Source organism: Gopherus flavomarginatus, chromosome 8 (genome assembly GCF_025201925.1).
Source record: "Gopherus flavomarginatus isolate rGopFla2 chromosome 8, rGopFla2.mat.asm, whole genome shotgun sequence".
Lineage (NCBI taxonomy): Eukaryota > Metazoa > Chordata > Testudines > Testudinidae > Gopherus > Gopherus flavomarginatus.
The window spans coordinates 96,668,890-96,953,173 of record NC_066624.1 but is presented as its reverse complement, the minus strand read 5'-3'; the positions used below and the strand labels follow the sequence as shown (position 1 = coordinate 96,953,173).

At 41.6% G+C, this 284,284-nt stretch overlaps 5 protein-coding genes across 7 annotated transcripts; 3 read left to right on the top strand and 2 right to left on the bottom strand.

Moving 5' to 3' along the window:
* Positions 1 to 31,811: 31,811 nt before the first annotated feature.
* LOC127057253 (uncharacterized) lies at positions 31,812 to 45,325 on the bottom strand. The gene is made up of 7 exons (XM_050966152.1): positions 45,262 to 45,325; positions 39,237 to 39,387; positions 37,775 to 37,868; positions 36,828 to 36,946; positions 35,734 to 35,876; positions 34,096 to 34,293; positions 31,812 to 32,090 (listed from the first exon to the last, which is right to left on the bottom strand). Exons 1-7 carry the CDS (start codon positions 45,285 to 45,287, stop codon positions 31,979 to 31,981), a joined length of 843 nt encoding a protein of 280 aa, XP_050822109.1. The 5' UTR covers positions 45,288 to 45,325; the 3' UTR covers positions 31,812 to 31,978.
* Positions 45,326 to 77,852: 32,527 nt separating this feature from the next.
* On the bottom strand, positions 77,853 to 161,442 carry SERPINI1 (serpin family I member 1). 2 transcript variants are annotated; one of them, XM_050966056.1, is made up of 9 exons: positions 161,283 to 161,442; positions 120,112 to 120,379; positions 117,666 to 117,896; positions 114,030 to 114,224; positions 112,198 to 112,402; positions 99,002 to 99,099; positions 82,349 to 82,435; positions 80,852 to 80,941; positions 77,853 to 79,022 (listed from the first exon to the last, which is right to left on the bottom strand). In XM_050966056.1, the coding sequence occupies exons 2-9, from the start codon at positions 120,359 to 120,361 to the stop codon at positions 78,946 to 78,948; spliced, it is 1,233 nt and encodes a 410-aa protein (XP_050822013.1). In that variant the 5' UTR covers positions 120,362 to 120,379; positions 161,283 to 161,442; the 3' UTR covers positions 77,853 to 78,945. The 2 variants fall into 2 exon arrangements, with proteins under 2 accessions (XP_050822013.1, XP_050822012.1); XM_050966055.1 differs by having other exon boundaries at positions 161,297 to 161,442.
* Positions 161,443 to 161,643: 201 nt separating this feature from the next.
* PDCD10 (programmed cell death 10) lies at positions 161,644 to 186,831 on the top strand. 2 transcript variants are annotated; one of them, XM_050966172.1, is made up of 8 exons: positions 161,644 to 161,751; positions 168,693 to 168,906; positions 173,404 to 173,457; positions 180,122 to 180,239; positions 181,057 to 181,183; positions 183,693 to 183,771; positions 184,285 to 184,367; positions 186,346 to 186,831. In XM_050966172.1, the coding sequence occupies exons 2-8, from the start codon at positions 168,811 to 168,813 to the stop codon at positions 186,425 to 186,427; spliced, it is 639 nt and encodes a 212-aa protein (XP_050822129.1). In that variant the 5' UTR covers positions 161,644 to 161,751; positions 168,693 to 168,810; the 3' UTR covers positions 186,428 to 186,831. The 2 variants fall into 2 exon arrangements, with proteins under 2 accessions (XP_050822129.1, XP_050822128.1); XM_050966171.1 differs by lacking the exon at positions 161,644 to 161,751 and adding an exon at positions 162,192 to 162,349.
* A 6,264-nt stretch (positions 186,832 to 193,095) lies between these two features.
* Positions 193,096 to 253,605, top strand: WDR49 (WD repeat domain 49). Its single transcript, XM_050965849.1, is given in 17 exon segments — positions 193,096 to 193,252; positions 193,567 to 193,783; positions 207,233 to 207,673; positions 209,745 to 209,921; positions 211,240 to 211,414; positions 220,592 to 220,759; positions 221,247 to 221,395; positions 224,155 to 224,388; positions 231,953 to 232,117; positions 235,873 to 235,988; positions 241,922 to 242,052; positions 244,043 to 244,141; positions 245,611 to 245,769; positions 246,693 to 246,880; positions 247,297 to 247,494; positions 249,921 to 250,117; positions 253,154 to 253,605. Coding segments are annotated over 16 exon segments (2,883 nt in total). The 5' UTR covers positions 193,096 to 193,252; positions 193,567 to 193,624; the 3' UTR covers positions 253,281 to 253,605.
* Positions 253,606 to 257,637: 4,032 nt separating this feature from the next.
* On the top strand, positions 257,638 to 282,463 carry SERPINI2 (serpin family I member 2). The gene is made up of 10 exons (XM_050966057.1): positions 257,638 to 257,976; positions 258,608 to 262,311; positions 263,881 to 264,182; positions 267,110 to 267,337; positions 268,874 to 269,068; positions 269,173 to 269,365; positions 270,296 to 270,393; positions 271,063 to 271,149; positions 274,233 to 274,322; positions 282,331 to 282,463. Exons 3-10 carry the CDS (start codon positions 263,918 to 263,920, stop codon positions 282,405 to 282,407), a joined length of 1,233 nt encoding a protein of 410 aa, XP_050822014.1. The 5' UTR covers positions 257,638 to 257,976; positions 258,608 to 262,311; positions 263,881 to 263,917; the 3' UTR covers positions 282,408 to 282,463.
* The last annotated feature ends 1,821 nt before the right edge of the window (positions 282,464 to 284,284 follow it).

The window sequence follows — 284,284 nt, the reverse complement described above, 5'->3', positions numbered from 1 at the left end:
GATCAATTATGATAAAAATATACACATCTGGCTACACACATATCCTTACCTACCCATACCCTTCATTAATTGTTCATTATTGACGGGCAGGAGGCCAGGGCTCAGAAAAAAAACGATAATTGCACTTGTAAAATTATTATTTCTATAAGTAAGTCTACTATTAGTCTCCTAAGGCTGCGTCTTGTTGGCCAGCTGCTACTGGTAAAATTCCGACCATGCCTTTATAACTTATTTAAATAAATAGCTAATCTCATTGCCGATAAAATGAGGAAAAATGTAAGGTCGGAGACGGCAGTGTCGTGAAGCAATCCTGCCAAGCTCATACTCATATGGGACTCATCTTGGGAGTGATATGTAAAGCGTCCCCCTTGGTTGCTAATAGCTGGAAGGCCGCCATCTTTTGTTTACAGTCCAGCATGCTCAGTCGTATAGTGCCTTCGCTCCTATTTTTCTTAATTATTAGTGTGTTCTTTCTTCTTTTGATGTGTACATATGTACAATTGTGTATTTTAGTGTGCTCACTGCTTTCTGCTTCATGCACTATCCATGCTTCACATGATTGAGTTTGCAAGTGATCGTTTTATGGGCTTGGGTCGAGTGGATTTTAAGGAGGATACATTTGTGTTGGCTTCCCTCCATCAGTTTCAGGAACCTTCACAGTAAATATCAGAACAGGGGTGGCCAACCTGCGGCTCCAGAGCCACATGTGGCTCTTCAGAAGTTAATATGCAGCTCCTTGTATAGGCACTGACTCCAGGGTTGGAGCTATAGGTGCCAACTTTCCAGAGTGCCGGGTGGTGCTCACTGCTCAGCTCCTGGCTTTGCTACAGGCTCTGCCTCCACTCCACCCCTTCTTACCCCCTCTGCTCAGTCTGCCGTGCCCTTGCTCCTCCCCTCTCCTCTCAGAGCCTCCTGCACGCCACGAAACAGCTGATCGGGAGGTGTGGGGAAGGAGAGGGAGGCGCTGATCAGCAGGGCTGCTGGTGGGTGGGAGGCACTGGGAGCAGGGTGGGGGAGCTGATGCGGGGCTGCTGACATTACTGTGGCTCTTTGGCAACATACATTAGTAAATTCTGGCTCCTTCTCAGGCTCAGATTGGCCACCCAGTATTAGAGAGTGCTGGTGAAAGGCTAACTAGAGGGTTTTGAGAGAAGTGAAGGAAGATATACCTATATATCAAAATTCTGATTACATGGTGAGCAAGTAATTTCAAACAAACAATGTGCATATGTAATTTATAGGCTCTTAAAGCCTATAATATTCATTATATTTGCTTGAATATAGGCACTTTTTTTCCCACTGTCTCAGTGCTTGTTTAGAGATTACCAGCGTTTTTTCTGGTAAATTCTTTCTCTCTCTTTCACACAGAGCTTGTTGTCACTTTGTGTGTCCGAGGTGTTTACTCTAGAGCAGTGTTTCCCAAACTTGGGATGCTGCTTGTGTAGGGAAAGCTCCCAGTGGGCTGGGCTGGGCTGGTGTGTTTAATTGCCACGTGCGCAGGTCTGGCCGATCGTGGCTCCCAGTGGGTGTGGTTTGCTGCTCCAGGTGATTGCAGCTCCCAGTGGGCACGGTTCGCAGCTCCCATTCTCCTGGAGCAGTGAACCGTGCCCACTGGGAGCTGTGATCGGCTGGACCTGCGGATGTGGCAGGTAAACAAACCGACCCGGCCTGCCGGGGGCTTTTCGGTGTCCCAAGTTTGGGAAACACTGCTCTAGAGTAATTAGTGGTGCTGGGGGAGATAGGATAGAGAAGCAAACACGAACAGAGATCCCTGCCTAGAAAATGCTGCAAGAAAAGCTATCTACCCTAAGCATTGTGTGCAGGGCCAGCTCCAGGTTTTCTGCAGCCCCAAGCGGCAAAAAAAAAACAACCCCACCATGCTGCTGCAGTGCGATCGCACCGCTCCACTCTTCAGCGGCAATTCAGCGGCGAGTCCTTCGCTCCAAGAGGGACTGAGGGACCCCTCGCCGAATTGTCGCCAAAGACCCGGACGTGCCACCCCTTGGTATTGGCCGCCCCAAGCACCTGCTTCTTTAGCTGGTGCCTGGAGCCAGCCCCGATTGTGTCCATTGAAAGTGACAAACTCCATAGCTTATCATTTGAGGACATAATCAATAACTTTGCTCTCCAAAATCACAACAGAAAATGTTTTAAATTTCAGTGTTAAACTGAATGTGATGTGCAAACAGACGTGATGGGCAAACAGACATACTGCAGGTTGTACTGCTTCCATTAAGTAGGCTGGTCTGTGTAACTGTAACTGCTTTTGTGTTGCTGTAGACAAAGTTTTCATATCTACTAATTAAGAAATCAGATGAAAATATGTTAATTTCATTCTATTTTTACAACTTTGCCTTTGTATGTATGCAAATATAAAGCTTTCATGTTTATATATTCAATGTCCTTTCCATGAAGATAATAATTTAATTTTTTTTAAATGGTATGGGGGCCTCTTACATTTGCAATAATTTAGGGCCTCAGAATGTCATAATCCAGGCCTGGTAACGGGGGTCTTTAAGCCATATTTGATAGCTATATTGATCACTGAACTGCTCTACACCTTCCCCATCTAACAGAACATATCAAAGAAGAAGAAGTAGTAGTGACAGCAACAGACATTGCTCCCGTAAGTCTTATGATTTGCTCCTACCTCAAGAACCAGTTATCTTCTTCCCTGCCCACCGTATTTACCTAGCTGGAGGCTCTTGGTGTCTCTGGTGGCTGTTCAAACTAGACATTCTTGCTTTTCATGGCAGCAATGCCATTTCCAGTGGGGTGACAACAAGATTGCCAGCCACCATGGGAATGGATTTACACTCATGATAATACTGATTTTTTCAGATCAGTCACCAAACCAAAAATACAAAATTATTTGCTGAACTCTACTTAACTGCTTTGTGGAAATCGAGCCACTGTCACTCCAGCTGTTTTATCATGTATTTAGTACTATTTGCTAAGGATGTCATCATATATTCTCTCTTTATAGTGCAGTAGTGCCCCAAAATACCAGGCTGTGGTTTCGTGGTGATTACTGTGGCTTAGTGGAGCCTAAAGCCAACAGCAGGATTGGGGCCAGTATTGTTTTTTGCTTGAACCAATAATTCTTAATTCGTACAGCCGCCTTCTTTAGAAAGAACAAAATGAGTTAATGCCTAATGAGAACAGATCAAGAAAGTCTTCTGTTTTGCGAAAAACAATGAGTAGATAAATACTGTCCTTCACAAAGGGCTTATTCAGTTCAGAAGAAGGTTACTCAGATTGAAGATCAAGGGCTTTAGTAAGAATTAAATGTCCCTTTACTGACAATAGTATTAAATAACACTATAGATTTTTCACAGGTGCTGCAAGAGAAATGGGGCATGTTTTGGAAAGCTTGGTAAATCTGCATAGATGCTAGTTTCAAGATGGATGAACGGTGTTGAGTTTTCTTTCTGTTTGTAAAATGCCGTGGAGTCTCTCTTGTTTAGAAGCTGACTTTTAACATTCAATGTAGTATTTTTAAAATATAAATGTCTAAGCCAACGGCCATTTTCCAAAGAATTATGAACACTATTTATATTTGTATAATAAGGACACAACTTTTATTTACATTAATGTCCTCATAGGTACTTGTAAAGGAAGTGTGAAGAATGCACTATGCTAAGGATCATATTCTATCACACACATATCGTACGACTCGAACAGTCCAACTGAAATCAATGGCTAGTAGAATCGAGCTTTACTGCATATGACCAGTAAACAAAATCCAGGGACCGCGTGCTGAAGGTTGACAACCCCTGGTCTACACTGATATTTTTAGTCCTGTAGCATAAGCCTTGTGAGCCCAAGTCAGATGTCCTTGGTTCTGAGACTTGCTGCTGCAGGTCTTTTTTTTGTAGTGTAAATGTACCCAGAGAGGCTGACGCGAGCTGGCTGAGAAAGAGGAAAGAAGAGAAAAGCACAGTAGACCTCAAGTGCTAGTCATGTGCTGGATTCTTCGTCTCGCCCTGCACCTTACACCTGCACTATCTGCGGCATGGATGGACTGTGACTCAAGAATTGGACTTTTAGCCACGTATGGTGCTGCAGAACACACAGTAACCGAACTGCTCTGGCTCTTACACCACCCTCTTTCAAGATGGACAGTTGCTATTCATTCAATTTCATCAGTTACAATTCTGCTACTCACCATCCCATAATAATTAAGGTTTAGTACTTCTTTTTTCACTGGAAATTTGTTTTGGGAATAAATAATCTAAGTGCGGGCTTTGGCTTTCTGGAAACGTGTAACTCTTCAAGCCTGATCCAAATTTTACAGATGTCAAGGGAAAGAATTCAATGACCTTAAAGGCTACATGAGATTCTTTCCCTCCCCACACCGGTTCATTTGTTCATGTGTTTGAAAATGGGCTTCTATAGTGGTCATCAGTCTTTCTGAGTAGTGAATGCTTTGATTTTGCCAGTTTTAAACAATGCATTAAATAATTATATACAACGCAAAGCATAGGCAAATCTGTCTGGTTCTGCAGTTACTGACCCTTTATGATTTCCAGGTCTCATTTTAAAAGCAGCTGTTTACAATATTCTATTAGTTTTCGGAATGATGCTCAGCTGTAAGGAGGAATGATTTTCTCACTAGGCAGATACTGCTGTAAAATGAAGATATTGATTTTTCAGTGAGAGTGCAGCAAAACTGTCATAACTCTTATGCATTGCTTCATTCTGTTCCAATCATGAGACTGTAAAATGCTTCTGAAAAATTACCGTAAAAGGAAAGCCTTGCAGTACTGCCAAGCTCAGGTGTTCAAAAACCACGACGCAAAAAATATATGTTCTTGAAAAATGCGACTTTAAGCAAAACGATGTTAAGTGAATCCAATTTCCCCATAAGAATTAATGTAAATCAGGCGGTTAGGTTCCAGGGACATCTTTTTCACCAGGCAAAAGACACACACACAGAGTATAAGTTTTAAACAAACAATTTAATACTGGTACACAGTGATGATGATTGTGAAGCTTGGTTGAGGTGGAGGAGTCAGAGGGTGGGATATTTCCCAGGGAATGCCTTACTGCTAAATGATGGACTAGCAATTGGCTGAGCCCTCAAGAGTTAACTCTCACACTCTACAAGGCAGCAGGAACGGATGGAGGGGAGACAGCACTGAAGACAGAGACACACATCGTGTGTGTGTGTGTGAGAGAGAGAGAGAGAGGTGTGCATTTTCCCTTTAAGAAGTTGACCCTACTCTTAAGTACACGGCCTCGTTAATTAGATCAGCTTGCTGAGACTGCAGCTGCTGCCAGCAAACTCCCTCCATCCTGAGCCCTGCTGTGTGTCCCCCTTGCTCTATGGAAGATGGGGTAAGCAGGGTGCAGGAGCAGGGGGAAGGGGGACACCCTGACAGCCCTCCTCTTACTCTCCTCCCCCTCACACAGCAAGCAGGAGTCTCAGGGAGCAGCTCCAAGGCAGAGGGCAGGAACAGAACATGGCAGCGGAGGGAGGGACAGCTGCAATTGCTAGCCTGCTGGGCAGCTGTTGCACAGGGAACTTAGGGGAGCAGGGAGCTGATGGGGGAGCTGATAGGAGGGCTGCCGATCCACCCTGGTTCCAAGCCCCCACCAGCTAGCTGAAACAGGCCGCTCTTCCTGCAAGCAGTGGACAAAGCAGGCGGCTGCCAAACGATGTTAGAAGGGAGCATTGCACAACTTTAAGCGAGCACGTTCCCTAATTGATCAGCAATGTAACAACGAAACAACGTTAACTGGGATGACTTTAAGTGAGGAGTTACTGTACTGGGTTCTGCGTGCTCAGATACCGTGGTGATGGGGTGGTATAAGCAACTAGATAGATTCTGTTTCTGAATCTGCATTTGACTTGACCTTTGGCAAATCATGCAATCTCTCTGTGCCTCAGCGCTCCATTTGTAAGAGTCCCAATAATGCTTAGCCACCTTCACAAAGCTCTCTCAGAGCTATGCAATTCTTTGTACCCACATTTTTGCAAATGCATATCCTTACAGTCAGGTCTTTTCACATGCAAAAATGCAGAAATAAACAGTATACGTGAAAAACAGTCCTGGAATATTGCATGCACCACTTTAGAAGTCAGGTTGATGCCCTTCCTTGGAAAATTTGTAAATGACAGTTTGTGTTTCTGGCAGCAAAACCTTCCAAATTCTTTGTAAGTGAAACTGCTCTCCACACAGCAATACTCAAGCAAGACCTACCAGCTGTTAAAGAATTACTCAGGGTATGTCTACATCTACAATTTTGCAGCGCTGGTTGTTACAGCTGTATTAGTACAGCTGTATAGGGCCAGCGCTGCAGAGTGGCCACACTTACAGCAACCAGCGCTGCAAGTGGTGTTAGATGTGGCCACACTGCAGCGCTGTTGGGCGGCTTCAAGGGGGGTTCGGGGAACGCAAGAGCAAACCGGGGAAGGAGACCAGCTTCCCCACGGTTTGCTCTTGCGTTCCCTGAACCCCCCTGCAAACCGCAGGGAAGGAGACCTGCTTGCTCGGGGGTTCGGGGAACGCGAGAGCAAACCGCAGGGAAGGAGACCTGCTTGCTCGGGGGTTCGGGGAATGCGAGAGCAAACCGGGGAAGGAGACCAGCTTCGCCGCGGTTTGCTATCGCGTTCCCCGAACCCCCCTGCAAACCGCAGGGAAGGAGACCAGCTTGCACAGGGGTTCGGGGAACGCGAGAGCAAACCGCAGGGAAGGAGACCTGCTTGCTCGAGGGTTCGGGGAATGCGAGAGCAAACCGGGGAAGGAGACCAGCTTCCCCGCGGTTTGCTCTCGCATTCCCCGGACCCCCCTGCAAACCGCAGGGAAAGAGACCTGCTTGAAGGAGAGGCTTCCTCAGGTATGCTGGGATACCTGCTTATTCCACGGAGGTCAAGAAAAGCGCTGGTAAGTGTCTACACTTGATTACCAGTGCTGGATCACCAGCGCTGGATCCTCTACACCCGAGACAAAACGGGAGTACGGCCAGCACTGCAAACAGGGAGTTGCAGCGCTGGTGATGCCCTGCAGATGTGTACACCTCCTAAGTTGCAGCGCTGTAACCCCCTCACCAGCGCTGCAACTTTGTGATGTAGACAAGCCCTAACAGACATGGCCAAGGCAAGGACCTCTGGCACTTGTTTTGTACCTGGAGAACAGTGCCAGTGTTACTTCCGTCAGAGCTTTAACTCGTTCCTTAACTAGTGGAGTAATTCAATAAGAAGTTGCTATTTTGCAACTGAATACCCCTCATCTTGTAGAGACTCTCCTTTAAAAGTGTCTTCAGCGTCCTACAATATTTGTTATTCAGATGACTGCTCATAATGTTATCTATGATTGTGCTTAGTTCATCAGTTTGTTATTTCACCCAGGGGAGCTTCCACTGTCTTTTGCAGCATGTGTTGCAAATTAAGCAACACAATAAACTAACTGCTTACTGAATACAGTGCACCTTTGGAAGCATATGACTCCTTAGCAGGGCTGTCTCTAGCTATTCTGGGGCACTACGCAGCGCCCCCGTGGGGGTGGGGGGGGGCAGGTCTCTGCGGAGGGGTGAGGAGGGCTGGCTTGGAGGGCAGGAGGGAAACATCCTCCAGCACTCACCAGTGGCGCGGCTGGGGTCAGGTCCCTGCACTTCCCACCACCAGTGATTGCAGGCCCAGCCCTGCAGCAGTCCTCAGCGGTGGGAAGGGGCAGGGCTGGGGCGGAGCAGGGGCTGGAAGAGGTGGGGCAGGGGCAGAGGCTGGAGCAGTACGCAGCTGCTCCAGGCACCAAATTTCCTGGTGCTCTATGCAGCTGCATACTTTGCATATGGGTAAGGACGGCCCTATTCTTAAGTACTGCACCGAATATCACCTGATTTCACATTCGTTCTCCCCTCTCCCCCACTACTGTGAAATGAGTTCTTTGATTAAGAGACTGTTGTAATTAAATGGCGACTATCAAGACAGATAGACCTACACTTTTTTTTACTAGACAGACCTGTTCAGTTGTTAATTGTTACAGTGCTTTCTAATGGAAGATATAAGGTAATTTTTTTGGAAGTTCAAGTGGTTTAGGACCCTATGTGTCTAAGGCCTAGTCAACAGTACAGAGTTAGGTTGATGCAAGGCAGTTTACCTTGACCTAACTATGGAAGTGTCTACTCTAAAATTTCATTCCTGCCAATGTAACCGCTCCACTATGCTGACTTAATCACTTCACCTCCTCAAGAGCCGTAGAGTCAATGTTGATGTAGTTAGGTCAATGCAGTGTCACTGTAGACACAAGTTGCTTATGTCACCTGTTCCTGGCTTTCAGAAGCTGTCCCACAATGCACTACGCAGACAGTAAAATCAGTACAAGCACTCTTAGCCCTCGTCCAGACTAACCCGCGGCATCGGCGGGTTAAAATCGATTGCTCGGGGATCGATATATCGCGTCTAGTCTGGACGCGGTGTATCGATCCCCAAGCGCGCTTACATCGATTCCGGAACTCCATCAACCCGAACGGAGTTCCGGAATCGACGCGGAGAGCCGCGGACATCGATGCCGCGCCGTCCAGACTGGTGAGTACCTCGATTTTAGAAATTCGACTTCAGCTACGTTATTCTCGTAGCTGAAGTTGCGTATCTAAAATCGATTTTAATTCCTAGTCTGGACGTGGCCTTAGGGTATGTCTACACTACGGGATTCTTCCGATTTTACATAAACCGGTTTTGTAAAACAGATTGTATAAAGTCGAGTGCACGCGGCCACACTAAGCATATTAATTCGGCGGTGTGCGTCCATGTACCGAGGCTATGGTCGATTTTTCGGAGCCTTGCACTGTGGGTAGCTATCCCATAGCTATCCCATAGTTCCCGCAGTCTCCCCTGCCCATTGGAATTCTGGGTTGAGATCCCAATGCAAAAACAGTGTCGCGGGTGATTCTGGGTAAATGTTGTCACTCAATCCTTCCTCTGTGAAAGCACCGGCAGACAATCATTTCGCGCCCTTTTTCCCTGGATTGCCCTGGCAGACACATAGCATGGCAACCATGGAGCCCATTTTGCCTTTTGTCACTGTCACTGTATGTGTACTGGATGCTGCTGACAGAGGCGGTACTGCAGTGCTACACAGCAGCATTTGTTTGCCTTTGCAAGGTAGCAGAGACAGTTACCATCCCTATTGCACCATCTGCCATTGTAAATTGGTGATGAGATGACGGTTATCTGTCGTTTTGTACCATCTACAGCTGTCCTGGGTGCTCCTGGCTGGCTTCGCTGAGGTTGGCCGGGGGCGCATGGACAAAAATGGGAATGACTCCCTATGTCATTCCCTTCTTTATGTTTTGTCTAAAAATACAGTCAGTCCTGCCTAGAATATGGGGCAAGTGTACCAGAGAGCCAGGGCAGGCGCTTCCATTTAGGCAACCTAGGCGGTCGCCTAGGGCACCAGGATTTGGGAGGGTGGCATTTTGCGGCTCTCGGCGGCAATGGGTCCTTCCGCGCTCTGGGTCTTCGTCGGCAATTCTGCGGTGGGTCCTTCACTCGCTCCAGGACCCGCCACTGAAGTGCCCCGAAGACTGGGAGCATGGAAGGACCGCCCCCACTGCAGAATTGCCGCCACCAACCAGGAGTGCAGAAGGACCCCTGCCTAGGGCGCCAAAAACCCTGGCGCCACTCCTGCAGAGAGCACAGCCGCTCCATGTCAGAGCCCCAGAGATCCTGCAGAAATGATGAGCTGCATGCCATTCAAGGGGGTGCCCCTGCAACAACCCCACCCATTGCTTCCCTCCTCCCCCAAGCCTCCTGGGCTACCGTGGCAGTGTCCCTCCATTTGTGTGATGAAGTAATAAAGAATGCAGGAACAAGAAACACTGACTTTTTAGTGAGATAAAATGAGGGGGAGGAAGCCTCCATCTGCTATGATAGTCCAGGCAGGACATTAAAGGGTGCAGGGGAGAGGAGCACAGCCTCCTGCTGCTGTGATAGTCCAGGCAGTACAGAATCTTTTCTTTAGACATGAAAGCAGGGGGCTGATAGAGCTCAGCCTCTGGTTGCTATGATGAAGACAGTTACCAGCCGATCTGTACCATCTGCCGGGAATGACCGGGAGTCATTCCCATTTTTACCCAGGCGCCCCCGGCTGACCTCACCAAGGCCAGCCAGGAGCACTCACGGGCTGATGATGATGATGGACAGCAGTCATATTGTAGCGTCTGCCATCTGGAAGGGGATGCTAGTGTTCAGCGCTGCAGCACCCCATCTACCAGCAGCATGCAGTAGACATAGGGTGACATTGAAAAAAGGCGAGAAATGTTTTTTTCCCAATTTCTTTCATAAATTGACGACATGAACCCTGAAACACCCTGGAAAATGTTTTTGACCCTTCAGGCATTGGGAGCTCAGCCAAGAATACAAATGCTTTTCGGAGACTGCGGGGACTGTGGGATAGCTGGAGTTCTCCTTACCCCCTCCCTCCCTCCATGAGCGTCCATTTGATTCTTTGGCTTTCCATTACGCTTGTCACACAGCACTGTGCTGTGGATTCTGTATCATAGCCTGGAGATTTTTTTCAAATGCTTTGGCATTTCATCTTCTGTAACGGAGCTCTGATAGAACAGATTTGTCTCCCCATACAGCGATCAGATCTAGTATCTCCCGTACGGTCCATGCTGGAGCTCTTTTTGGATTTGGGACTGCATCGCCATTCGTGCTGATCAGAGCTCCACGAAATTAAATTCAAAAGTTCGCGGGGCTTTTCCTGTCTACCTGGCCAGTGCATCCGAGTTCAGATTGCTTTCCAGAGTGGTCACAATGGTGCACTGTGGGATACCGCCTGGAGGCCAATACCCTCGATTTGCAGCCACACTAACCCTAATCTGACATGGCAATATTGCTTTCAGAGCTACTCCCCTCGTCGGGGAGGAGTACAGAAATCAGTTTAAAGAGCCCTTTATATCAATATAAAGGGCTTCGTTGTGTGGACGGGTTCAGGGTTAAATTGGTTTAATGCTGCTAAATTCGATTTAAATGCGTACTGTAGATCAGGCCTTAGTGAGGACACGCACGGCTGACACAAGGAGCAAAGTGTAGAATTGCACAAGCGATGTAATTATCGTGGCAGCTGTATGCCAATGCAAGTTAAGTTGACTTAATTTTGTAGTGTAGACATGCCTTAAGTCACTTTTGAAATTAAGACGCAGGAGCCTAATTCGCTTGGACACTTTTGAAAATTTTCCCCATAAACCCTAACACACTGACAAAGTATTAGAGATTTTTCTTTGCCCTACATGCCTACTGCACATTCACCTTTAGATCAAAGAGTCCTGGCTTTTTAGAGAAGGATCCGGGTTCTAATTCCCATGCCACATGGGTGTGGGTAAGCTTATGACCATATACAGTGGTACTGTATGTACATAGCTGAAGATTTGTGTTGCAACTCGGTTATATTTAAACAGGAGCAAAAAACCCCGACATCCCTCACTCTATCCTGTTCCTTTCCAGTGAGATGGGCTGTGCAGGTCATTTGGCAGCCCAGAACCAGTATAGTGTTGGTACAGCACTTCAGGAGTACAGGATGCAGCCTCCAGTGTTTGGGCCTCAGTACAGCTTTAAGCTTCATAAACTTGTAGTTCCCTTTTGTCACACAAAAAATAACCTTAGCAAAATTTATTCACAAAGGGCCAAATCTGCCATCCTTACTCATGCGGAGTAATACCTTACTCCGTAACTAGCCACATTGATTTTGATACTACACTACTCAGGAACTCATCTACTTGAGTAACAGTAACAGAATCAGGCCACATTTTTTTAAAATGCTATTTATTTGCATAATTGGAATGATTTTTTCCCCTTTGCTGTTGTTTCCTGGGGCACTTTTGGATGAAAGCCAAAATAGTGGCCAGTTCTAATTTCCATAAGATTCTGTAGAGCATTCTACAGGTCTTGATAGTGAAGGCAGGGAGCTGGACTTGATGACCTTTTGGGGTCCCTCCCAGTTCTATGAGATAGGTATATCTCCATATATTATTATTATTATTATTATTATTCCCTGTGTGTCTCTGTTTACAGATCATTCAGCCACCAATTAACACTTCATCTGTGCTGCCATACCCTTGAGCATTGCCATTGCAAGCCTGACAGGAAAAGCAGAATTTATAACATGACAGAGTTCAGCCCTGCCAAGCATCTTAGAATCATAGAACATCAGGGTAGGAAGGGATCTCAGGAGGTCATCTAGTCCAACCCCCTGCTCAGCCTGACCTTAAAAACCTCTAAAGAAGGAGATTCCACCACCTCCCTAGGTAACCCATTCCAGTGCTTCACCACTCTCTGAGTGAAAAAGTTTTTCTTAATATCCAACCTAAACCTCCCGCACTGCAACTTGAGACCATTACTCCTTGTTCTGTCATCAGGTACCACTGAGAACAGTCTAGATCCATCCTCTTTGGAACCCCCTTTCAGGTAGTTGAAAGCAGCTATCAAATCCCCTCTCATTCTTCTCTTCTGCAGACTAAACAATCCCAGTTCCCTCAGCCTCTCCTCAAAAGGCATGTGCTCCAGCCTCCTAATTATTTTTGTTGCCCTCTGCTGGACTCATTCCAATTTTTCCACCTCCTTCTTGTAGTGTGGGGCCCAAAACTGGACACAGTACTCCAGAAGAGGCCTCACCAATGTCAAATACAGGGGAATGATCACATCCCTCGATCTGCTGGCAATGCCCCTACTTATACAGCCCAAAATGCCATTAGCCTTTTTGGCATCAAGGGCACATTGTTGACTCATATCCAATTTTTCATCCACTGTAACCCCTAGGTCCTTTTCTGCAGAACTGCTTCCTAGCCATTTGGTCCCTAGTCTGTAACAGTGAATGGGATTCTTCCGTCCTAAGTGCAGGACCTTACTTATAAAAAACTCATCCACCATATCTCAGTGCATGCATACCATGAAGACACTGAGAAACAAAGGGCCCAATCCTTTGTGGTGCTGCTCAGAGACTCTTGCAAGACTTGGCTCCCTTAATTCCTACTGATTTCACTCAGAGCTGAGGACATCCACTATCTTGTAGCATTTGGCTCAACATGTCTGCTTGCATATCCTATAACCCATTCATTCTAGAGTAGAATTGCTAAGTACGTTAATGTTCTGCAATACAACATATGGATGGAATTCTGAGAGGCTGACTTCTGTAAATTGCAGGTGTTCAGTCCCTTACAGGATTTGGTCCTACCTTTTGTATGATTTATTCACATTAGCATCAGTCTATTGTCCCTTTCAATGCAGACCACTGTACAATGTTCCCCAGATATGACAGCTGTATTCATTTCAGTAACTGGTTTTACCAACAGGTTACAAACATGTTACCTGTCAAAACAGTGAAAACAAAAAGTAACCCAATACCTAACAAAAGGATTAAGTAGAAAAGGAGTTCTATGGCAGGGTTTTAATATTGTATTGGGAATAGCTGATTGTCTTGCAGGTCCTTTCTTACTCCCTCCCAAGACAATGTCCCCGGAAGTAAATGAATCAAAGCCCTGGTCTACACTGGGCGGGGGTGAGGGGAATCGATCAAAGTTACATAACCAGCTACATGAATAACGTAGCTGAAGTCGACATACTTAGATTGACTTATCGTGGTGTCTTCACTGCGGTGAGTCAATTGTGGCCACTCCCCATCGACTCTGCCTGCACCTCTCATGGTGCTGGAGTACAGGAGTCGACGGGAGAGCACTCGGGGGTTGATTTATCGCATCTCGACTAGATGCGATAAATTGATCCTTGCTGGATCGATTGCTGCCCACTGATCCGGCAGGTACTGAAGACATACCCTTGGTGACATCTGGTATAAACCAATACATCTGCTTTGTTTGGGGGGAGTTTGTGAACCCGAAATGTTTCTACATGCTCATGTAGTCTTACTAGCAACATACCTTCATTAATTAGCCACTAGTTTTATAGCTATTCAGATCCTAGAATGTGATTTAGCTCCCTTATCATTTATTAAAAAAATAGTACATCAAGAGACAAAGGAAATAGTTTTAAGTTTTAGCAAAAAAACCAGCCAGCCAGTAATGCCCATATTAAAATATAAATAATAAAAAATACAGCTCCATTACAGTCATCAGTAACTGGGGCCTGATCCAAAGTCCACTGACATTAATGGAAAGAGTCCCTTAGGAGAGGAAGGATGATTCAGTCATTAGCAGATTAACGTAGGGCTACCTGGGTTCCAGTCCCTGCTGTGACACAGACTTCCTGTGAGACCTTTAGCAAGTCACTTCTCTGTCTCTCTGGGCCTTAGGTCCTTGTCTGTAAACAGGCGTAACAGCACTTCCCTACCTCACCGGGGTATTGTGAAGATAAATACATTAAAGACTGCGAGGGTCTCCAATGCTATGGTGATGGAGGCTATATAAATAGCTTAGATAGACTGACCTCAATGGGATTTGGATTAGGCCCATAGACACTACCACTGTGTTAGGTGGATTAGAAACATCCAAGATAGGTAGGGCTGAATTCTGCCATGAAACTCTCTGCAATTCCACTAAAGTCAGCGAGCTTACAAGGATGTAAATCAGGGTGGAACGTGACCATCAGAGAGAGGCTTTCTTTCCTGGCTACACAAACTAAAGTTTATCTCTGATCCCCTGTAAGAGTCTTGACAGTTCACATCTGGGATTAACCGGCTTCTCAATTCTTATCACTTAGTCTCCATAAAATCCTCCTATTGCTTTACAAAAGGGGGTACACAGCTAGACACTGTGCTGTCAGGCAGCATGGAGCAAACATCTTTTAACATTGGAGCATGTGCACATTAGACTAGTGTGTCATATAATCAAAGTGAGAGAGCTTGAAGCAGCCAGACATCACACTGGTAATGCAGGTGTCAGCAGTCGCCTATACTGATATCCCTCCAAAGACTGCATTTTTGCACAGCACTGCTATGTATTTATTTGCTGTCTTAAAGGTCAAAATTTGCAGACTGTGGTAGGCTACAGACAGTTTCAAAGCACTATTCCATTGCACGGGGTTCTGAGCCAAGGCTTGACTCCCTCTTCCTTCCGCAGAGCAGTGTTTTAGGTGGCTCTCTCCTTAACACTGTGAAGGGAATTTGGGAGCAGGTCAGAGTGGGTAAAGGCAGAAGCAGGGACACAGCCAATGTATTTGTGACTGCAGGGATCTGCTGACCTAGCCAGGAGAAAGGACTCTAGATATTATTGCAGCCCACGCACTAGTTGCTATGGAATGGCTCTACTGGTTCTGTGACCTTGCTTGGGATATTTTAATGTCATAGTGGTTAAGGGCAGAAGACTCCACCAGGTCATCCAGTTGGATCTCCTGTATATCACGCACACTAAACACCACCCAGCACCCACACCAAGCCCAACAGTGAGAATTAGACCAAAGGTTTACAGCCCTGAGGTGACTAACCTATTGTGTGCCACAGGCAGAGAATGGACAGGACCAAGGGGCACCAACACCCCAGGCCCTTACCAGGGCCGGCTTTCGGAAGTGCGGGGCCTGAATAGAATAGTTTCGACAGGGCCCCAGCAGGGATTACTCACCCGACTGCGCTCCAGGTCTTCGCTCTGGGTCTTCCATGGCACTGAAGGATCTGCCGCCGAAGACCCGGAGCAAATGAAGGACCCGCTGCCAAAGTGCCGCTGAGGACCTGGAGCGCCGCCAGGTGAGTAAAAATTAAAAAGGCGCCTAAGTTAGGCGCTCTTCTTAAGGGCATAGAGCCCTCTTAGGCATGGGTGCGGGGCCCTCTTAGGTGCGGGGCCTGATTAGGGGGAATTGGGGGAATCAGCCTACAGTCAGCCCTCGCCCCTGCAATGACAGGGATTTAAGTGAGATATGCCCAGACGATCTTAGCAAACAACCGGAAGAGCAGCAAGTCCATTTGCCTACCATTCATAAAAAAACCCTAGCATCAAGATTTGACCCTTAGTCTATTCATTTGACTTTATAATTCATTTGCATTATAATATTTTAAATCTATTTGTTAACATTATGTTGTTCCTATTCAGAGGAGATTATCTAGGGGCTATTACCATAACAGTGTACTGTTTAGAAAGTGTACCTTGTACTATTTATAAACATAAATCCTATTTCTCAGGCCAGGAAAAAATAAATAACTGAAGATTTTTCACTCATAAGGTTGATATAGTGCAAACCTCACTGACACTTATGGTTTACATATTCAATATTTTTCCTTGGGGTTGCTGGTAGAATTGCAAGAAACTTCTGCTTGCCTCCTCCTACATTTTTCCTCATCATCCCAAATGCTGCTGTCTCTTATGGGCATGCAACAACTCTGGTTTTCAGTGCTTTCAGTATTACAGAAGTGGCCAACCTGAGACTGAGAAGAGGCCAGAATTTACCAATTTACATTGCCAAAGAGCCACAGTAATATGTCAGCAGCCCCCACCCCCTATCAGGTCCTGCTCCCAGTGCCTCCCACCCACCAGCAGCCCCACCAATCAATGGCTCCCCCTCCCTACCCGCACCTCCCAATCAGCTGTTTTGTGGCATGCAGGAGGCTCAAGGGGAGGAGGGCACAGAGCGAGAGCACTGCAGGCTCAGGGGAGGGGGCAGGAAGGGGTGGACTGGGGGTAGGGCCCAGGGCCACCCAGAGAGGGGGGCAAGTGGGGCAATTTGCCACAGGTCCCAGGCCCTGCAGGAGCCCCCCACAAGAGTTTTTTGAGGGCCCTGGAGCGGGGTCCTTCACTCACTCCGGGGGCCCGGAAAACTGTCGCGGGGCCTGGGCCCCTGGAGTTTCTTCCGCTCCGGCTCTTTGGCGGCAATTCAGCGGCGGGGGGTCCTTCTGTCCTGGGACTCACAGCCAAAGTGCCGGGTCTTTGGCGGCAATTTGGCGGTGAGGGCCTGCCGCCGAAGACCCCAGGCTCCCTGAATCCTCTGGGCGGCCCTGGTAGGGCCTGTGGCAGAGCCAGGGGATTGAGCAGTGGGCACTCCTCAGCACACTGGAAAGTTGGCACCTTTAGCTCCAGCCCCGGAGTCGGTGCCTGTACAAGGAGCCGCATATTAACTTCTGAAGAGCCACATGTGGCTCCAGAGCCACAGGCTGGCCACCCGTGAGGTATTACATCCCTATTGAGAGGTTTTGGTCCTCTCTTGTTACAGTTACATGCTATTAGAATTGTAATTCTTTCCAGCGTGTTATTCTCTATACATTTTGATAGCTCTCTCCACTTCACTAGCTCCTCCTAAGTGCAAACAGACTACTTCTTCATAGGAAACACAATGCTCCATATCCTGGTGTTTCAGACAGATAAAGAGCTTGCTTGTTGCACATATGACTTGAGCACAATTCTCAAAAATGTTGCCAGATGGTGGAATGTCTCTCAAATAATGAAAGACTGACCCCGCTCAAGGTTGAGGAGGGGGAAACATGAGTGAGTGTGACATCATCCAGTCATTTGTGTTTGTTATTCTCTACACTGTGCTTATTAAAGTTATGCTTTATGCTATTTTCTGAACATGGATAACTGGATCTCTCTTTCTTCTTTAGGGGATTGTTATTTATATCTTGTATTGACACAGCCACTAAGATCAGGGCCCCATTGTGCCAGGTGCAGTACACTCATACAGTATAAGACCTTCCATGTTCTAAGGAGCTTACAGTCTAAACCGACAAGACAGGCAACGGAAGTGTTATCATATCTACTTTACTGTTGAGGAACTGAGGCAGAAAGAGATAAAGTTGCTTGCCCAAGGTCAAATAGAAAATCTCTGGCAGAGCTGGGAACTGAAATGAGATCTCGTGTCCCCCCCCACCTTCCACCCCAGTCCAGTGTCTTAACAACCATACTGGAAAAATATAACATTATCTAGCTGTTTTGGTGTTGCAGTTTTTAACTGTTAACATGGCAGCCAGCAATGACACTGGTAGCTGCTGCATTTGCACAATACACTGTAGGCGAAAAAAATGTGTATTTTAGAGCAGTGGTTCTCAAAGCCGGTCCGCTGCTTGTTCAGGGTAAGACCCTGGCGGTCCGGGCTGGTTTGTTTACCTGCCGTGTCCACAGGTTTGACTGATCGCAGCTCCCACTGGCCACGGTTTGCCACTCCAGGCCACTGGGGCTGGGGGAAGGGCGGCCAGCATATCCCTCAGTCTGAGCCGCTTCCTGGAGCCCCCATTGGCCTGGAGCAGCGAACCACGGCCAGTGGGAGCTGCGATCGGCCGAACCTGCAGACGCGGCAGGTAAACAAACCGGCCCAGCCCGGCAGGGGCTTTCCCTGCCCAAGCAGCGGCCTGACTTTGAGAAGCACTGAGGGTTTAGCTTTCGTGTCTATGCTACACCTCTTTGAGTGGTCATATGGCAGAGTTTGAGGGGAAGCATATATACAAGATCTGCTGTAAACAGTTTGCTGCACCCTTAACTTGTTGGCAGAACATGTTCATTCAGTTGGAGGCCAGAAATCTGCTTCCATAAATGATTTCTCTTTAGATTACAAATACTTTGTTTTGCTGTGCTGTTTATTCAAGACCTTTAGTACCATCCTCCAGATTTATCAGTAGTATAACCCATGAGGGGACTCTAGAGAAATTAACAATTTACATTGTCTGCCCCTAAAGATAAAAGCTAGGCAGGCTATAAATGAAAATAATAATAATAAAAAAATCACACAAATCCTGTTAAGAATGAAAAAAATAGGCCCCAATTTAAGAACTGTCATCTCCCCACAGCATGAAGCAAGCAAAACAGGCCTTGCAGGCAGGCAAAATAATCAATGCTTTCCACTACCTGACTCAAAGCCTGCCCTATGCTGAGAAAAGCTCAAAGCAGGTAACAGCAAGCTTTCCTTCCAACTGAGTTCTTAACCTCAGCTCCTTAACTCTCCTTCAACCCCTGTCCAGGCTCCTCCCTGCAGCTGTCAAATTCCTCCCAGCACCCATGTTCCAGACAGTTCAATTCACTCCTGTCAAACCCTTCAACAGTCTTCCTGCTCGCACAACTGCCCTGCCTCAACACTGTTTCCTTGTTACCCTCCAAAATAGAAGTGGGCAAACTTTTTGGCCTGAGGGCCGCATCTGGGTATAGAAATTGTATGGCGGGCCATGAATGCTCACGAAATTGGGGTTGGGGTGCGGGAGGGGGTGAGGGCTCTGGCTGGGGGTGCGGGATCCAGGGTGGGGCCAGAAATGAGGGGTTCAGGGTGAGGGAGGGCCTCTGGGCTGGGGCAGGAGGATGTGTGTCGGGGGGCGAGGGCTCCAGCTGGGGGTGCGGCTATGGGGTGGGGCTGGGGATGAGGGGTTTAGGGTGCAAGAGGGTGCTCCGGGCTAGGACCGAGGAGTTTAGAGGGTGATCAGGGCTGTGATAGGGGGTTGGGGATGGGGGAGGGGGAAGGGCTTTGGGGTGCAGACTCCTGGCAGCACTTACCTCAAGCAGTTCCCGGAAGCAGCAGCATGTCCCCACCCTGGCTCCTACGTGCAGGCACAGCTAGGCGGCTCTGCTGCGTGCTGCCTTGTCTGCAGACGTTGCCCCTGCAGCTCCCATTGGCCACGGTTCCTGGCCAATGGGAGCTGCGGGGGCAGCACTTGCAGTGAGGGCAGCATGCAGAGCCCCCTGGCTGCCCCTACGCATAGGTGCTGGTGGGGGACATGACACTGCTTCCGAGAGCCTCACAGAGCATGTAACACAGTCTAAGGGCTTCACAGACTTGTTCTTTCAAGAGGTAAATTGCTTTACTGGATTTTACTTTTTGGGGCACTACAAGTTTACCCTTTCACTAGGTTTAGTTCCTTATTATGTACACTGGTCTGTCTTCGGCATCCACCCAAGGGACCAACAACAGTCAGTTGCTTAGTACGGATGCCAGTCAAGGGACCAATAACAGTCATTTGCTTAGTATAGATGACTGAACTAAAGGTCAAACAAAAGAGCACCAGAAAACATGAGACTACTGTAAATTGGTTGTTTAAGACTGGGTTTACCTGCTGGAGTTGCTCTTTAGTGCAGGCTTCACTGCCCTTGAAATGTCTTTGCAGGATTTCTGTACGTAATTTGATTTGTTACAAGAGGTGAATTTGTGTGTGTGTGTGTGTTTTTTTCCTAAGTGAGCTTCCTGGTATCTCATTATTGAACAGGATTATTTGCTTTACTGTGGAAGACCTAAGAAACAATGAATGCTGAAATACTTAACATTAAGGAAACCTCATATCTCTGTTTATATTACAGATATTTAACTACTACAGTCGAAAGCAAAAGAACGTATACTGCAAACTGTGGGGAGCTTTTCTTACTGTATACATGACCTGAACCATATTGACAGTTGGGCAGATGAAAAAAATCTATACTAGACATTATCACTTCCATTAAAAAAACTTCAAGTAAATATTTTCAGGTGTAAAGTTTCTTTACAGCTTCCCAAAGGATTCCTAAGCAAAATACGATGTGCAAGGAATTTGCCATTTCTTGGACATTATTGCTTGCATTTTGATTTCTAACTGTGGCTTAATAGTTACTGCACTCTGTACAGTTTACCTTCCCAGAGATTTATTAATACCAAGACTATAAGAATCTTAACCGAGGTTCCAACTGTTGAATGCTTACCGGGTTCGGGTTCGAAAACTTGTCGATGCCACACAAGCGAGGGAATTGTTGGATGAGAAATGGAAAGAGATCTTTTGGGCACAGCATTTCCTGATCTGGATGTTCAGCTACATCCTCTACCCTGCAATATTTACTGTGAGTTGACAGCACTGACCATTAAAATTAATTCTATCAAGAGATTCAGACATTACCCTCAGGAGGCAAAAATCCCTGAAGGTAGATATTTGAAACTGGCTAGATATGCAGATAAAGGGGACTTCTCTGATCACCTATGAGAGTTAGACACAAATATCCAAGGAAGAAATGGGATGCAATCACTGAGGTCAGCCACTAATGAAAGTTGCACAGACAGCAGCTCTCCCCAAGGACTCCATCCACCTGCCTCTTGGCAAAGGAACTGTCTTTCATGCAACAGTCCCAAGGGCTTTAAGTAGGGAGACATAGATTTGCTGGAATCTTGTGAGAGCTCTCCACAAAGATAAATCCAGTACTAGAGGTTAGCATAGATAGTGTTTCATGCTAAGTATAGGCTTTAATCCCCATGGAAAATTGATATGCGGACCAGGACTCAGTCTGAAGGAACCCACACACACACACAAAGTAGGGAGTGAATACACAGAAAGTGGACAGTCCACTCTCTATGACTTTATCTAAGCTGGCAAGGGTGCCGGAAAGCTGAAAGTCAAGAATTGTAAGGAAAGGCTGGTGAAACAAATGCAATAGAATAGACTAAATGCCTGATTTCCAGTGGCCCTGAGTATCCGCAGCCACCATTGACTTTACTGGAATTTTTTAGATCCTACGAAGAGTTGAGCACCCTCAATTTCCACCAATTTCAGTGAGAGCAGCAGCCGGATTTGGTCAGCAAGTCCTAGGAAAAAAAGCTTTACAGTTAAAAAAGTTAAGATAATTTTGAAAACCTGCACTAATGTGGTGATTTTATTTTTTAAGGAATCATATGCTGTAAAGGAGGATTTCTTATGACTTGCAGGAGAGTTAGTTACAAATCTCAGAGCCACCATAATACTTTTCAGTGAGGTACCCTTTGTGCAATGGAAAAAAATCACTGTAAAGAAGAGAAAGATCTCCTTAAACCAGTTGACAGTTACCAAATGTTCTAGGTAGAACTCTGAGGCATGCTCCATGCTGCAGATTACAGCAGATATGGACTGAATTTCCACACATTTCACTGCAAAAATCAATAGAATGCAGAGGCACAGTAAGTGGAGTAGAGGGGCATTAGCCAAGGGACTAATGAGTGGTTGTCATTTAATGTTTCATTTATATTCTAGATTTCTTTTCTCACAAAAATAGGACCAAAACGCAACACTGGAAATGCATCTATGGGAGGATTTTCCTCTTTACTAACATGCAGGATGCTGGAACAATTTTTGTAGTGGGGATGCTGATGATGGAAACCAAGTATTTGGTGCTTGTTATTACTACTCCAAGCCGGGATGTGTGGCAGCATCTCCAACACCTCTAGGTCCAGCAACACTGCTAACGTGAGTTCTTTCCAGTAGTAATTATGTATGATCTACGGAGAGATAGCAGGTCCTAATGGACCAAACACAAAACTAGGAACACCTGAGTTCTAGTTTTTGTCTGCCTGGATAAGTCATTTGGGCTAAAATGTTCAAAAGTCACTTATCTGCTTTTAAAAGTTTGGCCTTGATCTCTTTGTAAAAAAGAGGAATTTAGTTAATATTTGTAGTGTCCATTTGTGCTTAAAAACAAATTAAAAGCATAACTGTTTAAAAGATTAAAATATAGAACAGGCTGGTCAAGTCAGAAGACAATTGAGTGGAGAATTTTCCTGCTTTGACCTCCTGGGGAAGAACTAGATGGTACAGAAGTGACTAAATGCTATTCTTTGGCATCTCTAATATCTGTATTTTTTTGAGAAAGGCATTTCTACAGCTAACATAATCAGGCAAATTCATTCCTGGCGAAACTGGATGCAATGAAAGGAAGCTAACAGAGGTGAATGTAGCCAATTAAGCCCCCAACAAGTGCTTCTGAAAAGTTTCCAAATGACTGTGGCTTTTATTATGAGATGACATTTTAAAAAGTTAAACAATAAAAAGCCAGATAAGGCCAATATTTTCAAGATAAGAGATTTGTACGGTCTTGGCATTTGAAATAAAGGCATTTATGTTATGGGAAAAAACCCTTCAAGTAAGTAAAAGCCAGCAACAGGAACAGTCAAAGGTAAAACAAAAAAAAGTTGCGGATCACAGCCAGGGTTTTTTTTATGTAGTTTAGTTCAGTGTTTTTCTGTGAAGTCTGTATTATTATTGCCAAGCTCCAGGTCCATGGCATTCAATAGTATATTTATTTTTCTAGGATGATCTATTTCATTTTAATTTTTGTGGCAGTTATACTGCAGATCATTGGCCATGATTTGGAAGCTGGTCCTCTCTCTGATTATTGGAGGGTGCAATTCAATCTATTTTGCCAGAGGACTTAAAATGCTGTGGCAGCTTTCAGTTATGATACAAAAGGTAAAGATCATACACTGGACATGCCATTAACATTGTCTGAAAGGGATGTTCTTATTAATAGCCTTTAATCCTTCTGTTATAGACACTGAAAAACAACAAGATATTCTGCAATGATTGTAGCTAGCATAAAAAAATTAAAGGATTTATTAGTACTCATACTTCAGGAATAAATTGTATACAAGCTGGGGGATCAGCTAGACTTTCCTTTCCCCTGCCCTAAGGGTAGAGCATTGCACTGGCACTGCACATGTGAATTATGGATTTTAGTATTCTTTTTCAAAAGAAGGTCTAGTTCTGCTGTAAAGGATATGATACTGGGCTAGGTGGATGTTGTGTTTGAAGTTAAAATATTTGTCACAAGGTAAATGAGAAAAAACTTTCTTTCAGCATTAGATTAATTTATAACATTTAAAACTGCACGAGCGAGTTAGACAAAGAAGAACTAGTTTAGACCAGTTAGAACTTCATTCCCACCAGAGCTTTGAAGCAGTACATCTGTCTACATCATCCAACCAAATACTCATTGGCTGGGCATTCCCAGAAGACATTGGGAACAGCTGGCTCTAGAAATTAACCTCTTAATGGCTACCACATGTTGTAGTTCCAAAACACAAAGAGCAACCATGTAATTTCAGTGCACAATGACTTGTTTTTTAGATTAAGGAAAACAGGAACAACACACACAGAACCACTAGAAGTAAAGGCTGCATGAGAGAGCACAGGGTGTATACATTTCTACAGACTGCAGCAACTCTGAGATTACAGTGGCTGCTTCCTTCTGTAAAGGGCAGAATCCTTAGAGATTTAAAAGGTACAATATGCAGAAAACAAAAAACATATTAGTTACATAGTTGAAAATGCACCCCAATGGCCAAATGATGTGTTCCAGCATGGCAATCTATATTCCTAAGTATTTCAGCTGACCAGTATTTTAGGTACTACAAGCAGGCAAAGGTTATGAAATATTTTTACCAAAAGCCCATTTAAAGTGATATTTCATTTAACTTTACTATTTTGCTAATTACTAATAAACAGTTTCCTCTGTATTTAAGAAAAAGGTCCTATTTTTCTGTGAGTTTTCTTCAGGAAAGTCATTTACTCCACAAATTCAGTAACAGATTAAACAGTTTGTAGTAGCGGTGATTTACCTTGTCTGGCATCTGGTCATCTGTGCATTAATTTCCCCTTGCAGGTCACCGGTCTCCCTCTGACTTGTAGGGTGAGTTGAAGCTTCAACTATTGTGATTTACCACTCCAGGCTAACAATAAGCCTTTGTCTTCAGGGTAATCAAAGGAGTCCAAACCCAAATTTGGTCCTCCCCAGTTTCAATAGTCCTTGAATCCACTATCTCCACAGACACAATATTCCTTTCTACTTAGTGTAGGGTTTTTACACCACCTCTCTAAGTAGTGTCATAGGAGGCCAGGCCCACCCCATTCGTACATGTGTCTCGGGAGGTGTAGTTAGTAGTGGTCAGCTCTCAGCAAACACTTGGTTCATTCTTTCCCATGGCCAGTTCCCCTACTACCTGTTGCTGGTCAGGCCTGACTTTTTTCTCTTTTCTGACTTCATCCATAGTCCTTCCTAGGCTCCGTGGTCAACCCCCTCTCATAAGGGAGCCACTACTAATCCTCCCATTGATCCCAGTTCTTAGAATGTCTGCTAGCAGCTCTTCCTACAATGGATAGACTGCCTCATATTTCCCAGCAGGCCTAGTTCTAATTCACCTCTCATGAAATACCGGGGGAAGGAAAAGCCAAACCTAAATCAAAACTGGAAACTAAGCCCCTTAAAAACCCACCTCACCCAATGACAGACAGGGGTATTAGCACAAATATGGAAACATGCTATTCCAAAAGAACCAGGCACAAGGGAAAGATGTCATCATAAAGACTCATAAACTCCTGTTTACACAGTAATATGCTGGTAATTAGATGTAACAGATTTTTATGGTCAACTTTTTTATAATTTTGATTGCAGGTGCTTTAACAAAAAATAACCATCTTTCTTAGTGCATGGCTATCTGTACATTTACTAGTTACTTTATTAAAAATTAAAGCTATTTGATGTGTTTTTCCATTGTTTTTCTTTATTAGTTGCCCTAAGTTTTGTGTTTGTAGAAATTGCACCAAAAATTAGAACATTATGGTTTTTGTGCTACATATTACACTTTTTTGAAAATATAGGTAATTTTTTGAGATCTTGTGCAGTAGTACTTTTTACTGTTCATCTGCATCATTGGCTTTACCTCTGGCAAATGCAATGGAGAAATACCTTTTATATAGTATTTACAATCTGAATCTTCAACATCACTAGCCCTTTTTTCCATCTCCACACGCTCAGACTGAATATAACAATATGTGAGTGGATTTTTTGTTTAAAATAGCCATTGATTTTGAATGCTCAAGTTGAGACACCTTTCCCTGCCTTCCTCCAGCATTCCTCCTCCAACCGCCTGCCAGGCACCATCTCTCACCTCTCAAGGACTCATTGCTAATCTCGTCCAGGCACTGGTCCCTTGAAACCCCCCACCAGCAAGCTGCCAATACCACAACTTCCAGGGCTTCCTCTGCAGACCGTCCCGTCCCGTCCCATCCCCACTCCACTCCACTCCACATCCTACCCCCCTCATTGGCCTGTTCCCTATTAACAGGAAGTTTGCTTCTTTATAGTCCTGCTCCCTTGTCCCAGCAGTCCCTGCTCACTTTCTGCAGTCACATGACATCTCTGAGGACTACAACTCCCAGAATGCCTGGTTTTCAAGCTGCTGAGACACCATAACAGGGATGCAGGGTTGGGCTGAGCCTTTAAAAGGCAAGTAAAGTCTGTTATGATAGATTTAAGGTGGACTTAATTGTGGCCTTTTTAATGGGTGATAGACCATATTCATTTGTGCTGTAATTTCACTAGAATCAATAGAGTTACACCAGGCAATCAGTTTGACCCAGTGACTTGCTAAACACTTCTAGGTTGACAAATCATAGCTTGAGTGCATCACTGGCATAGCAAAAGACTTAGAGAACTTTTCTCTGCTGCTCAGTGACCTAGGAGCCAGTCTCCTGTATGACTTACAATCACTGCTGGAGAGATGATTCTTAGGTAGCATCTGTTATAACATCTGAAGGAAGATCGTAAAGACAACAAGACAAAAAGCAGAAAGAAAAGAGCACTAATAATTTTGGTGAGAACTATAGGCAAAATCTAAACTGTGGAAACAACTGCATTAACACACCCAGCTGGTTCCCAGTCCTTTGGCTTGAAGGCTCCTTATTCTTTGTCTTTTATTCAGTATATTTTAAATATCCACCAATTTGGAAGAATACACTTTTTTTTTTCATTTCTGGATAGCATTTTATATACTGTTTCAGATACTAGACCTGACAAAGTACTTGCCTTTTAAAGGCTAAATGTACACCGTAGTGGAATTCATGATAGGTTTGATTGCTTTACATATACCTGCAAACTCATCTGCTCCACCAATGATTTATGTTGTCTACATGATATTCAGTGTTGAACATGCTGATTGCTTAAGAAAAAAGCTTTATGCATACATGCTGTCCCTAAATACCTGTGCTACCCACAGCTCATCTGTTTCTTCTGCTACTCCAGTATGTATCATCCATCACTGCAATATAGGTGCATATGTTTGGACTATCCAAACATTAAAAGGAATGGACCCTATCTCTATGGCCCCTAGCTCCTTAAATGGGAAAAAGCCACACAGGCGGTTCCTACTTGTAAAGATTCCTAGTAATAATTTGGGGGACAGGGGAGGACTCTCTGAGAGAAGTTTTGAGTTCAGTTCCCAGAATCTGTGGATCGCTCTTAGATCCCAGGGGAGCCACAGAAAGCAAGTGCTGTTGACCCAGATGCTCCTTGCCTCTGCTGTCTGCCTAGCCCAATTAATTTCCACTGGCTCCCATGATTCACTGGGCCTGCAAAAACATGACCACAATGTTCCCTAAACCTCTACTAAAAGCGTGTGTGCTGTGGGGGAGGGAAGGGAAGAGTTCTGCGCCACAGTAGGATAAGTAGTGCATATTAATACAGCTTGAGATTGTAATAGCATGCATTGACTACCCCTGGGGGTTGGTAGAATTTTAGAGGAGCCCAGATGGTTCCTTTATCCCATTCCCTAACTATACACTTTTCCCTGGCCACACCCCAAGGAACCCTGTAGGAGTCATTCTGCTAATTCTGCAGGAGAAATGCTTAAGGGGGTAGTTCTATCAGGAGTCAATATATCTCAGGCTAAGTAACTTGCCCAAGGTCACACAGGAAGTCTTTGGTGGAACTGCAACTTCAACCCTGGCTTGCCAAGTTTTAGGTTATTGCCCTAACCATGGGACCAACCTTCCTCTTATTAGGACAGTTTGTGTTAGTGGAGCAGCACACAGAAGTTGTGCTGGGGCCAAATATTTGGCCTTATATGTACATCATATGGCAATTATTTCTGCATACAAGTTCTGTTATTTTCCCCAAAATGTGACATAAAATTGTAATCCACCATGTGAAAAACAGTGCAAAACTCACTTCTCCACAAGCCTAACATAGAAAATCTGTGGAACATGCTATATTTAAAATAATGAATGGGAAATATTTTATTACATAATATAAACACCATAGGCTGTGTGGAATTAAAAACATCCCTTTTGTTCCACTCCCTTGGACTGATGGCATCCTTCCTGTGGTGTGACTATTCATGAACTGTATGGTCATTGCTAATTTATCACTGTCCCAACCTGCAGCATTCTCGCTACAGTAATTACATTTATTTATATAGCTCGTTTGATCCCAAGCATCTGTTGTCTATGGCCTCTGTTCCTTATCTTCACTGCTTTCAATTATGTAACGTAGCAAAGGGCACCACTTCAAAAACAAATATACCCCGGATGATAAATCGCAAATGAAAAATGCTTGCTCTGAAACAACTTAATAGCTTATTTCCACCTATGCTGACTGCAACTGTGCCTCTGTGTTCTTTATACATATATCCAAACAGATCCAAACATCAATCAATATATGTCCTAAATTCATTTTTTCTTTAGTGCTGATAGCACGGAAATCACCACAAATGTGGCAGGTGCTTTATTTTGTTGACTGGCACATCTAAATGGCAGAGTGCCGGAAAGCTGCATTATATGGAATAAAAGGGATTTGATTTCATTCAGCTGAAAAGGACATGGCAAAACAAGTAGCTATACCCTGCGTTCCAGGACTATGGATGGGGTAGAATGTTTGGATTTTAAAGGGTTAACCGTGCTATTAATACCGTCTTGTAACCTGATCCCTGGCTTAAATTTAGGCTGCCTCTCTACCACAACTAGGCTGTGATTGCAGCATTGAAGCCACTGGGTGTTTGGCTACTGACTTCAGTATTGCCAACGTCAAGAGATCAAAAATCATGAGTCGGACCCCAAATCAGGAGATTTTTAAAAAAGCTTTTTTTTTTTAGGTCAGTCTCCTGATTTCTGAACTCCCCCTGCCCATCCCCAGGGTGTGTGTATGTGACAATTAGTGTTGCCCACTCTCTCACATGTACTGGATACCGTGGTTTTGGCCCCTGCGGCTAGAGCTTCCCCCACTAGGGGCACCGGAACAGGGAGGGCCAGGGGCCATGGCTCCATCACTTTTAAAGCCCTCCCCCATTTTACTGTCCACAAAGGGAGTGACAGGGGTGGAGAAGGCAGAGAGGAGTGAGCAGGTGGTGGACTCTTGTGGGGAAGAGGCAGTGTGGGGGTGGGGCTTCAGGGAAAGGGGTGGTGCAAGGAGGAGGTTTGGGGAGAAGGGGCAACGTGAGGGTAGAGTCTCAGGAGGGAGAATGGGTGGCATGAGAGTGGGGGCATCGGGGAAAAGGGGCAGTGCAGGGGCAGGGTCTTGGGGGGAAAGAGGCAGTGTGGGGGTGGGGCCATGTTTCAGGCACCGGTGCCCCCCCCACTTTTAGAGAGCTTCTGCCACTCCTGTTCCCCCCCACACATCTGCCCATCCTCTGCCCATCACTTAATCCTGTCTTCCAATCTCCCCTCAATTCTGGCCCCACCCAACCCCCCTCAGTTCAGCTCCCCCTCAGTTCAGGCTTCCAGGTCTATCACCACCACTGCATCAGTTCAGCCCTCCCACCCCATCGACCCCCACTGGTGTCAGTTCACCCTGCCAGCACTCACCCCGACTCGTGATCTAGGCCTGGGCTTGAACTCTCAAATGTCAGGATAAACTGCAGCTGAAAAAAAAAAATCCTGACCTTTGAGAGTCCTATCGCAAGATCATGAGTCAGGATTAATTTTACTTAGAAATCATATCTCTTGCGATTAATTCATGAGAGTTTGACTTTAACATGAGCAGGATCAGGGTACTAGCCTGGATTATGAGAGTAGATGCTGATAGCAAGTATTTTTGTATGTCTTTGTTCAGCCAGTCCTACGAATGAACTATGAACACTACCAATGGGGGACAGAGAGAAAGACTGAGCCCTCTGCTTAGCTATAGGGGTATGTGTGCAGGAACCAGAGAACACAAGCCAGATTCTTTCTCCCCACAAGAGCTAGATCTAGCTCGTGAGGCCAGCAACCAGCTGGAATATTCCTCCAGTTGATGTCAGGGAGCAGGCAGATTCTCCCACCCAATCCCAGCGCAGAATGGGCAGCAGCAAACACCAAGGTGTAGCTATTCAACCAGAGCCCTGCACTCAGTATACCCAAAGTGAAACAGGGGAAGGGCCGCCAGGAGCCCCCAGAGTTAGCTGGTACCAGACCAGGGAGATGTCAGAGCCAAGCAGAACCAGAGCACTTTTGTAGCCCCTAAACTTATTCCATGATCCAGCCTTGTCAGGCTGAAATTCTAATAATCTGAATATTTGTTGTATGCAGTATTGTTGTCATTGAAGTATGCGATTAAATGTATTCATACAATATGCAAATTGGGGTGTTGAGTCACCAATCTCCAGATTTCTGCACCTTCCTCCTTAAGCGATATGCCTTGCTCATGGCTGTAGCAGCCTCCCTCAATCTTGGGAAGCCCAAAGCCATGGACTTTGGGTAGAAGGTTTTCACAAAGTCAGGCTGTAGAGTTGCTGCTTCTTCCCACTTCTGCCCACTTCCAGTGGCTTCAGCTGACATTACTGGAGAGGAGCATCAGGCCCAAAGTCATTTGTTCCTGAAACCTTTAAGTAGATTTGACTGTTATGAACACAATACTATGCTTAATGCTCTGCAATCTGATGCACACAGAGAATATGAGCACAGAGCTGTCATTGCAATGTTCATTAGCCTCTGAAATTTCTGTGTGGTATCATTGCTTTAGGTTACTTACACAATTCTTTTGCTGAAGTGCCAAGCTCCCAGATGCTTTAAAACTTGCTCTGGAGTTCCTGGAAGCTCCCTGCGGTTGGATCATGGCAAGAAAAATAAAAGTCCTACTTCTCTTTTCCTCTTCACAACCTCTCTTTAATTTTATGTTGTTAGATTCATAAATGTGCCGTACTAATGGTTATAGAACTTTTATCTGGATTTTCAGCCTGTTTATTATAGGAAGATTGAAGCCCCATTGGGCTAGGTGCTGTACAGACATGTTGTAAGTGAGAGCCACTGCCCTAAAGACTTTACCATCTAAGTACACAAGTCAGACAAAGGTGGAAGAGATGAGAATATTTCCTCTTGTAGATGGGAAAATGACAGTTGAGAGAGACGTGAGTGACTTGCCTGCCCATGGAAGTCACACATAGCTGGCTGTTGAACCCAGATCTCAGCCCTACGCCAGCGCCTTTATCACAAGGAGCTTTCTATTCTTCTCAGCTTTCTAAGCCAGTAAATGTGTGACACACATAGGGTCCCCCTTATAGGTGTTTGTTGTGGCATTTTCTGATATTTACAAAAATTCTATCCCAAGTCATGTTTCTATAATATGTATGTGGTCAGTGATGGATGGTGTTTACTACAGCCATTCTTCCATTTTAATGTGTCTCCCTTCCTGTTTCTATATTATCTAACTGCTAGAAACATAAACATAGAGCAGATCTGAGCTTCTAAATGTAATGTAGTCCTCTTAGCTGAGGACACCCCTTCTTAGCATACAAATGGGCCACATATCCCACTTTAACATAAAAAAAATTGTTGTGAGGAAAATTACCCCCTAATTTATCAAACAAGGCAACATAATATGCAACTTCACAAACCTATATATATATATATATATATATATATATATATATGTATATATATGTATATATATATATATGTATATACTGCCATAAATATGCCCCTATGTCAGATTGGAGCAGAGCTTTATATTAGAGACAGCAGATCCCCCTCCCTATGTATTTTTAACAGAATTCCTGAAAAGTCTCACTGACCATAAGGAACTTTAAGTTAGTATGAGGAGTCTATATTATATCTGATTTTGACCCATCTGTTCCATCTAGTCTGGCAACTATCAGTGCATTCAAAAGTGCTGAGTTCCCAGCAGCTCCCAAATAAGAATTTAGGAGCCTAACTTTTAAGCTCCTATTTTTTAAAATCTTGGCCCAGGACTCAGCTGAAGTCAATGGAGTTATGCTGGTGTCAGTAAGAAGAGAAGACAAGGCTCAATAAACCCAATTTATTCTAATTTAATAATAATTTCTAATTTAAATGTAAATCACTGAAATTAGAACTAGGAACGTGATATATTTCTAGCATTCAGGACCAGATTTTCAAACTTTGAAGTTTACAATAGCATACATACATTTGCATGCACTAGCTTAATTATGTGTACACAGGTGTGTGCATACTTATGTGTGCCTAACTTTTAAAATCCATCCCTCAGTTTTATCTCTCTTGCACATTCAACTGGATTACATTTTCAAGAAGGACTCTACAGCTGTTTGATCAGAAAAAAAAGTGTATGTACTGGATTTATTAGTTCTGTTAAGTATGGCAATTCCATTAGCTCCATTATGATACAAAATACAGCGCTACAGTATGGCGCATATTTTTGAAAGAAAACTGTTTTCTGGAGGTGGACAATCCTCTAGCAGCTTTGGGACTCCATCCAGCATTCTCAAGTTTGGCAAATTGGAGAACACTCTACAGGAGAAATCAGAGAAAAAATAGTATTTTGAGGCATTTACTTGGATAATTTTTAAGATCAAAAGTAGAGATGGGCCAGAAGCAAACATTGTATCTGAACATACTAGAAATCTGAATTCAGATCCCAAACTGGGTTTGCCACTTGAGACCAGCTCTGACAAAGGATCTGAATTTTACTGTGTTATACTGGTTTTAAGCCATCGAAGTCAGTGGAGTTATACAAGCGCAAAACACCTGTAGCAGAATAGAGAATCAGGCCCATTGTACAACATATCACAAAGGGAAGGGCTTTGTAGCTTAGTCTAAGCATTAGGTTTGAAATTCCCAGGCACCTAGAAACTAAGAGTTCAAACTGCAAAGTGTTTGACTCAACTTTCATCCTGCTGTGATAAAATCAGTTTTATGCATTTTATGCTTGTGAGCTTCTTTCATTATAAGGCAGTAAACACTTGTGTCCTGTCTGCTCTATGGACTTGATCTCAAACCTTCTGATATCAATGCATCAGGCTGTCTGTGGACATTAAAGCTCCTGCTATACTATTTCATACAAATGGTGTTTCTTCCTAGTACCTTTAATTTCTGCCATTGATGTCTACTGCCCTCTGTGCCAGAAGTGACTGTATTCCAGTGGGAGGAGAAGCAATCCTGGCATGTATCTATTTTGGAATGTGCTTTTAAACCCCTTGGCATGAGATACTCTAGTCTATATCAATGTAGTAAGGCAGCATTGTTAATTAAAGTTAAGTATTGACTTTTCCTCTCTTTTGGTCCTTTTGGATAAAAAATTCATCCAGGTTCATATCAAGGAGTCTCCTTTCCTTTCTCCCCTCGAGGGAGAGGGATTTTTGTACTCATGCTGGAGGGATTGGATGCAGGCGGACAGGAAACCTCATGGGGGCTTCGGTTCCAGAAAGCAAGATAATAGATCCTGTGTCTGTAATGGGGACAACTAGGGTGACCATATAGCAAGTGTGAAAAATCAGGACAGAGGGTGGGGGTAATAGGATCCTATATAAGAAAGAGACCCAAAAATGGGACTGTCTCTATAAAATTGAGATATCTGGTCACCCCAGGGACAACTGTCCCGCATTAGTTGTTCCCTAGGAACCTCCTGGCAGCACAGGTCTTAGCTCAGTAAGGAGCATATTGCACAGACTGGCTCAAAAACCCCCTCCCAACCCACCTGCCATTTATTCCTGTGGAAGGGCTATCAGAGTCCTTGGGGAGTGGGGAGAATGGATCACAGAGATGTATCTCCTGGGAGTGTAACTTACACCTTCTTCTAACTCTCCCCATCAGCATTTTACAATAAACTCAGACTCCCCCAGATTTACTCCTTTAGACTCTCCCCCACTTTCTACCATGTAACTTTAATCACCTGCTGAATTTGGCCCAGTGAGTGTAAGGGAGCCTAAGTCAGTGTAACTCACACAGTGTGGGATGCAGGAGACAGGAGAGCATCAAGAAAAGCCACTAACAGGGAGGTGCAAGAACTTGTGCCACCTTTCAATTTAGCTTCCATCTTCCAACATCTTCATCCAGCTTCTTGCCATGTAATTCAATTTAGACTTCTAGGATAGTGAGAATTGGCTAACCAGCTTGAGTGAAAGGGAGTCTACCTTACACCTACAGATTGCCCCTGAACTTGGCCCATAGACTTCATTTTAGCTCATGAGCTAGCATTCAAAAATTCATTCTCACTTAGCTGCTGGATTACAGTGTTGTCCAAGCACTTTCTGAAAATTCCACATAGAGTGCAAATCCATAGGAAACTATTCCTCAGGTGGACAATAGTGACACATGTCATCTTGCCAACTGGCTCAAGTTTGCAAAACTTGTTGAACTATCCTGTGATGACAGGAGAATTCAGCAAGAACAAAGCCAGTTTCCTTTACAATCCGTGAAAGCTATCGTGTGTCAACAGTGTATTACATTTATGCTTTCGTAGGAACAGATATTTTCTCACTGTACATGTTTTTACTGACAATAATATAGGACTTACAGTTGCCTGTAGTTTTCTTTAAACTCACAGGGGTTCCTCTTGAGTATAAGGGATTCTAGTGGAGTAGATCTCAAGTCTAATATCCCACTTAGTGTCTCAATGTTGTTATCAGCCAGTGACAAGTGACGAATCTGAGGTATCTTTGGCAGCTGTTTGAAGGATGTAAAATGATTTTTACTGACATTTAATTCTTTGCATCTGTAAAGTACAAAAATGTATGCCATCATTTATCACAGATACAGAAGAATATACATTCTTAATTATTGTGAAAACATATACAGTGCACACACATAAGGCCAGATCCTCAGCTGGTGTAAATCAGCCTAGCTTTATCGATTTAAAGAGAAATAGGCCATTTAACACTGGCTGAAGATCTAGTACATTCTTGTTAACTCAATGTAATTAATTTTAGGAGGATCTGAACAGATTGTAGCAGGGTTGTGATAATGCCCCTTTCAATGTTAACCGTTTAAATCCAGTCTAGGTCAGCGACCAAAAGGTATTACCATCCGATGGAGGGTCAGTGGCCAACATGAACTCACTTTGGAAACCTCAAATCAGTTTCCAGAGGACAGCTGTTCACGTTATAAAAACTACAGGAGCTACAGCTGGCACTTGCTGGGTCATATTCAGTAGAGATGTGTAAGGGGGTGTGATCTGGACCTCAGTATGCTAATTTAGACTCCCTTACAGTCAGAAAGGAAAAGCAGAATGTGGGCTTCTTTAATATAGACCTTTTGATACCTTCTTCTGACAATTCAGTGTGTAAATCACACCAACTTAGACAACCTTACAAGTAGGGACAGTGGTTGTAAGTAGGACTAACTAAGGGAATATGACAGAGTTAGCATAAGGTCTAATTTACACCATTGTACACATCCTCTCTGAATGCAACCTCAGCTCCTACTTTGTTAGTAAAGAGATAGATATGCAGACCGAGCTAACTTCTCACCCTTTGACCTTGCCATTCTCTGTTAGGGCTGAGGAACATCAAACAACATGTGGGAAAGTTTACAGCCTCTGCTTTTACCTGTTCTGTGGATAAAGGAATTCATCTTTCAGAGGCCTGATTCTGATCTCACGCAATTTTACACTGATATAACTCTATGGGGCAATGCTATTTTTTACCTCAACAAAGGTTGAAATTGGGGCTGAAAATTTAGCTTTACAGCTTTCTTTTACATTTTAGGATGGCAGGACCATTATTTCCCACTCCAACTATTAACACAACCTCAGCTTTCCCTATATCTATAAATTTCTACATTAGGAAATAACTGCAATGGAAACTCCTGGCTTCTCTCCTTGAGTCAGGTACCATCATCTCTATGTACATTTCCTCCTACTGACCTGATACAACTTTTCCTCCTAGCAGAAGATATCATTGACTTTGATGAAACTTCTCATGGAGCTATGGTCTTCTCAGTATGAACAAGGTGGGAGAATCTGACCCAGAATAGCTTTCAATTTTCTTGGATATCATGAACTTAGATTAACTGGATTTTTCAATAGAATTACATGCACATATTATGCTCTGTTAATCACTAAAGGCCTGATTCTGCTCCCATTGAAGTCACTGGCAAAACTCCCTTTGACTTCTATGATACTGGATAGGATCTGGCAACAGGATTTTTCATCTACCTTGGCAACCTTATGGCACTTAGGTCCGTCAAAGAATTATCCACCAGCCAAAGCCTTTCCACTCGAATTAATCTCCGGAGAATCCTGTTAAAGTTTTCTAGCTGGTAAAGGTCTCCCAAGTCCTGAAATGAAAGGTTCAAATTCTGGGGATGGGAAAAAATGCAAAGAAAATTCTTTAGCTTATTTTTTTCTTTTTAAGTTTAGTAAATAAAAAGAGTTATACCTAATTTAAAACAAACTATGATGCCAAATTTGGCCTAGAACAATAGAAATATGTTGCTAAATGTGTTCGCTCCACCTACCATGCACTGATGTTTTGTTATATGAATAACAAATTACTGGAGGGTAGCTGTAGCCAGAAATGTTACTCTGCATACATCTGTACCCTCATCCTCTATGACAACTCCCTCCTTTCCCTATGCTCTCCACTAAAGAGTTTCTCCTGAGTCCTTTTGTTCTCTTTCACCTACTTTCACATTTGTATCTACTGCCTCACTCCCTGGTATGCCTGAAACAATCTCCCAATTATTATATGTAAAGCTCCCTCCCAAAATCCATCTATTCTCTGGACTTTCCGTTTATAAAGGCCTCTCTTTAGGCAGGGAGAGGTGTGTAAGCTGTAACACCGCAAAAACAGCCCTATGAGGCACTGTGACACAGTGTCACAATTTCTGCTCTGCTACCTCATCGTTATTAGAGAGGTCACAATTGATTGTTGATCCAGACTAGCAGTAAATTAGTACCCTGAGCCCCATATCTGTGCCGGCTCAACTATTCTGCCCAGCATGCATGGAGGGGTGTGTGGGAATCTGGATCCACTTTTCACCCATCTGTTCCAAAAGTGACTGAGCAGGCAAGAAGCGACAAAGAGTCCTGTGGCACCTTATAGACTAACAGATGTATTGGAGCATGAGCTTTCGTGGGTGAATACCCACTTCGTCAGGACTCTTTGTCGCTTTTTACATATAATATAATGCACTATACTGTCCCAGTCAGAGCCCTTAAATTGTTGGCCCAGTTATTTGTTTGGCTCATTGATTATACAGTGCAACACAGAGTTACATCAATAACAATAATTAATAGTAAGATCTTACTGCACAGTTTTCCCAGTTTTCTTGCAGCCTCTGTTGCCATTCCTCTTTTTCTGTTACTTGTTTTCTTGCTTGCAAGGCATCTTCTTCTCCTCTGAAAAACAGCTCTTCTGCTGAAGGCCCTGTTCAGAAAAACATATATTTTCAATAGCTGATGTGATACGGTGTCTGCAGTTAGTTACTTTTTAAGAGAATATATGTAGATGGGAAGATATTTGAGTTGCAATAATATACACGGTATTATACCAAAGTAGGTTCCCAGACTCCTGAGCAGTAAATTAGTTTGGAGATTTTCATATATTGTGAGTGCTAATTCAACTCTTTACATTCAATTTACAGTCACTGTGAGTTGGTGGCTTATTATTAAATGAGATTTCCTGTTCCTCTCAATGGTGAATAAAAGCTTTTCTTTAGATGCCTCACTTTAGATCCCCCTAGATTTGAAAATGCTAGCATATGTGTGTGTGTGTATATATATTCATATAATATAAATATAAGTAAGATAATGTACTACTGAATTGTTTCTTCATTTAGGTCCCAATCCCATAAATACTTACGTAATTTTAAACAAATGCCTAATTTCATACTCTGGAGTAATTCCATTTATTTCAGCAAGGTCACTCGTGCTTAAAATTAAGCATGTGTGTTACCATTCTCAGGACTGGGGTTTTACTCTGTCATCTGTTATCTCCAAACATTAATTTAAAAATATAGAAACTACAGTTTTGACATTTGTTCCTGTTTTTTAACTCTAAATTTTACACAGCTAATGTCTGAATTATTAAAAAAAAATGAAACTTCTGTAATGTAGAGGTGAAGTCAATGGCAAAATTCCCATTAACTTCAGAATGGCCAGGATTTCATCCTGGTATTTAATTCTGTACAGGATAAAATACTTAGGATTTAAAATGAATGTCTTTTTTTTCAAAGGAATAAATTTTCATCTTTACCTTCTCTCACCCGGGGGCAACGAATCTCATTTCCGCGAACATCATGTTCTTTTAACTCATGCCAAGTGAGATACTTGAAGGAGTCTGAGGGAAGCTTAATGGAAGGATGTAAAATAAAAGAAACAAAGAATTAATTAATGGTCTTAAACACTGGACAATATCTTCAAATTTATACAAAAACCTGTGGCATTATTCCAGGAGAAAAAATATACACACAATCTTATGTAAGAACAACCATTCTGGGTCAGACCAATGGTTCATCTAGCCCAGTAATCTGTCTTCTGACAGTGGCCACCACCAGAGGTTTCAGAGTGAATGAACAGAACAGGACACTTTCTAGTGATCTATCCTTTGTTGTCCAGTCCCAGCTCCTGGCACTTGGAGGTTTAGGGACACCTGGAGCCTGAGGTTGCATCTCTGACTGTCTTGGCTAACAGTCATTGATGGATCTATTCTCGATGGACTTATCTAATTATCTTTTTATAGATTTGGCCTTCACAACATCCCATGGTAATGAGTTCCACAGGTTGACTGTGCACGGTGTGAAAATGTATGTCCTTTTGTTTGTTTTAAACCTGCTGCCTATTAATTTCTTCAGGGGGCCTCTAGTTCTTGTGTTATTTGAAAGGGAGGGTAAATAACACTTCCTTATTCATGTTCTGCATACCATTCACGATTTTATAGACCTCTATCATACCCCTCCTTAGTTGTCTCTTTTCTAAACTGAACAGTCCCAGTCTTTTTAATATCTCCTCCATACCCATAATCATTTTGGTTGCCCTCTATGTACTTTTTGCAGTTCTAATATATCTTTCTAATATATTCTAGGTGAATGTTTACAGGTGAGTTGTGTTACCTTAGCAATGACTTGTTAAATGCTTCATAAAAGTCAGGTATGAAATAGCACATGAATGAGAAAAGAGTATATATATAAAACAAAATCCAGTATAGGACACTAGATGGAAGCACAGAAAACCTGCAGCCAGAGTCAGAAATGGAGTCTGGAGCAGAAGCTGTCTGACACATTTTGTCTTCCCACCAAAAACAGTTCTGTGGGCACTCCCGACCAGCAGTCGCAGAGAGGAATTTCAGGGCAAGCCTCAGAGTCAAAATCTGGTCTTCATAGCTATGCCAGTCCATTCCTGGCCCAGCAATTGCACCTATGCACAGCCCCACACATGGATGATGCCTGTGTGCTGGCTAGACAGAACTACCTGTAATAAAATCTTTTGTAGCATATGGAGTATGCTTTTTTAGCGTGTATGTATACCCATTTGCAGGTTGCTCATAGTACTTTCCCTAGATTAGCCAAAATTTGGCCCATCAAATCCTATCTGGAGGCTCAATGTGGGCAGAACACATCCATTAGCATGTTGTAGAAAGAGAGTTCATCCATAAAGTTACTTACCATCTGTGTTTTTTTCTATAAACTCATAACCAGACTGATAAACAGAACACTTACTGGTGAAGATATCCCTAAGTCAGTGCTCTGCTGGAGTATTCCTCTGTGTCTTGATAAAACTGGCAAAGTAGTATCTGTATCACTTAGAGCAGAACAGTGAGAGGAATAGGATTTACAGAATCTATGGCTGCTTGTATTCAGACCTGAGGAGCTAAAGAGATAATACTTTAAAACATTAATATGCTCCTGATTTGGTGAATGTGATGCAGGCTGTTTCATGGACAAGGAAAACAAAGCAGCAAGGTTCCTCTTTAATGCATGTTAACTAAGTCACAAAATGTAAATAAAACCTCATATGTGACAACATTGTGCCAACATTATCCTTTTGGATATGCAGGGTGTGACTTCAATCGGACAGCTTACCTGAACGCAGTTACTCATGCATAGATGTTTGCAGGATGAGGCCCTAACATTGTAAGGACAGGCCTTGTCGTATCAGCACTTTGAAAGCCAAACTCACAATTGAAATCAATGGGACTTCATCTTGTGCCTGTTAATCAAGGCATGATATGGCCTGCAAAGATTAGCTGTATCTGGGGATACACTATACAGTTTGTATGGAACACACCCTACTGTTGTGTTCTGAATCTTCTCCTTTTTTCTCCTTGCAGTAATTTTTAACAATGCCTTAAGGTTCCAGGGAAGAATTTAACTTTGTGTGCAACTTCAAGCACACATATAGTCCAAATGAATTCCCATACTTATGTGCTTTGCTAGACCAGGGCCCAAGAGAATTTTGAAAGGTACATTTTATTTAACAAAAGTGACATAATTACTCCAATTGTGCTTCAAAGAAAGTGAACATCTCTCAAGCCCGGGGCTGCAATTTAGAAATCTACCATGGAACTGTAGAAAAATCACTACTGTAGAAAAATCACTTTAACTTAGTAACTGTGTGGATACAGCATAATAATTTGCTTGTTACTCTACAAGCTCTTTGAACGGTCAAGAAATATCATTAAAACGATTACACAAGGGATCAGAAGTGGAAAATAAAAAGCAGCTTTAAAAGACTCTAGTGGGGATGGTAATGAAAGTTTCATGGTGAGCAAGAGTGTAAAAGACAAATTAAGTAAAACATGGAATAAAAGCAAGATTACATACCTATTTGAAAATAATCATGAATAGATTTACTACTTCCTTAACTAAGATTCTGTTTTGTATTTTTCAAGTATCATCAAAAACACCCACAACATCTTGTCTGATTTTTATCTGGAAGCTCAAAGTGTTAACTCGTAAACGACAAAGTAGAAATATCATTTGTAACTGCTCCTTTTATCTTTTTTGTTTTGTCTTATTTTTGGGATTGAAAAAAGAACAATAAAAAATATCCAGTCGTGGGTGACTTGATTGGGAGCTGTGTGGTGTGTTGCATTTCTGAAAAAAGCCTATTTTTTTTTAGATCCTTTAATACGCTTTCTGTCTTTAGGCAAGCAGATATGAAAATATTAGCCTATTTTTATACAGGCATAGTGTTAAAAATCAGTAGATGAACCATGGAGTAGCCCCATGAAGAAAAGATGGAGTGATTATTTACATTTGGACAACATGTGTGGCTAGACCGTCTGAAATGGTGTTTACATTGCTGCTGCATAGAGGTCTGAGGCCCTCTTGATTCATTTCAGATTAAATAAAGTGGTATTAGTAGGTGAGATATATAGAAATGGTTTCATAGTTATGGATAGCATCTTCTCCATACTTCTGTGAAAATGTGATTTTGTCGTAAATGTTAAGGCTAAACTTCTACATAATGTAAACGATTATATTTTTCTGTTTATATATGTGCTCAGACACAAAATGTGACTTGAAATAAATTTTTGCTCTTATGTTTTTATTTTGGTTTTGTTTTTTACATAAATTTAGTGCTTGTGAAAGGTGCTGTAGTAAATGTAATGCCTCCCCAAACAGCCAGGTGTGGCCCCGCCCATGGTCCGCCCCCAGACTCCCTCCTGCCAGTTCCCTGGTCCCTGTGCTGTGACCACACTCTGCAGCTGGGGCTGTGCCACTGGCACTCTGGGTCTAGGGGCACTAGCCTGGGGTGGGGGCTGGTGGCTGCGGTGAGGTGGAGTGGGAGGGAGGCTCTGGGCTCCAGTGGGGGTGACGTGGAAGTGGCAGGGCCTTGGGCAGAAGGGGTGGGGCTGGGGGCTAGGCTCCCCCAGCCTGCGGTTCACGCATTGCCCATGCTGATGATCCACCTCTAACTTTGGACTTTCTGCAGTCAGCATGATTGCTGCAGCAGAATCCTCTCCAATTTACTATGAAAGTCTTTGCCTACTGCATAAATGGGTATTGAATTAGCACTCAGAATTCTAGAAATGATAGCTGAAAGGACCAGTTCAGAATGTCGGGTGGGCTGCCACAGACAGAGGATAGAGCTTTGGACTCTGCACTGTTTGATTTCAGTATGTTTCAGCTAGACATCTAGCATTATTGTAACAGATTTTGCTCAGAAAATAGAATTATAGGATTAGAAGGGACCACCAGGGTCATCTAGTCTAAACCCTGCCAAGATGCAGGATGTGTTGTGTCTAAACCATCCAAGACAGGTGGCTGTTCAGCCTGCTTTTGAAAACCTCCAGTGAAGGAACTTCCACAACCTCCCTAGGCGTCTGTTCCATTGTCTGCCTGTTCTTATAGTTAGGAAGTTTTTTTCCAGAGATTTAATCTAAATCTGCTGTGCTGTAGTTTGAACCCATTGCCTCTTGTCATGCCCAGTGTTCTCTCTCTCTCGTTTTCAGCTACTGCCTTTTAAAGTTGATCTAAAGGAAATTACGACTGAGGAAGGATGCAATTCAAAACAATTACCGCTTACAATGTCTGAAACTACCAAAATTCTCTGCCTTGATTGCGAGGCCTTTTGGCTGGATATGAATCTCCAGTGACACCTTTGGGAGCAGCACTCTAGATTATGTTAACTATTCAGTGAAAAAATGAGATTTATGCTGTCTGTCCAGGCTGAGTCATTTCCCCTCACTTTGCCAGCAGTGAAAAACTGGTTATCATAAATCATAGATCTAAATCCTTATGAGAGAGGAATTAATTTCACTAATGCTCTAATGGAAACCCACTGTGGCTATAACCCCACTGCATTCTCTCTCTTCTCAGTGATGATCTATAATGTCTTTAAAGCAAGCAGCGTTGCCTGTATTTTAGAAATTGTATGAAAGGAGGTTGAGGGAGAAACTCAGAATTGTCAAGTGAAAAACATACATTGCACATATCTTTTGCACGTGTAGGCTCCGATTCTTTTAGCTGGCATCAACTGAGTCTCTAATAGCATGAGTGTAGTTGTGCACCTGATATTAAATCCATGAACACAATTTCAGAATCTGACCCAATAAGCAAAAAAAGTGGCTTAGATGTTGATTTTAAAGGGTTAAATATGGTTTGAATCAGTTAGAGCTTTGGTGCTGTGGGTGGTTTCCCTATGTTTTATTTTTCTTATGCTATACATATAAAATAGCTGCTTAATTTAAATAAAAAACATGCTGACAAATCCTGCTCTTTGTTACACCATTGTAAATCCAGAGTGACTTCATGGTTTGACTGGTGTTATCTACCCTGATATAAGTGAGAGCAGAATGATCCTAAGATTTAGCTTGTGTAGCCTTGATTGAAGAATTGTGGATTTTACTTTTTAGTGGTGGTAGTAGGGAATAAAACTGAAATATATGACATTGCAAACGGGAAGCTGTGTACATACCACAGCCACTTGCACTTTTCATAGTATTTTACCTATGCTCCAAACAATGGGTACGATTTAATGAAGTACTGAGTCATGCCGGTGAACAGATGATGTAGTCCCATGGACTTCACTGATAGAACCACACAGAATCAGAACCTGGCCCAATGTCAATGGCATATCAGTGAAATGGATCTGCTCCCATTGAAATCAATGGCAAAATTTCCACAGGCAATGGGAACAGAATGGGGTACGTTTTCCAAGTGCAGTGCAGGGCTTTATATGTCTGACTCCAACTGACTTTAAAGATAGAAAACATTAAAACCTAATGCAATGCTTTGAAAAGCTGTCCCTGTGTTATCTCTGAAGATGGCAGTGAAGATGTTTGGGATGGAAACTTTTCCTATGCGGTATTTGCAATGTTTGACAATGTCAAAAGCAATGTTTCAAAACACTTCCTCTAACACTGCTGCAAATCTAATGAAAATGGAAACGTTCCAGGATTTGCACTGGATTCTGTGTTCTGCTTCATGAGAGACACAGCACAGAACACGCATCACAAAAGGAGTGGGAGCAAAGGTGCCTTTATGCCATTCCTTGCCTTGCCTTGATCCTGGGCTGCTTTGGGGGCTGGAATCTGACTTATAGTCTCTGACTATAAGTTACAGTAGCTGTGGGGTCTGGTCTAATTTATATCAGCCTTACTCCAACTACCTGTGGACTGCTCTGCAGATCAGAATAGTCATAGTGCTTTAAACTAGTTATTCCCCTCGGCACTCCAAAATGCTCCCTCATGCCCCAAGTCCTGTCTCCAGTACACCCTTACACTGGGGAGTGGGAAGCAAGGGTGGTGGGTGAACCAAGGGCTCAGGGAGGCTAGCCTCTGGCCCGGCCCACTCCTTCTGCCTGGGGCCCATCCAGCACTGGGCCATCCCAGCCACCCTAGCCCCAGTAGGCTTCCCGGAAGAGGAGCAGCCTGCCTGGGCTGGGGCCAACTAGCAGCAGGAGGGTGCCTAGGGGTGAAGCATGGGCAGGGCCATGTGGGGCTGTTCTGGAGGGCACAACCTTCCCCAGCTGCCCATGGTGGGAAGGGGGTGTTTATATTGCCCCAGTGCAACTCCTATATTAAGAGCATTTCCCTGGGGCCACTGGGGCCACTTTACAACCCCTGCATGCTGCTAGAACAGCATTAAGGAGCACCAAGAGCCCTCCACATTTCCATCCTACTCCTGTTGGCTTCACTGGGAACATGATCCAGCCCACAGTCAACATCTCAGTGCTCCAGAATTATTGTAATGGTGATACAAGGCCACTCCGAAAATACTGATGAATTGAAATACTCATTTTAATTGAGATTTTAGCATCATACACTAAGAGAAAAATAAACAAAATATGGATGTTAAACCCAAAAAGAAAAACAGCATAGGTCAAAATTTTAGCCAGTTTCTAGTTGCCATTTTTTGCAAGTGAATATCAGATATCTGGTCATTTCCCTCTCCAAACTGCTACCACAAATAGCAGTTTGTATACACAAAAAGGGGACCCAGTCACTTTGCTGGATCAGTCAGTTGCACATGCCAAAGCAGATATGCAAAAATGAACGAAAAGTGAACTTACAAATCTAACTTAAACATGTCGTGTAAAAGCCAAGAAATTCAGAATTGAGACTAACCCTCCTTCCTCAGTTCACTGCACTGTGCCTAGGTATTGCAACAGGTGAATGCAATGCAGGTAAGATCAAGCATTATTCTGAGAGCTGTCTAAACCCTAGGTACAGTGGGTGACTGACTGATACTTCCTGTTTATTTTCTTGAATGGGTTTCAGGAGACCCTCAGCAATATTTTGATGTAATGCTTTTGAAAATAATTTGGTAACATACACACCTGTACTTTATTGTTACAATGCATCTCTATCCTTAACTGTAACATAAATTATCTTGCTTTCTGTAAAATAAAATTACCCTGCAAAAGAAATTTAATTAACACAATTAGCCATAACAGACATAATGAGCCATTACTGGTATATTCATTACTCAAATTCCATGCAGCTTTCCATGAACTTAACTGCAAACTTAGCATCTTTATCAATGTGACTTCTGTACTTATCATAAATAATCTATTTATATTGCAACACTGTGTGTCTTGCAGTAATTAAATAACAACAAGAAAGAGACATATTTCTTGATTGCTTCTATTGCATAACAGACACCGTCAGCAATTCAGGCACAGTAACTGTATGTTTTAAAAAGATATTCAATCTTGTAACACTATCTTGTTTATTCAAAGTGTGTCAAGCCAACAGTACAAAGACTAAAGTTACTTTTCCTCTTTCATTCCTCCTACCTTTTGGACATGTCTTGCTGTTGCATAAACTTCTCACAACTTGCATAAAGCTATTTGTCTACAGTAAAATATTTTCTTCCCATCTTCCCCACAGTGGGTCTGTATTCTGCATCCTTTGAAAAGTTGTAGCCCTGATCAGAGTCTTGGATGGAACTGCATAATCACCGTTGCCAAGGAAACAAGCTGTCACCTCGCAACGCACAGTCATGTCAGGAGCTATTGTTACCAATCTCTTATGTGCATCAATCTAATTCCTGTGTTGCTCTAGCAGTAGCAATTAGCACTTTTTCCAAGAGTTGTCTGGAGAGTGAGCTGACTGAAGATAGATTGGTGATACACATATCAAGATATGTGATCATCCTGATGGATCTCTGAAGTGCTCACTTGTTTTCACTTCTAAATTTTCTTAAATTGCATTCATATTTTGCCAATTTGAATTTTCCTTTGGCCTTGCTTAGTGTGTCACCTATACCAAAATTCATTGTGTGTGGTGTCCAGTTATTGAAAAACTCTAACTATAATAATTAAAAATAATACTTTGAATGGAAAGTTATGTTGCTGTTCAAAGAATTTTTATTTTGTTTGGTGTAGGCACCTTTCTTCAATGCTATTTATCATCCTAGCATCACATAAAACTGTCAACCATCATATATTCAAATCTTCCAGGCCCCTCTTGTTTATGAGTATGAATGCAAATGCACATTCTTTGATGGAAAATGATAGCAGCTAGTGTTGTATCTGTTTATGTATGGTATTTCCCTTATAGAAAATTCAACAGCTAGTCCAATAAACCCATCCCTCTACAGATCCAAAGAAGCACTTAAATTGATGGGATTGTAATGAGCCATCAAGGGCCATGTCCTATGGACTTGATCCAATGTCCATTGAAGTCAGTGGAGGATTTTCCATTGATGACAGTTGGTGTGGGATCAGGCCCTGTCTCTAAATGGAGTGTTTGATTAAACAGATGATGAAAGCTGTCACAGAGTGGCTGTCCCCCTGTGGTTGAAATCGGTTCGGCTCCCCTGTGCCAGAGAAAATGCTCCCAGTTGAGCCAGTTAAGGGGGCAGGATTGCACCTGAGTCAGAGGAGTTCAGGGAGGACAGAGCTAGAAGGGGAACTGGAGAGTGAAACTGCAGAGAGAGAGGGGCTCCTGCAGTGGTCCCTGTAAAAGGGAGTTGGGGTTGGAAAAGAATACCGAGCTGAAAGTTTTATTGTCCATTGGGAGAAGGCAAAGAAGGCAGGCCAGGCCTTGCACCTTCTCTAGCTGCCCAGACAGCAGGAAGGGACGGTACCTCAGGGAGGAGGAGTTGTGCCCAGTTTAAGGCTGGGTGGAAGACTTTGTTGCTGTTGTTGGTTACTTTTGGGGATTTTGTGTTGGTAAAGAAACCAGACCCCAAGCCCTGAAGAAGGGGAAAAGAGGGGCAGGGCACTGCAGAGGCATCCCTGACTATAAGGGGGCACAATGGCATTATAGTAACACATGGGCAGATCATGCCCTTTTGATCTATGTGTGGATTGCCTCCTCTGACACATGGAAAGGAGACATCAGTCACCTCTGCAGCAGCAGCATCCCTCTTCCCTTGGACTCTCCATGGGTCCTGGGATTCATGCTGAGGAGAAAGAAATGGGAGGCGTGGGGGAAACACATTTATAATCCTCTGTATCCAGGGGAAAATCCACTGGAAATGCGATACAGCCACTGACTACTACATTTCAGGCTTCTCATGCTGCCTTCCTCCAAAGGAGAATCCTTCCCTTGCACTTTGGATCCTCTCTTTCCCTACTCATCCTAGTCATTCTAAAGACCTTGGGACCCGGGTGGTATGCTTCACAGTATCTGACAAGAAGATAGTTTTTCCATCCATAGATTTCTGCATCTGTGCAGAGACCCATTGAACTCCTGATAAGTGCTGGGGTCTGCATCGGTGCAGGATCGGAGCCTAAAGCCAGCCTTAAAATTTCAGCAGCTATGTATGAATTTACAAATATTCATAAATTCTTCACTCAGTTCTAAAAGCTGAATGGGAAATAATAATCATTATCAATTCTCTTTTTTTTAGAATCTTGTGCAATTAATCGCATATGTGAATTCATGAATATGTGATAAGTTCTACTAATGAGCACTCGGGTCAGAAGAAAACTGAGTTTGCTGCAGGGCAGACAGTGCAGGGGTTATTATAGCTGCTGTAGTATACAGAATTTTTCTATACCTTGATCACACCCTAGGAAGTGACCTTTGCTATACCTGCCCCCCCCAAAAAACCCCCAAAATGTGTTTCTAAATGAAAGAAGTCAATAAGTGATTGCTTTTTCTTTTTATGTTTTTCCTCCAAACAAAATGAAAGGCATTAGTCTACATCATGGGCTAATGGACTGCAGACATTTATGGAAAAAGTATTTCTCACAAAGGATATGAAAAATTATCTAAGTGCCATTTCAATACAATGACATATCTCAGGTGGTGGTAGCATTTCCATTATGAACACTAAATATTCAGAGGCTTATAACCTGGCCATAAAAATTTGTTCCGGCTTGAAGTTCAGCAACGTACAACATGTCTGCCAGGTAGAAAGAGCTTCTGTCATTTTGTTAACTATTGAACACTACTTTTATTTCTGAGATATACAAGTGAAGCAAATATAAGAAATGTACCCTTCTCAGGTGCTTCTTAGATGTGCATTTGACTTATCATGTTACTTGGCATGTAATGCCAACTCAGCTGGTGCACCACTGAACATGCCTGAATTGTACAGAAAACCTCTGATTAGGGATGGAAAAACTTCAAATTTCTGTTATTAGCATCATTACAGTAGTATGAGAGTCTGCAATCGAGATCAGGCCCTATTATGCTAGGCACTGGACAAACAGTCCCTGCCCTGAAGAACCTACAGTCTAAATATTCAAGACAGACAAAGGATGGAAGGAAGGAAATATTACTCAAATGTTACAAGTGAATAACATCCATTGACTTTAATAGGGCCAGGATTTCATGCAGAGAGTTTAAGTGACTTTCCCGAGGTCAGATCAGATGAACATTCTAGGTTTAAAATCTATGAATTTACACCAAACTGCTGAGCTTTTCTGATATTTATATGATTGGTTAAGAATGTTCACCAAAAACTTAAATGACACCACTTAGCACTTCTCTACTGAAGCAAAATAAACATCAACAAGTTTTCGGTTAATATTCTGATGTTAGCACAACACAGAAGCTAGTGAAAAACCACATAAAAGTGTGAGCTTGCTGCCACTAGCTCACACTTTTATGTGACTTTCCTCGTGGAAAGCCATAAGATGGATATCAACAGTAAAAGTCAGCTCTGAGCACTTACTGGCTATGAAGAACAAAGTCCATTCCTGGGGAGTGATGGTGAGATTACCTGGTTTGAGTGCATTCTGGAACACACGACAATCTCTGATGCTGGCACCACAAATTACACAGTTAGAGAGATTTTCTGTGAATTCAAATTTGGGTAATTTGCATAGATGCTGGCAGCTTGCAGGAAAGCACTTGGAAAAGGAACACGTTACTGCCTTTCTCTCCCTCACTCACACTCATGCACTTTCTCACACACACATGCAAAATGAAGAGGATACACTTTGAGCCCAGGCAGTGAATTGTTTTCTTCAGCACATTTAGGAATTTATTACACGATTCAAATCCCAATGGCAGAGCTTTGAGAACATCTGCAGTGAACGGCCAAATAGAGGATAATAAAAATGCAGGGTTAAGTGCATTTCATAATGATTAAGAAAAGTTAAGCAGTCACCAATCACATCAATAATTAACCTGAAAATTATTTACAGCCTAATGTGCAAAGATCCTGAGCAAAACACCCAAGCATGTGCTTGGTGTTATATGCATGCTGCACCACTAAAGAATAGGGCCTTAGTAATTTTGCTGGAAAAACACTTTGCCTGCTTCTTGTAATGCCAAGATCTACTATAGGGACTGGATCCAAAGCCTATTGAAGTCAGTCTTTCCATTGACTTTAATGAGCTTTGGATTAGGTCCTGAAGAGGGATGTTTGTGCTTGTGGAAAGATGAATGGCATCTTCATAGCATTCAGAAGAGGTTTAGTTCACTGTCAGATTTAACTACGCTAATAAAATTTGTGTCAGCGCTTAGTGGGTGAAACAGACATTTGCTGACACTGAAGAGAGACTATGTGCAAATGCTGATTAGGGAATTGTTCTAGGAGGTTTTTCTGTTTGATTAACATTGTGTATTTGCTGAAAGAAAGTGTAATGTATGTAAAGTGCCAGAAGATTAGTTTGACTGTCTGCGTGTGTATGAAAAATAGAATGTGAAATCCTGTTCCCGCTGAATCAATGGCAAAACTCCCACTGACTTCAGTGGAGTCAGGACTACACCCAGAGTACTTCTTATTGATGTGAGTGAAAGGAAGACATTTGGTATTTAAAGTTCAACACATTTTTTTGTCTTTGATCAAAAATATTGGGCAGTATGGGCCTGATCCAGCAAAACACTTAAGCTTATATGTAACTTTAAGCATATAGGAGCAGTGCCATTGACTTAATAGGAGTAAGCTCAAACCCTACATGTGTACACTTAAAAACAAAAGACAGTTGGATTCTATTAGGGTTTTCTAGATTTTCACATCAGAGTGAACCAAATACACTTATGTGTAGGGCCTGATCTAAAGTCCATTGCAATTAATGGAGAGGCTTCCATTAACACCTCAGCTAAGCATTTATACATGTGCAGAGTAATGGAAAATTCTGACCGGGTAACATTTCCACTAGTATCAGAGGGGCAGCCGTGTTAGTCTGGATCTGTAAAAGCAGCAAAGAATCATGTGGCACCTTATAGACTAACAGACTTTTTGGAGCATGAGCTTTCGTGAGTGAATACTCACTTCGCCGTGGGTGAATACCCGACGAAGTGGGTATTCACCCACGAAAGCTCATGCTCCAAAACATCTGTTAGTCTATAAGGTGCCACAGGATTCTTTGCTGCATTTCCACAGATGTAAATAGCCATGTGAGGGACAAGGCAGTGGAGAATCAGGCCCACAGACGCGCTCCTGATTTGCACCTGTATAAAAGAGAGGTTTGTGCAGTGCATCTTTCCCCTGCCCTAGCCCGACTCTGCCTGCAGGCTGATAGTTTTGGTAGGCTAGATAATATCCTACTGTTATTCATTTGAATCCTAACCTTACCCAGAAGACCTCTCCTGTTAGTCCCAGAGCATATGTTCATAATCACAGATGAGGTGATTGCACCAGCAGCATACACTGTTATTTTAGGCCAGCTGATTCAACTTGAATAGGGTCCAATATAGGCCTGAATTGCAATAATTTTAATTCAGCATTTATCATGACTTTGGCTGCTTTCATCCAAACTCCTCTTCATAGTAAATCTGTTCTCCGACTAGAGCTTAACTTCCTTCTCATTGCATTCAACTGTAATAAAACTGAGGCAATAAAAAAGGTTTTATGAAAGTGTTTCAAGAACAGGAAAGTGAATTAGAGCCACGCTCTTAGCATTCAGACCCAGATCCTGGGCTGCATCTGAGCTGGCCTCAGTTCAGCCCTAAAGCAGCAGGTAAGATAAGAAGAGAAGACGCCCATAAGCCACTTTTTATATCAACACAGTTCCCAGTCATGGAGCCACTTATCCACTGAGGTGGTCTCAAACATAAATTAGAGCCACCTTACATTGCTCTACTTGGCACTGACTGCCAACATCTTCTAAGGGGTATTCCTGCAGCCAGGAATTGCCAAGACACAGAGATGTCCTGGCCATACTTCCTCTTTTCCATGATCTCCATGGGGACCAACCATGTTGGTTTTATTAGGAAATATTTCCTCCCGCATACTGAGGCTGCATCCCAACAAAACAACGAACCGCTTAGAAGGAGATAGTTAGTGTAAGTCCATCGAATTGCACTTGTTTTGCTTCTGAGCTGATGCTTACACCTCTCTGACCTATTAGTTTTGCAGTGGAATTGTCAAAAACTAGAAGATAAGCTAAAGTAATGTTTCCTCTTCATTTTACATGCTGCCTCTACTGTTTTGTACAGCTACAGAAAATGAAATGAAGCAGATACTGTGAGTTTGCTGTGCAGCTAGTTTGAATCACGAGGTACCTCTTTCTACAGTTGGAGAACACATTTAGAATATTCATAACTATATTATCTTGCAGAAAGTCAGCCAAAATAGTTCATGTTGTTGTTTGATATTGCATGATTAATGCTCCAGGCAAAAGATAAGTATTCAAAACATGAACTATTTCCTAAATAGACAAAGATAAACTTATGTCTGATGTAAATGTCACTTGACTCTTTGTGAGACCTCAGCTACTGCTTCCGAATGCTGCATAATATTTATCAACTTGTTCTTAAACGTTTTGATTGTTCGCAGGAAGCTCACATAACATCATTTTTTGCCCACCTTTTGCTCCCCAAAAGGTTCAGTGGTTAGGGCCCTAGTCTGGGACTCAGTAGCCATTTGCTCAGTCTCTGCTCTGCCACATGCTTCCTGTGTGAGCTTAGTCTCTGTGCCTCATTTTCCTATCTGTGAAATGGGGATAATACAACTTCCCTACCTCACAGGGCTGTTGTAAGTGTAAATACACTAAAGTTTGTGAGGGGCAAGACAGACTGGGTGGATACATTTACTTTATACTCTTCTGCTGACAGGATTAGAGAGAAATTAAACCTGAATCAGGCTTGGTGGAAGTGGATGGAGGTAGGGTGGATTACCTTCTATCAGGGTGCTAGTCTCTCATTTTTGGCTGGTCCAGGCTTTGGCCTGTAGTTTGTAATGTGATTTCAGATTGTTCTACAGGAAAGGTGATACTATAGAAGTGTAAATTGGTGTCATTAAAGAAAAACAAAGTTTTATGGGATGACACCCAAAATCATGGCACTGTCAGAGACAGAATGGAAATTAGGACATTCTAGCTTCCACAAACTGGTGCTACACATCCCATAAAACCAATGGTCTGTAAAGTTTATGAATTCATAATTTCCGTTATTCCAAAAGAGAAAGTTCCCTTTCTGGAAAATCTCAAGAATAAGCAGGGCTTCGCCCCATTGAAAATAGCTAGCTGCACATGAAGGAGACAAAGATAAAACATATTTCTGTGAGTTTTCCCATTTGACTTCCTGTTCTTGTGATACAGACTTTTATTTACAATCATCAGGATATATTTTCAGTTGAAACAATGAAGAAATTGATTTGTCTTTTACTTGACTATTTTTCAGGCTCTTAAGCTTACAGAGAAGATGGATGGACTACCATATGGCTAATGCCCCCCACTCCCATTTTTCTGAAAAATATCTCTGTTATTTTTGTGAGTGGATCTGCTGGCGACTGCTTGTCCTGGCACTTTCATAATCTAGGCCTGTAGCAGAGCAAGACTCCCCACCACAGTGCCTCCTGCTGGCCATTCTGGAATTAGCTCAAGTCTTTCCAGCAGGTGTCTCACTCATCATTACTCTTGTTTTGCTCTCTCTACCACTTTGCTCCCTGGACCACAGTGTCCTCTTCTGAATACAGCCTTCTGGCTGTGCCCTGTTCTGCTGTCTCCCCCTTCAGGTGAACCAGCAGTCTATAGTGCAGCCACTCGCCTCAAGGGCCTGCTGCAGTCCCCAGTCTAGTCCCTTGCTCCAGGGCAAACTGCAGTTTGTGTTGGTCACTTCCCTCAGGGCAACTGGGGGCAGCCCTACCACCTTATCTGCCCTTCCTTCAAGACCTCAGTCTGGCAGCAATCAGAAGCTCCTTCTGGTCTACTACCCTGACCAGCACTGCTTTAGCCATGGTACTCCTAGGCAGCAGCTCCTCCCTAGCAAGTCAGGGAAAGACTCCCCTGCTTCGTTGAGCAGCCCTTTATACATGGCCAGTCCTGGCTCCTGATTGGCTCGCTTAGTGAGCCCTTTTCTAATTGGAGGGTTCTGCACAGGCTCCCTCTGGCCTGCTTTAACCTTTCCTCTTCCTGGTGTGGAGTGACAGCCCCGCTACAAGGCCATATACCCACATAATTCAGGTAAGTGATCATATTTTTAAACATGCATCATAAGGCTGAGAGACCCCCCAAATATCTCACTCTAATGTTATTTTTCTGTGTTCCAGATGCATCTACTAACAAGTTGCAAGATAAGGTGTTTTAGAAAATGCATTTTGTGTAACTCATGGTAACATATATAGAGATATACCTATGTCATAGAACTGGAAGGGACTATGAGAAGTCATTGAGTCCAGCCCCCTGCCTTCACTAGCAGGACCAAGTCCTGATTTTTGCCCCAGATCCCTAAGTGGCCCCCCTCAAGGATTGAACTCACAACACTGGATTTAGTAGGCTAATGCTCAAACTACTGAGCTATTCCTCTCCCCTAACATGCTAACATTATCTAACATACTAGATGATGAGTTCTACCAGCAACCCTAAACAACATTAGTGACTCCAATCTAGGCACTCCAACTTGACAAAAATTAGGCCACTAGTTCGCTCTGACCACTGTCTATCATGTTGACCATCACTGTCTTGCTGCTTCCTTGTTCTCCCCATCTCTCTAGCTGTACCAGTTGTCTCTTGTCTTTTTTTACTTTGATTGTAAGCTGTTTGAGGCAGGGATTTTCTTTTTGTTCTGTGTTTGTACAGCACCTTGCACCATTGGGTCCTGATCCATGCCTGGGACTCCCAAGCACCATCAATAAAAAATGATAATCAGAGTAATAACTTCACTGATAACCAGCCCCAGCTGCTGAGATAGGGCAGATGTGTTGCATGGTTTCATCTCTCCTGATGCTCAGGGACCGATCAAAGCAAAATCCTTGGGATTTGTGACCCAGAGTGAGAGGAGACTTAATCCACCCCTGTTCTTCCCACAAGGAGGTAGGGGACTCATGTCTATATGTAAGATTAATTAAAATTAGGATAAAAAATCCACTCCTAAGATCTAGAATTCTGCCTGGATTCTGATTTTTCTGGGTTTTTGTGACTTTTTGTGGCCCCTATGCACAACAATTTCTTGATCTGCAGTAAACAGAGACTGTTCCATTGGGAATCCTGGAGAACACAAAATTAGGAACTTAGATTTACTCATTACAGATGTTTAAGTACTTACTGGAGAAAAATAAATGAGTTCACTGGGCACTTAAACCTGTGACATCCACCTTATCTGAGCTAATAGGTGTCGACACCTGAGATGATAAACAATCTATTTTAGATGTCCTATGCACCCGCAGGAATAAAGCAGTGAGTAATTTCTATGGTGTATTTTATGACTGACTGTGTAACACTGGTGAGCTTGTTGAGTTGCTAACAATAAATTTTTCGATGACAGGACCATTTATAACTGAAATCCTAATACTGGTGCTCCTTGAACAGCAGTATCACAAAGGCAAAGCAGCCTCGCATTAACAATAGTGAAAACATGTCCTCTGAAATAAGGATTAACTGCTTCATAAACAAAAAAGCAGAACTAAATTCTGCCACAACTGCAGTACTGTCCGATGAATTAGACAAGGGTCTGCTCCTGAGATTCATCCTCACAAGCAGGTTAGCAAACATATGTGGCTGCAAGCAAAGATTGTGGGCTAAATCCAGTGCCCAATTTATGCCACATTTGCCCTCCCCTGATCTTGTGGCTGACTGAGCACTGGGCTGTTTTCCAGAGTAATAAAGAGCAGCTTCAGACCTATCTTAAATTGTGTCAATTACCAACATCCCCAATGGGCTGTTCTGGCAGCTAGGGATCACCAGAACATCCCAGTCAAACCTACTTTTCATTGGTCACACTCCCTTGCTGGCCACAGTGTAGGAGCATGTAATATAGGGGCTATTATAGCAGCTCTTTGCCACTCAAGCTTGCTCCATGTTGAGCTTGCTTTAGTGCAGCTTTTCACAGGCAAGGTGATACAAAGCTGCACAAATGCAGAAGAGAACCTAGCCTGCTGCCTTACAACAGAAATGGAATTACTTGTGATTTATACCAGCATAAGTGAGCACAGAATCAGACTTGTATTCTGCCTGCTGCAGCCACCAGAGACACCTATACAACCCTTTAAGAAGGTTGGCATAATTACAAGACAATGGTGTTGCACAGAGATAGCTGAAAGCAGAACTTAACTTGCTGAATCTTTATTACTTGTAATTATATATAGTCGGAAAAGAACCCAGCTTGATTCTCAGATCCCAGGGGAAGTTTGTAGGACTCACATGGAATCCCAGCATGCCATTTTTAAAGCCATTATTCATCCTTAAATCCTGTTTTAAGAATGATTCTCTAGGAACAAAGGGTGGCAATTTAAACATGTAATTTTATTTTGGAAATATTAATGCGTTTAACAAAAAGTAGCTTCACCATTTATGTCTTCTCTATTGTTGAAGATGTGAGAACTTTTGGAATTGTTGCCACTGGAGGAACAGTTGTGTTACAAGTGAGCAATGTTTGGTTCCAAATACTTTCTCTTCTGGACAGTGCCTAACTATCATGATGACAAAAATACTGAGTATAAGACATTTTGATTTCTATTGTTTTTGAAGTGCAGGAATGTTTGAAATAATGTTGACATTAATTCTCTTGTCTAAATATTAAGAGTTCAAACGAATCCATTATCAGTGAGGATGTTTGTTGGGATTGCATAGCAGACCACACCAAAACTGACTGATACAGGACCATCCGTGCTTTGGTTCTAGGCCAGAGAAAGGGCTTCTCACTAGCAAGGTCATGCTCTGTCTGACTAGGAGAATTAGGCCTGTAGGCTCTAAACAAAACAGTTTGCCTTGGGAGGAGGAGGAGGCCAACCTCAAGATAAACCCTAAGAGAGCAGCTGCAGCTCACCTAGAGAAAGAGAGGATAGGGCAGAGAGTAACAAGTTTGGAGTGTGTGGGGGAACGGAAGAGGGACAGAAATTGAAAGAAAAAAGAGGAAGGGCAGAAAAAAAATCAAGCCTTGGGAATTTAGACACATCTTATGGAAGATGTGTATGTAAATCCCTTAGACTTCTTTCAAGATCTCAGCCTAAATTAGGAAAGCTTTAGTTAGAAAGAAAGAATAGATCCTAGCTTTCCTTCCTTGCTTTCTTTCCATAAAGGTTATACCTTATATATAATTCATATCACAGTGATAAATTGTGCACAGTAACGAACATGCTGATATCAGGGGAATTTTCCTGATATTTAGGAACCATATTTGACCCCTGAAGACCTGGTGAGAGTGGCTGGTGAAATAACACCACTTCTGGGAGCAGCCTTTCTCCATTTTATGGAGGTGAGGGTTCAGTTGTGTTTGAGATTTATACATTTTTTTACTTTATGGAAGATGAATTTCTTTTAAAAAGACTGTTTAATAATGCCAGAAGCTATGTTTCTAAATGGTATAATGTACTAAAAGCTTTTCCATCTCTCACTATCTTGGCTCATGGTTTCATGCTAGCATGGGACTTTCAGGCTTTGCTCTCTTATTAATACATATTAACAATAATAATGGCAACAACAGTATTGGACAGCAACTCTACATTTAGTAATATATATGTGCCTTTTTTATTTCACTTTTTTTTCCCTAGATTCCACACCTCGGCTCATACACGTAGGGTCTAAAAAGTTCTTTGGAAACACTGTACCTGGAGATCCATTTTATATTAGCAGGTAAGTGACTTGTTTGAAGCGAATTTTATACTAACTGAATGAAAGGAAAGATCTCATTAATAAACTGAAATTATAGCTATGACATCCGCTTGGTTTCCATCCTCATTTTTATAGCTTTCATGCTTCAAGGCACAAGCCAAGCTCTACCTGATGCGGGCTAGAAAGAAATTTCCATATAGGTTATACCATAATTTCTCACTCTGCCATTTCTTGTACTCTGTCCAAACCATGTGGTGCTGACCACTCTCAGAAACAGCATACTGAACTAGATAGCCTAGTGGTCCAAGCTAGTATGGCATTTCCTATGATCCTATGTGATGGCAGTAGCCAGGATGTACAATCACACAGCTGTTCATAGTCATAGAGAACTTGGAACTTTTGGAGGTATTTCAAATATTGTTAATCTAGAAGCTGGATAACACAGTCTCTTTTTAAAAATATACACATAAATTTGGGCAAAAAAAGACGGTTACTCACCTTTGTAACTGTTGTTCTTCAAGATGTGTTGCTCATATCCATTCCAGTTAGGTGTATGCGCTGCGCGTGCACATTCGTCGGAAAACTTTTACCCTAGCAACTCAGTGGGCTGGCAGGTCGCCCCTAGAGTGTCGCCGTCATGGTGCTCGATATATACCCCTGCCGGCCCACCCGCTCCTCAGTTCCTTCTTGCCGGCTACTCTGACAGTGGGGAAGGAGGGCGGGTGTGGAATGGATATGAGCAACACATCTCGAAGAACAACAGTTACAAAGGTGAGTAACCGTCTTTTCTTCTTCGAGTGATTGCTCATATCCATTCCAGTTAGGTGAATCCCAAGCCTTACGTAGGCGGTGGGGTCGGAGTGAAATGTGGCAGAATGAAAACTGCTGAGCCAGAGGCTACAGCATCTCTTGACTGTTGAACCAGGGCATACTGCGAAGCAAAGGTATGGACCAAGGACCAATGGAGCTGCACGACAGATCTTGTGGGTAGGAACACGAGCCAGCAAGGCGGCAGATAAAGCCTGAGCCCTGGTAGAATGCACGGTGATGTGGCTTGGGGAAATATGAGCCAAATCATAACAAGTGCGGATGTACGCCATCACCCAAGATGAGATCCTCTGAGAGGAAAACAAGCAAGCCCTCCCTTTGGTCTGCTACCGTGACAGAGCTGGGGCACCTTACGAAATGGTTCTGTCAGCGCAATATAAATACGAGCACTCCACAGATGTCCAGGGAGTGCAATGGTTGCGCCCATTGCGTTGAGCTGTGGGTAACATGAAAGGCCGAAACCACCTTAGGGAGGAAAGCCGGGTGCGGTCATAACTGCACCTTGTCTTCGTGAAACCTAGTGTACGGCGGAACCACCGTAAGAGGTCTGAGCTCGGAGACCCGACTGGCTGATGTAACAGCTACGAGGAAAGTTGTCGTCCAAGACAGGTATAGAAGAGGGCCGGTCGCGAACGGCTCGAATGGGGGAGACATAAGTCTAGTTAAAACTAGGTTGAGGTCCCAGGTTGGGGCTGGGCGGCACACCCGAGGGTGCAAGCGCTCCAAGCCCTTGAGGGACCTCGAACCCATAGAGTGTGAGAACACGGAACGTCCACCTTAGTCTGGCTGGAAGGTAGAGATGGCTGCCGAGTGTACCCTCAGCGATGATACCGCCAGGTCCTGCCGCTGAAGGTCAGAGGCAGGCCAAATAGAGGGAATCGAGACCTCAGTAGGAGCAAGATCGAGCGTATTGCAGCTGTAGAAGAAACGTTTCCACTCGGCCCGGTACGTTGACCAGGTGGAAGGCTTCCTGTCACCCCGGCTCAGTTACACAGCGGCCACACCGTGAGGCGAAGAGGCTGCAGGTCCGGGTGACGAAGCTTGTCGTTGCCCTGAGTGATGAGGTCTGGGTGGGGTGGCAGGGTAATTGGGTTGGTTATTGACAGGCCGAGCAACGTGGTATATCAGTGCTGCCTGGACCACTCTGGAGTGATCATGATGATGCGCGCTCTGCCCCTGCGGAGTTTGAGCAGGACCTAATGAACAAGTGGGAACAGTGGGAAGGCATAAAGGAGTTGGCCTTTCCACGGCATCAGGAATGCGTCCAAGACCGATCCCGAGGAGAGACCTTGGACGGAGCAGAACATCTGGCATTTTCTGCTCTCGCGGTGAGCGAACAGGTCTATGTGAGGAAACATCTCCACTTCTGGAAAGCAGAACGCCTCACATGGGGCAGAGTGATCACTCGTAAGACAGGAAAGACCTGCTGAGTCAAAGCGCCAAGACGTTCCGAACGCCTGGGAGAAAGGACGTCACCAGCTCCATCGAGTGGGCCATGCAAAAGTCCCGGAAATGGATGGCCTCCTGACAAAAGGGGGGAGGACCATGTCCCTCCCTGGTTATTTATGAAGCACATGGCCGTTGTGTTGGCTGTAAACACCGAGATACCACGGCCTCGCAGCTGCCGCTGGAACCCCTGGCACGCCAGGCGGACTACTCTCATTTTTGGGGCATTGATGCGGAATGCCAGCTCCCGAGAAGACCAAAGGCCTTAAGCTCGGAGGTGACCATGAGCACTCGAGCAGAGAGATGATGCGTCCGTCGTCAGGGGCAGTGAGGGCTGGGGCGGATGGAACCGCATCCCTGCCCACACCAGGGAGGGAGTTAGCCACCACTCTAGGGAGCCTAAGGTGCTCGAGGGAACGGTGACTACCATGACCATTGGCTCCCTGTCCGGGTGGTACGCCGAGGTGAGCCGGACTTGGAGAGGACAGAGGCGGAGCTTGGCGTGTTTGGTTACAAACTTGTGGGCAGCCATGGACCCAGGAGACTGAGACAAGTACGAGCCGAGGTCGTTGGGAAAGCCTGCAGACCTCGGATGATTGTTGCCATCGCCTAAAACCGCAGTTGTGATAAGCAGGCTCCGGCTAGGTAGGAGACCAGGATAGCCCCTAGGAAGTCCAACCTCTGCGTGGGAACCAGAGTGGATTGCTCTATAGTAATCATCAGGCCTAGACCTGTGAATAAGACCGTGACGATGCCCACGTGCTGAGTTTGTGTCTCGGAGTCTCCTCGGATAAGTGAATCGTCCAGATACGGAAAAACTCATATCTGACATCAGCGAAGGTAGGCAGCGACTATGGCCGTAAGCCAGAAGTACTGACGGTTGGCTAGAAAGCGGAGGTATCTCCTGTGCGGAGGGAAGATGGCGTTGCGAAAGTACGCGTCCTTCATATCAAGGGCGGCATAGTAGCCCCCAGGAGGCAAGGATGGAATAATGGTTCCCAGGGATACCATGCGGAACTTCAACCTTATCCTAAACTGGTTGAGTCCGTGCAGAACTAGGAAGGTCTGAGACCTCCGTTCGAGTGGGGGACTAGGGCATAACGGGAGTAAACCCCCTTGCCCCTTTCGTCAGTCGGCGTCTGCACCTCTTGTACGAGGAATTGCTTGTGAGAGGGGTCCCTGAAGGGGGACAGGGCTGGAACAAATTAGAGGTGGTACCTATGCTCCACCGTGCGCAGGACCCAGCGATCTGAAATTAACTGGGGCCACGCCAGGAGAAAGCGGGATTGGGATCCCGGCCTGTGACTGGTACACCACCCTCAGGCGCACCTTGGAAGGTTCGTCTTTGGTCCCAGTGGTAATTGTGAGGGACCTTGACCTTGGCTCTTTAGGGGTCCTGACGTTCGTCTGCGACCACCTTGGCCTCGCCGTTTGCCAAAGTCCTGTCTCTGGCTAGGCACAGAGTATGGCGGCTGGGGACAGAAAGGCCTGCGTTTGGTCGCTGGCATATGCATGCTGAGAAAGCGCGTTAGGACCCTATTGTCCATCAGGCTTCGCAGCCTGGGGCTGTCTTTGCCGCGAAGAGGCCTCTACCAACAAAGGGTAAATCCTGAATGGCATACTGCAGCTTCGGCTGGAGGTTTGAAACCTGAAGCCATGAGATGCACCTCATGGCGACACCAAAGGCCAGAGTCCTGGCTGCTGAGTCTGCTGCGTCCAACGAGGCCTGGAGGGACGCTCTGGGTACCTTTTTCCCCCGTCCTCCAAGACGGCAGCGAACTCTTGGCGGGAGTTTTGAGGGAGAAACTCCATAAACTAAACTACCTTCACCCAGGTGCTATAATTATAGCAGCCAAGCAAAGCTTGTTGCTTTGCTACCCAGAGCTGCAGGGCCTCTGCAGAGTACACCTGGCGGCCCAGCAGGTTCATTCGCCAAGCCTCCTTCGGTTTCAGGGCTGGCACCCACTGGCCATGCCAATACCTCTCCTTAAAAGACTGAAAGACAAGTGAGCAGAGAGGAGAGCGGACAGACGAGTAGTCGTACCCCTTAGAGGGCCCCATACCGGGTCCTCTACCTCTGGGACCTCCTCCACCTCAGGTTGACCTTGCCCAACTCGGCACCGGGGACCGGCACCGGGAGGCGTACCGGTACCTGGAACGAGATCCAGACCTGCAACCAGAACGGTGCCAGGAGGTCGACCGAGATCTCGAGGCTCGGGGAGAGGCTACAGGAGTCAAGGTACCTGTCGCGGTGCCGGGAGTCGGAACGGTGCCGATAGCGGGTTGGCGAATGGGATACCGACCGGTGCGGCGAGTGCGACCAGTACCGATGAGGAAAACGGCACCAGGACTGCAAGTGGTGTCGGGTGTGCCGACGGGACCTGGAGTGTCTGCGGGACCGTGATCATGAACGGTGCTGCTCTGCTGTGCTGACAGAGGACGGTCATATGAAAAGACTGTATTACCCGCACCGGCGGTGCCGGGGTCAGGCAGCATCGACTCTGTCATGGCAATGAGATCCCTCGCCGTTGGTAATGTCTCCGGCATGGAGGAAACAGCAGGCTCAACCACAGTGCATACTGGGGAGCTGTCAGGCACCGGGTTCGACGGCCCTTGTGGGACCGGGATCGACGGTACCGAGGTCGTCAGAGCTTCGGTAGGTGTCGGTGCTAGGCGATCCGACTTAGACGAGCTCTCTGGCTGCGGTGCCGTCGGCATGGAAGCAGCAGGAGCAATAAGCTCAACCACGGCGCGTGCTGGGGAGCCGACAGGCACCGGATTCGACGGCCCTTGTGGGACTGGAATCGACGGTGCCGACGTTGTCGGTGCCTCAGAGGTGTTGGTGCCGGGCTATCCGACTTAGACGAGCTCTCTGGCTGCGGTGCAGTTGGCACGGAAGCAGCAGGAGCAGTAAGCTCAACCATGGTGCGCGCCGGGGAGCCGTCAGGCACCGGATTCTACGGCCCTTGTGGGACCGGGATCGAGGGTGCCGACGTCGTCGGTGCCTCAGCAGGTGTCGGTGCCGGGCGATCCGACTTAGACGAGCTCTCTGGCTGCGGTGCAGTTGGCACAGAAGCAGCGGGAGCAGTAAGCTCTACCACGGCGCGTGCCGGGGAGCTGTCAGGCACTGGATTCAATGGCCCTGGGGGACTGGAATCGACGGTGCCGATGTCATCGGTGCCTCTGCAGGTGTCGGTGCCGGGCAATCCGCCTCAGACGAGCTCTCTGGCTGCGATGCAGGTGACACGGAAGCAGCAGGAGCAGGGGGCTCAACCACGGCGCGTGCCTGGGAGCCGTCCGGCACCAGCAGGAATCGTAGGCTCTCTCGACCTCGGAGGAAGGGAGCGGTGCAGAATCGACTTCGGTGCCGGCGACGGCCGGTGCCGAAAGGCCTTGGTGGTACCGGCGGGGTCCGGTGCCGAGGAGGTGCTTCTGCCAGCCACTTGATCATCGCTCGGCGCCAAAGGTAGAGGGGTAAGTGAAAGTCCCGCTCCTTTTTGTTCTCGGCTTAAAAGCCTTGCAAATGGGGCACTTAGCTGTCAAGTGTGATTCCCTGAGGCACTTCAAACAGGAGTCGTGTGGCTCTTCGGCATCGGCTTCTGGCAGACCGAGCCCATTTTAAAACCCGGTGAGCCGTGCATGGGCTCCGGTGCCGGGTTCATGGAAGGGGCTACTTCCTGAACCCCGCTAACTATTACTAAACTAACTATGTTAGCAAAGAAAAAACGTATAACTATACAAATATATATAAAAAAGGATTATAACTGCATAACTATATACGAGAACTACGAGTAGCTAGGGAAGTGGAGGTCAGCTAAGCCACGCTCCACTGTTCCAACGACCGACACGGGCGGTAAGAAGGAACTGAGGAGCGGGTGGGCCGGCAGGGGTATATATCGAGCACCATGACGGCGCCACTCTAGGGGGCGACCTGCCGGCCCACTGAGTTGCTAGAGTAAAAGTTTTCCGACGAATGTGCACGCGCAGCGCACACACCTAACTGGAATGGATATGAGCAATCACTCGAAGAAGAATTTTAATTGGGCCTGAACCTTGCCTCTACATTTGTGCATGGAGTTTTGCGTGGACAACTATTTGCATGCAAATGAGGTTGTTACACATTGTGGCTATAAAGACATCACACACACTATTCCTTTTGCCCACTTGAGCTAGTAATAATGCATGATTATTTTTGATACTTGACCAAATTTCAACTAATGGAATTTGAGGGGTGTGTTTGTGTGTCTTGAGTTATGGGGTGGGAAATCCCAAAGGTGGGGTGTGTGTGTGTGTGTGTGTGTGTGTGTATTTCTATTTGATCTGTTTAATAGTGCTGCACTCACTATGGGTGAGATTCTCACCTGTCTAGAAGACCAAAACAGGTCCTATGTACCACTTCAGTCCCACATTATCCCCTCTGCACATGGACTAATTTCACCCAGTCAGAATCTGCTAACCGAATTCTTTCTCTAGTGGTATCATATGCAAAGGTAATGCATTGTTCCAGGATATAGCATTTCTTTTAGAAAGAAAGGCAGAGCAGTAAGGGCTTCCAACACTTATTGAAGTCTATGGGAATGATTGCATTGACTCCAATGAGCTTTGGTCCAAGCCCTAAATGAAAAAAAATCAGGCTGAACAGTGACATTGTTATTGTAATATTTATTTTTATTTGTATGTTGTGTGATCATTTGCTTAATCTAAACATTTAATATTTGGAAGGAGACATTCCTAAATTGTGTCCATCTGTAATTGCACTTTCTCCCTTAGGATGATTTATGCCTGCCTTCTTGTACTCATCACGGTACTGAGATTTCTAGCCAGTGAAGGAGGAGCAATGGTTATGTTCTTGGCTCTTGTAAGTGCTTGGTGAATTGTAATCTATTTTGCTCATAGATTCAAGCCTCTGAGTCCTTTTTGTCTCATGACTACAAAGGTCAGTAATCAATAGATCATTTCCTCAGTAGATAAATATACATTAGAATTGGAGGAGAACTGGAAAATAAATGGCTAGAAAGGAGATTCAAGATTAGGCAGTCCCATTCCCACCCTATTAAATAGTGACTACATGACTAATGTTGATATGCTGTAGATACTTGCGAAGGCTTTCTTTAAAAATTATCTGAAACGATTAAGATGTACAATATCACACTGCCCCTGATTCTCTTCTCCTTTAGATGGCTAATTGAGAGTAATGCTATTAGTCAGTGGAAGTACATTGCTGTAAAACTGGTCTAGCTTGAATTTGAATTGGATGCAGTGGCCCATTTGCGGGCTCCATTGAGGACCTTTAATTGCTGTTCAAAGATGGCTTAACTGAATCCCAGAAGATTCCCCTGGGAGACTGGATTCCCTTAGTGGTACAGGGTGGGTGGGATGATGAGCCTGGACGGCTGTGCTATTGGAGAGGGAGGCAGAATGGCCCAAAGCAAGCTGTGGATAGAACATGAGTTAATGAATTTTAGGATCAAATTCTTATTCCAGACTGGTGTAAACCTGGAGTAACTCCATCAGATTTACACCAGAGCAAAGGCAGAATTATTGAAACTAAAATGTAAGTTATTATTTGAAAGATAACACTTCCACTGGGTGCACAACAATGGAAAATGCATCAAGTAAATAGACTTTTCTTTCTACAGACAATCCTTATTGACCTGATATTTTTGCACTATCTTGATCATTTTCCTAATAGGATCTGGGGAAGGTAAGCTTTTCTGATCACTTGTGTTTATTGGCATGTTTGACAGATGTTTAGTTGTATAGACAAGCCATCAGATCCTACACTGAAGTACTGTACACTTATCGATCTTTGTATTCATTATATCACTGAGTATTTTGATTATAAAACATGTATCTTGAAGAGTGTTATATATAAAATTGGAACAGAATGCAATATTCAGATCTGAGTTGGATCTGAATTTCCCCTAAGTTTTGGATTAAGATCCTCTCTAAGAAGTACGTAGCATTACATCCAGTCTCAAATATGTAGGATTTATTAAAAAAAACAAAACAATGAACTTTGGGTGGGGAGTATAGCAAGCTTTATCCTTGGCCAGTTTGTATAATCAGAACCTACTATTCCCTTGCAGGCATCATTAGAAAATGTGGTTTAGAAACAATTCTGTTACAGTCTATCACATTTTTTTTGCATATCTTCCCCCCCTTTTTTTAATTAAAAAAAGATATCTGCATGGACATAGGACTGTTGGTCTTTAAGAGCTTTTCACCTACAATCTGTCTGATTGTACAGGAGACATCTTTCCCCTAGGCAAAAGCAGATGTCTGTTTATCCTTGGAGTTAGGAGATGGAAGACTTGTCACTTGAGAGCACGGGATATGTCTGAATTTGCTATTTGCTTTATGACTGCACCTGGCAGTAAATGATGAAACTGTGGATAACTTTGAGAAGGGAAGGTGTAGCTTTAGCTCTTGGGCTAAATCCCCCCGAGTTTCATGTAGGAATGAATTCAATCCCTTGTTTTTAAAATGGCTACTATTAGAGAACCTGGCATTTTAATACCACTGTTGGTGGTTTGATTTTCATAAGGGAGTGGAGCTTATTTTGATTCAGACAGTTTCAGGTTGAGATCATGAGTAAAAATGTCATTACAATAATATTGGATTAAAAATTCAGCTCACCTCATTTTAAGTCAGACTATCCGGAAGAAACTTTTACAGAGTATGCTTTTGCAGATTGCTAACAATATTTTGAGCTGAGCTACCTATTATCAAGCCTGGGCTCCTGCTGACTTGAGCATGACTATTTCACATCTTTTGCATTCTTAGTGTAGCCTTGAACAGATTTTGAGGACTTGATTTGTATGTTATTTTGAAAAAAATCTCAACGGTTCTAAGATTGCATCTGAGGGCTGAGATTCATCTGTTATTGAGAGATGTATTTATCCACTCATAAAATAAGGGTATCTACCTTCACTACTATCGCCCATTTGTCTAGTGTGCTCTCTAGGACGGCTCATGGATGGCCCTCAAATAACATATTAGTCCTAAGGTCTGGACAATACCATTACCTTTGGAGAGAACATCTCCATCCAGTGGATAATGGATATTGTTACACTGTCATCTACAACTACACTTTGACTTCATGATGAGGTTATGATTTTTGTTCTACAGTTGTACAGTGTCTAGCACAATCTGGTTTACAATTGGGGCTCCATGGCACTAGCGCAATATAAATAATAATGTTACTAGGGATGTTGTTACAGGAGCATGCCTGTAAAAAAGGTTGGTAAATAGTTGATATGCCAGTAGATGGTGCTCAAGAATACGTAGCATTGATCCTGCAAAACCTAGGATCAATAACACTTTTTGTAGTAGTGAACCACAAATGGATTCTTGGGTGTAGTTCTTTACTTTGCAGCTCTTAACAGAAGCTAACTGGTGGCCAGAAACTAGAGAACAGTGAACCAATTAGCAGAGCTCCTCAGGTACTGGTTAGATGCTCTTTATTTGTGTCCTGGCCGTTATTGCTGCTGCAGGTTGAACAGGGATGCTTACAGACAGCACACAACAGTTTTACAAAGCAAATTACACAGCAGCCTGCTCTTGGCTGAGCCTAGCTGATTATCAGTTACTGAGTTGCATTTTTGTTCTGTGTATGGCTTTATGATGGTAGACTGCCCGTTGCCTTGCTCTGGCTAGGATATGCTGTGTTCTTTGGGAAAGTGGCACTGAGCACAACTTCATTCACTCTTCAGTTCTGGATGTGTGTTTTTTCCCCATCCCTCACTCTCTTGCCATGTTAAGAGAAGAGACAAAGAAGCCTTTTCAAACCAGGCGGAAAATGCAGATCCATAACACGCTAGGAAGGACTGCTTTGGGAATATTGTTGACTCTCCTGCATTGCATATCATTAAGGGACAAAATTCTGTTTTCCTCTCCAGGAACAGAGGGCACTACACTGTCTCCATAGAGGAGTATGACTCCCTCACATGAGGAAAACAACGGGCTGCAACCCCCCTCATGCAGGGATACTGCAAGCATGGATGTTGGTGGAGGAGGGGGAAGAAAGAGGTGGTATGACCAGATGGGTCAATGACCTCATTCACCATGGATTCACCAGCCATTTCTCCCCTGTAACTAAGAGAGAGCATACATGTCCTGTACAGGCTACTGCCACCCTGGGCTCCAGCACCAGTTTAGTCACAGAACAGCTCTGTTTTGAGAAGAAAATTCCTTTCACCCCACCCCACCAAGCACATAACCTGGTTACTCAGGCTGTGATTGAAGAAAAGAAGTCCCCTATTACCACAGTAGCCATGATAAGCTTAGCATGGCACTTTGCGGTTAGGAATCAAAGGAAGAGGGTCTATACCACACAGCAGCACTAATAAAGTGAGCTAGCCCAAAAGCTAATTTTAAAAACATGAGCCCAGTTAGGCTCTCTACTACACCTCAGCAACTCCCACTGGGAGCTGTACGTACTTATTTGAGCCAGAAATCCACCTCTGGTAATCAATTATCTGCATACACCTTAGACTTATTGCCCATAAGACAGTGACCTTTCTCAGCTTCTTAGGATAGAGTGACATCTTGTGGTGTAGTCCTCTCTCTTTCAAAAGGTATAAATTAGTTACAAGCTTTGTCTAACACTTCTGTTTTCAACACCTAATCTGATTTTAAGACCTCTGAAGGTTGGTTTTAATGCCATAAGGTTGATTCATCCCTACACTGTTCCAGTTTTACACCCCTGTATCTTCTGTAAAACTGGAGTAAATCCAGCAGTGAATAAGGTCCAAGAAGCTGATAGGATTAAAATTCAAAATGATCTGGACAAACTGGAGAAATGGTCTGGTCTGAAGTAAATAGGATGAAATTCAATAAGGACAAATGCAAAATACTCCACTTAGGAAGGAACAATCAGTTGTACACATACAAAATAGGAAATGACTGCCTAGGCAGAGTACTGGTGAAAGGGAGCTGGAGGTCATAGTGGACCGCAAGCTAAATATGAGTCAGTGTAACGCTGTTGCAGAAAAAGCAAACATCATTCTGAGCTGTATTAGCAAGAGTGTTGTAAGCAAGACACGAGAAATAATTCTTCCATTCTACTCTACGCTGATAAGGCCTCAACTGGAATATTGTGTGTCTTGTTTCGGGTGCCACGTGACAGGAAAGATGTGGACAAATTGGAGAAAGCCCAGAGCAGAGTAACAAAAATGATTAAAGGTCTAGAAACCATGACCGATGAGGGAAGATTGAAAAAAAATGGATTTGTTCAGTCGGGAGATGAGAAGGCTGAGAGGGGACATAATTTTCAAGTACATAAAAGATTGTTACAAGGAGGAGGAGTGAGAAAAATTGTTCTCCTTAACCTCCGAGGATAGGACAAGAAGCAATGGGCTTCAATTGCAGCAAAGATGGTTTAAGTTGGACATGAGAAAAAAACCTTCCCACCTGTCAGGGTAGTTAAGCACTGGAATAAATTTCCTAGGGAGATTGTGGAATCTCCATTACTGGCTATTGTGAAGAGCAGGTTAGATATACCTATGAGGGATGATCTAGATAATACTTAGTCCTGCCATGAGTGCAGGAGACTGGACTAGATGACCTCTCAAGCTCCCTTCCCGTCCTATGATTGTAGTCCTGTTTGGCCTACTGTCAGTGCATAAATTTAAGCACCAACATAAGACTGTACAGGATTGGTGCCTCCATATCAACATCAATTTAAAGGTGCTTTATGACCAATAGAAACATTGGGTCAGTTTTTAAAATGGTAGCCAGGTGCCTCAGGATGCAGATAGGCACCTAGTGGGATTTTCAAAAACACCTAGGGGCCTAATTTACATTGATTTCAATGCAAGTTAAGAGAGACTGGTTTCAGTGGGAGCTAGGCACCTAAATATATTGGAGGATCTGCCCCCTAGGCACTTTTGAAAATCCTACTAGGTGCGTATCTCCATCTTTCAATGATTACATTTCTTTTAAAAACTGGCCCTTTAATAACAAAATGAAATATTTGAACAGGACACGCTGTCTTCTTAAAGAAATACACATGTAGTTGTCCTTAACACTACAGTTTGTTAATATCACTAACGTTTTAGAATAAGTGGCGTTTGCTAGAATAAAACTTCTCTTCTACTGCTAGTGTAGTTTAAGGGTAGGATTTTCAAACGCATTCAGTGTTAGCCCATTCCCACTGAAGTCATAGGGAAAAACTAATGGCTTTTAAACAGCCCGTATTTTTAATTTCCACATTTGCTTCTTAAATATTAATCAGGCATTTTTCTAATTCAGTCCTTCTGTAGGAGGAGATTAACATTTAATTAGTGCCCAGAATTTCAACAGCCTGTTGTGTATGACATTACAGCTCATTGATTTGATACAAATGTGAAAAATACGTTTAGTTGTTGTTGGCTGTTATAGCTTATACAGTCCTGGGATCAGAGTAAAATAGGGAGCAGTTTATTTCATTTTGTAGTCTATCTTCCTGCAGATGCAGAATGTAAACTATAGCCTTCTACCAGAGGAAATCTATTGGCAGCAGTTTGATTTACCGCAGCTCTTCTATGACTCAATAAGCCTGTCTTGAAAAATATTTTCTGGAAAAAAAGATCTGATAAAACTGTAGCAAAAAAGTCTATGAACTAGATTTTCTCTAATTAATTTTGAATACTGTCACCTTCTGTAAGCATTAGTCTTACCAGCATAAACAAAAGCCATACTCAGATTTACCAATATATTTCTGTTGCCTTTTGCAGTTTTTCCATGTTCATTTTCAAGCCAGGGCTACAGAAAATATTTCCTGGTTCAGAGGTTTTTCCAGTGACCATGCTGGGCCTCTCAGATCTCCCAGGACATCACTATGCCATCCACGATCATTGTCCTTTACATAGTTTTCAGCAGTAAAGAGAAGACAAAAAACATGTACTTTCTGCTTGCTCTGATGGGAGACAGTTATTGAATGCCCCATGAGTGCCACACCTTATGGAGAGCACAGGTCACAACGTTACATACCATAGTAGTTGTAAAACTACTCCAGTTGATTTTAACGGCTTCCGTACAGCAAAACCAGAATGTCACTACACCAAGTGGAAATATTGGGATAGATCTTACTCCATTAAAATCATTGGCAGAGTTCCCATTGGCTGCCATAAGACTGGGATTTGGTCCATTGTAAGTAATTCATTAGGTGAGATCCTGACTCCATTGAAGCCAACAGGAGTTTTGCGTGTTGACTTCAGAGGAATCAGGATTTCACCCTTTCTATTGGGCTTTTATTATAACTCACAGAACTTCTTCAATACAAATACATCTTCATTTAGGTGTTTCACAGAAATCTCAGACTCATTAAAGCAAATTAAATATACTATACTGGAGTAAAATCAAAAGAGACAGAGGATCCATTTCCTAGTGTTGGAAGTTAATGGTACCTAGAACTTACATAGCATTTTTATCTTCAACTTACATTTCAGTGAGTATTATCATCACCATTTTACATATAGGGTGACAAAATCCGCTCTCTTAAGCATGATTTCAGTATCAAAGCCAGGATTAGGATTCAGATGTTAAAGGCTCCCCAGTGCTCTGCTCTGATTATGCCTCTCTCTACAATTCATACAGAAAAATGGAATAAATGTGCTACCTCTAATCCTTCTATATACTTTCTGTATATTGGTGCATCTTTACTCTGAATCAGTGTTACTTTGTTCACTCAAGGGGGAGACTTTTCCTGAATGAAGTAATAGGCTGTTACTTTTCTATTATAGTTGATTACAGCCTGCTGAAAGATGCTAAAGGAGCTATAAACCTTTGAGAGAGATGAAAACAGAAAAAAGAAAAAAGTCAACTAAATGTCCAGCCTAGAAAACTGAAGCAAAGAGATACATCTCTTGTTAAATTCCACGTCTTCCAGTAATTCTTCCTTCTCCTCACCAATAGTGCACACACTGTTCCTTTCCTCCATCACTGTCACCTAGGCTACGTCTTCACTACCCGCCGTATCGGCGGGTAGCAATCGATTACTCGGGGATCAATATATCGCGTCTCATCTAGACACGATATATCGATCCCTGAACGCGCTTATATCGATTCCGGAACTCCACCAACCCCAACGGAGTTGCGGAGTCAACGGACATCGATTCCGCGCTGTGAGGACGGCGAGTAATTCGATCTTAGATACTTCAACTTCAGCTACGTTATTAACGTAGCTGAAGTTGCATATCTGAGAATGATTTCCCCCCGTAGTGTAGACCAGCCCCTAGTGTTGAGTTTGATTGCTCTGTCATAGGTGCTGATCCTGTGATGTTATTCTGCACAGACACACCCTGGCCTCCCCTTGGAATTGACCATAGGACTGAGGTATTAGACTGCAAACTTTCTGGTGCAGAGAATACATGTTACTCTGTGGCCCAGATGTAATTCTGTTACACCAGTATAAATCCAGAGTAACTCCACCAAGCTTGTTAGAGCTGTTCTTCATTTACACGGCTGTAAATAAAGAGAGCAATAAAATGTTGCCCTCTTTTTATAAAATGATTAGCACATTTAAGTGATTGAAATAAGTGGAAATGGCTGTCTGCCATAATGCAAAATGGCTTAGCATTCAGGTTGAGTGGCTATTTTGGGTTTCTGATGCAAATATTAACAACCACCATCACTTCTAAGATTGCTGTAACAACTTTACTGTTGGAAAGGAACATTCATAGGTGGTTCGAGCCAAGGACTGGAATCCCAGGGGGAATTCTTGGCCTTGCTGAGGACAAGTGGTTCTTCTGTTAATGCAGTACCATTCTAAAAATTCATAGTCTGCTACATTTTGAAGACCACAGATTTGACTGAATGGGGGCGGAGGGTTAGCTTAAAGTTTACTCTCTTTGAAATTGGTTATTCCCATTTTAATTTAAAAAAATGCTGGAGTCCTCTAAAACTTGCCAGCATTTTTTGCCCCCAGAGGATGTTTTCACACACAATAGGTGCTTTCACGCACTGTGAGCTCTGGGAATGCGTAAATGAGCTGATCACCCAAAGAGTGAATGTAGTCAAGCAGAACCTGCCCATTGGTTTTTTGAGTCATTATTGTATAGGCTACTTTCCTTAGTCACTAGGGTGAAAGTTATGAAATAAATGCTACAGCCATATTTGGAAGGTGGGGCGGGGGAGAAGGCCTGGGAAACTGAAGCCTCATCCTGAAGCTGCAGCAGCTTCATGTGCTTAACACATTGTAAGGTACAACAGCAGTTGTGGCTATGGGCTATTGTGTCCCCACATATGCATGCATGAGGGCCAGCGAGTCTCCCCCACGTGAGTCTCACTGCAGATGCCATCCATTTGTTAGCATGCCCCCACAGCAGAATCATAATAACTACACTACACCATATAATGGCCCAGTACTGTCCCCAACGCATCAGCATAAACTAGAAAGTGTACTTCCACAGGATGATACATCAACTATATTCACAGGCAATATTCAATCCCCGAGTTACTAGCTATTTCCTCAACTCCCTGGGGTTGAAGAAAAATGATACTTTCTCGAAAGGAATGAGAAGAAAATGCTGAAAGGTGCCAAAAGCAGATAGCATTGGATTCAGTCATATATCTTGACAATGACACCCAGCATGTTTTCACTATCTAAAAAAAACACGTTATCCAAGAGATGCTCTTGCTGAGCTATAGCTTGTGTTCTATAGCCTAACACTTGTGGATAACAACTTTATTAATTTGGTTTTCAGCAACACAACTAGGAATAAACTCTTGTATTTTCAAGAAACATGGAACAACTGTTTAATTTCTGCCAAAGCAGCCTGTGTCCCAAAGCACTCACCTCCTATTCTTGCTGTCCATAAGCCTCTGACTGTCAGAAGTTGAGACTGGACAACAGGGGATCAATCACTCGATAATTTCCGTTGTGGCCATTCCCTCTGAAGCATCTGGCACTAGCCACTGTCAGAAGATGGGATACTGGGCTAGATGGACCATTGGTCTGACGCAGTATAGCCATTCTTATGAATAGGATGTTTGCTCTAATTTACTGTGTACTGCTGTTCATATCAGGAATAAGCTTCCACATTCTGCTATTCAAGCTATTCTCATATAATGGCTAGGAAAGTTAATTTCTCCCTCATTCTCTCACTAGGGGCAAGAATCAAGTCCCTCAAACCTGCAGATAACGTAAGGTTGACCTATATTTCAGAGTTTTACTGTAAGCACAAGACACCTTGAGTGCTGTAGCCAGCAGCCTTGTCTTCATGTTGTGATAAAAGGCTACTTCTGGTGCCCTTCCCTTATGGCAGTGATTCATATTACAGAGGAGGACCCTACGCAAGTTAAGGCTGAAACAGTTGTCATTAACATGCACTGGCTTGTTTCCCAAAATGAAGTCGGAATAATATCATGGAGAGCAGGCATTCTCCCAGCCCTCCTCCTTGCTGCACCTTTTAGATCTGGAACCTAAGTCCTGGAAAGCAGCTTTGGTGGGGCTTTTGCTATGACATTTGGTCCATTATTAACACTGTAACAACATAAGTAGCACATTCACATAATGCAAACAAGTTCAGAATATTATGCTCTCATCAATATCCCTGAACCAGGCTGCAGCATTTATGGTGATGTCAACAAGATTGACTACAACATACAGAAACAGTGTGCAAAAGCCAGCAATATTACAATCTAAAAGCAATATTACTAAGACTATCTAATAAATTATTAGTATTTGTAAAGTGCTTTGAGAATGTAAAATGCTAAGGTTTTTTTTTCTTATTAGCTCATAATCCAAACATTTAGATTGATATCTGATTATTAGTTTTTCCTAGATCTTTGCACTGGATGTATGTACTGAAAAATAATAAAAAAAAGTATTTCAGACTTTTTGATAGCATGTTTGGCACTTGAAGATATTTTTAACCGCAGCCTTTGATATATAAACTATTAGCCATTTTCTGGTTTCCCACAGGTTTAATGACAAAAAGATCATAATTACTTAGCACATCTGTAGCATGTTTAAACATGCATTACTATAATTTTAAAAACAATGAAAAGTACTTTCCTGCAAATGGTAGAGGCTGTACATCTCCGGGAAAACTCAGACATTGGCCAACTCCACTGATGTCACTGGAATTGCTTCTACTTACACCAGAGCTGGATTTGGCCACTAACCTGAAAAGTTTTGTTTTTAAAGAAGTCTCCTCTTATTCACCAACAAAAGTACAATTATCTTATTTTTTGATACATGAAAAAAGCATAACAAGCATAAAATGAAGGAAATTATCTCAAATGCTTATGAATCAATGTCCTAACAGACAAAGCACAAGATGGGATATTAGCGGATGTTGCTACAGACCACCAAATCACACTAGGGAAAAAGGAGGATTGGCTCCTTATGCACTTATCTATAATGTGTAGGAGAAAAAGCTGCATGATCATGGGGGACTTCAATTTGAGTGACACATCTTGGAGGTCTCATGGAGCCAGTACTAAAATATCATTGGAACTTCTAAATATTATAGATGAAGAATTCCTAACTCAAAAAAAGTGTTGCATCCAACATGAGGAAATTCTACACTGGAACTCATCTTGACAGATAAAGAGGAACTGATCACAGAACTAAAAATTAATGGCAACTTAGGTACAAGTGACTTGATCACATTTATAATGTGCAAACAGAATGAAGTCCAGACCAATAATATATATACACACTTGCTTTTTTTTTTTTAAAAGGGCCAATTTCACAAAGCTGAAAACAATTATGAGCCAAATTATCTGGAAGGAAGAAATTAATCAGAAAAATGTGAATGATTGTAAGCCGTATAATACCACTTTATTAGATAGTGAAAAAGCCACAATAGCACAGCTCATGGAAGAAAGCCACATTGGTTAAAAAACAACCTGGTTAAAAAGGAAAATGAAGGCAGTGAAAGCAATAATATATAACAAATGGAAGAAACAGAACCTGATAGTAATTATTATATATCAGAAGCTATGAATTGTAGAAAATTGATAAGGGACGCAAAGGAATAGGAGAAGAAATCTATGACCAGCAGAATGAAGGACAAGAAGGACAATTTTAACTATATTAGAAGCAGAAAGAATCTTAGTAATGGTATTGGTCTAGTACAGTGGTTCTCAAACTTTTGTACTGGTGACTCCTTTCACACAGCAGGCCTCAGAGTGTGCCCCCCCTCTTATAAATTAACACTTTTAAATACATTTATAAATGCTGGAGGCAAAGCGGAGTTTGGGGATGGAAGCTGACAGCTTGTGACCCCCAAGTAATAACCTAGCGACCCCCTGAAGGGTCCCAACCTGCAGTTTGAACACTTGGTCTAGTACTAGATGGAAATGGTAGAATTATCAATAGTAAGAAAATATTTCTGTTATGGGAAAAATGATGATGTCATGTTATATGAGCATACATTCCATTTCACTAGCATGTCAGGAGGCTGCTAATCGTAGCTAGTAAATTTAAACATTTTAAAATCAGCAGGTCCAGATAACTTGCATGGAGGGTAATATAATCAGAGCTCATCAACATAGGCTCATGGAAAATAGATCCTGCCAAAACTAACGACATCTTTTTTTGATGCGATTACAAGTTTGGTTGATAAAGGTAACAGTGCTGATGTAATATATCTGGACTTTTGTAAAGCATTTGACTTGGTACCATATGCTATTTTGATTACAAAACTAGAATGATATAAAGTTAACAGGGTGCACATTAAATGAATTAAAAAGCTCACTAAACTGATAGGTCTCAAAATATAACTGTAAATGAGGAATCATGATCAAGCAGGTATGTTTCCAGTGGGTTTCTGCAGGGACCAGTTCTAGGATCCGTCTTATTTATCATTTTTATCAATGACCTGGAAGAAAACAAAATCACTGATAAAGTTTGCCAATGACAAGAATTGGAGGATTGGTAAATAATAGGGAGGACAGGTCTCGGATACAAAGAGTTCTGGATCATTTGTTACGATAAGTGCAAACAATATACAGTTTAGTATGGCTAAATTTAAATGTATACAGTTAGGAACAAAGAATGTAGGCCATACTTACAGGATAGGGGACTCTATCCTGGGAAGCAGTTACTCTGAAAAGGATTTGAGGGTTATGGTGGATCATCAGCTGAACATAAGTTTCCAGTGCAATGCTGTGGCCAAAAAGGCTAATGCAATCCTTGGATGCATAAATGGGAATATTGAGTAGGTGGTCATTTTCACCTCTGTATTTGACACTGATATGATCACTGCTGGAACAATGTGTCCAGTTCTGTTGTCCCCAATTCAAGAAGGATGTTGATAAATTTGAGAGTTCAGAGAACAGGCACAAGAATGATTACAAGATTAGAAAAGCATGCCTTATAGTGATTGAGCTCCTTGAGTATCTATTTAGCTTAACAAAGAGAAGTTTAAGGGGTGACTTCAGCACAGTTTACCAGTACCTACACAGGGAAACATATATATGACAGTGGGCTCATCAATCTAGGGAAGAAAGATTTAATACAACACAATGGCTGGAAGTCAGGTTGGAAACAAGGCACACATTTTTAACAGTGAGGGTAATTAACCATTTGAACAATTTACCAATGGTCAGGATGGATTCTCCATCACTTGCAATTTTAAAATCAAGCTTTGATGTTTTTCCAAAGGGAAAATTCTAAGAATCATTTTGAGAAGTTCTATGGCCTGTGTTATCATAGACTCACAGAAATATAAGGTGGCGGGGACCATGAGAAGTCAACAAGTCCAGCCCCTGTGCTAAGGCGGGACCAAGTAAAGTATACAAGAAGTCAGACTCAGTGATCACCATGGTCTCTTTTGGCTTTGGAATCTATGAAAATATAAATTCCAAGTTCTGAATTAATTTGGGGGCTCATTAGGAAATAGGATTCTCTGTGGAGGTGATATTTTGATTGTAAATTCTTACTAAGGGTACAGAACACAAAACAATGAAATGTTGTAAGGTCAATTTGTTGCAGTACTGGGGTAGTTCCACTGCAGAAAGTGCTGCTAGATTGTTGCTCAAATGGCTCAGCCAGCCTGAGGTGGGGAGCGTATCAGCCACTCCATGGATCCTCCTGCCCAGTTTCCATGAGGCATTTGTAACTAGCCTCCATGGAGGGCATCATTCTGCAGTCTGGCGTGGGAGGCGCATGCTCAGTTAAGTTTTCTTTCATTGCTCTCAACACTTCTTCCCAGCACTCAGCAAGCTCTTTGGCCTGAGCACTAGACTCAAGCTTTGAGCCTGGGAGCATACAAGAGTCCCACGAACAACAGTGTCAAGTTTTGGACGTTCTGTCCCTTGTATAGCATGTAAGCAGTGCCTGCGAGGGACTGGTTTAAACTGAAAACATACCAGGAAATCTTATAAATGATTCTACCCAAAGATCAGCCAATAACTTTTCCAGAAATTAGGCCTGATCTTGCTCCCACTGAATTCAAAGGCAAAATTCCTATTGACTGGAAGAAGGAACCATATCGCCTCTTATCCACAGACTGTTTTTTCTTGCCATAGATTGGATTCTGGCCCTACCTTCTTTCCTTTTCCCTTTCACCTTTGGTAGTAATTACAGTTCATTTTATATTTTACACAAAGTGGGAAGTGATAATTATATGTCAGTGTCTGGCACTGGCGGGTACTTTCTCTTCCTTCCTGTGAGTGGGGGGGTGGCATTTATTATCCCACCTAATATTTAGATTGTTACATGTATCATTCTGTTCCATCTGGCACTTCGTTCTCAATAAGAAATTTAGGAAGAAAGAGGATTAGATTTCATTAGACATTTATTTCACAAACTGAACATCATTTTCACACATTTTAGGATTATCTGAAAAAGCCTTTTTTGTATAAATGCTCTCGTTGCTCACTACTAAGAGAGAGCTGCGGAGATAGAATTATTTAGTAGAGCCAGGCAAACAGTGCGGTGGGGGAGGAGCGAGGTGGAAAAATATCCACAAATATTTATGCGCCTATGTAAGTGATTTCAGTTCAGTCATGCTCACATCTGTTCTGTGCTCACTATTCACAAACATTCATGCGATTGAGTTTTACTGGCATCAGCATTCACGGAAAGTCAATTTCAAAGTCACATGCAGGAGTATTCACAAAAACAGCATTTTAGATTCACATGTGGGAGTCTTCATAGAAGAAGGGCTACTACAGTTATCCAACAGATTAAACGTCACCATGCATGAACTCCTGGCCCCATTGAAGTCAGTGAGTGTCTTACACGGACATCAAGGAGGTCAGGATTTCACGCCACAAGTCTTAACTGAACAATCACAATGAACCAGCACAGTGAATACCAAATACATACTTTCAGAACAGTTCATAATCAATCCAGAGAGTTAAAAAGATTTGCATAAGAGCATTCAAATAATGAATGAATTACAAGATATTACAATCTGCTTACAAATATTTCGAGAGAGACTACATTTTTCAAATAATTAATAGAACTGGGTGAATAATTTGTCAAGTTTTACCACTGGTACTATTTAAAACTGTAGACATTCTAGCGCGATCTTACTGATCATGTTAGCTTTGAGATGTAACAAATACAGTACTTACGAATTAACAAACTTTTGCATTACAATTCACTAAAATAAGAAACACAGCTGTTGACATGTATACAATTTTATTTTAAGGACTGACACAGCAATCACAATGACAGCAACAGAACCATTATTTTAATACTGAAAGCTTTCCTCCATAAGCTTGGCTTGTAACTTAAACCGTGTTAAATATGGAAGTATTTAAACAGTGTCTTAAGGTACATTGTAAAACACGGCAAACCTTAAATATATCAGTTATAAACTCAGTGTGCTTATTTCTTTCCTTTTTAGTGTGTGGTGTTATCAGTTAAAGTTCTTCAAAGTCATGGCCACTTGCATTCATTGCTTCTGGGTGCATGACTCTTCCCATGAACAAGATAGTACCTGAACCAAATGAGAGAACACACAAATCAGAACCACACAGAAGGACACACTTCTAAACCACTCTCTGTTGTTTGAAGTTATTGGTGATTTATTCATCATCTGATAAAGATACAGATTTTATAGGGCATAATGTTTATAAATTTTGTGTACGCGTACGTACATATATATATATATATGCATCTGAATTTAGTATCCATGAGAGGTGATGGATTGATAGACTTGGAGAATGAGTTCCTCTGTTTGTACTCAGAACAAGCACAGCACAGACAGAAGTAATGAAAACTTCTCCACTGCTCTGACAATGCACCTCAACACACTCCAGAGGCTTGCTCCAAAGCCCCTGAAATCAATAGAAAGATGCATATGGACTTCATTGGGCTTTAGAGGGACCATCACTGATGTCAATGGATAGTTCAGTCTCCACATCCTTTCAGTCCTTGGCTTCTAGACGGAGGATCTCAAGAAGGCTTCCAGCTAGTATCAACTGAAATGTGGACATCTGCCCACAGGCAACTTGCATGATAATTTCATGTTCCTGCTACTATTGAAATCACTGGCAAGGCTCCCAATGACTCCAAAAAGAATGAAAATTTGGTCTTTTACTGGACTTGTTCCTCATTTGAATGGATACCAAGAGGCAAAAAGTTCTATATACCAGCACTACTGTTCTCAGCCATTCAGTTCCCATACATAGCAGATCTTCAATGTATAAATTGCTCACTAGACACTATCAGATTTAGGGTTTTGTAGTCTTCTGACACACCCATCAGATTCCCCTTCCTCATCTCTCTGGAAGGGTCCCTAAGGGGACACTCAGTAAATGGACATAAATTATCGTGTATTAAGCCCTGTGTGGATGCCCTCATTCAGAAGTAATAAGAGTCTAGATCACTGTAGCTTAATCTTCTTGGACAGTACATTGGTAGGGTGTCTCTGATGCACCTAGCTCACCAGGTGCAAGGTTTGAGACAAAGGCTGTTAATGTTTGTACAGCATCTAGCACAATAGGGCCCCAAATGCAATATGAATGTTTAATAATAAGAGAGCATATCTTGCACATGCTGGGCCAGACTGATCTCAGACACACTTAAACCCTTGTGAACTGAAGCTACTGAATTTTGCTCCAGACTAGGTGAGATGTCATAACAGACAGCTCCAGCTCCTGTGTGGCCACATAGTAACATGCTATTTGTTATCCAGTCACCTCCACAATATTACCAAGAAAAAATTACAAAAACCAAACCAATACATTGCTTCATCAGAGGCTATATTGCCAGTAAATACTGTTCTCATCCTTGCCTGCCACAGAATATATACCAATGGAACCACAGAATTATTCGTAACTGCAATATCTGTCCTTTCTGGAAATCACTTGGTATTGGGGCAAATTCTGCTGGACTTTCTAAAGCAAAGCTCTTACAGAAGTCAGAGGGTGTGTTCCAGGAATGCTGACTGCATAAGGGGAGTCACGACTGCATCCCCTGATGAAGTCAAATGTAGAGCTATGGTTTAAGATTACAATGACAATTTTGCCTCAACCCTCAGGAAGTTCATTGGTGATTTTTTCCTACAATCACTTATCAAAAAGAGAGCAATAATATTTTCCAGGCTATTCCTGTGTGAGGTTGGGGTTGGGAGGAGTGTTAAAGGAATGTGCATTATGAGAGATTAGTTAAAATCCCTCAACACAAAGCACTGCAGAGCAGAAAGTAGAGAAAAAATTACACTCTGAGACCAGTTTATTGATCCAAAACAGCCTCTGTTGCATGGGTCTGATGGAGATTCACTGTAAACAATGAGAAAGCAGCTTGGAAGCCGCATACACTTACCTGTTCTCCTGTTCCTGACCAGAAAGAAAAATGGATGATCAACTATAACCTGGGGGTATAGCACAGCCATTCTACTAATGGCTATCATTCCTAAAGGGGAGAAAACACACACAAGCAGCATGTCAGGTATTACTTTATCTTCCCAATACTCTCCCTAGATACAGCATATTAACTTCTTCACACGTGATACTTGTAAAGCCCATGAATGGGAATTAAAGCCTACATGATTGCACTGTCACCAACAAATAGCATGAACCATCTAATCTAAAAGGAAGCAGACTTCCAAAGTAATTACATGTCTATGTATGCACCGAGAATGATTAACAATGGGCAATGGCACAATTTATTTTCAGTGATGATGGAACAGCTTATAAAACTTACAAAAAGGCAGAACCTCTGGGTAATGAAGGCCATTCCCTTTCAAAGGAAAATGTATTATAGTAGACAGTATCACTAACCACTCTTACTGTGCTCCACAGATCTCTAAGCCTGACCCTGGTACTCACATTAACTCCTTATTAGATAGAAGAAGAGTTAAGGGTGTGGGCTGACCTTGAAATTTTTAATTTAGCTCTTCGTTGTTTACTGTATATTAACGAATAAAGTCACAAGCAAAATATATGAGGAGACAGGTAGATTTTGGCCCTTTGGTATTTTCTTATATTTGGAAATCTTCTAAGGTTTTCACTAGGGCTTTATTATTTACAAGAGTTTATTAACTTTTTCATTTTGACTGTATTGACAATAAAAAACCCATGCATGCCAATAATCCCTGCCCACATGACTGTTAAATGCCAAGCTCAAAAGAATCACCGGGATTGACTACAAAGGGTGCTGCTTTTCTCTTGCTCGAAGAATAGTACAAGTGCTTATGGAGAAAAATCACATAGTAATGCAAGCAAGTTGGCAAATGAAGTAACTCATTTGGAAGATGGAGAGTCAAGATTTGCCTGTGACAACCAAGCATTTTCACAATCTGGCCCCTGAAACATCACTGCTGGCAAGCTAGCTTTTTCCAGTTATTGCATTCCTGCTCACATCCCTGTTTAAATGCTTATTAAAACACAACAATCTCTCTGAGGTACTTCTAACCGTTTTGGAGAAAACACACAGACCGTCTCAATTAGCAAATCACACATGATGGGGAAAAATAAAACTACCACAACCATTCCAAATTGCCAAGATTCAAGTTCCAGAAAGAAAATCTATCTTCAAAAATGCAGCATGTAGCCTCCCACCTCTCATTAGAAAGGAAATGGGAGAAAGAAGCAATATTTTCCACTGAGCACTTGAGACACTTTATGACACACTCATATTAAGAAAATGTTGGCATTTTCAATTTCCAGCATCCTCTCTGGGAAGGAGGGACACTTGCCAAACTGTCTTCATGCTGTATTGTGCTCAGCTTTTCGGCTCCGTGCCAAGGCATTTTTAAAATACGAATTAATACAGGGCAGCCAGACCTATAATTTAGTTCAGGTTTTCAGAGTCTGATACCTGAGGCAGCAGCAGCTTCCGCACCTTCCTCATTAACTTCTAGGAATGACTTGTGAATTGCTTTAGCAAGGTAAAGCTCTTCGTTATCTGGAGGGGGAGGAGAAAGAAAAAGAGACATTTTAAAGTGGGTTAGTAAAAAGTGAAGCTTTTAAAAGGCAGATTCAACTGCGAAGGCTTCCTCCCCCATCTTGGTTTTAAACAGCCTTTTCCTTGTTTATATTTTTATTTAACTATTATTTGTGTCACAGAAGCACCTAGAAAAACCAACTGAGACAGAGTCCTCATTGCTAGGTGCCATATAAGCACAGAATAAAAGACAGTCCATGCCCTGAAGAGCTTAAACTCTAAACAGACAAGGCAGACCAAGAGCTGGAGAGAAAAGGATGTAACATTACAAGCAGAGAGTAGTTATTTGTTTCTCCATTTGGGACCAGTGCTGAAAGATGCTATATAAACTTCTGGGAGGAGCTTGCACAATCAGGCCCAAATTTTTCATGCATATTTTCTTCCCATCCTGACTTTATAAATTAAACGTCAGATGGTATTGCAATAGAATCACCACCAGTGATCACCAAGGATTCACCTTCATACCTAGTGAGGCCAATGGAAATTTTGTCGTCATTGACTCTGAGTTCACTGGGAGAGGAACTGAGCTTTTGCTTTCTCTGTCGTGTGCTCTCTCTCCCATCCCAGCAAGTCACTATGGATCCAATTCTGTTCCTACTGAAGTCATTGGGAGGTTTGCTATCGACTTCAATGGCAGTAGGATCAGGCCATATCAGGTCCTGGGAATAGGCCCTTACACTCCTAGTTAGTACTATTATTAACAAATTTCCACCCTACCCCAGCAACACAATATATTATAGAAGTAGTAGATACACAGTGGATTAGATCTATGCTGTACATATACCCACACAAGTGCATGCACTATGAAATAGCTCATATTCACATAGACGAGAGAGAATAAAATTGAGAGCTAGGAAAGAAATAAGAGTGTTCATAACAGGGAAATAAATCAACATGCAAAATCTAAACCAAGAAGCAAATCAATAACCTTCTCTATTTCTGAAGCCTTCCATGATATAACCCTTAGTACACAATACCTGCTATCAAATCATTAACTGAACACACTGAATCATCACCATAAGAAAAGCCTGTGGGAATATTCTTGTAGTTGATCTACATTTATGTCAGCTCTCTTTCATAACAAAAGATAATGGTTCCAGTGCTAATGTAAACAACTGAGAAAAAAGACAGCCCTGCCTATCACATGACTCCAGTAGGTCTCATTAACTCAAGATAAGCTATGTTGGCTCTGAAATGAACTAGCTCTCACAGTTCAGCTGCTCAGCATCTCTTCAACAAAAGCCCCAACTGATTTCCTATGGGACCATATGTGGTAAAACATACAGGAGACTACTAAGTACTGTACAAGATTTAGGCTTCAGTTCTAAGCTTTCAGAAATGCTGCTATTGTCTTGAAAGCAGGGAGAAAGAGCCTCCACTCTATTATTTTTAGCACATCTGTCACAAAGCATCTGTTTACAGACTAAGCACAAATCTCACTCATTTAGGTATTAACATAACAGCTATTAATAGAAAGATCTCAAATATAATATGTGAAGTGTTCACATGTGATCATTACTTTTTGCACTTTACTGTTTGTCTAAAGGGTTTATTTGCACCGCTAATCCAGAGGCCAAGGGGTTAAATCTGGTCTTCCTGTAAAGCTACCCACTCATAGGAAAGTATTCAGACTTAAATAAAATGAACTTTCTCAAGAATGAACTGCAGCATTTTGGCACATCATAGGGTGTGCTCCCTCACTCCGAATTTCTCTTCGTAAGCAGTCTTCACACACGCTTAAACTTTATTTACAATATCTCAGCAGCTTCATGTCCTATCACCATATGGCTTTTCCAAAACTTCAGCATAGCCCTTAAATGGGGAGTGAGGGAGTAGGGTGAGAAAAGTAAAGAATCTCAAAGAGATGAGACAAGACTTTTCCATCCAGCTCTTTCCCCCTCCTACTTCCCTGTTGCCCATTTAATGGTCCATAGCAGACTAACTGAATCACCTTATTGACTAGTTAATCACCCAGAACTAATCAATTGTCTCCCTATTCATCAGATGTGGAGACCTATAGGAAGTTCAGAGTTCTGAGCCAGCTCTAAGCTACACCCACTCTGTCACATGGCACAAGTAAGTTCTCAGCCGTAAGTGCTATATGCAAAAACAGTCAATTTATAATGGAAATATTCTGATGAACACTTCTAATTACACTGCTCTACAGCCAAAATGCTTCTGAAATAAATGTAGTCCAACTTTACTAATTCTGGGTCACTGAGAACGAAAATGATGCTTAAAATTATTGATTGGCTCTAGTTTTCAAGATATGCTATTGGGTCAGTATATATGACCCTTGACTTGGGAATGGCGGAGGATAAGTGAGTTATAAAGGGAAGGGATCTCAATTTAAACCAGAAATGACTAAAATACATCTTTGACTGGATCTATGAATAAATCTATGACTGGGTTTGGACATACTTGCTTTTTAGGCAAAACAATGAATGATGAAATCTGAAGCTGGTATTGCATCATACATGATAGGAATTGCATCATGTTATTCCTAAAAGTCATGGATGATGCAATCATAACAAAGCTTACATCACTCTGCTGAACAAATTGCCCTGTATCAGCTCTAGAAATCATACAGTGTCGTGCTCTCTTGTCAGTGTTTGATTTTGCAAAGGGACACATTTCTGTTTAGCCAAAGTGAGCAGAGATGCCTCGTACTTGTGTGAACAGTGCAGATAACTTCTGCTATGTTTGTGGTGAAGTGACTTTTGCATCACAAAAGCCCAGTCTAACCATTATGGTTAAGAAAGCCTATCACCTTTATTTTGGCTGCAAAATTGGAGATCAGGACAAGAGGTGGGCCCCACACATAAGCTGCAACACTTGTGCAACAAATCTTCGCCAGCGGTTGAACAGGAAAAGGAAATCTATGTCTTTTGCAGTGCCAATGATTTGGAGAGAGCCAACAGATCATACCAGCAATTGTTACTTCTGCATGGTGCCTCCAGTTGGGAAAGGTGTGTCAAAGAAGAAAAAGTGGACTGTGTATTATCCAAACATTCCATCAGCTATACGCCCAGTACCCCACGGAGAAGGACTGCCGGTTCCTGAAGCACCAGAATTCCTCGTCTGACTCAAGTGAGAGTGAGAGGAAGAGGATGAAACTTCTGGTCCTGAACCATCAATGTCACAGGACCCACATTTTCTCCCATCGTCCTCCTCTGAACCACACCTCATAACACAAGGTGAACTGAATGACCTTGTCAGGGATTTGGAACTACTCAAGAGTAACGCAGAGCTGTTGGGCTCCAGACTACAGCAGTGGAATCTCCTGGCAGGCTATCAGGGCAAATGGAGCCCATCAATGCTTGCAGACTATTGCTGGACAGTGACAAGAGATGCTCCATTTAATGAATACAAGAGACAAGCCAAGAAGCGCCAAGTAGACACTGAATAGGACTAAACTATCTACATAATAGTTTTTTGCCTTTTGTTTCACAATAAATTTTAGTTATATAACCCTTTTGCTGATTTTTAAAGTGTTACATAAACAGGACAGGTGAAATATTATCATGTAAAGCAAGCATAAACATATGAAAAGACCTAGGTTTACAATTTATGATTAAAACTCTACTATCTACACAATATACATAGACATAAAATGTAAAAACTTAAATATCTTAGAAACAGTAGCCAATCAGTTGTTTTAATTGTCATATTTGAATTCAGCACACCAAAATACATAATAAATATCACATTTTATCTCTGAAGCAGACGACTTCTCAAAAATTGTAGACCAGTGTTATCGACATAACTAGAAGTCTCTCTTTTACATCTCACTCCTATAATAGTCCCCCTTCTAGCCAATTTGATTAAATATTTGAGCTGACCAATGTATTTATCAAGAGGAAACCCTTTGGAGTAAGAAAAATGCCAACTATAAGCACACAGTAGTCTTAAACCCTAAGGAATGCTTATGCTTGATGGCTGTATGTAGTGTTGTTGTAGCAATGTTGGTCCCAGGATATTACAGAGACCAGGTGAGTGAGATACTACCTTTTATTTGAGCAACTTCTGTTGGTGAGAGAGACAAGCTTCTGAGTTTACAGAAAGCTCTCAAAAGTTTGTCTCTCTCACCAACAGAAGTTGGTCCAATAAAAGGTAGTACCTCACTCACCCTGTCATTCTTAATGGCTGACAAAACGCTCAATCTTAAGGAAGACACTGATTGAAGTATCAGATGTTTGAACCTTCTCCATTGAAACCCAGTGGCAAAACTCTTGATTGTGCCTGGTTCTGAGCACCTTTAGTTTCCAATGAAGTGTGTGGCTACTGAGTGTGCTCAGCACCTGGCAGGACTGGGCCCTATCACTGTTATCCTTAATGAATGTTGTGCAGGTAGGGCCTGATCTTGCAACACTTAATAATAATAATAACACTTATTCAAGGTGTAGTCCTATAATAATGTGCTTGGCTGCAAATGATGGCAGGATCTGGACCTTAAAAGCGCTGCACAGTGAACAGAGGACTATAAGGCACAGGAACTCACACATCTAGTCCATGCTGCTTCTAACATAGCCAGGATTGGTTCAGATGCTTCAGAGGAAGGTGCACGAAATCTCATAGCTATTGCCTAACTTGCTCACAGGAGAAGTTTGTCAGTTAGCGCCAGGTTTATGCCTATCTAGTATAACTGTGGATACTTTTCATTGTCCACATAAACACATAAATCTGTTTTTGAATCCTAGGCTCTTGACCTCAATGATATCCAGTGGCAACGAGCACTGGGGGTGAATTTTACATTAAAAGAAAAGTATTCTTTTTATCAGTTTTAAATTGATTGCCTTTCAGCTCCACTGGCTGTCCCTTTGTTCTTATACTGAGAGAAGAGTAATACCTCATTCCAGTTTTCCATCCCTATACAATTTATTATTTTATATGCCTCTATCACATCCTGTCCTATTCATCCCCTCTCTAAATAAAACAATCCCAGTCTCTTCAGTCTCTCTCCATATCGAAGCATAATCATTTTTGTCACTCTGTTTCTGGACCTGTTCTCTTTCTGCTATAGCTCCGAGATAGCGAGAATTGACCACAGTATTAAAGCTTAAGATGCATAAATTTGTATAATGGCATTAATATCTCATCAGTATTTTCTCTCCCCTTTATACTCTACTTGATGTTTTTTTTTTTTTTAAACCTCTGCATAATGAATGGGGTTTTTAATTGAACTGTCCACTAAAATGCTCTGGCCATTTTCCACAGCCACTACTGTTAATTCAGGTTGGGATTTTCAAAAGGAGCCTGAGGTGGTTAGAAGCCCAAATCCCACAGAAACTCAGTAGAATTTGGGTATCTAGCTCAATAGGCTCCTTTGAAAATCCCAGCCTAGGAGCCTAGGAATGTTTAAGAGCTATTCAAATTACTCCTTCTAGCAAGCATGACCTTGTTAGCAAATTTAATCTGCCTTTGCACTTCACATCCTTGTGAACACAGTGGTATTCAGTCAAGCCATTCTGAAGTGCCTCAAAATCTCCTCAGGTTTTCAGTAACCAGAAAAGTGTGTAGTAGGGACTTCCCTGGCCTATTCTCTTCCAGAGAAAGGATAGCTACCCCAACCACAATGCCTCCAGGAACCCCTACTGGGGTGATGTACCTCCACCCACTCCCTCCTGTAAGATTTTGCCTTAAAATCACTTCACTCCTCATTGAAATGCAGGTCCCTTCTGGGGATAAAGGCAGCTACCATTTTAGCAGTACACACAAAGCACTATATATCACCTCAGGACAGAATGCGAGAATTACCATATTCAGCTGAAAATACAGGGAGCATTCTAGTGAGGCAGAATTTAGCTGCTCCAAGACAGTTCTTAAACCATACTGAATAGTTCAGACCTCAAATTTAGGGTCTGTGTAAATAAAATATTATATTATATATATAAAACCCAATATCAACAGAAGCAGTTTCATGTTTTTTTTCCATTTCATGGCAAATACAGAATGTTCAGTCTTGGGCACCTGTGGAGTTCCTCAGTTATATGCACATTACTCCTGCCAGGAAGTTCAGAGAACTTGTTTTCCCCTTTTGCACAGAGGGGATCCAAAGAGCAGAGTATGTGAATTAGACCAGCAGCAGATAATGACATGTCCTTAGTTTCCCACGTCAGCTTTAGAGGGTGCCAAAGAGCTTTTGTCCCCACAAGAATGCTACCTCTAGGGCTAACATTCAGATTCAAATATTCCCCTTTACTGTTCGTGATCCAGACATCGCAGTAAAGCTGACTAGTCTGTTTCCATTTTCTGAGATGAATGAGGTACAAAAGTGAACACCCTTCCTTTGGGGCAGGAAATGTCTCATAGACTCATAGACTCATAGGTCAGAAGGGACCAATCTGATCATCTAGTCTGACCTCCTGCACAAGGCAGGCCACAGAACCCCACCCATCCAATTTTATACAACTCCTATCCCAGGACCGAGTTATTGAAATCCTCAAAAATGGTTTGAAGACCTCAAGCTGCAGAGACACCACCAGCAAGCGACCCGTGCCCCACGCTGCAGGGGAAGGCGAAAAACCTCCAGGGCACCTGCCAATCCGCCCTGGAGGAAAATTCCTTCCCGACCCCAAATACGGCGATCAGCTAAACCCTGAGCATGTGGGCAAGAGTCACCAGCCAGCACCCAAGAAGGAGTTCTCCGCAGCAACTCAGTACCCATCGCATGCAACATCTCCCCGCAGACCACTGAGCAGACCTGTCTGGTGGTAATTCGAGATCAATTGCCCAAATTAACGATCCTATCATAACATCCCCTCCATATACTTATCAAGCTTTGTCTTAAAGCCAGGAAAGTCTTTTGCCCCTACTACTTCCCTCGGAAGGCTATTCCAGAACTTCACTCCCCTAATGGTCAGAAACCTTCGTCTAATTTCAAGTCTAAACTTCCTAATATCCAGTTTATACCCATTCGTCCTCGTGGCTACATTAGTACTAAGCTTAAATAATTCCTCTCCCTCCCTAACGTTAACCCCCTTGATATATTTATATAGTGCGAGCATATCCCCCCTCAGCCTTCTTTTGGCCAGGCTAAACAAGCCAAGCTCTTTGAGTCTCCTTTCATAAGGCAGTTTTTCCATTCCTCGGATCATCCTCGTAGCCCGTCTCTGAACCTGTTCCAGTTTGAATTCATCCTTCTTGAACATGGGACACCAGAACTGCACACAGTATTCCAGATGGGGTCTCACCAACGCCGTATACAACGGTACTAACACCTCCTTATCCTTGCAGGAAATACCCCGCCTGATGCATCCCAAAATCGCATTTGCTTTTTTAACAGCCGTATCACATTGGCGACTCATAGTCATCCTGCTATCAACCAGTACCCCAAGGTCCTTCTCTTCCTCCGTCGCTTCCAACTGATGCGCCCCCAACGTATATCCAAAATTCTTATTATTAATTCCTAAATGCATGACCTTGCACTTTTCACTGTTGTATTTCATCCTATTCCTATTACTCCAGTTTACAAGGTGGTTCAGATCTTCTTGAATAGTATCCCTGTCCTTCTCTGTGTTAGCAATACCCCCCAGCTTCGTGTCATCCGCGAACTTTATTAGCACATTCCCGCTCTTTGTGCCAAGGTCAGTAATAAAAAGGTTAAATAAGATCGGTCCCAAAACCGATCCTTGAGGGACTCCACTGGTGACCTCCTTCCAGTCCGACAGTTCACCTTTCAATACGACCCTCTGGAGTCTCCCCTTTAACCAGTTCCTTATCCACCTTACAACTTTCATATTCACTCCCAGCTTTTCCAATTTAACTAACAGCTCCCCGTGCGGAACCGTGTCGAACGCCTTACTGAAATCTAGGTAAATTATATCTACCGCATTTCCTTTATCTAAGTAATCCGTCACCTTCTCAAAGAAGGAGATCAGATTGGTTTGGCACGATCTACCTTTAGTAAATCCGTGTTGCAATTCGTCCCAATTACCATTGACCTCTATGTCCTTAACTACTTTCTCCCTTAAAATTTTTTCCAAGACCTTACATACTACAGACGTCAAGCTAACAGGCCTATAATTACCCGGATCACTCTTTTTCCCTTTCTTAAAAATAGGAACTACATTAGCAATCCTCCAGTCATACGGCACAACACCCGAGATTATCGATCGCTTAAAAATTCTCGCTAACGGGCTCGCAATTTCACGCGCCAGTTCCTTTAATATCCTCGGGTGGAGATTATCCGGGCCCTCCGACTTCGACCCATCGAGCTGTTCAAGTACGGCCTCTACCTCAGTTGCAGTAATATCCACTTCCATATCCACATTCCCGTTTATCATCCCTCCATCATCGCAAGGTTCCTCACTAGTCTTATTAAAAACCGAGGCAAAGTACTTGTTTAGATGTTGGGCCATGCCTAGATTATCCTTAACCTCCATTCCATCCTCAGTGTATAGCGGCCCCACTTCTTCTTTCGTTGTTTTCTTCTTATTTATGTGGCTGTAGAACCTTTTACTATTGGTTTTGATTCCCTTTGCAAGTTCCAGTTCAATGCGGCTTTTAGCCTTCCTCACTTTATCCCTACATGTTCTGACCTCAGCAAGGTAGCTTTCTTTACTGATCCTGCCTTCCTTCCACTCCCTGTAAGCTTTCTGCTTTTGTCTAATCCCCTCTCTGAGTTGCTTGGTCATCCAGTTTGGCCTGCAACTCCTGCCCATGGTTCTTTTCCCCTTTCTCGGGATGCAGGCTTCCGACAGTCTCCGCAGCTGTGACTTAAAGTAATTCCAGGCCTCCTCCACATTTAAATCCACTAATTCCTCCGTCCAATCCACTTCCCTAACTAATTTCCTTAACTCTTTAAAATTAGCCCTCGAGAAGTCAAAAACCCTAATCGCAGATCTACATTTGTTTATCCTTCCATCTAGTTTGAACTGAATCAGCTCATGATCACTCGAACCAAGGTTGTCCCCTACCACCATTTCTTCTACGAGGTCCTCACTGCTCACCAACACCAAGTCTAAAATGGCATCCCCTCTCGTAGGTGCTTCAACTACTTGATGAAGAAATCCATCCGCTATCACATCCAGAAAAATCTGACCCCTATTATTCGTGCAAGTACTCGTCCTCCAGTCTATATCCGGGAAGTTGAAGTCCCCCATAATCACACAGTTCCCCTTTGTGTTTACTTCATTAAAGACATTAAAGAGGTCTCTATCCATATCCCAATCCGATCCCGGCGGTCTGTAGCACACCCCAAGCACTATCTCAGGGGAAGCTCTAGTTGCTTTTTTACCCAGCGTGATTTTTGCCTAGACGGACTCCGTCTTATCCATTCCATCACATCTTATTTCGCTACATTTAATTTCATCATTGATGTACAAGGCTACTCCCCCACCTTTGCCTTTCTTCCTGTCTTTTCTGAACAGCACATAGCCTTCAATACCCGTGCTCCAGTCATGAGTACTATTCCACCAGGTTTCGGTAATCCCTATAATATCCGGCTTCACTTCCTGCACGAGTAACTCCAGTTCCTCCATCTTGTTACCTAGGCTCCTGGCATTAGTGTACAGACCTTTTAATTTTCGGCGTTTGGCGTCAGTGACATTCTTTCCCCCGTCGTGCACAAACTGTCTGCCACCAGCATCACCCGTTACTCTGGTTTCTACTCCACTATTCCTCCTTGGATCAAATCTTGGGGCCGTAAGGGTATCCCCGCTCACTTTGTTTACTTCCCTCTCCAGGTTATGTTCCGGCGTGGAGATCTCCCGAACATTTCCCAACCATCTCCCCCAACTTTCTAGTTTAAAGCCCTCTTGATGAGGTCGGCGAGCCTCCATCCTAGAATCCTATTTCCCGCCTTGCTGAGATGAAGTCCATCCTGAGCAAACAGTTGTCTATCCGTAAATGCGTCCCAGTGACCGTACATCCCAAAGCCCTCCTTGTAACACCACTCCCTGAGCCATCTGTTGATCGCCATAATCTTGTCCCTCCTTCGTCGTCCCGCTCTAGGAACCGGCAGAATCCCACTGAAGATCACCTGAGCCTCGATGTCTTTAAGCCTCTTCCCCAGTCTGAAATAGTCCTCCTTGATACAGTCCAGTGAGTAACTAGCTGTATCGTTCGTTCCCACATGAAGGATAATCAACGGATTTTTTCCCGCTCCCGCTAAGATCGTATTCAGGCTCAAGTCCACATCCTGTATCTTAGCCCCCGGCAGACAGCACACTCTTCTGTTCTCCCGATCCGGTCTAGTTACAGGCCTGTCTACTCTTCTCAGTAGACAGGCCTGTAACTTTTGTCTTTTGTTCTGGATTTGTACAGCACCTGCTCCAGAAATGGAGCTCTGAGGTGTTACTGCAATACAAATAAGAATAGTGAAAATTAAGGTTGTGATCCTGAGCTTCCAGCATCCCTGCTACAGAAACCTAGGAAGTCTGGCTCAAACAGGGGCTCTCAGGGTACGTCAACACTACAATATAAGCCCAGGGATTGAACTCATTATGTAAACCCTTCTGTATACACAAAATTGCACTAACCCAGGGCCTGGACCCTGGGTCTCAGGCAGTGATGCTGCCACATCACTTAGCTTGAAGTAGTATTAACAAACACCAAATACATGGTTTCCATCATCAGCACCCCCAGTATAAAAAATGTTCCAGCACCTCTGGTCCCAGGATCTCACAGGAATGGAAGTTCCAAGCCTAAATCAAACCAGGGGCCAGACTTCAAGCTCTACTGCTCTGCAGTTTATGTGCAGCCCCACAGAACTCATGCTCTAGGAGTCCATCAAAAGTATCCCACAATCCTACAGGCCAACTTTCTTCATCCTCCGGACAGTCAAGTTTGGTGGACAGTCAAGTTTTCCTATGTTGCACCATGAACAAAGGACTAGGCCCCTCCAGAAGGAGCCCCAGGCAGACCTTAAGAGTCAACTGGTGGCTCTATATTTTTTGAGAGTTTAGATTATTCTGAAAACTTTTTTCAGAATTTCCTTTCTGCAAGAGATTTTAAAGTTTCTAGTTTGTGTTCATATTTGGAATGAAAACTTTTTTCAAATTTCAGAAAATTTCCAAGAAATTGAAATCCTGAAGTTTCAATCAGATCTCCTTGGGCCTTAGAAATTCAAGAGGCTTTACATGGCAATAATTCAAAAGGCAGCAGCAGAAAAAAGTGATTAAAAGAAGTGCCAGTGTTCATTTAAAGCCTTTCTGTATTTTCTTTTATTTAATCTACCTACATTTTAACAACATCTAAAATAGGTGTACTTCACTGAATTAAAAAAGCTTCAAATTGTTTGTATTTAACTTTCATTAAGTGCTACATTTTCCAAAATATGTATGCATGGATCTATGAGAGAATTTTTGGATATCAAACCACTGTTAACCAGGCATGTTGTAGATCAATTTAAAATGCAAGCTTTTAAATTTTTTTCCCAGAAGTTCTTTTCCTTGTCTGACATTGGAGTAAACAAAAAAAGAGAACAAACACAACCAAAAAAGAAACCTTTTGTAAGAAAGAAAAGTAACCACAGCACTGGTGTTAACTTTGTCAAGACAAAGTTCCAAGTAATTTAAAAATATTACTTTATTAAATTAAGAAATAGGCAAACTATGAAGGTCCTTAGACATTGCCTCAGACATTCAGTGGGAAAAATTAGAGTGCAGCAACATTAATCATCGCTGTACTTAATGCTTTACATTACACTATAAAGAACTTAATCTTTAAATAGATGAGGTGGATGAGGTAATAGTTTTTATTGGACAAACTTCTGTAATGAAAGAGACAAGGCTATGTCTACACTTAAAATGCTACACTGGCAGAGTTGCATCACTGCAACTTAGCTGCTGTAGCTCTTCAGTGTAGACACCAAGTATGCTTACAGGAGAGTTTCTCCTATCAGCATAGGTGATCTAGCTCTATGAAAGGGAATAGCCAGGCCACTTGAAGTATTCTTGTGTCAATCAAGTGCTGTCTACATTGGTGGTTAGGTCGGCTTAGTTACATCTCAAAAGGTGCTGATTTTTTTTACACCCCAAAAGACGTAGTTATAAGTTCCCAGTGCAGACCAACCCTGACTTTCGAGCTACACAGAGCTCTTAAGGTCTGGGAAAGATTCTCACACCTGGTCAACACTAGAAAATAGGTTGTTTTAACTACGTTGGCGAGGGTTGTGAAAAATCCCACTATGAGCAGCATAGTTAAGCCAACCAGTTCTAAGAACATAAGAATGACCATCCAGGGTCAGGCCAATGGTCCATCTAGCCCAGTATCCTGTCTTCCAACAGTGGCCAATGCCAGGTTCTTCAGAGGGAATGAACAGATCAGGCAATCAAATGAGTCATCCATTCCCAGCTTCTGGCAAACAGTGGCTAAGGACCCTCAGAAGATGGTGTTGCATCCCTGACCATCCTGGCTAATAGCCAATAGCTAATAGCCATTGATGGTGCTAGGTGGATGGAAGAATTCTTCTGTCAACCTACCTATTGCCTCTCTGGGAGGTGGATTATCTAGCCATTGGGAGAACCCCTCCCATTGGTGTAGCTAGTGTCTAAGCCATAGCACTGTAAGCATGGGCAAGCCCTCAGAGCCGCAGAACTAAATACAAGGTGGAACAGATTGTTTATCATAAGCAGTTAACACATATGCTAAGAGACCAGTTAAGGTGAAGTTGCCCATTAACACTTCTCTAGTCACAGGATACAAAAGGGGGGTTATTGTTGGTTACAGATTGTTGTAATTAGCCATAAATCCAGTGCCTCTAAAAGCAAAGTTAAATTGTCCAAGCAAGATATATATGTGGTCTTAAACTCTCTTTTGCAAGACATAATTGTACAAAATATACAATCTTTGAACAAATCATTAATCTTATGGATTAAAAACACTAAAATTCAATCCATCTGTTGCACTCCTGTGCACAAGGCTGCTCACTGATGTTTATGCCTCTCTTTGGGTTGTATATGGAGTGAAATAAAGGGACATACTCCATTGCCCTATTGGATACTACATCAAAGAGAGATTGGGAGGGAGAGATGGTCCCACCACTACCAAACTTCCAAAATTATCTTCAGTACATTCATTTTAAGATTTTTCTTGGGTTAGAGCTACAGATTACTGTGGGATCAGCATTTCCACTACTGGTCGTCAAAACAACGGAAGACATTCTTCATGAAAAATGTGGAAAAATCATTCCACAGGTTTTAAAAGGGCACAATTTTTTGTATATTATTTTTTTTTCATTTTTATTTGTCCTGCCCTCTCCCTTTTCCATTTTATGTAAAGGAAAAAGGAAAATAAAAAAGAGACAGAGATGGGGTGGGTTTATGGGGATGGGGGAGAAAGAACAGTAGTGAAGGAGAAAGGAAACATTTGGAAAACAAAGCCTTAACATTTCTGATGAAAGTTTCAGATTAAAAAAACTTTTTGCTGTTTGAAAACCTTCACTCGGCTCTGATTTTCTGTAGAAGGTGATAGAGAAAGGAGACTTCTCATGACTCAGGTATCCATCTAGGTGATTAAGCAGCAACTCAAAAGGGCTGCAGAAGTGATAATCAAACTTTTGAATTGGTGACCCCCTTTCACACAGCAAACCTGAGTGCGACCCCCCCTTATAAATTATTATGTTTTTTTAAAAATATTTAACACCATTATAAATGCTGGAGGCGAAGTGGGGTTTGGGGGGTAGAGGCTGACAGCTCATAACCCCCACGTAATAACCTTGCGACCCCCAGTTTGACATCCCCTAGGTCAAACTGGGGGTGGACAGCTTCCTGGGTGGAAGGACAGTGGCTACAATGTAGGACCTTGAGAATGAAAAAAAGACTGTAGGATCCCCTGAGGACAAACAAGGTATAAAAAAAAAAAATCCCACAACTGCAGAGCTAATGCAGAATAAGTATTGCAAGCAGAAGGCCACAGCATGAATAACTCAACCAGTATTTCTGCGGGCACTGGGTTACTCCGGAGTTTGGGTGCTGGATATGGCTTAACAGCTCAAATCCAGCCCAGCATGGCAGTGACTAAGTAATTATGGCTGTTTTCTTCCCACAGTCCAACTTCTAATGTCCACACCACACTGAAGTTTGATATAGATTGTGTATCAGTTTGTTAAGACTAGCGAAGTGTTCTGGGACAAGTGAGACAGAGCTATATAAATGTAAATTACAACAAGCAGCTCACTGGATCATTAATGTTGATTTTCAATAAGACTGGGAGCACTGGGGAAGTTCAAAAAAACTGGAAGAAAGCTAATGTTGTGGCAATTTTTTAAAAAAGGGTAAATGAGATGACGTGGGTAATTATAGGCCTGTCAGCCTGACATCGATCCTGGGGAAAATAATGGAGCAGCTGCTATAGGACTTAACGAATAAAGAACAAAAGGAAGGTGATGTAATTACAAATGAACATGGATTTCTGGAAAACAGATTCTGTCAAACTAACTTGATATCTTTTTCTGATGAGATTACAAGTTTGGTTGATAAAGATAATACTGTCAAGTATCAGAGGGGTAGCCATCTTAGTCTGGATCTGTAAAAAGCGACAGTGTCCTGTGGCATCTTATAGACTAACAGAAGTATTGGAGCATAAGCTTTTGTGGGTGAATACCCACTTTGTCAGACATCACCAGCCGAGCCCCACTGCTGCAGATCCGGGGTAGCGGTGGCAGGGCTCCAGAGGTGATTTAAAGGGCCTTGGGCTCCCCGCAGCAGCTGGAGCCTCGTACCCTTTAAAGTGCCGCCAGAGCCCTGCTGCTACCATGCTATATGCGAACCAGTGTTATATCGGGTCGCGTAATAGCAGGGTAGAGGTATAATATGCATTTTAATAAGACTAAACAAACATATACACATCTAGGAACAAAGAGAGTACACCCTGAGTGTCTCACTATAAGGAAACTTTTCTAATCCTTTGTTCATTCTTGGGACCTTTCTTGAATTGCAGGCACCAGAACTGGACACAGTGTTACAGCAGCAGTGCTAAATATGGAGGTAAAATAACCTCTGTACTCCTACTCGTGGAGCCCCTGATTATGCATCCAAGGATTGCATTAGCCCTTTTGGCCACAGCATCATACTAGGAGCTCATGTTTAGCAGATTATCCACTGTGATCCCCAATCCTTTTTCAGAGTCACTAGTTCCCAGGATATAGCCCCCCACATCCTGCAGCTATGGGCTCAATTAAGCTTAACAAAGAGAAGAGGTGACTTGATTAGTCTTTAAATACCTATATGGAACAAAAATTTAATAATGAGTGTTCCAATCTAGCAGAGAATATGTCATGAACGAGTGGCTGAAGCTGAAGCTAGACAAATTTAGACTGAAAAGGCAGCATACATTTTTAATGGTGAGAGTAACTGGTAAATTGTTCCAACGGTTTCTCCATCAATGCAATTTTAAAATCAATATTGGACATTGTGCCAAGAAATCTGCTCTAGAAGTTATTTTGGGGAAAGTTCTATGGCCTGTTCTATACAGGAGGTCAGACTAGATGATCATAATGGTCCCTTCTGGCCTTAGAATCTATTAAACTATCATAGTGAGCTAATTGGCAATAGAACCATAGAATATCAGGGCCCTCAGGAGATCATCTAGTCCACCCCCCTGCTCAAAGCAGGACCAATCCCCAAACAGATTTTGACCCCGCTTCCCTAAAGGGCCCCCTCAAGGGTTGAACTCACAACCCTGGGCTTAGCAGGCCAATGCTCAAACCACAATAGCTGGCAGCTAGAAAGTAAGGACCAAATGAGCCTGGAGACTGAACCAGCTTCTCATCCTTCAGGTCAGGCCTGAGTACGGGGGAGCTTGTGCTACAAAAGTGCCTGCTGTTATTGCGGATAAGGGAGTAATTTCCTCAGAGAAGGATGGCACTCTCTCACTTCCTGTGACTGTCTGCTCAACACCTTTCCTGGACTTAACATTCATTAAGCTCTTTTTGCTGATTCTATTTTAAATGAATTTTTAAACATAAAGGATTTTGGTAGGTATGAAAGTGAAATGCTGACAACTAGCTTGAACAGACATGCAGCAGATGTAGTTATTTGTGCTCATGTGCCTTAATCTTAAAAACTTTTCCTTTCCAGCGCTGCTTCTACACAGAAGATGATTAACCACACGATAGCTTAATGCTGTGGACAAATGGCCCCTCGGGTAAGAGATGACAAGTCACTTGCTGTTTGAATTCAGGCTACGAGATAAAAAAACAAATCCGTCGAACCACTGAGGCCATGAGTATTGTTTTATAAGAGGCTTCAATATTGTTCATCATGACAGAGGGATCCACCTTTTGCATAATGTTCCTTTTTCTCTTTACTCATGCAACAGAAGCATTGCTAGTTATAAAACACTAAGAGTAGGGTGTTCTTAAGCGAAGGTAAAACCCACACAGATTGGTAAAGCCTATAAAATAATCTCTCTTAAAACTGTTCTTGGAAAGTTCACAATCCTGTGATAAATGCATGTTGTCGGATATTGCAAGAATTCTGCAGGGTCACAAAAACCTACTGTATTATTATTGGCAAAAACAAATTTTGCAGTCCTTTTCGGTTCTCTCTCAATGTTGAAAGCCTGGAAACAAGAGCCTCTTACCCGACATTGCGGTGAGATCAGCATTTCTGCTGAATACTTCTGTGATTCCAAGACCCTTCAAAACATCTTTCAGATCAACTTCCTGTTCTGCTGTGAACCTGGGGGGGGGCATAACAGAGAATTGCAAAATCCAAGGATGTATTAGTAGTATTTATTTTTATTAGCATGTTTGTAAAAATTGTAGTTAATGGAGGTTGAAACACCAAGTTAAATTTAAAAAGTAGCAAAATTTAGTACTCAGTATAGTTTGGTGATCCATGCTATAGAAATGCCAATAAATACATTATAAATACATATATTTATTGATATAGAATATTCTAGCCACAAATGTCCATTAACTACTATTTGTATTGCAGTAGCTCCCCAAATATGCTAACAATATTACATACAAGAGGTATACACAAAATCCCTGCCTGTAAAAACTTAGCAATGTAGTTAGATTAAACAGATAGGAGAAAAAAAGCTAGCAAATATCAAACTGAATCTAATTGAGTTTAATCTAGATAACAGGAACAATGAGTGATGCAAAAGAGTGCAGAAAGTTTACAGACAGCTGTTGGCGCAGAGAAAGATTAGGAAAATAAAGATGCTCAGCTTTTATTTAAAAAAAAAAAAAATAAAAATCACAGAATACCAAGAAGGCTATAGCAATTCATTCTGGTCCCTCTTCCAATGAAGTCAGTGGCCAAAGTCTCATTGGTTTCAATGGTGCAGCATTGGGTCCTAGACTAGGAAGTCCTGTAGTGAAGGAGTTTATCAAAGTAATAACGAGAAAGGGCTACCCTTAGCTAGATTAGAAATGTCACAGAGGTCTATTGATAGATGAGAAAGCATAATAGGAAATATTCATGTAATAAAGGCTCTCTGTAAAATGACCAGAAAAATTAATTAAAGAATTTCAATTATGCGGCCAACAACTGTAGGGTCACAAAGAGAAAGCACAGAGTACAGATGGGTTTCATTACACAATTTCTTCAGCAAACCATATGGCTAGAGACTATGATGCATTCACAGGGCCGGATTAACATTTTGTGGGTCCAGCGCCAAATATATTTGTGGCTCCCACGGGGGAATGATTGTAAAAGGGGCCGGGGGCAAAAGCACAGTGAGGCAGGAGCTAGGGTTGTTCCCTGGAGCAAGGGAGGGGCCAGGGGTAAACTGCAAGCTCGGCAGGGCTGGGGTACCTACCTGGTTCTAGCCCAGGGGCAGGCAAACCTTTTGGCCTGAGGGCCACATCGGGTTTCGTAAATTGTAAGGAGGGCTGGTTAGGGAAGGGGGTGGTGGGCCAGCCCCCCTCTTATCTGGCCCTCCCCTCCCCGAGACTCCTGCCCCATCCAACCCCCCCCGCCCCCTTGTCCCATCCACACACCCCTGCTCTCTGTCCCCTGACCACCCCTAGAGCCCTGTCACCCCATCCGACTCCTCCTCTCATTCCTGACACGACCCCCCCCCCGGACCCTTGCCCCATCCAACCGCCCCCTTCACTCTGTCCCCAACTTCCCCCTGCCACTCCATCCAACTCCCACTCCTTCCTGCCTACCCCCTGTCCCCATTCAACCCCGTCCCTGCACCGACCACCAACCCTAACTCCCCTGCCCTCTATCCAACCCCTCCGCTCCATGCCCCCTTACTGCGCTGCCTGGAGCACCGGTGGCTGGTGGTGCTACAGCCACGCTGCCTGGCTGGAGCCAGGCCACGCCACTGCCGCCACCGCACAGCACAGAGCACCGGGTCAGGTCAGGCTCTGCAGCTGCACTGCCCCAGGAGCTCACAGCCCCGCCACCCAGAGCATTGTGTCGGCAGCTGAGCAAGCTGAGGCTGCGGGGTAGGGGAGACAGCAGGGGAGGGGTTGGGGTGAGCCTCCCAGGCCAGGAGCATGGAGGCCAGGCAGGAGGGTCCCACAGGCTGGATGTGGCCCATGGGCCATAGTTTGCTCACCACTGTTCTAGCCCATTCTCTTTGTCTCTCTCTGCACTGAGCTGCCCCTCCTCCTGCAGCAGCAGGACAGGTTCTCTTCCAGGCCTCTGGGGTCGGTGTTGGGAGGCTAATGTGGTTACTCCTATAACTGGACTTTTAGTTTCCAGTCAGCACTGCTAACCGGACAGTCTGGGTTGGGGTTGGGGGGGGAAGAGAAGGGAGTGGAGAGAGCTAGTGGACAGGGTCATGTCTGCTGTACTGCCCAGGTAGGTTGGAGACTGGGGATCAGTCAATACAGTATCCCCAGCCTATGTGACATGACAGCCAGTGGTGGATTTAGAGTTAGTGGGGCCCCCTGGCCCCATTTTTGGGGCTCCTCCCTGGGACCCAGCCAAGAAAAAGAACATTCTCTCTTATCTCCCCCCGACCCTGTTTTATTTTCATTCTTTTTTTCTTCATCTTCCTTCTGTAAGTAATAGCAAGTAAATGAAAATGAAGTGAGGTATCTTGATTGTTCTTGAGTCTAACCTACTTTTCCACAGACCACTTAAATTGGAGAAGGTCTTGACAGACCACTGAATGATCTTTCCAAATATTGTTTGTACCATTAGCTAACTATTGTAAAGCACTTTTGATAAGAGGGTTTTATTAAAAAAAATGTTGGAGTGCAGGGTCTGGCCAGGAGCTAGGGTGAGGAAGTGGGCTCAGGCTTGGGGTGTGGAGCGCTTACCTGGTTGGTGAGAGGCATGCAGGTGGGGATGTGTGTGGGAGTGCAGGGGTCAGGACAGGGGGCTGTGTGTGTGGGGGAGGGCTGTAGGAGCAGTCAGGGCAGGGGGCTGGAGAGGTGTGAGGGGGTGAAGGAGGATGAGGGTGTGGGCTGGGGTCGTGGGGGTGCTCATGGCAGGGGGCTGGAGGGGGTATGCCCTGATTCCAGCCCCTTCCCTAAGGCCTGCCCTTGCCTCTTCTCCTCCTCCTCCCTGGAGCGGTGAGTGTACTGAGGTTCTGCTCTCTTGCCCCTCCCTCCTGCCGGCAAACAGCTGATCAGCGACAGGGAGAGTAGGAGGGGAGGGAACGTAGCACCCTCCGGGGAAGAGGCAGGGGAGGAGCTTGGCTGCCGGCAGAGCATGCCCTGCTGCAGCAGGAGCTTGCAGCATCAAGCTTCTGTCTCCACAGGAGAGAGCGGGGGCGAGGGAGGGGAGAGGAGAAGAGCGGGCCAGGGCCCCTTTGGACTGTGGGCCCAGTGCCATGTTGCCAGTGGCACTATGCTAAATCCAGTACTGTGCATTCAGACTGCAGTTCTTATTAAAATCTCTCTCATATACTCTTGACCCAGTGGAAAAAACTATTGTGCCAGTGTGTCATTTCTTGTAACAAAAATAACTAACAGTCAGTCTTATTTCATATTAACAAACCATGTATAATACAACATGTGTCAATCATCCAGCAGCATTGTGAGAAATGAGAGGGGCTGCACAGAATCCTGACCCAGCATAAAGCAATTGATGAAGTGAGGAGATGATCTCATGGAATGTCAGGGCATATGCAAAAACTGGAAGCTGAACAAAAAATAAAATAAATAAAAAAAAATCTAGAGATAATGAAGAATGAAATGAAAAAGGTCAGCTGGATTTTCCCATTGTCAAAAAAATCTAAGAAGAAAACAGAAAGCATGACTCATTCATGCAACAAAAATGCAGGCAGTAAAAAGTGACAACATAAGCCAAAGAGAATCAACAAAACTTCAGCTAAACAGACATTAATGTTCTTTACTAAGGCAGACTTAGTCTAAATGAAAAGATGATTTATGGGGGAAAGTACAGAAGCAGCTACAGCTTATTGGTGACAGCAAAAGAATTAAAGCACCGTGCCCAAAGAGGTTCATGGTGCTTGGGAGGAAAAGAGGAGACGCATTCCCCCTTAAGAGTTCATTGCTTTGGCAGGATACCAGAAGACCAGCAAGTGACTAATACAGTGTCGTTAGTTGGGAAAGTCCCCTCTAGTGCTCCAGAAAATTTCACTGCAGTCAGCTTGACATCTTTTGTTAGAACACTGCACACTCTTAATGAATAAAATATAGAGGCATAGTGTACAGATGAACCAAAGGCAGCCAACATGACTCCAGGAAGGGGAAAGTGTCCTTAACTAGTTTTGTTCTTTGAAAGGCTGCAGCACCCACTTTGCCCACGACAATGAACCCCATGCGGTCAGACAATGCAAGGCCCTTCGAACAACTTTAGCTCTACGCTATGGGCCAAATCCTCAAGTCTTTATTCATTCAAAGCCCTCACTGACTTCAAGGCTCTGAAATAGTGGGCCAGATTCTGCTCTCAGTTATGCCAGTGTCAATCTAGAGTTACTCCACTGACTTCAATGCAAACTTTTCGAAAGAACTGAATAGTGCTTGGCCCTCGATGCAGGGATTAACTGGGGTTTAAGTGGAGCAGATGGACTTGCATGGGCACCTTATATAAAGGTGAACGTGCTGAGGAATATTTATTGCCACGATACAATTCAGATAAATTGTAAAATTTAGAGCCCAAGCATGCCCCCTAATCTACATGCACAGGGGATGACATTATTTGGTATTCGATTAGTTGGTTATATATGCATTATATAAACAATTTGCAATTTAAAAAAAAATGAGTAAGCATTACAATAAAGGTGCCTACTATTATCTCATACTGCCAGTGTCAAATCAGCTAGATGGTTCCCACCAGCAACAGGCTCTGATAGAGAATAAACATAACTATACACATCTGATGAACCTCAATACTGTTGGTTAAACATTAAGTGAGGAGGTAAAATGGTAGTGAGGATAATGGGTTTGAAAAACAACCTAGAGGTTGCAAACAAAAAACAACACCCCCCCCGCCCAACAACTGCAAAGGGAAACTTTCAACTGTAGAGAGATTACTAGGAGATATAAATGGGATTTAAGTGGATTTAAGTCTCTGGACTACTAGACCGCAAATAACATGCTTAGCAGATAAATGACAAATAATAAACTAGAAAAAAATAGAGAATGCAAACAGATACATGAAAAAAAATACTGTTGCATACTAAGCTTGGAAGAGATTTAGGAGTTATTTTTGAAAAATCCCTAAACCCCAAAACTGAATATGCTGCAGAAGCAGGGGTTGGGAGGATGGGAAGGAGGGAGGAAAAAAAGCAAAGTTTATCTGTGATATTACTAAAGAACTATATAAAATATTATATTGACAGTATATATGACACAGGCTGTATTCTCATTCAGACCTCAGACAGGCCAAATGTTGGGTGGGTGAAGTTCACCAGAAGGCCTGCAAGAGGGATCTCATCAGATGATCAGATTTGATCATCAGAAAAATGTACACTCCTATATATGGACTGAGAAACATTACAAGTATTTCTTGAACTTCTGAAAACTAAGCTGGCCCATTAAGAAAAGTTTCAGAGTAGCAGCCGTGTCAGTCCGTATCCGCAAAAAGAACAGGAGTACTTGTGGCATCTTAGAGACTAACAAACTTATTTCAGCATGAGCTTTCGTGAGCTACAGCTCACTTCTTCTCATGCTGAAATAAATTTGTTACTCTCTAAGGTGCCACAAGTATTCCTGTTCCTTTAAGAAAAGTGACACCAATCTCATCCCGTTCAACTTTGCCATGTGTTGTTGAAAACTTATTCAGAATCAGCTGACTCAATTTAGATTCTGTAGATCTTTCTAATATGATACCCTCTTTCCTTTTTTACATGCTTTGTTAAGCGGTGAATTTACAATAAAAATATCACAATTGGCATCTGAATGAGCTCCCCTTGAAAGTAATGGGTCTGTTCACACCTCAGCGTCTTGGCAAACTCAGGGAGACATCATAGTATCAGTTACACTCAGGTCACATTTTCAAGGATTTCTTTGCAGCTGTAACAGCTAGATATTTAAATCAATTCTGACAACGATGATGACTGTATTATTAATTATTATTATTATAACTAAAGTTGAGAGTCTAGAGAACAACTGAGCAGTCTGTTCAGCCCCATCCCCCAGGTTAGTCCTTTGGGGCACCCCACACTTTGGGAATGCTGCATTACATGATATTCAACCATAAAGAAGTAATTTCCTCCATAATGTGCAGGCAGAATGTGGGCGCATCATGCAGAGCAGAAGAACTGCATATTTCCAGGAGATCTAAAAGTATCTATCTTCCAGTCTTATACTGGCAACTGGACAAAAGGAGATGTACTTTGGAGCTTCAAATGCTATAAACAGGGCAAATCAAATTTCATACCCATCAGACAGAAGTCATAGTCACTGAAGAAATGCAGTTATTTGACAGCACTTGAAACTTAAGTGGAATCTGACAAAAAGAAAACCTACATGTTAAACCCAAATCTATTCTATCAACATCCTGAGACACCATAGGGAGAGTAATGCAAACAGCAAGTGAAAAACTGGACTCTTCTGCAATGACCAAAAACAAACCCAAATACAACCCCCCCAAAAAAACCAGACAAGAGATAGAAGAGAGACAAATATCTGAGCTTGAATAAAAGCTTGTTTGTATATAATACATTGGAAAAACTGTTACATGACCTCATGCTTCCATGAGGATGAAAAATGTCAATGATCTATTCCCTGAGAAAGCATTAACTTGTAAACCTGATCCACTTTCAAAGAACCCAATAATGTTTGTTGCCATAACACCATAGGTTAAGAGGCGAGACGACTGGTCTGACTGTATAGTACATTCATCCAAAGGGGAACATCTACATCTGCTACACGCTGGGGATTATTTCCTCTATTACAGTAGCTTTGATATATATGTTAATATCTCTTTGGAAACTTTTATAAAGAGAGCAGATGTTGGCAAGAGGCAAAGAAGCAGCACAACAAGGCTGAGGAGATAGCCAAGTATGAGAAAGAGTCGGGGTGAGCATTAGGGCATGACTACTCTTGCAGATGTAGGGCGCTGAGAGTTAAACCCACCTTCGTAGAGTGCTGTAGGGAAAGCGCGGCAGTCTGTCCACACTCACAGCTTCAAGCGCATTGGTGTGGCCACATTTGTGGCACTTGCAGCGGCATTGGGAGTGGTGCATTATGGGCAGCTATCCCGCATGCAAGTGACTGCAACGTGCTTTTCAAATGAGGGGGTGGGGTTGTGACAGGGAGTGTGTGTGCATGTGGGGGGAGAGAGAAAGAGAGGGGGTTAGCATGCTGTCTTGTAAATTCAGACCCTCCTCTCTCTCTCTCTCTCTCTCTCTCTCTCTCTCTCTCTCTCTCTCTCTCTCTCAAAGCAAACAGTAAATATTTGCTTTTCTCTGAGCTGATAAGCAGCCGGCTTCTCCGAAACCGAAAGGAGAAAGGGCATTTCCGCATTCGTGCGGCCAATTTCACAAAGACAAGAGTGGCCACTTGACTTAAAGGGATTACGGGACGATTCTGGAGGCTGATCACAGTGCAGTAACATAACACTTCGTTCACACTGGCGCCGCGGCGCTCCAGCCGGATGCAGCAAATGTTATTCCGCTGGCCAAGGTGGAGTACCAGCAATGCTGTAGCTGCGGAGTCAGAGCACTCTACATACCTTGCCAGTGTGGATGGGGAGTGAGCCAGGGCGCCTGGGGTTGCTTTATTGAATTGTAACTCACAAGTGTAGCCAAGGCCTTAGTGCGGCAGTCATATTTTTACTAGGTTCACCTGGTCTGTCTCTTCACTTCCTACCTAGAACTGTGGGCCTGATCCAGAGATCACTAAAGTAGATGACCATGTTTCTCTTTAGAGCAGGTACCATATCATCTAGCAATAGCAAAACACAATATCTAAACTTCTCTGATATGATCCAGCTTTCCAATAAATGTCAGTTTTCAATGAGTTATGGAAGATGAGCCCTGCGTCAAGGATTAAAGTTATACAACAGTGAGATTTAGAGGAGGCATTTATGTCCTTGTTAGAACAGAGTCCTTAGTTTAGAATTTATGTAGCGAATTAATTAATACGATTCATCCAAAACCTTCTATGGTTCAGAAAGGACAGAAGAGAAAGGAGAGAGGGTCCAGTCCCACAAGATGCTGAGTGTCTCCTGTGAGCTGCTGAATTCCCACTGAACCAAATGGGAGCTGAGAGTACTTAGAATCAAACAGGACTTGGTCTACTTTTTGCTCATACGGCAAAAGGAATTGGAGCAAAAATTTAATTCAGCCAGAGGTTACCATTTCAAAGTTACTTAGTTTGTGAGAGGAAGTTGAAAATCTAGGTTCTCAAACTGGTCCACAGCACATTGATTTTTGCTCTGCATAAAAGTAAAGCAAATGCAAAAAAAGAGGAACAAGTGCATTAGTTCAGATCACAGGTAAAATTCACACCTGCCTAGATGGCCAATATAAGCCCTCAGCATCTGAAGCAGTGTTTTAGTCTCCTAGGGAGCCTAGGCTTCTATATGCTCAGTTAATACAGCTTCAGACATATTAGCCTGCATCTTAACAGGGCTTTTCAACGGTGCCAAAGCTAACTCATCTGAGCAAACATGACTGAAACAGTCTCCTTCCTCCCCATCTTTGTCCATCAGGACCAGGCCATAAGCATACTCTTGTCATAGTATCTTTCCCCAAGCTGAACCTTAGAGTCCAAAAGTTGGGGTACTAGCATGAATTCCTCTAAGCTTAATTACCTGCTTAGATCTGATAAGCTGCCACCGATCAGGAATTCCAGTGCCTGATACACTCTGGTCCCCCCAAAACCTTCCCTGGGGACCCCAAGACCCAAATTACTTGAGTCTTACCACACAGGGAAATAAACCCATTTCCCTCCACTTCTCCTCCCCTCCAGGTGTTCCGTCCCTGGGCTCCTGGAGAGATATACAGATTCAAGCTCCGAGAATCTAAAACAAAGGGATTCCACCCTTCTCCCTCCCTGTTAAGTACAGACTCAATTCCCTTGGGCCTCAACAAGGGGAAAAAAAAATCAGACAGGTCTTAAAAGCAAAACTTTTAATAAAAAAAAAGAATAAAAAAAATTACTGTAAATTCAAAATGAAATATTACAGGGTCTGTCAGCTTCTAGAAACTGAAAAAAAAAAGCCTCCTCCAGCAAAAATACAATTTAAAATACTTCCAGCCAAATACACATTAAACCTCTACCAGCCAGATACACATTTGCAAATAAAGAAAACCAATTAAAAAAACTAAACCGCCTTTCTACTTGCACTTACTACTTGAATAAAAAATTAGAGCCTGTAGTACGTCCAGTCACTCTCAGATCCCAGAAAGAACAAAGCCAAATCCAAAAAACACAAACAAAGGCTTCCGTCCACCAAAATTTAAAAGTATGTTGTCTCCTGATTAGTCCCCTGGTCAGGTGTTTGGTTCCCTGTTTGTTGACCTTTTACCGGTAAAAGAAACATTAACTCTTAACTATCTGTTTATGACAACTCTACCACAGCCCTCATTCACAGTGGTAAGAGCTGCTCTACCCTGAGTTCTGTACATCTCTATGATCATGTCACAAGAAGAACCAGAGCTGACAAATGCCAGAAATAGCAGAAGGGCCAAGGAAAGAATGAGCAGGTAGGAAAAGCTCTCCCCCACCCCCCACTCCCGTTTTTAAGGCATACCAACTGTGGCATGTGAAACTCTTTGACCCGTTTGAGACATATTTTAAAAAGGATGGCAAGTAAATAAAAATAAATGAAAGACAGTAATTTTAAAGACCGGGCATAGTTAGACATTCCATAAGAAGAGCTGCTCAGACTACACTCTTGTTATTAGCCAGTAGTTCTCTCTTTGGTTCTCTTCAAATAAATTATGTTTGGGAGACATTTTTGTAAATTAGTTTCATGGTCTGTCATTTTTGTAAATTAGTTTCATGGTCTGTTTCACTTCCAAGCAAAAGTGGATTAAAATGTTGATCACTTTAGCCCTGGTTAAGCTAGAAACAATGATTTGAACATGAAAAATTAGAAAGTATAATTTAACAATCCTGTATAATTTTCCCCTTTGCTATTAAGAGAAGTAATACAGAGTTTCATTTGCACACAGATAGCACAGACAGAAATGGGAAAAGTTGTGATTAACTCTGCTGTGCCTAGTCATTCAGGCCCGATTACAAATGTATAAGTTTAAAAAATGTTCATTTTATAATTGGACACCATCTTTCGGGGGCATGAAAATTTAATTTTATTTCACTGCTGCTTTCGATTTCTCAGTGGACAGAGTCTGCAGGCCACATTTCATAACGTGCCTTTTCAGTTAGAGGATAAAATATTTATGAAGTGTTTATTTAGTGCACTGATAAAATCCTGCAGATCACCTCTGAATCCTAATAGAAATCTAGCATGCTGGGAGTGCACAGTTAATCTCTGCAATTTAATAAGGGAATTACTGTATCTCTATGTTGAATTTCAAGGCCACATTAGTTGTTTTAATAATCTGAAAAATACAGAAGGAGATTAATGGCACCCAATTTTATCCAGTTTGATTATCGTTAATTCATTAACATGTACAAAATGCTTTAAGGTGCTGGATGGAAGGTGCAAACTGAGGTTACGTTGGGAGTAAAAGATCTGTATTTCCCAGTTGGTTGTGACAGGCTCCTCCATATCAAGGAGCATGAAGACTAGCAGAAGAGGAGCTGTTGGTTAGAGGAGGAGGAACAATAGGAGTGGGGAAATGCACATAACCCAGCAGGACTGGATTAAAGTCTACGCACTATAGGCGCATGCCTAGGATCCTGACTCCTGGAATCATGTGACATTATAGAGTCATGTGTTCCCTGTAAGCTGCACACTTGAGCGGCCGTGGCAGAGAGGTTTAAGTGCTGCGGACAGCCAGCAGCCATATGTTCAGGTGCCCTTCCTCCCTCCAACATTGCGCCGTCCTGCAGCTGCCCCTGGGACCCTCCTGCTGGCTGTGCCGGACTTTCTTAAAGAGACAGTGCATTATTTCTGAGATTGCCCCGTCAGACTCTCTCTTACACACACACACACACACACACTCTTTCTCCCCCTGCCCATGCACCCCATCTCTGCAGAGCAGGGGAGGGGAGACAACAGGGCTCAGATCAGAGCAGGAGAGCTTTCAGTGAGTGCCTTAAAGAGAGAGCACAGGGTTTCTCTCAGAAACTTCCCCAGCGACCAGCACGCGCACACACAGACATACACGGTCTCTGTGTCACACTCACCTCCCAACACATACTTGTATTATTGTTGTTGTTACTTCTTGGTACTTCCTGCAATGCACACATATATTCTCTCTAATTTTATTCTTTCAACATGTGTTATATTAGTGTTTTGACTGATCTATGCATTTCATAATTTTTATTTCTCTTACACTTAAAACGTAATTCTTTGAGTAGTGAGTTCTAAAATGCCTAACCTGTCCTGGCTGGAGTAATTATCCTTATTTAACTTTTTAAAAATATATAATTATATCTAATTTTTTTGTGTCTACTGGTGGCGCACATGCCTCAGTGCACATAACAAAATTTATTCCACACATTGATAAAAAAAATTAGAGGAATATTGATAGTCTATGCGTTTTTTTTTTGTTTTTTTGTTTTTTTTTAAAAGTTTCTAGCACTTATGGTTGCAAAGAAAAAGCTTGAAAAAAATGTGATAGAACTGTAACAGATGTAATGACACCTGCCTGAGGCTGCAGACAGCATGGAACAGTAATTCTGAGAGGGATGAACTGCCCCATGCATCTCAATGGGGGCATTGCTCTGGAGGGCCCTGCCAACACCACCCCAACAGAAGAACAGTGTAATGGGCCCAGCCCAAGTAGATACACCCTGGCTGCTGTGCAAGCCCCCTCCCGTCCCTTCCCCCCTCCCCTCCCCGTGCCTCTTCAGAGTGCAAGGGACGAGGGTGGTGGTGTAAGAAGTGGTTATCTGTGCTGCTCTCGGGGTGGAGGGAGAAGTTACCCTCCTGTCCGGGGGAGATGGAGACCCCAAGATAATGCTCTTGCCTTTCTGGGAGGGATTTCCCAGCCTCTGCCACTCCAAGTGGTGGTGGGATGGGGCATGGCTTGAGACATGGGGTGGTGTGATGTGCCCAGGGCCCTGGCTTGCCTTCATCTAGCCCTGTAACTCTGGATTTGCTCCACAATCCATAGCATACTCCCATGGCTGCAGGTATCTTCTTGAAAAGGACCTTCACACTGGTAACAAGGGTTTGGTTAAGAAAGTTTTATTTGTTTAAAATAAAACTATTATAAATTATCCCTTCTCAGCACACAAAGTGGCCCTCAGGTCATATGTACACCATTTCAATTAAATGTTACTGAAATAAAGAGCAGTAACTACCATTTTCTGTCTTTGTTCAGCAACAACAGAATGGTGGCAAAGATAACAGTTCCTTAAAACCACTGGACCATAATGCACTTCAGATGTCCTCTGCCACCATCTGTTTCCTGTTTTCAAACTATTCCTTTGCCACTTTTTTTTTCTCCAGTTCAGTTTGCAGAGTGGCTTACAGAAGCCTTACATAAAACAATAAATGAGAAGCACAATGATATTCTTAGATATATAGATATAATGAAAATTCAGCTAGTCTAAATTGAGAAATTAAGATGATTAAAGAGCATCTTTTCAAAAACTGCACACATCACTGAGGGAAGTTCTTGCTACACACTGAAAAACTATCAATGTCACCTAAGGATAACAGATGCAATAGCTTGATATAAAGTCCTCTGAAGTCCGTAGAAGTCTTGCCATTGTCATCAGTGGACTTTGCATCAGGCCCAAAGGGAAAACAAATATGGAGGGATTCCTGTACGTTCCTGTGCTTATTACAGGATAACCTTGCATACTACAAACACTAAGGTTATGTAACTGCAAATACTTCCTTATCCAAAAGGTAACTGGCAAGGGTCACCACTGCAACAGAAAAGCCTGACAAGAGGTTTGTATCTGATGGAACGGATCTATCATTGCTCCAAGTAACCAGTGTAAAATCAATCCTTAAACTCTAAAATCAGTGCTGACAGTAAGAAAGTTTTCAATTTGGATCAACTTACATCAAAATAAAAGGGCCTCTTGGAGATAATTTTAATGGGAAATCTCCAAGAATTCTCACCCTGTTCTCTCACTGCCTAGAAATTTCACATCTGTGTTCTAAAACCCACCCCCCTGCAAAGCACATGACAAATCTCAAGCCATCTTGAAAACAGAAAACACTGTTGTAATGATTATCAGCATTTGCTGATGCGCCTATCCTTCTCTACTACCCTGTACAGTCATATAATGACACAGCAGGCAAAGCACATACAAATGCACCCTCGTTTAAAATGTGTACTTGGAAATATATCCTCACCTTGGTAGATACACCTCCACTTTTTGTTTTTTCACAGAGTTAGCCCATTCCTCAATCAACTGGGCTTTGACCAATGGCTCCAGTGTGACTAGTGGAACTTCCTGTCTGGAAAGAACTATCATCATACTTATCTCATCGCCTTCGTATGGTATTTCCAGAACTTGATAGATACCTCCTGCTTCATTGGAGCCATCGCTGAACTCCCCTACAAAAGAGGAATATAATTCCATAATAAGCGTTTCCTTTAAACTTTGTCTTTACTAAAGGAAGTGGGGAAAAATGCACGCTATGCAACACTAGTAATCTATCAGATGTAAATTAAACATAAACATGTACGCTGTATTCAGAAGAAGGCAAAACAACAAACTTTAAATTACTAACCTCATCTTAAGCTTGGGTAAAAATTTCCAAAGAGCCTAAGTAAACTGGCTCACTGACTCTCAATGAAACTTAGGCTCCCAAATGTCTAAATTATATTTTAAAATGAGGCTTAAGCCAGGCCTACACTACAGATTTGTGCTGGCATAGTTATCTGGGTCAGGGCATGAAGTGGTGGGATCCCTAACATAATTATACTGGCAGACATCTGTAGTGCAGATGTAACAAAGGCACTTTTGAAAATTTTAATCTTTGTCTCAATTACTAAGTCTTTCTTAATACTTGATTCCTTGTGATGGTCAATTAAAGTTTGTAAAGTGTTTCTAAGATAATATATAGTATTTAAAAAAGTAGATCCCTCAAGTATCTTAGAATATGATTCAGAAAAAAAACACGCCAGTTAGACTGAACGTGTATCTCAACTTTTGATACTACTTATCACTTAACCAATCCTCCTCTATTACCTTAGTGTCATCATCAAAACAATTCAACTATACACTGCTTACATTTACTTGTCTAGCATTTTCTCTCTCCAGGTGTAGTTACATCCTCATGTGGAGAAAAAAAGATTTACTTAACTTGCTCCATGCTTGGTCTGCCAGAACCCAGATTTGTTACCCTTCTGGGCACCCCTTTTCTCTCACAGTCTGAGGTAGATATGTTTATAAGCAATCCTTTACTCATTATAATTTATGAAATAGGTATACAGAGCACAAGACAGGCTCTTAGTTATATTTTAGAAATCTAAAGCAATAAATAAGTAGGCCAAAAAATTCAGTTTCCCTAAAGCCTAGTAACTTTCAAAGCTGCTTCTGAATAAGATAAGAGATGACACCTTAAACATCAGAACATGATGAAATCAAACTTCAAAATTAAATATTTCATAATTTGATTTAAGGATCTTTACTTTGTATATTTGACACGTGACGTTGACAATTTGTGTTTTAACCATTATAAAGCTTAAACTTATTGATGCTCAATGTCTACTGTCATTAATTATTTACCCCATCATAATTTCCTGCAACTGAAAATTTAAATTGATAAAAAAAGAAAAAAATGCTTAAAAATAAGCTTCAGTATTACCTGTTGAAATTATAAAACAAAATAAAAGATGAATTCTGTCAAGGCAACATTTAACTGACCATGTATGTGTGTGAAGAAATACACAACAAGGGAATGCCAATCAGGTAAAAGCAGCAGAGTCCTGTGGCACCTTATAGACTAACAGACGTATTGGAGCATGAGCTTTCGTGGGTGAATACCCTCTTCATTGGATGCATGTAGGGGAAATTTCCAGGGGCAGGTGTATATGCAAGTAGGTAACTGCATATAGTTTGGCAACCATATACAAACGTGCAGAATTGTGCATGGCTGAATAAGTAGGGCCATATTATTGCTACAATGAGTTAGAGTTATCTGCACTAATTAAGTCAGCTGTCCAGGTCCCAGCTTACCATAATAAAATTCTCCCTGTTGGTACATCATAGGAATCTGTACTTCACTTTCATCATCTTTAGTGAAAGAGAAAGTCCTTGTATTTTCAGGTCTGAATTGCGACTTCCAGTTTCCCTTGAAGTAGACTGCATTGACGAGGGCCAAATGAGTTAGAGCACTGAAATCCCTTGATGAGGTAAAATCTTTGATCATGTCTGTCAGACAGAAAGAAAAAGGAGTGCTTCAAACCGCACGTAAAATTGAATATTCAATCAAAACTCATCCAGCTCGTGAAAGGCAAGAAAATAAAAAATAGCACTAACATAAAATTTCCATTTCAGATTTCCTCAGTAAATTCCAAATTAAATTTCCAGCATTTTCAAAACCTAAATAAATCACAGTGTCGGTATGTAAATCCTTCCTTCAAGTGGCTATCAGTCACTTGTTTCTAAGCATCACATTTAAAATATAGCCCACACTGAAATCTTGAGGAAATGTGAGTCAAATAAAGAAAGTTTCTCCTGGTGCTACGGTACAGTTCACTATTTCCTTCCCAGGGGATCAACTTTTATGGACTTGGGCGGTAATCTAAAGAGACACCTGAAGATGTGCTTAACTTTAAGAACATAAAGAGTCCCATTGAGTGGGGCCTTTAATAGCAATGACATCAAGAGCGGGCAGCACCGTCACTAGGTATTTTAGTGTCTGGAGTGAGCAAGCATATTTGCACACCCTACTGATTCTTTCACTCTCATGCAGGGGTGAAAGTGAGCCGATACGGGCTGGTACTGCATAGGTAGGGTCTGTGCCGGCAGGGCCACTGACAGGAGGCAAAAGGGGCAGGGATGTTGAAGTGCTGCTGCAGCAGTGCTTTAACACTGCTGCCCACCCCGCCCCCCCTTGGTAGCCCTACCAGCAGGGCCACTGACTGGGTGGGGAGAGGGGGAGGCAGCAATGTTAAAGTGCTGCCATGGCAAAGGACCCTGCAGCGCTTTAACATCCCTGCCTCTTTTGACCTCCCCTCAGCTGCCAATGGGCAGGAAGGGGGCAAAGGGAGCAGCTGCCCTGGGGCTGGCCTTTTAAATCACCACTGGAGCCGCAGGCAGCACAGGGCAGGCAGCATGGAAGGGCTAGCTGGGGGATGCTGACCCCCCAGCCCTGCCCCTTCCGCCTGAGGCTCCACCCTTCTGGGAGCCAGCCCCAGCCCCAGAACGGTAAGTGTCTGTAGTTACTTTCACCCCTGCCCCCATCACTTTGCGTCCTGGGCAGTTGCCCAGCCTTGCTTACAGCCCTGAGAGTGGGTCAGGTACTTGGTTTTCACACAGGCAAAGTCCCACATCTTACATCTACTGTAGTCATGAGAGGCTTGTTAGCTGAGCATAGCAGCTGCTATGCTTACACTCCTAAATAAATTATTCCAATCAGAGTGCATTGTCTGTTACCTGATATAGCTGATTGGATACAACTTGTTTCAGTAAAATAATTTTGAGTTTATAACTCTGTAAGAACAGTGACAAAGCTAGTCACTGGATTTAATAATTCATCCCTGATGGATTCCTTACTCCCGTTTATGACCAACATGCTATATAATCGGTTAAAATAAAAAAAAGGCACTCTATCTGGTTATTACTTCTCAATTCATGATTTGTTCATGAGTGTGTTTAGAGTCAAATTCTGCCTCTAGATGCATTTGCAGAAATCCACAGAGCAGCCAATTGGTATCACATTTGTGCATCTGAGGGCAGAATCTGGTTCGTGCTGTCCTGGGAGTAACTGTTTTTGTTTATACTTCAGTTTATTCAGAGCAATGTCCCTTGAGGCAGAAAGATTACCACAGTCAAGAGAACACACACACACGCACGCACGCACATACTCCGTTCCAACATAAAAGCTTGTTTGAATGGGGGGGTGGGGGGGAAGAGAGAAAGACAAAATCTGAAGTCTTTACTTTCCTTGTTGGAAATTTCATTTTCAGTGACATTTTCTAAACAGTTCTTGGTAACACACATTACTGTATATTAGGTTTCTATATAGTGTGGAATATTTTCTTAAGACAGGTATGTCTCATTTATTTTGAACCTTGTTGAGCACATATTACTCAAAGCTTTGAGAGGAGTGTGTTTAACAAGCCATGGATGAAATCCCGACTACCCCCCTGCGGCACTGTTGTGAGGGAGAGGGTCTGCTCTTCCCTCGATAGCAACCAGGCAAGAATGAGCTCTGGTGCTACAGGGACATTAAGCTGAGGGATTACGACTGCCTGTCAGTGCATCAAGGCCTCAGTGGACTGTGGACTGCCAGCTTGGTCAGCACAAAGGATGCTTGTGCAGCAGGCATTAGACAGGTGCTTAAAACATGCCTTCTAAAAAACACAAAAGGTGCACCCAACTGTACATTCACCTATGCCAGGATGATGTGACCTATTGCATGGCTAGTGCTACTTTGTCCCCTCCATTTTTGAGTTTCCAAAAAGCAAGGCAGGATTTTACCTCTGAGGTGCAACACATTCCCAGATACTTTGGCAAAACAGGATGCATTCCAACTGGAGCAAGAGCCAGTACTTTTCCCATTTATGCCACAAAATTTACATATTAAGTAACACATTTCTTCCTATAACAGCTCTACAGCTAGATTCTCAAATATCATGGGGATATGTGTGGTAGAAATTCCGAGAAAGATTCTGAACTTACCTTTAGACTTACAGCGTTGCAACTAAGGACAGAATCTGGCCTCTATTGATAATATTTTAACACCACAAACTAATTTAAGAGACGTAGTGGAAAAAGAATTCGAAAAAATTATTTTCTCTGATCCACAAGTTGGAATACGCTCTGCTTTTATTTGCTCTAAAAGTATGTATGGAACCAAGCAATCAATGGGAGCACCACACAGGCAATGATCAGAATTCAACAGCAAATCTGAGCAAATACATTTGCTTTTTTAGTTTTGCATTTACTGTTTTCTCCAACTAGAGATCTCTGTTCACCTTAGCAGTGATAGTCTTATCAATGGTCAAATTCTGTCTTTGGCAACACTGATATGGCTTCCACTGAAGTCAACAGGGGCTGCATGTGTTCAGATTTTGTCAGTGGATCTGTATATGTCTACCAAAACTGACTTTATATTCCTTAATATATTTGGGCCCGATCCTGAGAGGTAATGAGCACCCACAATTCTCAGTTTTAAGTCATTACTAAGCTCAGGCCAGTAACGCCTTTGAACATATTTTATATTTAGTAATCAACAGTTTTAGAAAGAAAGCATGAAAAAAAATAATTTTCATTAATAAAATACATTTACATTAAATAGAAAATAGAGACTCAAATCACAGAGTGACTGCTAGTAAAATGTCATTATTTGCCAGTAGATACTGCAGTTATTTTCTTATATGTAGAAGAGGAAATGAGAGTCTCTCAGATACTATGGTGTGGTTAGTGATGGCAAAAGCTGATTTTTGAAAGGACTATCATAGTACAGGAAAAAATATAATTGTGCTAAGAACCGATGCTAGAATTGTCTCAGAGAGAAGATACCTTAATCTTAAGTGAGAGAGAAGATGACAGACAAGACAAAGGTCAACCAATACTGACCTACTTCAGCACAACATAACCGAACATTTACAGTAAGAGAGAAATAAAAGAACTACAGAGACTTACTATTTGTATGATTCTCAACCCACTTATTGATGTGGTTAGCTACAGCTGCACTTTGACTAAAGTCTATGTTTTCTACTTCAGCTTTAAAGTATTTTTTCACCAATTGCAAAAATTTGTCACTGATGTGAAATCCATTCTGAATATAGAGGGAGTTGGCAATTGTCATCACGTACTGGCTTTCCTCAGTAGTTGCCATATCAGAAAGGTCCTTCAAGAATGAAAATTCTTCACCTGAAAAGAAAATAAAAGAAAAAGAAAAACATTAAAAGTAGTTTGTTTTCCTTAAGGCTCCCCACTACCAATTCATAATGATATTTTAGCCTCAAGTACAGAAAATCCATTAACATTCTAGAGTTGTTTACTTTTTTTTTTAAAGACTCAGATACAGAAAATGTAAACAAATCAGGAGGTCAACAATAAAAATAAAAAAGCACACACAGTGACCAAGGTAATATACTACATTACACTGACTTGAATGTGCACGTTGTAGACTGTTCCATTTCAGACACTGAAGATGTGAATTAATCTGCATGGCAGGCCACTGTGCAATGACTAGTTTGGGTTTCTACTGTCCACAATAAGCAGCATTAGTGAGCCATTCCCTCAACCCCACACACAACCCTGCCAACTGTAGTGCTTTCATTTGTCCCAACATCAAAATGAATCATTCTGACCTATCCTGAGAAAAAAAAAATTCTCGCATGTTTCCTTCCCAAATGCTCAATGGGTCTTGTATTGTGTCCTAAATGTTAACAATTTGGGGCCCTGAAAAAAAACACCACCCCCTCCTCAAAAAAAAAACAACAACAACGAGTTTCAATGCTAAAGCCCTCCACTGAGAACTCTTCATCAGCGGAACTTAGGTCTAGGGACTTTAAAATTACTTCAGTTAATTTCAGTTGTCAGGACACTTCCCAGGGAAGGAGAAAAGCAGTCTCTTACATAACCAGGAACTCTGACAGTAACAGGTTTCACAGATTAAAAATCCCAGCAACCAGAATTGCTCCTGGAGTCAAATCAGAAGCCAATAAAACATATGGAGAACAAGCGTAGTGAGTTTAATGTGTACTGAACAAAGATTGAAGCAACCTGCTGCTTTCTACAATAGCTGAAGCTTCTGGTTGGTCTTTAGAGATAGCTTCATGTAGAGTGCACTGCAACAACTGAAACAGGAGCTGACAGCTGTGTATACAAAGTAGGTGTCTGAGATCCGAGCATGGCCTGGTTTGAATAACTGGAATACGCTTTCAAATATCAGAGTGTAATTGTCTGTTTTTCATCCCTTAGGGTACATCTACACTACCCGCCGTATCGGCAGGTACTGATTGATCTGTCGGGGATCAATTTATCATATCTAGTGTAGACACAATAAAATCGATCCCCGATCGCTCTGCTGTCAACTCCAGAACTCCACCGCAGCGAGGGGCAGAAGCAGAGTCAATGGGGGAGCGGCAGCAGTCAACTCGCCGCTGTCCTCACAGCCAGGCAAATCAAGATACGTCGACTTCAGCTACACTATTTGCGCAGCTGAAGTTGCGTATCTAAGGTCGACCGCCACCCCCAGTGCAGACCTAGCCTTTGAGGCAAAATTGTAGAACTAGGCAGCAAATATAATCTGCAGGCATCATCTGTGTAGACTCTGCAAAAGGCTATTGAGGCTGCCCTCAAAATGCTGCTCCTCAGAGGCCACCAGGTCCAATGGGTTTTAATAAAGGCCAGAAATTTCACTCACGGGTTTCCAAGCAAACACCTATGTACAGTACCTCTCAGAATCATTATGATCCTTTGATGTGGCGGTCTCTAGCTACAGTCACATTATGGGGTAGTTACATTTACTCAGAGACATGCAGTAAAGTGGAAACACCCAGCAGATTCACTACAAACAACCACCACTAATACCTGTGAACAAAATTTGCCCTTAAGTATGTTCACACAATGATATTGAAGGTACGTAGATGTAACTGGGGGTAAAATTTGATCCTATGTTATTAAGAACAGGTATTTACACACAAAATGATAACGTAGAATATAAGAATTTTTTATAGGTTTATATTTTCTTGTCTATATTTCAACTCACAACGAGTTCATACAATAGATATTATCTGCCCATCTGTTACCAATTTTAAACAGGAGTTTATCTAATGATGCTAAATATTTGCCCCAGTACACCAGCTGTTAAGATTTCTTCTATTCTAAATTTGATCACCTAGTACCATCAAGGAATCACAAAATAGTTATACTAAAAATATTTACATTACACAAATCGCATAAAATTACAGTTTCAAGAAATTCTACTAGTTTTCAAGTGCAACAACTAACAGGTGTTCATACTTTTCCCCTTAAGAAATCGATGAACAAAACCTGGACCTTTCCATGGTTGTTCGATAGGCTCCATCTCTTTCTTTACAACAAAAATACAGAGAGAAACACAATTAGAAGACCTTACCATTTTTCAAGATGTCATATCCCAGGGAATGTCGAATTTCTTTTAAAGTGGATCCATGAGCTCCAAGCTCCACCATCCCCAGAGCAATTGCAATGCTCAGAGGAGAAAATAGAATATTTTCATCTTCCTTGGTGGCCCGCAGCTGATTATAAATGTTCACTGAAAACTCTGCAATAGCTTCATTAGGAAAATTTGTGCTGAAGGCCTTACTTTGCAAAACCAGCAAAGACAACAGTCCAAGGAAGTACATGTCTTGCGAGTTTCAGGTCTGCAAGATAAAATTTGAGAGAGGATGAGTAAACTGCATTTAAGAAATAACAGGCTCCATTCAAGAGGTTGGAGGGAGAGAGGGCACACCACACAGTAAAGCTGATTATATTGTTTTGTACCATGGTTGAAAAAAAAAAATTAGAGAATTTTAACATGCAACGTATTTATTGGGAAAGGGGTAAGGCAGTGTGTGTGTGTTCCAAAGAGATTTCTGTAGCAGGTTATTAAGATAAATATTATATCTATCTATTCTATTTTGTGCCCTTTTACTTTCAAAAGTCACCTGCAGTTCAAAAACTATTCTGATTGTCCATCTCTATTCTAAAAAAGGTCTAGCAACAACTTTCCTTACAAATGGGTTTTATCAATAGTATGTGTATTAAAAATGAAGTTACATGCAGGGCTTTGTCTTTGTCCACCTTGTCAAGGTCCCATTTACTTAGCTAAAATTGTGGCACGTCAGGCCGTGGCTGTGGTGTTAATGAGTTTCTGCAGTTCTGCAACAAAGAAACTTGTTCTTTAGTTGGGAGATCAAAAAAGGCAGACCATCCATGCATTGCTGAGCTTTCTCTTTGCCCTCCAGTGACACTGAAATCAATGTCCAAATCAGTGGAAGATATGTCGTCTCCTACTGAAACTGCTTTGAGTGAGCCCACTGATACCCAGACCAATGGAAACATACAAGGGAGGCTGCTTCGTCACAAAGCATGTGCCACCTTCCTAGAGTGAACTTGAAAGGAAAATAATTTAAAAGGAAATCTGAGTGAAACAAGACCCTTGTTGGTAGCAAAGCAAATAAGAAGGGGTTAGTTTTTCCAGCCAGAATAAACATCCAGCTGGGAATCTTTAGGAGTGGGGTCAGTTAATACAGTGTTTGGCTGGAGTATCCTTTGTCGAGAGTGTCACAAAAGGAGGGAAGAAGAACTCAATAGAACAAGTTCTGGTACTCAGCTCTCTCCATCAATGCACTGCAGGCCCAGCTGAAAATGCTTCAGCAAAGAACAGCGCTGCCAGCTTTCACAATTTTATCATGAGTCTCATGTTTTTCTTAAATCCTCAGCTCTTAATCACATAACTCTATGTGAGAATTTATTTTTTAAATAAAAACTGACAAAGTTTAAGTATCTAATCCTCATGATTGCTGAGAAAAGCTTAGAAACATGACTCAAAAAGGCTCCAAAGCCAGAAGGCAAACACACACTTTTTTTTTTTGGTTAAATCTCATGATTCTTGTAGGGCCTGACTCATGATTTCTGAATGCTTGGGGCTGGCAATGCTGATTAGTTGTTTGCTTAACTATTTCAGGACACTAGGGCTCTTGAAGTCAGTGACCTTAACATAATATTACTTAATATTTATATAGTGCATTTTATCTTCAAAGCACTAAACAAGTGTTATCCAATTAAAACTCACAACACCCCAGAGTGGTAAGCAATTAAGCATTACCACCCCCTTTTCACAGATGAGGAAATAAAGAATTAATCAGCATGCACGTGTTTTGGCTACAACTCTGATGTAGCCATTATTAGTGATCTCCCTCACCGTTAGCCACATACATCACAGATAAGATTTTTGCTTTGCTTTTTCAGTCAGAAACCAAAACACTTTAACTTGTTAACTGCTGTGGCATCCACACGACATTCACAAAAATGAGGCCTTACTGATAAACTAAAGGAGCTCATGCATATTAGCCAGGCATTGTTTTATGGATCCATATTCTTTTTTGCTTATAAATTTGTATGGACCTTGTCCCATCCTCTAGCTTTCAATAAAGTCCCCCCAAAATGGAATTTAACTGTATGTCTCTTATTCCTTCTTATCAAGGTATCAAGAAAGCCCGCAGTGGAGATTTTTACTTCATTAGTTTTTGCTTTATGTAAAACAAATCATCTGGGTCTAGAGCCCTGTCAGCTTTGACTGTTGCTAATGGCTTGACTACGTACTTTAGCATAATCATAAGACCCTCTAAGATTTCTTGGTCTCCCTTTGGAAAACGTCTCCCAGTCTTTGAGGCACGACCTTCACTATTTCTTTCAAGAACACTGACGCAATGAATTCATTCTGTTCCAAACTAACAACAACTTTATCCGTCACTAGCTTCCCACTTATCTTCCTTAATAACACTAAAGATTTCTTATCTGCCTGCTGGCTACCCAGCAATTTTAGGAATTTAATCTTTTTCATACTATATAAATCTAATAGGTTGAACATGACTGCCTTTGCTAGTTGGGACATTTAAGGCTTCCTTCTCAACGGACGTGTGTGTAGGCTATTTTATATTATTACAAGAGCACCTAGAAACTCCAAACAGAAGGGCCCCATTTTGCAAGGCATTGTACAAACATTTAGTAAGAGACACTCCTTCACCGTGAAGAATTTATAAGCTAAACAGCCAGGACAGACAAAGAATGGGAGGAAGGCAGCATGATCTTCATTTTACAGCTGGGGAACTGATGCACAAAGAGATTAAGTGACTTGTCCAAAATCACACAGGAAGTCTGCAGAGACAGGAATTTAATCCAGATCTCCTGAATCCCAGTCCAAAGCCTTAAAACAGATGTCCATCACCCTTCTCCAAAGATGGGTCCAAAACAACACCCTGCCTTTCTGAGCTTTCCCCCAGATTTGGGAAAGATCATATAATGATTAAAATAAAAACTTCATATGCTCTGCTGTATGGGGGTGGACTTAAGCACATATTTAAGTGCTTTGCCACATCAAGACTGTAATTTTAACTCATGCCAGCTTGCTCTGAAAACTGAAAGGGGTACTTAGTTTGATGCACATTGCATCATCTTATCCGTCATTTCAAAAAAGCTTTTCAATTACTTCTGGTTGTGAAGATAGCTATTCAACACTCTGATCAACAGCCTGCTATGTGCGCTACAGCCAGATAGGCTATAACAATAGCAGAAAGGGAGATGAACACATCTTATACAGAGAAAACTTCAATGGCTAGTTTGGACCATTTAAATGCTAATATTTTTAATCAGGTTTATGCAATACACACATGCCCAACACCACCTCTTTTCCTTTTACAAAAATCCCACACACCTCAGATCTTAAACTTTTAAAATATATATTAGTTGTTTTGCTAATCAGAGCAAAGTTAAACCTGAAGAAAGATAACAGAGATTGAAAACTGATTCAGGCCTCAATTCAGGTAAGCATCCCTATTCAGTGAAACACTCATGTACATGCTTAACTTTAAGTTTGTGCTTATGGCCCATTGACATCAATGCTTAAAATTAAGCTATGATAATACAGATAACTATAACAACAAAACCCAGACCCCTCCATCAGCAAGGTCAATAGAGCATCAGGCAGGTACAAGGGTCTGAGAGGTTCTCAATACAAGACTGGGCTTTAGTCTCTTTGCAACTTGGCAAATGATTTATAATCAAGTTCTTCCTTCCTTTAATACATTTCTATCCCCAAATATTTGGGGCAATTGTTTTTAATACGATGATTTGCTGGTTATCTATTTGCATCCACTATTTCTTGTTTATAACTCACATTGTATATGCCTAATTCATACAGTACAATTCTCATCTCCCTCCTAAAAATATTTCAGTAATCCACACTGGAGAATAGTGCCTTTACAGAGGAATAATTACGTATGAAATTTTGGGGGCAGCATATATTCTCAAACACCCAGCAGTTACATGACTATGCAAAAAATGAATAGGATCCCATGAACCATGGTGAAACAAACTCGCTCCTTTTAAACATGCGTATATTTGAAAATTGAATTTTTTAAACGTGCTCAACCAGCCCTACTATTTTCTTTGCTTGTCTACATCAGAAAGTTGCAGCGCTGGTGAGGGAGTTACAGCGCTGCAACTTAGGAGGTGTACACATCTGCAGGGCACCACCAGCGCTGCAACTCCCTGTTTGCAGCGCTGGCCGTACTCCCGTTTTGTCTCGGGTGTAGAGGATCCAGCGCTGGTGATCCAGCGCTGGTAATCAAGTATAGTCACTTACCAGCGCTTTTCTTGACCTCCGTGGAATAAGCAGGTATCCCAGCATACCTGAGGAAGCCTCTGGTAATCAAGCTGGTCTCCTTCCCCGGCTTGCTCTCGTGTTCCCCGAACCCCGAGCAAGCAGGTCTCCTTCCCTGAGGTTTGCAGGGGGGTTCCGGGAACGCGAGAGCAAACCGGGAAAGGAGACCAGCTTCGCCGCGGTTTGCTCTCGCGTTCCGCGAACCACCCTGCAAACCGCAGGGAAGGAGACCTGCTTGTTCGGGGAACGCGAGAGCAAACCGCGGCGAAGCTGGTCTCCTTCCCCGGTTTGCTCTCGCGTTCGCCGAACCCCCGAGCAAGCAGGTCTCCTTCCCTGCGGTTTGCAGGGGGGTTCGCGGAACGCGAGAGCAAACCGCGGCGAAGCTGGTCTCCTTCCCCGGTTTGCTCTCGCGTTCGCCGAACCCCCGAGCAAGCAGGTCTCCTTCCCTGCGGTTTGCAGGGGGGTTCGCGGAACGCGAGAGCAAACCGCTACGAAGCTGGTCTCCTTCCCCCGTTTGCTCTCGCCTTCCCCAAAACCCCTTGAAGCCGCCCAACAGCGCTGCAGTGTGGCCACATCTAACACCACTTGCAGCGCTGGTTGCTGTAAGTGTGGCCACTCTGCAGCGCTGGCCCTATACAGCTGTACTAATACAGCTGTAACAACCAGCGCTGCAAAATTTTAGATGTAGACATGGCCTAAGTTTATTAATATAGTCAGTGTTCTAGCCAGGGAAACAGTATCTTGTTCTTTTTCACCCCAAATACACTTTTTTCTTTTAAAAAAGTTCTTCTGCAAAAGACCTATAGTATTTACTAGAAAGTTATTTATTTATTATTTTATTAATTATTTAATAGAAAATTATCACCTTTCTGTAAGTATTTTGGGCAAGCCAATAAAATTTAACAGAGAATTTTATCCCTGCTACAGAATTATATAGAGTGGTTCAAGATTTAGAAAGTGTATCGCTCTAAAAGCCTACTGAATGTAAGAGTAGTTTCTGTAGAACCATAGTGGCCTTCATCACTGTTAAAAAACAATAAGCCTTTCCATCATAATGAATCTGTTATTTGAGACAGCTGTCTTTTCCTTATGAACATTACAGAAAGAGGTGTTTATTTTTTCCCCAAAAAATTATATTTAATCAATTAACACACAAGAATCCAGCATACTCCTTTTATTATTTCAGTTCCAAAGCAGGAGCCATCACCTACTTTTCTAAAGGACTGGAGTTGGAACCTGCCTTCAGTGGAGGAAGCCAGAGAGATTTCTTTAGCAGATGAGCCAGGAAGCACAGAAGGTGGGTAGCTCATGGGGTGGCCTCAGTGTTCCAAGTGATGGGGTCTATGAAGTTTGCAGTGATTTTGTAGTTTTGTTGGGTCCAGGATATGAGACACGCAAAATGGGTAAAGCAATATCTTTCATTGGATCAACTTCTGTTGATGAAGGAGAAACATCTGATCTCCACAGAATTCTTTTTGAGGCTGGAAAGAGGCCTTCAGATTCTGAAATCCTTTTACTTCTAATAATTCAGATGTTGCCAGGTGGAATGGCCACCCTCAGCTTCCTCACAAAACATGTTATGTGAGATCCTGATGATTCAAACTCATGTCTCTTGTTGTACCAGAAATTAAGATACTACACAAGAAAAATCACCACAGCGTGTCACCTAAAAATAAAATGTCTCTTTCTCCTTCATGTTTATTTTTGATAAATGACTTGATTACAGCTTGACATTCACCTAACATTAACAAACAATTACCTGTGGCAACATTCTGCTCTAGTGACATTTTTCTGTTAATTACCATAGGGTAGCTCAACTTTGAGTATTCACAGTGACCAAAAAATGTTAGCACATACTTGGATTAACCAGATTATTATTTGTATTTCATCAGCACCACATTGTGTTAGGCACTGTATTAACGTGGTAAGAGAGTCTTTCCCCCACAGAGCTTATAATCTCAACAGACAAGGATGGGAGTGGAAACAGGTACAGAAAGGTGATGTGAGTTGCCCAAAGTCTCACAACAGATCAGTGGCAGAGCTGGAAATAGACCTCATGTCTCCTGAGTTCCTGTCCAGTGCCCTATCCGCAGGGCTATGCTGCCGCGGGACATGTCAAACACTCAGCCCCTTCTGTAAATTCTTCTTAACCCCATCCATGTGTTTCTTTCCCTCTTTCACCAGGAATTTCCAGTGCTCTACAAAAATTAAATCCTAGCTTTACCACTGTCAAACCACTGTACCAGGTCTATTTGGCAAACCTGATGCCAATTGTCCAAGATGGTCTGGTTTTCATGAATTTCAGTAAAACACATCAGCAGAGAAGTTAGAAGGATCTGAGGCTTGGGAAAAAAGGATTTTAAAAAAGTCTTAAAGAAAAGTTTTTTAAAAAAGTGTGCAAACTTGCAGAAAACTTCTTCAATTAAACATTTTTTGATACCATCTCTTTCAGTTCACGGTTTCATTTAATATTTTTTCCTATTAAGCCATTACAATAACATTTTTGCATCTATATTAGGTGTCTCTAATGTACCCACTTCTGTTCCTGCTAGGCACTGTGGACACCACCTATTGCACAAGATGATTCAATAGATTAGAAGATTCAGTACTAAGAACGAAGCACTTCATCTTTCATCTCTAGGTCTCCACATTCCAAGTCTTCCTCCTCTCTCCTCCAAAACCTGTGAAATGGGAATGAGAAGTATTTATATGCCTCACTAGGAGGTTTTAAGCCATAACTATCACTTAGACTTTGTCTGAAGATGGAAAATGCTATGTAAGTGCAATCCACTGGTGAGTGTGTGTTACAGTACCCCTCTGTGCATAATTTAGAGCAGTGGTTCTCAAACTTTTTTTTTTCCACAGACCACTTGAAAATTGCTTAGGGTCTCGGTGGACTACTTAATGATCTTTCCAAATGCTGTTTGTACCGTTAGCTAACTATTGTAAAGCGCTTTGGATAAAAGTGCTATATAAAAAAAACCCCTTAATAATAACTAACTTTTTTTGTTCTACAAATAAAAGCACACAACTCATATTTTAATTTCAGCAGCCTTACCTTTCTAATGTGATGGATGCGCCCTCTCTCCCCCACCGCAGCAGCCACAGAGCTGAGGCTGGGAAGGAGGGCCATTTCTCCACAACATCCATAGCCCTGGAGCTGGGGAAAGTCGCCTCTTTCTCTGGTCACCACAGCCCTGCACATCCCAAATTCCCCCACCCTTTCTTCTCACCCCACTGCCCCCTCCCACCTACACCGTATTCCCCCCAAGGCCACCACCTCACCTGTGTGGCTCCACTAATTAGGTGGGTGGCCTTTCATTCTTTCATGTGCGACTGCCCAAGGCGCACACCTTAGAGGGAACTATCCACTAACCACCTGAATGGAGCTCACGGACCACTAGTGGTCCATGGACCACAGTTTGAAAACCTCTGATCTAGAAGATATGGGTTTGCAACAGCTCCAGCTAAACAGACTTGGCTCCATAGCTCAAGCTGTAGCGCTCACGCTTTTTAGAGGTCCCAGGTTCAATCCCTAATACACTGAACAGGATAGTGGCTGTCATATAATTTCTATGTAGTATCAAGCCCTTAGTTCCCAAAATACTGGGAAAGATCTGCAGAGTGATAGCAAAGGGGCTTCGCTTAGAGAGAAACATATCCTGTCTGCTCTGTATCCTAGCATAAAATTCTCTCTACACAGACCAGCATATTAAGGTCCCCATCCCTTCCTAAAACACACTAAATCATGGAAGTGTGAGACTGGAAGGGACCTCAGTAGGCCATCTGCATCTTAGCCAATGCAGGACTACGCAATAACTAGACGATCCCTCCCTAGGCAATTTGTTCCAGTGCTTAACCACCCGGACAGGAAGTTTTGCCTAAAGTCCGACTTAAACCTCCCTTGCTGTAACTTAAGCTCATTGCTTCTTGTCCTATCTTTAGAGGCTAATGAGAACAATTTTTCACTCTTCTCCTTGTTACAACCTTTTATGTACTTGAAACTTATTGTATCCCCCCCCCATCTTCTCTTCTCTAGACAAAATCAATTTTTTTTCAATCTTTCCTCATAGGTCATGTTTTCTGAAGTTTAATCATTTTTGTTGCTCTTCTCTGGATTTTCTCCAATTTATCCACATCTTTCCTGAATGTGGTGCCCAGAACTGAACACAATACAAGACCACATCTTTAGTAGAGTTGGCTTGCAACACAAACCGTGAGCCACATAATTTTATTGTATTTTATTCCCAAGGGACCACTCCAGGAGAGATGTTATGGAATCGCTAACTGCGGGTTGTTAAATCAGTCTGGGAATTTGGACTAGTTCACCGTAAAATGAAACCCTGATCTTCCCCCAACGGCATATTATTTTCCCCTCTGAAATTTACTTCCATATATTCTTGTTCATCTAATTTCCTCCAATATGTCGAGTTACTCGAGAAAGCTCATCCCACAGTGGATCATGTCAAAAGAGGATCACGCTGAACTCAACCTTAGTGCAGCCAATGGGAAACTCAGTTTCCCCCAATGTTTCTTCTGGACAATTTTTAGAAAGCTTCTGTGAATAGAAAGATCCTACTGCTTCAAAGTATTCCCTGCAAACCCTCACAGCAGATGAGGGTAGCAGGTATTTAGGAGTGGCTTTCCCTTACCCTGCCCCTTGGCTGGAGCACCTTCAGTTTTGTTCCTGTATGGCAACAGGGTGGGGGGTGTAAAGTCTAGTCTAAATGGTGTAAACAGAGCTGTGACTGGGTCAGGGGATGGGACAGAGGATTGCACTCCCTGAACACAAGGCTGGCACTAGTAACCAGCCAAACAGGGCCTGAGAGGCAGAATCAAAGTGCCCACTCTACACTGTTTGGCTACACTACACAGCCCATTGTACATACCATTAAAGAGACACTCAAGTGACCTAGCACGGCCTGCAAGCCAAGATTTTTCTGAAAGGAATTATGCCTCCTGCAGCTCCCACCAGGGTGGTGAAATATAAATTGCTTTCTGAAGCATCAAGAAAAATCAGATTCCAAAACAAAGGAGGAATGAGCAGAACAAAAGTGTATACAAAGTGTCAAACTCTAATCTTCTGCATGCCCAGACAGGTTTAAAAAATGCAGTCCTTTGTTTGCCTGGTCACACATTCAGTACACTTATTAATTTTATAAACAAATTATCCTTATGACTTTTCAAAGAAAGTAACTTTCCAGAATAAACCCATGATCCTTTCCCTCAATTCCCTGGTACACAGGGATTAGACAAGAATCGTCATTTTATAGATCACACTTAGCTACTTGCAAGCAAAACAACACTCGGGGAGTGGGGAGCAGGAAGCATCAGCAGCTTTTCATTTCTGATCTGCAGAACAGAACTTTAGACAACAGCTAGGGGAAGTATGTGCGTGCAGGAGACAGAACTGACTGTGTTCGCTTGTTCAGAGAGGAATAAATAAGGGATAGACGCACAAGTTTGACAGAATTGCTTTTGTGCTACAAGATGTTCTCAATTAACTTGCTGTCCAAACACAGGGAGACTGACTGACAAAAAGACTGTTAGAGGGGATTCTGGTGGAGCTGCACTTGCGGTGGTGAGGTTTTTTGTTTGCTATGTAGAGCAGTGTCAATCCAGGGTTCCAACTCAGGCTCAAACCTAAATTCTCTTCTTTCGACACACAAATCATGCTAACCCACGGCTCGGATCCAGTGTCCCAAGAACCCCAGAGGGGTGGAGGGTTAAAGCTTGGATCGAGCCAGGATCCAAGATTCACGCCCTCTTGCTTACCAGTGTAGATGCACCCCAATGAGTTTGCCAAAAATATACCACAATCCCACAGGCCAACTTTCTTTGTCCTCTGGACTGTCAAGATTTTCCTATACTTCACCACGAACATACCCTCCCTCCTGCACTGCCCTGTCTGCCCCTAGCCTCCCTTCCTGCAGTGCCCCCTTCCCTTTCTATTGTCTTTTTGTTTAAGTAATCCCCGCTCAACTAAATTCCACATACACACCCAAAAACCCAACCTCCTCCCCTCCTCCTCCCCCCCTCAACAACATATCATGGATTTAACGTTACATTAGCATTATCCCTGGTCGTTTTGTTCACTCTGTGATACTTCTTTCCCCTGCTCTTTGCCAGTCCTGTCTACTCAGATGTAAGATCTTCAGAGTGAGGACTGTCCACGTCTGTGTTTCTACAGCACCTAGAATAGGGCCTTCATTTCAGTTGGTCTATAGGCTTACTGTAATTAATAAATAATCATATACTATGGCAGGGCAAAGCAACCAGGCAAAAAGTGGGGTGGGGGTGGGAAAAGGAGGTAGTGCTAAAGCAAACCTTTAAAAGTAGTGGTTTTCAACCGGGGGGGTATGCATACCCCGGAGACTACGCAGAGGTCTGTCAGGGGTACATCAAATCATCTAGGTATTTGCCTAGTTTACAACAGGCTACCTAAAAAGCAGTAGCGAAGTACAAACTAAAATTTCATACAGACTATGACTTGTTTATACTACTCTATATACTGTGTGTGTGAGAGAGAGAGAGAGAGAGAGAGAGAGACAGATATCTATCTCACACACACACACAGAAATGCAAGTATAATATTTATACACCAATTGAGTTATTTTATAATTATATGGTAAAAATGAGAAAGTAAGCAATTTTTCAGTAATAGTGTGTTATGACACTTTCGTATGTTTATGTCTGATATTGTAAGCAAGTAGATTTTAAATTAGGTGAAACTTGGAGGCACACAAGACAAAGACTCTTGAAAAGGATATAGTAGCCTGGAAAGGTTGAGAGCCACTGCTTTAAAGGCCAGATTTTTAAATAAAAATTAGAAGCATGGGGCATCCAGGAGAACTATGTCTGAGGGGGAGCGACAGTAGCCAGTTGCCAATAAAGTTACCAGATACCCCTATTCTTAACACTGCAAGAGTTGCATTAAGAAGTCTGTAAGATAGCTTGGTTGCTACAAAAGTGATGGATGCTGTGATTCCAATCCCCTCCTGCTCAAAGGTTTCCATAACTTGTGATATTCTTACCATGGCTTTCCCCTAATTTATCATGACAACCCTGCAAAATTGCTCACCCATGTAGCCCCTATTACTGTGTTCCATCAGTAGCATTTTAGTGACCGTTATACTCTGGTTGCACATAGCCAGTGAGTCAGCTGATTCACGATATACACATTTGTTTGACTTGCACATTTGCAAGAACTGACTATTCAGGAGAGTTTAATATAGTTATATAGGCTTATTATCTTGTCACGGAGTTGCTGTGGACAGATGTCAAGCATCAAACTTGTTTGAGTCAGTATGTTTGCCTTACCAATGTGCAATTACATTTATATTTTAATCTCCATGAACATTAATAATAAAGTCATGACATTTTAACACCAGCTGTTGATTCACAGAGTCACTGCCTTCTGAAGCAGGAAACCCTGAGGTCAATTTCATTTTGTCTGCTGTTCTGTACACCTCATAGAAATATTACAAAAGCGACAGCAAAGTTATTTCAAAGACGATGGGACATTAGCTATTAGAGCCAATGCACATGGAACTAAATCAAAAAGAAAAAAAAGTCCTTCTAAAGATAACATTTTAGAGATATCACAAGGTTTGAGATTTTTTTTTTTTTTTTTTTGGTATCAGGCACTCTATTTCAGGATGTGTGATTGCCTCAGCCATAAACCTGCTAGGGATGAATGGAAAGTTCCATTTAAAGAAAAAAATGCAAAAGGTTTTGTTTTTTTTTTTTTAAATCATCTTCCAAAATGGGGCTCAATCCTGCAGGGTAGTTTGCACTTGGTCCCCCAAAAGCAGCTAACCAAATCAGATAGAATTGAGGGAATATGAAGTTCGAATAAGCTAACAATTAATCCAACAATAATACTTCCTCCTCCATAAGAGAGTGTTGTGGTGCTGTGGCCAAAAGACACAAGCCTGGATAGCCTATAGTTACAGTAGACACCTAAATTGATATTCAGGCACTTAGAGAGAAGTGGCCTCATTTTCACAGCTGCCAACTTCCGTGGGTTGTATCAGTTAAGTGAACCTGTTTATATACAGCTTATGAATGCTGTATCTATTTGAAACGACAACCTCCATTTTGCCTCCTGAACACCATTTTGATTATAAGACTGTAGAGATCCTTCACCTGGGCTCTGTACCTTCCATATTGAGCTGAAATGCACAGGAGGCGTCAAGAGAAATTCTTGCACCGAGAAGAGGGCTAACAGTGGAGGCTATTAAACCCTGATGATTGTCCATTAAAACAAAGACGCCCGCTGGATAAAGAGGTGGCTACTGCCCAGTGTGAACCAGTTTTTCAAGTTTAGACTCCAAATCGATGATGCCCAAGTTACAGACCACCTGACAATTGACTTGGATCACCAGATGGGGCTTGAGGCTAATCAGTGCAATCATCTGATGGGTTAGTGGAAGTTTTTCGAAGGTAGGTTCTGTCATTGGCCATTTGTAGAAAAATGACCAGAAAAAGAAGGCAGGTGTATGCAGGAGGAGAAAAGGGACAAAATCCTGAACTCCCTAACATACTCAGCTCCTACCTCCATGGGAAGAAAGACTGATCATTTTAGAAATCCTTCTGCAAAGTCTAGATCTACTTGTTTCGACTATCATTTGTCCCCCAAAGGATAAACTGTAAACCGGAGTAAATACAACTGTAAACCAGAGTAGCCTCCAGAAGGTCCTAAGTTTGCCACTTCTCCAGATTTCCCCAGGATAGTCCCTTCTTTGATGTAGCTGTCCTGGGAAATCTATAAAGGTGCTCAGTACACACTGCCGGCTGTCTAGCTTTATGGCTCAGGATCATCCCAGATATTCTTTTTTGTACCTCAGAGATGGCAGCCCCAGTGAGTCCCCCGAGATACCCACAAACATAACAGATTTTCAAGAGACAACCCCTTGCTTTTTTCTATGGGTAGGTGAGTGCAGTACCCTCCCCACAATGGGCTGATCTGGGGAAGACTCCTCAAAGGAAGCATGAAGATGTGAGGGGTTGAACAACACTGGGTCAAATAATTTTCCATCAGAAGCAGCAATGAGTTCTTAATTTTTATTGTTAAAGAAACTCCACAAGTTAAGAATATCTTCCCCTCTGCTCTCAGACATATCACAGATTCCATCATTTAAACAAGTCACACATTTTGTATTCGACTGTGAAATTTGATAGATCAGAGCGATCCCAGAAGCTAACTCCCAATCGTCATTTAATTAAAAGGGCAGTAGCTAAGTTTCACCATACGCAGTTGCCAGATGGAATCACTGCAGTTTAAGTCTAAAGGCGATGTAATCACATGTACTGAAGCATGCTTTTGTAAGTGATGAAAGCTGTCACTTATGCTACAGAAATTGCTGTAATGCCTTCTGATATTACAGTATCAGCAGAATATAAAAGTATCAAGTAAGACCTGAAAAAGAGCTCTGTGTAAGCTTGAAAGCTTGTCTCTCTCACCAACAGAAGCTGGTCCAATAAAAGATATTACCTCATCCACCTGGTCTCTTATTTTGTGAAGGCATTTACAGCTGATAAACTTTGAAAACAAAGATCAAAGCGCATACACAAACTCAACAACAAGAGACTTAAAACTCCATTTGTACCTATATAGAGTGTCCCAAAGTACTTCACAGTGATGAACTACATGCTAAGAGCATAGTGGGAAATTCCTGGGCACACATCAGCTATTATGTGTTAAACAAGCTGATAGCTGATTTTGAGTATCAAGAATTGGAAGACTAAAGAGTTCAAGTAACTGAAGGCTCGAGAAGACTGGGAATAGAATAGGGATCCCTTCACCTTTAGAAGCAGCAAAGAATCCTGTGGCACCTTATAGACTAACAGACATTTTGGAGCATGAGCTTTCGTGGGTGAATACCCACTTCGTCGGATGCACGTAGTGGAAATATAGTGTGGCAGGTATATATGTATGTAGTGGCAGGTATATATATGCAAGCAAGAAGAAAGCTAGAGATAACAAGGTTAGCTCAATCAGGGACGATGAGGCCCTGTTCTAGAAGTTGAGATGTGAAAACCAAAGGAGGAGAAACTGGTTTTGTAGTTGGCAAGCCATTCACAGTCTTTGTTTAATCCTGAGCTGATGGTGTCAAATTTGCAGATGAACTGAAGCTCAGCAGTTTCTCTTTGAAGTCTGGTCCTGAAGTTTTTTTGCTGCAGTGTGGCCAGGGAGGTTGAAGTGCTCTCCTACAGGTTTTTGTATATTGCCATTCCTAATGTCTGATTTGTGTCCATTTATCCTTTTCCGTAGAGACTGTCCAGTTTGGCCGATGTACATAGCACAGGGGCATTGCTGGCATATGATGGGATATATTGCATTGGTGGACGTGCAGGTGAGTGAACCGGCGATGGTGTGGCTGAAAAGACTTGTGGAAAAGACTTATAGGGTTCTACTGGAATCATTCTAAAACCCTGTATAATACAATGGAGAATGATATCCTTAAACCATGCCAGAGAACAGAGACTTGGATCTGCAATAGATTACTACAAATCCTGCACTTTTCCTCCGTGACTGAATAAGTCCCCCATGGCTGTTGCACAGGTTCTCCACTGTGGGCAAAGGAGCTGCACAGCAGTGGATCATTTCCCTCTTTGCCCATCCCCATTGCACACTGGAATGCAAAGGGGCAGTGTGGTGCACTGTGCAGGGGATATGTGCTGAGCTGGGGGGCCAAAAGGCAGAACAGCACTAGCCCTGCTGCCATGGGAGCCTCTCGGGCCGGGAAGAACTGTTTCTCAGGAGGGATCTGAATGAGGAGAATCCGGTGGCTTGGCAAACAGGGATAGCAAGGGAAATGATGCCTAGAGATGGAAGTAGCAGATGGAAATAAAGAAGCCTGATATTATTGGCAGGGCAGGAAGGATGTGATGCCAAGTCAAGTCTGAGGTGGAGCTGACTTAAAATGAAACCTCTTTGGGGACAAAGGACTCTTCTTCTGTACATGATATTTTCTGATTTCCTGCTGTTTAGTTGCAGCTATGTCAATGTTGAGTAATCAACATCCTCTGCATCAAAAATGGTCCAAATTCTTATTTTTTTTGTCATCTTTGGACTCTTTCACTGAATGAAGTTACAGTATATGACACTTCAGCCTGGCCACATGTTTCACATCAAGTTTGTTGTTCAGCAGTCCTAAGAAGGAATGCTTCATTAACTTATTTTATGTCAAACAGATGTTATAATGGGATATCCCATCGGAGAGAGAGAAATACTTGAGACATGTGATTAATTGCTCATGATAGTTCCTTTATGTCCATACAGTTCAGATCTGTAATGAATATACCTACGTAGACTGAATGACTCTCTCCCTTTTCTGCAATCTCCTTTTAGAAATAAGTATCTATCCAGTTACCTTTTTCCTTCCATTTTTCTGTTAGATGGTTTTTGGAAATGTTTGCACAAGTCCAGTTTTATGGGAAAGCTTGTTTCAAACTTGCAGCCATTGCAGCTCTGCTGGTCAGTTGGTTGGGCTTAGCATCTGTCAAAACAGCTCTTTCAGCAGGCTTTGGTAGCAGTCCTTTATAGCTCTTGGCCATGTTCAGAACCATTGCCAGTACAGCTCTATTAACTGGATGGTGATAGATTCAGCACTCTGCCAGTACAAGTCCCACAGCTATCTGTCTTCACAACATCTGCCAGTAGAGAAACTGCCAGGACTAGCTCGGTCTCTTCGGAAGCTTTGTTGCCCTATTGATGTGCCTTGTAGTCCCATTTTTAAAACACGCCTGTTGGTCGGCTGTCAGCAATGTGGCTATCGTGACTGTTTGTTGATTCATGTAATCACTTCCAAGGATAATTGCAGTCTGTCTAGGAGCTCACCAATGGCTGCAGCTGCTGCAGTCTTTCATCTTGTGTACAGTAATTGCCTATAAAGCTGAAAAATGTTGGAGAAGCAAGGTCTGCTAGTTATTTTATAACAAATACTTTGTAATAATAAATTGGCATTCCTCACACATTGTGTGACAGCTCCTTTTAATGCTAATGCTCTCTTTAATGCCATCCTTAAATATACAGAGTCTACTGATTCCTTATTTTATTTTTGTGGAATTTAAGGTCTGATTCTGGTCTGAGTTACACCAGCATAAACCAAGAGTAACTCTATTGACTTCAGTGGAGTTACATTGGTGTAAATGCAGTCAGAATCTGGCTTTAAGTCTGATTCAAAAACTATTCACGAGAATAGGCAAATTGTTTCAGAGACAGATTTTCATCCAGTACTCAAAGTAATACTTTCTTTCTCGTTGAAGTTTGAAATTTTTCAGTTAATTTTTCCCTCTCGTTTTGCAGTTCCTGGCTGTGGACTTACTCATCTGACCTAGGTCTCCAAACAGCTATGAGGAGCCTGATCCTCTTTCCACTGAAGCCCTTAGGGAGAAAACACTCCATACAATTGAATAATTCTAATCTCATATTATGGGAACAATTCTGTCTTTGTTCTGAAGGGTTTGTTATTCCTGCCTTGGGAGCACTGCTGGGGCAGATTCCTCCCACTTGGCTCCCCAGTGGAGTCAGCAGGCTAGTGCAGAGTCCGGTACCCAAGCTGCGCATTGGGAGGGTGGTCTTGGCTTTGACATACATCTCTATTCAAATCTCCCTGATAAAAAGGTTCAGCACAATTGCTGCTGTTCCAGGAATTCTCTCTATTCTCTAAGTGAAATTTCCCAGCACATTTTGTTTATGTGAGATAACTAGCACAATTCAGACAAAGAAGTCTGTACTGGGTCAGATCTGACAACTTGTAACTGCTAGAATAGTTCTCACAATGAGCCAATTTCCACCCTCACTTATTGCCATGCAATCTCATTTGTGATGGATGGATATAGTTGAGGTCCCAGGTTTGTTGTTTAAACAGACCCTAGTTAAAATGTTTTGTTAGAAAGGGCATCCATGGTTCTTTTAAAATCTGAATGTTACAATAAAATTTATAGCAAATAACCAAATCATCTCATTAAAAAGAGATCCTGTGCACTACATAATTTTTACAATTTTGCCTACAAGCTTTCCTGACAGGCAGAAATTGAACCCAGTTAACATCCATGGAGTTGAGTAATTGTGGCCTTGTTTAAAGAAAATTATTATTACTTACTTCTCAAAAAGGAACTTTTTGGGGGGAGAGAGGTTGTTTGGATGAAAACTTAAGAAAAGAAAAAAGATGTCTTCTAATCAAACCAGGTATTTTTTGGCTTTTTCAGTTCAGTCCTTCAAATGAAATAATTCTATTATTTGCTCAGCCCTACCCTCACAGCCCTTAGCATATAGGGCTCGTTCGGAGAGAGTGTAGCCCGAGTGCAGTGTGCTCCAGCTATTCTGTGCCAGCACAGAGACCCAGAGAGGGGTCATCTTAACCCTTAACCCTTTTCCGTAGGGCTTCTGTAAGTTAAAGGCTGATCTGACTTGCAAGTGTCCAGCCCTGTTTAAGTACACAGTTACATGCCACCAAACATTTGATGTTTCACTTCCATTTTTGTTTAATATGGTACCTAATCAACTAATTTGTTACAAGATCCAAGCCTCAAGTGGGATATATGTTATTGAGGGCTTCCTAGAAAGGAAATATCCATACAGGTAATGAGGATAAAAATGCAGGCACTACTTGATTAATAGCATATGCAGTTGTACTTTGTGAGAGTGACGTAGTTTATTTTACATGGCCCCAGACATGCTTATAGGCGTTAACAAAAACAAATACTACTACTGTTATAGCAACCATTAATATATTTCATTCTTTTGCTAGACTAGGCAAGATTAAATTTATGCTGCAGCAACCTGAGGTGGTCTTTTTCCAATAATCAGCTGAAATTCAGGAATGATTTCTATGTATCAGGAGTGACACTGCAATTAAAAAAACCAACTACAAAAGAGGAATTACTAATACAATGAGGCTTGAAAACTCGCTTTTTATCACAGCTGCAATTACATGCATGAAGGGTCATAGCGGATCTCTAAACTCATATGCTTCTAATATTAAGTATTTCTTTCAATTTTCTTGTGTTAGACAATCTTTATTCTGCACTTATGCAGCAGATGTTTTCCTTGTATCTATTTGAAAAATTAAAAATCTGACCTTTTTCCACAACGAATCAGCTCATGACATTACAAATGCTAGAATGTAACCACACCTTGTGCACCAGGGATTATTTGTCTCTCCCGTACCCACAATGTCCCTCATCATTGCTATTCACTGAACACTACGGGGAGGGGAATTGCAACTTACTTTGCCCATGACTACTTGCTTAAACCATTCGTTCCTCCCTCCCTCTGTTCATCTCTAAACTCAGTTTCCCTCTGGGGTACTCATCAGCAAGTCCCTCCATTTAATATCCCGTATCCAATTGCAGTAGTTTCAAAAAGTAGATTTTATTGGTAAATTATCAAGAGAGAAAAAGTATGACAAAAAATAACAGGAAAGAGAGATTTAGTTAATACAAGATTTCTGCCCCCAAATGATGCCTTTCAGAACACAATACAGGAATATTACCTGTATCAAAGTAGATCTGAAGCCTGGCCACTTTAGCTATCCCTTTTACAGTGACAGTCCATGCCATTGAACAGCACACGAACCCACAGAAACCTTCCCACCAACGCTACAAGAAGGATTCTGCATGGACTCCTTCTGATGGTCGAAACAGACAGGACTTCTACATAGAGTGCTTCCGCCAACGTGCATGGGCTGAAATTGTGGAAAAGCAGCATCACTTGCCCCATAACCTCAGCCGAGCAAAACACAATGCCATCCACAACCTCAGAAACAACTCCGACGTTATAATCAAAAAGGCTGACAAAGGAGATGCTGTAGTCATCATGAATAGGTTGCAGGATGAATGAGAGGCTGCTAGGCAACACTCTGACACCACATTCTACAGGCCTCTGATCCCACTGAGGGGTACGAAAAGAAACTGCACCATCTGCTCAAGAAACTCCCTGAAGAAGCATAGGAACAAATGTACACAGACACACCCCTAGAGCCCCAACCATGGGTATTCTATGTGCTACCCAAGATCCATAAACCTGGGAATCCTGGACGCCCCATCATCTCAGGCATTGGCACCCTGACAGCAGGACTGTCTGGCTATGTGGACTCTCTCCTCAGGCCCTATGCTACCAGCAGTCCCAACTATCTTCAAGAGACCACTGATTTCCTGAGGAAACTACAATCCATTGGTGATCTTCCAGAAAACTCCATTCTAGCCACTATGGATGTAGAAGCTCTCTACATCAACATTCCACACAAAGATGGACAAGAAGTTGTCAGAAACAGTATCCCTGATACTGGTGGCTGAGCTTTGTGACTTTATCCTCAACCACAACTGTTTCAGATTTGGGGACAATTTATACTTTCAAGTCAGCGGCACTGCTATGGGTACCGGCATGGCCCTGCAGTATGCCAACATTTTTATGGCTGACTTAGAACAATGCTTCCTCAGCTCTCATCCCCTAGCACCCCTACTCTACTTGCGCTACACTGATAGCATCTTCATCATCTGGACCCGTGGGAAGGAGGCCCTTGCGGAATTCCACCAGGATTTCAACAATTTCCATCCCACCATCAACCTCAGCCTGGACCAGTCCACACAAAAGATCCACTTCCTGGACACTACAGTGCAAATAAGTGATGGTCACATCACCACCATCCTATACCAGAAATTTACTGCCTGCTATACCTACCTACATGTCTCAAGCTTTCATCAAGACCACATCACACGATCCATTGTCTACAGCAAAACACTAAGATACAACTGCATTTGCTCCAATCCCTCAGACAGAGACAAACACCAACAGAATCTCTATCAACCTACCTGATTGATAGAGCCAGAAGGGTACCCAGAAGTCACCTCTATAGGACAGGCCCAACAAAGAAAGTAACAAAACACCACTAGTCATCACCTACAGCCCCCAACTAAAACTTCTCCAGCACACCTTTAAGGATCTACAACCTATCTTGGAGGACCATTCATCACTCTCACAGACCTTAGGAGATTGTAAGCAAGGACTGACCTGACACCCCACAACCTGAAGCAAATACTTACCAGCAACTAGACAGCACACAATAGAAACAGTACCCCAGGAACCAATCCCTGTAACAAACCCTGTTGCCAACTCTGTCCGCATATTAATTCAAAGGACACCATCATAGGACCTAACCACATCAGCCACAACATCAGAGGATCGTTCGCCTGCACATCTACCAATGTGATATATGCCATCATATGCCAGCAACGCCTCCCTGCAATATACATTGGCCAAACCGGACACAGTCTCTATGCAAAAGAATAAATGGACACAAATCAGACGTCAAGAATTGTAATATTCAAAAACCAGTAGGAGAGCACTTCAATCTCCCTGGACACTCAACAACAGACTTAAAAGTGCCAATTCTTCAACAAAAAAACTTCAAAAACAGACTTCAATGAGAAACTGCAGAACTGGAATTCATTTGCAAACTGGACACCATCAAATTAGGCCTGAATAAAGACTGGGAGTGGCTGGGTCACTACAAAAAGTAATTTTCCCTCTGTTGATACTCTCACCTTCTTGTCAACTGTTGGGAATGGGCCACATCCACCCTGACTGAATTGGCCTCATTAGCACTGACCCCCCACTGGTAAGGCAACTCCCACCTTTTTATGTGCTGTATATTTATAGCTACTTACTGTATCTTTCAAGCCATGCATTTGATGAAGTGGGTTTTAGCCCATGAAAGCTTATGCCCGAATAAATTTGTTAGTCTTTAAGGTGCCACAAGGACTCCTTATCGTAGTTACTATATGGTTATACCTTGCCTAGCATAATGGGGCCTCCCATGCTGGATGCAGCCCCTAGGCAGTAATACAGATAATATAATCCCCCCTTTTCATCGATCTTGTCACTTTTGGAACTGTTCTGGCCAATTCATAAAGTTGTGGCTGATTTGCTCACATGCACTTTTCCTCCCACATGACCCTCTGTCACTCTTCATCGTGCAATAAACCACAGAGGAAATTGGATCCTGAAAGACAAGTCTGTCATATGCCAAAAGCAAGAATATATATAAATAACCAGGGCCCATTTTCCTTTAGTGGTAAATGCTTTTACCGTTTCTTCACCACTGAAGAAACAGGTCAAATATTGATTCACCTTTCTGAAGTCAAACCAGAATGGTAAATCTTGTCTGAATACATTGGCATTTGAACTAGATTATAAACAAAGGCCTCTTTGTGTTCCCATATACATATCAACATTTAGGGCTAGATTACTGAGAGCGCTCAGTACCCAGGATCTTGTGAGAACAACGGGAGCTACAAAGCATTCGAAGAACTAGCTACTTATTTTGGTACTTAAGAGTTGGACACTTCAGAAACGCCTGGCCCTAATTGTAGGAGCTGAGCACATTTGAAAAACTGGCTTTTAAGTAGCATACCTATTTCACAGTCACTACACTGGGCCAGATCTTCAGCTTGTCTACATGGATATAGTACCATTGAATTTCAAGGGAGCTATGCCAATTTACTCGAGATAAAGACATGGCCCATTTTCTTTTGTTCAACATAATCGTTCTATAAACATGACTCCATTCAGTATTCCATGTTGAAGAAAATCTACTGAAAATCAAAAATGTTCCACTGAGATTAATTCAACCTGGAGGGATAATTGGGCAAGCCTACAGGCAATATAGGCGGAACAGTAATAAGTTTTCTTCATATAAAAAGGTATTCAGCATATCCGATCATATAAACTCATGAACATACAATCCATGCATCCAGGTACAACTATCAGTCATATATGGACTGCCTGGGGACTTCTGGTATTTGTAGTGTTAAATTCTGGAATATATTTAGCTAACTGGAAATGTTGAAAGAGCATTTCACCAAATAAGAATTAAGTTTTTAAACATTACATTCTCTCTCATCCACCCCTGAAAAGAGTGAGAGAGAGAGAGAGAGAGAGAGAACAAACATGCTCCTTTTCTTTCCAGTGATGAGGGCACCTTTGGGAAAGGTTCAAGTTTCCTGACTTCTATTAGCCAGAAGCTGATATGCAAATAATTATTGTAAGGAGTCTCTTTCACAGTAGTTTGGGGCAGAAGAGGGATTGCCCTCTCCAATATTGCGAACTTCAAGTATTCCAAATTCAAGTCAGGTGCTCAAAAGTCATGAAATTTGGTTAAAAATAGTTAAGTAATAAATCTGTGCTTCTTTTTATTTGCCTTCTGATTTGTAAGTCTTCAGGGTTTGCATTTTCAAGCTTTTCTTTACAACCATGGGGGCTAGAAACTATTTTCTTTAAAAAAAATAAAAGCTGGGATTCTAATGTAGTCACCTGACTCCAAGAACTGGGGCTTTAAAAAATACAAAATATGACAAGACTTGTGAGGGAGTCCTGAGAATTAGCAACAATGTTTCTGACACAGAGGTTACACCTGAAAAACTAGATCATCTTTCTTTCCTCTTCCTTTGTATCTGTCTGTCTAACAGATGTAGACCTTTAGGTGTCTGGAAGAATTTCCAAGCCTCACGTGAAGGTGTGTGGATGGATATGGGTGTGAGCATAGAGAAAGATTATGGGTAGGATTTTCAACAGTACCTAAGGATAATTGACAGTTAAGGGGACTTGGGCTCCTAAATCACTCAGCTGCTTCTGAAATAAATTTAATTTTTAAAAGGATAAAAGTTAAGGAAACATACTGTATGCAGAAAGGAGACAAAATATAGGGAAGGAGGAAGAGAACACAGTGTAATATTGGTGGGGGAGAGGGGGAGAAATAGGCACCAAAAAGGACTTAAGAGATACAGCATAAGACTATTGTTGGAAAGAGAGGGGAGGCCGGAAGTGAAGAAATGTAAGCCTACAGCAAGTACAGTTGGTCAGTATTTTATTTGATAAGTTTTACAGAGATGTTTCAGATAATTTGACAAATATTATGATGCAAATCACTGGCGGAATAGCCGCTGGGCCAATGGGACCAATGCCCAGGGGCCCTGGCCAATTGGGGGCCCCTGGAAAAAATCAGTGCCCCCACACTCTGACCTGCTCTGCCCAGTGTTCCTGCTGGGGAGCAGGATTGGGGTGCGAGAGCTTGCCCCACTCCGCCCACCCACGCTCCGCTCGGGACATGAGGGCTTGCCCCTGCATCCCAACCCCGCTCCCCAGCAGCAGCGCCGGGGGGCATCACTTGCTGTGGTCCAGGGGCTCCACAAAATCCTAATCCGCCCCTGGATGCAATGATAGACAAGGTCTCTAGCTGGCTGGATGTTAGTTATCATATAGCAGTAAAAAGTTAAAAAAAAAAAAAAAGAAATTTTTTCTGCTATTTGATCACTCTTAATAGTAAATTACTTTCAAAATGAATTAAGTAAAAAGTTGATTGATCTATCATGTTACATTTAAGTTTACTACAAAAAGCTGGTTTTATTGTTTTAGGGCCACGTACCAATAACTTTATTTATAAGAAAGATGTCCCACTTAAATTAATAAGACCATCTACGTATTAAGGCATTCAGTACAAGTAAGTGTACCAGAAACTGATGCACCTGTATGGGGAACCATGCAGAGATTTTCCATCCTGACCCCTAGGCTTAATCTTCACACTAATAGCAGCCAAATTTGCCAAGCCCACATACCTTCTATTAATTATTTATTTGGCAATATGATGGATGAGAAACCTCTCAACAATGTAGATCTTTTCTCTGTCAGTCATTTTAGGAACTCACTGTTTCACACGTTTAATCTGGTTGGGGTAGTTACCACAGTATGGACATTTTACTAAACTCCTGAGCTTCCATCATTCCAAATTTATTCACACATATTAGTATGTAGTGTTGCTTTAAAAACAACAACAAAAACAAGTAATATATCATAAACAAAAAATAAAAAACACCCTGATACACATAACCCTAAAGTCCATACAGATTTATTTTCACCAAACTTTCAGGAGTTCATTATGTTCAGATTTAACTTTTTTGCTTTCAGACACCTGGATACCTATAATTACTTCAAAAGCGCATGTCACTGTATAATTTGGGTGTGGGTTACATTCATGTGTTAACATGAACTCATTTACACAGTCAATTTTTCAGAAATTCAAGTGAAAAGTCAGTCATGGTATCCCAATAAGCCACTTCGCTCCCTTTCCTTCCTTGCCATTCAGCTGATAACTGGTTGCGTTTTTAATGTTTCTCCCTTCTAGGACAGATAACATGGCAGTACCACCTATTCCTGTAGGTCTTCATACCAAGCCCATTAAAGTCAATAGAAAGGCTTCCACTGACTTCAGTTGGCCTTGGAACTGGCTACCCAAGCACACACAAACAGGCATGCAAAAGTGAATGCTAATTTTTGAAGATTTTGCCATATACACACAAGAATTTCTCATGTGCTACTGAAATAAAACTATCTTTGAGAGTGAACTTGGCAGTCATTCTACACCACTACATTACACACATTTTTGGTTGAGGTTTTTTTATGGATAACTTCTCCACTCGAAAATGCAGGGGAAATTTAGATATAGAAGTAAATACTGACAAAGCATAACATCCAAGACATGGGGATTAAAATGACCTCATATCTACTTGAGTACCATGGGGTCTTTAATGATAACAAAGAGGTCCTTGGGTTTACAGTTCAACCCAAATAAAGAACTCTGCCACCACACCACCACAAAAGCAGCACTGTGCCTTTATTCTGGGATATTGATTCAATACCAATTCAGAAGCAAGACTCCCGCCATAATTCCCTGAGGGTTGTTTTGAGAGCTCCCATCCAAATACTAACCCAGCCTTACTTTGCTTATTTTAGGACAGTTGAGGAGGTCACAACCCATGGTGGAATGGCTGCAGATTAAGTAGACCCTAGTAGTTTAAAACCCATTGACAATGGTGAAAATCCTTTACAAAAGAGGCCAATGTTACTGTGTCATTTTTCCACCCAGCTGACTACCATGGAGATTATAACCTGATTTATGAAGCCCTTTCAAATGTTATGTGGTAAACTATACTGCCTCACGGTGTATGCCCTTCAGAAAAATATAACTGTCTGATATGTGAGTTCAGCAGATTCTCAAAAATGTGTAGGCTATATCATTAAGTAATCACATACTATATATTAGAACAAAACATAAAGAAGGCTAAATACCATATCAGTTTAATTTTTACACAGTGAGTATCACTGCTTATTACCATACTATGTTAACGCTATCCGTTTTCCAAATACAATATTTAATATTAATCATATGCAATTTAATCATTGCCTTTTAATAAACTTATTTATGATTACTAATTTTATTTCTAACCAAAGCTAACAAAGTGCACCATCATCCAAAAGAGAAGGAGCTTAAATTAACTTGAAATACACAGTGTCAGAGAATATGTATTTATTCCCTCCAACACCTATTTCTTTTATTCAAAGGAAGAGTCAGGAGAAGTTTAAATAAAATCGCTCCCTTTCAGGTGTTTAACCTCAAGCAAATCTGGTTCACAGGTTACAGCCCAATGCTACCCAATACATAAAGCATTCTAAAATAAATAAATTAATTATAAAATGCACCAGCAACAGAAAATGATTTCCCTGAACATTTTCATAACTTGCAAGAAGACATCAATTACTGTAGCTGGTCTTGCAAGTTAATAATTCACAGTGATGGATTATTCATACATGCCAGCCAGCTGAACTTTATATACTTTGACTCTGGGGGGAAAGTGCAACAGGTCTTAATTATGCTTTGTGCAAGCTCAGAGACAGTCAAACTTCAGGCTGAAACACTTCATTATTGGACAAATTTTAAAAATAGGATTAATAACAATTTAAGAGTAAAAAGTCTTCATTGGTCTCCATAATCCCACATAAGTGAAACATCCTCTTACAACAAGAGCACATTGCCTCAAGTCATCTCCCTAAAACAGTCCTAAGTTGCTATTTTAGAAATATACATTTTGTTGGCAGGTTACAGAGTGGTAGCCGTGTTAGTCTGTATCAGCAAAAACAACAAGGAGTACTTGTGGCACCTTAGAGATTAACAAATTTATTTGGGTACAAGCTTTCGTGGGCTAAAACCCATTTCATCACACCTACTCTACTCAAGCAAGAAAAACTGATTTAAATTTCATGTGAGCATGCCTGTCTTATGTTGTTTCTATAACTTCACAAAAAACGTAAATGATGGAACAATTTCTTGCTTCCAGAGCACATCAAGCTAATTTGCATAGACTTATTTCAATTCCACTCAACACCATGAATTTCTGTATGAGCAAAACAACCAACCAACATTTCAGTATCTTGAGTTTATTTTCTAAATAAAAATAAAAAGAACAGTTTCTTTCCTTCTGGAGTGCTGATGTTCTCCTATAGCATCTCCATTCCCTGTTACATTTACAGGTGTTGTGAAAGATATTTACTTTGTGTATCATTTTGATCAGAATTGTGGCAAGTGTTGTTTGTACTGACACAAATCTAGGCTGTTCAGTAATAACATTGTTGTACCCAAAATGAAGTAGCTAGTTCAAGCCATTACACTCAAAGTTCCTAAAAGTTTTACAAAACTAATTGATTACAGCTTATGAGAGAACCTAATATGAATAGCATTTCTAGTAGACTCCCACTGGGAATCATATTACCCTGGTCCAGAGGAGTGGGAAAAAAAAAAAAAAGTCACCACATTTGATGAGTATTGTGGCCATCTAATAAATTATGATTTAGGAGTTTTATCCTCACAACACTCTTATGAGGTAAGTAAATATTCTCCTCATTTTATAGGTGGGGAAACTCGGGCACAGAGTAGATTACATGACTTTCCCAAGGTCACAAAGAAAGTGTATAGCTAAGCTAGGAACTGAACTCAAGTCTTTCGGGTCCCAGTACAGGGCCCTAGTCTCTGGATTATTCTTCCTTGGGCTCCTAGGCAGGTCCGGCTCCAGCTTGTTTGCCTCCCTAAGCAGCCAAGAAAAAAAAAATCTGCGATGGGCGACACTTCGGTAGCTGCTGTACCGCGCTGCTTCATTTTTCGGTGGCAATTCGGTGGCCAGTGCTTCCCTCCAAGAGGGACCCACTGCCGAATTGCCGTCAAAGACCTGGACGTGCTGCCCTCTTCCATGGGACGCCCCAAGCATCCACTTGCTGTGCTGGTACTGGAGCCGGCCCTGCTCCTAGGATGCAATCCTGGAACCTGAAATGATCCCAGAAACCAAGATGCCTAGTTACTTGCTTGCTTTCCCCCTGCCACACACAAGTACCAAACACTGAAGCCACTCTTTGGGCCCTCACCTCTTTTTGAAGTTATTATATTCATAACTACCCCAAAGTCTCCTGCTGCCTTTGTTTTCTTGAATAAGGTACCAGCTACAATTCAATTTATTTTCTTATTAATTTTCACTAGATGCATCACCATATGTTTCCTAACACTGGAAATCTACGTGCTAGCTTTCTGTAAAGGGCAAGTCTACGCTTGAAATGCTGCAGCAGTGTAGTTAGTCCACCTCCACGAGAGGCGGTGGCTATGTCGACAGGAGAAGCTCTCCCGTTGACACAGCACTGCCTACACCGAGGGTTAGGGTGGCAACCCTAAGCAACACACTTATATAGATGCAAGTTTATAGTGTAGACTTGGCCTAATTTACTGCAGAATAGTTTGCTAGTAGATCTTCCTGTCTCAGGGCCTATCCTCACAGGCTGATCAACAGTGGGTAACATTACAACCAAGATCAAACTATGCTATGAGAAAAGAGTCTGCCATGTAATATGACCCCCCTCACCCTCCATCCCCAACATGTGCAAACAGTCCCTTGGTGTCATCTAGGAGACAAACAACTAAGAGTAGGATTAAATAGTCAATTTTCAACACGGCAGAAGGTAAAAGTGGGGTGCCTCAAAGTTCTGCGGTAGGTCCAGTGTTGTTATACACACAAACATATATATTAATATATTTATTAATTATGGAAAGAGGAGACGTGAGTAGGCAAGTAGCAAAATTAGCAGATGACACAAAGCTATCCAGGTTATTTAGGACCACAAAGGACTCTAAGGAACTTCAGAAAGACCTAAACATGCTAAATGAATGTATAACATGGTGCTCAATGAAGTTCTATGTTGATAAATGCAAAGTTCTGAACACTTGAGAGAAAAATGTAAAACTACTAGTACACTTTACAAGATTCTAAATTAACTGCATCAATTCAGGAAAGAGACAACAGTGCAGATAGCTCAGTGAAAGTCTGTGCTTAGTGTTTAGTTACTGTCGAAAAATATATTAAGTTGCATAAAGAATGGGGTATAGAATATTATAAATGTCCTTCCATAGAATAGGATAGTGCAGCGTCACTGGGAATATTGTGAGCTGTGATGGTTACCTCTTCTTGAAAAGATATTCCAGAACTAAGGGTACTCAGAATGACCAAGGACATGGAAAAACTCATATATGAAGAGTCATTAAAAAAATTGAGATCATTTACCTTAGAAAAGAGATGAACAAGAAGGAATGAGACACAAATTATATAAAATAATCAATAATCTCCCTGCCTTTTAACACTCAAAAAAAGGAGACATTAATTTAAATTGAAAGGTGCCAAATTCAAAACTGATAACATTTTTTCACATAACTTCTAGTCACACTGTGGAACTAACGGCCACAGTAAGTCATTGAGGACAAGAACTTAGATTGACATTACAACCACTCTAGTAGGACAATTCCTATGTTCCTACTTGCAGATTTGGATCTGATGTTGCTCGTTCCTTCTTCCAAATAATTGAAGCTACATTACAGCACTGAGACCTGCTGTGCCTCACTCATTACCTTTCTCTGAGGAGTGCTTCCATGACTTTTGGAGCCTTAAATTCTATATTCAGGTCAGTGACAGAGTTCCAATGACTGGGTGAAATCCTGGCCGCATTGCATGCAATAGATTTTGTGCTACTGAAGTCAATAGCATCAGGATTTTATTGGGCTCTGGGGTGGGGCCAGAAATGAGGGGCTCAGGTGCAGGAGGGGGCTCTGGGCTGGGGTAGGGGGTTGAGGTGCCGGGGGGGGGTGAGGGCATGTGGGAAAGGGTATGGGCTCTGGGAGGGGGCACGGGGCATGGACACCAGGCGGCGCTTACCTCAGGCGGCTCCTGGAAGTGGCTGGCATGTCCCTCTGACTCCTAGGCAGAGGGGCAGCTTGGGGGCTCTGCACGCTGCTCCCATCCACAGGTGCTACCCACTCATCTCCCATTGGCCGCAGTTCCCAGTCAATGGGAGCTGTGGAGTTGGCACTTGGGGTGGCACCTGTGCCACGGACAGGGGCAGTGTGTGGAGCCCTGCTGCCCACCCTTATGCTGAGGAGCTGGAGGGATGTGGTGGCCGCTTCTAGGAGCTGCGCTGACCCAGCCACTCGGGCCAACTGGATTTTTAACGGTTCGGTCAACTATGTTGTGCTGACTGGAGCCATCAGGGTCCATTTGCAACTGTGTGTTCTGGTCAAAAACTGGACGTCTGGCAACCCTACAGTAGCACAGGTTCTAATACCTTCTCTTTGCTAAGGCAGAACTTATATTTATGTGAACTGTACTGTAATGAACAGGAGCTATCTGCACCTGTTCTACATTTAAACCTCAGCCTCCTTCACAGGGGAAAAAAAAAAAAAAAAACCTACATCTGATATGTTTTACAATTCTTTTACCCTAGTCACAACCCCTTTGCCACAGGATTCCATCTCACACACTAGACTTCCACATACCCATCACTGAAGCCAAAGACCGCTCTCATATCCCATCTCACTCCTCCAATCCCCATACCAAAAAGACTCCCCCACCCCATGTCACATTACTGAAAACCTACAGAACTCAGCATTGAGATGAGGCATACGGAATCCCTGCATCTCTTTCCTTTGATCTCACACCTCCATGGAGCGCAAGCCCTCCTTCTCCAAGGACCCTAGACGTGATATCACAATCTCAGCTCTGCCAAGTAGCTCCAACTGATCTCTGCACCATTCAGTACAGATACACCTAACATAGCTGAAGTGCATGAAGATAATTACCATTGGTTATTGCCAGCTCCAGAAGGGTAGAGTTAAGGTTGCATTAGTATGTACTTTGACTCTGAATTTCCTTGTTTTCTGAAGTTTGAGTTTCACTGAACTCACTATCTAGAAGGGCACAAGACACCACCAGGCAACCTTAACTGTGTTAACCAAGTTTTCTGTCAGTGACTATTACACTATTCATGGCTTTGAAAGCCAATATAAGCTAGTTACACAATTAGAGCTGTGTGAACAACTGATTGTTTTTTTGGGCTGGGGGGCAGGGGGTCTTGGGGGCAGGCAGCAAAGGCCAGCAAACAAAAAAAATCACTTTGGGTCAAACAAAAATGTTTCATTCAACCTAAAATGAAATGATTAGTTCTGAGCTTTACTGACCTTTTATTTTTATACATTTATATAAAAAATAAGTAAATTCTGAAACAGACATTTTGAATCACAATAATTAAATGTTTTGTTTTGACATTTGAAACAAACGTTTTGACTTTAAAAAAACGATTTGTGGAGTTCAACATGAATTTGCAAAATATTTCGGTCAACCCAAATCTCCTTTTATTTTGGGCAAAAAGAGAAAGTTGTGTGTATAAAATTTCATCCAGCTCTAGCTACAGTCTGCTTTTAAAAAGGCACATCTCCCTGTAGTTTATTTCCCTTTATTGTATTTCTGTTTATTGTTTTTAAGATCTCCTTAGTTGCCTCTTACTCCCTTTGATTTTTTTCTCCTTGTCCACTTGGCAAACTTTGATGTTTTCCCCCCTCTTATCTTTTGAATGAATCAGAAAGTAAGAAGACAATAAACTGGCATATGTACAGTAAAGTGAACTTGGATTTTTCTATATTATCTATCACAGGACTTGTCAGGCAGACGGCAAAGAATATCTTGGTTTTATATGTAACTGATCATTTTGGTAGACTACTACGAATCTTTCATTTAGAATGGGTGATCTCAAGCTGAAGATTTGCTATTATAGTAAGTTGATCAGCCTGCCTTGGGTTTTGATTGATTAATATTTATAAATAGTAGAGGGAATTGGAGAGGATGCTTTTATCTGGAAGACTGAATATGTCTGAGGAAAAGAAAAAAATATTAACTGCTTCAGTGATCTTAAATTGCTACGTAAAGTACACAACAATTAAAGCTCCAATAACTGCTTTAATGTGGACAGAGGGGGAAAAAGTACTCTAGAAGAACAGATTTATTGAGCTAATTAAAAATATATAAGTTGTAGTTAGATATATAAAAATATGACCAAAGTCCTCACTGGAAAAACTGAGGTAGAAAACATCACCATAAAATCTTCAGACATGGAAACAGATGTTGTTGGAAGATGCACTTTTTGCTGTTGTGTTGAGAAATGAGGCAGATGTGCAGACACCTTTGGTAATTATGAGACAGCAAGCAATTAATACAGGGCATCTTTAGATAAATGCATCTAAATTACCACTAGACTTAAAGGAGATCATGTTCAATGAAGAAATAGTAAACAAAGAACTGGTGCAAAGGCGAAGGGCCAAATTCTGCCTCTCTTACATGGAGTAGTACCTCACTCCTAGCTTCCAGTGGTACTACTATGGAACTGGGTTCTACACCACATGAGTACAAGGGCCAGGATTTGACCGTCATGGGCAAATGTGGGGAGCAAGTTAATTACTGCTACGGCAGCTTAAGTCATCTTGCATTGATGAATACAATACAATAAAGGGAAATAAACTACAGGGAGATACACTCTTTAAAAGCAGATTGTAGCTAGAGCTCAATTTTAATAAATGCAAAGTAATGCACATTGGAAAAAATAATCCCGACTATACATATAAAATGATGGGGTCTAAATTAGCAGTTACCACTCAAGAAAGATCTTGGGAGTCATTGTGGATAGTTCTCTGAAAACATCTACTCAATGTGCAGCAGCAGTCAAAAAAGCGAACAGAACGCTGGGAATCATTAAGAAAGAGATAGATAATAAAATAAAAAAAATCATATTGCCTCTATATAAATCCATGGTATACCCAAATCTTGAATACTGTGTGCAGATGTGGTTGCCCCATCTCAAAAAAGATATATTGGAATTAGAAAAGGTTCGGAAAAGGGTAATAAAAATGATTAGCGGTATGGAACGGCTTCCGTGTGGGGAGAGATTAATAAGACTGGGACTTTTCAGCTTGGAAAAGAGATGACTAAGTGGGGATATGATAGAGGTCTATAAAATCATGCCTGGTGTGAAGAAAGTGAATAAGGCAGTGTTATTTACTCCTTCTCATAATGCAAGAACTAGAGGTCACCAAATAAAAGTTAATAGGCAGCAGGTTTAAAACAAACAAAAGGAAGTATTTCTTCACATAACGCAGAGTCAGTCTGTGGAACTCTTTGCCAGAGGATGTTGTGAAGGCCAAGACTGTAACAGGGTTAAAAAAAGAACTAGATAAATTCATGGAGGAAGGTCCATCAATGGCTACTAGCCAGGATGGGCAGGAATGGCATCCATAGCCTCTGTTGGCCAGAAGTTGGGAATGGGCAACAGGGATGGATCACTTTATTACCTGCTCTGTTCATTCCCTCTGGGGCACCTGGAATTGGCCTGTTGGAAGACAGGATACTGGGCTAGATGGACCTCTGATCTGTCCCAGTATGGCTACTCTTATGTTGTTATGAAGTGCTGGTGCACAAGCCAATGCACCATAATGAAGAATTCAGTCCCCTTTCTCAAGGTTACTGAAGCAAAACAACTCTAAGTCCATTTAATGGCAAGTCAGTGGGAGTTTAAGTTTCCTCCCCCCACCGTCAGATATGGCAACACGAAAGTTGTGTACATAGATTAAATCCATGGAAGGAAAGGGGATAATGTGGAAGGGCTAAGGAAACTAAAGTCTCTCTCAAGAGTTCTTGTCAAGGTTAAACCCAGTAAGGGAGAATTCACACTTTAGATCTAAGGAACCCTACTTCACATATGGGACTGCATTGTAAGAGTATTTGCAGTCCAGTCTGGTTAAGTGCCAAGATCTTCCTGGAAGGAACTGAGTGCCCTTTGCCTTTATCATGTATGAAAGGTTGAGAGATGTCAGCAACTCACAGGGAATTCTTAACACTTTACAGTATTGGGTTCTTGTTCAGTGAATGCCCAGCATAACTATTAAATTAAAATGAACAACTGCACGAGTTAAGTACAGCACCACAACAGATCTGTATTTCTCTCTCCCCCCATGCTAGTTTTAGTTAGCATTTTAGTATTTGCATAAAATTAACTAAAATATGGCTATATTGTTTAACTTTCTTCTAGCAAATTCTAATCAACAACATAGAAGACCATTCCTTTGGAGAGAATGTGTCTTAAAAGTGAAAAATACTTCGTATAAAAAGCTAGCTTTTTAAGATAATGTGCTAGTAGGCCAATAACCTTTTGACAAAAAAAACATTTATTGTATTTAATGCATTAGCTTCCCAAGAGTCATGGATACAAAATAAAATTAACCCCCCCCCCCCTTTGAAAGAGAATCTGTCTGACTGCTTTGCAATCTTGCAACAATTGATACAGATCAAGAGCATCAAAATGGAAATCTTAGATTCAGTTTTCATTATATTAATATAGCTATATTCTGCAGCTATCTTCATTTATTCATATAATTTATGAAATAAAGATCTATGGACACGTGACATGACACTTGAAATTTTAATTACTTCACAAAGGTGGTCATCATACATACTTGCACAAGTCTGACAGTGAAGATATTAAGAATCATTCCAAGAGCATTTTGAAAACAAATATAGAGAATATAGTTATTGTAGAGCCCTGTGATGACAGGAATGGCCACTCTGCCAAGTATCATGACTGGGTACTTTTCAACCACACAATTTCTGGCACAAGTGGCTCTGCTTTGATTTTATCTGGGATGAAATGAGTGACAGGATATGGAGTACAATATAAGTATGTGTGAATGAGTGAGAGAGAGAGAAAGACACAATCAGTCCAATCCACCAAAAGCAGAATCACATTTTTGTTTTTGAAGCACTGCAATGTAGCGTAGATTTATTGATTAAAGCACTGCTGAATAAAGTCATTGGAGTACAAGTTGTATGGGCTGTCTTATTATCTGGATTTATGGCTGATATATCTTCACCCTACCAGGGCCAGCTTTAGGAACTGTGGGGCCCGATTCAAATACCCAGCAGTGATTCGGGTCTCCGGTGGCACTTCCCTCCACCGCCAAAATGCCGCTGAAGACCCGGACCGCTGCCGGGTGAATAAAAAAAGTTAAAAAATTAAATAGGTGCCTAAGGCGCAGGGTCCTCTTCGGTGTGGGGCCCGATTCCAGGGAATCAGGGAAATCGGTCTAAAGCCGGCCCTGCTCCTACCTCCCCCCAAAAAAAACACAATAAAAATGTTATCTGACTCAGGAACCATAACAAATTTCCTACAGGTATTGTAATTCAACCCACTTGCATTGCTGTATATGGTTAATGCTCTTTTTTTGGACACCTCCATTCTAAAACCTACATAACTCTTTTCACACCATAACTGTAATGTGCATGTGTGCGCGCGTGAACACACACACAGTATAGAACGAGCTAAACAAACTCCTTAATGCAACTTGCTGAGTTATTGCTGCCATTTTGTATGTGTCTCATTTCCTTTTCACTAGGCATAGAACTTTGCAGTTTTTACTGCTAGTATTACTATACGAGTCCCAGCAACAACAGCTGAACATAAATTTGTTGTGTTTGTTTTTTTAAATACCTAGGGAGTTACATAAACAAACCAAAAGCTATATTGAAAGAACAATGTGGTAAGGTTGCAAAGTCAAGCACGCAAGAGTTAGGAAGTGCCAAAATTAAGTTCTCCTATGGTACCTTAATTCTGTCCTCTTGGGCACATGCAGTATGATACAATCTTTAATTACATGGTCACATACTACTTTTTCCATAGGACGACTCCTTCATTCAGTTCATAGGAGGCATTGTGCAGTGTTCAAGGAATGAGATGGCTGTTTTGTATTGCTTTCACCATGTAAAGTAATACAAGAATTCTCCAATATAATGTTTCCCTGAAGTTTTTTACATTTACTGTTTTTCATATAAAGAAAAATTAAAAAGTCACCACTGATGATAGTATCATATATATATGCAACTAGATACACAAACAATTATGTTATTTACACATATAAAATATGATAATTCATAGTGAATAAGTTCTGTTGAGCTTATCTGGATATGCAAAGCACCAGATACCAGTACAGGTGTGTGACTATTTAAGGAAAGATTTAAAAAAACAGGTGCTTAATGTTAGGCTCTAAGTCAGGGGTCGGCAACCTTTCAGAAGTGGTGTGTCGAGTGTTCATTTATTCACTCTAATTTAAGGTCTCGCGTCCCAGTAAAACATTTTAATGTTTCTAGAAGGTCTCTTTCTCTAAGTCTATAATATATAACTAAACTATTGTTGTATGTAAAGTAAATAAGGCTTTTAAAATGTTTAAGAAGCTTCATTTAAAATTAAATTAAAATCCAGAGCCCCCCGGACCAATGGCCAGGACCCGGGCAGTATGAGTGCCACTGAAAATCAGCTAGCATGCCGCCTTTGGCACGCGTGCCATAGGTTGCCTACCCCTGCTCTAAGTCCATATTTAGGCATCTGTTTTTGCATGGAGCTCTGCACCTTGAGGAGAAACTGTACAAGGTCACGCACAAAGTGAATTTCACCCCATAAGTGTGCTGTTACAAAGTTAATGGAACAAAGTATATGGCCTATGAAATACATGGATTATCAAATGCTCTTTTCTACAGCAAGTTTTTCAAATATGCCAGAGACATTTCTTTGGAGGTGAGTAATTCCCTAGCAAATTTGAAATTTTGAGATGACACTTTAGTCACGTGTGAACAAAATGTTTGAAAAGCTAAGGGTAACAGTTTCCACATCAGGATCAATCAGAAGTGGCTAAATAGAATATTGGCAAGCTACTTGCAGCCCCCAAAACAAAATTCAGCTTTGGCTAAAAATAAGCACAAGACATTTAGGTAATTTTCAATAAAGCTATTAAAGGCGTGTAAATAAAGGCTTATAATAAGTGCCTTCACAATAACAACATCACTAGCACAATGCTATAATGAGTGGCCATAGGTTTAGTTGTACCTGAGAAATGAAGTAAGAGGGCCCAATCCTGAAGAGCAATGGTCTCCCAGCAGAAAGAGAAGAGGCTCAACACCTCAAAGGAGGTGCTAGACAGCCACTTTCATACAAGAGCTGACATCAGAGTCAGAATTTATGCAGCTAAGAGGTTGCTCTAGGAAAGTAATACTCTCACTATGTAGTATTTTGACTACAGTCAAATATAGCAAATAAGGGACATGGATCTATGGAGAATAAATGGGGCTGGAAGAATATCACTTGTGCATTAGCAGGTATTCCCCATATATGGAAAGTGAATGATTTACTCACATATATTAAAATGGACCACAGGATGAAACAGGCTTAACCTCAAGATATAAGGTGTACATAAAGGATGGATGGCCTACCTCTGCCAGATTTTCTGTGTCACCTTAGACAAGTCACTTACCTGCCTTGTGTAGTACTGTAGATAGTATACACCTACCTACCTGTGTGTAGGAGACACTCAAAAATTGAAAGGACTTTGAAACACACCCCTAGATTAGAATTCAGAACTAGCATAGCATAAGAGTATATAAATGGGAATGCATGAAACAATTAGCCAAAATTTTATGACTAAAACATCCACTCTAAACACTGTTCCCACTGAGGAGGAAAACATTACCTCCTTTACTAGGGCTCAACAATGACACAAAGAAGTCTTTCCGTTACTGATAATACAAGTTAAAAATCTAGATGAAATTATCTGATTTCATCCTTGAGAAGGATTTACATAAACATATTTAAAAAGCCTGGATATCCATCTTTTCTTTAAATTGATAATGCACACTCAAAGATATCCCTTGGATGAACAAAGACTCAGTTTTGAACATCAGGTTAGAATTAAGCTCAAAAGTACAAGGTGGGATATGAAACATACCATAAACTCAATGCCTTATCCATTAAACCATTGTTTATATAAAAAAATTGGGGTTTCCCATCCTTCTCCCACAGTTACATAGAACATTCCAAGACCATGCTCTTGATATACTTAGCTACTTACTAGTGATAAAGTGCAGATCTTAAATAGCCAAACCTTAACTATCTAGATTAACCAGAAAAGATACTGTCAACATTAATAACTCTATTTTCCTCTTGTTTGTCAGTGTACCTCCACTGACTTCCAGGGAAATATTTCTGATTTAATTCAGAGTGATAGGAGAATCAGTTTTTAGATAATCTCCTCATCCCCACCACCCTTATTTTACATGTAGATTTGTGACTTTACCCAAATCTTCATGTATATGTTTTTGGTGAGAGTTTTTTTTAAAAGCAATATTTTTACTGCATCTTGAGATTGTTTTGTAAGCCTGATTTTCTTCATATCATTTTATTTTAACCAATGTCATTAGATTAAAACAGTAAAAAAAATTATTGTTTTAACATTAATGATACTTGCTGAACTCTCACTTGCAGTTTACTGAGCTTTTCATCATAACTAAAATAACCTTCAGAGGTAGCTGGTAGGAATATTTTCTACACTGGCAAGGCGAGGTAAAGACACCATATTTTGTCAGTTCTCACTGTCTCCATATTTCCCTCATGGAGCGAGGTAAATCATATGTAGAACCCTGCGGTGGATACAACATTTGTATCTGTGTCTGCTTTGCAATCAATGGATGTAAAGCTGACTGATATCTGCAGATTTGCAGGGCCTAGATATAAAATTTTGATCTGCATCCATGCACAATCTGCAAAAATGTTCCACAGACATAAAGCAGATATTTGCAGGGCTTTAATTATATGATTGCCACTCACTCACTTGAGGCCAATCTGAATGTAGCTCGTTTAACTATTTATCTATAATTTTACTCCCTCCCCTTATGTTGGAAAGAACATAGTGGAAATAGCTGTGCCTTAAGCAAAACCATTTTGCACTGATACATGTCTGACTATCTATGACCTATACCAGGAGTTCTCAATCATCATTGCACCATGACTTCTTCCCCCTCCCCCTGCCCCAGGAAGGTTGACGGAAGACTGAGCCCACCTGAACCCCACCACCCCAGGTGGGGAGGCTTGCCCCATTGTTCCAGGAGGGGTAGGGGGCTGGGCTGTTAAAGGCGAAGCCCAAGGGTTTCAGCCACAGGCAGGGGGCCTGTAATCTGAGCTCTGCCACCCAGGGCTGAAACTCTTTGGCTTTGGCCCTGGATGGCGGGGCTCAGGCTTTGGCATTGGCCCCAGGCAAGTCTAAACCAGCCCTGGTGACCCAATTAAAACTGTCCTGACCCACAGTTTGAGAACCACTGACCTATATTATAAAAGTGGCCTAAAGATATCATAAGACTTGCTTTATAACAGGGCAATCATCTATAGTTGCTTTTAAAAAGCCCCAAACGCCCCCTCCACAAAACCACAACAAACAACAGTTTTGAAAAACCAGGAAGGGATAAGAGAATGGAAAACGTATTAATCTCTGACTACAGGCTCTTGTCTTGGAAAGTCAAAGCTGTGGTTAAATAATTTGAGGGAAGAGAACCAGATATTTAACAGAATATTCTGTTCTATGAATTTTTAAACAAAAGAGTGTGCATTACTACACAGCTTCATTTAAAAAACATACTTAGTTTAATTTTCTCAGGCGTGCACGTGCACGCAAGAGAGTGTCTGTGTATCTCACAGCCCCACCCATCCCTTGATTTGTTTTATGGACTTTTCAAAGCACAAAAAAACCTTTCCCAACCAGTAGTTTCATTCTCCATAGGATTTACAGAAATAAGTCCTACAATTATTAAAACAGAAGTCTTTGGGATGCCAAACAAAGTTAAAAGCTATTGATGATATTAATATTTTTGTACACTACACATACTCTAGATCTACCCCACCAATAATGAGGGATGTGCATTAGTTGGTATTCGATGGATTGCACAAAAACAGATTAAAAATAATACAAAGCAGGGTAGAATGAGAGGAATATTATGGTTTTTTTAATGGAGCACAATATTCAGATATTATCCTGGGTATTCTGGCTTTCTTTATGCATTAAGCTACCGGAACCTAACAGGTGATGGATGGTTCCATGTTGTGCTGCTGTCCTAAATATTTGTCATCTCTGTTCCCACACTGCAAAGCTAGAAGCCTCAAAGGTATGCAGGGCTTTCCACAGCCAGTCCCTTTTTGTTACCAAAAGTTATAACCAATGATTGATGGGTTTAATCATCATTTATCTATTCATTCAGGTGCTGGCACTCTTCCTACACATCTGTTATGAAGTGTTTACATCTTTATCATGTGATACAGTATTCTTAAAAACTCTCTTTACATGAGCTAACAAATGTAAAAGACCTACATTTTAAAGCCAATTTTTAAAAAACATATTTCTTGATTGTCACATGCTATTTAAAATTCTAAAGCTTTCCTGTAACAGTTGCTCTTAGCAACTAACATGTTACCATTGTTTAAAATGGATGGACTTAAAACAGTGATATAATCATGATCTTTACAGAACTGTTCATTTAAAGATCTCAAAGTGCTTTACATCATTATTATAGTATCTTCATTTTTATTCATAATAAGAGGGGTTAGAAATAAAACTTAGTTTTTGCATCATTTTTTAAACCTTGGGATAATTATTGTATTAGTAGGCTGGTAAGTGTACACTGCGAGAGGCTGCTGTTCATTTTACTGAGCTGTCAAGATACGCATGAGACTTTGAACAAGGGAGATTTCAAATATGGTGTGTTGCATGTTTCAGTGAGCCACACAAGGCAAAAATCTTATGCTGTAAAGAGAATGGCACTTTAAAATATATTCAAATTGAAAAAAAAAGGTTTTTCTCCAAATAGGAGACACTTACGAATACACACAGACACATATATACACATGCAGATACACTTATATACACACATATGCTCTAAAATAGCCACCTGTTTTAAATACACTTCTACACTCATTCTGAAGTGACTTGAAACTGAAACACTTCTAATTACAATGTTTTGAATTATTTTTCAGTTTTAAGAACTCCTTAAATCTTCAGAGAGTGTGTTAGCTTTGCTGTAGAAAATAATATTGAGAACTCTGAATTGCATCAACAAACACCAGATGCTGGTCCCAGTTTACATTGAGTGATTGACAAAGTCAGCAAAGAGTCCTGTGGCACCTGATAGACTAACAGACGTATGGGAGCAAGAGCTTTCGTGGGTGAATACCCACTTCATCGGATGAGCTCATGCTCCAAAGGGTCTGTTAGTCTATCAGGAGCCACAGGACTCTTTGCTGCTTTTACAGATCCAGACTAACACGGCTACCCCCCGATAACTGACAAAGTCGTAAGGCAAGTACAACAAAAGCCAGGACTCAGATTTACAAATCTATAACGGATGTGGAAATAGCCTCTGTCAAAACCACCACTGGGGCATGAAGAGAAACAACATTTTAATAAAACAGAAGATTTTAAAAAACCACACACCATGTAAAGGGGTGGGCTGGGATGGGGACAAACATGCCACTGGACTAGGTTACACCCACACCCAGATTCCGGAATTTATTTCACGGGGCTTGGTCTGCACGTTGTGCGAAACTGAGGGAGGTTTCTAAATAACTGAGAAGTGAGCTGGGTTTAAACGACTCACACACACTGCAGCCTATACATGTTCAGCAATAACCAGAGGGAGACTTTCGAACAGATCCCAAACAAGGAATGCGAAGTCGATTGACATGCAAAGCTCTAACATGCATTAAACGGGGGGGCAGCTACCAAACGATTTCATAGGGCGGGGAGCCCCCCACGCGCACCCGGGCTGCCCGCACAGCGAAGTACCTGACGGCGCCTACCTCCCTCGGCGCGCTCCTGCGGCAGATGCGGACGCCCCCGCCCCGGCTCCGCTAGACTGGGGTGTCTCCCGGTGCCGGAGCAGACGCTCGTACAGGGACCGCCTCAGGAATCGTTTCTGTAGCGCCCGCCGACGCCTGCATACTCACACGCCTGCCCCGCCCCTGTCGGGGCCACGCCCTCTCCCCCCGGACCGGCACTCCGATTGGGCTAGCTTTCCACCTGCTCCTCCTCCAACTCCTCTCTCTCCCCTCAGGCCCCCCCCGCACTTCCTTGTGGGAATTGTAGTTCTTTGGAACTGCACTACAGATCCCAGGGGCCCATGCGGCTGCAGGCTGGTTCCGGACAACGCCTGGTGTGTGGTAACAGCGGCGGACGCTTCCTCCTCGGCAGACACTTCCGGCGCGGCAGCGGAGCCCACTGAAGAGCGTTAAAGTCCCCGAGGGGAGGGGGGGAGGTAAGGTACCGGGCTGTGTATATCTCCTTCTCGGAGGGTGGGTAGGCGGTGCTCGGCTCCCATGGGCCGGGCAGGGTCACTAGTGTGTTCTCCTAGGGCCTGGTGATTCCCTCGCGGCTACGCTGCGTTAGGGGCGTAGGACGCTTTGGAGAATGCGGGCCCCTGCTGAGGGCCTGTGGGTCTCCGGTGGGGCGGGGGCGGTATCTGAGGCCTGGCAGTTCGGGAGCCGCTGTGGGGGAGGGGCTGGTAATGCCCTAGGGTGGGGGAGGGGTCTGGGATCCTAGGAGTAGAGGTGGGCATCTCCCCGCCCCGGCACACAGCAGCGGGCTGAGGGGGTCAGCCAGCGGCTGGCAGGTGTACAGCCAGACCCGGGCCCTGAGAGGCTGCCCGTCGGCCCTATCGCAAGGCTTCACCTCTGCCCCCCCTCTGCCTGCCGGAGGCTAAGGCTTTCCAAAGGGGCTAGTGATTCTGGGTGGCTATTTCCCCTCCCCCCCCCTACACATTTTGAGACCTCCTTAAGGGGGCCCGATTTTCGGATTTAGCAATTTCTGAATGGCAAGTTGGGCACCTTCCCTCACTTGTGAAAATCTTGGCCTAGGTGTGTATCTTGTGTGTCCTTGGCATGTAATATTTTAAAAGGGGGCTTTGGTTTGATTTACAAATGTAGGTTTTATAAAATATTTATTAAATCTAACGATGGGAGTCATTCATAACTTCCCTTTCCTAGTCTTTGTAACTCCAATCTTGCAGTAGTGTGCATGAGAAGGAGAAAGTGAAACTGACCTATTTGTTATCCAAGTTGAATAAAATGCAAGAAGTAAACAGCATAAATGCTGATGTGTTTTTCCAGTTTAATAATTGAAGAGGAACTTAAGGAAAATTTAAAACAAATAGTTTGTAACCTGGCTGTCCCTTTAAACAGCACATCTGACTGTCGAGGTTGGTTGACCTCCTTCCTCCAGCCTAACAGTATCAGGGCCAAGCCTCTGTATTGCTTCCGTATCCCATGAAATAAGCTCACCTGAAGAAGAGCTGTGTGCGGCTTAAAAGCTTGTTTCTCTCACCAGCCAAAGTTGGTCCAATAAAAGATATCAGAGGGGTAGCTGTATTAGTTTGTATCCACAAAAACGAGGAGTCCAGTGGCACCTTGAAGACTTAACACATTTATTTGAGCATAATCATGGTATCTGGAGAAGTGGGTTTTTTACCCACGAAAGCTTATCCCCAAATACATTTGTTAATCTTTAAGGTGCCACTGGACACTTTGTTTCAAAAAAAGGTAACCACCTTGTCTCAGCCTCACAGTATCAATTTACTTGGTGGGTTGTGGTATCATTGAGGTTAGTTTTAATTATGGTCTCTAAAATATATGATGCTTTTTAATTTCTAGAAGCATCTGATTAAATCACAGGGATAGGAAGAATAGCTCTGTGTTCAAATTCCTGAGACTGCATAGGGAGAGAGAACTTGATAAAGAAACTGATGCATACTGTCACCTTCACCACGTTCATTGCTGTAGTTGCATTGCATCCATGCTGATAATTTGTTGCTTGACCAAATTGTTGTGGTGTGATCTCTGCTAATTCTTTTAGGTTTCATAATCATTTTAATTTGGCTAGGTACAAAAATTGGGGCTAGGTACAAATTTAACAGGGCTTTCTTGTGTAAGTGATAGGTAGAGATAAACACATGACCCATTTTTAATATATCTGCCTTTTAACTGTCTAAGGTGCTAATCTCACATTGAAATTCACTATTTCAAAATATGTATGGAGATGGGAGTGAATTGCAAAGCGGATGAGATTCAGAACAGTTTTAATGAAGTTCACTGGTAGACTTTCATGTTTCCTGTAAATTGTTCACACAACTTTTTGAATGGTGGCACTCAGCCACATTCACAACAGTGAAGGGTACCTAATATCCAATATGCAATTGTATTTTTTATCACAAGTAAGCCCAATTATAATTATAATTACTTGTATATATGTTTTCTATATAAATATAATGTTTTGGAGACATGTCGCTATAATAATGTTACAAAATACCCAATATTTTTTGTTGGTTTTGCCATACACATGCTCCTTTTTTGGAATAACTTATTGCCATACAGTTTCTCAAGTATAGCCTCTGCTTAGGTGGCTCTTTATTTTTGGAAAGTTTTGGGGCAAGCAAGTTATTAAACTTTAATGGGGTATTATTTCACTTTCTGATAACATTCTTTTAGTCCCCTGATAAATGAAACTGCTTGGTGTGTGAGGCAAGGAAGGCCAGAATCTATACAAATGATTGCATATTCCTTTTTTATTTAATTTTTGGCCAGTTAGACTGGCAAAGTTACAGTGGTTTAACTTTTATTGATCTCATCATGTTAATAACGTCATTCAGTGGTCATTTGCTCTATGTAAACTAAATTTTCATTCAATAAAAGAAAAGAGCCTTCAAAAGTGAACTGATCATTAGATTTATCACAATTTTTCCTAAAACAAATAAACAAAAATTGTTTAGTATAGTGGTTTATATTTTATTCAGAGCTTGTTAATTATTTAGAAACTTAAATAAAGTTACTGTACTTTACCTGTAAAGTTGGAACATGATTAAAACAAGCCACATTTTACTATTTTTCATCAAATCACCAACATTGCCACCTGTCTTCACTTGGTGACTGAATCAAGCCCCTCATGTTAGGAAATTTCTGATTACTCTGCAGATAAAAATAAGTAAGAGCCAAACTGCCTGACTCCATGAATGCAAGATAGGATCTAGTCAGGACAAATGCTAATTTTTTTTTTCTAGTTGAGTTTTGGCCAGTTACAGTCTGATGTACTAGGGGGTTCGTTGTTCCTCAACCCTGACCTTTTTTGAACCCTTATCTTTTTTCTGTCTAGAGAAAGTGAGAAAGAACTTGCTGCAGATTAGCAGTGCTTCCAATAGTCAGGGTAGGATGGTGGCATCTCTGAGGAAATTGTTATGCAGTGTCTGCTCAAGAAACCAACACTTGACTTTGGGAATCTGCTATATTATTGTCTGATGTCTAATCTTCCATTTTTGGAAAATGTTATAGGGAAGGTTGTGGTGAGACAATTCTAAGTATCTAGATGCCTCAGGTAATCTTGACCTGAGACTTCATTGGTGGTATTGGGAGAACTTCTGCTGGTATTATCTGCATGTTGATTAATATGTGCTGCTTTTTGATATAGTTAATCATGAGGAGTTGATGAGCTATGGCATCATTTTTTCTGAGTTTTTCTAAAAAGTGATGTCAGGCAACTGCTTTTCCATACCCCAGGGTGCTGTCACGTAGAATTCCGCAGAGTTCTAACCTATCTTCCCACTTGGGAAGATTATTGAGGTGGTGTACGGTATGTGGTGTTTTCAGTATGCTGATCACATACAGCTCTAAACCTCCGCTGCTTAGCTTAATGTCTGGAGCATGGATGAAAATAAGCTACTGAAGTTCAATCAGGGTAAGACCAAGGTAATGCTGGTAATTTGAGGGAAGCAGCCAGAAGACAATTCAAAAATTATCATGTCCCTCTTATTGAGGATTGAAATATTCTGTTTGTTAGTAGATCGTGCAAACTGGAGTTGGTGGTAACAATGATTAGGAAGACATTTCTCACCCATCTTTGCTTAGCTATGAGTTGGACCATTTTGTTTGGATATGGCCTTTGCTACTGCAATCCATGCCTTTGTCACTTTAAGGTTACAGTTTTGCTGTACATGGGGTTACCTTTCAAGATGCACTAAACACTGTCAACTGGCAGGATGCTGCAACCTGAGTCTCAAGTGGTATATCTTGTATGGAACACGTAACATCAGTGCTTTGTGATATGCACTGAATTATTCTTGGTTTTCAGGTGAAGTTTAAGGTGTTGGTTTGGTGCTTCTGTTGACACTCCTCTGTATAAAGGAGTGGGAGCTGGGACAGACATTTTTTTGTGAGGAGCTCTCAGTTTTGGAGCACGCCTTTTTTCCCCCTTCCCATTAGCCCTGCAGTCTGAATAACCTGATTTTGTTAATCTTCAAGGTATGCTGTAATGCCTGTCTAGTTATCCAGCATTTTGGGGTGGGAGCAGCATAATAAAGGCAGTTGTTTCCGATGGTATTGTTAGGACTTGATTTTTGCTGTAGTAGGCTATTTTCCTGATTTTGGAGTAAGGATAACCTGCTGATTTTACTTCTGACTTTGTGTGTGTAATTTCTGGCAAATTCACCAGTGGATTAGAATAAGTGTGTTTGTATAGATATAGATGTGTGTGTGCTTATATGTATAATAACACATAGTATGGTCCACTGTGGAGGCAATGTTCTAAGTTTTTTGTAAATTCAAACAAAAAAGAACCTGAAGTCTGTTGGAAATCTAGAATTTCCATGAGCTTCATGGTAGCTGTGCTTGTAACTGAAGTGGGTTCCCAGGATGTGCCAGGGATTTTGCATCTTACCTCATTTCCATTATTATGAGCCGTAGACCACTACTACCACCACATATACTAAATGTGTTGTCCTGTGAATCCTCTACCACAGGGGTTCTCAAACATCATAGCACTGCGACCCCCTTCTGGGGTCATGTAGTAGTTTCTGTTATCAGGAGGGGGGGACCAAAGCCTGAGCCTGTCCAAGCCCCACTGCCCTGCGGGGGGAGGGCTAAAGCCCAAGGGCTTCAGCTGCAGGCATGGGGGCTGTAACCTCAGCCCCACTGCCCAGGGTGGAAGCCCTCAGGCTTCGGCTTTCTCCCTGGGCTCCGGCAAGTCTAAGCCAACCCTGGCAACCCCATTAAAACCCACTTTGGGGTCCTGACCCATAGTTTGAGACCTGCTACTCTACCATAGTGGTTCAGAGATACAGCGCTGAGTCCATACACTTCCTCCTCCATCACCATGTTATGAGCTGGAGATCCAACTTCAGTTAAACTCCTTGGAGCAGAGACAACGTCCTATGTTTTTGCAGTGCCAGGTGTGTGCTTAGCTCTCTAATTATCTTAGCCAGAATAGGAAGTCTGAACATCTCTATCCTAGGTTTTGTACTGGCTCTCATTACCATTCTAAGTAGTTGTCCTTTTAGATGGGCATAGGTAGTGCCTAAGTGACTACTTAGATTCTTTGGCTATTCTTTTTTGGGAATAGGAAGATCTACTTTTAGTTTAGGTAGGCTGGGATTATTGGTTTAAGTGTAATTGTGGAAAAGCTTCTATCAAGAAAGTCTTGTAGCATATCCTGAATATGGTCACTGTCTGGGTCAGTCTAATCCTCTGGAAGTTTGTTCCCCAGCTAAATCCCCTCAACTGGGAGTGCCTTATCTCCAATTCACCTGCTTGATTCTGTGCTGTGTGATTTTCATTGTACCAGAGGAATGCAGCTGTCTTGGTTGCTCCTGAACACAGAGATAGTCTCTACTGTAGCTGACATATGATCCATTAACAACTTTAAAAGTTAGAATCAAGTCTTTGAACTGGCAGTAAAAGCACATTGAGTCAGTAGAGGGACTTGAATACAGGCTTGAATGCACACTGGTTTAATGCTTGGAGGAGGCAGACATCTGGATACTTTATACTGTTCTCACATTCAGCATCTGGAAATTGCACTGTATGTATCCTGTTCATCCTCTACATATGTGTTGAGAGAACCCTTTCTTTAGATATAATTGAGATCCTCCTTTGCCCCATACACTCGATATGCATTGGCTACACAGACTACACTTAAGCCTGAGCATGCATTCTCCCTGCAAAAAAGCCAGTGGTAAGCTGGTTTGAATGCAGACTGCTTGTCAACCTTCCTTGTGTCTCAGGCAGTGTACAGCTGCCAGCTTCTGCTTGCCATTTCCCTGTTAACATGCAGCCCAAATTAACTTTGAAATGGGGTTATCGTGGTTGATAGAAACCGGAATATGAGACAAAGTGACAGATGAGTATGAAAAATGGACTGATTCGTTGACCTGTAATAAGACAATTAAAGAATGAATTCCCTTGCTAAATTCTATATTTAAAAATCCCTTAATATTTGTTACAGATTTGATGTTTGAATAAAACACCCTTTCACTGATAAATCCTAAAGTTGGATAATATGGTACAGGTATTTAGCTCTATCTTGTGGGTTTCTCATGAACCAGATAAAGTAGAGGTATGAGTGTTTTTCCCTTTCAATACAGTGTTCGTGTGCAGATCCCCAAGTTAGATGGGTTGGGTAGAGTGGAGAACTTTTAAGTATTAGATTCAGTTACTGGAACAGCTATTTTCCATTGAGCTAACATAGTTGCTGACACACCCTGAGTAGGAACAAGACAAGATTTCTGTTTATTTAAAGGCAAAATCTGATATCGAGAACTGAGCTAGTCAGAGGCAGCCTGTAATGATGATTGATTGTATCTTTTAATGAGTGATTATTAGGATTCTATTGAAAATGAAACTAGATACATAGGTATCTAGATTAAAATTTGATCGTATGTTTGTATTTCTGTTATTTATAGTAATTGTGCATCTTTAAATATGTATTGCCATTTCAGGGCTATAGTACATATCACTTTAAAAGTATGCATTTTACATATATGAATTATATTATTAGAAATCTTATGTTTCTGCTCACTAGTGGTGGTGAGAGCTTCCAATGTGAATCCTATAAGGGAAGAATCAATTCTTTCTCCTTTTCAGTAGTTTTTTCAAGAAAAGTTGTGTATGAGAACTTGAGATACAGCTGTAACCTTTCCAGTAGTGCCTTGCTTATCAAAACAAATTCTTAGATGGGCTACAGTGACTTAAAATTTTAGAACTTCATTAAGTAGAAATTGCATTCACTGAGGGATTCTTTTCTTGTGAATGTAATGTGTGTTTTCCTCTAATTATCATGCAGTACTAGATCTGCTACTTGGAACCTTTTGTAGTAACTTTTCATCTGAAAATTGTGGCAGTAGTTCAGTGTTTATAATATGTATTTTCCCCTCCCTCCCAGGGCAATTTATTTTTCAAAGACTTTAAATATTCTTGCACAACGAGGAAAAAGAAGAAACCCTTCAGTGAATGAGGAGTCTTTGCTTTTGTAGCATTTTTCTTGAGAAGTGGATCTTTGAATGAGGATGACAATGGAAGAGATGAAGAATGAAGCAGAGACCACTTCTATGGTTTCCATGCCACTCTATGCTGTTATGTATCCTGTTTTTAATGAGGTAAGCTGTGTTCTCCTGTTCATAGTGTAATACTCTATTCTGACATGGAGGTTCCTGAAACCAAAAGGCGAGTGGCACACTAATACATGCTGTTTGCCCTGATATGCAAGGATGTCCTACCAAGCCCTCAAGTCCAACGTCTACCATACGTTCTTTTTTGTATTTCTTCATCCTTCTTATCCTTGAAAGCCATCAGCAACCTTTAACATAATCTTCAACAATTGAATTTTTTTTTCTTTTTTGCCCCGATCTTTTCCTTAACTCTGGTTTTTCGGAGAGAAGCAGGACCTTGAGAGAGAGATCAGGCTGCAAGTATAAAAAATGTAAACTTAAAGTAGCAGTAGATTTTTCCCTTCCCCCTCCAATTTTAGAAGTGAAGAAAGAATAGGATGCAGCCTGTCCCTGTCAAGTAATGCCTATTTTGGAGAATACTGTTCCATTGGGACAGTTATTTCAATGCCTCAGTTTATGACTTGGGAGGTAAAGATGGGGATTTAACAGCAAAATATAATTTTAAATTAAAAGAAAATGATCTTGTGATGCTAGAAATCTGTGTATTTTGTGGTACTCAAAGCAAAGCTGAACACCTAAATTGTTGGTTACTGCTTATAAAGTTAGATTTTTTGCTATGTTTAAGTGATGGGAACCTGAAATAGATAGTGGTAATCAGTGATCAAACTGTAGTGCAGGGGTGGCCAACCTGTGGCTCCGGAGCCACCTGCAGCTCTTCAGAAGTTAATATGTGGCTCCTTGCATAGGCAGTGACTCCGGGGCTGGAACTACAGGTCCCAATTTTCTAATATGCCAGGAGGAGCTCACTGCTCAACCACTGCCTCTCCCACGTGCCCTTCCCCTACTCCACCCTGTCCCTTCCTGCACCCTCCCCCAAGCCTGCCATGGCCTCACTCCTCTCTTTGACCCCCGTGCCCCTTCTTCCCACCCCCCAGCCTCCTACAGGCCATGGGAGACCCAGGAGGGAGGGGAAGTGCTGATCATCAGGGCTGCTGGCAGGCAGGGGGAGCAGATGGGGACTGCTGACATATTACTGTGACTCTTTGACAAAGTACATTGGTAAGTACTGTCTCCTTCTCGGGTGCAGGTTGGCAACCCCTGCTGTAATACATCACTGATCTTTTAATCAGAGTAAAATTTTAAAACTGTGTGTAAAGGGGTGGACGAACAGACACTTTCCTGTAAGATCAGAATAGAAACAGCAGGTAATTCATGGATCACTTCAGTTATTTCATATTCAAGACGTGCCTTAAGATCACTGTATTGACAGCAAAGGTTATCTGCAAATGTTGCATAGGTGGGAAATTTAACTCTGAATACAGGGCTAATCCAGAAATGTGGTAAAATGAGTGCTGAGTTATCAAAGTTAGACATACTTTCTAGTCCATCAGTAACTAGGCAGGGTATTAAACAGTAGCTGTTAATGTTTTTTAACTTTAACTTCTGTAGAATCAGAGAAATTCCATTCAAGAGTATTAAAAAGAATTGGCCAAGGAGCTCTTTGTATCATTCATGTTGATTTTTAATGAATCTTGGATCATTAACTTTATTCCAGTTCTGTAGAACTTCCCTAAAGTCATAATGATATTTTAAAAGATTATATGGTATTCCTGGGTAACTAGGCCAGTTAGGATGACATTGATCCCGGGCAGAATCATAGGCTGATATGGGACAATCAGTAAAGAAATGAAGGGTAGTAGCATAAATAATATCAATCAGCATGGTGTCACGGAGTTTTGGGGGGACAAGGCCCTGCACTACGATTCACCGTGACTCTCAGCCAGCCAGTAAAACAGAAGTTTATTTAGATGACAGGAACACAGTTGGAGACAGGTCTTGCAGTACAGACAACAGGACCCCCTCTTTCAGGTCCATCTTGGGGGGCCAGGGGAGGCCAGGAGGTCTGCCTGGCCTCGTCTCCATTTTCCCAGCCAGCTCCAAATTGAAATTCTCCAGCCTTTCCTCTCCCTTTGATCTCTTTGTTCTCCAACACCTTCAGTTGTCACCTTTGTAGAGGAGGGGCCCAGGCAATTAGTTGCCAGGAGACAGAGTTCTCTGTGCAAACCATATCACAGGCGCCCCCCTGGGCTCTGCAACAATCACACACCCTGATCTCCCCTGATACCTAAGAAATGCATAGGGGAAACTGAGGCACCCACACGGTATTCAGAGAAAACATTAAGAACATTCCCATTTCGTCATACATGGTTTATGGAAAAGAGGTCTTGTTGAATAAACTTAGTATTTATTGATGTGATCACAAATGTGGTTGATAATGTACTTTCCCTTCTTTGACTTAGTTCCATGTGGTATTCTGATTTTTTTTTCTAAAGAAAAAGAAGCACCATTCAAAATTAATAGAGCCCATATTCAACAGATTGTGAAAAGGAACTAAATGGGGAATTGTCATCTCAGGGGTCTGGTGTTTCTAGTGTAGAGTCCTGCGGTGATCTGTTTTGAATCATTGCTAATTAGTATCTTTATTGATCTAGAAGAAAGGATAAAATCATTACTGGTGCAATTTGCAGGTGACACAAAAATTGGAGTGATAAATGATAGAAGCAGATCAGTTATATGAACTGACCTGGATCACTTGGAAAGGTGGGTTCATTTGAACATTTGTTCTGATACAACCCAATGCAAGGTCATACATCTGAGAACATAGGTCTTACAGGATGGGAGACTATCCTGGAATGTAGTTACACTGAAAAAAAGGTAATGGTCATGGTAGATGCCAGTTGAATGAGTTCCCAGTGTGATACTGTAGCTAAGAGGATGAACATGATCCTTGAAGGCTTAAAAAAGGGCATAGCAAGTAGAAATAGGGATGTGATATAACCTCTGTACATGGTATTAGTGAGACTTGCTAGAATACTGTGTCCAGTTGTGGAGTCCACGCTTGAAAAGGAATGTTGAAAAATTGGGAGGGTTCAGAAGAAAGCTACAAGGAAGATTTGAGAGCTCAAAAACATGTCTTATTATGAGGCTTAATAAGTTCAGCCTTTTTAATTTATCCAAGGTTATGAAAAAGTGACATGAACACGATCTATAAATACCTACAGGAGAAGAGGTCCAGTAGTAGGGGAAGCCCTTTAATCTAGCAGAAATAGGAATGATGAGATCCAGTGGTTGGACTCTGAAGTTAGATAAATTCAAACTAAAAATAAGAAGCAAATTTTTAACTTTGAGGCCACTTATTTTTTGTAACAATTTACCTAGGGAATGTGATGGATAGGTATCTTTTTAAGGTATACTGTGGCTCAAACAGAAGATACAAGTGTGATGCAGAAGCTATTGGGTGAAGTTCTTTGGGCCTATCTTATGTGGGAGGTCAGACAAGATTATCATGATGCTCCCTGTTGACCTCAAAATCTGTGAAAGCAGATGTTGTTACAACAATTAAACTGGCTGAAATGTAAAACTGGTGAGTGTATGTATTTGTCCTGTGACCCTCTGGTCTCAATTAATGGTAAGGCTTATCTTGTTGAGGGAATAATGATCCCAGGAGGACGTTAACACTGGTAGACATAAATATAGACAACACACATGCACAAATTGAAACTTAGAAAAAACAAACAACAAACTTGTTACTGCATGAGTAATTTGAGTTTAGTTCTTTTGCTGGTCTTAAAGTTCTAGTTTGAATAAGGTGAAAAGCACTAACGTTTTCCTTGGCATAGTTTACCCTAGAAGATTAAGTATTATGCATATTCCTGCTACTGCATGATACACTTTGTAGTCTTCATGCCTATGCTGAATTTTGTCAATCCTTTGTGATAATTGTTCACAATTCAAAATGATTTTTTACACTCTTCAAGTTCCTAAGACAGCAATATGTGCTAATACTTAATTTTTGTTTTAAATAACAATATGCCACCTGGTTTTACTGATTTGACGTATCCCATTATCTTCCCAGTATGGATCGGATTCAGCTGAGGTGATGTCCTTGAGGTTGGCAGGAAACTTTCTTTATACAAAGTGAATATTTTATTTTTATAAAGGCCCAATTAAAACATTTTGGATCATAATTTTAATCTAAAATATAACTTTCTATATTGTAAGATTAATGCTAGTTCTGAATTGCGATGTCGTTTTCCCAATCTGGGCCATGTCTCTTTTTGCAAATACTGGAAGTAGTTTAGACTTGTTCATGTGACTCTGGGTTTTGGTCAAACTCCTTCTGTCTTTGGTTCAGATTCTCTGACTTCAGGAGCACACAGTGGAGAATCAACACTCCTGCCTTATCCATTAGCATTACAGTTTTTAAAGCTTATTTTGGGACAACTGTGAGCAAAATCTTTCCTTTTTAGTGGTTGGATTTCCAAGCCTCTGTCCCTCAGTTGAGACCACCCACTGAGTGCCTCTTGTTTGTTCTGTCCTTTCCCATTATGGCAGAAAAGGCCAAACAAAAGCTCAGAGGTAACTACTGGCTTTTTTTGTTCTGATGAAATTCATGTTACTAATGATTCTGAACTTTCATTGCAGCTAGAGCGAGTAAATCTATCTGCAGCTCAGACCCTGAGAGCAGCTTTTATTAAGGTGAGAAACTAATAAAGAATGATTTCAAGTTGTGTGTGTCACTCAGAAACACTATAAATAAATGTTTGAAACACAGTTTAAAATAAATGTGTTTTCAGCTTTATTGCTCTGTTTTTCCCTTTGTGCCATCTTGTTTTAGAAGCAATATTTAGTAAGAATTAAGTGGCCTACAAGGAGATTACCCAGTTTCCACTTCTTCAGAAAGACTAATGGATTGGGCTGTCTTAAACTTGTATGATTTTAAAAGTTTGTGTTGTTCTGTACTGGACTCATGAGGGAGATGGAATTATTTTGTGTAATTGCTAAATGTACTGATATTAAGCACTTCTGATACGAAAAACCTTAGTAGAAGATACTTGTAAAAATCATCATTAGTATAGACTTACTATCAACTGCTACTTCACATTAAATGTACAATAGGAGATGGGTGGATTGTAGGTTCTGAACACTCTGCTCATTGCCTAAGACAGACAAACTCTATCTCCAGTAAATCATTTGAGTGGAAATTCTGCAAGGAGCCTCTTGAGTTTTTTCCTTCTTCTATGTATGTGGTTCTCTTCTGCCTCCAGTCCGCCCCACCCCCCTCCCCCCCATGACAGGAGGTAAACTGGCTCTAGGCTAGTTAATTTTACTGTTTTTATAGATTATACAGGTGAAATCTTGCCTGGAATTAAGATGGAAAAACAATGTTGAAACTTAAAACAAATTCCTTGTGCGGTAGGCCTGAGATTCTGTGCTGTTCCTCTAAGGATATGTCTGCACTGCACACTAAGCTTGGGCTCTGACTCAAGCCCCACTTCTGCCCACACCCAAATCAATCTGACTTGAGTCAGCAAGCACTCAGGACTGGAGTCCTAGAAACCTGCTAGGGCAGGGGTAGGCAAACTTTTTGGCCTGAGGGCCACATCTGGGTATGGAAATTGCATCGTGGTCCATGAATGCTCATGAAATTGGGGATGAGGGCTCCGGCTGGGGGTGCGGGCTCTGGGGTGGGGCCAGACATGGGGAGTTCAGGGGGCTGGAGGAAGCTCCAGGCTGGGGCAGAGGGTTAGTGTGCAGGAGGGAGTGAGGGCTCCATCTGGATGTGCAGGTTCTGGGGTGGGGCCAGGGATGAGGGGTGGTTTGAGGTACAGGAGGGGACTGGGGATGGAGCAGAGGGGCTTAGAATATGGGAGGGGGCTATGGGCTGAGGCAGGGATTTGTGGTGTGGGAGGAGGCATGGGTTCCAGGGTGGGGCCAGAAATGCAGGAAGGGGCTCCAGACCTGGACTGAGGGTTGCCATGCAGGGGAGGGGGCTCTGGGCTAAGGGGTTCGGAGTGAGGAAGAGGCTCCGGGCTGGAACAGGGGGTTGAGGTGTGGTGGGAGGGGATGAGGCCTCCTGCTGGGGGTGTGGGCTCTGTGGTGGGGCTGGGGATGAGAGGTTTGGGGTGCAGGAGGGTGCTCTGGGCTGAGAACAAGGGGTTTTGAGACTGGGAGGGGGATTGGAGTGGGGAAGGGGGTTGGGATCCGGGAGGACGTTAGGTGTGCAGGATCTGGGTGGCGCTTACCTGAAGCAGCTCCCAGAAGCAGCGGCATGTCCTCCCTCTGGCTCCTACACAAAGGCACAGCACCAGCCAGGTGGCTCTGCGCACTTCTCCATCCACAGGTGCTGCCCCTGTAGCTCCCATTGGTTCCCGGCCAATGGGAGCTGTAGAGCTGGTGCTTAGGGCGGGGGCAGCATGCGGAGCCCCCTGGCTGCCCCTAGGCTTAGGAGCCGGAGGGAGGGAACATGCTGTTGCCTCCGGGTACTGCACGGAGCCACGGCACATGCGGAGCAGGGCAAGCCCTTGACCCTGCTCCCTGGCGGGAGCGCGAATGCCAAATTAAAAGGTCTGACGGACAAGACGCAGTCCGCGGGCCATAATTTTCCCACCTGCGGAAAAAGGTACGAGCCTTGTAATTTTTACAGTGTGGTTTTAGGTTTCAGATCTGTGTAGTGCAATATGGATGTGTTAGCAAGGCTGAGACATCTGGGTCCAGCAATTGTAAAGCCAGGTTTACAGTGCAGGTGGAGTCTCAAGCATGGTCTTGGAAATACTGAGTCCACAAGCCCGTATCCCACAGATCCAGGTTTAGTGTACATTGTACACATCACTTGAGAGGTTTAGCACAGAACTCTCAGCCCAGGGAATGACTTTCAGGTGGGTACAGAGGTGGCTTAATCTGGACTGTTCTAATGGATGCAGAGAGCTCTGACTGAGTTACAGAAGCCTCCCTAGAGCTTGTGGAGTAAAAATACGCAGCCTCATTTTACTGATTTGAAGTATCCCGTTGTTTTCCTAGTACAGACTGGATTCAGTTGAGGCAATGTCCTTTGGAGGTAATTTTATGGCTCTCTTCTGCTGTTGCTGTGCTGGCATAATCCTCTCCCAGCTGTATATGTGACTTTGAGGGCCTTTTTACACCACTCCAATCCTTTTACATGGCATGCAAGGGTTCGAGCAAGGATGAGATTTTCACTCAGACTCTGTGCTTCTTTACAAATTAAATCTTGAGATGTTCTCTCTATGCTTCTCCCACAAAAATAGAGAATATCCATGCAACTTTGTAATTTTTTCTACCAAAAACTGACTTTTTTAACATTTTAGACTGATACGCAGTGTTCCATGCTGATTGACAAAAGATAATGACAGAACCACAGGAAACTGCGTTTAGGAGAGGAAAGAAGGGGAAAGTAGGGAATAGGATTGTCCTTGATCAGGTAAGAATTATGTATTTAAGAGTAGCTTTGGCCCTTCTACCTTTCCTCAGATACAAAATATAAAAAGTTCTTTAGATTTCTTTTCATTAGCTGCAGAAAATACTAGTAGGAGGCAAAGAAACAACAATCCAAAGATCCACTGAACAGAAATACACAAAGGTCCTTGACTTTTTTCTTTGTGCTTCTGTAATATGAAAACTGGGTGTATTTATAAAAAATCAACTGTAGTGTAAATTTTTATCATAGATTGCAATAAACATTTTAAATTTAACATTTATTGTCATCTCCATAAAAATACAGTTTAATGTAGGAATATGCACTATAATCTACTTCAGCTTCTTAAAGTTCATTACCTTCTTGAAATTCCAACTCTACAGTTGGACTTGGTCTTAAATGCATTAATCAGACTATTAATACATGAGCATAATTTACATTTGATCGAATCAGGGGCACATTTCCTTAGCTAGCTTCTGCAAACTAGGTGTTAGGTCCTTCTGAACATAGATTAAGATTCAGTTTCTGGCATCATCATATCGTATTGAAATAAGAGAGGAACTGTTGGTGAGTCACATCGCTTGCATCTCAAGCACCTGGTAGCTATGTAGATTATAAAGAGTACTTGATTTCTGCTCTAAAACACTGATATCTAGTGGCCTGAAGACCAATTTTCATCAATGAGACAACTTTTATTGCAGTACAGTTTTCTTTGTTGCCTTGGTTTGATTTCATTGAAGTTCAGCTTCTCTCTCACTGGGTCTGTAGATGTATTTTGGAATGACATTCTGGAATTTCCTGATTTAAACAAGTATGTATATGGACCAGGAAAATTGCAGAATAGTGGAGGCATTAAACTACAAACTCTTCTGGGCAGGGCCTTTCTGTCTTTTTTCTGTAAAGAACTGTATATGTTTGCAGTGCTAAATAAAACCATAGCAATAAGCAGTCAAATTGATTTGTGTGCAGACAGAAGAGGGTCTTGAGACACAGCCTGGGCTTAGTGTGCAGTGCAGACATACCCTTAGAGGCACAGCACAATGTTACAATACCATTGCTATTGCTTGTTAGCAGCAAATATATTATGAAAGTATTACCTCAAAAAATATAACAGAATAGTGAGATACTTCACTTGATATAGGGTTTAGAATGTGCTCTGTTGTACAGAATGCTGTTGGCCATCCCTTGTCATTGGTAATCATTTTAAAAAATATACAGTGGAAGTAATAGCATTCAATAAGTTTCTATATATACTGACTATCCTGAGAAATCGAATTCATATTCTCTAAAGAGTCCATTCTGTGCAGGATTTTCACTTCAGAGTCTTGACTCTTTAATGTGATACTAGTAGTTCACTAGCTTTTAAAGTTCTCTGATCCTGTGGGTAGCAGTAACCTGGTAGAGCATGAACTAGGTACTCTGTGGAGTATAAAAGCTGCCCTCCAAATGTTCCAATCAGAGTTTTTTTGTTTTGACCATGGTTGGAGAAGATACTCCGTGCCAGACACTGGCTTTGAGCTGGTCATTTTTCCACCTTTTCATGGGATCCCAACTTATTGGCTGTCCACCTGCAGTAACCCTGACTTTCAGCCAGGTCTGATATGGTGGTTATATTTTTGAAGTCTTTTCATCAGGTGATTTAATTCCTTTTTTTAAAAAAAAAATTGTTGGTGCCGGGAGTAATTGGCATTTTGCGGACATTCTAACATGCATTTTTTTCTTTTGATCAGAGTCTCAGCACTACTTCAGCATTGTTCTGTGTCTACCAGCACTTGAGTCTAGATGCTCTGTTGTCAGATTTGTTAGACATCTCAACACCTTCCATCTGAACGCCTTGTTCTATACCTGTCTCAGCACTTGTTCTATATATGTTGGTTCAGTGCTTTCCTCAGTGCCCTTAAAGGCACAACATACTGGTGCTTCTTTTTTCTTCATTTTAAGTAAGGCCTCTGAGAAAGGAAGATGATCATGAGTTCCAACCTTGTCAGAGCGCTACAGACCAATGTCAAAAAGCTGGTGACCATGTTTGTTTGCTTTGACTTCCTCTAAGTCTGCCCTGATGTACAGAAGGCCCACATATGTCTGTAGACGTCACGTAAAATGCTAAAGAAATGCGGGGAATACCTTCAGGCTTTCTTTGAGGCATTCCCCAGGACGCTATTTGAATCCAGTACTGAGGTTGGTCCAGAATGCTTTGAAGAGTAACATCTTCAAAGCTAAAGCCCATCAGCCAACCCTGTTGAGTACTGAGATTCAGTGCCAGCATTGCCAATGTTGATGCAGGCTTGGTTTCATCTTGTAAACCTATTAGGGTAGCTTTAATACCAAAGGGCTCTGTCTCGTCACCAGCAAACCTGAGCATTACAACTGCACTCAAGGGTCCCAAAAAACCCTTAAGATGTAACAGTGAAAATCTTGCAAGATGATGGATTCAGAGAAACGCCATTACAGCTAAATAAGCTTTTTTTGCCCCCTGTGTTCCAGTCTAAAAGGTTTCCAGTTATTCTTTCTTGAATTCTAATTAAATCCAAGGTGGTATATGGGTACAAAACTATGAACTCTGATACTGGAATGGAGTTTTGGATAAGAAGTTTTCACTTAGTATCAGTGCAATACAGTGCAACATGCTGTTGTGAGACTCAAACATGACATAACTGGAATAAAATCAGACAGTAGAGATATACTATCCATGTAATTAAAAAACTAAGAGGAGGAAGTCATCAATGAAGGTGGATGGAAAAATTGGTAGATGGATGAAAAAATTTAAATCCAAATGTATGGCAGGAAAATATTATGACAGTTAACTTGTATAATAAGAAAATAGTACATGTCTAGGCTGCTGGTGAGAGAACTGAGTTCAAAATAAAACTGATAATTTAACAGTATATAGAGAACTTTTAGTGATTACATGGATAAAAATAGAATTAACATTGTATGCTTACAACAGTTTAGTGTAAAAACATCTCTAATTTTTTGTTTGTTTCATCTTTTTAAGGGGTTCTGCTTTGTGCTTTCTTAGGACTGTGTTCTTGTAAGATGTTTGAATATTATGCAGAAATGATTTTGAAAATGTTGATTTATTTTGGATTTATATTTTTGTTTGACATGTGGGAGGGTGAAATATTGTATTATAGATTCATAGATTCTAGGGTCAGAAGGGACCAATGTGATCATCTATAGATCCAAAGGGTAATAACGTTTGTGTTTAGTGCAACTAAATGAATATTTTCATTTAAGGATTATTGAGTTTAAATAACAAAATCTCTTAATAATGGAATATATTGTAATAGGTGGTAGGGACTAAAGTAAACTTGAGTAGTGGAAAATAATTAAAATACAAAAAGGAGCAATAGCCATGTGTGAAGCCAGTTATTGGATTATGCAGATCTGTTGTAACACCTGCAAAGAGTGTCATCTTTTGTTACTGACACTCCATTAGAAGAAACACTGAAGCATTTGAAAAGCTATGAAAAAGTAATACTAGTGATATGTGAGAGTTATGAGGACAAATTGAAAATCACAATATCTGTGTAATCTGAAAAAAATATGGTTGAGAAGAATTAAATAGAAATATATAAAATGTCTTCTCACCTTCTATGTCAATATAATTTTGATGTTTTCAATTTTTATTCAAAGGGTAAAACCAGGTAAAGGGAGAGCGTGAGATACCCATAAATACTTTTATGGAAATGAGTGAAACGACTTAGTGGGAAAATTGCGGATACAGTAGTTCAAGAAACATTGATGCAATGTTGGAAAAATGCTTTACAAAGTGGTCTGCTGTTATGAGCCTATTCAACTTCTCTAGTCCATAATAATTTGATCTCGTATGTACACTCTGTTGTCCCATTGAAATCTAGCTTTATGCTTTAAAATGTCACTGAAGTCCTAAATATTTATTTCTTAACCAAAATGTTCTTTATAATATAGGCTGAAAAAGAAAATCCAGGTCTCACACAGGACATCATTATGAAAATTCTGGAGAAAAAAAGTGTAGAAGTGAACTTTACAGAGTCTCTTCTGCGTATGGCCGCAGATGATGTAGAAGGTATTTATCTCTGGGAATGGGAGGTGGGAATTGCATTTAAACCCATGTTCTCTGATATTGATGGGTATAAGCCTACCTTTTGATACTGTTTTTCAGAGACAAATGTGACATTAAATCTGAAAATTAGCATAGAAAATCTGTCAGTTTTCTTTTTCGGGACAGGTTTCATCTTAGTGAGCATTTTTTTTACAAATCCTGTTTCAGTATAGTAAAAACCCTATTATAATAGCACTTATGGTGGTATGGGTATTTTACTGAACATAGTAATTTAACTTTCATATTTATTATACTCTGTAATTCTAAACGCATAATTGACCTCTGCAGTGAAAATGATAAATTATTAGAATGTACAGTGCATGTTATTCACTCAGTATAGCACGAAATCTGTCTTTTCTACAAGTTAGGAGGCAAAATGTTCTTTCTAATATGGTGGTGTGTGTTCCTCATAGAACCAGGAATTCACTGTAAGAGGGTTTCACTCCATTTGATAAACTTTTTTCATACTGTATTGGATTAGCACAATGCAGTCATTCCATTCAGTGGATCTTCCCTGGATTATATTTTTTGTAAATTACATTAAAATAGTGAATGCTCTGGATTTTTTGGATTGAGTGGATAAAATCAAGTAAAGGCATTTATAACAAACAGACTGTGCTTCTATCAATATAGAAATCCATTGCACATGCATAATGCAAGTCTGTGAACCTCTTTTAAAATAGAACTTTGAAGTACTGATGGAACTTTGAATAGCAATATTCAGTGTCACTAGAAATATACTTGAGGGTAAGTAATAGTTTCTTGTTTTTTTGCCTATCAGAGTATATGATTGAAAGGCCAGAGCCAGAATTCCAAGACCTAAATGAAAAGGCACGAGCACTTAAACAGATTCTCAGTAAGATTCCCGATGAGATCAATGATAGAGTGCGATTTCTTCAGACAATCAAGTAAGTGCTGCATTCTGTATTTATCTGCAGATCAAGCTGGAAGCCTCGACTTGGATATTAAGATGATATTATATGTGTTTTAGTGGTGTGATATGGTACTTTCAGTGCTCCTGGAGCTTTTGGCAGTACTGTGCTGCTCTAGAGGAATGGACCATCCTGTTCAGAGAGCATGACCAGTGCCTGGCTCTATCTCTTGCCAACTGGAAGCGGGAGTTGGGGAGCTTACATTGCACCTCTGTGTAGCATGTGGAAGAAGTACTGGTGCATTAAGATACTTTGTACTACGTTTGCTTGTGCTGCACTTGTTTTGTGGCTAAATAGGACGTTAGTTTCCATTATCATGAGAAGTCAAACTACAACCAATCTTGTTTATATATTAAATGCTTATATATTAAAAAATAGTGCTGTTGTAATGTGTGTTAAATACCTTTACAATGTTCCTCTTACACATAGAGACTGTGTGTCACAGTAATAAAATATAAATCACAGTACTAATAAATATAGGACAGGATTGATTATGTAGTTACTCAATAATTGCATGAGACTAACAGTGTTACTACCATGACATGGATTTGTTCTGTGGTCTTAGGCAAGTCACTCATCTGTTGTGTGGATAAGTTAGTTAATGTCCATGAAATATTATTATTATTATTATTTTATTATTAGCATTACTATAATAAATAAATAATAATAATAATATGTGTGCTAACAGCTGTTAACTTAGTACAAGATGCAGCTTATTTGAGAATGGTTGAATCTATAGCTACATGGTTGGTATAATAGGATGATATAATGCTATTTAATTTGTGCACTTTTTATATTTCAATTACTTGCTTTTGTCTGGTTTTTTTAATGGGAATTTTGAATGCACAGATGGGGCAATACTGGCTAGTGAAAGATTTTAGAGGGGTTTGTGTATACATAATGTATAAATCTTAGAAGTGAATTTTATTGATTTTTGAGGGTTTCCATACATGTTGTTGTAATATCGTGTATCCAGGTAAATGTATCTAAATGTCAATAGTTTTATCTTCCCTGACACCAACACAACTTACTATAGTATATGTGTATGTAGTGGATACTGATGGATGAAGGGGTAAAATTTTCTTAATGCTGATTGGCTTATACATGCCCATGTTTGTACTGCTATTTTTAAGTCCTGTATTGGCTGAAAACTCCTGGCTTTATAAACAGCATTGGCTCACTAAATTGGTTAACCATTCTCAATTTCTATTTCCATTACATATGTGGGTTTCATTTGTTTTTTCCAAATGCTTGTCTTACAGTGTGGCAGTGTTCACTTTTAGAGCTTGACATTTCAATAAAAGGATTGAGGCTCTGCCTTTGCTTTTTATAACAGGGGATGGGGTGAAGGAAGACATGTTCATGTCCCAGCAATACAGCAAGCTTGAGTTTGCTTGAAATTCACAAGCTAAGGGGAACAGTTATATAACTGAAAACAGCTAATGTTAAACATGAAACAAAAAGGGTCAGACAAAGATGTCATATCTATGCAAAAACTTAATCTTGATTAGTTGGGCTACTTTCAATGAACTCTGCATTCACTGTTCTGGACTGATATAGTGATACCAAGTGTCAGCGATTTCTCAAGCAGGAAATAGCCTGTAGCACTCTGTCAGAAGAGTACCTAGATCTCTGCATTCTGCTCAGTGACTAGGAAATGGGATTATAAACATCCTGAAATGCAATTTCGAATTTTGGTAAGATAGTAGTAATAGAGTATAATTTTTGACATTTTATATAATGGTGTTTATAAAGCTGTGCACATTATTGCAGAGTTTTGATATAAAGAAAATGGTACAACACAGTAACTACTCTCTTCTCACCACCCTTAGTACAATAAGAGAGATGCAGGCTGTTCTTGTTTCAAATTGATTTTAAATCCTGCAAAACTAGATACTGTTGTACACATTAGTCCTGTATGTGGGTTAGTGACATCAAATTGCTTTCAAAGGCACTGGATGTAAACATTTTCTGCTAGGTAATTTAATTTTTTTTTTAGTGTTATTGGGCAAGCTACACGGAATCCCAAACTTTTTTGAGCTCCTTGGTATCCTAAGTATAAAGTACATAATGGATGAGTTTTTTCATATTTGGAACAAGCATTAAGGATTTAATTCTGCTATTAGATCCATGCATGCAACTACCCCTTAAAATGCTAGGAGCTGTGTGTGCCTACTGAAGACACAGTTTAATTCTTACTGTTAAAACAATGAGTATATAGTATTGTTTAACATAGGTTTCCATATTATTGGGCAGATACTGACTTTCAGAGTATAAGGAGCACATTAAACTTAATTTGGATTTAAGTACTATATAATTTGATTAGTTCTTTGCATTTGGTCTTGCTGCTTCATATCTACATTATTTCTATAAAGTACTTTAGAAATAAGTATCAAATATGATTTTTTTTTCCTGGAAGTGATTTAAAATTCAGCATTAACTTAGGCTAACTTAAAATGATATTTTTTTTTTTTAAATCAAATAGGGACATCGCCAGTGCAATAAAGGAACTTCTTGACACAGTAAATAATGTCTTCAAGAAATATCAATACCAGAATCGGAGGGTACGTGAATTAAGATTTGCATGTAGTATTGTATTATTACTGCTAAATATAAATATGAAAGATCTTCCCTTCTTATAGTGTAAGGGTCAGTGGTAGAATTTAGCTAGTCATTTAGCGAGTCAGAAGGAAATGTACATGAAAAGAAAAGATAAAGCAGTGTAACTAATTCAAATCTGTCACTAAGACCATATACTTTTTTCTATTTATTTCTTCCAGTAGGCATGGGTTTTTAATATGTATAGATGTTTCAGTGTTGTATCATTTTAAAAATATTAAAGTATAATGTGTCATTTTCTAGAAATGTCTGACAAGAAACTTAAATTCCATTATCACTTACCTTTTCATTTCAAAATGTTTCGAATTCCTGGATCTGCATATCTTTAATTCACTCTTTTTGTTTTTGCTCCCTAGTCCTTTGTAGCTTGTTACTGATTAATTAGTATAAGTATGTTGTTCTGTAAAGGTATTGAGTGATTTTTTTTTTTATTTAATTGTGGATTTGTATATTTTTAGGCACTTGAGCACCAAAAGAAAGAGTTCGTAAAATACTCCAAAAGTTTCAGTGATACTCTGAAAACCTATTTTAAAGATGGAAAGTAAGTATGCTTTTGAATGCAGCTTCACAACAACAAATGTGTGTGTTCCCTTTTATGTAGCGTTAAATTACTTGGGCTCATATGGCCATGGCATTTGTCTATCTTCATTTCTCCGTGTGTCTGTAAAGGGAGAATAAACCCATGAATACTTAAACATCAAGACAAAGTAATCAGGTGTGTAATTTTGAATATTGTGATTCACTTTACATTTAGAAAATTTCCTTCATACTGCAATATCTCAAAGTACTTTTCAGATAATATAAGCGCCAGTTAGATGTAGTCAGCAGACCAATAGGAGAAGAGGAGAAATTGTGATCAAGGACTTAAAAGCAAATTTCTACAGTTGATTAGATCATATGGAGATATCGAGATGTGTTTTGGTCAATATTTATCTGATAACACACATTCACATGAGTGCATGGAAACTTTAGTATTCATGCAGAGTCCACAATATGTTTTGTGCCAGAGCTGAAAGATAATATCTGTGGTGAACTATTTGGTGTTTCAACTACCTTAGGAGGAAGGGGAGAATCACTCTTGGTATTCCATTGTGGTTGCAGGGAATCTTTGTACACCTCTACCCCAATATAACACGACCTGATATAACACAAATTCAGATATAACGTGGTAAAGCAGCTCTCCAAGGGGGTGGGGCTGTGCACTCTGACGGATCAAAACAAGTTCGATATAACTCGGTTTCACCAATAACGCGGTAAGATTTTTTGGCTCCTGAGGACAGCATTATATAGGGATAAAGGTGTATTTGAACCACATGCTAGGAGTGGTACTGACAGGATTCCCCCAAAATGTCTGTCATCAGCCTGAAGGTGGTGATTGCAGTATAGGGCCTTGAAGTTTGAGGGTTAAAAGTGTAGTTCTGAATAGAATGGTTCTTAAGTCTGTACTAGGAATGTGAAGAACACCCAACAAACTAGATAAATAGCAAGCTTCCTATAATAATCAGACATCAGTCAGGAGTTATAAATAAGATGCAGCAATCTGCTAATGATTGTATTTAGCTTTGAAAAGGTCTTCTAAAATAGGAATACGCCATAATATGAACGGTAAAATACATTTTGAAACTAACAGGTTTACACAAGTGATAGAAGGGCAAAATTAGCATGGGAAACTAAGAACCTGGAATGATGATGGTCAACAAAAGCCATCAGACCAAACACAAATACTCACTAATAATTTACACTCCTGTAATGCCTTTCATCTGATAATCTTAAAGCATGGAAGAGCCAGTGCTAGGATTTGGAGAGTCTGAAAAATACTGCATGAAATCCCATCTGAGACTTGAATTACTGACTATGTTGGGATGCAAGAAGTGATATAACTGCGTAAAACTGGCCATGGCCCAAAGCAAGACTTTTTGAAAGGCATCAGAAAAAGTGCAACAATAAAGCAAACAAAATGACAGCAGTTTAACAAGTATGGATTAGGGAGGTGAAAAATCCCATCTGTGGTGACCTCATTCTTGGTCTTTAAGTTAAAGATAACTGAGCAATGCTGAATCAACACAGTATAGTTCCCCTGTTGTATGAGGATGAGGGAGAAAATGGCAAATTAGTCAACATCCACTCCTGTTAACTTCAGCTGGACTTGTAAATGCTCACCACTTCTGAAAATAAGGCTTGTAATGACCACTGTTCCACTCTTTTCTAGCTAGCTTTGGGTTTTTAAACTAAATTTTCAGGAGGCAATAGTATTGAAGATCCTACCATCAGTTGCTAGTGTTCTTTGCATGGGTAAGGCATGCAAGACTGTGATATCTAGTCACCAACTGTAAATTGAACGGAGGCTTCTATACTGCAAAACATCTGCATGTGCTTCACTGTGATGTTTTGCTGAGCCAAGATGCATGTAGTTATCCAGATTTGGTACTAAAATTTATTGCATAAAGTATTTTAAAGCAGTCCGTATTTGTCTGAAACTGTTCTTGGTGTTGAAATACATTTTTCTTATCTTATAACAGGGCAATAAATGTGTTTGTAAGTGCCAACCGACTGATTCATCAAACCAACTTGATACTCCAAACATTCAAAACTGTGGCCTGAAAACTGTATATGTTGAGAGTTGTACTTTTCAATGGTGGATAGGATACCTTTATATGTAAATTTTAAAGTTTTGACTGTATAAATTATCAGTCCCTCTTGAAGGGACCTAATGCAGGATTTCGAATGGGATTATTGCCATCTTGCACCATATTTTTGTAAAACATTGTAGCTTAATCATAATCTCACGATGAAGATTTTGCATCACTCTTTGCTATTATCATTCTTTTCAGAATTATAAGCCAAAAGAATTTACGCCTTAATGTGTCATTATGTAACATTCCTTATAAGAATTGTAAATATTTGGTGTTCTATTTCTGACATTTTAACTTGAAAGCGAAAAACTGCAAGACTATGTATTTAACAATATTGGTGGCAAATATTCAATAAATAGTTTACATCTGTTAGTTTGTCTGTTTGTATGTGAACAAAAAATGTGTAACCTGTTTCCCTATAATTAAATAATATACACTAAATGTGAGAAGTAAAAGAAAATTATGTGGGTGCTTTAGGTCAACGGCATTTTAAATCACACCATAAAAAAAAAAGGGAGATTTCCTATTTTCCATTTCAATCTGAGAGCAAGCTTTTTTGAAATGTGTGATCAATTGCCAAACTTTGAGTAAGATACTAAGCCACACTTCTATTATTAAGTCACAAAGACAAAACAAAGGACCAAAAGTAGCCGTTTGTTTTTAAAAAATAAAGATCAAAGGCAAGGTGCTCCAGTGGGATTACACTCATGTTGCTGACAAATTACACAGGTAATTTGTCAAATCTAGTTTAAATCTCAATTAAAGCTAAAATATGTGACAGACATCCTAGTGAGCATTTCTTTACGTCCCAACTGTGGCATCTAATTAACATATATTTTTAAATTGCTGAGGCTGTTGAGAAACAGGACTAGGTACACTGCTAATATTGGTTCAGGAAGGAAGCTTGTATAACACCAATCCACAGCATTTCATTTTCTTTATTACTATCTTAAGCATTTAAAGTATGAGCACTGAATTACAATGCTTTATTTTTTATATATATGTGTGTGTGTCGCTATTCACGCACAGCTGACTTTGTTCAGCAAATGACATTCTGAAATGTATATTCATTTTACATGACAATTAGCTTTATTTGTACCCTTTCCCATGAAGAAGAACTGTATTTAAAACTATCCTGTTTTAGGAAAGACAAGAGTTGTTTCTATCTTGCAGGCAGCCAATTTTTCGGTAACTGCAAGTCTATTAATGGTGGTGAGGGACACATCGTAGCTGATCTGCCTAGGGATTCAGGAGCCCTAGAATTGGTGTCCAAATGTTACATCAGTTAGGCTTTGTGGTGAATTTTTCAGATGTTCCAATACACTGGACTGCTTGAGTCCAATGTGGTGATGCTTTAATTCTTTATTGGGATCCAAAATAGTGAAGCTCCCTAATTGCATTGTGAGCTCCCTCTAAGGAACATTGCCTATAGCCAGGAATGATCAGTTCATATTGTCTAACCTGAACAAAACAACTGGTAAAGTCCCCTGAGCCATCAGTTTACCCATAAACAAATCTAGCGTTCTCCTTTGAACCATTGTTCTTTCCCTACAACAACCCCTACCCATGCTCAAGTAAGTGTTCTGATGTCTGGATCCAAAATCTGCATCAGTTCCAGTGAGACTTCATCTTTTGACTGGTCATACTGCGGGCTGTGCCTGACTCTAACACTCCAGACCTTCAGCTACCACCACCACTTGGGACCCCCGAACGATTCAAGCTTCACAAAGTGGTGAGAACCCAGTGTGCGCTCTCTCTCTCGGTATAGCCTTCTGACTCTGACTTATGTGATCAGTTATAGTTTTCTAAACCTGACTTTTATAATCAAATATAAGTTGGATTTAATATAACTGTTTTTTGTTTGGCTCCTCTGTGGTTATTACTCGGCAATAAGCTTCCATGGTTAAGGTGGTTGCTTCTCTCTCTCCCCCCTCACCCCCATGGGTGTTTTTTGGTTTCCTCATTCACTCTGCAGAACCACTCCTCGTATCTAAGCAAAAGATCCCTGCAGCGCCCAAAAATCCCGTGGCATTTGCTCATCAAGTGAGTTAGCACCAGAATAATTGTAACGTAAAAGTGGGGATAGAGACGTGGTGTACCTGGGACATATGAGGGTGGCAGCTTGGAGGTGCTGTTCGACCCAGCCTGCTCAGGCATGCTCTATTCTGGTGTGATGCCCATGGCATATGAGGGGAACAGCTTGGAAATGCTACTTGACCCAGCCTACTGAGTCCAGGGACATATAAGGGGTCAGTTTGGGAGTGGTGATTAACCCAGTCCTCTCAGGCGTGCTCTGTTAATGTGTGTGTCTGATTCTGGGGATGGAAGAACCCAGCCCTGGGGAACCTAGGTCCTGCAGGATAGTTCCATTGGGAGAGAACTTGCAGCAGGGAAAAGTAGAGCTCTGTATGAGAACAGGTGACACAAGCAGTACATCGATAGAATTACAGAACCCTCCTCACCCCAGAGGAGTAACCCTAATAAATGAGCATACCCCAAAGTAACAGGCAAATCTGGTAAGACTTTTCCTACATATCGGGGAAATATTCCTTTTGTATTTAATGATCTGGAAGAAAATGTCTGTTCATTTTACAGGGATGATCGCACATATATGTTCCACATAGAACCACTGTCAAAATAAGGCTTTGATTTATGAGGCCATTGCTTTCCATTTTAGCTTCACGAACCTTTTACTCTTTTTTTAATCAGCTGGACAGAAACAGATCACAAATCTAAGGCTTAGAAAAAGGATATAAATGACCAAATTTTAAAGGGACAAGGTGGGTAGGTAATATTTATTAAACCGCCACCTGTTGGTGAAAGAAACACATTTTCCAGCCATATTGACTTCTTCAGATCTGGGAATCAGCTGAATACAAGGCGGCACAAATTGTTTAGCATAAATAATTAACATGCATTTTAAGGTGAAGTGGCTTGTTAACAACACTGGAGTCATAGGACAAAAAAGGGGAGTTATTGGGGACAGATTATTGTAATAAGCCATAAATCTAGTGTCTTTATAAAGACCATGATTTTTAGTATCTGGCAAAGTAATGAATTTAAGCTCTCGGGCTTGTCTTCTGAAGATGTTTTGTAGGTTTCCTTTGAGAACGAGGATAGAGAAGTCAGCTACAGAGTGATAGTTTTGTGAAAAGTGTTTGCCCATGCATGACATGGTTTTGTGTTTTATCATTTTTCTGTGCGAGTTCATTTGAGAGCATAGTGGTGGTCAGGTTTCACCAACATAGTTGTTATTGGGGCATGTGGTGCACTGGATAAGGTGCAACACTTGTGATAGGCGTGTGTATGATCTTGAAAGGTGTGTTGTGGAGGGTGGAACTGGTCATGTAGCAGTGAAGACATGTCTGCAGGTTTTGCATCTGTTCTGACAGGATCTGGTGCCAGTTTGAGTTTGTGAGTACTGATCAGTGGGGAGGATGTTTCTGATGATGAGGTTGGGTGTCTGGGGCTGGGAGTATTGAAGTCCAGAAGAGGGGTGTTGGGAAAGATTTCTTTCAGAATATATGGTTCCCATCAACTGTTTAATGATATCCCATATGTGTCCCAATGTGTGAGGGTAGGTGACAACTAGGGGTGTTTCGTTGGAGGGAGGTTGTCTCTTTCACCAACAGAAGTTGGTCCAATAAAAGATATTACCTCCCCCACCTTGTGTATCTAATCTCTCTTGGGACCAACATAGGTACTGCAAACAAATTTTAAAGGGGATTTTAAGGGAGGTGGAATTACAGTGTCCATGATAGATTAGGTCTAGATTAATATCTGTGGATGCAAACTGATGATGATTGCTGTGATAACCTTTTCTCCCCAACCCAGCTGTGATGGAGTGGGGGCCAGCCTGACATCATCCTTCCCTAGGTGTTCTGCAGGGTAGGATAGATTTACTTTCTACTTGGATCTTTGTAGGAGCCCTTTCCGGGGAAGTGGCCCAAACTATGCTATCAATGTTTCCCATCAGTCTGGGCCCACCTTCCTGTGGGTAATGATTGTTGGCTCTGGTCTCTCCAGCAGAGGGGGTTACAGGTGATTTTCTCTCTTGACCAGTTTACCCTGTGACGGGATTCCAAACTGGCTTCTGCCAGTGAAACTCAAGGAGTTATCAAGCCCTGCATGTTTGTATCTATAGGTCCTGCCATGCTTTTATTTGGGTATATCGTTTTCCCACTCATTCCCTTTTCCTTAGTAGAAACTGCTTTCAGAATAGGCCATTAGAGGAGGTGTAGGAGGAGCAGACCTCCCTTCCACGTCCAGCCACAGCAGCTGTGTGATGTCTCTGAGCACCTCCCACTGATGGTGAGTTTTCAGAACCCTACTTTTTTAACACCTCACATTTTTACTAGGACAGAGCACAGAGAATATAGTGGAATCCTCTGCCCAAATGTAGGTGCAAAACTGAAAAGGCAAAACAATAGGCGTTGCAAATAAATCCAGCTACATTCTCACAAAATAGAAGAGAAGGTAAGATAAGGTTTACATGATTGCTGGAAGGAAAAGAAAAGTAATAGCTATATTTCCATACACTCAACTAGGGACTTAAAGAAATCCCCCTGCCAGGGAGGTACACTGAGATCAGGCAAAGGTGACTGTAATTTAGCTACCGTGCTCTCTACAGGAAAGAAAGAGAGCACTATGGAGGATTTAAAGGGACACTTCCAGGTTAAATTTGACCCTGAACTTCAGTTAGGTGAGCATAATCTTCTCCAAAACTAATGGGAAGAATTCCATTGTTTTTGTTTAGTTCCAACAAAGACAATTTTTAATAAACCCAAATGCTCCATCACTAGACCAGATTCTCAGGTAGCATAAATCAGCTACATCTAGTTCTGCAGGTTTAGATCAGCTGAATATCTGGCCCATTGTTCTAATGCATGTAAACTTGAGTGGTAGTACAAACTAATGTCATAAAATGAAATGATATTATTAATATTAATATATCCTTATTTTCCATGTGAAAGATAAGAGAAATGTGCAAAACAGTATCTGCAAAGCAAAAGAAACGAGATGTTTAAATTTCTTTCTGTTTTAATTGACTAGTTATGGGATTTAGGACCTAGGAAAGGAAATGTCCTTTTAATTATTCATAATTGGTATTTCAAAAGAATATAGTTCCACTCTTCCAACAACCGTGTTATGGCAGAAACACCCTCCCTGAACTAATCAGTAAGAGCCCTACCACTTTCTCCTTAACATCCCTTCTGAAGATCTGTTTTCTGCCTGCTGCCTGCAAGAAAACACACAATTAGACTAACACCCACTTGACAAAAGTCAGTGTAATTACAAACAAACAAACCTATAGCAAATGTATACACCAGGGGTAGGCAACCTCTGGCACGTGTGCCGAAGGCGGCACGCAAGCTGATTTTCAGTGGCACTCTCACTGCCCAGGTCCTGGCCACCGGTCCGGGGAGATCTGTATTTTAATTTAATTTTAAATGAAGCTTCTTAAACATTTTAAAAACCTTATTTACTTTACATACAACAACAGTTTAGTTATATATTATAGACTTATAGAAAGAGACCTTCTAAAAAGATTAAAATGTATTACTGGACGCAAAACTTAAATTAGAGTGAATAAATGAACACTCGGCACACCACTTCTGAAAGGTTGCCGACCCCTGGTATACACATATATATAAAATGGTGTATATTTGATTTTTCTCCTTCTTCCCAACCCTGCATATGTTGCTTGTCTGCTCCATCACCAATCCTGCAGAACATATGCATGCAAGGAACTTTTCTTACCATTCATGGACAAGTGTTGGCAGGGCTGAGTGCTCATAAAGTAGACCTCCGGCAGGAAGTCTCAGAGCTGAGCTCGAGTGACTCGGGTGTGCAGAGCTCACATGATGGGGCTAAAAATATAAGTGTAAACATTTGGGCTCAGGCTGGAACCTGGGCTCTGAAGCCCAGTCAGACCATAGGCTCCAGCCCAAGCCCAAATATCTACACTGTTATTTTTAGTCCCATAGTGTGAGCCCTGGACGTCAGTTGACCTGGGTTCTGAGATTTGCTGCCTCTCTTTTTTTGGGGGGGGAGAGGGGTCAAAAAGGGGGCGGGCTTGCAGCCTAGACATACCCATGGACTGCACACTCTTTAGGGCAGAAGACCCTGGTCTACCTTTGTGCTTATACAGCACCTTGCACCTGGGGATCCAATCCTGATATGGGTCTCTGAGCACTACCACAATATAATTATGATCTAACCCAAACATAGGATAAAAGGCCAAATCTTGCCCATCCTTTTTGCCAAATTGCATCATTTATTACCTGGTGAAACTTCATTGAAATCAATAAGATTCTGCCTGGCAGTGGGTACAATGAGTACTGGCAAATCAGACTCCAAATTTGCAGTTTACTGTGATGTAAAAGCTGGTTCATTTAAAACAAATCTTATTTTGTAGTATGCAAAAAAGGTCACTCTTACAGGAAGGCTTTGTAGTATATTTGATTAAATGGTGCCATTGCCGTTCCTTTATAGCTATACTGTGCTTCTAGTTATGCTTGCAAATAGCCCTCTTATGCAAACACCTCCATTTTGACCAATAACCAGGGGAGAGAAAGGAGGGAAGCTTAGCCAGCTTTGTATACGTTGCCAGGAAACATTTGTAAGCACCAAGAGTTATCAAGAAAAGCAAAGGACTCTGCACATTCCTTTAGTTTAAACTCTTTATTCGAGAGTAAAAATAGTTGTAGAGCTTACCAAAGTGTTCTGCAAAAATAATGGAGTTATAATCACATACAATCACAAAATTAAATATCACAGTATTAACGACAAGGTAAGTAAAATGGATTTTAAATAGCTGACTTTCTAAGGCATATTTAGATAGCAAATAGAAATGTTTGTACACTTGCTTTCTGTATTAGTTAGTTACAATCAAAGGAAGCCAGGTACACCACACCTTTAATAAACAGAATGTTGGAGAGTATCTCTAATGGTTTGGTATGTTATGAAATAAAATTCAAAGTCAAGAGTTAAAAATGTTTTTATAGTTTTATTTAAATTGATCTTTTCCCGCTTGATATACGTTGTCTCAGAATTTTAACTATTGGATTTCTACAAAAAAAAAATTTTTTTTAATTCTTCTTAAAGGACAAGAACTGAGTCAAATATGACCCTATGTGCCAGAAGATGTTAAAGTGAATCAAGCATGAACTACACACATCTTTCTCTTAATGACTCCCAGCCCAGTGCTGGGTGTCTGACCTCAGACAGAACAGAAGACACTGCAGCAATGAAAAATGTTACGGAACAACTTGAAAACAGACTAAGTATTTATGATTTTATGAAAATGCAGGAGATTTTTATGGTAAGTGAATTTCCTAATTAAAATATTAATTGAAAGGATTTTGAATTGCTTATCAAGGAAATATAGAAAGCATTATCAATTATGCTTATATTGTCATATGGTATCAAGAAAAGTAGGTCTGTGTCTGCATAAGGAAATATAGGATATAGAAACAGACAAAATTCTCTTAGTTGGGTGTGAATCCAAGATTAGGACAAGAAGCGATGTGCTTAGAATGCAGCAAGGGAGGTTTAGGTTGGACATTAGGAGAAGTTTCCTAACTGTCAGGGTAGTTAAACACTGGATAAAATTGCCTAGGGAGGTTGTAGAATCTCATTGGAGATTTTTAAGAGCAGGTTAGATAAACATCTGTCAGGAATGGTCTAGATCAGTAGTTCTCAAACTAGGGCTTCCGCTTGTTCAGGAAAAGCCCCTGGAGGGCTGGGCTGGTTTGTTTACCTGCCACATCCACAGGTTTGGCCAATTGTGGCTCCCACTGACTTGTGGTTCACCACTCCAGACCACTGAGGGCTGCGGGAAGGGCAGCCAACATGTCCCTCAGCCCGTGCTCCTTTCTGCAGCCCCCATTGGCCTGGAGTGGCAAACCATGGCCAGTGGGAGCTGCAATTGGCCGAACCTGCCGATGTGGCGGGTAAACAAACTGGCCCAGCCCGCCAGGGGCTTTCCCTGAACAAGCGGCGGACCAGCTTTGAGAACCACTGGTCTAGATAATACTTAGTCCTGCCACGAGTGCAGGGGACTGGACTAGATGACCTCTTAAGGTCCCTTCCAGTCCTATGATTCTATTATTAGAAATACTAGTCAAATAAAAAACAAACAAAAAAAACTGTAATCAGGAATAATCTCACTGCCTAAAAGTGAGGCAACCAAAGAAAGATTTATCTTTTTTCTTTCCCAGGAGCGGCTTTAAATAAAACTCCCTTACGTATTCAACATGACACAATACAACCCTACCTTTAGGCAAACAAGGAGCCATTGACCTAGCACTGCTTTTCAGGAAGCCATGCTACTTATCTGTGCAGCCATGACTCAGGCAAATACTGACCACAATTAGAGATGAGCCAAAATTGGAAACTTGGATAATTTTGAACCTCTTCCAGTTTCAGGCAGATTCTGTGGTTCAGACTTAAATTCCTGGATTAGAACCCACCCCATCTATTTTGGTGCTGTATAGGATCTAGGGAAGAAAGGGGCCTGTTGTCTGGTTGAGAAGCAGCCAAAATACCATGAGTAAATGGTGGAAATCATATGAAAATACCTGATCTCATGAGATTTCTGCCCATTTGGAGCTGAAATGTCACAAAAACATCTTGTGATTTTGGGAGTCGTTTCATTGGAGTCTTGATTTGCTCCTAAATCTGAGACCTGTAGGCTGGGGGTAAATTCTGATGCCAGTTACACCAGCGTAAAATTGGAGTGTCTCCACTGACTATAGTGGTCTCGGGATTTACAGTTTCTCCAGATTATACCTGTGTAAATTAAATCAGAATCTGACCCACTTCCTTTTCAGTCTATCTCTAATCATGACATCTGTTGTTGGAGTGCAGTGGACAAAACATTTCCATGAAAAATTATGACATTTGCAGTGGCCCAGTTGCCTTGAGACAGCAAGACAGCACTGTTCACTGCTATACAAGTTGCCTGGGCTTGAGGCCCCTGTCCATGTCACACAGCAATAACCCTTTCCCTGAGCTGACTAAGAAGGGGCTCTGATATGCACCTAAGGGTGTCCCAGTCAATGGTCAGATGCAAAATTATGACAAAGACACTGGGATTTAGGAGGTTGAGTGAAGAGGGAACAAAAAGGGACTTTTTTAGGGGGAAAAAATAGAGTTGTTCAGAGTTCCAACTTAGATTCAGTGTTTTTCTGTCCTCAGACAGAATAGCTTTTCTTGATGGTAAGTAGGTTCTCTTGGGTGGGCAGCCCTATTAGCAGTTGCCATCAATAATCTCCACAGGAGCTGCATTCATAAAGCAGAGTCTTAGTGCTTGTCAACGTGGTGCAGGAAAGTGCTCTACAGGGGTGTGATTTGTAGAGCTCTCTAACTGCCTCATGTAGACCCTGCTGGCATGCTCTTTTCAGTACCTTTTAATGTGCACCCAGCAGGGTCTACATGGACTAGTTAGAGCACTCTACAAATCACACTCCTGCAGAGTGCTTCACTGCATCATGTAGACAAGTCCTTACATAAAACATGGGCTACATCCATGAAGCAGTGTAGCAGGGCAGTCACCCTGCTCCATCTCTGAAAGGGTTAAAAGCCAGCCCTGGGAGACAGCTGGGGCTGAGAGTCAATCAGAGAAGGCTGGGAGGCAACCAATCAGGGCTTGCTAAGCCAATATAAAAAAGGGCAGACCAGAAGGGGTAGTCAGTATCTCTCTAGCTTTTGAGAGAGATGGACCTAACTGCCTGAAGGAGCAAAGAGTACTTTGGACAGAGCAGTGCTGGGGACCTCAGGCCTGGTGACCTCCCAGGCTGAGGCCTGACAGAAAGGCCTAAGGAGATACTGAGGTTGAGGGAAAGACAGCAGATCCAAACTCCCTTGTTGATGATGAGTGGCCAATTCAGACTGCAGTTTGTCCCTGAGGGAAGGGGCTAGATAAGGACTAGTAGTGGGTCATGAGGCAGGCAAGGTGGGCTTAGGGGATTGGAGTGCTTGACCAGTTACAAGCAGACACAGAATTAGGAATGGGTGGTCTTGTGCCTTAAAGCACTGGATTGGGATTTGGAAAATCTGGGATTTATTCTTGGTTCTGAGAGACTTAATTATTAAGGTACTCAGATACGATAATTATGGGGAGTGGAGTGAGAGATAAAGTGCTCAGATAGATAAAGGGACAAAGTAGCCCAAAGAAGAGAGCCCTATGACACTGCAAAAGGAAAAATACCCGTTTTTTTGTTTGTTTGGGGAAGGGACGTTGGGTACAGTATAATTCTCCTTTCACTTGCAGTAGTGTATATCTGGAGTAACTCTGGTGAAGTTGTCAGGGATATACCAGTGTGAAACTGGTTTAAATGAGAGGAGATTCAGGCCTGATAGCTCTATAAGAATAGCCAAAATGTTCTATACCAACTTGAATAGGCCTTTGTGAAACCTAAGCGCTGAAGAAGAAAAAATCTGAACTGAGTCTTACTTACAGTTTATATACTGCTGTGAGTAATGGATGTTTTCAGGTAAACTATTCCTGCGCCCAATTCATTTGCACGGAAATGTTTCCTGTCACTCAATATCTAACTAAGAACTCCTGAGGTGATCTGAGTTGACTTTTCAGAGCAGAAATATGGTTTGCCCACTTCATTAGATTGTAGATTTTGGCACAACAGAACTTTATATTATGAAATACAAGCAATAATATCACCTGAAGATGAAACTGAGGATCAACCTGTTGACCCCTCTTCTATGTGGAGGAACTTCTCATAAACATGGAAGCAATACTGCTGTAATTTCCTGCCAAGATATAGTACAATAAATACGGAAGCAGCAGGCATTAGCAGAACAACACCCAGGGAAGGTACAGTTGAGGCAGAGGAAGCTATTGTAATCACGTACTTCATTAGACCCAAATTAAACCACCTGCCTGACACAATGGAATAATTAGATCTCAAAAATTCTATCTAACCAACCATCGTTTATTGAGATTATGGGTGACCTCACACTAGTGCTTTATCTGCAAGGATGTTGAGCCCCGCAGGACATGCTCAGTGATTGCATTAGGTGCTTTACAGGAATTAAGAGAACTTCTCTGCTATTGCTCTTCATTTGTCAATTACCAATATTGACACACATTATAAGATACCTCTTTAAACTGTGCATAGCTACCATTTCTCCCAATGTAGACTATACATTGCATGTACAAAATGCAAGACAGACAGACACAAATCAAGTACAAACATCTTGACAAATCAGAGAGCCTTTATTTAGTGATTGCAACACAAAATCATTGGTTTTAGCTTCACATGATACAAAGTTGCCTCTGAGTGTAGTTTTTTGCTTTTGAGGCAAAAAAGCACTTGTGGCCTTTGGGTCTTAATGTTCAGGGCAGATGGACTAGACTGCATTTGGATCCCCTTCCTGTCTGTAGCCATGCTGTGCTAGGCAATAGCTTTACCTCAGGGGTATAATTTTTAGTGCAGGCTTCATATTTGTTTCCAGTTTCCCTGCTTTTGTGGCCTTGGAGACTGCTTAAAATGGATGGAGTTCATTTTGTGCAACATACACCTGCAAACTACCATTTATTTTCATAGCTGCAGTCACTGGGTTTCCTTTTGTGTGCGTTCAGCCTAAGAACCACAATTTCTATTTCTCTCCAGACTATCAGTCACTGTCCTTTGAGCCTAATTTTGGGAACAAATGGAATGGTTCATCACCTAACATGTTTAAGATACATAGACTTTACTGTGGGTATGGTCCAGCTGCAACCAATCATCGTTTGTTTACCTCCAAGCTATCTGTCACTTCGAATCACATTTCTGGAACACAATTTGTAGAGGGTTGCAATTTGCTGAGTCGCCTTTAGTAAGTCTAATTGTGTAATTTTATATCTATCTAAAAACATGCTTTAGATGAGTCTTTTCTGAGAGTCTTGTGAGTGATATGGAAGCAAATTTCAACCAAATTAAATTTTGTTTGATAAATTATACTCTCAAATGCATTCACTCAATTATTAGTACTTCTGGCCACTCATATTCATCAAAATAACTTGTAGGAAACAATTACATAAAATGAAGATGAACACATTAGCCGTTACATTTATATTCTCCTCTCATCTGAATCCCCCAAAATAGTCTCTTGTTTGACTCTCTAGGTCAGTGGTTCTCAAACTGTGGGGACCCCAAAACGAGTTACAACCCCATTTTAATGGGGTCGCCACAGCCAGCATTAGACTTGCTGGGACGCAGGGCTGAAGCTGAAGCCCAAGCTCCATCCCCACCCAGGGCAGCGGAGCTTGGGCTGCTACCCTCTCTCCCCTGACCTAGGGCATCAGGGGGCACGACGCAATGAAGTTTGAGAACCCCTGCTCTAGGTTATCTACAATCTTGCCTTATTGCCTGTTTCCAGTATTACATAGGTTTGTATTGTACATCAATTAATTTTTATACAAAAAATATAGGATTCAAACCTAGTTTCCACTAAAATCTATTGGAATTTTGGTACTGTGGAAACAGGATGAGACCCCAGGTTTCTAATTCATATTGCAGTATGTGCACAAATAGGTGGTGCTAGTAGATTCACCAATAGTTAAGATTGCAAGACACTTTCCATTATAAGACTCTGTTTTCAGTTGCTTATAACTTTGCCAAACTTTAACTGTTGAAGCTGAAATTTCCCATGTACAGGCAACCTTAACTCTGACTTTTCATAATTTTTGAATGCTTGACTTTGCAACCTTAATAATGTTCTTCTAACTCATTTGTGTGTGTGTATAATACATACATAAATCTAAAAACAGTGGGCTTTGATGGTACTACCTGGAATGTGGATGGGAAGACCTCTACTTGCTAAGTGCCCTTTTGATGGGCTTGGCATTATAGTTTAATGCAGATGGAACTTAAAATGATTTTTGGTATCAATTGTAAAATATTACCACATTGTTGAAGTGACCCCTTTGCCCGCAGCAAAAGTCTGTACAAGTCTCAGAATTTTTCAGCAGAGGAAACCCAACTTCTTTTATTGAATGCAACAGTAATAGTAGCAAAAGGATGATGACTTTGGTTCTATATGTATCTTTGAGCTGTTGGAATGGAGTTTGGAAACCCAGTGCTATTTACATCTGTCGTAGATGACATGCCTAGAAACCTTTCCCTGACTTCCAGTATTCCCATTCAGTTAGGGCTGCCAATTTAAACATATAAGTTAACCCATTTGACGATGTAAAGTAGGACTCTCCTCCCCCCGCCTCACCCAAAACCTTTACATTAATAGACCCAGGAAATGAGAAAGTTGGAACATTGTTTTAAATGCTATAATTAACCAAAATATTTTTAAAAATTACCTTACAAATACTATAAAACTGAGTGTCAGTGCTTTTTCTTACTAAAAGAGCACCCAGTTTGGCTGACCGTGTTAGTTTAAGAACACCGGTTTCCAGACTCAGAGTTCCATACCTGGACCACTTGGGCACATTGTTCTCATGTTCATGTCTTAGAGTAATATATTCTTGCTCACACTGAGTAATACTTCACTCAACTAGTAGAACTGCTAAACTTGCCCTCTCGCCACCCCCATATTTTGGGAAAAAATATTCTAAATTTCAAAGTTGTTTATGCTCAATGACTATGCTGGATCAAACAGGACCCAGATTTTGTTTTTTTCTGGATGTTTTGTGAAACATTTAAATAATTGTTTAATTAAAATCATTATGGAAATTATTAACTAATGGTTTTGATAAAAGAAAATTGTCAACCATTGGAGTAATGGATTTGATAATGTTTTCAATAAAAATGTGCATTAAAAAGGTTGAGCAAAACAAAACATTTTGGATGAATTGACAATTTTTTGCAAACTTTTTCATTTTTGAAAAAAAGAGGTAATTTTGCAAATTCAAAAAAAATGTGGACCAGCTCCATTTTTCCCAGATCCTTTATTACTGAAGTCAATGGGAATTTTGCTGTTGATTTTATTGGAAGTAGAATCAGTCCCTAAATGAATAGTCTCATTGCAGCCAATGAAAATCCCATCCTACATGTGTCAATATGCGATACTCAGATCAAGATGGGCATTGTCGTGGCATTTTTTAATAAATGCCAAACGGCAAATACTTTGATATAAAAACACTAAGATCACCTGCTGAATGCCTAGCACAAGTGGTTCATTCCCCGCCTTCCCTCCTAGTGAGAAAAATTACAGCTCTGTTCTTGACAGTGTCAGCAAATCAGTGTAGCATCACAGGATTTATTTCCTGTTTTAAAGGAGTTCAGTGAAGTCAAATCAGATACTATCATGTGTGAGACAATTGGAAATGACAGTTGTAGATTGCCAAGTATCTTTTTTTTTTTTTTTTGGATGTAGTGGGCTGTTAGAATTGATAACTGATGTTAATATAAAAATGTAATTGCTGGGATGGATACTTAGGAGAGAGCATGCATTTAATAGAGATCTTCAAGAACGCAAGTTATATGCTTTTTTATTAAATATTCATGTATGCTCTGCACTGCCATACTTCTAGGTATGTGTGCCATAAAGTTTGTGCCAATGTTCCCTCCTAGATTTTTTTTTTTTTTAAAAAGACATACCTGTACCAAAGAGTGACTGTCCCCGGCACTTCCTGAGGTTTCCCAGCACATTAGCCACATTCTGAACATTAACATCAATAGATGCTGAAACACTTGCAGAGAGGAAGAATAGACAGGGTTGGCGCTTCCATTTAAGTGACCTAGGCAGTCACCTAGGGCGCTAGGATTTGGGGGGGGGGCATTTTGCCACCCTTGGCAGCAACTCAGCGGTGGGTGGTCCTTCCGTGCTCCTGGTCTTTGGTGGCAATTCTGCGGCAGGTCCTTCACTCGCTCTGGACCCGCTGCCAAAATGCCCCGAAGACCAGGAGCAGTGGAAGGACCCTCCCCCCCCCGCTGCAGAATTGCTGCCAACGACCGGGAGCGCGGAAGGACCCCTGCCTAGGGCGCCAAAAACCCTGGCGCCGCTCCTGAGAATAGATAACCTTGTGGTTAAGGCACTGAACTAGGACTCATAAAATCTGAGTTCTTTGCTATGAAAGTCCTGCATAACCTTGGATAAATAACAATCTCTGTGTGCCTCAGTTCCCCATCCACAAAATAGGAGCTAACAATGCTTCTTTCCTCCCTCTCTTTAGACTGCAAAGTAGTGACTCCCAAGCTTTTTGCTGCCATGACCATATTTTGATGAATTATTTCTTCCTGAGACCCCAGACAGTGTGGAGGATGCCATTTTGCACATGCTCCATAGTGTGACCTCACATGCATCATACATGTGAGGTCATGCTATGAGGCGCAAATGGTGTCCTCCACACACTAGATATTGCCACGACCCCATCTGCTGATGGCATGAACCAGTTTGGGGTTGCGACCCACAGCAGTGGTTCCCAAACTGTAAGTTCTTTTGTGCAAGGGCTACCTCCTATCGTGTATTTTGTACAATGCCCAGCATGACATGACCCTGATGTCAGTCAGGGTTTGTAGGCACTGCTGCTATAAAATATATTAATAAAACTTCCTTTCCCAGGAATGCATATAGGCAAGATTTTATAGGTGCCATAAAGACAAGACTTTGAGGGCCAATGAGCCTGCTACACTTTTAAATAGCTCTGAATAAAAGTCTTTAACAGGATCAATATCATTGGTAACTTACATAAAGGTAAATAATTTACAGCAGGGGAAACATTCAAAAACTATATGGTGTCATCTAACTATACAGCAGTTAGCAATATGACAAAGAATTTTTTTCATCTGGAGAGCTGAAACAGGCTCCTATATGGACTATGCTGCCAGAAGAAGTCAATGAAGCAACTAATGAGAAGAGAATATAGGCCCAAATCTGCAGAAATTTTACATCTGAAGGGTGAGATTCTGTGTTGTCTCTAAGGGGGACAGCACAGAACTGTAGTCCAGGGGAAGGAGGAGGCTAAGGTGGCTTTAAATCTTCCTGATCTGGGTGTGCTCCTTCTGCCCGTGCCGCTTCCCGCAGCTCCCATTGGCCTGGAGTGGCGAACCGCTGTCACTTAGAGCTGTGATCCGCCAAACCTGTGGACACGGCAGGTAAACAAACCGGTCTGACCCACCAGGGGCTTTCCCTGAACAAGTGGAAGCCCTAGTTTGAGAACCACTGCCCTAGAGGACTAAGTGATGGCAGCCTGCTCAGTGGACTGAAAGGCTGCCTGTAATGTCCTCAGTGCTGTGCGCTGCATACCTGGACACAACCGTCCCATCTCCATCCCCACCCCTGGTACGCCTGTTTAACTCTCAGCCTGGTTTCTGAAGGGGTCTTCTAGAGGCAGCCTTATAGCTGGCATTCACAGTGCTTGCACCAGGGGAATCCTCACGCAGCTGGCAGCAGCAAATGTATAGGTCCATGATTTAGCCATGGTGGCCTGAAGAATGGACTTTAATCTCAAACAGTCCCTCTCAAGTCTTCTTCCTTTGGCAAGAGTCAGTATGGGAGAGTGACACAGACTGACACTTTCCTGAAATAGCCTGACTGAACTTTACTGAGTTAAGTTAAACCTTATTGAATTAGTTTTAATACCTTTAGGGTCCACTGTATTAAAAATGCAATTGGGTCACTTTCTGCATTAGTATGTGCTATAAGAAGGCGGTGTCCCACCTCCTGCCATCTTGAAAACCGACTCAATGAGAGCTCAGGCTTCATCAGTGGTGTTTCTGGCCCAGGTCCCTATCCAAAACATCTGCAGAGCAGTGACCTGGTCATAGGTACATACTGTCTCATCCTACTACGCTATTACCCAGCAGGCTGGTGATGATGCTAAGTTTGGCAGAGCAGTGTTTCAATCCACATGGCCAGGAACTCTGAGCCCATCTTCTCGGGTACCTCTTGGGAATCATGGAATAGACATGAGCAAGCATTCAAAGAAAAAATGGTTACTATCTTTTCTGTAACTGTTGTTCTTCGAGATGTGTTGCTCATGTCTATTCCACGACCTACCTTCTACCCCTCTGTCAGAGTTAGCTGGCAAGAAGGAACTGAGAGGGTGCAGGGCTAGCTGGGACCCTTATACTGGTGCATCTGTGCAAAGCACCATGGCACTAGAGCTGCCCTGATGGATACCACTGAGGGAAAAATCTCTGGCCATGGTCCATGCTCACCTAATGTGGAATGGACATGAGAGAGACATCTTGAAGAACAACAGTTATGGAAAAATTAGTAACCATTTTTTCCTCTCTCATCTCTCTTTTTCTAACTGTTCATATTCTTTAAGAATATGATGTGAGTGCTCAATGTTTAAATGAAAAAAAAAATCTGTATCTGTTTCTATGCTCTGTTAATTGTAAAATGCATAGAAAATTATTTTTATATTAAAGTAACACCTAGAGGTCCCAACGAAGATTGTGGTCCCATTATGCTAAGTGGTATGCAAATACAGTGAGACAATCCTTGTTTCAGACAGTTTACAATATAAATAGACAAGATAGATAGAGGGTGGGAGGGGAAAGGGCAAAAGGACTTGTATAAGGACACTGGCAGAGAGGGAAAGAACATTGGATTGAGCCTCAAGAAACCTAGGTTCAATATACTAGACTATGCCACCTCTTACTAGGCCAACCTGCTTCTCTTTAAAAAAAAAAAAAAAATACACCTTTTGATTCCATGAATACTTCAAAGCATGGGCAGTGGGTCGCACAGGCAGGGGGAGGAATTGCCTCCCCAAACAGCCAGGTGTGACCCTGCTCCCTGCTGTGACGCTTCCTGTGTGTGGCTGTGACTCCAGTCCTGCTCCCGGCTCTGAGTCCAGTCTCCCAGTGCGCTGGAGCCACTTTCCTACCTGCGCTCTGGAGCGGGAGAGGCTGGGGCCACGTGCCGCCTGCCTTTCTAGTGCTCCTTTGGGGCTTGCGGGCTAGCTGTGGGAGTGGGCTGGTGGCCACAGTGTGTGTGTGTGTGGGGAGTGGGGGGGGCGGCAGTGGCTCTGGGCTCCGGTGGGGAGGGGCTTGTCTCCAGCGGGACTTTGGGCAGAAGGGCCGGGGCTGGGGGCTAGCCACCCCAGCCGGCGGTTCACGCACTGCCCATGCTTCAAAGCCTGTGTTACTCTAGACTCTTAGGCAGAAAACCATCCAGAAAATGGTATAATTGAAACTTGAATAACTAGTAAAACCACTGATGTGGTTGCTGATGTGGGAAGGAAAAAAACAAACCCCTCCAGCCTTCCACCAACCTGCAGTCTAGTTACATGCTGTCTGCCTCCTTACAATCTTTCATTAGCATACCATGTTCAGTGGATGGTGGAAATAGCGGAGGAGTAAGATAAACTGGTGCATCTGTGCTGGAACAACATATCAATCTACTTGAGAGGCTGTTCACAGTAGCTGGCAGTGATTCTGCTGTACATATTCATTTAAAATATATATTTAGTAATTGAGTCAAATTGACCAGAAAAGCATAGAATCAAAAGATAGAGAAAACAAAAGGAAGGTATAGCCATAGAGAGAGTACAGTAGAATCCTTCTCACTGGGGTACCTCAATAGACAATTTATCCTGATTCTGGAAATACTTAACCTCATGTAACTATTCATGTGCTTAAAATTGAGCTTGTGCCTATGAGTTTGCAGGATCAGGGCCTAAGAGGTGTGCCTGTTAAAAATGAAAATCTTGAAATAAAAGACTTCAGTGAATCTTTTTTTCAAAAAAATCTTTATATTCAATAACTCTTTAAATGAAGTGTGTGTAGCTCTCTCTCTGTACTGCACCTTTAAATTTCCAAGCTATGTGATTCTTTGTGGGGATGGCTGGTATTCTGGGAGTCCCATGCTAAAAAAGGAGCAACTCTTTCTCATGTCACATTTTAACATCTCAGTGAATTGAGACCAAATTGGGTAAATGCAAAACATATCCCTGGAGATGGCTGTCTCATTTACATGGCAATGTCTTGATGCTAAACACATCACAGTGGGAAAATGTTAAATTAGCTCCTGTATTAATATGACATTAAGATGTAAATATATAATGCTGGGAAATGCAAGATTGGGAATGGGTACAGAACTTTTCGTTTCTAAGCTGCTGCGATCAATCCTCCCCAGGCTGAAAGTGTAACCATCTGAGGGATGTTAGGTATCCCAATGAGATTCTCAAGGTGTGTGCGCACATTGGAGGTGGGGGGCGGGCTCAGCCCTGTTTCTGATGCACAACTGTTCACCACATCACCATTGCAAATCTACATCTTAGTGGTCAGTGTTAGCAAAGGCTCTAGCCAAGTAGATGGGTATGGAGACAGACATATTTGCTTATCCTAAGAGCTTGTCCCCGAGGTCAGGTTTCAGGCAAGTTGGCAGGGAATTTGCAGGATAAAGGTTGGTACCTCATTCCCTGTAGCTCACACCTTCTGGGGATACAGGACTGCAGACTCCAACTCTTTCATTTTGCAATTTGGCACTTGGCCCGAGTTTTAGGTGCTGGTCATCCGCAACTCCCACTGACCTCACTGTGGGCACTGTGCAGCACTTTTGAACATCAGTCTACAAAAGAGGAGATCTTTGTACTCCTACACAAAAGTGAAATAAAAGTTCCTGTGTAAATACAAGATAATCTGCCTTCTAGTATAGTGTGTCATTACTGTGAGACATGGAAAAACAAGATAGATAACAAAGAAATGTTAATAGGATGCAAATAGGAGAAATAATTAAACCTGATTTTCCACAAAGTTATCGTGAATTTACTTTTTTTCATTTTTTTACTTACTATAAAAACTGTCATGTCAGCCTCTGCTAGATTTTTCAGTAACTAATTGCAATAGTGAGCTTGCATGAGGCATTGCGTTCATAGCCTTTTTTTAAAAAAAAATGTAAGTACACTTAATTTAATGACATGAGAAAATTAATGGAATCAGAAAAAATATGCAGAGTTGACTGGCTCAGGAGATTAGTAATAAGATGCAGAGTCTTCCAGCCAAGTTCACCAGGTCAAATCCAGCCCAGTGACTAAAAATCACTACCATCTGACAGCTATTCAATAGTCCATATGAGAAGAATGTTTGGTCACAGGTGTCCACAGTTTAAAATGCACCATTGCAACTTTGTTAGCAGTCTCAGCAGCAGGACCGGCTTTAGGAAGTGCGGGGCCCAATTCGAACAGTTTCGACAGGGCCCCGGCAGGGATGACGAAAAAAAAAACGTGGGGCTTGTACTCACCGAGCAGTGCTCCGAATCTTCGGTGGCAGGTCCTTCACTCACTTCAGGTCTTCAGCGGCACTGAAGGACCCGCCGCCGAAGTGCTGCCGAAGACCTGGAGCACCTCTGCGTGAGTAAAAATTAAAAAGGCGCCTCTAGCCAGGGAAAGGATTCTCACTGGGCGCAGGGCCCTCTTAGGCGCGAGGCCCGATTTGAGGGAATTGGAGGAATAGGCCTAAAGCCGGCCCTGCTCAGCAGAATTTTTTTTTAGGGGGGAAGGGCTATGGGTAATATTCACCCCTGTGCAGAGAACCACAAAGGTTAAGTGGTGCATGGGGCCTTGTGTCTGGTCCTCTGCACAAAGGAAAATTTTATCCTGGCTGTCTAGAGAACTTTGACTCCAGGGCTGTCAACCTGGTGTGTTATGCAAATATTTCATTGTTAAAAAATCTACATGGCCCTCTTGTGAAGGGAGAGTCCTTTGATCAGGTTTTGTAAAATAGTTCATTATTACAGACAGAATGTGCCTTTAGACACCACGAATAAGATTACTATTTGCTGTGTGGCAAATCTATGTTTATGTTTACTAGCAGGGGCACACCAGTGCAGCTACTGTTGTCTCACTCTGTCCTTTTTGAAGTCTCCAGGTTTAAACGGAAGAGTGGTCATGACGAGAGAAGAGTTCACAGAGCAGATGTGTGCAGTGATCAGACCAAGTACTAAAGAAGAATTTGGTGAGATGTTTGATAAGATAGATGTGACCCGAGATGGTATCATTGACTGGGACAAAGTGACCTCTTTCATGCTCTTAGACCTTAATGAGAAGGATGAACGAACGAGATCATCAGTTATACCCCAGTGGAAGAATCTCCAACTTCTTTCACCCATTCACAAAGATATTATTCAAAATGTAACTTTTTTGAAAGGCTCCAGCTGTTACCTGACTGTAAGTAGAAATGGATTGCTAGGAGTCTGGGGAGAAAACTTAAAGCTACAGAGAACTCTGCAGATTACTACAGAAGCTGTCAAACTAAAAGATCTGTGGGTGACAACGTTGGTCTCTCTAGGAAATGTAAACAAGGTATAAACCCCCTTTTTTAAAAAGTCTGTTAGAACTTGTAAAATATCAGATTGATAACCACTGAAGTTCTCTGGTTATTCGCCAGGCCAGTGCAGCATGAGGACTGATGATGAGTATTACACTTTTGTCAGATGGTGAATGTCAGCCAAAAGTGCTGGGTTCAAAGTCTGTAGAATGCTTCTTGGCAAATTAGTAAACCTGCTCAAGCCAGCACCCAGAAACCTAGGGAAACTAAATTCACCTCCCTGGGTGCCCTTAACAGGAAGAACTTCCACACACTCAAAACACTTTAGACTGTGCAGAAACAAGGAAATCTTTATTAAGGGAAAGGCAACAGTCATAAGCTTGGGAAAACATAGCAACAAAATAGATGTGTGGATAAGGGTAAAATACCCACCCCTTCCAGTAGCTTTGGCAGTAACTCTGGGTAACTCCCTTGCCACTCAGCTTACACAGTTAAATAAGGAAGTTCCACTCATGTCATTAGGTCCTGGGGTATCTTCTGTGACTTCAGAGAGTCAGACATCCCCTCTTTTAAATCTTATTCCAGTCCCATTCATGCTTATGGCCCATCCCAAAACTGTCATTCTTCAGGTCAAGGAAAGTTTGAAAGAACTCCCTCTATAGCACCTTAGATCAGCCAGAAAGGGGCACTGTTCAAAAACACTAGTATTCTCTCCCCCTGTCTACACTTTGCTGAGAGTTGAATGTGCTTCCTTATTGCTTTCAACCCATGTTATCCCAAAAACTGAGACACCATAACTGAGCCCTGGTCTACACTACAGACTTATGTTGGTGTAACTACGTCGTTCAGGGTTTGGAAAATCCACACTCCTGAGCAGTGACAGTAACTAAACTCCTGGTGTAGACAGAGCTTTGTTGATGGCAGGGCTTCTACCCTCAACACAGCAACTGCCTCTCGGGGAGGTGGAGTACCTATGCTAATGGGAGAAGCTCTCCCGTCGGCATGGATAGCAGCTGGGCTAAGCGCTGTGACGGCGCAGCTGAACTATGTTGCTGCAGCGCTGTAGGTGTAGACAAGCCCTATATCCCATAACACTAACAATGGACTAGCCACATACTCTATATTAAATGAAGCCCAATATGGTTACCTTGTCTCAGAATGATATCCCCTAATAAAGCTAAGCGACATTTATGAAGTCAGGTGTAAAGGGGATAGCAGTTCCAATGCTCAGATACAGGTAGGATCTGTAAAAGTTTGAAAGTCAATCACTGGATTTGCATGCGGTACATTCAGATATGTTTTAACTAGTTACCATATCTTGATTAGGGCTGGATGAATAATTTACACTCTTCAGGGAAATTGTAATCTTTTGTTCAGTGCCTAAATTGTCAGAACACATTGCAACTTTCTCACTTTTAATCTTTAGTCAAAATGGTACATTAGATCATATTTGCAAATAAACCTTGGTTCATAGTTCATTTGCTCAGTTTGTTGCAAGTATTTGATATTAAAAAAAACTGAAAAAAACTGAAGCTGTTTGGGCTGGACACACAGGTCACTGGGTTGGGGCAGATCCCCTGCTCCATTCGGCTCCCAGTGGTACAGCATAATGTGGAACTCCCTCAGGGAACCAGTTATGGCTTCCTGATTCTCTGCCTTGGTCCAAGCACAGGTTAGCGCAGGTATATAGAGCCCTTATGCTGGCTAGGAATAGGCTGAACACACAGTTTTACTGAGAGGAAGTTTCCAGCCTTTTGAAACTTCCCTAGTACGTTTTTGCTGCCTGCTCTGGCTGGATGAGAGTAACTTTTAGCATCAAGTTTGCATAATTTTAATACTTGCAATTTTGAATTTAAAGTTCACTTTTGGAATGAACGTTCCTGCCAGCCAGTTTGATTGCTGGAATACAAAAAGGGAACCTAAAGGAGTTTTAAATGTAGGCTGTGTTATTCCAGAAAATAATTGGAGATTTTTTGTTGCAAATTTGTCTTGCTATAATTTTGGCCAGTTCATTAAAGATTATATATAATCTGTTCTATGTTAAAGGATATTTTAAATGCTTAATCTAGCAATGTGTATTCTCCCCTCCCCATCTCCTTCCTCCAGATAGCTGTTGCTTTTACAAGTAAAGAGATCTGCTTCTATGATCTGAATTCCAAACAAGGGTTGTCTTGTCAGTACAGGCTGCATGGCCTTCAGGGAACAGTGATATGTATGGACTATTGGTATAACCCTCATGATGGAGATGAAGCTATTCTAACATTGGGGGATGTCTGTGGACAGGCAAGTATGGTATAAAGAAGACTAAAAGGTTGGCACAGAGAGTTCCCTATTTCTCAGCAGATAATGTTTATTGGTGGCTGAATCATATAATTGTATCATCATTATACTTTGTCAGATAGTTATGGAATTTTCACCCTGGATTTGTTTGAGTAGTAACAGCAATCTAACAATGTAGCGACTGATAAAGTCAGAAAGCCGGCCCATTCTTGAATAAAACGCTAAAGTGAATGACGATATTAAAAAAAAATCCAAGTAGCACACACTGATACTATGCACAGTATTACATATGAAAGGGCAGAATATAGATTATTGCTATGTTATAAAGTCTTAGTGGTTACAGACAGAAAGGACCTTTCAGAGTATTTAGGCCACCTCCTGCCAGTGTAGAATTATTCCCTACAGTGCATTTTCTACTATTTTGTCCAGCAATGTCATTCCTACCTCCTAGCTTGAAAGATTGAAGTCACAGCATCACTACTAAGGAGCATCTCCTACTATTCAAAATAAATTGTCTCAATTGCATCCCATTACTCAGTCATACACCTTATACTGCACTAAAACTGTCTGTTTTCAGACTATGTGCTTACTCCTGTCAATTGCTTTTAGATTTGTCACCCCCTTATTTGTCATATAGCCAAACTATATACATTTAGCTCTTTTAATCTCTGCTCATAAGCAAATCCCTGAAGCCTCGTTAAAGAAGATAGCCATAGCAATAATACTGGAACTCAAATATCTGCAAGTTATGAATTCGTAATAAGGTAGAGAGTTTGTGCTGTATTCAATTTAGCTACCTTGCTGTCAGCAGTGATGGACACCACCTTGTACAAAACCTCAGTTTGAACAGCCTCAGTCAGTCCGTGACTAAAGTCATCAGTGGCTTAAATCAAATCAACTTGGGGGAAGAAAGGCACAGTCCATAAACATAACATAAACAAGTCAAAAAGCACTTTATCGGTAGGGCTTCTACTTCTATCTTTCTCCCTTGTACTTCCAAAGGTTTTTAAGTCCTTCAGAGGCAGGCTAATACTACTGTTCTGGCAGAAAGTTGTTATCCTGTGAAGTCACAAGTTCATCTACCACCCTCCCTACCCCTCGCCCGGCCTTTATACTTGGGTTTGTCCTTATTAACTACAGCTGTTGAGGGCATGTTTCTCCATAATTGACATTTCTCTCAGATGAACTGGCCTGGGGCAGTATTTGCTGTCTGCAGGCAGAGAATGTTCTTCATCTCTTCCTGCCTGCGTTTGGTATAGGGTGTGTAGGTCACCCCCCGCCTTTTTTTTTTTGTGTTAAATAAAAGTTATTTTTTTCTCAGGTTCAAGCCATTTCCTTTACCACTGCTCTGATCTCTTTGTTTGAACGACCTGCTAGCTCTGCCGAAGGTGAAGAAGCAACAGTGACCATTAGTTGGCAGGAGCTGGTCTCTGGATATCACAAATGCTGTTATACGTTAAAGCACAAACTTCATTATAAAGATTGGGTCAAACAAGGTACTGAATCTGAAAACTTAAAAAAATCCCTTGCTGTATGCTGTAATTATATTCATTACTGAAAGCTGATGGTCCGCTTGAGTTGAGAAGCTATTGCTAATTGCATGTCTAGGGAAACTGGTACTCTATCTATAGTAATGAGTATCACTAATGCTGGGAGAATTATTTTTCCTTTGAAGGCTTTCTGCTGTACACAGTTCATCTTTGCACCTGAACTCTCATGCTGAGCAGAGGGAAGCAGTTGTGGTTGCCAGGATCTGTGTAACTGCAGCCCGGTTCTCTTCATAATAACTATTTTTTTCGTGTCAAGAGGTTTGTGATGGTGTACACAGCCCTTTTGGTGCCCCTTGGAAAGGATCCTGAAGCCCTGCCCCAGTAGTGTCTCTGACCAGACCCTGCAAAACAGTAAACAGCCTCGGGCACTGGGGGTTAATTTCTGGGCAGATTCAGAGACAGCTCAGGGAGGTATTACCAGCTAATTAGGTACAGCTGAGGCCATTTTGGCTAAGCACCTTAAAAGACAGGAGATAATGACATACAGGGGACCAAAAGCCAGGATAGGGAGTTCTGTGGGAAACATAGGAGCTGCCTTGTATGGTTTATGCATTTTGCATATTTTGAGTTTATGTGGAAAACTACCTGTATTGTTTGGTTAAAGACTTTTGTCAACTTGGGGTGCAGTGTGATCCTGGTCCCACTGAAGTCTGTGTTAATGCTCCCATTGACTTTAATGGAGCTAGCATGTTTGTTGTCAGTTGTCAGTTGAGGATAAACTAGAACAGCTCAACTCAGGGAACATGATGTGTGCTCAAACCTGTGAATTTCTTCTTTTAAAATTCTGCCTTAGTCCTATTACAACTTGGTGCTAGGATATTGGACACCTTCTGGACAAGAGAGAGGTATCATCAAATAACTAGTACAATCACAGAAAATAGTGCAACAGCACTAGGAGTTGCTGCTTTAGAGGTTCATCACCCTGCCCCAATGGGTCTTTGGAAGATTACTTGGCCAGTAGAGTCTGTAGGTGACAGTATTGGGCTGAATCGGGATATCCTCTGCGACTCACTGGTACAATTCGGGTCAGACCTGTTTCTCCTGATTCCCTACCGCAGTTGGGAGCCTGAAGGATGGATTGGGCCTCTTAGTAGTTCCAGATCAAGCTTCACCCAGTTGGAGACCTATTGGACTCCACTCCACTGGAACAACAAGATGGACATTCTGACAGTGAATGCGCGAATCTGGGTTCCCTAGCATAACTTTGGTTCTATGGAAGAAGTAACTTGTATAATAGAACACTATGTCCCTGCCAGTTGGCTTAACAGGCCTCTTCTCAGGTTTGACACCAATCCCACAAGAAGAGGCCAAGCACCTGATAATCTGAGGAATCACTGGAGTTGTCAGGGGCATGGACTCCAACGGAGGTCTCCAGTTGGGTGGCTGGAATCTTCACCTAGATACGCCCAAGGAATCGCTGGCTATGGTTTCTCTAGGGGATCAGACCATGGGGTGAAAGGGCATCTGACTCAGTAATTTATGTTTCGTGTGTGGAACCAGGGCAGATTAGCTGGGGTTTCAACTCCTAGAAATAATAAAAATCAAGCCAAAGACCTTGCAAATATACCTGCTCACTTCTCCTTCTCCTTGTGAGATTTTGGTCACAAGGATTCCCTGGCCCTTTCTGTAATTTAAACAGCTGAATGTTTGTTTGTATTCATGCACACCAGGCCTCTGGACACTGGTGTTTATTCCTGAGCAGCTATATGGACCAGACTGTGCAAACCCAGGGAGGTGCATGGGGGCTGCAGCAGTCTGTGTGCCTGTGCAGGAGCTGAAAAGATGGAGGGAGTGGACAGCTCCTTTGCACTTCCCCCCTAAGGACTCTCCTATGGATCAGTCAGAATCTCTCTGTGAGCACAGTTATGGTGTCTGGCTCTGGTACCTACCCTAAGAAAAGCCAGCATTTTCATAACTTCAAATCAGCTCAGTCATTTCATGTTAACATGCAAGCATTTCAAAGTGTGTCTTTAAAAATCTAGTAGCCCAAAACACTGTTTACCCCGATGACACTGTTAAATGCTGGGACTGGTAGGGGCATGCCATGTTCTCTGTGTTTTACTACAGCTCAGTGCTGATAGGAACACATACTCTCTTGTAGAGCTTTCCCTTTGCTTCCATTGAATTCAAGGGTGGGGAACAGTTGCAGTCTCTGCACTGAGCAGGTACACTGCTTACTCCAGGCACCCCAGGGTTGGACATCACTCTAATGGAGCAGGGATCAGGCAGAGCCTATTGCCACACTACTCCTACAACTAGCCATATGGAGTGGGCTGAGGTGGGGGAGAAGCAGGCTTTGCAATGTTCACTCTGCCCCTCTGTAAGGCAGATAGTTAGGAACTGTGCCTCCCCCAGGTGCAATGCCGTCCTGAGCATCCCCTGGGCACGTGTGGCTGTCTCCTGCTTCCTACTCAGGCCTGTGCCTAACTGCCACAATTGGGCCCACAGGGAGAGCGAGTGCTTTTTGTTTTTAACTTCATAAATTCTGAGAGAAATGTGAAATGTTCTTGTACACCTATCTAAATAACTGCAAATCAGGCATTTAGGTCTGCTTTTATTGACATGGGAGGCAGGAAGCATGAAGGATAAATCAGCAGGGTATTATAATGAATACCCATCTAGAGTACTGCACACATTCAGCATTTAGGACAAAGGCTGTAAAGTAATACAACATTCTGATCTAGTTGTAAATGGATCCCATTAAAGTGAGTTTATTGCATTCTGAGCTGTAATATCTCATTTTCTTACACTGAAACAGTAAGCAGTTATGCAGTTTGAGACTCAGGCCTGGTCTACACTACACATTTAAACTGAATTTAGCAGCGTTAAACCGATTTAACCCTGCACCCGTCCACACAACGATATATATATTTATAACGATATAAAGGGCTCTTTAAACTGGTTTCTGTACTCCTCCCCGACGAGAGGAGTAGCGCTGAAATAGGTATTGCCATGTCGGATTAGGGTTAGTGTGGCCGCAATTCGACTGTAATGGCCTCCGGGCGGTATCCCACAGTGCACCATTGTGACCACTCTGGAAAGCAATCTGAACTCGGATGCACTGGCCAGTAGACAGGAATAGCCCCACGAACTTTTGAATTTCATTTCCTGTTTGCCCAGCTTGGAGCTCTGATCAGCACGGGTGGCGATGCAGTCCCAAATCCAAAAAGAGCTCCAGCATGGACCGTACGGGAGATGCTGGATCTGATCTCTGTATGGGGAGATGAATCTGTTCTATCAGAGCTCCGTTACAGAAGATGAAATGACAAAGCATTTGAAAAAATCTCCAGGGTATGATAGAGAGAGGCCACAGCACAGTGCTGTGTGACAAGCATAACGGAAAGCCAAAGAATCAAATGGACGCTCATGGAGGGAGGGAGGGGATATGGAGGACTTCAGCTATCCCACAGTCCCCGCAGTCTCCGAAAAGCTTTTGCATTCTTGGCTGAGCTCCCAATGCCTGTAGGGTCAAACACATTGTCTGGGGTGGTTCAGGGTATATCTCGTCAATTTACGCCCCCCTACCCCATGAAAGAAAAGGGAAAAAAATTGTTTCTTGACTTTTTTCAATGTCACCATATGTCTACTGCATGCTGCTGGTAGACGCGGTGCTGCAGCACTGAACAGCAGCATCCTCTCCCCTCCTCTCCCCTCCCCAGTGGCAGACGGTACAATATGACTGCTATCCATTGTCATCATCAGCCCGTGAGTGCTCCTGGCTGACCTCGATGAGGTCGGCCAGGGGCGCCTGGGTAAAAATAGGAATGACTCCTGGTCATTCCCGGCAGATGGTACAGAACGGCTGGTAACTGTCTTCATCATATCAACTGGGGGCTGAGCTCCATCAGCCCCCCCCACACCTTTTCATGTCTAAAGAAAAGATTCTGTACTGCCTGGACTATCATAGCAGCGGGAGGCTGGGCTCCTCTCCCCGCGCCACCATTTAATGTCCTGCATGGACTATCATAGCAGCTGGAGGCTGCCTTCCTCTCATTTTATCTCACTAAAAAGTCAGTGTTTCTTATTCCTGCATTCTTTATTACTTCATCACACAAATGGGGGGACACTGCAATGGCAGCCCAGGAAGGTTGGGGGAGGAAGGAAGAGATGGGTGGGGTAGTTGCAAGGGCACCCCCTAGAATGGCATGCAGCTCATCATTTCTGCAGGATCTGACATGGAGCGGCTGTGCTCTCTGGTTCTCTGGTACACTGGTTCTCTAGTACACTTGCCCCATATTCTAGGCAGGACTGACTCTATTTTTAGATAAAACATAAAGGAGGGAATGACCCAGGGAGTCATTCCCATTTTTGTCTTTGCGCTCCCGGCCGACCTCAGCGAAGACCAACCAGGAACACCCATGACAGCAGCAGATGGTACAGAATGACTGATAATCATCATTTCATTGCCAATTTACAATGGCATGGCTGACGGTACAATAGGGATGGTAACCATCTCTGCTACCTTGCAAAGGCAAATGAATGCTGCTGTGTAGCACTGCAGTACCACCTCTGCAAGCAGCATCCAATACACATATGGTGACAGTGACAAAAGGCAAAACGGGCTCCATGGTTGCCATGCTATGGCGTCTGCCAGGGCAATCCAGGGAAAAAGGGCACAAAATGATTGTCTGCCGTTGCTTTCACGGAGAAAGGATTGAGTGACTACATTTACCCAGTATCACCCGCGACACTGTTTTTTGCACCATCATGCATTGGGATCTCAACCCAGAATTCCAATGGGCGGGGGAGACTGCGGAAACTATGGGATAGCTACGGGATAGCTACCCACAGTGCAACGCTCCAGAAATTGACACTAGCCTCAGTACATGGATGCCCACCACCGAATTATTGTGCTTTGTGTGGCCACGTGCACTCGACTTTATACAATCTGTTTTACAAAACCAGTTTATGTAAAATCGGAATAATCCTGTAGTGTAGACGTACCCTCAGAACACCTAGTGGTGTCTAGAAGGACTTTTTCCTCTATCCACACACAGAAATACATCATGCTGGGGCACAGATCCTGGCACTCCATTAAAGCAACCTATTTATCCAAATGGATGTATGGCATGGATTTCCTGATGTGCTCAACTGCGCCATACTTGGGGAGACTACGCAGCTGGTAGTGCTAAAAAGTATCTTCCAAAAGAGTCTCTCAAACCAGTTCAGGCTTCTTAATACTAGCCTGTGTCATCTAGTGCAACTCCCAGCACAAGTAAAGAGCTCCTCTACCCTGTCCTACTGAGTGTTAAATCCGTATTACCCTTCAGTATGACCTGTGATGGCATCTGAATGACACCTCCAGGTAATTCTTGGGTTCCTCTTTCTCATCTCTTCTTCATTTTCTCGGCTGAACTATTATGTAGTGCTGCTTTGAACCCAATGTACACGCAGACCTAAATCTTGAGGTGCCTGAGCTCTAACATCTCCCATTTTAAGGTGAATAGTCTGCAAAAGCATTTCACGATTCTTCTGGATCAGCTGTATTATATCAATGCAATAAGTAATACTAGTGTTTACTGTTCCATCACCTGGCTGACCGCTTCTTAGGTCTCTTTGTAATAAACTTGTATTTTCCTTTTTCTGTTTTCAGGCCAGTATGCTTGGTCTTTTCCTCACTGACAAACTCCAAATAATATCTCCATTTTTTCTTTGTTACAACCCCTGAAGGACATACAACCACCATCAGAAAGACTCTTTGCAACACCTCTTCAATGCTTCTCATATCTGATGAGTTCAGCCTCTCTTTAAGTTTGCATCTTGGAATTCTTTCTGTAACCCTTCCTGGAACTGATTTTTTTTTTACTGAGACCCCGTCAGTATCTTGGCATTCAAAATAGCATAATTAGCTGGTTTTAGTCTTGCTACTTAGGCCTATTAAAGTCAATGGAAAGGCTCCTGTTGACTTAGTGGTCTTTGGATAAAGCCCTTACTAAGGCTGATGGGTGAAATTCACTCTTGTGCAGAGGGTTAGCTCACGGTCAATACACTACTTAATCCCTATGTTGAGGATTTAAGTGGTGTGTAGGCCTTGCCATGGGCCTTGCTTAGGAGTGAATTTCACTCTATTTGTTAGTTACCATACAATCCCCGGCTAAACAATTTCAATTCAAAGTTCACCCACTTCTTAACTGCTCCCAATCTACAGGTACTTTCTCCTGGATTCTGAATTGTCCGTATAATTCTCTCCAAGCGTCAGAATTTTTCATTTCTACTTTTTCTTTAACAAACAAACACCTAAACCCTTCTCACAGAACCACTCATGGAGCACTGTAATAGAAGTACATCCATCTTTACAGAAAGGATTTTTTCTCTCTTCTCGGATTGAAGATGTATAATTTTTCATTTTGAATGGAGAATATGTCAGAAGTGGTATTAAATTATCTTGAAATACTGATCAAGGGGAGGTAGCTGGAGGAGGGAATTACACATACTCAAGGGGCTTTAAATAAGTGAGGAGGCCATTGTTGCTAACAAGTGGTTCATATATAAAAGGGGAGATGATAGAACACAAGAAGCCTCACAGCAGTGCAATATGGATAGATTCCAAACATACCTGAGTTACCACAAGGACAAAGAAGTTAAGGAGGAAAAAAGAGAGAAGCATAAATAGAGGGAATAAATAGAAGCTCAACATTTCCAAATTATGTTGGATTCTTGAGAACATGCATGTGTTAAAGTTGAGGGGAAAGTAACAGAAGAAACAAGATAGCTTGTAAAGGCAGAGGTAGAACCTGAGACTTTGATAAAATACTTTATAGATAGTCAATGTCATTTTGATGTCCTATACTCTGTCCAGGGCCGGTGCAACCATTTAGGCAACCTAGGCGGTCGCCTAGGGCACTGGGTTTTGGGAGGCGCCATTTTCTTTGGCAGCGACCGCTGTGGCTGGATCTAGTCGCTGCAGGCATTTAAGCGGAGGGAGCTGGGGCAGGGGAGCGCAGGTAGGGCCGCCTGCAGCAAGTAAGGGGGGGTGGCACACAAGAGAACTCCCCGCCCCAGCTCACCCCTGCCCTACCTCCTCCCAGAGCATGCTGTGGCTGCTTCACTTCTCCTGCCTCCCAGGCTTGCGGCACCTAAGCTGAGTGTGGCCTGGGATAGGAGTTGGGAAATGCTTGCTCAGCACAGCATGTTCCCCTTTCAGAACAGTGATCCTTACCCTAAAAAAATCCATCTGAACAAACACTAACTCCCTCTTCCTGGCTTTTGTAGAACAAACATGAACTGTAGTTGCCTGGGGGAGCAGGACAGCCAATCACAGTGTGGCTTGTTGCCATTGCCAAAAAGACGAAACAGAGGGGCTCAGACCCACATAGGAATTTGAAATGTGATCTGAGATCCACAAGGTCTTAAGTGACAATTCCAGAGGATCTTTGACTTCTCTTAAACTTGCTGGCCCATGGGATTGTGCACCTTGCTGGCTGTTCTACAAAAGCTATTGAACCATGGAGAGCCATGTAACACCATTTGCAAAGATGAACACTTACTACAACAAAAGGGATTCCTTAGCCAAAGGTGCATCAATGAGAATGGAAAGTAGAGGTAGCTGTGGGTCCACTTTCCATCAGTTTTAATTTGTGATATTGCCTCTATTATGGGGCTGTATTCTGCATTTGCAAGGACTTGCCGATCTAATTAGGTCTTCTAATAGGTCACTAATTTTTTCTGATAATATCAGAGGGTAATGGTAGGATTTTCCATGTTTGTGAATGGAATAAAATTGTTCATCATGCTTATTGGAAGAATACTTTGGGTCAAATCATTATCTGGTGTAAAATAGCGTAAGTGCAGATGAAACCGATAGAGTTGTGCTAATTTACAGCAGCTGAGGATCTGGACATAGAGAATATTTTATATAGCACTTTCCAGGGACAAACCTATTCATTGCAAAACACTTGGAAATGAAATTACTTTTTTTCAATGCAGATTCAGATATTTTCATGGCCATAGTTTGGTTGTTTCCCTAACTTCTGTTTGCCATTAAGAAGCCTTTTCTGTCTCAGTCTGCCCCTTTTCTCCTTCTCCATGCACACAAGCATTTTAATTTGCCACTTACTTTGATGATACGGAAATTCCTTTAACCTCACCTTTTAGTCAGACATCCTTCAAGGAGCTTGACTTACAATACAGTTTAGTCAGAAACGAGTTTATATCTTTGTAACAAACTGTGCAAATCACCGAGCTCCTGAAACATACATCTCGTTCCCACAAAAGTCACTTATAACCTCCATAATCAAGTCCTAGAGCAACACTCTCTGAGTTTAAGGTTTCCAATTTGTCTTTCCTGATGGACTGCAGAGCAAGAATTGTAACAGTATTTGAATTTTAAGTGGAAATATAACAAAGTAATTTCCCAGATATTTGCACTTTTTGATCACCCAGTAATTATACTGTCGCATTACCATGTATTTGTGTAGGAATAATTATTGTATAATGCAGACTTTAGATTTCAGTATCGCTTTACTGAATTAAGACTCACTGGCCTAGTAACTTGGGGCCATATTGTGTCACCAGTTTTATATCCAAGCTGCTCAGGAATTAGAAACCAGTGGCAAAGCTCTGTAGTTCAGAAGGGATTACTGCAAGGAGAGTTAGCTGTTACCAGTATATAGTGTTCTGTATGGTTCATTAAGTCTCTGTACCAAAAATGTAAATGAGACTTCATTGTATTAGCAAAGCAATGTGATGTATTTTTACCACGTTTCTGTTAGATTTCTTTCTTGTCCAATTACAAAGTATTGAACACCCTCTAATACCACTGAACTTCTTGAGAGCTGAAGCCATTGAGCACCTTATTAGACCCACACCGTATATTGTATGTCCTTGTCATCTATGGACTCATCGCTGAAATGTGCTGAGAACTCTGGCCACAATCCAGCAAAGCACTTAAGTGTGTGAACAGTCCTGGATCAGATCCAGAGTGCTCAGCACCTTGCAGGATTGAGTCCTGCAGGGATGATCCAAACCCTTTTGAAGTCAAGGTTAGTTTTCTCCCTGACATTAATAGTTTTTTTTAATTAGGCTTAGATTTAATATACCTTGTTCTTTACTAAACTAGCTCTGATTGAATTATATTAAAAGAAATCAGTTCAAAGGTTTTCTTTTTCTTTTCTCACCAATTAGTTGCATACAGCTCTTCTTTTGATGCCTTTATTTCCAGTACAACCAGCAATGTTAATACATTGGTGCTGGCTTGGAGAGAAAAATTAAAGCCTCGTCTGAAAACTACATCCTTCGACATTGCCCAGGGAATTAATGCTTTTGACTTCCACTCCTGACTCAACTTAATTGGTATGTTTTAAAAACTGACTAATTTATGTTCTATAGTAAAGCCTAAGGGGCCAAGAAAACTGTATTCTGTATGTGTACATATATAGGCATTTTCTTCCTTTGTATGCATTCTGCCTGCAAAAGTGAATGACCGAGTCCTAGTGTTTTATATGTATGTGATGATGTTTTATATTTCCAGCTTATGAAGTGGAAGACAAATTAGCTGTGGGGAAGGGCATAGAGAAATTTCTGCTCAAAAAGTGCAAGTTTAGGGAAGTTCTGAGTAACTGCAGGTGCGATTACAATGGAAACTGTTCTGCATTATTAATTATTGCAGTCACTACCGTTCTCACATATTCACTTGTAACATAAACACATTCTCATTTATCAAAGCAATTATTGCTGTGTGTTTCAGAGAGATGGCAGTTTCTTTATTATTAATTAAAATAAAATCTCCTTTCAAGAGTACTTTTAGTTTTAATCTATTTTGCTTTGTAATTGTGAACAGCTACTGCTGGCATCAATCACCGAGTTTGCCTCTGGAACCCCTACGTCACCTCGAAACCTGCTGGAGTTCTTCAAGGCCATTCAGCCAGTGTAATAGCTGTTCAGTTCATTACTGAAAGAAAACAGCTTTTCAGCTTCTCAAAGGACAAGGTAAATATAGAAACTGCCTACCGAGCCTGATCCTGCCTTCCCTGCATTGGCAAACAGAATTGGATCCACAAAATGTGCCAGCAGCTCCCACTGTGACATGATTAAATTTTCGAAAAACCCAACATGTGAGAATCTGGCCATTTGTTTTGGTGCCAAGTTGAGAGCTGAGCTCTTCTGAAAATATAACCCCAGTTGTGGACGCTAAACTTTCTTGAAAATATGGTCCATGATGTGTCTGAGTGCTGGTCTCCACTAGAAAATTAGTTCGAAGCAGCTATGTCATTTAGGGGTGCAAAAAACCCACACTCCTGAGTGAGGTAGTTAAGCTGATCTAAGCCCCCATGTAGACAGTGCTGGGTCAAAGGATGAATTCTTATGTCAGCCTAGCTACTGCCTCTGAGGGAGGCGGATTACTTATGCCAATGGGACATAGTGTCTGTGCTCTCAGGAAGGTAGATTGCCTAGCCCATCTGTGTAAGTCATGTCTACGCTAAAGCGCTACAGCAGCAGAGCTGCAGCTGTGCCACTGTAGTGTTTTAAATGTAGACGGCCTTAGTTCATTTTCACACTCAACATTTTTCTAATGCTAATTTGAGATTGTGATCCAGGTTTGTCATCATAAAGGCAAGAAAGGAACAAAACCTGAGCAGAACAAGCAGGGGCAGCTCTAGGTATTTTGCCGCCCCAAGCACGGCAGGCAGGCAGGCTTCCTTCGGCAGCTTGCTTGTGGGAGGTCCCTGGTCCTGCAGCTTCAGTGTATCCCCCGCCAAATTGCTGCTAAATCTGTGGGACCGGCGGACCTCCTGCAGGCAAGCCGCTGAAGGCTGCCTGACTGCCGCCCTCGCAGGGACCGCCAGGGCGCCCCCACGACTTGCCGCCCCAGGCACGCGCTTGGAGTGCTGGTACTTGGAGCTGCTCCTGGAACAAGTGAGGCCAGCACCAATATTAAACACTACGGTATCTCTTTCAATTTGCCATATTAAAATTGTGTTTTCTTTTTAATTGCTAAACCATTATGCTATACACAGAACAGTGCGTGTTGTTCTTGGCATTAGTATGAATCTATTTCACTCTGACGCATGCATGGTAATCTGAGTCTCTATGTCTATATAATAAACAACAAGCCCCCTCTGCTACCAAGAGCACTTTCTGATTTATTGCCAGCAGAAACCACAACAAACTTCTGCCATCTGATGTTATGTGGCATGAGAGGGATGCAAAGAGATAACATTCACCATTTTAAAAGGCAGAATTTTGACAGCACAAGAGAAATTCTGAGTCACTGATTGCACCCATGTTTTGTAATGGATAATTCATGGAGATAGTGGACTTGTTTTAAACAGCACAAAAGTCACATGTTTTAACACTTGAATCAATGTATTGCTTATGAATTGAGATGTGTTCACAGACCTGGAGACAGAAGCTCCATATCCATAGAACAGATTCAGTATGGGAATACTCAGGATTCCAACTAGGACTGGGTCAAGATGGCAGCCCTCCAGGCCCTGTTGCTCCATGGCTACTCATTCTCTCCCCAGTGGGCTTGTTTCTTGCTTGTCTCTGTATTATCTACTTGATGCTTTTGCCTACCCAGCCCACTCTCTGGTAGTGTTCTGGGATTTGCCACACTGCTATGACCACATTTAAATAACTGCGTCACCCAGTGCTTGGGTTTTTGAAATAGATGAGACCTGCTGTATGCAAAGACCTGTAGGCTCAATGAGTTTGAATGTACGTCTAATGACCATCACTCTGGAGAGAGGCTTTAACTTAGCACATTAGTACATTTGTTAGTCTTTGCTTCTGGTGAGAAACCCAGTGCAAAAAAGAGAGCCAGGTTAGTGAGGCACACCAGGGTGAGTGCATTGGCAATGCTGTTTGAAGAAGCTTGCATAGCAACTACTTCTCTGCATCCACTTGCTGATATACTGCTGCATTATGCTTTCAAAAAAAGCTAAAAAAAAGCTCCCTTTTATTCTCCTCTAGAACGGGCCATTTCTTATTAGCTATAGCTGTTGTATATTTATAATGAGCTTTTACAGTCTACCAAGTAAATAATGGCATAAAAATTACCTTTTTATTTATATACACAACAGACCATTTGCCACTAAGTTGTTAGTCTCCTGTGTCAACACTTATACCGTTCTATGAGATAGATTTTTATTTTAACTGTTCCTAACCTGCCTTAGTGGATGCAAAGCTCATATGTAACACTTCCAACCCCCTGGGGACAATAGCACAATATAGGCACAACAAGGTTGATGTTTCAACCTTGTTCTGACTATTCTGACTCACTAATTGTTTTTCTAAGGGTAACTGACAGAGGCTTTTAGACAACAGTGGCTCTGATTCTCCTCTCAACTGCACCGGTATAAACCAGGAAACCAATGGCGTTACAGTGATGTAAAACCTTGGACAAGTCACTGTTTCCACTCCACCCTTTCTCTGTCTTGTCTGCTAAACTGAAAACTCCTCAGCACAGAGGTTGCCTCATGCATTTGTACAATGGCTGGCACAACAGGGCCCTGATCTTGGTTATAATACAAATAGCAATAAAACAAAATATTCACTGACAACCCTTTGTAAAATAAACTGAACAAAGATGGTTTCTTTCATCTTATATTTGGTGGTAGATGTTAATAAGGCAAATGAAGCAAGCCAGAGCTATCACTGCAATAACTATTGATTGCAGTGCATTCTGAAGCAAAAAAAAAAAATAATGGAGATAATGTGTGATTTCTTCATCATTATGTGCACAGGTGTTAAGGCTCTGGGATATTCAGCATCAGCTGTGCATCCAGAGGATTGTGGGCTCATTTCCAAAGAGTCTGGACTTCCAATCCACCCTTTATTTTAATGAAGCTCATGGACGGCTTATTATCTCATTTAATAACCAGCTGATGTTACTGGAAATGAAGCAGGAACCCAGCAGAAAGGTCACAAGTCACGGGAAAGCAGTTACTTGTGTTCTTTATAATTCAGTCTTTAAGCAGGTAAAGTGCGGTGGGGGGGGGGGGAGGAAATAAAGAACCTTTCTGCATTTTCCTGGTAAGGAACTTGAAAATGTGCATTACTACAGGGTGATTTTGTTAATCTGATTTCAAAAAGTTAAATTAGAGAGGGAGAGACCATTTACTTTTGGAAAGAAAATTATCTCATACTAAAGCATGCTAATTACAGTCTCTGTATGACTTTACTGCAAAGGACTGTGGGTATTCTAGTATCCCAACAGTTTAATTTAACTAGTAAACTACCTGCTTTCTTTAAACCTTCTATCATCTTTGAAAAGTGGTTTAGTTTCCAATAAAGGTTCACTATTAAAAAGTGATTTAAGATATCAGTGTACCCAACATTTCTAAGAAACACAGATGATAAAAAATAAAACCACTATTGTGAGATGATCTAGGGTTATCTCTGGTGTAGGTTAGTCCTGGTATGACTGCCAATTGCAAATGAACTTGATTATAAAATTCCTCTTTATAGCCACCTTACAGTATCCCCGAGGATAGTTCTGAAATATGCATGAAATGTAATTAGTGAAGATTCATTTTCGCTAGAACATTTTACACAAGTGGCATACTGTGGCAGACCTGGATGTATTCATAATAAAATGATTCAGTTAAATGTAATACCACTTGGTATGCCGTGAGAGTGTTGTTTGTCTTCACAGTACTTTAATGATGCACTGCAGTCTTTGGTATCAGAGCACTACCTGCATCTCAATGAAGAGCCATAGTTACTATACAGGGAAATGTCTTTGTGATAGATTTTCCTGAGTTCTGCCTGACCAGCCCCTTTTATCTACAGATTGAGATTCAGCTAAGGCAAACCTCAGAGCACAAAGTGGTATGATATGGAGTATCAACAAATTATCATGGTTTTTGGTGGCAATTTGTTTGGTACAAATGAGCGTTTAAAGCATGGTAGCAGTAGCCTGAGTGATTAAAAAAAAGAAAAAAGCAGCTTTCCTGCATGCTGTAAATTAAACAATAAAAAAAGCTCACTTTGGTGGAACAGACAATGAATTTACGTTAAAAATAAATGTTCAAGCTTTAGAAACCCACCCAGTCTAAGGGAATGTAGTTTATTATATTATCACTAGGGAAGCATTGCTGTATTCCTCTTCTGCTAGAAGCTTGCATGTTTAGGAAAAGCCCCTTTACATAGAATTACTTTTTAAAATGCCACTCATGGGGCCAAATTTGGTTGCAAAATCATTGTAGTTTATGTAGATGACCAGTCTAATTCAGCTGCATTGGATAACTTATGGAGAACTTTAATTTTTTCATTGCAAAATATGGTGTGTATTTAGATCAGCAAGACTAGTTTGTGAGATGGGTACTGGAGTGTTCCTTCCAGGCACTAGGAGTTAAAGGGAAGCAGGATAACCAATTATGGCCTGACTCTGCTATCTGTAGTATGGAAGTGGACTGTGGCACAGATGTGAAGCCCCATTGAAGTCAGTGGGGCTTCATGTGGATGAGGCAGCCTTCTAGGCACTGTGAATTGCAGAATTGAGATTTTAAGGTAGTGGGAGCCCCTGTCACATCTTCTTGTGCTGTAATCCATTCAGATCTCACAAGCCAAACATGACTGGACTGGGTCAGCAGAATTTGGCTGGTCCAGGAAGGAATAGTCTCAGTGGCTGGTCCTTAAACCAGTACTGAAGAAATGCCTCAGCTTGGAGTTAGGGTGAAATGTGCTGCTAAAGGTGCTTTGCTTTAAGATGTGAAACTGATGTCCTGACCTCTTGTAATCACTGGAAACCTTGTGGTGCTTTTTGAAAGAGTAGGGTTTTTAGGCTGCGTGTCCTGGCCAGATTCCAACTTTGCTCATTGCATTCTGCCTACCTAAATCCCTCTTGCATTTCCACTTGACTGACATAGTCTTCATTTCATTCATTAAACAGTTGTGCATTGTGACTGTGTGTTGTTAAAGAGGGGTCATGTTTTCAACCTTGAGGTAGCTGCATTTCATTGAGGAATGATAGGGTGCTTGTACCTTTTGTGTTTAAGTTTCCAAAACCATTTAGGACATGGTAAAATATTATAATATAAATTTTTATTATTAATAAAACTACTGATTAGCCAGGGCCCAAGCAGGGCTTGTGTCCCATGACATCGCTAGAGTGGCTGATGAGCATACCAGCTGCAGTGGCTCTGGTGAAAGGGAGTGCCTTGGAATTCTCTGTGTACTAGGCATTGGACAAGCCAGGGAATCAGAGGTGGGTGAGTGGGTCAGAGAGAGAGAGAAAAAGGAGGCATTAGAAAAGGATAGATAGAAACTGGTAGAAGGATTCAAGAAGAGAAAGACAAGGCCAGAAAAGATGGGAGGAATGAAATAATGTGAGGTGAGGGTCCATGAGAAAAGGCAGGTGGAGGAAAAGAGAAATCCCTGTTCTAACAAAGGGCTTGGTAAAGGACTTCAGGAGTCTTTGTATTTTCCTGTTGAAGATCACAGTTCCTGGGCCCAGCTGCTAACCAAGTCACAGTATACGAATCCACCACCCATGCTTAGGGTGCATGTTTTTGAAAGAAGCAGTATGAGGTGCTGGAGGCTGTGCTAATGAGCAGCACGTGTTTTCAGTTAAATTATTGATTTTAAAGGCTTCTGTGAGCCATGAGGAAGGGAGACAGAAGAAAAGGGAGATGCATTCCTTTAAGATGCAGGCATTCTGGGAAGCTTATGTCTAAGGGATAAAAGTGTGGCTCATATGTACTATCACTTTGGCAGTGGTAATAATGCTTGATGCATCATAGTTTTGGAGCACAGAACCACCCTTAATCCTCATAACAACCCTCTGACGTAGGTAATCTACTTTCCCTCTAAGTGTATCTAATTCCAAAATAATTATTACAAATTAAATATCAATAGCACAGACAGAGTGATGCAAAATGGTATATGCCATCCAGAAAGGGGTAGCAGTGTGGTTTAAGTGGCTGGGTCACCAGTCTGGAACTCAGGCAGACCTAGGTTCTACTCCTAGTTCTGCCATGGACCTGCTGAGAGATCTTGGGCAAATTTGTGTTTTTGTTGTAAAGCTTGTCTACACAACAAGTTACTGTGCAGTAAGCCATATTGTCCTGCAGTGACATCCTGTCTGGATGCTGCTATAATGGCAGTGACAGTCCCAGAGGAGGGCTTGGATTATTACGCTTTCAAAAAGTGGTAACACAGAGTCATTTGGGACAGTGAGGGAGACAATAGAAGCATGAGAATGACTCCTGGGGATTAGAGCTCTCACCCAGGATCCAGTCTCCCTGCTCCAATGACTCTTTAATTATTTAACCAAAGTCCAACAGCTTCAACAGGAGAGACTAAGGGACCTCCACATCAAACTATACCATATCCCAGTGGGTAGAGTGCTGCCTGGAGAGATGGTAAATCAGGTGTGGGCAAACTTTTTGGCTTGAGGGACACATCTGGGTATGGAAATTGTATGATGGGCCATGAATGCTCATGAAATTGTCTGTTGGGGTGCAGGAGGGGGTGAGGGCTCTGGTTGCTGGTGCAGGCTCTGTGGTGAGGCCAGAAATGAGGAGTTCAAGGTGCAGGAGGGGGCTCTGGGCTGAGGGAGGGGGTTGGTGTGTGTGTGGGGGGTGAGGAGACTGGCCGAGGGTCTGGGGTTGGGGGTGCTCTGGACTGGGATCGAGGAGTTCGGAGGGTGGGAGGGGGATCAGGCTTGGGGCAGGGGGTTGGGGCATGGAATGGGGTCAGGAGTGCAGGCTCCGGGCAGTGCTTACCTCAAGCAGCTCCCAGAAGCAGAGGTGCGGACAGGCAGCTTTGCGCGCTGCCCTGTCTGCAGGTACCGCCCCTGCAGCTCTCATTGGCTGCAGTTCCCAACCAATGGGAGCTGCGGGGGCAGCAGTTGGGGCTGGGGCAGTGTATGGAGCCCTCTGGATGCCTCTTTGTGTAAGAGTCGGAGGGAGAACATGCCACTGCTTCCGAGAGCAACGTGGAGTGAGGCAAGCAATGTGGAGTGGGGACTTTGCTCCTGAGTGGGAACTTTGCTTCCCAGTGGGAGCTCAAGGGCCAGATTAAAACATCTGGATGGCCAGATGTGGCTCCTGGGCTGTAGTTTGCCCACCCCATGTTAGATCCTAGTTCAAATCCCTTTGCTCCCTTGGTGGAAGCGAGACTTAAGCCAAGGTTTCCCTACATCCCAGGGTAGTACCCTAACCACTAGGCTAAAATTATGATGGAATTCTTCCTTCTGCTCCTCACATCTTGCTAAAATGGCTTAGGCACCTATCTCCAGAGAGGGTTGCCAGCTGTGAATCACAAGCACAGCTAGGCACATCCCTGCAGCCTGGACTTAGGTACCTGTCTCCATGAGAGGAGTGGCACTCAGCACGCACCACTCTGGTTGTCATCTTCTATTGACTAGCTTAGGCAGCTCTCTGCTTAGCAGGCCGGCTTTAGTTCATTGAAGACTATGGCACCTATGTCTCCCCCTTCATTGTACAGGAGCTTAGGCATCTAACACAGTCTTTATGATTTTCCAGTGATTTTCCAGTGACTCAGTGTCACAACATCTAACTCCTTTTGTGCATTCAGGTTTTAGTCTCTCTGTGTCTCAGTTCCCCATCTGTAAAATGAGGATAATATCACAGACCCACCTCTCAGGGGTGTTGGAAGGATAAATGTTACAGATTGCGAGATGCCTGGATATTATAATAATGGGGGCCATATAAAGTACCTTAGATAGAGCACGAGATTGGGAAACTTGGGATTCCTCAGTTTTAACCCTAGCTCTGCTATTGCCTGGCTCTGTAACGTTGTCACAGTGCCTTAGTCCTCAAGTAGTTTCTACTGAACTCCTTAAACTCAATGGGTCTAACAACACTCATGGATTCACGGTCAAATTGATATAGAAATAAATATCTTTTGGCTGAGAACACATCTGAGGCCTGCATTCATGCTATGGTTTCATAGTCTTATGTTGTGTATTATTTTAACACCTATATACAGAGAAGTAGCCAAAAAAGTTCACTGTGCTTAGTAGTTACTAGCATATCTAGCAAAAGCTGTTAGTGCTAATATTGGTAACGCAATCCATAACATTTCCCTGAGATCAAGTTCAAGTGGCCAGCCTGTGCATCAGTATTTGGCTAGGTATTTACAGTCTGCTAATTACTTAAAATAAATAAAACTAATTGGAGATGGACTAAAACCAAAGACTTTAGTCCAAAGCACCTTGTGCTTTTGGAAGAGCTAGGAAATGGGGGCGTCAAATTCAAATCACTGGATTTAAACCCATCTATACCATTCTGGTTCTTGGTGAGATCTTAAACAGGTTGGCCCTGCTTGAAGGTTCTGATTGACCATTGCTGTGAGAAATTGGCGGTAGTCATTCTCCCAAGGATGAGATGAAACTCTTCTGAGATCAAGTGATTCTGTTAGTTTTCTCTACTTTGGGGATGAAATCTCACAAGAACATCTCATGAGAGTTTGACCTCTGATCCCTGGCCTTAACACTCATCCAGAGTCTCACTTCCTTTGGCCATCTCTAATATTAATTTAATATTTTCAGTGTGTACGGTGTCCTTAATCAAATAATCTCAGTGCACTAAGGAGGCATCAAGAGGTAAGTAGGTATTATTAACTCCATCCTACAGATAGGGAAAACTAACACACAGAAGTTGCGGCATTCCCCTAAAATCATACAGTAAGGCAGAGGCAGTCAGCAACAGAATTTACATTTTTTGACTCTCACGCCTGTCTTAACGGCTAGACAATGCTGTCTTGTCTCACACTCCTTATTTAAATTATCTAGGACTCCTTAGATAATAGAGTAAGAGTTTAGAATAACATAGGCAAATCGCAGAATTTATATTCAAAGCAGACTTGGTTATAATTAGAGTTCAATTTGGGTCTCCTTTGGGTGATGCTTTTAAGGACATGAGCAACATAGCTAATTTAACATAATAAGTTTGCAGTGTCTTCCTTCTCAACGAGAGAGCCTCATTTAATTACTAAAATTTGAAGGGAAGCCTGCTTTTATCAGTGGATTTATATTCATTATTTTTAAACAATCAAGGGAGTCCATTGTTTGTTTATTTTGCCAGGAACTAATAAAAAAAACACTGTCATTGGAATAATTCCATAATGGTTTAAGGTCAGAGAACATGAGCTGTGCAGAAGCTGTACTTCATTGTGTTTGTGGTCAGAGGTATTATGAAGAAAGATAAGTGGTTGGGATGATTTAGTTGGTGCTGGTCCTGCTTTGAGCAGGGGATTGGACTAGATGACCTCCTGAGGTTTCTTCCAACCTAATATTCTATTGTATATAAAATTTCCACAGGTGCTGGCAGGTACATATTGGGCACATGTCTTTGAACTTCTTGAAATGTGAATTGCATCATCAACAACATTTGATTTTGTTAAGATTGCTGAGAACTCATTGATTACCATTTTCTGGGGGAGGAATTGGATTCCTTCCTAGCAGAAATAGCCAACTATTTTTTTGAGCATCTGATTTTAACTAGGAGGAAAAGTATTTTGAAAAGACTGAAGAATGACTGAATCTCAGCAATTGTTGTGTATTAATTTACACGTGGAAGGGATTAAATAAAAGCATGTGTATACTGAGTGGGTGCCATTTAAAAATTCACCACTTGGCAACAGTTGCCATGCTTGACTGAGATATCACTGTTATTTCCTATGGTAAGAATAGAGATATAACAGTGATACCAGTGTGGTGACTGTTGATGAACCTTAACCTCTTTAATGATGACCATCAAAGGCAAATAATAATAATAATAAAAAAAAGTAAATCCCAGAATGCTTTTTTTTCAGGCAAAACTCCCATTGACTTCAGTGGGAATTAGGACTGAGGTAAGGACTGACGATTTCACCCAGTAGTAAATATACAGCAAATGGAAGTAAGAGTGAGTGCATCTCTTTTGAGCAATTTAACACACCACATGCCAAAAAAGAAATAACCATAATCTGTTCAAGTGGACTTTTTCCTAATTTATAATGTCTGGTCTCACTACTGAATTCTAAATTGAGGCTAATGTATGCTGAGAGCTTCCCTAAACTATTTCCTCTTCCAGAGATGTAGTTTTAAAGATCCATTACTCTGTGGATCAGTTCTCTGAAATAAGCAGGGAAGATTTCTCTGACCTCTTAGCACAAAGCTTTTGGGTGAACATGCCTGCAAGATTCCAAGCTGAAGGGCTGTGATCATGTTTCATCCCTGCTGAGAACATTTCTAGTTCCCGCATGTAACTTGGGATATTGTCTCTTGAGGGAGCTGGTCACCTGTCTTCCATGCTGAAGGATAATAGGGAGTAAATTATTGCTCTTTGGCTAATTGGAACTAGCTATGGATACAGGTTTTACAAGGAACAGACCTGCCCATAAACTTTGATTGTGGGGAATGATAAAGCTTGTAATGAGATGAAAGGGAAAAGATGGGGAAAATCAATGCAAAAATTATCTGATTTGCATTTCAGATGTTACTAATTATGTAAGTGCAGTGCACATATGTATGAGATTATTGTTTTATATAAAGATTTTAAATTCCATCTCAATTTCTGCTTTCCCTCCCAGGTAATCAGCTCAGATACAGGATCTACTGTTACCTTCTGGCTGATAGACACTGGGCAGAAAATCAGACAGTTTACTGGTTGCCATGGCAATGCTGAGATCAGCACTATGACATTGGATGCAACTGAGACAAGGCTTTTAACTGGGAGCACAGATGGAACAGTAAAGGTGTGAGGGGAAAACATTTCAAACTATTTGCTTCCATTGCAGTCTTTTCCACAATATGCCAAAACACTCAGTTACTAAACAATGGCTGGTTTTTCCATTGGCCTTGTTAAAGAGGAGATGGGATGAACTCAGCAACTAGAGGCTGAAATCCTAACACTGTTGGGAAAACGCAGTTAAATTTAATTGCTTGTCTAACACTTTGGATACACACAGTGCTTTACGGAACACTTCCTTCTTTGTTACCTCCCTCCCTTCCTTCCAAGTAGTTTCATTATAGTCTATGACTCTATACAGCACATGGCCCTTATTGCCTTAATCACCAGGCAAACATTTCCGTTGCTTTTCTTGGAACACTCACTTGTCATTACACAAGGGCATATTATCAGGGTAGCCAATGCGTGACTGTAAAACAACTATTTTGAAATGGTGGCTAGATTAGTTAAAACACTAGCCTTTCACCCCTGGGCACATCAATTCAAATCTTGGTTTATTGAAAGTTAAAATGAATTTTAAATCTTCTTAATCATCTCAGTGAGAATTTGACCGCATCACAAAACCACCGTAAAATTTAATAACTTGTGCTTTAGTTTCTTCTAAAGAGAGATTCTTGTGCTTAATACCAAGGGTGTATTCTGTTAAGATCAGGATATAGATGTATTGACAGAACACAGGCCAACATTATGGCAGGTTTTAAGCCAGTGCTGTTAGTCTTTCACTTTAATGCATGCTAAATTCACTCCAAACAGATTTCTGGCTCTTCCTATTTTAGTGGCTGAAGTTGCTGAAAATCACCAACCTGAGAGACCATTTCCCCAGACTTGGCTAATTTTGACATAACTAGCCAGACGTAGCTATTTATTATATTATGGTAGCTCCTAGAGGTCTCAACTGAGATTAAGGGCTTGTTGTGCTAGGCACTGTGCAAACATAAATATGAAAGGACCCTGCTCTGGAGAGCTTACAGTCTAAACAGAGAAGACAAAAAGTGTGGGAAGGAAAACAGAAAAGTGACGTAACAAAGATAGCACAGAAGTTCAGCAGGAGAGCCGGCAATAGAATTCAGGTCTCCCGAGTCCTAGGACAGTGTCGTATCCTCTGTGCCATGCTGTCTCTCAATTTTCTTGCTTTTTAATTTGTGTCTGTGGTAGAGATAGGCCTGAGTCATAAAGTTCAGATCCAAATCCAATGTTTGGATTTCTGTACCATTATAGAGATAAGACAAAGCCACCAATTCTGGAATCTGGACCAAACTCTGCCAAAATCTGGCAGTTGGGGAGAGTGGTGTGGAATTTGCATCTATTATTCCAGTTTTTGCCCATCTCAGATATCATTCAAGGTATTTTTGGCAGTTGAGCATCTCCCAAAAAAACCTTTCTGGATAACAAGACAAAATGTCCTCTATTGCTTCATCTTGTTACTTCCTTGACTACCCAAGTTCTAATGTGAGAAGATCAAGATTAATAAACACATTCTTAAACACCAGAGTCTGTGCTGAAATTTGGGACTGTACTGAATTACACTGTTGGCCTTGGCTGATTAGAAGTGGCCTGCCTTAAATGCAGCCCAAGGAGCACTCTGCTATTTCCAAGTAGTGGAAATCCTAAGGACAAAACATTCAGTATCTAGGAGGTGAGAGGGAAAAGTTATGGCTTCAATTCATGCCAAAATACCCATCCTAAGGGCTTGTCTGAATACAAAAGCTGTACCGTGTTATGTATACTAGCACAGTTAAAGCAACACAACCAGCCCAATGCATGTGTGTGGGACTTATACCAGCATAAAGGCGGTTTATACCAGTATAGTTTATTCCTATATGGTAGGCAGAATAAGCTATACCAGTACAGGCACCTTTATACCTGTATAATTGTGTCCCCACTTGTACCAGTGTAACTATTTCAGTAAAAAAAACCCACATTCTAAACAGTGTGTAGCTCAGGCCTTAGTCAAAGAACAAACTGAAGAAAATCCGCAATTAGGATGTAGACAGAGTCTTGAGCTAGTGTCAGGAAGCACAGGGTAAGTCTGTCCAGCAGTAATACTACAGGATGGTAATGTCTTATTTCAGTATTTCATACTGTCAGTACAATTTGAAGAGGAAGCTTCCCAAACCTCATTCTTATGAAAAAATTACTTCAGTGCCTTTGCAATGGACTCCTACGAATATAAAATACACATCTATGTAAGAAGGTGGAATACCAACTTGTGAAATGAATGTATTGTGTTTAAAGGGCAAATACATTTTGTTTCAAATCACTACATACATATATTATTGCTGCATCCAGTAGATTTATACATAAAATGAGATGTTTGAGCAATATTTTCCCAAATCATATGTCTTTTTAAATGTTATTTTAATTTACAGGAGCCCATGAACTATAAATTAATTAATAACAAGCTGAAGCACGTATCTGGGTGAGTGGCATAAACAGAGCTTATTGCCTTGAGTACAGGATGACTATAAATTGGTGAAAACATGAGTGAATTATGGAGGTCAACTCAAATGAGTGCCAGAAAGCCCTTAACACCACTCCAGAGAATTTATTAGAAATTAGAACTATTTGTCTCCTTTCCCCTGTAAAGATGTTTCCTCACTAGTGGGAGTCCAACTTAGCAAATTTCAACGTGACAGGAAAAGTAGGACTCATGGTCTAGTGCTTAATATACTGGACTTGAGAAATCTCCATTTAATTCCTTGGGTAAGTTACTCAGTGACTCTGTGTCTTGATTTCCCATTTGGAAACTCTCTTGCCCTTTGTCTCTTCTATGCAGGTTGTAAGCTCTTTGTCTCTCTTTGTACAGCATCTAGCACAATGGGGCCTAGGATCTCTAGGTCCTAATGTAATATAAATAAAATTAATTTTTAGATGGCTTAAAATGTATCCAAAATAGCTTTTCTCTAAATGAGACTGTCATGATTATAAGGTTCAGTCTTGCAACTGGCTACGTTTAAAAGGTCAGACCTTCAAAATGTCGCTGGTCCAAGACACAAACATGTCAATTCAAGGTCTTGGACCAGCATAACGGTTTTTTGTTTTGTTTTGTTTTGTTTTTTACGAATTCTTCACTGTGAGGTAGGGAAAAGTCTTTTATGGCAGGTAAATGATTCTTATTTTAAAGAAGAAACTGTCAGAAAGATGTTCAAATTGCTGGCATACTAGTAGAGTCCCAGCAAAGATTGCTTAGCAGTGAACAGGTGAGGCAGTCAAAGGTGCAAAATAAATGCACTTTTGCATATGGTTTCAAGGGGTTCCCTGGATAAAGAAGCTGTCACATGTAGGTCATTACAGTGTGTGTTTATGTGCATGTGAGAGAGGTGGCGGGCAGGTGCGGGGAAGGCAGGCACTGAAGGAACAATCAGACTTGGATTCCATTCCTGGCTCTGCCACAGTGTCCTATTCCTGCCATGTTGTTTGTGCTTGGACAAGTCATTTCGTCTCAGTCTCTCCATTTCTCCATCTATAAAAGGGGGATAAAATTTGCCTCCTTTTTTACAGTATCTTGATATCTATAGATGAAAAGTGTTGTACAAAAGCTATGGAGAGGCATCATTATTATTTGTTTACTATTCAGTCCTATGAGCCTGATTCTGATGAAGACTGAATTGTCTTCAATGCAGTTACCTCTGAGTTACGTCAAGGTTTGAGGCAAATCTGATCCAACAGATTTATTTCTTCATTGATCCTTAAATTGCCAGATGATTTTCTGCTTTGCCTATATTGAGAGATTATGGATAACTTATTTATTTTTAATTGAAGATTTGGGATTTCAATGGACACTGTTACCATAAACTCAATGTTGGAAGAGACCGAGCAGTTGACATCTCCCAGATCATGGTACTAAAGAGGACTATCTTAGTTACAGGCTGGGACAGGTACTGTATATATTACTAAAAAATGCAGAAAGAAATACATTCTTGAAAAGTACTCTTTGCCTCAGTCTCTGGAGATAAAATCTATCAAAGTCTAATTTTTTCCAAGCACAGTAACTCACTGAGTAATTGGCAACTCAGTTCAGGAAAAGATTTAGATCTGGCTGCACATCAGTGGAGAAAAAGTGTGTTACTTAAAAGATACAGCACAGTTGGAGAAATTACTTATTCTCTCCTGCAAACTAGGGCCCCAATCCTGCAGTGGCATTGCAATGATGGATCTCTAGAAGCCAAGCTGAATCCCATTTGGAATCTAAATCCACGTTGAAACCATTGTAAAATTAGTGCCTAAAGCATGTAATTACCACAGGTTTAGCCTTGCTTGGCCTTATAAAGCATTATTCCCTTTGCTTTTTGCTAATGGAAAAATATTCTTTAATGTTGCTTGAGCTTCTGGTGGAATAAAAAGTAAATAAAAGACATTCTTTTTTCTGCATCCAGACAGTATACAGATGCTACATTGTACATTCATAGGGCAGTTGTTCACTGTAAAATTATGCTAATGTGGTGGGAATAGGATGGGATAAGTTGCTTTTGTATCTTTGTGTCATTCCCTTTGAAACTCTGAGAAACAAATATATTTTTCTGACTTTTAACAGATATAGAACCATAAAGAAAACTCCCACTAATGACCATGAACATGTCATAGACAGAAGCAATGTTCTGAAAAAAAGGAGAAAAAGTGTCTCTTAATATCAAAACTGCTCATTGCATATGTTCTGAGGCTCTGTCTAGAAACATAAATTTACCTTATAAAGATGGCTGCTGCTTACATATGCTAGCAAAGCAATCATTGCTCATTCGTGACTCAAACTCACTTCATTACTCTGAATTGCAGTGATATTCTTAATGAACTATAGAGAAGTAAATGAGTTGAGTGCACTGGTGGTATTGCATCATTTTCATTTGATGACTAGCTGTCCCCACTTGGTTCATGGCAAGCAGGCAAATATTCAGCCTTGTTACCTGAGATCTCCAGAGCCTAATGCTTCTCCTGGTTATTAGGCTTTCCCCTTGCTCTAAATGAGCAGCATCCTTTCAGCATCTCTTTCAGAATGGGTTGTCCTGTGCCCATGCTTCTGAGGCAATGGGACCATAAGCAGGTACTGCTAGGGACAGAGTGTTGGTTTTCTTCTCTCAGGAATGTCTAAGGCAGTGGTCTCTAACCTTTTACAGACAAGATCACTTTTTGAATTTACGTGCAACCCAGGATCTACCCCGTCCCTTCTCTGAGGGCCTGCCCCGCTCACTCCATCCCCACTCCCTCCGTTGCTCACTCTCTCCCACCCTCACTCACTTTCACCTGGCTGAGGCAGGGGGTTGGAGTGTGGGAGGGGGTCCGGGCTCTGGGCTGAGGCCCAGGGGTTTGGAGTGTGGGAGGAGGAACAGGGGGTTGGGGTGCAGGAGGGGGTGAAGGGTGCAAGCCCTGGGAGGGAGTTTGGGTGCAGGAGAGGGCTCCAGGCTGAGGCAGAGTGTTGGGGTGCAGGATGGGGTGCAGGGTGTGGGCCCTGAAAGGGCATTTGGGTGCAGGAGGGGGCTCTGGACCGGGGCAGAGTATTGGGAAGCAGGAGGGTTTACTGGGTGCTGGCTCTGGAAGGGGGCTCAGTGCTGGCGGTTGGGGTGTGAGAGGGGTGTGGAATCCTGTCGAGTGGTACTTACCTCCGGTGGCTCCTAGTTGGCAGCACAGCCGGGATAAGGGAGGCTCCCTGCTGGCCCTGGCCCCATGTTGCTCCTGGAAGCAGCCAGCACACCCCTGCAGCCCCTGGGAGGGGGCACATGGCTCTGTTTATTGACTCTCTGTGCAGGCACTGCCCCTGAACCTTCCATTGGCCGCAGTTCCCCAGTGCTTGCAGTTAGGAGTCGTGCATGGAGACCTCTGCTCCCACCCCTGGGGCCTCAGGGGTAATGATGGCTGCTTCTGGGAGCGGTGCAGAGCCAGGGCAGGCAGGGAGTCTTCCTTAGCCCCACTGCACTGCTGGACTTTTAGCAGCCGGAGATTGCGATCAACTGGTTGGAGACCACTGATCTAAAGGCTTGTCTTCAGTACCAGGGTAAGTCAACCTAAGTTACGCTACGCCAGCTATGTGAATAATGTAACTGGAGTCGACTTAGCTTAGGTCGACTTACCCCGGTGTCTTCACTGTGCTGTGTTGACAGGAGACGCTCTCCTGTCAACTTCATAGAATCAGAGGACTGGAAAGGACCTCGAGAGGTCATCTAGTCCTGTCTCCTGCACTTATGCAGGACTAAGTATTATCTAGGCTATTCCTGACAGGTATTTGTCTAACCTGCTCTTAAAAATCTCCAATGATGGAGATTCCACAACCTCCCTAGGCAATTTATTCCAGTGCTTAATCATCTGGACAGTTAGGAAGTTTTCCTAATGTCCAACCTAAACCTCCCTTGCTGCAATTTAAGCATATTGCTTCTTGTCCAATCCTCAGAGGTTAAGAAGAACAATTCTTCTCCCTCCTCCTTGTAACAACCTCTTATATACTTGGAAACTGTTATCATTTTCTCTCTGTTTTCTCTTTTCCAGCCTAAGCAAACCCAATTTTTTCAGTCTTCCCTCATAGGTCATGTTTTCTAGACCTTTAATCATTTTTGTTGCTTTTCTCTGGACGTTCTCCAATTTGTTCACCTCTTTCCTGAAATGTGGCACCTAGAATTGGACTGCCTAATCAGTGCAGAGTAGAGCAGAATTACTTCTTGTATCTTACTTATAACATTCCTGCTAATACATCCCAGAATTATGTTAATTTTTTTTCAACAATGTTAGTGTTGACTCATATTTAGCTAGTGGTCCACTATAATCCCAAGATAAACTCCTTACTAGGCAGTCATTTCCCATTTTGTATGTGTGCAACTGATTGTTCCTTCCTAAATGGAGTACTTTGCTTTTATCCTTATTGAATTTCATCCTATTTACTTCAGACCATTTTTCCAGTTTGTCCAGATCATTTTGAATTTTAATCCTATCCGCCAAAGCACTTTCAACCCCTCCCACCTTGGTATTGTCCACAACTTTTTAAGTGTACTCTCTATGCCATTATCTAAATCATTGATGAAGATATTGAACAGAACCAGACCCAGAACTGATCCCTGCAGGACCCCACTTGTTATGCTTTTCCAGCATGACTGAACCACTTTCTGGGAATGGTTTTCCAACCAGTTTTGCACCCACCTTATAGTAGCTCCATCTAGGTTGCATTTCCCTAGTTTGTTTATGAGAAGGTGGTGCAAGACAGTATCAAAAACTCTACTAAGGTCAAGATATACCACATCTATTGCTTCTTCCCATCCACAAGGCTTGTTACACTGTCAAAGAAAGCTATCAAGTTGGTTTGATATGATTTGTTTTTGACAAATCCATGTTGCTTATCACCTTATCTTCTAGATGTTTGCAAATTGATTGCTTAATTATTTGCTCCATTATCTTTCTGGGTACAGAAATTAAGCTGATTGATCTGTAATTCCCTGGGTTGTCCTTATCTCCATTTTTATAGATTGGCAGTATATTTGCTTTTTTACAGTCTTCTGGAATGTCTCCCATCTTCCATGATTTTTCAAAGGTAATTGCTAATGGCTCAGATATCTCCTCAGGCAGCTCCTTGAGTATTCTAGAATGCATTTCACCAGGCCCTCGTGACTTACCTTACTTTTCTCGGAGAGGCGAAGTCCTGGGGTTGACCAGAGAGCGCTCTAACATTGATTTAGCGGGTCTTCACTAGACCTGCTAAATCGAGCCCTACTGCATCAATTGCAGCAGCATCGATCTCCCCATACTGAAAACCAGCCTCTAGTGGCAAATTTTCTTCAACAGTAGCCAGTGATACCAGCACTCTTAAATAGACCATATTTTGTTTGGCATTGGAAATAGACAATCAGTGTAAATCAACTTATGCAGAATAAAACAAGTTGGAACTGGATGCTATGCAAAGCCTCATTCAGTGAGGATAAATCCTGTTGTCACAATCTATAAATTAGACATGACTGAAAGACTTGCACTTCAGCAAAGGTTGCATGGGCTTTTCCCAGCAGCCTGTTGAAAGTCTATCACTTTAGACCAGGACAAAGACACTGACCTGAAACTAACAAGGTAAGTTGATCTAAGTTACCTTAGTTAAATTATGTAAGTTACGGAACTTAAATTGATGTGGCTTAGATTGGCTTACAGCAGTGTCTACACTATGCTATGTCGATGGGAGACGCTCTCCATCAACATAACTTCTGCCTGTCGAGGAGGAGGAGTATTGACATTGACGGGAGAGTGCTCTCCTGTCAACTTATCGTGTCTTCACCAGAGCCATTAAATTGATGCCGCTGCATTGATCACAGCGGCACTGACTTTGCCAATCATGAAACAAGCCCTTTTTCTGATTGTCCTTACAGAAAGTGATGATCAGGTATTTGTTACTACTCCTGCCCCCACACTCCACTTCTGGTTGGTAGCGATTAACTGAATTATATATATCACATTTCCTCTCTCAGATCTTTTTGGGAATGATTGCTTATCTTCAAAGACAATCCATATGCCATCACCCCTCTGATAGACAAGGCAGAGATGCTAACTTTACCCAATGGATTTCATCCAACTGTGATGCATTGGAGGCAGAATTTTTGTTAGCTGGTTCAATTTGTTCCCTGTCAGACTGTGGGAAAATAGAAGTTGGCAATTTTGACCATATTCATCACCTCCTGCCTGCTTCAAAGAATTCTGCATGGGTGCAGCCTTGTCGCCAGGGAAACCTCATTGGTTTTCATTAAGCTCTATGTGAGTGCAGGGGTCTACCTGTGTGGAACCTTTTGGAGTGGGGCTGCAGGTGGTGAAAATGATGTTGTAGTGTTTATCTTATGCCATTGTCTCATAGGTGGTATGATGTTGTATTAAATTTATCTTAAGCTACAGCCAACCGGCCAAGAGAAACTGGCACTATCAAAAACTTTTTTACTCTAGAAGTCATAACCCCAGTACAGTTCTCTGTCACAAACCATCATCTTTATATCAGTGGGTCAGATGCCTGATCTGTGAATCTAAGTGAGATGGATTTAGTGGTGGCCTTCTTACACTCTATTAAATAACAATCTCTAATTTAAAGCCAACACATGCCATTAAAAAGAGTGTTTGCTCTGTCACTGGGAAGGAGAAGCGAATGATAATTTTGATGTTCTACATCAGTTAATATGAAGTACATTGGTCATTAAGACTAGTGACCACACACAAATCAAGAAATGCTGGATTTTGCATTATTGCAAATAGTGACACTTCGTGTGGTGCTGACCACAATGGAATCAATGGGAAAATTCTCACTGACTTCAGTGGAAGCAGGACCGATTCCTTCATTTAGGATATGGACATCAGTTTTGCTTAGTTTTTGCTGTATCCCCAACTGGAAGATGTGGAAGTGAAATTCTTGCTGTGAAAGATTTTAAGTGAGGTCTTGAGAAAGAAGATGACATCCCATGTGTTTTGGAGTTTTTGACAAATGAAATGTCAAAATCTGCAGGTTTGATTTTATTGTATTTTCCACACTTTCTAGAATCAGTAAAATGTTTCATAATGTCTCAGCTCTGGTTAGTGTATATTCCCTTAATACTAACGCTGCAGGGAACAGTATGTTATGATCGGCCAGATTCAGCATTTTGTGTTGGCAGAGTGATAGAACAATAGCTGCTAAAAGTATCATGCTTGGATTGTAACACAGAAGAATTTCAGTGGCAAAGGAAAGCAAAAGGACAAAGCTTTTAAATTTTCGCACTCAAGATTATTAGAGTAAATGATTATATTAAAAAGATACCAATGGCATTTTTTGAAGTGGTCAGATATGACTAGGTTCACTTATGTTTTTCTTTTGTTTTTTTATCTCTCTTATTAGAATAATTACTGTCTTCCGACTGAGCAACTTGACTCAGTATTTTGTTCTGCCTGCAGAATGGAAAGGAGGAGTGCAGCATCAAGATGACATCCTATGTGCTGCATTTTTGCCTCCACATACTCTAGTTACAGGTAGCCTAATATTTATTGCCTATTATATCATCCAGGAATTGGGATTTGGGGACATCATTATTATGCAAGGCCTACTCTGTTACTGCATGGGCTGGTGTAGCTAATAAGCTGCTGGCTGAGGTACATAACTTACAAGATGTGAACAAGTTAGAACTTCTTATGAAGACAGGAAAAGTACACTTTTAGTTCTCTTCTGTTTTATGCCAATGAATTTCAAATTGCTTCAATGGGGTTATATCAGACTCTCATTGGAGAAAAGGAGAGGGAAGTCCACCCCATATTTTTCATATCTGAACAGAATGATTAAACCTAGATATTTTTCATGTACCAAAGCTTGAAAACATTTATAATAGGAGGCCCATTATCCTGGATTCAGTGGGAATTCTATGGAGGTGGTGATTGGAGTTATCAGGACTTAAATAATAGAAAAAGATTGAGAATAAATGGTTCAGTTTACCAAAAATTACATACACTAGAATGTTGTGGGTTCTTTTTTTGAGGAGAGGGCACAGTTATAATAAATTGAGTTAAATATGGTGGCATATATACTTATTCTTCACTTGAATTCAGTGGAAATTTAATCAATTGTAGTTTGTGGTTCAGGAACAGCCTGCTACTTACAAACAGCTAAACGAGTTATTCCTCAACCCAGGTGGCTAGGGTTTGTGCTGAAGATCCCTGGTTTGATTGTTGCTGATCATCATGGGAGGACGGAGAGAGGGATGCAGGGTTTGGCTCCTTTTGAATCTGGTGCTTGTGAAGGATACTGAATAGCTATCCCTGATGACCTCTGTCCTTAGCATGGGCACTATCTGAGATGGCTAAGAAGTGTAAGCTTTGTGATATGGATTTCTTACTAGAGTCAAATTTGAGGCCATAAGTCACTAAATAATCCTCAGATAGTAAAATGCTTATTGCTACTAGATATAAGCCAGAACCTCAAGTCCAGGGGGAAGATAGTTTTATGCAAAGAGCTGAGAAAAGGCTCTGAATCAAATTTCTGAGTCCAAACCAGTGGTTTGATTATCAGTTAGATAAAAAAACTGGGAGAGATTTTTATTTATTTATTTATTTATTTATTTATTTGGTTTGCATGTGGCAGAAATCTTGTAAGAGCAGCTAATTGTGTAATATTTAAACCCAGGGTGCCTGACATATAATATCATCTCTCAAGATTTTGGCATCTTCCAGTCTCAAACTGAATCTTAGCTCTAGTTTGGCTTTGAACCAGCCACTGCCCACGTTACTGTGGCTACGCGACTATTTTTAGTGCACTAGCTCCATGAGAAGCCTGCTCAGCTCCAAATGTAGATGTAGCTGTACAATGAGCTCATACAGATGCATCTCCGGTGACTACTTGTGAATTACCCTAGTGGAAATGAGAATAGCATCAGGTCCAATGTACGGTAAACAGCTTAGTTTGTCAAATCAGGGCAAGTCTGACCTTATGTTTTGTTAAACTGAAAGCAAGAATTAGAACTTCAGCCATCATACTCATTCAGTCCTGCTGATGGCAGATAGATTCCAGCCATTAGTTGCTGAATCTACCCAAAATCACAGGTCTCCAGAGAGTCATTTGTGCTGCTTATGACTAAAGGTAGCTTTGGCTGAGGTCTGAGATCTGTTACTTTTTGTTTTGTGAATTGGTAGATTTTCAAAGCATTGTAGGGGATTTGGACACATTACAACTAATGGAAGATATGCATCTGAATCCACTAGACTGCTTAGAAAATCTGTCAATTTTTCCATAGCCTGTTTTTCTGTAAAACCAGAGAAATGTTTTCTTTACAGGAACCTTTGTAAGAGAGGATTAAACCTTTTAAGGTTACAGATGCATGGGAATACAAGCCCTGCTAATCCTTGTCATGTGACCTATCACGTAAAAAGTGAAAATATTGCTGTGTTGGCAATAAAATACTTCTAGCTGCCTGAAAGATCAAGATTGGCTAGTGAGTGTAACAATGTGTTGTCTTTTCTTTGCCCAATTCAGGGAGCTGTGGTGGTGAAATTGTTGTCTGGAATAATACTACAGAAAATGCCTACCTTAAAATTTACCTGGATCCCCAAAAATCTCTGAAATCCAAATCGGGTGAGTGAGCATCTTATTGAAGCAGCACTGCTTTCAGGCTCTAGGCAAAACATACCTACCGTTTGCCTTATGCATATAATATTAAGTGTGCCACTAATTTACTGATAATTGAGTGGAGATTAGGGGGATTATTTATACCTTTGTCTTGTCAGAGTGACAGAAAGCAGCCTTGAGAGTGTACTTGCTTTATACACTTCAGTTTATTCTCTATACATCTCAAGGCTATTGCTTCTGTTTATTGTCACAGATCTACATCAGCATTTTTATATTATTACCTTCAGCAGGGAGCATTCCCTTAATTTTTGCCTTGTTCAGTGTTGGATAATAAATAATACCAACTGAACCTTGCAGAGGCTGCTACCCTTGAGGCTACCCAGAACCTGAAAACTTCACTGGGTTGATAGTTTGCACAGACTAGTGACATAACATATATTAAGCACCATGCCAGTTGGAAATCTATAATTATTCCCCACTGTAATCTGTAGTACATTTTATGGCAGCGCACATCTCAGTATAAGGAAAATGGCTTGGAAAAAACCTTCTGTGGTTCTTATTTAGACTTCCTTAGGTTTCCTCCAAGTTTTATATATATATCATGTCTTGAAATTCATTTCTTACTTGCACATACACTACTCAGCAGGAATATCTGGTGGACTGTCCCTTTATAATGAGCAATACACTTCAGAGTGAGAATGCTTAAAATATTGTGAATACAGTAGATATGGCAAAGGAACTACCAGTATATGAGCTTTCTGATCTTTAAAGGGTCTAAACCCCAGAGGAGCAGATCTTAAACTGATGTAAATTGGCATAGCTGCATTGAACCATGCTGACTTTAATCAGATGAAGATCTGGGCCAGGCAGTGCAGATCGTATTACCGCTAAGTGACCGTTAATGGTCCTGCTGTTCAGTAAACATTCCGCAGAGATCATGGGTCAGATGTTCAGACAGTGTAAATTGGCACATCTGCACTGACATGAATAGAGCTATGTCATTTTATACTCTCTGAGGATCTGCCCCCTTTCCCCCCACCATAACTGGGGAAAGCTTCTCTTCAAATTGGTATTTGTTCATAGTACAAATTATGTACGCAACTCATTGATCCAGCTGCTGGCAATAGAAAATGAGCTAGTTAATATAGTTTGTGCTCATTAAAGAGGAGACTGGAAATCTCATAAAGCCAGAATCCACCATTTCTACTGCTGAGTAAAAACCTTATTCTGTGAATAGTGCATTGAAATCCAAAGGGCAGCTTGCAGGATAAGATATTGCTCACCAAGAGTAAGGGTGGCAGAATTTGGCTCACAAAAATAGTTTTAATAGCATGAACATCCAAAAGATTTAGCTTGAATTCATAAAGTAACAGATACAAAAAAATTGAAAACAGTCAGATGCAAAGTGTTTTTGACATGTCTACTTATACACATAAATCCCTTTCATTGATTATAATAGAGAACATCTCTTACAGATACTCTGTTACTACAACAGCAACTTAGATCTGCTCGAAGAATGTCCTCTAGAAGACATACAATATCTGTAGCTGACTTCTATGACACTGACACTAAGTGCAACAATGCTATTACTAAGCTTCTATTCCTAGAAGCTAGAAAGAATATTTCATTGACAGGTACCGTAAAGTAATTACTACACAGTTGAATCCTGGCTCTGCTTACTTTGCCCATGCTGAACAACGGTTCTTGGAAAAGCTCATTATTAATAATGATAATTGATTATTGCTTTCACAGTTTCCTTTCCTTCTTGCCCCTCAAAAAAGACCTTACACTACTTCTCCTATAGCATGTTAGAATATTTTTCAAACAATGTTCTTTTGTTTTGCATTCATTCTCATTGTCATCTGAATTAATTTGCCCCAAACTCATATTGACAGTACATTTAAATAATCCAGTAAAACTGGTTTGTATCTGAAGCCTGTCTACATACAGAGATCCAAACTGTGTATTGATTTATAACCCCTGCAGTTCCACTTAAGTCAATGAGCTTGCACAGGATGCAAGTCATGGCAGAATTTGGTTTCACACCTGATATATGCAGCTCTGCCTTTAAGAACGTAAATTATAATGTCTGCTGCTTTAACCAGGCATTTTCTGAGTCAACATTGGAAAGCATCTGCAGATTGATCTGAAACTATCTGGAAATCTGTTATTAAAAGCAATATTTAGGGTTTTTCTTTTCTGTATCTATAAAATAAATTGGTTGACCAGGGTTCCTTTTGAAAGAAAGGTAAAGAAAATTAGTTACATAAGGATTACAGTGTATCATAATATTCATGGAAAAAGGTTAACAACAGGTCTCTAAAGAGTGTTTTTAGTACTAGACTTTGTTTTGTTGATATTGCTCTGAACTGCATACCTCAAATACCTATTGAGTAAAAGATATTTCATGTGACTGGAATTTACTGTGCCAAGGTGCTCTGCACAATATTAAAACAGTGACAAAAATAAAAATACGAGTTCATGCATAACAGTTCATGCTTATAATAATGAAAGCTGATGATTCTTTCTGCTTATTCGCCACATTTCTGTGTTTTAGGTGGAGCAAACTTAGTGTCATGTGGAGGTGCTGGCTATGTTAGGTTTTGGAATACCTCGAAAAGCCAGCTCATGGCAGAGTTTGAAGCCCACAGTAGAGCTGGATCCATTATCATGACCATTGATAAAATGAGTCAATACCTCATAACGGGGGATCTAGCTGGATGGGTGAAAATATGGAATATACAGGTACAAGGAATATTTGATTATCTTTTTGTATTTCTCATGTGCCCAATTTGTCATGATACATGCAAATAAGCTGGGTTTTACCTGTTTTCTAACAAAGGAAAAAGATTGACCAACATTTTCAAACTTGGGGCCTAAAGTCAGTGGGAGTCTTTCCATTGATTTCAGTGGGTGCTGGATCAGACCCTGGGGTGCCTATAGCCATGCACCTAATACAAAACCTGACTGTCAGAAGTGTCACATTTTTTCTTTAAAACCCAGGGAGAAGAAAACCTTAAAGAGATTTGCTCCCATCTTTCCTTCAGGGGCAGGTTTGCCCCTCCATCTATCACACACAGCAAGCTGTGGAGACTGCTCAGAAGATTTCCAGATCCAAAATATCCCCCTTCCTCAGATAACTGCCATTTCCTTTTCACCAGGACTACTGCCTTGGTTCCAGTGAGAACAAGATAACCCAGCCACCTCCCCTGATAAGATCTTTTCAGCCACACGATGACTGTGTTACTTATCTGGAGACCTATGTGCGAAGCAGTTGCCTGCTCATCCTCTCCTCCTCTTCAGACTGCAGTGTTGTTCTTAGTGATGTGTATGGTACAACAATTGGAATATTTGGCCAGGTAGAAACACTTCTCTTAGCAACTCTTATGGGTAATGCTGGCTGACACAGAATGTTTCACTTCCAGAGAGATGACTTTTTAATTAACTGCTTCACTGCTGGTCCTTCACATCAGCTTCTGTACTGCCAGAGCAGTCCTGTGGGGGTCTGCCATTCAATTTATCCATGTTTGCTATTTCTGTGCAGGACATAGCAGAAATATCTTGAACAGATTTTCTCTTTAGATTTTAGCATTTCTACCTGAATTCTTGTCTGGGAAAACAGAATGCAAATGAAAACAAACATGTGGATAGGAAGTTATTCACACTTTTTATTTAAGTTCAAAATGCTTGGTTTCAGACCCACACAAGTTTTGGGCAAAGATTGAGTCACTACTGTAGCTGGTCAGAATTTCCTCACAAAATGGTTTTTAGTTGGAAAATGATAAAACATTTTATGGAAATACAATGCTTTTTGACAAAACTTTTATTGGGAAGGCTTCTTAAGTCCAGGGTGGAACTTCTGATCAAAACAAGATACTCCCCTCCTCCCAGTAGCTGATTTAGAGCAGGGATTTGAACCTGGGTCTGCACAGCTCAGGTGACTGACTTAAACCATAGGCTACTGGCTATTCTAAGTTAGGCTTCTCTCAACCTCTCCACTTGAAGCTGCACAACTTTGTACCAATGGGCCAGAGAGAAAGTGGTTAGGGAGACCCAGATTCAAGTCTCTGCTCTTCCGGATTTGGAAAACTTTTGTAGGGCAGGAAAATCATTTACTGTCCAGCTCTAGTCACCGCTGATTTTTTCTTACCTACCACTACTCATGAAGCCATGTTTCAGCTCCAGTAGATAATATCTGAATCATGGAGACATGTTTTCTAAGAACAGATGTAACATTGTGAAACCGTCATAGCGCTAATAAGAATAAATAATAATTTAATGCATCATATTTAGTCACTATGAGTGGGATGAGCCTTCCCACCTAATGGTAAGAGTCCACCTAGTGATATGAGGGTAGGGGAACCTGGGTCCTCCCACTCCACCGGATTTCCCACCCAGGGTCCTCTTGAACACTATAAAGCAGGAATCTGCTACCTGTGGTCCTGTGAACACTGTCCTCTGGGTCCCTTCCTATGGCTCTGCTCCCACCATCAGGGTGTGTCCTGACTGGTGGCTGTCCTTGGCAATCTTGGGATCTCAGCAGGCTAAGGATTCCCGGCTCTGTTCGGTAGATATCCCCATGAGGAGGCCTCCCTGGTGTAGTCCCTCTGCTGCAATGAATGCAGCTCTGCCTCTTTCTGCCTGCCACCCTGCTGTGCTGAAGGACGACTCTTTTGAGTCCCTCCTCCAACTGGAGCAGGGCTGTGGGGATGGGGCTTTCTGGGTCCAGAGTTGTTCCTGTGTCCTTAACTCTCCAGTATGGGGTTTATCCACCCCATCATAGTCACTCATTTCTTCACTGCCTAAAACATTAAAAATGTTACCAGCTTCTGTTAAGTTTGTTAGTAGAGGTGCTAGGAAAATGGATTTATCCCTTTGGGGGGACGTTTTGGCTTTTTGAAATTAGTTTTTGTTCCTAATAAGAACAGAGAGTCAAAATATCAGAAAGTTTTGGGAAATGAAAAATTCTGAAAAAGTTTCAAATCAGAAATGCTGAAACAGAAAACTGACATTTTTTATAGAAATTATTTGACATTGCTATGAGAGTCTTCAATTTTTCTGATCAGCAATGTGAAAAATTTAATCAAAGTATACATTATTTTCACAAGAAACTAAACTATATTTTCAGTGAGTGCAGAGAGGGGGGAATTTGTTGAACTAGCTCAAATTGTTAGTTTTTCAAGGCAGGCTCTTGTGTTTGTCTCAGTCTCTGTTTTTATACAGTGCCTAGCACAATGGGGACTCTAATCTTGGATGTAGCCTCTGACAGTGGTGGGCAACCTGCAGCCTATGGGCCACACGTGGTCTGTCAGGGTAATCCGCTGGCGGACCGTCAGACACTTTGTTTACATTTGCATGGCTGCCTTCAGCTCCCAGTGGTCGCGGTTGCCATTCCCGGCCAATGGGAGCTGCGGGAAGCAGTGCAGGCCAAAAGGATATGCTGCCTATCACTCCCATTGGCCTGGAATGATGAACCGCAGCCACTGGGAGCTGCGGGCAACTGTGCAAATGTAAACTAACTGGCAGCCCGCCAGCAGATTACCCTGACGAGCCGCAGGTTGCTCACAACTTCTCTATGAGGTACTATAATGTAAATAATATGGATCTGGATCCAGGAAAACAGTTGCTTACATAAATATGCAGGAAAATGATGAAAATCAACAGTTGTCTTAAAACTTTGCATCTGTGGTTACTTCCTTATGAAAGAGTTTTTTAAAAAAAAAAAGTAGTAAGAAATAGTTCTAATTCTGAGCGGCTTTAAAATGATTTCTGCTCTGCTAATTAGGAAGAGCACTGGCGAATTGAAAATGCTCCTTCCCACCCTAAAGGAGAGCAAAATCAAGATGAAAATATGGGCCGAAGGGAAGAAAAGGATGATGTTCTAAAGAAAAAAGAAGCCCCTGTTTTTGGAGGAGAGCCATCTCCTAAACCCCTGGAACAAGCAATACTTGGTATGGAAGACAAAGAGGAATCCGTAAACATGTAAGTAATTTATCAAAAGGGGCTTTGCAATGGCAGGCTTTGGCATATTTTTTTTAAACTTTTGTTTTCATCCAAATCGAGACAAAAAAGTTGCTTTTTGTTATGTATGTGTTTACTTATTTATTTATTGTGGAACAGAAATTCCAAACCATTTTTATTTAGAATTTTCAAAATGTTTTATTTCTTCATTTTTGATCAAAATGAAATGTTTCTACATTCCCAAAACTCAAATGTTTCATTGTGCTTTGTTGCCTGATGGAAAATCAATTTTTATTTTTTTTGGCAAAATCGAAATTTCCCCACAGAAAATATCAGTTTTGCAAAAGTGTTTTTTCTGTCAGAAAATCACATACCCTTTGAAGGGACAGAGCCTCAACGTCTCTGCATGGAATTCCTCCTGGAGTGCTCCTATGTTATAATAGCACCTAGCTCTTTCTGTTCATCAGTAAATCTCAGAATGCTTTATGAAGGGGTTAAGTATGATTATACTTTCTATTTTCCTCCATTATATTACTGTTTTATATACTTTATAACTGAGACAAAGAGGTGAACTGACACAGCAAGCCAGTGGAAGACCTGGAAGCAGAGCTCAGGTATCCTGAGTCCAAGTCAATGCTTAATTCACTAGGCCAGTGTTTCCCAAACTTGGGATGCCGCTTGTGCAGGGAAAGCCCCTGGTGGGCTGGGCCGGTTTGTTTACCTGCCGCGTCCACAGGTCCGGCCGATCGCGGCTCCCACTGGCCGTGGTTCGCTTCTCAAGGCCAATGGGAGTTGATGGAAGTAGTGTCAGCCAAGGGACTTGCTGGTCACCATTTCCAGCAGTCCTCATTGGCCTGGAGCGGTGAACCTCGGTCAGTGGGAGCCGTGATTGGCCTAACCTGTGGACGCGGCAGGTACAGAAACCGGCCCAGCCCGCCAGGGGCTTTCCCTACACAAGTGGAGACCCCAGTTTGGGAAACACTGCGCTAGGCCATGCTTCTTTCCTATAAATGAGCCCTAGCGTGGTCTGTGTTAGTTTAAGCATTTTCAAACTCTCCATAACTGGATTACTTCCTGACAAATTTTATGCTGCTTTAGAGAGATATTTTTAGACTACACTGTTCCTTCTATCATAACCATAATAAGCATGCAATTCATTACCTCCCATTCCAAGGGTTTGTATTTGTTCTTAATGCTCAGATAGTTAGGTGTATATCTCTGAGAAAATACAGTGTACTCCTAAATGTTTAAAACTGTAATGACTCTTTGTAACATGGACTGTGTCAAGGCATAAGCGCAGTAAAATTAAACTGTACACAAGTCTTTCTTTGGCTTAAATAATTTCCTGAATGTAATAGCATGAAACATTTACATTAATAAAAGATTTTAAAAGGTTATATTCTTACACGAGATTATTAGAAATGTCACATAATGTCAACAAAGTATGACCAAAATGGATTAAAATTAACAGCATTTTTGTGACAGATAAGATTGTTTGTGCAGAGCATAGCAGTACATTCTTAAAGATTAAAGAGCAAATGATAAGTATTTATTGTGATGAGCAGCATCTTTAAGTATAATGGAGATCGTTCTAATCTTAAAGCAATTCCAGCCATTTCAGTACAGTAGCTCCTGATTTACTCTGTGGTAAATGACATCTGAATCAGACCCAATATCTACAGGTTTTAATATTTTCATAGAAAATGAAAAACACTGCTAAAAAATAATCCAAGTTGAACCACTGCAGTATAACAATGAGAACATACCTTGCCTTAAGCATGCTCCAAATGCTCCCCAGCAAAATCTCTGGGTTCAGTAAGATTGCAGATTCTTCTATTTTCAGAAACATACCTAATGTGTGCTTGGAGAAATGCTAGATTTCCCTTCTATCCTGGAGCAGAACAGGTGGTTTAATAGACTTCTCCTGAGAGAGAGCTGATTTTTTTCAGAAGCACCTGAAGACAAAGAGGTGGAATTGTTCCAATTCTAATTCCTCTTTACAAGCATATGAGAAAGGAGAATGGTGTTTGTGAACTCTAGTAAATATTTCACTAGTATGTAGTCTTGGGAGCAATTACATCTTCAGTCGGGCCAGATGCATCAGAAGTGGGGCCTCTTAGTGCTTATTGCTAGAACATGTTGATGTGTTTCCAAAGCATTAAAGATACAGTGACACTCCTTTACAGCATGTTCTCTTTGTAGACCTATAATATCATGAGGCTGTGGCTCAGGTAGTAGGCTATTCATATTTATTTTTTTTTAATAGAATGAGAGTGAGTCTGGATGGAAAGTAGTGCTGGTCATAAAAATTCCAATAACGTTTCACAGAGAGGGTTCCATTTTTGCCAAAGTTCCAACGAAAACCTGCCTGCCAAGTTTCCTGCTAGCCCATTGGCCCAGTTCCTTGGCAGTCTGGGGCTCCAGATCTACAGCTCTGGGTAGGCTACAAGGCCCCAGAGCTGGTACTACACTCCCTTTTTCAGAGAACTTCAAAATGTTGGGGTTTTGTTCCAAATTTTGAAATCCTCTGCGAAACAGAATTACCTTTCTCTGCCCAGTTATAGTCACAAGAAAAAGAGCTTACTCTCTGAGTCTAGGAGGATGGATCGGAGTCTTGGTAAATGGCCTAAAAGTGCTTTCTCTCATGGGATCTTAGTGAAAGAAAACTCTCATTCACTATAAAGAGATTTTTGCAATCTTTAGATAGTCATTTTACACATGAATAATAAAAATGACTATGGGCCCAATCCAACGCCCATTGAAGTCAATGAGAGCCTTTCTATTGATTTCAATAAACTTCTAATCAGGCCCTATAAGATTATATGTAGTCATATAGCATCTGGTTACTGAAACAAAAGCCATATGGAGCTATGAACATGCGCTATATTCTGACAATCAGCATATATGGGCACAGAAACGTGTGACCCTTTGAATGCATGATAACATATGCCAGGCAAAGGATAAAAATAGAAACTGCAGGAGGAGACAAAATAGATGCCTATCATTTTGTGTTTGCATTTAAATTTTGGCCAAAAAGAGTCACTTGTATCTTCCTAGGATCAGTCCATGGGAAAAGACGATATTGGGTAAAAAATATAAAGAAAGCAAAATCCAGAAAGGAAAGAAACATAAATTCTTCAATGGGAAAACCATGCAAAACTCCACTGGTAAACAGACATTTTGACTTCACAACCTCAGTAGTTGTTATCTTGCATATCTGTAAGTACAGAATCTCATGGGGTCTTTCCTTGGGAGCAAGCCTGAGCCAGAACCAAAGGTAATGGAATTTTTCTACTGATAGGGAGTTAATAATGGTTCTAGTCTCCTCCTTGGGCCATCTTACAATTAGGGTGAACAGATGGTAAGGGGAAAATATCGGGACTGCCATGCGGGAGGGGGGGCAACTTTTTTTTTTTACACTCACCCCTCCGGGAGTTCAGTGGTAATTCAGCAGAGAGCCCTTCAGTTGCAGATGGTCTTCGGCGGTATTTCAGCGGGGGGTAATAAACCTTGCCGCCAAAGACAAGGTAATAGAGAACTCTGAGATTTATTGCTTAGTTGCTGATCTGGGGCTTCAACACAGCAGCAGGACACATAATCCTATTTGAACAGCTTCTTATTTTGTAAGGGCTTGATCCAAAGTCTACCGCAGTCTATGTCAATGGGAGGTCTTTCCTTCAGTAGGTTTTGAATCAGGCCCTAAATGTTCATTGACAGGATTACTCTGAAGCATTCACTTCTGAGTCTGTTCTTGGCAGAAAAGAACAATCTTATTTTTAACAGGTTTTGACAAACCGATCCCAGTGTGAGAGAGAGAGATTTGGAAGGCAATACCAGTGAATTTCTGCTAAGCTGATTTGTGTCCCCATAAAGTGGGATGTTTCTGGTAGCATGCTGAGGAGTCCCCCTTTAAGGAAATTTTCATAACACACACTGGTCTCCTTCCCACTGACAATCAAAAAAAGACAGGAGTTGACACATGGGGCAGAAGGGTCTCTAGGTAAGCATGCGGAACAATGCCATCTCTGATGTAGCCCCATTCAAGAAATGGCAGAAAGAGACAATTCTTCAGTCAGCTTTTCGCACCCAACTTCTGAATCTTCAGATGCTGGCAATAGCAAAAGCACTCGTGAAAACTAAAAATTCAATGAAACAAGGAGGGAAATGGTGAGAAGATAAGTGCAGAGCAGTTCTATGCAGGCTGACTGGAGATAACATTTACTGCTATACTCTATCATTACAGAGTGCCCTTGGGCCACTACACTGTGCTTTACATATTCCTACAAAACAATCACAAAATAGATCCTCAATAAAATAATTATTACATCGGACTGTTCTTTAAAATATATATGGGTTGTTTGTACCTCTTGACAACCTACACTTTTCCTTCCCACACAAAATCAAGCTGACTTTTTTGACAAGGTTTATGAAACTGCTTAAGTGTTGATCCATAAAGAAAATTGGTTGTCTGATTGTTTATTGTGACTGCAATCTCTCTGGCACTTTCCATGATGACTCCCTAATGCTTCTCCTTTCTGCTGCTCCTTCAGAAATTCTGATGTTGAAACATCACTGCTAACCATCCTACTGTAGCATTTAGGGCTTGTTGTAAAACACATCATTGTAATATTTATTTGATAAGGCTTATCTACAAAATTTAGCAATTTTAATGTCAATAATTTATGGTTATAGGTGAGTTACTGTCAGGTTTGTGTGAGCCAGATAGCAAGGGTCAATTGACAAGTATGAGGAAAGCATTGATAGTGTTTGTGTGTCAGGGGGGTGAACCAATTAAATGAAAGCCTTTGCAGCTGAATCAGCAAGGCCAAGTTTTGGCATTGCATGTCCACATTTTAATTTTAAAAATTGCTTCTGTAATCTATATCTTGAAGTTGGATTAACTGCCACATGAACTTCATTTACTAGTCAGGTGCTTGTTCCCAGCTGGTAAAAATATCTTTTTTTCTCACAGTGTATGTTTACCAACCTACTGGTGTTCTCTGTCTCTCCCTCGCTTTGTCTCTGTCTTGCTCCTGTGAAAGATTCAGGTGTGGAATAGTAGAGTTATATTTATGTATGACTGATTCATTAATCCAACTGAAATTCATGATGCGTAGACTAAAGAAGCAGATTTTACACTTTGATATGTACATTCTATTCTGTTAACCAAAATAACATAAAATCACAAAAAGGAAAGAGTGGGATCCAATGTGTAATAAGAATTGAATGAGGTGTAATTTGGTAGGTACAAAAGTAATAAAACTAACGATCAAATGTCACAAACATAACACTTAATAAATCAAAGTATATAATAAAGTGGTGATGGCATCTCACTAATCTGGGAAAGCAACTATTAGCCAATCATGGATCTTTAATATAGATCCTTGTTGGGTCAGTCACGTTTGTGCCAATTAGTAATTATGGGCTATCAGTTACCAAAATAAAGGTGAGAATTTTTTTTAAAATGTCAACAGTTAGGCCTTATCTTGCACATTCTTAAGCAAGTGACTTATTGTAAGCACATTAGTAGCCATATTGAAGTCCCATGAAGGTTAGGCATGTGCTTGATTATCTTGTTCAATTAAGGCCTGTGCACAAGCGCACCATTGATCTTGTGCAGAGTCCTACTGATGTCATGGGAATTCTGCCTGTCCAAGGCACTTATATAGCCCCCACCACTGTCGGATCTGACCACCTTACAACCTGAAAGTGTATTTATCCTCGCAAAACCCCTGTGAGGTAGGGAATTTGCACACATGCAGAGGTCTGCATGTGTGAGTCCACTTGCAAAGTCTAACTCTTACTCTGGCCACGTCCAGACTAGGTATTAAAATCGATTTTAGATACGCAACTTCAGCTACGGGAATAACGTAGCTGAAGTCGAATTTCTAAAATCGAGGTACTCACCCGTCTGGACGGCGCGGCATCGATGTCCGCGGCTCTCCGTGTCGATTCCGGAACTCCGTTCGGATTGATGAAGTTCCGGAATCGATGTAAGCGCGCTCGGGGATCGATACATCGCGTCCGGACTAGACGTGATATATCGATCCCCGAGCAATCGATTTTAACCCGCCGATGCCGCGGGTTAGTCTGGACGTGCGCTCTGTTTGATGTCCTGCTCCCAAACCCATTGAAGCCAATGGAAACACTTCCATTGACTTAAGTGGCCTTTGGATCAGGAACTAAATGCCCAGTTGTTTCCCTAAGTATTAATAACAACAAATCATAGTCAAGATTATTCACACTCAGACAAATACCTAGATATAATAAACTGTAAACTCCAAATATATTCTGAATGATTTTAGAACTGCTCTCTAATTTCTTCAGAAATTTGCCAATTAGTAAATTACAAGTTAGTTATGTATTAAACACAGATAACGTATTAATTAGTCTTTTCTCCATTTACCTTTGTTTCTGGTTCTGTTTAATATCAGAATATGGTAAATTATTTAAAATTCTAATCCTTTAAATCATTAAGGATCTTGTCCAAAACCCATTGAGGTCAATAGAGAGATTCCCATTGATTTCAAGATGAAGTCAGTATGAACTACTGATATTCATCACCTGTGAAAATGATGCTCTTAATTCTTTGAGCCATGTGCTTCCTTATCTCCTACTCTGCATGAAGGATGCAACTTCTTGCTTAAGAAACAATGAGCACTGCACAGTTAGTTTTAGTGCAGCTATGATTATTTTTATGGTCTCTGCACTGTTAACGGTCATTTGGGAATATTGCTCAATCCCTATGTATAAAGCTTGTTAAAATGCAAGTAAACATACATCTAAGTGTAGTGATTAAGCCATATCCACAATCTTAATAGCTCAGGTACATGTTCTAATTAGTTTTAAATGATGAAGGCATCACCTGGGTAACAACATAGGAATATATAAAAGCCTTATCAAGTTAATGAATTCTTTGGGTGTCTCTTCTTCCATGGGAATGGTCCAGGTATGCCTCCCATCTCTGAGCTACTCATAGAGATGTTCTCAGGCATCAGGGTAGCAACTCAGTGAAATACTGTTTAATGCTTCATTTGGGCTGATTTTAATGGAAGGTACATATACACAGCAGAGGGCAGAATTTGGTCCTTGATCTTGGACTAGAGATCCCTGGAGACCAGACAGCTGTGCGCCCAAATACATGATTGTAGAATACACTTGCTCAGTCATGCAGACAGTCAACTAGCAGTTTAAATTCTTTTGTTTCAATACAGGATAATTTGATTTCAGCTTTTTATGACCCTTTAGCAGCAGTAAAGAGATTAAAATAAATTAAAAGAACAGTGTTTTATTGTTTTGTTTTTAAAAAACACAACAACCTCTGTTCTTTCTCCTTCTCAGTTACAGGGTTCATAGCTTCACATCTTCAGAGGCAGACTGGAATTTTAAGGTGCAGATCCTAGAATGAGCGCTCCATATGAGTAGACTATGTAGGCACAGGACTCTATCCACAGGGCATTCTTTGCAGAATCTGGGCCTAAATGCTTAATGTACAGACTAAGCCAAAAAGGAAAAGCAAAATGTAAAGTAATTTTCAAAGATCCACAAACTTCTCTTAGCAGATCTGGAAGCAAAAAGTCAGTATTGTTCTCTCAGATTTATTCTGGTTTTGTTTCTGTTTTTTTCCCCCTCCTCTAGTGGCTTTCTTTTTAACAGTGCATCTTACCAAACATGATTGATTTTTGATGTGAATGTCTGTCCTGTTTTATAGCCTTGAAAGCTATATTTGATGAGAAGAGTCTGTTCCCAAAAGAAATTCTGGATCGTGAACAAAAAACAAGGCAAATGTGTGAGCAAATGTGCAACGAAGGCAAGATAATAAGAAATAAGAAGCAAGCAAAGATGAAAGAAAAATAAACCTTCCTGTTGTTACAAAGAAGGTAAGTGCAAAGAATACCATATATAGAATGAAGCTGACTTTGCCACAAACAGTTTAACAGAGTAAGTCCTACCTTTAGGGTCAAGTCTGTCAGTATTTGCTTGGGACCTTCTCCTTACACAGTATTTACAGGGCCTTTTCCTGCAGCCAGGTACTGAGTGTGAATAACTTTACTCATGTAAGTCTCATTGAAGTAACAGAAGTCAATCAGAGCACTACATGCATGTTTGTCTGCACAACTAGCCTTTCAGAAAAAAATCTGCCTGAAGTTACTGGCCATTCCACATGCAAAGGGTTGCTAATTTGGATCATTTTGCAGGCCTAATCCTGCAAACTGTTAAACATGTGATTTCCCCACTGAGTTAAATAGGACTATACATGTGTGTAAATAAACTCGTGTGCATAAGTATTTAAAGGGGTAGAATGCTAGTTTTGACTGGTAGGAGGAACTCCAGTTTTTTTTCCTTATGAATTTCAAAACATTAGATAAACTCATGATAAGAGTGATTTAAAGCAAACAAAATGTGCTCTATAAGAACACTGCAGTGACATTAATAAATAGTCATAACATTAAAACTAAAAAGACTTATAAATACAGCATATGTATAATTAACTCAACATCTTCCTTTCAGAGCTGTTTCTGATCACCTTGGCAATATGGAAATAAATGTCAGTGAACAATTGCACCAATAAGTCAAGCACAGGCGTACAAAACAATTAAACTACAGACCTTGAATGTGAAGAATAAATTTCCAGAACACTTTTATAGCTAGAAGAACTGGTACTCCTGTTTTTGAGTGTTTGTAAACTTTATTTTGTTCCTGAGTATAAATTTATTTCTAAAGAGAAGCAGTGTATTAAAAAATCCGACTTTTCTGTTTGACAATTATTTACTTACTGTAACAGGTAGTGCCTAAGATCAATTTAACTGAACTATAACATTGCCTGCATTTTGTTTATACAGCATCATAAATGTGTATGGCATTTTATAAAATATCAAAAAATTACCCGCAGCCATTTCACATATTCCACGTTATTATCATGGCTTACTGTGTTTTTATGGTCGTGCTCACTATGTGCTTGGTGCTTTCCAAACACTGAACATGATCTCTGCTCTGAGGAGCTTACAATGTAAGGATAGACAAGTGCATGGATTTTAGGGGAAAGGAAACAGGTGTGAAAGATAGGCCTTTTCCTGCAATATCCTTGGGAGACCTTATTAGATTAACTTTAAATATCTTTGGGGTCCATTGTATGAATGGTTTGTTTTATTGTGGGCTGGGATTGTAGGTAACCCCTCGGTGGAGAGGGGATGCTATGTGAGACCAGCGTGTTCAAAGGACTATATTGAACAATGTGCCACACAAGAATGCACTTTTGGAACCAAGTGTGTTAAGTGGTTTCCCTGGGGAATCTGTAGGGGGGTGGTGAATGCAAATTTCCCACCTGTGATTATGCCGAAACTCAGCCCATAGAAGCTGTGCCTTCAAGGGTGGGCCATTGTATGCTGATTACTTGTTACAAGAGATCAAGATCAAAGACCCAAGCTGTATAAAGGAATGACTGAGCTATTCATTGTAGCTTTGAATCTGAGACAGTTATGAACTTGTAACCATGGGGGAAATCCAGATGTGGGTTTTGAAGCACTGATACCTATCAGAGAACTAGATTGGAGTTGGGGGGTAATCTCTGGTAAACTTTTTGTATGTGTGTATGTTCTTTTATTGTTTTCATATGTTTTCTTTATAATGCTCACACCTTAAGAATAAATGTGCTTGCTTAGAAAGATCTGGTAACTTATTACTGTGGCAATTATACTCTTTTTAGCCTCTGGGGAGAAAGCAAAGTGCAGACGCTAGCTTGTTTAGGCAGTCTGGCTTGCTGAAAATAGCACAGTTTAGGTAGGGAACTGTGCAGCCTGGGAAAACCACAATCAGGAGGGAGAGGGACATGGGCCTCTGAGAACCCTTGAGTGAGTGCCCTTAGTAGACCATGGAGGAGGAATATAGGCAACAAGCACAACATGCTCCTCACATACAGGTCATTTTAATTCACTGTCAGCACCATGGCAGGAGTCTTCAAGAGGAATTTGGTTGTGGCAGGGCCAGGGCACTGCAGATGAGCTTGAGCTGTACCACACATGGGTGTCCATGTGGATGAAGGCATGGAGGTGGTTTCATGAAAAGCTGAAGGAAAAGTGAACAAGGCTGAGAGCATTGATAGAGCAAAGGATACTGTCCCTGTCAAATGTGTGGTGCTGAGTCACATGAATTAACTTTCTTCTGATCTCAGTTCCACTTAAATTTCCGAACTGACTAGCTTCAAGCAGAAGCCAATTTTTTTAAAAAGCTATCTGCCATAGAAATGCTTCTAGAAATGGAAGGCAACCTACTCCCACCCTTGTCTCCAAAGTCATGTGGCTCTGAGGTGCAAGCTAGGCAATATGTTATATATAAAATTCTTCCTCTAAAGCTTGTGCAGTTGTGGTTCTGTACTAAGGAAGCCTGGCTTTATAGAAATAATAAATATTGGCACTAACTGTTTTCTCAAACTTCTTAAAATACTATTTCTGTAGTACATACAGGCTATGTCAAATGTCTGACTGGGGTAGTATTTTATCATTTTTTTATTGGCATGCATTTTGGATGAATTGTGTAACTTGTGATGGGCCCGTTCCACACTCAGGATGACTAAGGGTACATCTACGCTGCAATTAGACACCCATGGCTAGCCCACACCCGCAGACTTGGGCTAAGGGGCTGTTTAACTGTAGACATTTGGGCTCAGGCTGCTGCCCTAGGTCTGGGACCCTCCACATTTGCAAAGTCCTAGAGCCCAGGCTTCAGCCCAAGCCTGAATGTCTACGCTGCAGTTAAACAGCCCCTGAGTCTAAATCCCAGGAGCTTAAGTCACGGGCCAGCCATAGGCTTTTAATTGCAGTGTAGACACACCCTAAAACCTCTACACCACACTGTCACGTATTCCTTATATCTATTATATAATGTCACAGTATTTTATCACTGCTTGTTGCATTAAACTGTTTAGGCTAAAATTTTGCCAGCCCTTATGAACTGTGTGTGTGAGGATGGAATAAGGAGCCTTCCCTCAATCATTGCCCCAGCAAAATGGGGAACTCCAGGCAGAACTGCGCCTTGTGGAGGCAAGAACCTCCCAATGCTCTGGACTATTCTACTATAGACTGCGGCTAAACTCATGTAACCCTTTGTCCCCTTTCCCCTCCCAGTCATGCTTAAAATACAAACAGCCACAATGTCTGATGTATTTGCAATTTGCAGGTGAAATCATGTGGAAAAAGTAACCATTATTTCTATGGGTCAATTTAGGAGCATAGTCCATAGTTCTGCTTCAAATGCAGACTCTCTCAAGGTAAACTAAGAGGATCAGAAGGGCACATTAGAACGGTGGTCACGTTTCTGAGTTATGCTGTCATCCCATTAAACTGAAACACAGTTCTCTCCATTAATTTCTTACATAAGGCAAGACATCCCAATTAATATTGACACATTTTAGAAAGACAAATTTTCATAATAAACTTTGTGGCCACCTGTTACGGGTTTTGGTACATTAATCATGCTGCTTTTCATGATAAACATAGAATCGTGTCCTTGTCCTTGTTGCCCTTTCTTTTTCGTTTCAAGGCAAACCAGTTTTTAAGTATAGTGTTACTGTGAAGGGTGGAGAGAGAGGTGAAACTGTTTTTCCAGGTAAGCATATACATTAATTCTTTAAATTGCTTTTGGAAACAGGAAACACATTACTGGTTGCTGCTAGCATAAAACAACTAAATATTTTTAATTATGTAAGCGTGTTTTTTTATTATTGCCTAATCCAAATTCCTTTCAAGTATAGCTTTCTTAAGGTAGGACAAAGCAGTAAGTATGGGCTTGATTGCTATTTCCATTGAAATCAATGGAAGTGCTTTCAGTGACTTCAGCAGGAATGGGAGTGGGGAATTGTAACTGAATTCAAAATATAATTCTGCAACTTAACGTGTTAGGGTTTAAAGCCATTAAATTCAATGGAAAACATCCAGTGATTTTTAGTGGACTTTGGATTATGAATTTAGTGTAGCCTAGTTGAAATGGATAGTTAGGGGTTTAGGCTGAGATTGCTCAAAGCAGCCTAAGGGAGATCCCTTAGACTCCTTTGAAAATTCCAACCTCTAGTTTCTTAACATGATTCAGGCTTATACTCAATGCTGACGTCATTAGAAGTATCCTCCCTCTTGTCTGCCCTTGGTGCTTGCACAGCTGGAATTTAACAATTCCAAAGTAACTCTTGAGCAGAAAGGAGTCCATTGAATTCCGGGCTTCATGTGAGTTAATTTTAAGTTTTATAATATCTGCTGTATTACTGTGCCAGAATTTAATTCATTATTTAGTAAAATGGTTTTTGTGATAGACTTGAAGGGTGCTTTATAAAACCAGGTCTATTCAAATTACATTTGTATTATGAGGCTACATTTCTAAAGCAATATTTGACCTGGAATTTAAGAGTGACCCACATCAAAATCCTGGATTCAAACACACTTTTGAGTCTGAAAGTTCATCTCTGTTCTGCATTGTACAAATGGCCCCCTGTTATCTTAATACACTGATTCAAAATCCCAGATCCAAACACCCTAAAATTAAAGATTCAGATTAATATTTTGCAGCCACAGACCATCTCCATTTGGATTCTATATTCCACTCCAGATAAAATCAAGCACAGCTTGGTATTTTTTACTATGTACAATTGTAGTAATATAGCTGTGTGTATATAATTGTTGCTAACATCAATTAAATGGATGAGTATAGTACAGAATACAGTAACTCCTCGCTTAATGTTGTAGTTATGTTTCTGAAAAATGCGACTTTAAGTGAAACGATGTTAAGCAAATCCAATTTCCCCATAAGAATTAATGTAAATGGGGGAGGGGGCATTAGGTTCCAGGACAGCTTCTTCTACTCTGCAAGCACCAGGGGCAGGGGGCTCAACCCTCAGCCTGCCCACTCCACCCCTTCCCCTAAGCCTCCACCCTTAACCCGGCTCTTCTCCCTCACACCTCCTCCCCCTTTACTTCACACCCTGCACCCTGGCTCCTTCCCCCTCCCTTCTAAACACTGCAAGCCAGCTGATTGTTGCTGACAAGAGACAGAGGAGGGAGGGGGAGCCTGTGCGCCGAGTCCTTGCTCCTCCCTACTCTCTCCTGCCTTCAAAATGCTGCAAGTCAGCTGATTGCTGAGGGCAGGAGGCAGGGGGAGGAGGCGGAAGGTGCTGATCCGTGGGGTCTGCCGGCGGGTGGGAGGCACCGGGGGGGTGCATAGGGAGGCTGCCAGCTGTGGAGAAAGTAGACAGCCACACAACGTAAGAGTGGAGCATTGCACAACTTTAAATGAGTATGTTCCCTAACTGATCAGCAACCTAACAACGAAACAATGTTAAGCGAGACAACTTTAAGTGAGGAGTTACTGTAAAGGACATTCCTTTTCCCCTCCTATGACTTGTTAAAGGATAACTTCTAACTCTGGTAAATAGTGAACTTAACAGGGGAACACTTCATACATTATGCAAAAGTTGCACAGAATGATACTTGCAAATAATCTTTAAATATTCACGTTAACCTACTCTTATATAGGTATTTGTTTATCAAGATTAAATCTCTTTTCAGGTATAGGAGTTTACTTTAAGGGATAATTTACATAAGATTCTATTAGAGATCAAAGGTAACATTTCCTAGTGTTAACAAGTTTCTTTTATACTAGGTGTGTAATTTATGGGTGAGATAAAGAACTTGACCAGTAGAACTATGGGAAGGAGCTAGATGCTGTTTAACATAACTTCTCAGACAAGTGTGGTAATGTGAAGTTAAATCACTATTCTGGTTTTTGTAATATGATTTCAGTTCCAGAGGGGAAAACGCTGCAATAAACTGTACTACAATGAGAAGTGCTTTATTTCAAAGCCTTCTCTTGATTACAGCTGGAATGTCCTCAACTTGCAGCCCCATCTCTAATCTTATGGCTGATAGCATTACACAACTTGCAGTGGATCTCTACCAAGTTCTCCATTGTTCTCCTGAAGAGGAGAACATCATACACTCGCCGCTTGGTGTTGCTTTACTTCTTGGAACAGTGCAGTTGGGGGCAAAGGGAAAAGCACTTAATGAGATAACACAAGCTTTGAAACTGCAAGGAAATAATGATGGTGAGTATCGCTTGATCTACTGTCATTTATGCTGTGTAATGATGGTGAAACACACAGGAGTGCTGGTTAGTTACTGGCATTTAGTACCTAGCTCATGTCACATGACATGATGATCAGGGTTTTGAATGATTATATCACTGTCATATGGCACTAGCTCCTTTTGCTAGATCTCATTCTCTTATCTTAAAACACAAATCAAATATCACACTCAAACTAATGAAGCTAACTAGTAAAACAGAAATGGACATATCTAAGATGCAGAACAGGGTAAATAGAGGACATTGGCCAGCAGCTACCATCTCTGATCCACAATTGCTTTCTGATCACATGGACGTTTCTTGTTCTCAGAACAGGTTCTTCCGTAGCAGCCAGCTCAGTCACTGACATGGATTCCATACCATGCCATCCTTACTTCTGTGCTTCTGCTGGCAGCGGTGCTGCCTTCAGAGCTTGGCTCCTGGCCAGCAGCCACCGCTGTCTGGCTGCCCAGCTCTGAAGGCAGAGCCGCTGCCAGTTGTAGCACAGAAGTAAGACAGGCAATACCATGACCCCCTACAATAACCTTGCAACCCCCCCTCCCAAAACTGCCTTTTGGGTCAGGACGCCTACAGTTACAACACCGTGAAATTTCAGATTTAAATATCTGAAATCATGAAATTTGTGATTTTTAAAATCCTATACCGTGAAACTGACCAAAATGGACCGTGAATTTGGTAGGGCCTAATACATTATACATACAATTTGCATAGCACCTTGATCCATAAATCATCCCATTGAAGTCTCGAGACTACTTACGGAGTGCAGTGCTCCCAAACATGAGTTAAGAGTAACAGAATCTGGCCTAAGGGGTATAAGAAGTCAACTCCAGCCACTCACCCCTGGCCTCCACTTCCTTATTTATATTTAATATCATCTTAATGAAGAGTAATAGGAAAGTCATTATAAGTTTCAAAAATAAACCTACAATAGGTAATTCTACAATGAAAAAGACTAGCAAAAATTTGTTGGCTAAATGATTTTAAAATTTGTACATTTTGTACAAAAACCACTGCATTCTTAACAGCTAGAAGTAGCAATAATTGAAGCCCGTGTTCAATTACAGGTTCCAGGAAATGTAGTAAGTCAATTTTAATTGCTTTGAATAGTTTTAATCCAATCTGTCCTAATAGAGATCATTGAGCTACAGTCAAATCCTATGTGAAAAGTACATTTTTTAACATTGCAGCACTTTGTTTGCTACAATGGTCTTTTTCCATGGACTCCCAAGAATAATGACTTGTCAAGGGACAGCTGGGCATTTATAGCACATTCATAGATCTTCAGTGCATGACATAAATCCATTCATTTAAGCAGATGAATATTAACCATTTTTATTTTTTTAGAAAATATTTAAACAGACAAGTTACTTAGAAAATCAAGTCTCTGACCTCTGCCACATGTCGTGCTGCTAGTCACTGGCAGAAAGGGATGTTTCCAAAATGCCTATGCAATGCATTATGGCACTAACGGAAACTAGTTAGAGTGGGTGTTTACAACACTAAATGGATTTCATATCTCCGTGTTGTTATAAAAATGTGACACAACAGGAGAGGAATAGAATGAGCTGAGCCTGGAACATAAGATAAGAGGGAAGATACGCTGCAAGCTGCATTTTTTACATGCATTAAACTATAGAATTAAATGACTCCCAGAGGCCAGAATTCAGCCCTGATGTAATGAGTGACTTCAGTGGAGTTACTTCAGGAATGCATTTGGCCTGGGAACTTTAAGAAATCAAATATGTAATCAATACATTGTGGATTTTTAAAGTGTAACTACACTCGGTAGGGGTGCCCTCATTATCCGTCCCCTGCAGTGTCTTTCAAGAAAGATAAGGTTAGCTTGTTTGAGTGAAAGTGGCTTCAAAAATCTTCTCTATCAGTCATGTTACCAATACTGAAAAGCATTCAGAGTCAAACACTTGGAATACTCAACTCATAGTATCTATTTAATTAGTGTACCAATGAGATTCATTCGCCCTGTCTTTAAATAGATTTAGTTCATGCTTTGCTCATTCAATACTATCCTTTGAAGGAGCATGTAGGTTAAAAGAGCCTGACTTTGCCATCCTTACTCATGCTGAGTAGTACCTTATTCTAGGTATAATTCCACTGATTTCACTGGCCCTGCTTGTGGAGTAAGGTACATCCAGTGAGAGTAAGGAGGGGCATAATTTGTCTCTGTTCTAAAGATGGTGACGTGAATTAACCTTGTATGTATAGTCTAATGCACGTTGTTCCTTATATAGAATACGTTTATGCCTTTCACTCAAGAGGACCAGGAGAGAGGATGGTTTCAGTGAGTGTAGGAGGTATGCGTAGGAGAGTTTTGAGTGGGAGAGAGAACAAAAAGAGTTCCTACTTCTCTCTCTCTACCCTCACCTCCCCAACAAGCAATGCTCGTCACTTTCAGAATCAGACTTTGGAGGGGGTAGTATTAGAATTTTCCAGTCTTGAACCATTTTGCTGTAGCTTACTTCCCTGCATCTGCAGGTGGCTTGTGCCACAAAAATAATTTTTTATAACATTGACAGGGATGTTGGAAGAAGCCTTAAAACCATTGACAGTTTTCAGGAATATCTAGTCACCTTACCAGTTACCTTTACAAGATAGCTTGGGTAGAAAGGGCCTGTATTCTGAGGACAGAGTGGTGGTGCTGGTGGTGGTGGTGGTGGGTCTCTGAATCTCCTATTTTTTTCAAAATGTACATTTAGCATAAAGGAAACAATCAGAATATTGCTGCTCATTTACATAAGCAGCCTTAGTTGTACTGCACCTGAGCCTTCAGGGGATTAGGGAATGCATTTTGTATATGGAGAACGACGCTATTACGCAGCTGTTTTATGTTCTTCAAATGAAGATGCTACTATTAACATTTATTTTCCTTAGGTGAAGAATTCTCTCTGCTCCAGACACTTTTCTCTGTCACCTCAGAAAAGAAAGAATTTACATTTAATCTTGCCAATGCCCTCTACCTTCAAGAAGGATTCATTGTAAAAGAACAGTATCTCCATAGCAACAAGGAATTTTTTCAGACTGCTATAAAACTGGTGAATTTCCAAGACACAAAAGCTTGCACAGAGGCCATAAGTACCTGGGTGGAAAACAAAACAGATGGTAAACTCTCTCTACAGCTTTCATAAAATCACTGTTTGCTAGTTAAGTTCCTCCCTTTTAATGCCCTAAAATATATAGAACAGGTTGGTGGTTGTATCATTGATCTGTGGCAGATATGAGACTTCGCAAGAAGGAATCTGGAAGTTAGTACCTTGTTTCCAGTATAGCCTGTTATTAAGACCAGCAACTAGCCCTTAAAAAGAGAAAAATGCCAGGCTGTTTGCTAACTTAATAATCTTCTTTTAATTCACAGCCATGTGAAGCATTTCTTAATACAATTATTTAGTACGGCATTTTTACACATTACTCCTTGCCAAGTAGATGATTATTTATTTTGTTAATAACAAGTGTTCCATTTCTCACATTTACTGTAAATCATTAATACATGTTAGTAAAATCTAGTAATTTTCAGAACACTATACAGCTGCTAAATAAACTCTGATACTCCATGTAAATATAGAAGCTAGCAGCCAAAGCCCCATGTCCAATGTGAAACAGTCAGCCTTAACTTTACAACAGGGTCCACAGAATTATGTAACTCTGCCTCTAAGCCCTCTCTGACCTTCCTTTTCCAATTAATATGGTATTTTGTGCATTGTTCAGTTTGATAACATTCCATTTATTTTATGCTGTTCCTATATTTTAACTCTGATGTGCTGCACATTTTGTATTGACATTGAATAATTGAACCAAAGAAGTTGCCACGGGAAAGTTGGAGGTTTTGGAAGCTGGGTATGGGACAAAAGGGGATTTTGGTATCCAGGAGTGGTAAGTGATGAAGAGGCTGCTGTTATTCTGGAGTCACTTAGGGGTCTGGTATCAGGGAGAAGAGAGAGTTCTTCCCCTTTCCCTTTCGGACAGGTGGAGAGCTGACTTTAAATTTGGAGGCAAAAGGCATTTGAATTGCTCATTCCTTACCAAAGCAACTATTGACACCAACTATGTGCCCCCTGTACTCATCCTAATATCTGCTGCTACATTCAACAGCAATGGAGAAGCCCATTAGCTTGCTGTTTCTGCTAAAATAACAAGCAATGAAATGGTTAATGTTGGCATTTAAATTGTCCTCACGTCATTAACACCTCCTTTTAGATAGACACCCTCACATCACTTAACCTTCATGTTATGAATCAAGTGTTTCTTTATAAGGGGAAGATGAAAGTTCATTGAAAAATAAATCTTCCATTCAGGTGCAGGGCACTGTGACAATATCAATATAACCTGGAACTCTGCAGGAAAGTATTATATTCCAAATTATACGCACAACCCTCCTAACATAATGAACATGCTCTGGCTCCCATTTATATCAATGGCAAAATCCCGTTCACTTCACTGGTACAAAAGTGTAACGACAAACTATTTATTCTCTGTTGTCAGAGTGCAATAGCCTTATTTTCAGTGTGTTATCGTAACAGGGAATCTTTAAAATCACAGCCTGTATATTACATGCACGCTCATTTTAATTGCATCTAAAGTAGACTAGCTGGTATTTATAGTGTGTGAAAATTTTGCTCATGTCCTTTTTCCCCCCGATAGGCAAAATAAAAAATATCATTTCAAGTGAAGAATTTGGTCCTCTCACTAGGCTTATTCTGGTGAATGCTATTTACTTCAAAGGAGACTGGAAGCAAAAGTTCAAAGCAGAAGCTACCCATGAGATGGATTTTACTAAGAGAGATGGTTCTGTAACTAAGATACCAATGATGCATCTTCAGCTGAGAACAAAGTTTGGTAATGTAAAATATGCATGTCTGCATGGTGACCATAAAATCATATATATTGTCTTAGTGGTTGCAGTTTGTTTACTGCAGCCCATGATTTTGTCTTTATTCTAGGTCATTTTTCTGACAATAATGTGAGCTACCAGGTGTTGGAATTACCTTACAAAGGGAAGGAGTTCAGCTTAGTTTTAACACTTCCTTTAGAAGATGTAACTATAGAAGAAGTAGAAAAACTAATTACAGCTCAGCTGATAAAAGACTGGTTTTCTGAAACACAAGAGGAAGACGTAGAAATAAGCCTCCCTAGGTATATAATGTACTGCTCAATATTTTGTTTTTTTTCATTATCCCTTCTAATCTCCTGTTTATGGAAGCATTAGGGATTAGACACAAAAATAGTCAAGAAAGCCTACTGATATCAGGCCCTGATTCTGCTCCCACTTAAGTCAATGGGAATTTTGTCATTGGTGTCAGTGAACACAGGATCAAATTGGACTTGATTTTCCACTACCTTATACCTTGTGAGAACTTTACACCTGTTCCAAGTAAGTGTGAAATGTTACCAGATGAAAACTCTTCATTCACTTGCACAAGTGGTGGCATTTTATACCCACTTCACACTCTCTTTGTGAATGACCCTGGCAAAATGAGAACCCAGGTTTCCTGGAGGGCAGAGCAGAACGTGAACATTGGCTTGGAAGTGAGCCCTCATATGGTTATTTTAGCCATCACCGATCTAAAAAGGTGCTTTATTTAGTAACACTACATTGACAAATTAACATTAAATTAAAGATTTGCACTATTTAATATCCACTGGTAAGTTCAGCTGCACTCAATGACACTTTACTTCTTGAGTTTTCGACTATGTAATGCCTCTGTCTGGTTTCTTCATAATTTTAAGCGTTGTCTCCCTTGTTCAAAATCATAATAGTAGTACTATCAAAGCCTTAAATAGTGCTTTTCATCCATATAGCTCAGAGCACTTTACAATCAGTGGGCAAGTAGCCTTTAACTACTTACTCACTTTATAGATTGGGAAACTGAGCTACGGAGAGGTTAAACGATTTGCCCAAGAGCACACAGCAAATCAGTGGCAGAACAGGGGATATAACCTAGATTTTCTATCTTCCTGCCTCCTGATCTAACCTTTAGGCTTGCTGCTTCCATTGATAATCATTTATTGACTGGGAGAATATTGATAGTTATACAATGAGTCTCTTTTCTATATGCTCCACAGGTTTAAAATAGAACAGACAGTGAACTTACAAGAAACGCTGCACTCCCTCAATGTAACAGAGATATTTAGTGGCGGCTGCGACCTTTCTGGAATAACAGGTGCAGTGATTAATAGTTCTGATATTACAATTATGAAACTTTTATCTCTGTTTTCAGTAGTCATCACCATTTATTATAATGTACTTTAACCATGTACTTTACAGTGCATATATACTCAAGGCAAAACTGCATGTGCATGCGAGCACACTTCTGTGTGCACAGACGAACACAGAAGCAAATTTTTTCCTCACTCTACATCAGGGTGGCTTATTCTTAGATTGATGTTAAAATATGGGGAGCAACTGAATTGTAATTTTGAATGTATAGAAGATCTAAGGTTTGAAGTTCATGGACTCCTAATTTATGGAAAATATTACACACACACACACACAGAATGGACCCAAAATTGTTTAAGACCTAGATTTCTCAGATCCCAGTGTTCCAACAAGACCATTTTCCTTATATTACATGAATAATATATGTGTGTATCTACAGACAAGTGTATATGGTATATTTTCTCCCCCAGCCTAGACTTTGCTTCTTTTTTCTTCACCCTTTAACTCATCAAACATTAATGGGAGAGTGGGTGGTGGTGGAAATCTTGGATGTATTTTTTGAGGGTCTAGGAAATGAACATGGAAAGGGTCTTCTGATTTTAATAGTTAAGCATTGGGCATGAGCCTTTATCTTTAAATGTAAAATGTATTAACTTATATATTTCCCCTTCAGAATCATCTGACATACACATTTCTAAAGCCATCCAAAAAGTTTGTATTGAGGTCAATGAAGATGGCAGTGAAGCTGCAGCATCCTCAAGTAAGATTTGCTTTGCTTATCGGGATAAATACTTATGACTCTGATGTATTCTGAGCTTGATGCAAGTGGATCTTTAGTAAATGTTGGATGCAAATCATTGGGTGCACTTTTCACCCATGGTTCTTCCATTTCAAATTACATTATTAAAATGCATGCAAGAGGCTTATGTGTGTCTGGACTTCATTCCTCAACCCATAATCAGACATAAAAAAATCCAGTCTTTACTCACATATTTGACTATAACTTGATATTTTTTTCTTCAGTATGTTTACAATCAAAGGCACCTGTTCTCCCTTGGTGACTTCTACTTCAGCGGGGATCCAAAATAAATGATTTTAAGGCAACTTTTACAAAATGAAAGGCTCAGCAGGTATCAATGCAGGTCATGCAAATCACTGTGCTGATTTCTATTGTTGTTTTTGTTTGTTTTTAAGCAGATTTTTCACACTGTACCTATTCCGAATTTCAGTATGCTTTCCTTGTCCCTACCCCTCAAAGTCAGCACACTTTTAAAATATGCATGTCTATGCACGAGTGCAACGAGGATAGAGGAAGGACAAAAGGATCTAATGTAGTGCAACTTGTGTAGTGAGAAGTCAGAATCTCATGTTTGCTCTTCTTTAATGCAAGGCATAGGGAATCACAGCACTGCCAGGGCCCCTGATCCCATAAAATGGATGTGAGGTTGAAGCCTGGCTATGTTGTCATCTCCTCACCCTCCTTCCACACCAACAGAAAATTTTCAAGGCCAGCTTTTGGGTAGTTATATACACATTCCATTCTATGTATCGTATGGTGCTCTGCTCTGCACCCCACCAAATGCCCCTGGCAGCATTTTAATTGAGTCTCCTTCATAGGCACAATGCCTCTGGCCATTATCACTGCAGCACCCCTCTAGTCCCTAGTGTTGGGTGGAGCAGTGACTACTGCTAAAGCCACTGTCAAAGTCTGTATTTTCATATTTGGTTTCCTCTGCAGGAATTGTTTTCTAAGTGTCATTTAGGTCCTAGAAAAAACACACCTTGGACTCTTTCTTTTTAATTTAATATATGGGGTTTTAATTTAATATATGTTTGATTTGAATTTTTAACATACTAAAAACACGGCTAACAGTTAGGTGGTAATAGCAAATTCTGCATTGTGTACCTTCATGGACTGTAATGCAATTACTCTTGCTGTTTGTGAGTGTATGAGAGAGGCGAATTAGGTGCATTGTTTCTCAACTCAGCACTTAGTGAAGAAGAATATTGAAAGCAATCTGCTTGCTAGTAGCTATTAAATGAATTCATAGCTCCCAGATACGCTACTTGAAAGTCTTCTCTATATTAAGTACTTAATAAATAATCCGTCCCTGGATCGAACAACACTAATTGAATTACATAGTGCATATGATATTTATAACACTATCTGCAGGAAGTCAGAGGTTGCTCTCAAACCAAGTATACCATCTATTAGGTTTTTTGGTTCCTGTCTGCATTTTCTTTCCTCATAGTGTTCCTCCCAAGTGTTTCTTAAACCCTAAATATCCCCTCTCAGTTTTTGCATTTACTTCTTTCTGTATCAGAAGGATGATTGTTGTAATATTAGGTATTTTGATGGCAAGTTATTGACTGGGATATGCTCAGATATTACAGTGATGGGGGCATCTTAATATCAAAGCATCTCAAAACCATTAACTACCCCCACCAAAATGCCCAGTGTTGTGACAACCATCCCTCTTATTAAGGCCTGTTGAAGATGGTTCTTTTAGAGCTCATCAATGTCACTCTCAAAGTGGCTAAGGAGTGATAAAAGGCCCAGTTCTGCAAAGGCTGAGTGCTCTTGTCTTCTCAGTTTTCCCAGCTGCTGCTGACCCAGGAGCAAAGGATTTGAATTCTGCTCCTTCACATAGTAACAAGTAAGCCCTAGACTGCTGGGCCCAGTCTGTGCACTGTATTTGTATTACATTGCGTGAAAAAGTTCATCTTGTCTTTATGATAATGTCTGCTTTAGCTTTTAGGACTGGCAAAATTCCATATTGTCCAGGGGCTGCTCCTGAAGACCTTTGTAATGGAGATGATTTACTGTATCTAGCAAGGATGTTAATATGAAACAGAAGATACCCTGATTTTATTTTAATGACGGAGTCTTGCAGTATCATATCTTAATTCTTAACCAGCCCATTTTCACTTGTAAACCATTGTTCTTGAGCACATATATCACTGCTTAAATGGGCCATTTAAAGCTTTCAGTTTGACAGATGCCTGCTAGGAAGGTAATAACTATAGTTAAAACAGACTATAGTTACAATATTCCATTCAGATGAATTTTAAAATGAAATGGCACATTTTGAGCTGAAGAAGTTAGTCTCAAGATATCTCCAGCAGGTTATTATCTTAATAGTTTGTGCTAAGTCCTCAAAGAAAATGTCATATTACAAAGCAGCTGTATAATAGATGAGGGATTTGTTCTTGTAATTGCGCTGTTGACTTTATGATTTGTAACTAAAGAAAAAAGCCAGTTAAAATACATTTGTTATTTGGTAATCAAGAACAGCAGTTCATCCAGTGTGTGTGACTCTGAGTGAAAGGCATTTTACATAGATACATCACTTCTCCTTACTGCACCATATACTAGACACCTGACATAATGGGACAATAGTCTGATCTGTTATAGCAAATTCTCTTTTGTAAGAATGACTGACTGATACTTCTAATCTGTGATGTAGAAATCCATCTCATCCTCCATGGCCACTGAAGTCCTCTGGTACCAGAATGGGTGTGGTTCCTTCCTTTATCCTAGGGGGAGGTGACTGGCTATATGGTGCAGAGCCTAGCGTTGCTTATGCTCTCTGTAGTGGATCATCCAATCTGCTGGACATTAGAAAATAACAGAGCTGTTTCAGTCACTGGCTTCAGGTAGTTCCCTCCGCCCGCTCCCACCGCTGCACACAGGGTGGCTTCTTAGCAGCTTCCTTGGCTTGGGGACGGAAGATGCCTTCTTTACCCCAAAGGCACTCCTCCAGCACCTGAACCTTCTGCTTAGACTTTGTGCTGGTCTAAGGATTGATCCCTAACAGATAGTCTATTGCTTTGTGTTTGTAGGCACGCATATGGCAGCAATCATGAGTATGTCACATAACCAGTTTGTGGCTAACCGCCCATTCCTATTTATCCTGAAACATAATCCAACAGGTAAGGTTATTGCATTTACACTCTCGCTCCTAAGATTTTTCAGAGGGGTATGTGTCAGATAGCACTAACCCCAAATGTGGATTTTATGGGGAAAATATGAAAGATAATAAAATTAAGAAAAAAATGTTCTTGTTTGTATTTGAACATTCCTGTGCAGTGTCTGCAACCCAAACAGGACAGCACACTGTACTAGTGCAGGGGAACAAGGAAGTGAAATGGACTATGAAACTTCTAATTACAAATAAAAGTGAAACTGATTAGTCTGACTATTAGAGAGACAAGGTGGGTGAGGTAATATCTTTTATTGGACCAACTTCTGCTGGTGAGAGGGACAAGCTTTTTGTGTAAGCTCGAAAGATTCTCTCTCTTACCGACAGAAGTTGATTCAATAAAAGATATTACCTCACCTATATTATATTTCTAATATCCTAGGACCAGCACAGCTACAACAACACTGCATAGTCTTTTTTCAGAGTAGCAGCCATGTTAGTCTGTATCCGCAAAAAGAACAGGAGTACTTGTGGCATGTTAGAGACTAAGAAATTTATTTCAGCATAAGCTTTCGTGGGCTACAGCTCACTTCTTTGGATGCATAAAATGGAACACACAGACAGAAGTTATTTATACATACAGAGAACATGAAAAGGTGGAAGTATTCCTACCCAATTGATTGGACTTTTACAGTTGGTATGGGTACTTCCACTTTTCATGCTTTCTGTATATATAAATATCTTCTGTCTGTGTGTTCCACTCTATGCATTCGAAGAAGTGAGCCTTAGCCCACAAAAGCTTATGCTGAAATAAATTTGTTAGTCTCTAATGTGCCACAAGTACTCCTATTCTTACTGCATAGTCTGACCATTATCTAAGATAAGTGAAATGCAAAAAGAAAAACATAAACAGTAAAAATAAAGCTGTTAAAATCAAAACAACTTTACAAAATCTAAAGTACTATTAATAAGGAAATTAGGAAAGCTGTTGGTTTGAATTTGTGTCTCTTTAACAAGGTATGTAAATTTCACATATATTCATATACAGACCATTCTCTGTCTTCATTTTATCTTCTCACATATGTGTTTCAAACTCAGGCCTGTCAGCCTGATGTGGCTTGTTTAATCTATTAATCCAGACCCCACACCAGTTGAAAATTCTGCAGAATTTCAGCTTTCTTTTTCTGTTCTCTGACCTGCTCCCTCTCTCATATGAGAATCAATAATTCTAACCATTCTGGTTGTAAAGAGAACCTTCCTAATGTGAATGAAGGCAGTGCTGTCTTCCTGCATTGACAGACAAAAGAAATAGGTCAGATTCGCTCCTAAATTACATTATTGTATATCTGGAATAATTTCACTGACGTAGCATTGCCAGCCTCAAGAAATCAAATATCATGTCAGTTATCCCAAAATCATGAGATTTAAAAAAAAAATCAAATCATGTTTTCTGGTTTGTCTTTTGACTTTTTAATTCACCTCTAATCTTCTGCCATCATGTGTGGGGGATAATTTCAGGTTGAAAAGTCAATTTTTAATGCACACAAACTGCATGACTCTCCCTGGCTGCTTGCTTATCCTCACTTCAACTGTTAAGACAGGAAAACTGCTGTCTCTTTTCTATAATTGTCTTGACTCTCTCCCCCCAGTTTGTTTCCTGTCAATAAAGGAAAAGGTGGATGATATGTAGTTTGGGAACCACTGACCTAATTCATGCACCGTGGTTCACACTCACACATAGAACACACATTACTTCCTAGGATTGATGAGCTACAGATATACAGAAAGAACTTTAAACTTTTAGCAATCATTGATACAAGTGATAATGGCAGAGTAAAAACAATATGGAATCAGTTTAGCCTTTTCCTAGAAGCAACACTTACCCAACTTCCCTTCCACATGCAGATAGGCTGTAGGGAAATGGCAGCCATCTTGCTAGCTTCAGCTCCATTGAAAGATAGATAGAAAAACATCCAATGTCACAATAAGATTGCGAGATGTAGCACGGTTGTCCATTCAGCCAGTAGGTCTACTGGTCAGGACCTGTTGCTTTAGTCCCTTTCAGTTCAATGTGTCAGAACAGGGTTCAGGTGGCTCAGCTTTCTTATCAGTAACCCCCTAGTCCTGCCTGTCCCAGAGCTAGGCATAGATGAATCTCAGGTGGGTAGGGAATCCCAGGCTCTCTCACTCCTCCAGGTTCTAGCCAAGTGTGACAGGACAGGCTGACCTTTGCTTTGCCCATCTCCTGTTCACCTTCCTGTGGGCAACTTCTTACCCCACCTGGTGTTTCAGTTTGGGGCGAGGCTGCTCTTTGATTACAGTCCTTTGCCTCAAACCCCGAGTGTCAGGGCTGACATATACAGGCAACCCTTTTGTGCCCTCTACATGGTTTTCCCTGCCTCTTGGGTGGTGTCTCAAGGAAGTGGAAGAAAGACTCATTACAAGACCTCCTCAGTAAGAGCTCCTCCTCCTCCTCCTCCTGGAAATGATTTCTCTCCTCCCCTCTGTCTGGGTTGCTGGAGTTCTTTTTATACAGCTCATTTCCCCAGACAAATGCTCGGCAGTGCCTGAGGGGCAGCGCTTCCTGGTCCAGTACTACTCCAGCCTTTCCCCTGCCTCTACTTTAGGGAGGGGTTTGTAAATCCCATCACATGAGAGCTGACAATAATGCTGATGTCAATTAACAGCAGCATAACTGAGAAAGGAATTTGGCCTTGTATGGCCAAAAGGTATCCCATTCATCTCAGTAGAATATTACCTCTCAAGTCTGAATAAATATCAACAGAAATATTCACTTAGCATGTATAGATATTGTGGTTGGATGTAGGCAGGGAGAAATATAGGAGGACTGGACAAAGGCGAGTGGCCTTTGGCTTCATCCACATCATTTTTAAAAGTACACTGCTATTAGCAGTAGAACATGTAGTGTTTTCATTTCTTTTCCTGTCTCTTAATGCTTGTCCTCTGAGCTCTGTACCTCCAAGAGAAGGGGCTCAGAGAATGGATACTGTTGGGTTCTGTGCGCAGAAAAGAATAAAGAGCTGAATTTATGGTAGTCCTAAACATGGTTTTCGTTCTCCACCTCTTCCCCAAATCAAGTGGTGCTGAATGCAACATTTAACTTTGCTAACTAAAATAGTTGATACTACCTAAGTACCATATTTTCCCCTCAGTCACTTTGCAAAACTTCTAGTGACATACCATTGGGGCATCTACTGTGTGGCTTGAGAGCAATATATTGCCCTAGCTTTGTAGCCCTTACCTAAGCGTATTAATTTAAAAAAATGTAATTCAGCCATTTCCAGAGAATGAGTTTGGAACTCCTATTCTAATGATTTTGGAGGAAAGTTTGTTCATTGAGGCTAATACAGTTATTTAAAAGTTGGGCATGACAGAATCTATAAGTATCTTTTAGATAAGATTTATGTCTAAAACTGTTGTTTTGAAGTTATGTGAAATCAGTTTTCTTTTAAGAATGTTTTATTTTTAAATAATAATAGACTCCATAATCCTATAGGCATTAGGTCCCAGCAGAAGTTTGAGGTCAGCTTCTTGCATTAATATTTTAGCTTTAGCTCTTCTCAAATTATTTTTCATGCTCGTCATAAATGATTCTGCTAAAGTGAGATCCTGTAAACCCCTTCCAAATAAACAGAAATATAAAAACAGAAATAGAACACTTATTTTCCAGAAATATTCAAAGCTAAGACCACGTATCCATCCCTCCCACATATAGAATTTAATTGAGTGATACCAGTTTTTATTTTAACCTTTAGGTAGTGCAAATTCCTTAGCACAAATACATTTCATAAACTACATGAACCAAAGGAACTAAAGGAGCATGCGGCATTGATGCAATGGGAAATCATGCCATTCAGAATAAACATGTTTGATTCCTTTATTTCATTACACATGGCAGTGATTATTGATTATTTTGTATTACAGAGCCATATGATAGCAATCAGCACACAAAAGTGTGTGTGTGTGTGTGGCAGGGAGATACCAGGGGAAAATTCCTCTTTTTTTTTTTTAAGCTATAACTTTTAACAACCAGTGTTTAATGAAAATCTCTACTGTTTTATGATCTGTGCTGAAATTAATATGTCAAAACTAAGATACTCCTTTAAATTAGGGATTAAAAGGAGTGACAACTCATTTATAGAAGATGGTAATGGCTCCATAAAAGAGGAAGAATTACTGTTATTTTTAACAATTACACAATCAGTACTTTTTGTTATAGCAACTTTGGAAAGGAGTTTCAGGAAATCTGTCATAATGATAGGCATTTGAAGACCAATATAGGCCTGATACATCCTATTTAGATCAGGCGTGAATGGGCCAAATTCTATAAAACAGTGTGATTATTTTGGAATATTTGGATCAATTCCTGGTCTTCTGACAAAATCACCCCCTTTCCTGGAAGCTGCTATACTGCCCCTCCTACATACAACTTGTCTGAACACTCATCCTGGAGAGAGGATGAGATAGACATTAAACCTCACATCATAGAGGTTAATTATGTCACTTAATGCTCTAAAGAAAGGTGTTCAGATATTACAGTGACGTGGAGTGATAGGAGTATAACAGTAGCCATCACAGTTAGTGGACACCAGTCCCAGTCATGTAACAGGAGTATTAACCTTCTGTAATTCTGAACCATGTCAGATGTCAGCTGATTAGGTTCAATCTTTTGCCAGTACACACAGCACTGGTAAAAAGCTTCCAGGACTCCCATAAATAGTGAAAACCAGGGACTGCTGGGAGAGGAATCTGAATATATAAATAACTGTCTCAGATATTTCCATTTTAAAACAAAATTAGATAAGCTCAAATGTGCAAAATAAATAAATAAATTAAATAAAAGACCCAACCTCATATCGACTTGAGAGAGTAATTCTAGATGGATGGCCACCAGGAAGAGCCATGGCTATAATGAAGATAAAAATTCTATTGGGACCAGGAGAATAAATTGCTGTGTGAGATAAGATTCTGGATAAGGAACATTGTATCACAATATTGCATAGCATGGTGACAAAAATGCTAAATACCCACACTGCCTAACTGGGCAATGTGAAGAGATGTCCTTTCCTGGCCTTATATGAATGCTGTCTTCCAAGATAAGTTATCCAAGCTGGAAATCTTCAGTGAATTCACATGTAAAAGAACCAGTGAAGCTACATGAGATTTTTGATAGCCTCCAGGACCATGGTGGGCAAAAATTTCTTCTAATTAAATGGGAAAGATGACCTCTTACTAATGGGCTACTATCTAGATTTTTAAAAAGTTTGAGCACACAGCACACTGCATAATAACTTAATAATGCTCTATAAATGTCAAGGAAGCAGGGTCTGCCATGGATGAGAACCAATGCCTTTTGAGTAGCCTCTGAGGAGGAGATGTAGAGACAGCTCTGTGAAAGGATTCTAACAAAGACTTCCTCTCTCAGAGCCAGACTTCCATTTTGAATCTTACACCATTCCTGAGTAGTGAATTCACTGCAAAAAGAGACTTTCAATAGGGAAGAAAAATGGGATTTTACTATGTATAATACTAGAGTCAAATTGAAATGGCCTTTGGCAACAGCAGGAAGTCACAAGGATCATACCATAAAGGGATTAGTTCCTGAGGCAAAGTAAAAAGTATTTAATAATGGTAAACTATTCCGGGCAGTGGAAAGATGGGACTAAAATTCCCCAGGGTTGGTAGTCTGAGTTACCGGAGCGGTCAGCAAGTAACAGTAAGAGACTTAAGGCACAATAGTGCATACATTATAAAATGCAACAAAGAGTCCTGTGGCACCTTATAGACTAACAGACGTATTTGAGCAGACTAACATGGCTACCCCTCTCATCATTGTAAAATGTCTAACCCATGGGTAAGGATAAGATTTCGTCACAGAGGTTATGAAAATCATGGCTTCCGTGACTTTCTGAGGCCTCCGTGACATTTTCTGCTTCAGCCTCATGCCCTTGGGCAGCAGGGGCACCATAGCTCCCAGCTGTCGGCCCCAGAGCTCTGAGTTGTCACAGGTGGTGGGAACCCTGGAGCTCTGAGTTGCCAACCCTGAGCTGCTGTGGGCGGCATGGGCCTGGAGCTCCTGGCAATGAGCTTCTCCCCCTGCAACCTTATTTTTAGTAAAAGTCACAGACAGGCCACGGGCTTCTGTGAATTTTTGTTTAATGCCGCCACCTGTCCATGACTTTTACTAAAAATAACCATGACAAAAACTTAACCTTGCCCATGGGTTAGCCCAGAAGAAACTCTTTCCATCAAAGTTGTAATATTTCTTTCCAACTGCCTAAAGTAACTTACTGTGTTGATCTAATAAATCTTTTGAAAATGCAAAACTACTGTGACTTATTGATACCAAGAACTTGACATGTACTGAAGTATTGTTAAGATTTGTGTTCGCAGTGCATAAACTTTCAGTTAGAAGAAGAACAATAGTTAAGATTACCCTAAACCAGGCCTGCACAACATGTGGCCTGAGGGCCACATGCGGTCCGCATGGGCTCACTGTGCAGCCTGCGGGGGGTGAGTAGGTGGGCTCATTGTGAGGCCTGCGGTGGGCAAGTAGGCGAGCGGTGGGTGAGGGAGGGGGGCTGAAGAGGCGGACGGGCAGTGGCAGGAGGTGAGGAAGCGAGTCGGGGGCGTGGGGGACTGAGGAGGCAAGCAGGCGGGCGGGCAGTGGTGGGGGCTGAGTAGGCGAGCCGGGGGGGTGGGAGCTGAGGAGGAGACTGGGCAGACAGTGGCAGGGGGTAAGTAGGCGAGCCGGGGGAGTGGAGGCCTGAGGAGGTGAGCGAGGAGCCAATGGCTGACCTGTTCTACTGGTCTGGCTCCCATCCCCTCTACAAGGGTTGCAGCTGTCTGGAGGTGCCTGCCTTCCACACCTTCCTCATTCACACCTCATTCATTCAACAGGGCAATTGATCACAAAGTTGGGGGAAGATCTTATTGTACTTCTAGCAAAAAGGCATTTTTCTTGTACCTTAATTATACTACGTTAGGGGCTTGCTATAACATATTACCAAGATTCAATACCGCTGTTTTGGTGGGGCAGTGCTGGGGAAGGAAGGTTTATTTCCGTGGGGTGTGTGATGCTGGGGGGAGGAGTATTTCAGGGGGATTGGGTGGAGCTGGGGGGTGTTGTGTTCTGAGGGGGCTTGGTGGCGCTGGGGGAGGGTTTGGCGAGGCCAGGGGGGTTTGGCCCTCAGCTGTTTTCTTTGGAATAATATGGCCCTTCCCACTTTAAGAGTTGTGCAGGGCTGCCCTTAACAGTATATCTACTCATGCAAAACTTACCTGCTGCACCAGATCTAGTCAGGATGCACCTTTCTATTGAATTTTGCAATGATGATCTTTTTTAAAAGAGAGATCGTTCAACAATAAAAGCTAAGACTACTGTGGATTAACTTCTGTCGGAGCTCAGATACATAGATTTCCTATTAAAAACTTCTGAAGAGAAACAAACCAAAAACTTTGCAGAGAACTCAAAAAGCACAAAAAATAGAACAGTGAAATTTCACACTGATTGGTCACCTGATTTTAGAGAAAAAATAGGAACTTCTGTTGTATTTTAGGCCCTTTTAGAAAGTAACCTTAAATATGGAGTCTCTACTACAAGTGTCCATAATACAAATCTCTGGTACACAGGAAAAAAAGCAATCACGGTTACAGAACTACACATTTTCTGCATGTACAGTATGGTGTATGATACAAAATACTGTATCTTAAGGACTCTAAGCCATACAATTGTAGCTTAGATATAAATGAAATTTTATATGTTTAGCATAGGATTTTTTCTTCATACAAATAATAAGGGCTGGCAGGGTCAGTGTGGCCAGATAGGGGGAAAGAATTTAATGTTGTTTGTGTCATTACATTTAACTCTGACATATTTTCTATTGACGAGGGAAAGTAGGAATAGATGAAAAAAATGTTCTTATTCTTAATAATTGTTACTGAAATCCACAGAAATGTTTACCAGTAAACATATTTAATACTCTTTCAATTTCTAGGTTCAATTGTGTTTATGGGAAGGCTGGCAAACCCTGACATTCAAAACATAAGGAGAAGAGATATGGAGTCACTATAATCATAACAAAGACAGAAAAAATGTAATGTTCTAAAATTAAAGTCTGATCATTACTACAGCCAAACTTGCTATTTTTCCTTTTTATTCTTTCAATGCTAGAGCATGAAGGAGTTTAAAATTTCAGAATAAAAATGTTATTTACTTAGTAGCTGATTTTCTGTCTCCACAAAGAATGATTTTGTGTTTGTTGCAGAGTCTATACTAAGATGACTAACAACAAGATTTCTTTGTAATGTGTGTATATCAAAACATACTTAATCTAGTCACTTCTCGACATGTCACTAATTCTCTCTGTTCTCAGCTTCTTGGAATGCGAAGAGGTAGTGTGATCTTATCCTCTGATGGAAAGATCTTACATTCATTTTCAGACAGTACTCTGTCCACTTTTGCTGTACTTTGAGACCTAATGCTTTAGTGTGATTGTTACCCTAGCATGCCAGCAGAGAAGATAATTTTTATTGCATTATGGGACAAAAGAGGACTCCAGTGGTGTTAGTGATACAATAGATTTTTTTTTTACGTGCAATCCTACAATTTCTCTCATTTTAATGTCTGATATGCTCTCTCTTGTCAGCAATTTGCTGCTGGGGACTCTATCTTGTCCCTTCCAGGTAATTTATTATTACACTAATGATCTAATAACACTTAGATTCTGTCCCCATATCTACTCTAGCAACACCATCGGAGGACCCAACCACATCAGCCACACCATCAAGGGCTCATTCACTTGCACGTCTACTAATGTGATTTATGCCATCATGTGCCAGCAATGCCTCTCTGCCATGTACATTGGCCGAGCCGGACAGTCCCTATGTAAAAGAATAAATGGACACAAATCGACATCAGGAATGGTAACATACAAAGCCAGTAGGTGAACATGTTAACCTCCCTGGCAGAGTCAGCTCCAGCTTTTTTGCCACCCCAAGCAGCAAAAAAAAAAAAGAAAAGAAAGAAATAAATAAAAAGCTGCAAACGTTGGCACTTTGATGGCAGCTCTACCATGTCGTTTTATTCTTTGGCGACAATTTGGTGGCTGGTCCTTCCCTCCGAGATGGACTGAGGGGACCCACCACCGAATTGCCACTGAAGACCCGGACGTGCCACCCCTTCCCATTGGCTGCCCCAAGCACCTGCTTCCTGTGCTGGTGCCTGGAGCCGGCCCTGTCCCTGGACATTCTATAACAGATTTAAAAGTAACTATTCTTGAACAAAAAACTTCAGAAACAGACTTCAAAGAGAAACCACAGAACTAAAATTCATTTGCAAATTTAACACCATTAATTTGGGCTTATATAGTGACTGGGAGTGGCTGGCTCATTACAAAAGGGGCTTTGCCTCTCCTGGAATTGACACCTGCTCATCTATTGGGAGTGGACTACATCCACCCTGATCGAATTGGCCCTGTCAACACTGGTTCTCCACTTGTGAGGTAACTCCCATCTTGTCATGTGTCATTATATAATGCCTGCATCTGTAACTTTTACTCCATGCATCTGAAGAAGTGAGGTTTTTTTACCCACAAAAGCTTATGCCCAAATAAATCTCTCTTTAAGGTGCCACCGGATGCCTTGTTGTTTTTACTTAGACTACTATATCTTCACTGCCAAAAAGGTGTGTTTTTTACTGTGAGATAATTAATGTGAGTTAGCTATCTTGCTATAAAATGCTAGTGGCGATGACTCTAGTTTTTACTTAGATATAAGAAGGTGAGGGATGATAGAATTTTGACCTCATGTAGATACAGTGAGGTAATAACTACCTGTGCTTTGTCTCCACTAAGATTTTACAGTGAGAATGCTAACTTGTTAGTTATCTTGCTGTGAAAATATCTACCATTTTTGGCAGTGAAGACCCAGCCATAATTCCCAAACTGTGAC

What these genes read in the sequence shown, in the direction of transcription:
- LOC127057253 (XM_050966152.1), bottom strand. Translation starts at nt 45,287, where the DNA reads ATGCAACAGCAAGACATGTCCAAAAG. An exon ending in ACTTAGGGATATCTTCACCA is followed by an intron (nt 37,869 to 39,236) that starts GTAAGTGTTCTG and finishes CCTTCCATTAAG; the next exon opens with CTTCCCTCAGACTCCTTCAA. An exon ending in AAAGAAAACTACAGGCAACT is followed by an intron (nt 32,091 to 34,095) that starts GTAAGTCCTATA and finishes TTTCTCCTGTAG; the next exon opens with AGTGTTCTCCAATTTGCCAA.
- SERPINI1 (XM_050966056.1), bottom strand. Translation starts at nt 120,361, where the DNA reads ATGTACTTCCTTGGACTGTTGTCTTTGCTGGTTTTGCAAAGTAAGGCC. An exon ending in GTGGAGGTGTATCTACCAAG is followed by an intron (nt 99,100 to 112,197) that starts GTGAGGATATAT and finishes GCCCCCCCCCAG; the next exon opens with GTTCACAGCAGAACAGGAAG. An exon ending in TGATCTCACCGCAATGTCGG is followed by an intron (nt 82,436 to 99,001) that starts GTAAGAGGCTCT and finishes CTCCCCCTCCAG; the next exon opens with ATAACGAAGAGCTTTACCTT.
- PDCD10 (XM_050966172.1), top strand. Translation starts at nt 168,811, where the DNA reads ATGAGGATGACAATGGAAGAGATGAAGAATGAAGCAGAGACCACTTCT. An exon ending in TGTATCCTGTTTTTAATGAG is followed by an intron (nt 168,907 to 173,403) that starts GTAAGCTGTGTT and finishes CTTTCATTGCAG; the next exon opens with CTAGAGCGAGTAAATCTATC. An exon ending in CGATTTCTTCAGACAATCAA is followed by an intron (nt 181,184 to 183,692) that starts GTAAGTGCTGCA and finishes TAAATCAAATAG; the next exon opens with GGACATCGCCAGTGCAATAA.
- SERPINI2 (XM_050966057.1), top strand. Translation starts at nt 263,918, where the DNA reads ATGAGAAGTGCTTTATTTCAAAGCCTTCTCTTGATTACAGCTGGAATG. An exon ending in GTAGAAATAAGCCTCCCTAG is followed by an intron (nt 269,366 to 270,295) that starts GTATATAATGTA and finishes TATGCTCCACAG; the next exon opens with GTTTAAAATAGAACAGACAG. An exon ending in CGACCTTTCTGGAATAACAG is followed by an intron (nt 270,394 to 271,062) that starts GTGCAGTGATTA and finishes TTTCCCCTTCAG; the next exon opens with AATCATCTGACATACACATT.